General features: G+C 44.4%; 5 protein-coding genes and 5 long non-coding RNA genes across 14 annotated transcripts; 3 read left to right on the forward strand and 7 right to left on the reverse strand.

Moving 5' to 3' along the window:
* Positions 1–10105: 10105 nt before the first annotated feature.
* RRM2 (ribonucleotide reductase regulatory subunit M2) lies at positions 10106–15925 on the reverse strand. The gene is made up of 10 exons (XM_063424973.1): positions 15651–15925; positions 15489–15566; positions 14763–14897; positions 14510–14626; positions 13864–13997; positions 13092–13186; positions 12199–12332; positions 11710–11814; positions 11476–11589; positions 10106–11095 (listed from the first exon to the last, which is right to left on the reverse strand). Exons 1-10 carry the CDS (start codon positions 15777–15779, stop codon positions 10943–10945), a joined length of 1194 nt encoding a protein of 397 aa, XP_063281043.1. The 5' UTR covers positions 15780–15925; the 3' UTR covers positions 10106–10942.
* Positions 15926–16039: 114 nt separating this feature from the next.
* On the forward strand, positions 16040–16786 carry LOC134565406 (uncharacterized). The gene is made up of 3 exons (XR_010083899.1): positions 16040–16179; positions 16282–16397; positions 16494–16786. It is a non-coding gene; the product is annotated as an uncharacterized LOC134565406 (long non-coding RNA).
* Positions 16787–26413: 9627 nt separating this feature from the next.
* LOC134565421 (uncharacterized) lies at positions 26414–47100 on the reverse strand. Of its 3 annotated transcripts, none has more exons than XR_010083911.1 (3): positions 46457–47098; positions 44932–45071; positions 26414–27511 (listed from the first exon to the last, which is right to left on the reverse strand). It is a non-coding gene; the product is annotated as an uncharacterized LOC134565421 (long non-coding RNA). The 3 variants fall into 3 exon arrangements; XR_010083914.1 differs by lacking the exon at positions 26414–27511 and adding an exon at positions 34866–35115 and having other exon boundaries at positions 46457–47100; XR_010083913.1 differs by lacking the exon at positions 26414–27511 and adding an exon at positions 35123–35844 and having other exon boundaries at positions 46457–47099.
* On the forward strand, positions 37874–55473 carry CYS1 (cystin 1). The gene is made up of 3 exons (XM_063424997.1): positions 37874–38938; positions 48353–48405; positions 54130–55473. The coding sequence occupies exons 1-3, from the start codon at positions 38732–38734 to the stop codon at positions 54230–54232; spliced, it is 363 nt and encodes a 120-aa protein (XP_063281067.1). The 5' UTR covers positions 37874–38731; the 3' UTR covers positions 54233–55473.
* Positions 55474–61342: 5869 nt separating this feature from the next.
* On the reverse strand, positions 61343–74307 carry KLF11 (KLF transcription factor 11). Its single transcript, XM_063424985.1, has 4 exons — positions 74146–74307; positions 71631–71885; positions 64540–65524; positions 61343–62850 (listed from the first exon to the last, which is right to left on the reverse strand). The coding sequence occupies exons 1-4, from the start codon at positions 74185–74187 to the stop codon at positions 62546–62548; spliced, it is 1587 nt and encodes a 528-aa protein (XP_063281055.1). The 5' UTR covers positions 74188–74307; the 3' UTR covers positions 61343–62545.
* Positions 74308–86814: 12507 nt separating this feature from the next.
* GRHL1 (grainyhead like transcription factor 1) lies at positions 86815–128035 on the reverse strand. Of its 2 annotated transcripts, none has more exons than XM_063425030.1 (16): positions 127900–128035; positions 124200–124386; positions 121115–121185; positions 119229–119619; positions 118395–118471; positions 117491–117647; positions 116908–117019; positions 115849–115943; positions 103379–103537; positions 97836–97923; positions 95543–95682; positions 94623–94660; positions 94438–94526; positions 92657–92742; positions 91063–91127; positions 86815–89915 (listed from the first exon to the last, which is right to left on the reverse strand). In XM_063425030.1, the coding sequence occupies exons 1-16, from the start codon at positions 127917–127919 to the stop codon at positions 89801–89803; spliced, it is 1890 nt and encodes a 629-aa protein (XP_063281100.1). In that variant the 5' UTR covers positions 127920–128035; the 3' UTR covers positions 86815–89800. The 2 variants fall into 2 exon arrangements, with proteins under 2 accessions (XP_063281100.1, XP_063281093.1); XM_063425023.1 differs by lacking the exon at positions 127900–128035 and adding an exon at positions 127393–127551.
* Positions 128036–135382: 7347 nt separating this feature from the next.
* TAF1B (TATA-box binding protein associated factor, RNA polymerase I subunit B) lies at positions 135383–181024 on the reverse strand. Its single transcript, XM_063425036.1, has 15 exons — positions 180872–181024; positions 180018–180116; positions 179456–179543; positions 177770–177867; positions 177379–177474; positions 176638–176770; positions 173076–173232; positions 166809–166908; positions 147206–147353; positions 144967–145144; positions 144617–144663; positions 141748–141838; positions 141239–141309; positions 139045–139270; positions 135383–136039 (listed from the first exon to the last, which is right to left on the reverse strand). Exons 1-15 carry the CDS (start codon positions 180887–180889, stop codon positions 135847–135849), a joined length of 1743 nt encoding a protein of 580 aa, XP_063281106.1. The 5' UTR covers positions 180890–181024; the 3' UTR covers positions 135383–135846.
* On the forward strand, positions 180950–218000 carry LOC134565457 (uncharacterized). Its single transcript, XR_010083921.1, has 3 exons — positions 180950–181081; positions 213187–215028; positions 217881–218000. It is a non-coding gene; the product is annotated as an uncharacterized LOC134565457 (long non-coding RNA).
* A 1358-nt stretch (positions 218001–219358) lies between these two features.
* LOC134565464 (uncharacterized) lies at positions 219359–228003 on the reverse strand. 2 transcript variants are annotated; one of them, XR_010083923.1, is made up of 6 exons: positions 227187–228003; positions 223826–223913; positions 223147–223266; positions 220995–221044; positions 220774–220906; positions 219359–219478 (listed from the first exon to the last, which is right to left on the reverse strand). It is a non-coding gene; the product is annotated as an uncharacterized LOC134565464 (long non-coding RNA). The 2 variants fall into 2 exon arrangements; XR_010083922.1 differs by lacking the exon at positions 223147–223266.
* Positions 228004–239283: 11280 nt separating this feature from the next.
* Positions 239284–257046, reverse strand: LOC134547688 (uncharacterized). The gene is made up of 3 exons (XR_010079550.1): positions 256999–257046; positions 256503–256554; positions 239284–240152 (listed from the first exon to the last, which is right to left on the reverse strand). It is a non-coding gene; the product is annotated as an uncharacterized LOC134547688 (long non-coding RNA).
* Positions 257047–288358: the final 31312 nt, after the last annotated feature.

Here is a 288358-nt window from a genome sequence, read left to right on the forward strand (position 1 = left end):
ATCTCATTTGTATAACACACTCCTCACATCCATGACACGCTTATGAAAATCCATTCAACAAGTTAATCTGTGATACAGATTAAGCATGACCTAAATTTTAGTCTGCATCTCTCATGCTCTCATAGGACAAAGCTTTTATTCAGAGAGCTCTTGTTCCTACAGGTGGCCTCTCTGCCCAGAGGGGCTGCTGCACAGCTCAGGTACCTGCCTGCCTGGATGCAGACACAGCTTGAGCATCCACTCCATGTGAGCTCAGGGCTGCCTGCACCCACCTGGGCAGAGATGCTCCAACATCCCTTTCTTCTCCTTTCAGCCATATTTCACAAACACAAGCATCAAACAAAACAAAAAGGAAAACCCAAACAATCAAATTTAAAAAGCCCCAATACAAATATCACTGTTTGCTTTCTTCATCTTGGCTGCCTTGATGCTGCAGCAAGCAGAGCACCAGGGCAAAGTGGGAGGGAGCATGTGCAAAGGGAGACAGAGGGAAAACAGATCACACAAAGAGGAAATAAAAACACAAACCAAAACGTGTAACAGACAAGATCAGCAGCAAAAGAGGCAAATTCAGGAGACAGGCATTCATGAGCTTGACGGGAGCAGTGATGCGAGGGGTAGGTACGTGACTGTGGGTGTCACAGACACCGTGGTGCTCTCCTTCCCATCCAAACAGCTGCCCCACAAATGGGCCTCCCTATCTGTGCCTTGGCTGAAACCAGGATGCAGCAGCTCCCAGCCCCACAGGCAGCCTCTAAAAACTCAGTGACAACCTGTGAGCCCACGGAGGGCAGCTCTGACAGATGGGCAGGGCTGGATTTGGCTGCAGGGGCTGGAGGCTCCTGCCCGCCGCTCGGCCCAGAGCATTAGTGTAAGCTGCCTGCCTCGGGCTCACCACTTCAGCAATCACATAATCCCTGGGATTTAAGCAGCAAACAGAGTGCCTGCTCAGCAAAGGTCCGAAAAAGGTTGTGTGAGGTACAAAAGAGGGAACCAGCGGAGGACTGGCTTGATCCAGTGTGATACACGATACCAGCAGCTGGCCAGCACTAAGAATCCCATTTACAAAACCGACAGGCTGTCAGGGAGATGATGTGATTCCAGCTGTGTAAAGCTGGAATCCATGGCACCAGATGTAAATGCCAAAACAAGAGTTAATCCCCAAGATTGCCTGTGCCATTCATGAAAAGAAATGAGGCACCTTCCATCCCTCTGGAAGCTGTTGTCTGACACTGGCCAGATAAGCTGCCCCTTCCCCTTTATCAGCTCCAAAGGGGTACTGGGTTTACCAGCCCAGATACAAATTTCTTTGTCATAAGCATGGAAACTTAAATGAAACTAATCTCAGGATATCTCACACGTGGTACTTGCTTTTCATGCTACCACAGGCCTGCTCCATCTCAGCAGCTCATCATCCAAGATGAATAAACTTCACTTTGACAATGATATTTAAAAATATGCATCTTCTGTACCATTTCAATAAAGTCTGAAGGCAGTGGCTTTATGTAATAATTAACAACTGTTTGGGGAAATTATTCATTAAATTTTAAGGGCAACATTATTTGTCATACTTATCCTAATTAAGATCAACACCAAGGAAATGTGGCTGCCTTGTGGGAAATTACTCTTCTTGCAGACAGTACAGGAAGCATCTTGAAAAGTGAAGACTTAGCTACAAGTGCCTGATTTTGAGAAAAGATCTTTCAGATACTAGAGGGACTTGGGAGAGTTCTCTTATGGACTTCCACGAAAAACCAATCCACTCATTCAGGAATCTGTACCCAAAGCATCATCCAAAGCATCATGCAGAGAGGCTGGATGCACACTGAAACCCCAGCTAACAACACTTACCATCGTACTTCAGCACTGACCTGATGCTTCCACACCTCAAATCCCATTCCAAGGCATCAGCACCACCAGCACAGCTAACAAAACCAAGCTTTAGCAACCTTCAGCTCTGTGAATGGAGCCACAGCCCTGTAATACAAGACGAGGCTAATGACATTTTTTGGACACATGGATCTGGGTAACACAAATGACACAGTGATTCAGCTTAATTATAAGCTTCCTGTTAGAAATATCAAGGTTCCTCTGATGGCACTGTCAATTGCTCTTCTGACTCATCCAGTTGTTCCTGTAACATGTCAAAACAAAACCCTCTTTGACCCTTAAGGCATAAATAATAAAAGAAACCATTATTTTGAAAGAGTACCTGGCAATCCATAGTTGCTGGAACACCATAGTAACACACAGAGAGAATGACAACATTCTGTTTAGGGACAGTGGCTTTTATTACAATCTCCACTCCCTGAAAGACAGTCATAAAACACTCATTCATCCTTCCTTTGGAAGAGGCACATTAACTCCCCACACCTTCGTGCTTCCAGCAAGGTCAGATATATCCTCACTAGTCAAGGGTGAATCAGAACTCCACACATTCCAGGCCAATCTTACAAGGTCAGTAGTTCAAACAGTCTTGCTCATTTGACACACAGGCTTGAACCTTCCTGCAAGTTAGTTCTACCTTAGAGCACAGAGCTAGAGACCCAGCAGGAAAAATTCAAGGGCACCACACCCATTTCCATCTCAAAGCCTGACCCTTCCACATAAAAACAGGACCCTCATCCCCAGATTCAGGGGGAAAAAGATATTCATGGTAAACAGAAAGATAAGTCAGCCCACAGCAAAACACTTCTGAGCCTCTGTAGCTCAGCAGAACCTCCAGCACAAAGCAAGGAGCAGCCTCCTTACCAGAAAGCTCTACAGGCTCCCCAAGTAAGAATGGCTTTTTCTAAAAAAAAAAAGCCATGTTTTTAACTTACCTCTCAGGAGGTCTCAAACATGATTTGCAAAGCCTCAGGACCAAGCAGGCTCCCACAGCACACAACAGAGCATCACCCCAGGCTCCTGGGAGGCATTAAGGCAGCAGTCAGTTAATTAGGGTAGGGTTTGCAAGAGCCTCCCAGCCTTCCCTCACAGACAATACGGAGTGGCAGCATTCACTTCATCAAGGGCAGGATCAAGTTATTTGTGATTCACAGGAGCCCACTTCTTCCTCCTCAGGTTTTTGTCTCTCTTTGGCATAAACAACTTGAAAAGCCTGTGCAGCTAATTCCCAAGTCCTACACAACTGTGAGACTTCCTTTCCAATCGCCCTTTGGTGAACTTTAAAATGCCACAGGGGGCATTAACAACCCCCATAATAAACCCTCACGGGTATGATTTCAAGATCTATTTTTTTTTCCATTACTCTGTCTTCTATTTTACTTAAGAACTTGATTTTGGGAGGCACAAAAGGCCTGATTTGCAAAGATGCTGTGATTGAACAGGGAGGGAGCAACAGAGATGTACAACTCTTCTGAAAATCACATCTCGCACTGTGAAACCAAACACCAAAAATTGCCAGCGAGAACTCTATTTTTAGCTATCCCGTGTCACAATATTCACCATTCCCAAGCAAACTTTCTGGGGAATGTTTAGTGAGTCTCACAAACCCATGCTTTGTCAACAGAGCTCAGTGATTGCCTAGAGCAGCTGCAGGCACAGCACCTGCAGCACTGCAGACAGCATTGCTTCAGCCCGTTACCATGGCACTTCTAGGTGGATTTTGCCTGTAAAGGAGGCAAGATAAACCTACAATGTTTTTAATATGTGATAAACAGGGCACAACTAATCCCCAAACAACATGGCTTACAGGGCTCATCTAAACCAGGGGCAAGTGAATTTTCACACCTGGCATTTGTGGCAGCTCTGAAGTGCCCTTGCTGTAGGAGAGCTTTTCCTGGGTGGGTGTTGGTACAACTCACAGTGAGAGGCAGATGCTGCCGTGCCCAGGGGTGGTGAGGCTGCAGCAGGAAGAGCTGAGGTTGGGCACCACAGTGCAGCCAGCCCCAGCCCCTGCCTACAGCCACATCCCAGCACCTTTGTGCTGGCAGCAGTATGAACACAGGTCCAGTCCTCAAAGCCATCCAGGTAAACACCCCACAGGGAATCCCTACACTTGTCCAGGAGATGTAACATCTCAGCTTACAGCACAGCCCATTTAAAATGAATTTTAGATGAACTACCAGCTCAGCAACACACATTTTTTTGCCACAAATCAGACACACCCCCTCCCTTCTACCTGATTTAAGTATCACCTGGTGGTTTTGTTCAGCAGCAGAGGTTCAGGCCTAATAAACCCACCTTTAACCCCTCAGCCTCAATTCACTGTGTGATTGCACCCAAATAACTATTCGTGGACTGACACTACCCTGAGCTGAGAACCAACCCCAATTAGAGGATCTAAAGCCCCTCTCTGCTCTCTTCTCACCCCATTAAATCCACCTTTCTGCTTGGACTCCTCGTATCTGCTGGAGGCTTCAAGGAGAGCCATTACTTTGATTCCTGAGGGAAGAAATTAAGATTAACAGAGATTAGGATCTCTTCCTACTGAGGGCACTTGGGGTGGCACCCTAACGAGTCCTTCTCTACAGGAGCTATACTGCTTGTTTGCTATGGCCCCAGCAGCCCAAAAAAAGCACAGCACTGTCCAGAAGGGGCTGCCAGAGAGGTGAATGAAAGAGAGCACAGAGGTCTGGCATTCACTAAAACATGACACATCTACAAGAAAACCACTCCCACTCTCAGCTGTCGTGTTGCATGGTGAAATAGCACACATGATGCACTTCCATTTAGTCCCATGTCTGTGAGGTCGTAAGAAAAGCACCCGTGCTGCAGAACAGGCAGCTCCCCCAAAACCACAGCAGCCTACAGCTACACCCTACACATTGAAAGGACCAGTCTGCTACAAAATCCTGAGCAGAGCAGGATTTGCACATCATCTCTTGCCCTGTAAACAAGCCAGTGTGGCCCATAGTCATGTTCCCACAGGGAGGGAGAGCTCCTGCAGCCCGGCTGTCCCCCAGGTGTGACAGGCACCTGGCACTTCATAAACAGCCAGCGCCAGGCAGTGTCACTGCACTGCTGGAGCAGCTGTTGCTTTCTTTACCAAGGAGCCCCCCTGGTGACAGCCACATGTACTGCCTGCAACAGGGAACGTGTTACGGCACAAATTACTCCAAAACAAGACTCCTGATGAACTGCTGTGGCAGGGCCCAAATGAAAGAGAACACTTGAGGCACAGAGCAATGGTGTGTGTGCAGGCTCGAGGAGGGGTGGCATGGGAACACCCACCTCCTGGAGATCTCCAGAGCCACAGGTGCCACGCCAGGTGGCACAGCAGCACCCTGCTCACCTCAACACAACCTCTGGGACCACTTGTGTGATGAGTGGTTTTGGAAAGCTCTTTCCTAAATGGCTTCTTCAGACAAAACTACTCCAGCGTGGTGAACAACTTTCCCTAAGCCACAAAAAAATTCCCTCCCCTGGGGAAACTGCAAAGCTACACTTTAGTGTATAGGCATATTTAAATGTTTCGCAATCTGCTTTTCATGTGTTATTTTGGGATGTAAGTGGTGAAATCACATCTGCTTCTTGAATATCTACACAGCAATATTTAACATTTTATTTCAAATATTTTTGCTTTAATTAATTTAAATGCAACCCTGCCATCCAACTATTTCACATATAATGCCAAGGATTTAGAACTTGCAAGTGCAGCATCACAGCTAAGTAACGGAAAGGCGGCAAAATTAAAACTTACCATAAAATTAGCCTATTTAGCATAGTAAATAGCTTTTCAATTTGACAAGGGATAACTACTTTATGAAAATGTGTATTAAAAATAATCCTGGTTAGGTCCAACATTTGCCAGTCTTAATCCACACACTGCAATTAACCCAGATCAGAATAACTTTTCCAAAGTCTGTCTATCTGTACATATTTATACTATTATCAAGAGTAAGTGCAGTAGTTATATCAATAGAATGAGATGCAATTTTCACAAGCAGTAATTGAAACAGCAAAGTTATTGCTAAGCCTCCATAAACCTAGTGGGTTCTGCCTAAAGTTATTACGAAATCCAATACAGACTTAATATTCCAATTTCTTTTATGGATGAATTACATTTAGTCCTTCTTATAGCTGACATTGCTTTTAAGTGACATTGCAGAAATTTACAGCCAGAACAGACACTGAACACTTGGCCCAGTTAATGTTTCCCTATCTTGGAATGTTCATTTCTAATACACTCCCTACCTCCAACCCTGTTTCTTACCTCCACCATCATCTGCTCACTGTTCCAGAGTTCCCCTGCCAAGCCACCGCTGCTTGCTAAATGTTAGCTTTTAAAGCAAGGAAAGGCAGGGGTCTTGTTATTTCTTTTTTGAGGGTCACCTTGAAAATAAGTTCAAGAAGAGATAAATCATTCAATTAAACACCAAGAAGAGACAAGGATGTGGAAACTCAACTGTCACCATAATCTTAGCTACTTCTAGAACCAAGATTAAACTAAAGCAGGTGGCAACTCATGACTGCTGTTTGTGTCCTGCATCAGAAGAATACATTTCAATGTCTCTCCCAGAGCAGAGATCCAGGCCTAAGGAGATGGAGATCCATTCTGAAGCACTTAAACATACTTACTACAAGCTCCTGGAACACATCAAACCAAAATCATTACAGGAAGTGCTACACCCACCACAAAAAACGCTGCTGAAGCCAAATGCTTCATCTTGATTTTGAATCCCATCAGGACTCAGGACTTTGCTGGTTGAGTATTTAGGAGATAAATGCTGACAAAATATTTAATGAGGCAACCTCTTCCAGAGAGAAGCAGGGAAGCTTTGGCCAGCACCAGTCAGAAAAGAGACTCACTGCAGTCCCTGGCAGCAGAGCAGCCCACCAGGCTGCAGAAGGATGCTGGAAAACAGGCAACACACGGTTGCTGTTTGCTGTTGCCCTGGATCTACATGAGCTCACAAAGGCCTGAGTTAGAACACTGGGTAACACCCAGGAGCTGGATTCTAACAGCTGACTGAAAGGACAAACAGGGTAAGCAGCTCCCTGCCTAAGAGGATAGGAAAAACTCCTGGCAATGTGGCTAAAGGTAGGACAAATGACCAGCAAAATATGAAATAAAATGCTGTGTAAATGCTCATCTGCCAAAGATTAGCATGGAGAATGAATGTGGAGTGAACAGAAATGCACTGTGCTCCCCTGGTGCTGCACCTTTGGAGCCAGGGACCCAGAGGTACCCTTGAAATGTAAAACCAGCGTCTGACACATCAGACATTTTTCTTTTTACCCTAATCTTTCACCATTCTTCATGTAGGGATTATTTTACCACAGAAACCAAGACTGTCTATGCAGATCATAGGATCTCAGGAACAGTACCAAGGGATGAATTCCTAACAAAAAACTAGCTCTCCATCAGCAAACTGGACATGAGACTTAACTCTGCAGCTCCCAAACCTTACCTGATGAAAGCATTTACTTCTCATAGTATACTATGCACAAAGAGGGGCCAAAGCTCCAAGAAGTAATCAACAGCTTAAAATAAAGCAGGCTGTGAAAAACAGGCTTGCAGTAAGACAACACCATTCACTCCCTGCTTCTGCCAGGCAAAATGTCTGATTGACTGCTGTGGAGGAAGTGGTTACCCCGTCAGGGATCACAGCAGACTGTTAATGCGCCTTCAGATTCACAGGCTGACTGTGCCCTGTTGCAGGCACGAGCAGCTGCAATTGTTCTCTGACCTCTTCTGGGCACAAATTCCTGTAATCACCCCAGGAAATTTGAGAAATCAGGGAATTTTCTACTTAGACTCTGATGTTGCAATTACTTCCTGAGGACAAGGCTGACATTAGGTTGCTTCTTACTCCTCCACATTGTCAAGATTTCAACGTTTGACATGTAACGTGAAGTGAAAATGTGTCAATTAAGGAGTTATGGAAGCTTTCTTACCTGAACCCATGTGTTTGACTTTTTTAACAAATTACAATAAAAAATGTAACAAGAGAAACTATGCTTGAGGTGACTCTTCCCCCATTTTATCTGCTGCTATTAAAAGCCATTAATTTTAACAGCAATAAAGAAACCCAGGGGATAGCTAGGGATCAGTTATGCAGAACTTTACTACCGACACTAGAGCGTTGCAGTTGCATCATCAAATACACCCAGTTTTTACTTACCCCTCAGTATTTCTTCCTCTACTAGCCTAATCACTTTCCACTCTTCTGTGGCAATTGCAGACAGCCATTCTGATTCACACACAAATAAAAACATCTGCACTTTCATCACTTCAAATCTCGCCTGGTTCTCCAAACTCCATTTCAAGATATATTCCAAAGGGCCATTTAAATTTTCATTGGAAATTATTTGGGGGAGTATTCGTTTATTTTTTTGAAAGAAATAAAAGACTTATCTCCTCAATTCTTAAGAGGATCAAGTGTCCAAACAACTGGTATCACAATCAAATTGGAAAGTAATCCGTTTTCAGTAAACAAGTGTTTCATCAAGACTTTGACATAATCTGTTCAAACTAAGCAACAGCAAGACATTTCAATCCTTGTGAGAACAGAGAATTAAAACAGGTGGGATCAGATGCACAGCTTTTCTCCAGACTGTACAGGAAAAATTGCCTTGCATTACAGCAGGTACATATACCAAAACTAAGGCATTTAGAAATCAGCAGCACAAATAAGATCAGCAGCCACAGCAAGCCTTGTTCTCCTGTTGAATGACTTCTAATTCCTGTCTAATCTATCTCTAATGTGTGCAGAACCACAGTATCTATTACCCCATAAGAGTAATGCTTGGCTAAAAGGGGTATTTTTCCTACCTCCTATTATAACTGATTACTTAGCCATCATTTCCATTCCCAGCAGTCCTCCTATATTACGCTGAAAATAGTCCCAGTTCCTATTTCCCAGGATTGCAGACAGCAGATTAAATCTTTCTGTCCTAATTGTTTGTATATTGATCCTTGGCACATACCAAGAATCAAATGGGAAGGGATGGCTCTAATACAGGGAGACCCTACTCATAGATCAGAAGTTTTACCCTTTATCATCTAGGTATATGAATTTACAGATTTAAATATAAATTGGATGCTGCTAAATCATACTCAGGTCCAAACTAATCTCAGTATTTTATTACTGCCTCCTTTGTGCTCTAAACAGCATAGCCTTAACACTCTGACTTCTGATGCTTTTATCACTTAATTTGATCAAAGCTTTGACTGCTGAGAAGCCAAGAAAAAGCACATAGCCCAATTTGCTGAGAAGGAAATGCTGGTATTTAGGCAGAAACAAGCATTAAATTTCAATGGTTCAAAATAATGTGTCTGGCTGTCCAATTTAGCACATCCCTATTCCACCTCCTAATACATTATTCTCAGGCCACTGCAATCACTGACCTGTTAGCAGCATCAGTGCTGCAATGCCTTTATTGGAGTTGTCAGCTAACAGTCCTCCATCTTGAATTCCAGACTTTGGAGGTGAGGAATTTTAAATTATTTACTGGGGTTTTCTCCCTAGGATAGCCTTGTGCATCCTGCCAGCTTCAGCCTCAGAGGAAGAGCAACCACACACCATCACTTTCAGTGCAATCAAGAGCAAAGACCAGCAAGCCAATTTCTTTTACACCAAGGCAGCACTTCTCAAAGAAGCCCCACAAATACTGTGCTTTAAGAGGGAGCACTTAAGCAGCAAGAAGCAGTGTTCTTTCCTGTGAAGGAAAAGCTTTTTTGAGTTCTATAAAGCTTATTCACTTTAACTAAGCATAAGGAAAGAAATGCTTGCAGAACATTCCTTGCTGGATATAGACTCAATCATGGATAAACTCCTTTTGTGCAGCAGCAAGGCAGTCATTTCATCTCACTGCAGATCATTTGCAGCAACTCTAAGCCAGAGGGACTCCTTCACAGACCACACACCTTACACCAGTTATATAAAGCATACTCTTTGTTACTGCTGTTTAGAGTGGAATAACCATGTTGTAGTGTATACACTGTTTTCACTATGTTTTAAAACCAAGACTTAACTGGCATGATGCAAAGCTCAGAATTCCAGCCTGAATTACCTGAATTTACCCTGAAACATCATCTGTTTAGGGCAGTCTGAAAGTCAGAGCTAAGCACAATTTCACTTGACATCTATCAATCATGTGACTGAGCAGCTATTTCCTGAAGACCTTGCATTTCCTCAGAAAAAATGTAATTCAAAAGGAAATCAGCAGACAACTTTGTCCATTGGAACACTAAAGCCAGTACAACACTGAGTCCAACCAGCTCTTTATTACATGAAATACTGTTCCCAGGTATTAAAGAAAAAGCAATCAAGTCCACAAGCCACCTGAATCTTATTTTTCAGTACCCAGAATATCCAATTTAGTTCTTTACCTTTCATACCATGTTTCTTCCTGTTCTCTGGTATATTTTAAGATGAATAGTTTAATTCACAGCACCACTTTTAAATTACATACCCAGAAAGAAACACAAATCATAAAAGGTTAGGCTGCAAAAGATTTTGACATGCATTTTACTATTGTTGAATGTTATAAGAGTTAGTTGTTTATTTAAAACATTAAAGTGCCAGGTATATGTACAAACTATTAAAATAGTAAAAATGGTAAACTTAAAACCTGCTAAAAAAGCAGTGAGGTCATCATGTAGTTGCCCCCAGAGTTTTCTATAGACTATTCAACAAATTTACAACTGGAATTTTTAAACTGTTCCTCTGTTTAAGGTGAGAACAGCAGAAGCCACGGGTCAGCACCCACAACCTCCCATCTTGCAGAAGGAAGTACCTGGATCTGTCATGGAGTGGAATAGCATGTGCTGTAAGATACACCTGAGCATCCTATGCATTAACACCATTGCAAAAATCTAATTAAAAGAGGTTTTACTGCTGGAGCTAGACCAGCCTGCTAAAGTATACCAACATCACCACACTTTACAAGAGTGGGATCTCAGTACAGGAATCAAGTCACTCTGACTCAGCACACTGAGTGTCTCCCTGTAAACAGGGCAGGATGCACATTAATGCACGTGGTCCCAGGTCACTTAAAAGTCTGCATCCAGGGTGAAAGAGTTGTCTGTGGGCTTCGACATGACTCCCATCCTCTGATATTCACCTACTCGCTTCTCAAAGAAATTTGTCTTGCCTTCCAGAGAGATGTTTTCCATGAAGTCAAAAGGATTCTCTGCTTTGTATATCTGAAATACACAGGCAATGCTATCGTCACCACGGGTGCTCACATTGAGTATGCAAGAGCATTAGAGATCAGTTGGAAGGAGCCCAATGGCAGCATCAGCAGGCTTACGATGCAGTGAACAAAAATCTCTGCCCCAAGCCTTCTCTACTCTGTTTGTTCCTGTCTTCTTTTAGCTGCAGTAAACAGAAGCACAACTAATACAGCTTTTTCCATAGCATCCTTTTGCTCTTTCTTCTGTGGGTCTCCAAACAATGCAGCAGCAGAACTGCTAGATCATTTTACAAGTCAGCACAATATTGCTGCAGCCAACTTAGGATTTGGATTTCTGAAGGAAATCAACATTCTTTTCCCCAATAAATATTCAGTGTATTAGAACCTTACCTTGTTAAATCCCAGCTCCAACATAAGCCGGTCTGCCACAAACTCGATGTACTGTTTCATTAAAGTGCAGTTCATGCCAATCAGCTTTACAGGCAGTGCCTCCGTCAAGAATTCCTGCAGACAACAAGCAGTTTATGTACAGAAACTGGCACTCACTTCCTATCATCTAGGTTAATTTTATGCCATACAGCTCTGTTGATTGCAATGAAGTTCCTAAACAAAAGGCAGAGTTACCTGTTCTATGAGAACAGCATTCATGATGATTTCCTTTACTCTCTCCTCTGATGGTTTGTGTATCAAGTGCTTGAACATAAGGCAGGCAAAATCACAGTGCAAACCCTGAAAAAGGTTTCAGAAAATTATTTCAGGAACAGCTTTCAAAGAGCACAGAGAAAGTGGCATCACCTTTGCCATGTTACTCTCTCCCACCCGCAACCTTCTGCCTAACCAGAAGGTGTGACAAGCAAGTTCTGCCAGTGCAGGGCACAGCAGCTGCGAGCACTGGGGAGAACCCTCCAACTACCTTAGAGGAAGTAAAATGCTAAGTTCATTCATATGCTTCTGCAAGATCCACAGTGACACATGTTTACACACTTTAGTGAGCTTTATAGTCTGCCTGTTTCTAAATATACTCCTGTTTTAAAATATAGGCTCCAATTGAGTATCATTACTTTGAGCTACTGTGGCACATTACCATCTTAACTGCTACAATTTGACTCATACCTCATCTCTACTGATGAGTTCATTCGAAAAAGTGAGTCCAGGCATTAATCCTCTTTTCTTCAGCCAAAAAATTGATGCAAAGGAGCCAGAAAAGAAGATTCCTTCCACGGCTGCAAAGGCTACTACGCGTTCTCCTGTCAAGAGAAGATTGATAGTAATATCACACAGAAAACTTAACAGGATTGATACACAAAAGCTGCAAACTGCATCCTTCAAAGGAAATTAAGTTGTTTCTGCTAAAGTGTACTATGGCCTGTGCTTAAAAAGATCTCTGATCATTAAACAAAATGAACATGAGAGAAAGTAGGAACTGATCAGAGTGGCTACTAAGTAGCTGAAGCCAAGGCTCCTTCTCCCTTGGGCCAACCCTCAAGATTCTCCTTTTTCAGATGGCTCACTAAAAAGAGCAGTCATTTTGGCAGCTGATTTAAGTCAGTGTCTGCTCATCTTTGGCCATGAAAAATGTTTTAATGCTAGTGAAATCATGATCTATACCATGTCACCTTTGAAGCAAGACATGAGGAATCACCAAGGCAGAGGAGCTACAGTCTCCAGCCAGACATGTCTACTGGCTATAGATGGCCATGACATGTCCCGACATGTCTTGACATGTGGCAGCAATTTAGTTTGATCATATAGTCAGGCATATGATGATTGCCACATGACCTTATTATTCATGATGTCAGCAATTTTACAAATATTTCCTGTCAGTAGCTCATTTGAAGATGAAAATTATTTTCCTCACATTCAGAATTATACCAGTGTCTTATATTGGAGAGCATGTATTCTCTCTGTGACAGCAATAATCCCTGTTGACTGTGAAGCCTGGAGAAATGGTGGTTCCTCTGTCTTTAGAAGAGGAATTTCACTGTGTTTCCAATAGATGTACTCACCATATGTTGCTTTCTTGTCCCCAATCCAGCACATGGCCCAATCTGCCTTCTTTTTAACACATGGTAACGTTTCAATAGCATTGAAAAGAAATTCCCTGAGAAAGATAAAATTCATTAGGATAAGACATCAGCACAAACAGTAGAATAAGGATTCACTGCCCTAAACAGTCTTGATCACTTAAACATGCTCTGCACCTTCATCCTGGTAATTGTCCTTCCCCCTCTTACCTAGCACCAATCTAGTTCTACTTTTTCCTTCACATACCCATCACATCAACACCAGTTCACATGAATTCCCATTACAATGTCAAGGGGAGACCTGTTTCACCAAGTGTACTTGAACAAGGCTGTCAAAACTAGAGTTTAACCAGGATCTACTTAACAGTATGAAGGCATCAGACCTCTCATATAAGCCACTCTTGCTTGAATTTAGCATCCCAGAGTAGAAATGACACAGCAAGCTTTTAAAGTAGCAGTAAAATTCACTTAAAACTTAATATACTCCCCTTATTCGACTGCTCAAATCTTTTACATTGTGTAATTCCTTTATTTCAATACTGAGTGATTTCAGTTTCACTCTTCACATAAGCAAGGTCCTACACCTCAGAGGAAAAAGAATGTAAAGTAAAACTGCTCTTGAACAGCAGCATCTTTTTATATATTGAATTTACATCCTAAAATTAGCTTCAAAGAGGGAGAACAACTGACATGCATTTGTCAGATTCTGAATATTTACTGAGTTTTGAACTTTTCATCATCAAGCAATACAAACCTCTCTTTAGAATCCTTAATGTAGGTGTCAATAAGAAGACTATACATTTCTGAATGTATATTTTCCATGGCAATCTGGAAGCCATAGAAACAACGAGCTTCTGTGATTTGTACTTCTTGACTGAACCGCTCCACCTAGAGGAAAGAAAGAAGCATTTGCAAAAGTGTCTGCGATTTGCAGGTTAAGAGGCATTAATGCTGTATGGACCAGTTATCGCAGTCCACAAAATCCTGGGGTCAATTCCAGAGATGCAGATTACCAACAGCAATATGCAAAGCAGCAAACCCTCAGAATTTCAATTCAGAAAGTTTTTTTTTTGCCCCGTGGGAAATGGGAAAATGTCTTAGTTTTACTTATCCCCCTTAGGAAGAAGAGCACAAAGGACAGACGCAGAGAATGGACCATGAAACAGCCGAGTGTTACTGCAGGCCAGCACTCAGAGCCCAGTGGGGAGTTAACAGACTTGGAGATTACAAAACCGACCCAAATTCGTTAATTACCACAGGACTGCCCTATACATTTAATGCTGTAGCACTCCACGATTCAGCAAACCAGCTGGATCAGGCACAGCAAGCATGCCGAACATGTGAGGTATCTGGTTATCTGCCCAAAGTGATTTTCCTGTCGGGACTTTTTACACACTCACCAAGTTCTCGTTGACAATGCCATCACTGGCAGCAAAAAAGGCGAGGACATGAGAAATGAAGTACTTCTCCTCAGGCTTCAGGGATTCCCAGTGCTGGAGGTCTTTGGAGAGGTCCACCTAAAACATTGCAGGGTAAATAAGAACCGGGCTCTCCGGTGGGAGGCCCGTCCCTGAGCACCGGGGCCGCCCCGGGCCCCGCCCAGGGCTGCGGGCAGGGGGGCGGCAGGAGGGGCCGTGCTCGCCCACCCCTCACCTCCTCCGCCGTCCAGAAGGAGGCCTCGGCCTTCTTGTACATCTGCCAGATGTCGTGGTACTGGATGGGGAAGATGACGAACCGGCGGGGGTTCTCCCGCAGCAGCGGCTCCTCCTCCTCCACACCCTGCGGCACCTGGAATGGCGGGAGAGCGGCTCGGGCTGGGTTCGGGGCGGTGCCGGGCTTTGGGGGAGACTGAGGGGGGCAGCACTCAGGGGAGGGCGGAAAGACCCCTGCGAGGACGGAAAGATCCCTGCGAGGGAGAGGGGCTGCGCAGGGCGCAGAGACCCCCCTGAGGGGAAGGGCCGGGGAGGGCAGAGAGATCCCCCTGAGGGAGAGGGGCCCGGGAGAGTGGAGAGACCCCCCCTGAGGGAGAGGGGCCTGGGAGAGTGGAGAGACCCCCCTGAGGGAGAGGAGCCCGAGAGAGCGGAGAGATCCCCTCTGAGAGAGAGGGGCCCGGGAGAGTGGAGAGACCCCCCTGAGGGAGAGGAGCCCGAGAGAGCGGAGAGATCCCCTCTGAGAGAGAGGGGCCCGGGAGAGTGGAGAGATCCCCTCTGAGAGAGAGGGGCTGGGGCGGGTTGTGCTGGTGCAATGCCCGGCAGGGACCAGCGGACTCAGTCGGGGGCAGAAAGGAGAAGCCACCGATGGGGAGAGAAGAGCGAGGGTTTGCAGGAGCCTCCGGGACACTGGAAGGGCAAGCGCGGTGCCCGGGCGTTGTACACTCACCGGACTGCTGTCGCCCTCCTGGAAGATCTTGCGGGCCGTCTTACTGGCCAGGACACGGGCGCTGCTGAGCGCGGGGGGCTGCGGGGAGAGAGAGGCAGGGTGAGCGCGATGCGGCGCTGCCGGGCGGGGGGTGGGAGGGAGGGCGGGAGAGCGGGCGCTCACCGTGTTCTCCTTGTCGCTCAGCGTCAGGCCCTTCATGGGCGACAGACTCTTCATAGGAGACTGGCTCTTCTTGGGCGACACGCGGGGCTGGTCGTGGCGGGCGGCGAGCGGGATGCGTGCGGACAGCATGATTGAAACTGCAGCAGCGGCAGGAACAGCAGAAACAGCGGCGGCGGGACGAGCGGCAGGAAATGAAAGAGCCCGCGCCGGCCCTTTATATCCCCTTCGAAGTTGGCGCCAGAACGGCCGGCTGGCCACTCACAGCCCTCGCCACGCCCACCTCCGCCCGCCCCCGCACTCCCATTGGCTGCTGCAGCGGGCGGGGCCCCGCCTCCCATTGTGGCGGCGGCGGCGGGAGGAAGAGCCCCGCCCTTCGCTTTGGCGCCAGCGGCGCGCGGAGAAGGCGGGAAAGCGCGGCAGGTCCGGCCCGCTCCCGCAAGGAGAGCTCCGAGTGCGGGATCTGCACCTCGGCCCTGCGCGGGAAGGATTCGGCTGCCATGGAAAAGCACAAAACTCGTCTGGGGTACAGGTCTGGAAATGCCACTTTGCCTTGCTTTCCCCTTTTCTGTTCTGGTCCCTCCTACCTGCCCATTTATTTTCACTTTCAACACTGATTCCTGAATTTGGATAGATACTCCACATTCCTGCATTGAAATTGGCAGAAATTGGCTTCCTGGAGAAACCGACAGCGTGTGTCACCTGGCTTCACGTGTTTTAAATAAATAGCACAAGAAAATGAGTATACAGGTATGAAGAAGGGGTAAATATTCATAATTTTTAAATCAGCTTTTATTTTTTGTTGATTAAAAATTGCATCATTGTTTTCTTCATCCAATTCCACAGGAGATCTGCTTCTGTCAGCTAAAATGTTTTCCCTGAAGCAGTTTTAATGAAAACAGGAGCTCCATGAGACCTGGAAGCTCTTCAGTCCCATGGGATGCAGAATGGCCTGGACTGGTCCCTGTCACCTGAACATGTTCTCAGGGAAGATGAGTTATGTGGCCCAGCACTGCACTATGCTTGCCTGGAGAAGAGGCACGTAAAGCAGGAGAACAGCAAAACTATATAATGGTACTATGTTGAATTTACTGCTGTAGATTTGGGAAAAAAAACAAAAGTACTCCCCTCCTGCACCACCTCTGACACTGTAAATTCAAGTCAGTTACTCGTTTTAGCAGGTCAGTGTCAAAGTCACAAATTTGGCTCTGAGCTCTCCTCGGCTGGGATGAGAAATGGCCAGCAGAGACATTAGGCTTGTGGATTTTTTGGTCCTATTTAGGACATCAGACTGGTGCAGACACCCATCCAGATGTTCTGTGTGACTTTCTGAGTTAAATATGCATCCCAACACACAGACCCAAAAATACATCTCCATTCCAGGTGAGCGAGCACCACAAAACCCCATCCTAGTAGGCAGCCTGGACAAGCACAAACACGCTTCTGCTCCGTCCCAGGAAGCTGGTTCTAGAGGCAGGAGTACCAGGCATCTCCCCAAAGGCTCCCAAGTGTCCATGTAACACCCTATTATCTCCTGCCACCTCTACAGCTGCTGGGAGAGTTGGCACAGAGTTAGAGCAGCACCCTCCGCATCCCACCCAGACTCATTTACCCTCCCACCCCAATAAAGAACCCCAAAGCTACCACAACCCTGGGCCAGAGGCTGTCACAATGCAACAGCTGTGCTATCTCTGCAGTCCAGCTCCTGTTTTCAGAAGCCCATGGCAGGGCATCAAAGCCTTGTCCTGCGGATAGCTCTGCAAGGAGAGAAAAGCGCCAGGGAGAGCACAGAGAGGGTCTGTCTGTGAGGAGGCATGTTGCAACTCTGTGCTGGTGGAGCTCCCACAAAATGGTTTTTACAAATGAGTGTCCATACTGAATTTTCCTATTACAGCAGTGTAACACAACTGCATTTGTTCCTCCCTTCATGTACATCCTTCTCCACGATGCGACTGCATTTTGGGCCCAGCATTTTCACGGCAGCTTCTTTGCAGAGCTGGGTTGAAGGCAGTAGGCTGCTGCTGCCCTGCTGAAGTGCTCAGCATCAGGGATAGTGACCAGGGATGTCATCTAGCTCCTGCCCTCTCTTTGGGTGTGTGAAAGAATGCTCTGCCCTTATGGCTTCTGGCCCTAGAGTACTGGGTGCTTAAAAAAAAACAGCCCCAGACTTGTATTAGTTTCTCGTCTTCTTTGCAGGAATTCAAACACTCAGAAAGGTGGAAGTGAGAGCAGCCTGGGGTGTCTGGGTGGGGTGGGTGTGGGGTGCTGTGTAACCACCCTGTTAGCAGGGTGCCCCCCAGGCCCCCATGCTGGGGTCCCAGCACCCAGCTCCACCCAGGCCCTGACATTGTCATCAGCTGCTCATGGAGCTCAGCAGCAGCCTCTGTCCCAGCACTGCTGTTTGGTACCCTCAGTGCCAGCATGGCAGAGCCCCACAGCCCCCAGGCCCTGTGTCCCCCTCACGTGTCTGCTTCCTCAGGAGGGCTGTTGCTGTGGCTCTCAGCTCACTGACCCGCTGGTAACACTCAGGGCAGGGTTCTCCTTGCTCACAGGATTGGTTTTCCTCCATTTTAACACAGATTACCTACAGATCAGATAAGCAGTGACTCCAGGTGGCAGACTGCCTCCCACCACTGCAGCAACTTGGACTGACTCATCCCTAGCTGAGGACTCAGCGTTTGCTGATGGTTTATTCCTGATTTGTTTGCATCATCTCATCCAGCCACATGCATCCACGCCAAATCCTGAAATCCTCACGATTGCTCAGTCTGGTAGGGTTGATATTTGTATAGAGCACCGTGCTCGAGGGCCCCTGCTTTGGTCTGAGTTCCACATGCAGCACAAAGAAATCTAAGTGCTCTAAATATAAGCTGAGACAGGGTAGGTGAGCAGGAGAGGCCACCAGCCAACATCTCTGAGGTGGTAAGTGATGGTCTTGATGGCCTTCACTTTCTCCAGCAGGTTTGCAGGTAGGTCTCAGCATTTCCTCACCCAGCTGTGCTGAGAAGAATGCTCCACATCCCCTCAGAACCAATCTGAACCATAAGGACTCAGACCAAAACTTCAAAAATTTGAACGAAAAGTTTCCCCCAATAGCTGTCCACCTGTTTAGAGGTGGTTGCCCTCCCTTTGCTCCAGGATTTATAACTGCAGAAACTGAACTGCAGGGCCAAGGCACTTCAACAGGCTGTTTCACTGAGAAATCTAGAGCAGAACAAACAAGTCTTCATTAGCATGATTCTGGCTGGATATCACATGCCAATGCAGCCCATTCATTTCCAGCACCATCATTAGCCACCTGCTTACCTGACAGTCAGCCTCTTTGGGGATAATGAGCAGTTGGAAAGCAAAGCCCTCACAGGGTTAACATACCCGAGGCCTTGAATGTTTTAAAAACTATAGTTCTTGCCTATTGAAGGTCCTTACTCAACATTTACAACTCTCAGGACAAAGTCTGCAGGTAATAAATGACCACATATGACATTTTAATGGTGTAATTGGACATGTTTCTTTGCTGTTCATGAAACTTGGCACAGTGCTGCAGATACAGTCCCTCAAGTGCCAGGTAGATGATGCAGCACTGGAAGTCTTTCAAGAGCTGGAAAAACGAAGCTTTCCAAGCAGCTGCACTTGCTGGCCATCAGCAGTCAGTAATATGCCAGAGCAGCACTGATTCTGGTGCCTTCCTCAGGATCTGTGAGCACACTGTGGAGCTGGAGTAGCAAGGCCCCCATTGCATTCATACCTGTGCGCAAGGCTATCACTTTTCCTGGCTGGTACCACCACCTCCTTGCTTCCTGCAATAGCAGAAGGCAATGGCTCCAGCCTCTTGGCCCACCACTGAGTCAGTGTTTTGGTCTTCGTTTTGGTCTCAGCTCCTGTGCTCCAGTCATTGAGACTGTGGCTGATCTCTTGCCACACAGACAGCTACAAGTCTCCCTCTGGCAGCCTGTCAGTTACCACAGAGCAGTGATCTTTCCTGAGGGAAACATTCCTCAGCACTTACTCATCCAACGCTCCCTGTTGGAGGGTGCAGCCCCACGTCTTTAATTTCTGGGCAGGCCCATGTTGGTTATGTTGAGTAGGGCTGTTGCACAGCAGCACTTCTGGGACATCTCCTCATTGTTACTGTACACACACAGTGGTCTGAGCCACTCTTTCCCTCTTGGTCCAGAGGACAACCTTGCCATCTTATTAAGGCAGGCAGGAGCCCCCCTGTACTTCCAAATGGTTCCAAAGAAAACCAGCCTCAATCAATGAAAGTCAATTAACTGAGGAGACAAAGGTGGGATTTCAAATCATTTTTCTTAACTGGATCAGCAGTGGGCAGTTTGGTTACCATCCAAACCTTACTCACCTGTGGGGAACTTATATATATTCCACATCCTGCTCTATCTTCTCCCAATGACCTTTTCTTCTCCAGCATAGACTTTTCCCCCAACCAGGAAAATGCAGATTATCTTCAACAAAGTGGATACCTCCTACTACCAGACTTCCTGATGTACAGTGGCATTCCTATCCTAGAAACCACCTAGTCAAGATTGTCATGAAAAGACTGAAAAAGGGTGCTGCCTCCCACCTAGGGGACAGTACAACATTTTAGCCCTTTCCTGCTCCAGATGGCCATGGCATTTGCACTCATCCAGCAGGGCAGAGAAAACAGAAGACTTATCATGGAACATTTTTCTGGTGGCATCTGCCAGACACTTCCCTGCAGAGCATGAAAATGTTCAGTATTTGTCAGAATTCAATTAGGATGTTGCCAAAGAAGGGACTGGGAAAAGCCAGCTCCTTCCATGCCCTGTCCTGTTATTCTGCCATGGCAGTTTCATTGTTGGGTCTAGCAGTGATAGGAGAAGGTGCAAGGGACGGTTTACCTGGTCAGTCCCTGTGCATGAACAGGCAGCAGCAGAAAAGATCCCAAATACACCCAAGTAAGTGAAAGATGAGCTAGGAATACGCCTCTATATGAAGGCAGTACTTGACCCTGGGAATTGTAACCAGGGGAAAAAAAGATAAAATGGAAATTAGAAAACTAGAGAAAGGCAGGTGCCCACAGCACTTAGAGGACCATGAAAACAGAGAAAAGTGGGTTTATGTTGTACTTGAATTCAAAGGGATAACCAGAGGTAGATAAACTGATGCAGGTCTGATATTAAATGAGACAGAATTCTGTATGTAATGAGGTGTAAGGGGTGACAAAAAAAAAGGACTGTCATCCATTATCCTTTTGGCAGTACAGTCAGGCTGATAAAAAAAATCCCCTGCTTTATAAGGGCACATTTGAGTCACTGCTTTGTGACACTGAGAGGATTAAAACTGGCTAACTGATAGATTTTAGAAAGTCACTGTTGGGGCATATCATTATCAGCTCAGTGTCCTGATGTGCCTGCAAAGTTTTATGTGGTAGCTGTGGTGGGTAGTGAATGCGTGTAAAAGTAACCTGTCCTTGGTATCAATGAGGCTAAATGCAGGATCATGCACTAGGGAAGAAAAGTAAAGGTCACATTTATGAATTGCTGGACTGGCCCTGCAGAGAGGGGCTCCTGGGGGATGATTCATCAGCAGCTTCTCAGGCTAACCCATGGTCAAGGGAGCAAACCAGATCCTCTGCTCCATCGGCAGAAGGACTGCAGCTGGAGGTGTGACTGTTCCCTCCTGCACTGTGTGGGACATGATCCATGGGGCAGCACCAGCAGGGCTCAGCTCCAGGTTCAGCCACCCAAAGGCAAGTGGGTGAGGTGTGCAGGCACCAAGGGTACCTGAGACATTCTAAAGCATCCTGCCTGACCTCTCTGTGCCACCCCTTCCAGCCACACATCTAGGCCCTCCAGAGCCTCTCAAATGGCACAAAGATCCACATTTAGGCAACCAAGTCAAACTATCCAATATGAGTTATCTGCATGTCCAAATGCATCGTCATTATCTCAAACCAAGCCCACTCCCTGTGCCCAGTCCCAACAGCAAAGGGTGAAAAGAGTGTTAACAATGTGGGAGCTGTTCAGAAGACAGCTACAGGGCATACCAGAAGATTACAAACCTGCCCTGGAGCAAGATGCTGGAGCAGGCTCTCCTGTTCACTGCTCTGAGAGCGAGCTGGGGAGCAGCCAGGTAACCACCCCAAGCAAGCATGGCTGTAATGAGCCAGCAGGGAAAAAAGGCATAAGATCTTACAGCTTTGAACAGCTACCAGAACATGGAGTTCAGAGAGAAGGTATTTCCCACCAGGGGTAATTATGCATTGAACAGCTTTCCTGAGCACATGGCAGATTCCTCCATTCCCAGTCATGATTTCAAGATTTCACATGACAGTTTTATTCAGGAACATTATGTTTTGCTCAGCAGTTACCATCAAGTTTTGCTGGGCATAAAAGGATTAGGATATATTATTTTATTAGTCCTTTTGTCTGGCATCCATCAAGATGCTCTTTCATTGCACAGCAAGCTCAAGGGCATGCCAGGAGCTTCTCCCCAGCTATTCCTGTTGATGCACCCAGCTGAAGAACGGGAGGGAAAAAAATCTTCAAGATAAAGTTTTATCACTGAATCCATCAATAAATAAATTATTTTTTTTTTGCAGCAAAACACTCTGGTCTAGTGTAACTCCAGCAGAAAAAAACCCACACTATAAAACAGGAGACAACAGGTCTCTTACCAACAGAGACCCACTGTACCTATTCCACCACATATTGCCACATCTCTGTCTTGGGACTATCACACACACTCTTGGGACTTCAGTGACTTCTAACAATTTCAGTGAGGCTGAGACACAAATAATTCCCTTAAAGGATGTAACATTTTCCATATTCCCTTCCTTTCAAAACCCTTAAACAGATCCACTCCCTCCTCCTTTACCACACCAGCCCTTGGGGAAAAAGAGGGATTATGCAGCTGAAGTACTACTGGTGTTTCCTTCCTAGCAGGAATTGGGAAAGCTTCCATTTTGTATCCATCCTAGATCAATTACAGATAGAGACAGCAAGGCATTATATGACCATTCTTTGCCTATACTGCATTGCAGAACTGCATATCCATATACAATTTTCTACAATAGTTGCCTTCTCTGTGACTGTCCCTGTCTCTTCTTTATTTTTTCGTGTTAGCTCCCATCTATCCCCTTTTCTCCAGTGCTGCCACATGAATTGCTCATGATAAGGAAATTTGCACTCTCTTTCCGCTGGGAGCCTGTTCCCTCCCCACCTTGACCCTGAGGCTCATTTCTGAGCTTTCAGTACCAGCTTTCCTCAGCCACTTCCATTCTCATTTTCCACAACTGCCCCAGATGCAGCACCCACGTATCCCAGCTCAGCACAGATCCCAGCTGCAAAGCAGCTTTGGACAGCAGCCTGCACCCCATGCATGGCACATCCCTTCCCTGCCTTCAGTCCTGAGACATCCCTGATGATGAGACATGATGTCTCCAGCCCCAGGCAGTGAAAACACAGAGACATGATAACCTGGGCATGAAGTGTTTCCTAAGGTCACTGTGCAGAAAAGGGATGAGGCTGCTACACAGCTGCTGTCCTATCATCTCCTCTCTGCAGAGCTCATGGATGCTTGGCTGCAAAGTTAATGAGCACAGCACAGAGCTGGGAACAGCAAGGCTCAAAGGGAAGAGGAGAGAGGGTGCAGAGGATCTGCGTTGTTTGGACTTTTTAAGCCAGTGCAACAATGCCATGATCCTTCTTGACATTCCCTGGGCACTGCCTGAAGGGGAATGAGACTTCACACAGATTAGCAGACCAGACACACACAAAGTGGGGAGCAGGAGCAGAAGAGACTGGAGCTCCTTTCCTTCTTCCCGAAATTCATGCAGTCTGGTGCCTTTTATTTTTAGAAATTACATTAAAATTGCCCAAGCTCCTGCCAGCAGCTGCCCTGCCCTGAGCAGAACACACTCTCCCTATCTTGTGGTGGCAGTTACCAAAACACTTTGCATGGGAAATACCAGAGGTGGAGATAAAAGCACTGGGTTAAATTCACTCCTCAGTACATTCAGGTTTCCATTCTTCATATCACCTCCTCTTTCCCCAGCTGATGGGCCATTAACCTTAAAACCCAGAGAAAGCTGTGCCACTGGAAGAAAGCAGCTTGCTAGCCAAGCTAGGCAGACTTCAGCCACAGCACCTGGAAACGGGCACTACAGGGCTGCTTCCATCACACTGCTTCCACAAAACAAACACCTCTCAACACCCTGTAAATAATCTAGAGAAATAACCTGAGAACTCAGAGAAAGTTCTGCCATGGGAAGAAAGCAGAAGGAATTAAGGTAATCATAGGTGCCTGTTATCACCAGGAATTAGTTAACCACCAAAAATTATTATTCACGCAGACATTTAGATGCTGAGAGGAATGATGATCAGATGAGAGCCAAGAGCAGGCCCCTGTCTCCCACAGTAGTGCTAATGGTTAGGGAAAATACACTTTAACTGCTGGCCAAGTATTTCCTGCTCCCACTGTTTCCTCCCACCAGGAGGAAAATGTGCCTTTTCCCAACACCTTTCCCTAATGTGCTCACACTGGTTTCATATAGAAGTACTAATAAATGGGGAAGATGTCAGGGATTATGAGGAACATAGACCCACAACAACTGCTTCATTTTTCAAATCAGTCCAACTGAGTGCAGCCATAAATCATGCAAAGTTTTGTTAAACAGAGAAGAAAGCTGTCTTGAGCTTGCCTGGCAAGCACAGGACAAGCAACCACAGCTCAGAATTTTATTACCTCTCAGTGGGGCTAAGCTGGCTCTGCCCCTACTGATTGTGGAGAAAGGTGAGCAGCTATCATCTGCTCTTATGAGGCTGAACAGAAGTAGAGCAAAACCAGACATATTCAGCAACAGGGCATTGATACAAGAACCTGATGATGTAAAGAGTAACCACCACCCTGCTGCCACACCAGAAAAACATTTGGCTGCCTGCCTTGAGCATGGTCCAGGCCTCAAGGGGCACAGCACAGACATCACCACCTCCCTCCACAGCTCAGCCTCCAGAGTCAGCCGGGGCTTTTGATTCTGATTTCACGGTGGGAGCCTCGACTTTAGTGGGTGAAGTGCAGCCCCCCTGCAATCCATAGCTTAGCAAGTGGATATGAGAGGTGGGAACAAAGCATTGCTAACTTACAGAGGTGGTGAGGTGTGAGAAAAGCACCACCCTTTTAGCTATTGACTAATCTGAGCCAGCTGAATTTGGGCAGGGGCTGAAAGCAGCCCTGCTGCTGCTGCTGAGGCAGGAGGAGGCACATCCCTGCTGCAGCAGGCACAGTGATGCTCTGCTTGCACACAGCCTGTGCGTGCAACTCAACACCACCCACGCTGGGAGCAGCAGGCAGGCTGCAAACCTCTGAGCTTCTCTGCAGTGCCAGGCAATGGCATGTCCTGTGGGCTGGGAATTCTGCAGCCCAGAAGCAGCAGCCAGCCCCTCAGGGGCCAGCACAGCTCTCCAGTTGGCAAGGCTGAGGAGAGACCTTGCAAACTGAGTCTCATCCTCGAACTCCTGCCACTCCCCAGGTTCCCACAGCATCCTCAGGGGTTACAAGTAGCACAGAGGGGAACAGCCTTTAAAACTGGGTGGCCACAGCCAAATCACCCCACAAAAGCAGTCAGCAGTGGTGTTAACTCCCAGGGGACCAGGACCTGGCAGGGAGGACAGAGTCATGCAAAAGGAAATGCTGCTGAACAGGCCAGCCCTCTCCAGCCCCTCTTTTGAGCTCTGGGATGTAATCCAGGCCGTGTGTCACAGACAGTGCTGTGCAAGGGACATCCTGGGTACCATCAGTGACATGTCCTGGTGGTAAACAGTGGGTTTCCCAGACATGCACCACTGTCACTGTTAGGTTCTCCTCCTCCCTCAGTGCCTGATATTGACTGAAGTAGGACATTTCCATGTCCATCTGTGTTTGGAACTGTGTAGTGTCAGAGATGAAAGCACTGCTGGCTGCACCCCTGGGCCTTACTCATAACTCCAAAAGGTGGCATATTAGATGATTGTGTTTGAAAGGTGCTCATAAAAATCACCATCTGCTGAGGTAACAGAAAACAGCTTCTGTCACCAAATTGTACAAACATTTCCCTGCTCTGTGTTATCTCCTTTTCACAGGCTCCCTTCAGTGCCATTTTATGAGCATATTTTCAGACAGCTTCTCACTGTTAGCTTGAGCCAGTTCAATTTCTTATCACATTGTACAACCAGTTAGAGTTGTTCTACATTTAGTTTGGGTTTAGCAAAAGAAAAATCATGGTGAAGTTGAGGGATTTTGTTGGGTTTCCTGGACCTAAAGCCACACTAGCCCCTGGACAGTGAGCTAGAAAAAACCCCATGTTTCTAATCCAAAAATGCTCCCTGGTCTCTCTTAAGCATTAAATGGCTGATTTAATCGCCAAGAGGATGATGGAGGGTTTTTCACTCCCAATCCTTTCATGATGATTATTATTCTACTTAAAATGCCTTCAAATGTCAGCTTTTGAGTCTAATCCATGTTAAACATGAGCTGGGAGAAAACTTTCTAAGCTTTGTGTCAAACTCAACCTCTTTATGGGAAGCTCTTCTGGAAACAGTATAAAACAAACATTGGTGGATAAAAAGGAACGAGAAGAAGAAATCTTATCTTCCTTCTTCTCAAATCAGACCTCTGCTACCACGGTTACCCTTTGTGTTGTAAAGAGTCCTTCTTTGTGATCCCTCTTAGCTCAGGCCATGAGCAAATCCCAATCCTATGTGCATTTATTAACAGGCTCAGATATTTAAGGGTTAAAAGGCTCACTTATAATAGATGAAAATTAAGTACATTGAGACTGCAAAAGAGCAACAGCTTGCTTAGAAATGCCTGTACTCAGTAGTCAAAACTAACAGCCAACATACAACTATTTTAAAAGACCAGACATTTCATTTTTCCCATTTTTTAAATGAAACTAGATGAAAAGCAAATGAAATATTCAGTAGAATGCCTGTCAATGCCAGCTTGTGTTTGTAATATAATGTAGATTACTAAGATGTTGATTTGGTATGATTAATAGTATTTGAAATAAAATCTATGAAATAGCCACATCAGAAATTCACATAGAAATCTGAATATTACCAAAAGCGCTTAAGAAAGCTAAATAAAAAAATCAAAGGACTAAGAATTTCTCATGTCTCACCAGGTGATATAAATTTAGTTCTCCCTTATAAAAAGTTATTGAATCCAACTTTAAAAAGGTCTTTGCTCCCCTTATGTCTTAAATGACAATTTAAGGATACATCTGTGAAAGCAGCACACTCTAAAAGTCATTGCATGACTCTTCTGGCTAATAAAACCAAGGTAACCTTGGTACAACATTAAAGCAGTCAGTGTTAATGGATTACAGGGTTTTAAGCAATCCTGCTGCAGAGGCATCCAAAGCACTGCAGGAATGTGGTGGTGCTCCCCTTCTCCATCTCAGTAGGGGGCAGATCATTCAGATTATGGCCTGTTTGGTTTGCTCTTGCCATGGAGAGCTAGAAACACCGCAAAAACCAGGCAGAGACAGTGACTAAGGCTTTCTCTTAGCCCCCCTGTCCAGCCGCCATGCTGGGGGAGGGCACTCCATGCCATCACACCACAGAGTGACCCAGGGATGAGCAAGTTCCTCTTGGATGGGTGCAGGAGGCATCACTACTCGGTCACACAGGGACAGACACAAGTGCACAGGAGCTCCTGGTGCTTGGCATGTTCTGCCTGTACTTTGTGAGTGTGGTCTAGCATGTGGGTGCATCCCCCAAACACAAGTGCTGAGGCGTTTCTCAGACCACTGAGTGTCCAGGAGCTGCCAACTTAAACCCTGTCTTCAGTGCGCCCAGCAGCACCCATTCTGCTGGGTGCTGAGCTGAGATACAAGGAGCACACACCTGAAAAAAAGAAAGATAGATTCAGTCACAGAGACAGTTAACAGGAGAATGAAGAATAAAATCTGATCTTCTTGCTCCAAGGCAGAGACCCATTGCCAATGGTTCCCACTGTGTGTTTTCCACAGACCCCAATAACCTTCATACTATTTCAACAGATCTTCAAAAACCAACTAAACCTATTGTCACAACAGGCTGAGGCTCCCACCTCTAAGATAAGCATCCTTTGGAGACCCCTCACTTCAAAAGAGAACACAAAGGTCTGCTGCATTCAACCCAACAGCTCCTGAATCACTGCCAGCAGCTGAGCAAAGGCTCTTTGTGATGCTGAGGATTGACTCAGCTGAAGGCAGCATGGCATTACACTGCTTTATGGGAAACGAGCCACCGTCAGCACAAAGGCAGTGCAGCACAAGGTTTTATAGCACACAATTTACTATTTCCACCCTTATTACACCAAGGTGTCAAACAAGATCCTGAAAATGCAATGGCAGCAGTTAGCATGCTAATGGCTGCACTCATTTTCAGCATCCTACAAACCACCCAGACTGGGAAAAAAATTGCAGCCTGCTTTGGTGTTAGCACTTTGCAATTAAATCCTCACCTTTCCATCTCTTGCTTGGAGCACTGTCTTGCTAGAAATAGTGCAGCCATGCCTGGCTTCTCACTTCTCTCACATCTTTATTATTCCAGCAGGCTGGGGCCACTTGGTTTGTGAGGGCCAGCAATTCATAAGCCTTGCTCTGTGGAAAGCTATTTCATGATAGCACAAAACCCACACTGACACTGCTCTGTTATCCACAGGCTTTGGAAGCTTTGCAGGGGAATCCATGAACCATTTAGAGGAGACAAAATTACTGTGCCTGTAACTGCACCTCTGTGGCTGACCGTGCAGCCACACCATGGACATTCACTGACAACCACCACTCTGGGCCTCCAGAGGCACAATGTGACATCTCCTCAATCAGTTGTGCAGCTTACTGCCACAAAGGAAAGTGAGGGCAGCTTCTTCCACAGCCTTTGTGAAAAAAAAATAAACAAACAAAAAAAACCCCACAAACTTTTAATTAAGTTACTTCAGAACCAAGACCTACCCACATTAGCAGGATATTTAGCATTAAGTTCTTCTGGGGATGAGGGAAGTGTTTATACAAGCCCACAAAGCATCTCTGCAGTCTGTGCTTTGCCCTGACAGAGAGGAGGTAACCACATCCACTCCAAGAGGGGCCAGACACGTTCATTAACTGATGGTTACACAACACTTTCACAGGGAAGCCATGTGTTTACATGTGTTTACAGTTTCATTTTGTCATAATTAGGGTCACATACTAAAGCAGTGTCTCCAGGACTTTAATACCCAATTTGTGTAAGGGGTATTTCACTCAGCCAAAAAAAAATAATCCTTGCTATTAAGCAACCTATTATTCCTTATTCCCACATAAGTACACTCGTGTCAGATGCCCTGACATGTCTCAGAAGAAGCAAGCAGTAGGCAGAAGTTTTACTTGCTCATGACTCAATGACATTAAAGCAATTTGCTTTAACTAACTCTCTGATGCAAGGAGTACTATTTACCCTACTGCTAAAAAAAAATTAAAAAATATTTTGCCTGCATTGAAAACAAGCTTGGTTCAGGTGGCTATCTGAACACAAGAATGGAAAAAAGGCAGATGGATTGGTGTCCTCTGGGCTAAACCAAATATATTTTTCAGGACTAGTGAACAAAGATGGCAAAGCTGTGCTGTTCATTGTGTGACCTGAGCTGTGGCTTTGCTGCAGTGTGTCACTGACCCCACGCTGAGGCAGTGGTCTCTCTCCCTAGCAGATGTGACAATGAGCTTCCATATGGTCTGTTAATGAAGGTCACTAAAGGCTTTTAGCAGATACATGTTTTGATAGCTCTTGGACAAAACCAGGTTTCCATTTCATCACTGTCAGATGGCATTTGAGTGTTAATACCTAGAAATACCTGAGGTATTTGACCTCTTTCTTCTGGGAATTTCACCCTGTGTTTTGAAAACACAGACTTGACTTCATGCCCTGCTGAAGTGTTGCTGACATTTCCTGACATCCTGGAGCTGGCTAAACAGGGACAAGAGTCCTAGAGGAAAAACGGGAAAGATTTTTGTAGAGATGATGTTCTGGTAGTATTGTACACAGATACTTAAAATCAAGGGCATAAAAGGGTTACTTAAGGTCATGGCTGGGGTCACGGTAATAAACAGCTCAGGCCTACAGAAAAACAGAGTAATGGTAGAAGAAACTCACATGTAAGATTAAAGGTAATGAGTACATCATGTGACAGATTCCATAATTTTGTTTGAAATTCTTTTTCTGTGCAGAACATCTTTGCTCCCCATGGTCTGCCCCCATAAATTACCCCTGTCTCCCCCGGTCTGCTTGGGTTTTCAATCTTCAGCTACACACAGGTGACAAACCCACTAAGTCTATATTTTACACACATGTGTGTCTACCTCCAACTTTCCATCAGCTCCAGAGGAGATTCAGAGGGTCCATCTGGGCATGTAAATAAGGCTGGGCAGGGTTTGTCTATGACCAAGGGCCACCTGACACAGCCTGGCCACCTCTCTACAGCTCCATTCTCTCCAACCAGTCTTCAGTCTGAGAGCTAAGGGGGTAAAGCTGACCTCCCCAGCACCTGTGGAGGCCAAGGAAAGGATGGACATTTTGAGAGAATAATAACTGATGGATCCAGTTACAAATGTGAGTATTGGGAGTAATCCCGAGCAAAGAACCTGAGCATTTCAATGGCCTCTGTGGGAAAGGTGAAAAAAGCAGCACCTTTTCACAAGAGCTCAGTTGTTTCTACTCATCAGGAGCTGGGCTGTGTACTGTCTTTCCCCTATGCAGACAGGCTGCATGGACAATAGCAAAAATACACCCTCCTCTCCAGGTGGAATTGCCCAAGCAATCCCAGAGTTGGGCTTGGTGGTCTTCACTGATCCCTTCCAACTCAGGATATTCTGATTCTGATTGCAGTCATGGGCTGGTGTCAGTGCTCTACTCAATCACAACACTCATGACTCTTTGCTGCAGCTGATCCTGATGATAAGAGCGGAACTCAGCAGACATTTTCTGGGTTGTGAGCAGATCAGGCAGGAGGCAGGAACTCCTGCAGTTTATTTACAAAAAGAAACTTATATACACCTCCTATGATGTCCATCCATTGGAGGACCAAAGTCCCACCTTTCAATTCCACTGGCCAAACTAACTGTCTATTACCTTTATTCCTCCCATCTAGAAATATGTAAACAAAGAGAGACAGTTAGCTAAACACAGCCAGTGTTTACATTAACAGGCGTGAGAAAGGCTGCATATTCTCCTTCAATATGAACACTTGGCATACAGGAAAAAGCTCATGGCAACAACTCTTCCCAGAGGAGCTCAGCAACAGGACAAGAGCCACACACTGGAACAAGGGAAATGAGTATTTGCTGTGAATGAGGTCAGGCACTGGAGCAAGCTCCCCAGAAAGGATGTGGAGTCTCCATCTTTGGAGATACTTAAAAGCAGACAAGACCCTGAGCAACCCAGTCTGGCTGGCCCTGCATTAACCAGAGGGTTGGGCTAGAGACCTCCCAGGGGTGACATCTCTAGGATGGTTCTGTTGAGATGGTTCGTCTCAAATGGTTGTTTTCCCATGTGGAGATTCAGTTTGCTGGAGTCTCTGCTCCTCCATGAGCCAGAAAAGAAAGTCTTCCTTGCCAGCAGTACAATTTGCCCATCTCCATTCCTAGTGAAGCTACTCCATGTTTGCAGATGTCAGAAGAGATGCACTGAGTTTACAAAACCCAAACCCTTGGATCTGTGACCCATATTTCTGGGGAGTTCTAGGGAACAATCCTACGTCTCCTCCTTCCCCTTTTAATTCCCAGCAGCACAAAGATGAAAGCAATACCAATTCCTGAGCTCCCATACCTCAGGACTCCCTTCTGGAAAAGCACAGCTTGACATTTTTAACTACATGCTGAAAGGTACATTGCACGTTAGCTATACTCTGTACAGGTGAGCATTTTTATAAAGGAAATGCTTTTTAAAACTTCCTTGCCATTAATCCCTTCAGGTGTGAAATACCAAAAATTGTGCAAGTTCTTTCAACTAGAAGAATGCTAAGGCTTCCTCTGAGCACACAGTTTTGCACATTAAAGACAGGGTAGATGAAAGGAAGGTCTCTTCACAAGTGATATCCTGTTGACTCCACCCTTCACATATAAAACCCTGGGAAGTCCTGCCCTGCCTCTCCCTCAGGCCACCCAGCTTTAGTCCTACCTCCACTCCATCCAGGAGATGGATATGCTCTATCACAGGCCAGCTTCAGAAATCTTTGTAACAAACCCACCTTGTCTTTGGGACTGAGGAGACACAGGATAGGTCATGCATACCATGGAGGCACCAGGCAGAATCCCAGCACAGCCATCAGGATGTTATTCCTGTGTCATAAACCCCAACATTACCCAAATGCATGTCTTTATCCCAGGTCATCTGTGAGACATGAATGTAGCTCAAGTCTGAAGTGGGCAAAGGGTAGAGGGATTGCCAGCACAGCCCATCTCTCAGGGAACAACCCTGACAGCTCCCATAACTCAGATATGTGTCTGAATACCAAGTGAGTTCTGTTACTTGCTGGTAAGGCATTAACCTCAGCTATTTTCTTCTTTTGTGCAAGTTAAACCAGTTTGATTGCATCTGTATTTGGCGGTCCTTCTCTATCAGGCTTCCCTGCACAACCAGGGCTTGGCCCTGTCTCCACAGAGCAGAGTCTTTATTTAATAGCAGGAGATCCAGTTTGGTGGTGATAAAGGCTGCAGAGCTGGAGGTCAACCAATCTAAGAGTGTCTCAAGTCACAGGAGTTTACATTTGCCCTTGACCCCACTGCCCCTCTTGCAGGGTTCCAGGCTCTCAGGCTGGAACAGAAAGCAAAGGTGCAGGTGTCACAGAAGAGGTGTCCCTGCTCACAGACATCTGCAAAGCTCATCTTGGCAAAGTGGCCCAATAGCAGTGCCGGATGTCACGGCTGCCTTTTGCTCTCTGCACAAAGCACCACGAGGCTGCAGCACTTCTGTGCTGGGCAAGTGCTCCTGTAGCCCCTTGCCTTCTTCCAGGCTGGGACTGGGCAAAAGGAGAACCGGGTGCTGTCCAGGCAGAAAAGCACTTTCTGCTGTACAAAGCCAGACCTGTCACCTGCCTGCTTCCCTACACCCTGCCTGGTGTCACCCCAGGCTTGTGCAGGTCCGCTGAGGTCCAAGCCCAGCAGCCCCTGTAACTCTGCTGAAGTCTGGGATTTAGTACTGTAGCTGAAATCCTGTAGCCCGCCAAACACGGGGAATGTCAGCCTGTCCAAGGTCAGCCAGCCTTCAGAAACTTCAACCCTGCCCTCACTGAGGATGAGAAAAAATCTTCAGAAACCTGGAACAAGAACAAAGTTTCTGTAGGAAGGGGAGGCTCATCTCTTGCTGATTAGCTTCACACACCCACAGATCTCTGCAGAGCTCTCTCGTTTCCTTACACTGGTGTGTTTACCCAACAGAGTTAGAGGCTGCCATCCCTAAGGGCCACCCACCGTGAATACCAGGACAAAGAGAGGAGAAAGACACGGCCGGGAGCCTCAGCAGCACAGCCAGCAGGGCTCTCTGCAGGAGAGCAGCCCCCGGGGGATGGAGCAGGGCTGTGGAGTCCACAGGGGATCCCTGTTCAGAGATACGCTGGCGTAGGGAGTCACAGCGGGAAAGGCGGAGGAAGTCAGGATTGAAACAAGCAAGCTGGGACAAACTCAAAGGGGCTGAGTGGAGTCAGGGGCGGGATTTTTGCTACTGATGATGTGAGAACACCACACGGACAGCTTGAGTCGTCCCCACTTTGGTAACTGCATCGGTCCTGTGGCCACTCACTGACTGGAACTTGCAACTTGCATTGTAAGTCACTCGTGGGAACACAGCACTACCAGGTGGACACCGGCTCATCTGCATTGTGCTGTGTCTCACCTGTTGGGGAGCTTCCCCCCCTCCACTGCAAGTGACAGTTGTTTTGGCCTTTTTCCTCATCTGGCCATAGTTTGAGGTCACAGAGGGACTCAGAAGAAAAGGCTGTCTGCTGAGCACACAAGCTGCTCCCACGGGACGCACCGCCACACTCCAGCTGTGGCACAGCTGCCTCTGGCGTGCACAGACGCTCGGGCAGGAGCCGGCTGCAGCTGCCGCTGGTGGAAGCGTTCCCATGGCCTGAGCCCTCCGTGCTCCCAAAGGAAAGACAGCAGGAAGACAGAGTGGTGAGACACAAAAGACAGCTCTTTGCTGGGCTGGGTCTTTATTCCTGTGTTTTTGAACAAAGCAGAGACCATCCCTTGAAATGTGGGAAGCAGGGAGAAAAGTGTTTACTGGCAATGCTTATGTTGCAGTAAAATCCAAGATGTGTTGAAAGGACACTCCTTAAAAATATGCTTTTATATTTAAACATCTGTTTTCAGCAGGTTTTTTTGTGAATTAGATGAGTCAAGCACCAGCCCTGGGCCAAAGCCCAGCTCCATTAATCACACAGGACCAACCTCCCTCCCTCCCTTCCCCAGCTGTGGGTTCCCCACTGCATCCTGGCCCGAAGCTGCTGAAGGATGGTTCTTCAGTCAGGGAATTGTCTCCCCTGCTGCAAAGCACCCACCTTTCCAGCTCATCTCAGCCACCTAAGGTATGTCCAGTGGGAGGCAGCACCTTGAGGAGGAGCAGAGATGAAACAGGTTTAGGAACATTAATTCCTAACCCTCACCTTCCAACTCAGCCTCATGGACCTTCTCTGCATCTCAATGGCCTCTCTCTTGCAGTTATTTTTCTCTGGGGAACTTGTGGAGGCAAAGCAAATTTCATCCTCCCACTCCCTGTTTGGGTCCCGGACAGACAACACTGGCTCTGTGCTCCTTCTCAAGTCCAGCTTTTTCCATCCACTGAATTTCACAGCACGTCAGCTCAGGACATGGCACAGACCCACCAGATACATGGTCTCTGCATCAAAGCAAATACCTGAAGAACTGTCAACATTAGAAATAATTTTTCAGAAGGTTTTGGGTCAGAACTGTAGAAAAATCCAAGTTTATTTGGGTAAATGTTTGGAAAGCCAAGTGATGGATGCTGGCTCTGCTTTGAGCAAGGTACACATTGCCTTTGCTACACACAAGTTAATGTTAGAAAGGCAGATTAATATATAAACTTGTTCACTCAAGGGTAACACCAATACAGCAATTTGCAGTGGGGAAATGAAGATTTTCCTGCTTGTTCTATAGAGACTATAGAACAGCACAAGACTAGAGTCTTGCTGTTTTCTTCTCAGAGCATGGCAAAAGCTGTCTAAGCTAGTTTGAAATCTAAACAACCTTCTGATGGACATTCACTGGACTTCTTCTAACAAACCCACAGTGAAAATCTGTACCAAGATCTCCAGGCTCTCTCCAAACATGCCATGGTGTTCTCATGGTGCAAGACAAGAGTGTCAGGGTCCTGGCAGTGGTCAGCCAGCATCTGTGCTGTAGTGGAAGATAGCCAAGAAGAGGCATCACCTCTCCATGCGACATTCAGGGAAGTGGATACCCTGTGAAGGATGCCTGGGAAGCATGGGAGAAATCAACCTTTCAGTCAGCAAGCAAGAGGGAGAGATCAATTCTGACATTATGTATTTTAACTTTGAATTTTAATCCTTTTTGTGGTTAATACAGGTGACCACCAAAAAACCCTCACAGTTTTCCTGAACTGTTATGACAAGGGACTGCATCTATCTCTGTTAAAGACTTACTGAAAATACAGGAAATATTAGGAAAGAAAAAGAAATCTAAATGCATGTGCTGTGATATTTATTGTTACAAGATCACTTCCTTCAGTGAACTGATCGCAAATAGCTTAGAAAATTCCTGGTGGGAACAAAAATGTGGAAAAACCCAGCTCCCCGGGTTTTGTTTTGATTATTGTATAGGAGGGAGCTTGTTATTTTACCCAGCAAGGAAACTCCATGTGTTTGGCTCTCTGGTGCTCCCATCATAATTCCTGGTAGTGCTGCAGCTGTCCATCACCAGGGTGAACAGCAACACAGCCCAGCACAACACCCTCCCAAATGCAGGTGCTAGGACCTTCTTGGGGTGTTTTCCCTGCCAAGGGAACATGTCTGTGGGCCACAGGATAAGTTCTTCCATCTTCCCCATCGCTGCATTGCACCAACACTGCCAAGTGCAAGGGCCAGGCTGGGCTGGGCTGGTCCTTACACTGGCTACAGCCATGGAGATCTGTCCTGTGGCCAGAGAGTTGGCTGTTCCAGGAGTTGAAGACAAGACAGCAAAGACCTGAGGAAGCAAAAAGCTCAGGCTCTGCATCACAGAAGAACAACAAGTCCTTGGCTTTAACAAAGAACAAGTCTGAACTAAGGCCCTTTGAGGTTAAAGTGAGGTGTAGGACAAGGTCTGTGAGATCATTCCACAGCAGCCATGGACTGGGGAGAAGGCAGGGAACAAAAAATGTCACTGGAGATGGCTGCGATTTTTCACATGCCCTTTCAGATGAAAGTCTGTCAGGAGAGAGGAGTGACAGTCCTGCCTGTAGTCTAGGGATAGGATGAGACACAGCAAGGAGGAAGAGTCAGGTTATGAGTTAACAGTACGGTTTAGTCTCACACTTGGGGAGTGAGCAATCTGAAAATCAGATCTGAAAATCACATTTTGTCCAGGCAATTGCATGCCTCAACTCCACTTTGGCCTTTGCTCATAAAAGTCCAGTCAAATTCTATAGCAGGGTAAATAAGTGCTAATGGCTTCAATGGATAATGGTGATCTTAAAATAATCCCATATTCCTCAAATATATGTGATGGTTTAGAAAGACTCAGATGTTAATATACATACGTACAAATGTGTGTGTATATGCATGTATGCATTTATTTCTCTATAATTAAATCTTTTATTAGAATCTTACGATTGAAGAGTGCTAACAGTGGGCATCCATAGCATACATCCTTTTCTTTCCCAAAGCAGAGGCTGAGAGTGCCAGCACAGCAAGAGTCAGAAGAGGCCATCTACCATGTAACTCCAGCATCATTGTCCAGAAGAGCTCCTGGGCTCCCAGAGGATTTGGGAGAAGGCAGGAGCCAGCACTGCTGGCTCCCTCAGCACTGTGCTTTTGATGTGAAGGATTCTGGCTCTGTGCTGGTCTGGCTGGGTGCCACGCAAAATTGACCCACATGCCATATTTGGCACTTGTACTACACACTTCCACCCTTGCTCTTGAAGATCAGCCAAGATACTATCCACTGGCCCTGCTGGGAAACAGTCCTAAAAGGCACCATTCATAAAAAGGAATTTGCCAATTTTCATTGATTTTTCTGAGGAGTCGTGCTTATCAGGCCTTTAGCTTTTGGGAAATTATCTCTTTAATTCTCAGCACTCCTTTAGGGGCAGGGAAATACCACTGAATGGCCTCAGAATCCTTCAGTGTCACTGCTAAACCACAGCAGCCTTTGAGATCACTGCTGCTCAAACACTTTTCTGGCTCCAGCAATGATCTGCTCCAAAACACGAGGCATTTGGCTCATTTTGACAGCTGGTTTATGGAGCCAGCACTGCTTCCAAGTGAATCTGGGGAACTGTCCTGGAATGAACTGTTTCCATGCGGGCAGCCAGGAAACTTTCCAGGAGGCTCCACTCCTTCAGAGACAGCCCGCAGGGATGGAGGAGGAGGAATTTGCTCACTTCTTTTTGAGAAGAATTTTTGTCTCTGATGCTTGCAGAGCCTGTTCCCTTGGGACATTTTGTTTGGGGCTATTTAATCCCATATTCAGCTCCACCATCAGCAACTGGGCCTCGTCATTTCTCCTTTCTCCAAGATCTGCCTCAGATCCAAAACAACTTTGTGACTGGCCTGGCTCTGGACCCAGGGCTCAGCATGTGACACCACACTCCCAGATGATCTATTCTTCCAACAGAACATCCTTCTCAGTTAGTTTGTGTGGGAAGGGACCTATAAAGGTCACCTAGCCCATGGTCATTCCAGCCCATGCCATTTCACTACACCCAGTCTCTCAGAGCCCCATCCATCTGACTTTGAATGTTTCCAGGGATGGGGCATCTACCACTTCTCTGGGCAGCCCGTGCCAGTGTTTCATCACCCTCATTGTAAACAACCTCTTCCTCACATCTAGTCTAAATCTGCCCTCTTTTAGTTTAAAATCTTACTCCTTGTCCTATCAGTACATGCTCTAGTAAAAAGTCTGTCCCCATCTTTCTTATAAGCCCCATTGCTATGAGCTGATCTTTCTGGCAATGATCTGACCACTCGTGTCCTTCTGTCCTCCAGCCCCTCCCTTACAAACTCTTGGGCTTTAGCTCAGTGTTTGAGAAGAACCAGCAGAATGAATGACTGGTAGATGCAATCATTGCAGTCAGTGCCGAGGAGCAGCAAGAGGAATTACACCCCTGTGTCCCCGGCCTTTATCAGCCTCTAGTTCGAAAGGAAGGGAGGCAGAACGGGCTGGACACCAAGCAGCCACTGTACTCCCCTGCCCTCCATCCCTGGAGGCAGTGACAGCCTTGCCTTTAACATCTATGATCGCCCACTGTCGAACAATGTGCAAATATTGCACTGCTGGAAGCAAAGAGCAGCCGAGGATGGTTGGGGGATCAGCTCCGCAGCCTGGACAGCCTGTCGGGAAGCCGAGTGACTCCGTCTGTGGGCACCGGCTAAGGAGGTGCCCGGCGGGCCCATCCTTTGCCCGGGAGCTCCCCTGTAACTCGAGGAACGTGGCCGGAACCGCAGTCAGCACCGCAGACCTGCCCCACGGGGCATCCCCCGGCTGGGCTGCTCTCCAAAGGTCGGCAGGACCCCTCTGCGAGAGCTGTGCTTCAGTGCAGTAGCCGAGGAGTGCTGCTCCTGCTGCACGGGTCCCGAGGATGACAATGTCCTCCCCCCGGCTCTGGGAGATGTGTGTAAGGATCCGGTGCTTGGGAGGCCCGAGCTAACGGGCTGGGCTGGGAAGTTTTGGAAAGGAGAGGGGAGCGCGGCAGCCTGCCCAAAACCGCGATCAGAGACGGCCGCGCACCCCTCCCCTGCGCCGCCGGCTCCCTCCCCCGGCCCGGGGCGCTCCGGGGTGGGATTCTCCCCCCGAAAGGCTCCCGGACCGCCGAGCGCCGCTGCCGCCCGGCCGGGAGAGGCGGCGCCCGGAGCGCTGCCCGCCGGCTGCGGCCATGGGCAGCGGCAGCAGCCGGCGGCGGGGGCCCGCGGGCAGAGCGGGGCAGAGCCGGGACCTGCCCGGGACCGCCGGCGGCGAGGGGGCGGCGGCACCGCCCGGCCCCGGCCGCCCAGCGCCGGCCGCCGGCGGCAGCGCCGAGCCCCGGGCCGGCGGGAGCAGCGCGGAGGCGGCGGGAGGCGGCGGGGCCCCGCTCCAGCAGGCGGTAAGTGCCCGCCCGGCCCCGAACGGGACCCCCGACCCTCCCCGCGGTGGCCCCGGCCCCCCCAGCCCAGCCCAGGCCGGGTGTGCCCGCCGCCCTCGGCAGCCCTGCCGTAGCCGGCGCCACCCGCCACGGCCGCGGCTTCTTCCGGACATCACCGGCGTTAAATTCTTTTGATATTCGCTGCGAGCCAAGCTTGATGCTCTCTCTGCGTTTTCTCTTTGCTGCTCTCTTTGCGTTTTCAGTCTCCGATGCAAGAGGAACACGGTCCCGAGAGGGGCCATCCCGCTCTTCGGTCTCCCGGTGCTACTGGAAGTTTCTTTTCCTGACTTGTGGAAATAGCTCGACTTTATAAAGTTCGGCTCCTGCTTTTTTCCTGGGTCAGGCTTGTAAACAGAAGCTGCTTTAAACTGTGAACATAAAGCTGCTCTTTAATGTTACCAATGCACTGCAACTGCAGTCTGGCTCTTCCCAAAGGCACATTTCAGTCTCTTTAACAAATAATGGATTTGCTTCCGAGGGAGTTGAGATTTATCTTTTGGGCTTTTTTGTTCCAATCCAAGAATAACAGCAGCATATATAACAGCTGGTGATGAGGCCAAAAATCACCAACATCTTTCATCTTAGCTTGGCTTTGGAAGCTGTGTGGTTTTTGTTAGATAAACAGTGCTCTCCACAGACACATGAAAGTTGTCAGAATAAAGTAATAAATTCAAGAATTGAAAGAAATATATAGGACCCAGGAACATTCTGCCTTGCATGCCTCAGTTTTGCTCTTTAGAAGGGTATAATTTCCATTACTGAACTGCATACACATCCATGGGTTAAAGATTATTTTAATATAAACTAAATTTTCCATTAGGAAACTTGGCACGGTTCTGTATGAGAACCCTTTATTTAGACAGGTTTTAAAGAAAAACCTCAAAGTAAGGTTTGGAAATTGAAAAAAAGGATAGAGGTCTTGTACTGACATTTTTTCCTTGCTCTTTAAGCTCCATGCCCTCCTATATAATGAATGGAGCTCACTCCAGCACTATTTTCTGCTCTGAGGGACTCTTATTTATGAGCAATCGTCCTGACTTTTCCTATTTATCTTTACTTATGAGAATAGAGGCTGCTGGTATTAATTTCCCTCTCTTTCCAGATGTGAATATCATGGCTGGATCTTTAATAATTCTATAAGCTGTGAGTTTTCCTATGTATAAATCAGTATCTTAGCCCTATTCTGAAGTGATGTATATTCTGAGTAGTAACATATCAGAAAGGCAATAGAGTTGTCATCTTTCTTTTCTAATGCCAGTAGAGACAGTCCACTACAGCAGTAGATACCAGTGAACTAATGACAAGGAGCAAATAGAGGCTGAGGAATTGAAGATGTGGCCCTTGGGACTGTGGAGGTCGCTATGCCTCACTCCCTGCTTCAGACTTCTGTCTTTGGCAGAAATGATGGTGAGGAACCTGTAGCGTCACCTCAGCCACCTCAGGTTGTGGTGCAGACCTAGGGCGGGAATGCTGTCAAGCTTTGCAGCACAGAGATGTCCATGAGGGTCCTCAAAACCAGCCCGGAGCAGGCATGTGGGGTCTTGGTCATCCAGTGGGGCCTAGTGTGTGCCGCACACACCAGTGAGGCAGCAGTGTTGCTGAGCATCTTGTTCTTGTCTTGTGTCTCCTCGTCCAGCTGTTGCTGCTCTCTCTTTTTTGGGAGGAAGTGCAGCTCTGGTTGCACCCAGACAACGACAGCAAAGAACTACCAGTGTTTTTCAAAGATACAAAAGACATATAAGAGAAGTCTCAGGTAGTTTCAGGGCAAACTTGAAGCTTTTCCTGGTAGCACTTTATTTTCCTGAACCTGAGATGGCAGAGATGGCAGTCATGGGCTTACTATACTGACTCCTTGAGGCCTAAAAAGTCACTAGCCTGCAAAAATGAGGGAGGAAACTGCAGCAACAGGCTTCGGTGATTTACTGGGTGCAGTTTAGTCTTCTAGGTTGTTGTGCAAACTGCAGTCCCACCCTTCCCAGAAGGCCGGAGGAGGAGCTTTCTGGAAAGGGATGTCAGCTTCACTGCACCACTAGTAATTTTGAGGGCAATTTCTCTGTCTTGCTAGCTTCTCAAGTCATTTGTAGTTTCTGTATTGTGGTAGGAACTTGTTTGCTTTGCCCTGTTCAGTTGTCCAAATTGCAGGATAAGCAAAGAAATTTCAGAGAAGAAAGGATGAGTTAATTCAACAGTTAGTGGGGGAAAGGTGAGGCAGGAAGAGCAAAGGCAACAAGGAGATATCACAGTAGGAAAATGTGATGAGAAGTAGCCCCTGGAGGAGCAGATTCTGGCCAGTGGGAGTAGAAAAGACATTTGACACCAGTAAGAATAGAGCAGAATTGCAAGCAGAACTCATCATTCTGCTGTCACGGCTGGGTTTCTCCTGGACATGATGTGCATCAGTGTTGTGTGTCACAGCTGAACCCTGGCACAAGTCACCATCCAGCAGCAAGCTGACAGCACTGATGGGCAGTCAGGCCAGGTGACAAGGGCTGGTGGAGAGGCATGCAGCTGCCTTAAAGGCTTGAGCCACCTCTATTATATTCAGATAGTGCTTGGGAGCAAGAAGGGTGAAAGTATATCACAGCAGCAGGCTGGGGACCAAATCCTGATGGGAAACCTGCCTCAGGGCAGACCCCAACACCTCTTGTCAGCATCAAATATCCATTTTCAGCTTTGCTCTCAATTCCAGATGGTTGTACATGCTTCTCCTTGTTTCTTTGCTCAAGACAGAAAAATGTAGCTGAGGTTTTGCAGGTGCTGCTGCAGCACAGAGCAGGGGTGGCAGCTCTTGGCATAAGCCAGGGCAGAGGCCGTGGCCTCAGGCATTTCCCCATTAGTTTCCTGAAATGGAGGGCTAATATGGACATGTTAGGGGTTTGGTTTTAACAGCTTTTTCCATGGCACCATCGCTCCTCCTGACTGGAGACAGGATATGATTCCATCAAGCAAATCACCCCAGCTGCAGCACAGGGGTAACACAGGTAGAGGGGGTATTCACCAACTTCTAGAGGGACTATCATATAATTTTAAAACACCCAAGTGTTCAAAGCTTTGCCTGATTTTTTCAGCCAGACGTTTTTTTCTGCAGATTGATGTGGCACAGCGTCACCTCGTGGCTGGCTGGTCCCAGCTGCAAACACAAAAGGGTCCTGGAGGGACATGAAATGCCATGCCCCATTAGTATCTGACAGGAACTCAGGTTTATTTTTCTACTCTGGTTAAAATGTGCTTCCCTCAAACGGAAATTCGATCTTTCTAATTCCACACTGTTAGCAGTTTATTTCAACATTTTCTTCCTGGTTGTGTTAATAGGCAGGAATGCTCTCAAATCAAGACATTGTGCTACTGTTTCATAGGGAGCATAGGGCCTTCAGAAAGTGTCATCTCCAGCTGAATATCTGGGACGCCTTGAACTTCCCAAAGTCAGATTATTTCAGATTCTGCAGTTAATGTCTGGTTGTAGATTTGGTGGATGTTGAGTTAAAGGTCTCCCCCTCTCTCCCATTATATTTCTTGTCTTGTTCAAAGCACCTGAAACTTCAGCAGAGCCCAGAAGCAGCGAGCTGTGCTGTCTCCTCAGCCAGCATCACCCTCCCAGCACAGCTGTTTTGCACCCGGACTTGGAAAACTGCTGACTAGGTATTTTCCACAACTCCTCCGCTTCACTTGGCAGAGCATGGGTTGCTTTTGCCCTGGAAACTATTCGTGATCTAAAAAGTAAGCCCAGGGCACGTAGAGAACAGCTGGGAGCTGGTGTTTTGGTAGGCAAGAGAGGAGACGCATGGGAACTCCTTGTATCCCTGCCCACTTCCTGTCCACCCCCTGCTCCTAATTCCTTCGCTGGCCAGAGGATGTTGCTGCAGACCAAAGCAAAGCTGGAAGTGCTTTGCCTGGGACTGCTTTTTTTTTTTTTTTTTTTTTTTTTTTTTTTGCCACCAGTAAGTGGCTGCAGGTTGGAGAGGCCGGTTCCAGCAGTGCTGGCTCAGCCCGCAGTCCTGTGCTGGCGTCGCTGGAGGGTGCTGCCCTGCTGCGGTACCAGCTCAGCCTCCTGCACGCTGCACCTGCAGGGCTCCCCAGCGGATCCCCTCCCTCCCTGCCACGGCAGCGGGGTGGCCTTTCAGCTCAGACTGGGCCGCTGCTCCTGTTCAGGGAGTGTTTGCGAAGAGGGATTTGGGAGGAGCAGAGGCAGGGAAAGAGGCACTGGTGTACATTTTTCAGAAACGCTGCACTATTAAGCCACAGCCAGTGGACCAACACGGGCAGAGACCAGACTGCTCCCGTGTCGGTGCTTTACGTGGCTCGGTCACTCCTGGGACATGAGCTGCACTCATGGTCTGCATCTCTGCTGCATCTCAGGGCTGTATCCATACCCGTAAACTGTACCATAGCAGCTGCCTGGCACTGGCCCGTTGTGGTCTGCCCCACTGAGCTGGCATGATTTTTGGTCAAGACCAGCTTGTAGTCTCCCAAATAATGCCTGGGCGTGGCTTAGGGACCAGTACAGGGACCAGCTCACAGAGAGCTTGAATTTGGCCTCCCAGTTTTGGAGACAATATTAGTAGTCAAGACTGCAGGCTGGCTGGTTTCAGTGCAGCTTGGAAGCAGCTCTAGAGCCTCCAGAGGTACACGGCTCCAGATCACCCTGTGGAAAGTGCCAGGAAAGGGTGTTCTCACCCAGCTTAATCACAGCTGCTGGAGTTGACAGAAAAGCAGGGGGTTAAGGTTGGCAGGGCCATGAGGAGCTTGCACTGGATTGGGGGAGTGGGAAGATGCACCCCGGGAGTGCTGGTTTATGCACAAAGCACACAGAAATAGCTCTTGCTTCCAGCTCTCAGCTCTGCCTTGCACCCTGGAGCTGCTGCCCTAAAGGATGGCTGAACTGTGTGTGCAATGACTGTCAAACCATTCCACCCCACGTCATGACATTAAATTAAATGTGGATAGATGGTGGGTGAGCTTAATGTCCAAGCCTTTAAACTTGGAGTAGGAGGTCATGTGGGGCTTTGTGGCACACCAGACCTCAGCACAAGATGCCTATGCTGAGAATGGGGTGGAAAACAAGGAGACACACCATGGTCTCAGTGAGTAATAAAAAGATGACTGCAAGCTGCAGAAAGGAGAAGCTGACTTCATTTATCTCTTACCAGGACACAGGCCAACTAGGCCAGCAATTACTTATTTAGCTGTAGGATAGGAACCCGTAATATTAAAGTGTCCTGACATGCACATCATCCTAACCCACATAAAGGGCTAGTACTAATTATCTGCTGAATTTGCAACATACCTATTACAGCACTCCCGAGCCGGCTGGGTGGGGTCAGTTTTTATTGTGTCTCACAGCCCACAGCAGGCGGTGCCCGCAGCCTGCCTGCTGCCCGGCACACGGTGTCACCCGGCACACGGTGTCACCCGGCACACGGTGTCACCCGGCACACGGTGTCACCAGGCACCGCCGCCAGGTGTCCTTTGCCCGCAGGAATTGGGAGCAGCTCCCAAACCACCGAGACTCTCACGGCAGGGAAAAGGCAGAGGCTGGAGGTGCCTTTTGTTTTTACTTGCCACCATTTTTGATTCATGCACTAGATGAAGTGTTGGTAGAAATCCACCTGTGCCAGTTACAAATTCTCTTGGGAAATAAGTATTGCTGCTGACAGATCCCTTGGAAAAGGTGGGAGCAGGTTTTGCACAGAGAAGCAGATTTTGCTAACCAGAGCTGCACTGTCCTGATGACGAATTAATTCTGCCTTCCACCCACACAACACGTACAGCTCGTAATATGGAGGAGTCAGCCACAAGGGAAGAAAAAACAGACAACCTACAATCCAAACCCCTCCTTAAAATGATCCAAGCCCATCCTTCGCACAGAAGTATTGGAAGCTGTGGGAAGAACATCACCAAAGCACTCCTAAAGAACTGTATTTCCCTTGGTGCTGAGGATGAACAATGTTCCTCACCTGGTGGAAGGAAACTCGGGCCACAACAGTAGTGCAGTGGATGATGGATGAGGAGCTGCACTGTGGGATGCAGTCCCAGGAGGAGTCAGCTATCGGAGCTCAGCGTGCTGTTCTCCTGGCACTGCTGCTTGCTCTTGTTCCTTGTGGGAGATTGCCAAGAAACAATCATAAATAACCAGGAGAGAACTGTCTTACCTCACTGTCAGCTTTCTCACATACCCTTGTCTCTGCTTGGACCCAGAAGCTCTTTCTAGAGTAGTTCAGCCTCTTCCAGAGAAAACAAAGAGCAGGGACTCTTCTGAAAGGACATGAATGCCTTTTGACAGGTATTACACTAAAACACTATGAAAGACTGGCAACATCTTTTGTGATTTTAAGCAGGCAGCTAGGATGTGAAATATAATGGATAACAGATAACTTTCCCAGCTCCTGAAATGGAAGCTACTAAGGGCTCACATGGAAGAGATGTTCACTAGAGCCATGAGAGAGGTGTCCTTGCTACACCGCTCCTCACCTGCTGAAGCAGGGGAGCCAAAAGTGACCAGAGCAGCACAAAGCCCTTGCAAGAGGCAAGGAAGACCTGAGCAGTTTGCTGCCAAGCACCTCTCTGTCTGCTTCGTGGTGTCTGAGACCACGGTGTTTAAACCTCAACTCCTGTTCATCCCCACCTGAAGTAGCTGAGGAAGGAGTGTAGTGAAAAAATCTCCTTGCAGATTAAAATCAGGTGCCATGCAATACCTGCTGAAATGTCCACCCAGGTGGACATTTCTACCCAGTGGAGGGCACATACAAGCCTGACCAATACCAACAGATTTAAATTGGCACAAAACTGTCATTGAAGTGAAGTGAAGCCATCACTGTTGTACCAGCAGTGCCTGTAGTGGGGCATTGCCCCTCCATTGCTCCCACAGTTTCCAGCAGCAGTCCCTTGATGACCTTGTGGCAGCACAGGTTTGAGCTATTCAAGAGCATATACATGATCTTACTGAGGAATCGCTTGGTCCCATCCAGCCCTTCCCATGCAGAAACACAGCTGAGAACAGGCAATGGCTCTGCATTGCAAGCTTTTCCACACCACCCTGGTTCCTTTGCTTCCTGATGAGGGTTAGGTTCCTTTCCTTTCGTTCTTTTTTATTTAGGGATTTTTTTTTCCCATAAGATGCCCGGAAACACTAATGACTGGGTACTTGAGAAAAACAAAAGAGGTGGCCAAGCTTAGGGGAGGGCATCTGATTGCACTTCCCTTATCTGGGAGTTTCTGAGGGGAAGAGATACCACGAGGACTGGGCAGGTGAAGGACGGGCCGGGGCAGCTGCTGGGTCTCTGTCTCGGCTTCAGAGGACGGTCGGAGCTGCTGCTTGGGGAAGGGAATTCACTGCTGCCACCGGAGCTCATCCCAGAGCTGCTGCTTCTGCCGTGGGGTGAGCCTCTGCTTGTGACAGCAGGCACTGGACTGGCACCTTATTAACACCCTCATCACTAAAAAACGGGACCTGTTCCCATCTGCTCGGGTGCCTGAGCTCACCTCTGCCTGCCCTGCTCAGAGCCGGGCCGCATCTGCTCCACCCCGCCGCTTCTTTGGCACTGCTCCGAGCTTTCACTGCACCGCAGCCCCGCAGCCCCTGCCTGCCGAGCCATCCTGCCGTCCCAGCTCGCTGCTCCGGAGAGCCCCGCAGGGCACCAGGAGGGGTTTGTGCACAGAGGTTTGTGAGGCGAAGCCTCTCCTCCATCCCGTCCCGCCCGGGCCCCGCCGCCATCGCCGCCACCCCCCGGGCCGCCACAGCGCCCCCTGCAGGCGCGGGGGGATCTCGCCCGGAGCTGCGCCAGGGAAGGGCCCGCAGGGAACGGGCACGGGCTCCTGTCCTGGGGCTGTTTGTTATTAACGCCAGAGGTGGTGTTTGTTCGCCTTGTTACACGTACTGGGAAAGAACTGTTAATCCTATCCTCGTATCTTTCCCGGAGAGCCCCTTAACTTCAAAATTACAATAATTCAGAGGGACGGGGTTTACATTTTCCATTCCAAGGGAGGCTCCTGCCTTCCTTAGCAGACACTTGTCTTTTAAACCAAGACGCTTCCCTTTTTTCTTGTACAGAAAATATTTTCCTCTTTTCCACACTGATGGAACAGCTTTTCATTTCTGTTTTCTGGAAGGCCCTTGGTTTGGTGCTACCTGTTTAACTTGTTAGCATTGTTGTGAGATTCAGGGTAGCTTGTATGGAGGAGGCCCACCGGCCTTAGGACTGCGCCTCAGAAAAGATAATGACAAGCCAAGATGCAAAGCCATGTCCCTGTCCCGCTCCCTTTCCTTGTGAGAATACAGCGAAATGGTAGAAAGAGATGAGACAGACATTATTCTCAGTAGTATCTGGCTACAGAGGGTTCATTTTATTACTGGCCCAGCTGGGGATGAACAGTCCCATCACTGCCCCCTCTTTAAATACCATTAGGTTCAACTTTGGTTGCTCCCCAGGTATCCATTGCAAGCCTGTGGATTCCAGCATAGGGAAGATGGATGTTTCGCCCCAGATGGATAATTTTCCCCAGAAACATCTTTGTCAGGTGAAAATTGGGTTGATATTGCAGTGACTTCCTCCCTTAGCAAATATTTTCATACTGTTACCTGCAGTGGTGACACAGTGGGCATTCATGGAAAACTGGGAGGTTTAACAGGTCAGCGTTCAGGGATTTTGGTTCTGTAGCTGGCAGCCACCTAGCTGCCCTGAATGCTGAAACAGAACCGGCAGAACAGGGCTAGTAAAGGAGTCTCTTGTACCTGTATTGTCTCCACAGAGGTTGTTAGGGGGTTTAAACCATACCAAGGCTTTTATACTAGGACATGTTGCCCACTGTAGACAGAGATAGGTTTTATAGAAAGAAATAATGGTTTGGAGTGAAAGAAAGCTTTGAAGATCAGCTAGTTTCAAACCCCCCCATTATGGGTAAGAACTTGGCTGGCCTTGCACATTGCCAAGGATGGGGCAGCCACAGCTTTTCTGGGCACCTTGTTTCAGTGCCTCACAACTCTCACAGTAAGAACTTCTTCCTAAGATCTTACCTAAACCTCGTTCAGTTTAAAACTATTGTTCCTTGTCCTGTCACTACAGGTCTTGTAAACAGCCCCTCTCCATCTTTCTCATAGGCCTCCTTTAAGTACTGAAAGGTTGCAATAAAGTTTCCCCAGAGCCTTCTCTTCTCCAGGCTGACCAACCCCACCTACCTCAGCCTGTCCTCACAGGAGAGGTGCTCCATGTCTCTGATGATTTTCATGCACTCATTCCAACAGGTCCATGTCCTTCCTGTGCTAAGGACACCAGACCTGGATGCAGCTCTGCAGATGGGGTCTCACATGAGCAGAGCAGAGTGAGAGAATCACCTTCCTTGATTTAAAGTGTTGTAATTGTGTCTTGTCTTCTATCCTAGGCTTTGTCAACCAGAAGCCTACCAGGCCCAGAGAACAACAACCTCGACCATCAGTGAGTATCCCCTGCTTTCATCTTTAGGGGGGAAAAGCAGGTGGAATAGAGACCTTTGTGCTATTTCTGCATGCCTCACACTGTGCAAAACAGCTGGGAAAGATGTGAAATGGTTTATAGCCCTAAATATTCTTCCCTTTTACTTATTTGCAAATTAAAAAAAAAATCAGGTGCTGCTTGAAAAGATCCAGGCTCTAGCTCAAGTGTAGTGTAGAGGTCGTGAGCAGTCAAAATTTAGAGTGTTCACATGTCAGAGAGGCACCTTGGGGTAGTTAGTGCAAAACTGTGGAGAATTGCTCCAACAAAGAGCTCAGGCCCTGATTCACCTGTGGGCTCTGCAGTGTGTGGAGAATGAGGAGAATGACATCTCTTTGCTCTCCAGGATTCATAAGAGAGAGCCCATGAGGTCCTCCAGTGCTACACCAATTAGAGACATGAGTGTCCCTCAGAGATGGGGGAATGGTGGGGACCTGCTGCTCTGGGTGCCAAACAAAAGAAACCTGATATTTTCCACAAGCAAAAGCTGCCCAGGAGAGTGAGCCTCCAACTCTGCCTGCACCAGGAATGGGAACAGTTTAACACATGTTTAAAAAGCCAGGTGAAATGAACAGGCTTGAAAAACCATCTGAAAATACCACCTCCTTCCATTGAAGAGGGACTCTCTTCAGCATTAAGCTCTGGCTGTCATCAGCCCCTCTGCTCGTGCAGCGCTGGAGAGCAGACTCATCTGCAGATCCTGGCCATGGGCTGTGACCTGCCAATGCCCAGCAGTGCTGGTGGGTGTCAGCAGAGCCCAGGCATCCACTGCTGCCCGCCCTCCTGCTGCTGCTGTCCCTCCCAGCTGGCAGGGAGCTCACCTGGCAAGGCTGCCGCTTCCCAGAGTGCTCAGAAAACACATCTGCTCTTGGCTTTTCTGAAGGCAAGACTTGTACAGGTGCTCTTGCAGGTACTTTACCCTCTCCTGTGCTTTCCAGCATCCTCAGTGGGCTTTGGGCCATGGTGGCAGCTGAGCAGTCTGCTCCTGGGGTGCACAGCCAGCCCTGCCAGCCCCTGTGCAGCTCCCCAGCCCCAGGTGCCCGCTGGCCCCTCACACCCTGCCAAGGCTTTCCTTCTCCCGCCCTCTTTGATGTGCAAAGGAAAGGTTTGAGACGACAGAAAATGTTTTCTGATCTGGGATGACAGATCAGATTACTTTCATTTAGATAACATTTAGTTTATACCCGCTGCAGAGTCCCATAGCACAGCTCACATGTGGAGTGCCTGTACTGTCTGAGATGAGCAGAGTTGCAATTTCTGCTGGCAAGAACTATGCAAACATTTTTTTGGAAATGGCCCAGCACCCAGCAAATCTTTGAAGACATCAAATCAAATAAAATCAAGCCACAGAAACAGAGGTTAATGTGCATGCATAGGTGTCTCATCCTTCACATTTCTGTGGCTGGAATCATTCTGGGTAAACACTCACTTTACAAACAGCAGAAGTCAGCCTTGTCTTGACAGAGTTGCTGACTGAAGAAATTCCCATAAAGCCAATTAAAGGAGAAGCAAATGTCAAGGAAGGAGAAGAAGAACTAGATAGGGAGATTTAATAGTGTCTGTCAAGAGAGCAGTCACGCGAGGTAGAGGTGGGTGTGCCCCTCCTGTCCTAGAACATGCCCCTGTGACTCCACATAAGCATCTAAACCAGCCCCTGGTAAATACTTGGGATGTGCTCCTGTTTGAGCTGTGTTATCTCTCATCCTCCCTTTCCCAAAATCTTTTGGGAGCTGCTCTCTAGCGTCTGGTAGTTCACGGGTGGATGACACAGCCCGGGCACACTGTAATGATTTTATAATTGCTGCCAAGGCTCGTGGCACTGGCAGGGTTACCGGGGCGTTGTTTTGACCCATTTTTCAGCTGCTAGGTCTTGCAGAAGGCATTTTAATGATTAACCCTGGCCTTCCCCATCCTCAGCAAAATGATAAAAAACACTGGCCTAGATTCACCCCAACCTAGTTTTCAGCCACTTAACTCAGGTTTGTCCTGGGAGCTTGTCATCCATCAGGGCCACTGTCACGGGAGCCTGCAGGCAGCTCTCCCCCACCCCAGGCACCTTCCTGACACCAGGGATGTGGCACTGACAGCCATCCCCACTGCTGGGATCTTGCTCAAAGGTGGTTTTGCTCACTTTTGGTCTAATTTTGCCCTTTACATTTCCTTCTCCACCTTGCATAGTTCATTGTCTTTATACTTAACAAAAAGACACACCCATAATTCCTGCTTCTCTTAAGAAACTTTAAACACCGAGAAGCCTGTAGCTGAAATGGAGCACATTTCTTGCTTTCCTCTTTCCTAAATAGCTTTGCTCTAGCCTCTTAAATCACTTTTATTGCTGCTTTCTAAACTCCCTCCAAGCTGTTAATAACATTTTTGCAGTGAGGTACCCAGGAGCCTGCCCAGAAATCCTGATGGAGCTGCACTGGTGTTCTTTTTCCTTGCTGTTCTATCATGCTGCAAATTCCTCTCTTGTATGCTTTTCAGCTAACTCCTCTCTCAGCTTTACTCCTTCACAGGTTTCTCTGCTTCACCAGAACATCTGGGGTTTAAAAACCTCTCCACTCAAGGTACTGACCTGCTATTTTCCTGACTGGAAGGTCTAACAGCCCTCAGGTGGACTCAGTGTGTCTAAAGCCAGGCTCTGCAGCCCTGGCACGTGGTGACAAGAGGAGCAAGATGCCTCCTCTGCTGCTGGAGCAGAAGCCTGTGGTCCACCAGCTTTTGTCCTGTCCACATCTTGAGCTTGGGATTTCCCTGCCACAGCTTCTCACTGAATTCTAGGATCAGCAGAAATAGCTGCACCAATGTGCCTTTGAGATGGAGGTTTAAGCTGGGATGGCCTCAGGAGGTCTCTAGTCCAGTCTCCTAGCTCTAACTCCCAGCTGGATAAGCTGTGAGGTCAGAGCAGAATGCTCCAGGCTTTGTCTCATCAGGTCTTGAAAGCCTCCAAGGATAGAGCCTGTGCAACCACACAGCCTGTTCCTCTGCTTGCTGTCTTCAGGGTGCAGAAGTTTCTCCTTTTATCCAGATTAAAGCTCTCATTTTTTGATTTTATTTCAATTTTCCCATATTAAAGGATACAGAACTTTGCCACAAATGTAGAAATGGTATGAACAGTAGCTTGCTTTTTCTTTGTTCTAGAAAGAAACATAGCCCTCTTTTTTCCTCTCATTTCTGGGGGTGTGCATAGGAAATGGAGTCTGCTTTTGCTTTTTCAAAAGCACATCTGTGTCTCAAGGAGTTTTACCTGGAGATTTTCTTCATGCAAACCAAAGCATCAAGAATAATTAACAGAGGGAAATTATGTAACTGCTAAGAGAAACAATGGCTCTTCTGTGGGCCTGCAAGCAAGCTGCCAGGAGCTCTGCCTCTTATTCATCACGTAACATAAAATTAGTTAGAGGATTGTCACAATGTGGAGTTTAAATCAATAATGGTGTTAACTGTTTAACTCAGATTTGTGCACTTCCTTTTCCCATTATTGCTTTGTAAATGCTGCTGTATGGTTTGAGCTCTTGGACTTGTAGCTTTCTTCTCAGGTCTTATTTAGTGCAGTGGAAATCAGATACCCTGCAGCCCTCAGCAGGGAAATGAATAAAAGGAATTAGCAGAAGAGTCCAGTTGCTAAATCCTGCTTGCTGCTAGCAGAACTTGCCATCAAGGGCATAGTGCAGTGTAAGTAACTGTAGAATGTCTACACTACCAGTGTCACCAGCTGGCCATCAGGTGACTCCAGTAAAAACACCAAGCTATTTCTGACACTCGGGGCTTGGTCAGAGCAGCTGGGCTGGGCAGGAGCCTCTGACCAGGGCAGCTCAGAGCAGAGGGAGGGTGGCACTGTGGCCACTCACTGCACAGCTGCTGTAGCAGTGTGCTTTTTACATGGTGAAGCTGCTATCTGTGTCCCCATAAGCATCTGCTGTGGAAAAGCCGCTGGGGAGGATTCAGGTGAAGCAGCCAAGCTCACACATCACACACACCATGGCTAGGCTCAGCAGGGAGAGGCAAGAAGGGCCTTTGTATGAATCGTTCCAGCAAGGCTGATTTCAGGCACCGAAGGAGGGTCAGGAACAAAGACCTTGCCATGTGCTGTGCACTGGCCTAAACAGGGGTCAGGGTGCAGTGGTCTGAGGGCACGGGGGTGGTACAAAGGGCAGGCAAAGGTCAGTGACCTTTAGGGAAAACGGGGCCAGCCACCCGGGGTACCACAACCAGTGGGGAGACAGGGAAAGGAGAAACCCCAAGAACCAGGGGCATGGGGAGAGGAGAGGCTGGGGCAGATCACAGTGTGTAAAGCACCACGGGGAAGGACTTTCTGTCAGCCTAGGCAGGGAGGACTCTTTGGTCCATCCTTCCAAGGCAGGACCCTGGGAATTCCCCTGAGGGGATCCAGCCATTCCACAAGCTGCTGCCTGTGGGAGGAATGCTGAGGATGCTCCCTGGCCTAAGAAGAGCAGTATGAAAGTACCTCTTCTATAGGAGAAAACATCCTTAGAAAAGCATTTCAGGGTTATTGTCTTCACTTCGGATTCTACATTTACCTAACTGCTTTGGGGCAGGTTCTGTGATTTCATCTAATAAACAGGTCCTCAGATTTTTCATTAAAGGATGCTAATGGACAAATGTTATTCATCCCAGTTGCTAGAGGAATGGTTGGGATAGATCTCCTTAGAGGAGTTCCTCCTTAGAGGAATTCAGTAGATAATACGTGGTGAGTTTGGGATAGATTTGGAGCCATGCTAGTGGATATGAAAATCTCTCCTCTTTGACAATGAACTAATTGACACCCAAACCCAAAACATTTATTTCTTGTTTACTTATTCTTCACTAGTGGATGGTCACAAAGTCTTGGTTGACATGGCATGGCAGAGCACTTTACAGTCTGGATTTTCCAGCTCAATTCTCCACTTAGCTCTGCACCTCACCATGACCTCCATTGCAAGAAGCCATGTGTGTTCCAAGCCCGACAGCCAGGCTTGCCCACCTCCCAGATCTCTACAAGGCCAAGGAGGAGCACTCACTTGTTGGCTGCTGGCTCCTCTCTTGAGTCCTGGAGGGCAAGATCAAGCAGACTAAATTGGTAATATGAGGTACAGTGGTCAAAACCTGCAGAAGACTTGTCACTGTTCTCCCTTATGCAGGTAGGGACAGATTTCTCATGTACCAAACATAAACCACCTCTGATAACACAAATAAACCCCATTCCAGTTCCCTTTGAGTCATACATCAGTTCCCACTCATAGGAGAGCTGTTCTGATGTGGAAACAAATAAAAGCCATAAGAGCAGCTTGAGGGAGCTCCATTCATGTTTTGGTTGAAACTCAGATCCCTTACAAGTATAAACAAAATAATCTCTTTTTGCGTAAAACGTTAAAAGTAGCATAAAGATTACACTGTCCTTTAGCTGGGCCTGGAGCCTAACTCAAAAGGTTCTGGGAGCTTGATCTGGAGCATTGTAAGGGTTGTACTGTAGTGAACTCACAGACTAAACTGGTGCCAAGTGATAGCAAATGTCAGCAGGCAGTGTGCCAGTGGGGTATGGGAACTAGACATGATAGAGTATCTGTGTCTCTGCGAGCCACATGCAGCTCAATCTTTCCATTCACAAAAAAAAATGAAGCAAGGGTCTTCTTGTATCTTCAGAGCCTGATTCTCATAACACCAATAATTCATTCCCTTCCATGATAGGTGCCCAGAAAGCAGCAAGAAGCCTTTGGAGCAGTCCACAATATTGTATGATTACTCGGAGGAGGAGCTCATGGCAAGCATCGAGCGGGAGTACTGCCGCTGAATCCAGTTCCCTGCCACCAGAGTGTCAGGCATGATCCTGGAAGCCCAGATGAGCAGAACTGCTGCTGACAACATCTGGCACAGCGAGACAGCACAGGAGAAGTGGGTGGTGGAGGGTACCTGGAGGATGAGAGGCTGCTTGGGAAGCTCAGAGGAGAAAGTTCACCTGATCCATGAAGAGCATGAAGATCCTCTCCAGCTGCTGATTTCTGATTGGTGCCACTGGGAGAGAGATCAACTCATCTTAAGAATCAATATTTAGAAGCTCATTTCTCAATGCTGTTTATAAATGAACATGTACTAGAATTAACTGCATACTAGAGGTGTTGAAATGAGGTGCTTTGAAGGAAGATCTTGCTTTGAACTTAGTAAAAAAATATGCAGCCATATCATCTGATTCAGATCTTAAGGTGATGTCAAATGAAATTCATGTTTCTGCCACTTAAAATGTGCCAAATGTACTCCTTGTGCTGCGCAAACCTCAGGTCCAGGTCTGAATTTGGCACTGTCTCTTTCAATCTGGTTCCAGTATAGGAGATAAGAGGAAAAGGGGATTGAGCCCACCATCTAGTGCTTATACAGTGTAATTCCAGAGTTCAAATTCCGGAGTTCATCATACTTTGTCAATTAGCCTCCTGGGAGCCATCAAGGAACACAGGATTTGTGTGAGTCCTTGGGACAGGATCCCAGCATATGTGTCCTGTCTGAGGCTCCTGGGCATGGATCCATCCCAGTGATGGGAGTGAAAGCAGGAGGCACACCCCCATTTCATCCATCCTTCTCAAGAAGGATGTGTATGCTCCAGTAGAGCAGCTGTTTGGGATCAATTTTCAGAATTGCCACTCCTGGCCTTTCCCTAATGTTTCTTGTCCTACAAGAAAAATCACTGCATTTTACCATTAGCTGACTGCAAAAAACCAGAAAGTTCTCTCTCCTAAGGAAATAGTATTTTCAGCACTCCCAGACAGGGAAGCCTGGTATTTTGGGTTTCTGCTTTTATTATACCTGCATCTTAACATATTGTGAATATCTACTTATTATCAGAAATAGAGAAATACTTTATTTACATCCTCAACTGAAGCATAAAGGACATCCGATAAAATCTTCACTACATGTAAATGCAAGAAATAATTGCAGGACACCTCTTAAGATGCTGTATTTTAAGTACTTTATGATTCCTGGGACCTGTAAAACAGAAATAAATGCATCTATACTCTGAAGCCCTCAGTGAAGGCATCAAATGTTCTGAAAAAAGCTCTCTGGTTTGCATGGGAAATCATGCTCTGGTACCTGCAGAGACGAAGCAGGGTGCATCCCTGAGGATGGCAGGTGGGATGCCTTGAGGGGGGCACTAGATCCCGCCCCTGGCACACAGAGTCACACCCCAGCTGTCTGCCCTGCAGCAGCCTTCAGCAGGGCTGGACACTGTGCCCTGCCTGGGAGCAGGGGAGGTGGCCATGGAAGGGAGCCAGCCTCCACAAAGCTGTGTGTGCTTGGGGACAGGAGCTCCCAGCACACAGATGGGGTGTGGCAACAGGAGCAGGGGTAACTGGAACATGTTGTGAATGCCCCATCCCTGGAAGGGTTCAGAGCCAGGTTGGATGGTGCTCTGAGCAACCTGGTCTAGTGGAAGATGTCCCTTCCTATGGCAGGGGGTGGGACTAAATGATCCTTAAAGTCCCTTCCAACCCAGGCCATTCTATGATTCTGTGAGAGCTTGGAGGTCCAGGAATAGCTGGAGTAGAGAGCAGATGTCCCTGCATTGTTGGGAGAATTTGGGTGGGCCCTCTGGAGCAATGGCTCTCTAACACTCCTGGAAAAAATCCAATTTTGAACAATAGCACTTCTTTCACAGGAACAGTCATTTTTAGACCTATTAATGTCACTGATCCTGTGGCAGGAATGCAGTTTCTCTGCAGTTTATCAAGAGTCCCCTCAGCAGATCTCCCAGAGCTTGTGTTACTTTTCAGCAGCTCTCCAAGACCTACTGGGATGAACAGAATCTGCCTGTGGAGAGCAGAAGAAACACGGTGACCCCAGCACCACAGGGGACCACAGGACTTTGTATTCTTTTCTAATCACTATAGTGGTTTAGATTTTCTTTTAACTTGGATTGCATTCTTTCAACTAACTATTCTTTCAACCTTCCTTCTGTCAAGGTCCCCTGAGTCTCTGGCACATGTGGGGAGATGTTTCAATGCATTCAGTCACCGCAGCCCCTTTGTGAGGGCAGGGCCAGTGGATTGCTGCCTTTTTGGATGGCCTCCAATGACACAGCAAACCAGAGGAAAGCCACGCTGCTGTCAGACCACGCTGACAGGAGCAGGCAGGCCCAGGGCTCTACAACTCTACAACCCATTTCAGACCCTCCTAAAGGAAAGCCTAAGTATTCACAGTTACAGAAATGGACTAATTAAAAAGAACACCTAAACTGAACATACTGTTAGGCTGCAAAAAAATCTCTCTCTGCTGAACGCAGCAAAGCACTGAGCTGCTTTATAAAATGAGCTTCTAAAATGACCAAGAGACAAGCACATTTCTGTACTTGGAACAAAGGTGCAGTGGGTGTCACAGATAACCTTTTCAGCATCACCCACAGAAAAGGAGGAGCTGCAGAAACACAGGAAGGTCCAGAAACGAGTAATGCAGCTGGGACAATCACTGCACCAGGAAAAGGTGCAAGAAAGAAGTCTGGGGATGCAAGGAGAGACCTCAAACTGTGGTATGGTCTTGCAGGCTTTCTCTGTGCCATAAAATGATGTGTGCTCAGCACTGTGAGCTCAGAACCAGCCAGCACAGACAGCTCACAGCCATCTCTCTGATTCCCATACCAGGCAGAACGGGATGGTGGTACCCAAGCAGGTTCCTAGTCTGCCCAAGAATTGATGGGGACTGTGCTCCTCCCTCTGAGTCAAACCCAGCAGCACACCGAAAAGGGACAGTGGCAATGAGGCTGGTGCCTAGGAAGCCACAACTACAGTTTAATTACCTGGAGTCAGTGTAACTCTGCTTTTGGTCCATCCTTTGCTCACAGAAAATAGGATACTAGATCATTTGTGGGTAAATAATAGTATGGAAGCAGTAGCTGTGCCCACAACAGATTTCAAGAGAAACTTCTTGAATTAATGGGTTTTTCAAAAAAAAAGACAATTGCACTATAAAGATCACTTTGCCACATCTCAGGGAGTGAATGCTGACATCCACCCAGCTGAATTATTGGTAAGTTTGTTTTCTTTTCATGGTATTTCTCCATAGCACCATCAAATCACAACTGCTTGAAGGACAAAAAATTATTCAGCTTGCCAGTACCTCCTGCCCCTGAAACAGCTTGCTGGAATTAGGCAGTGTGCTGGAGAGTCTCTTACTCATCATTTTGGAAACCACCCTCCTGTTCAATACCCACAGCATAAGACAGGATAGCTGATGACATCTTTTGAGCTGACACTATTAATCTCCATTAATAAACCAGCAAAAGGCTATTATTTTTAACCATTATTCATCTAACAAAGACAAATGCTACATGCTGCATTTTGCACTAGTCCAAAAGGAGTGAGAACTTTGCTGAAACAGAGCCTCTGCCCCAGCAAGGAGGGCAGCAAGGCAGGCACAGGCCACAGGAACCTCATGGAGATGCCCACCACATCTGCCTGGCACAAACCACATCTACAGCAGGGTTCCCCCTCACCTCACTCTGGACACAGGACATGGCATTTGCACAGGGTGAAGTGGATTCATCTGGGCAGTGATAACCAAGAGAAAATAGGCCACTCTGAACTCAATAGATGCTACAAGAGAGACAATTAAACATAAGGTATTCTTCCCATCTGGGACAAACTCTCCCAAGAAAGAAGCTCCAGCTTCAAGTTCTCTGCAGGTTTTAAGAGCTGCCCATTGCCTTCTGCACGCATCAGCACATGAAAGTCATCAATTTCCATCTACACCCAAGGACTGAAGCAAAAAATGAAGGCTGCACTTGACAGAGGATGCCAGGACAGCCTGGACTGAGATGTGGCTGAGGCTTTGCAGCTTCCTCCTGGACTGTCTCACCATTTCCTCAGCCTGCTGGGTTGAGTCACGATTTACTCTTGCTGCAGACATGGAAGCAAGTTGCCTTCTCACAGCCTGCCTGCCTCAAGCTGCCTTGACAGTCGTGAATGGAAGGTAAACAGGCAGATGGGCTCACAGATTAAACTTCAAAACCAGTCAGAAGATTTATCCCTGCAGATAACTCAGGCTAGAGGCAACCGTGGGGCAGGACTCAGTTCATGAGATGACAGATGAAGGATGTTGAGTGCTGCTTTCACAGCTGGAAAGTTAGCCAGAGCTGTGGCCTCATCTGGAGGAGTACACCAAGCATGCAACCACCCCAACAGCACAGGCCACGGCTGCAACATCAGAATGGATTCACTCTTCCAGTGTCCAGACTTCAAGAGGATCAGTGCCCACTGATCTGCAAGACAACTCAGGCTGCTGCTCAGCCCAGGGTCTGGCTGTACAACCACACAGGGTGGTGTGTGTAACAAGCAATGCCACTCTGACTGCAAGAGGCAGCATTAAGCCAATAAACGTGTTTGAGCACAAATCAGTTGTCCCTTAGAAAATTACTCCTTTTCATGGATTTAGAATTACTTCAAGCCAGAAAGGCTTGACCTCAACAATGTTTGTCTCAGCAAAGGGGTAGTGGGAAAGGCTTCCTTGTATGCAGGCTGCTTTCTCTCACTGGATGAAGCTGTTCCAGACTCCAGCCCCATTAGGATGCGGACTGAGTACACCTCCTGGCTGCACGGAACAGCTCAGACCTCAGCTCGGGTCTAAGGAAAAGCAGAAAGGTGAACACAGACTGTGAAATCCATTGCCATGTTTCACATAAACAAAAGCAGGGGAAAAATATCAGCAAACCAGTATTCTTAGAGATATAACTGGATGCTCAGAAAAATCTACTTTGAAAAATAGTAGTAGGGACAGGTAGGAAATCTTCCCCTGGGAGACAAAAGCATTGTGGCAGCCTGCAGAGCCCAGGGACTGAAGTTTGTGCTGTTCTGCCACAGCATCAAAACTGCAACTAGGCTTTCCCTCCCAGTTCTCCTGAGGGGGAAGCAGAACCATCCATGAGGTCTCTTTTCACCTTCCTCACACCTGCAAGAACAATGTGCAAGATCTTCACTGGACACCCCTTCCCAGCTGAGACTGGGATGTAACACCCAGCCTGCCAGAGCCACTTCCCACCAGAGCAGGAAGAACTGGGGCTAGCACAGACATCATCTGAGTTAAATTCTCATCTCTGCCTCATTCCCAACATTCCCTCTGTGCACAGCTTGTGACACTGACAGCACCCAGCACATCCCTTCTGCTGACAGCTGCTGCAGGCCGGGCTGGAAGTGTTGTGGAGCTGGGAACTCTTGTTCCCAGAGAGAAGCCCCAGGGCCTGGTGGGAGTGTGCACTTTCTACCAAAAACACGAGACGAGTGGTGTAAAGTCATCAGTGAGTGAGCACTGGTCAATTTACAACAGGATCCAAAAAATCCTGCCTTTACAGGTAAGTGAATTAGCAAGCCCCAAAGTCTTCCACTGTCCTAGACACACAGCCTAATCCTGAAGGATTTACATAGTTCTGGAATGGACGCCTATGAAACCTGAAAATCCATGATTTTTTTTATGACTTAAAACCAGTCACATTACATACATTTTATTTAATAAAAGTTAAAAACATGTACAAAAATGCAGTTCCATTTCCTTAAAATATAGGCTCAAAATAAAAAGACTGAACAGTAGAGTTCAGGCAGTAAAGTGCAAAGACAGCAGCTATGCCAGTCATGCTTAATCCATAAATAACCCTTACACAGCAGGAAGGAACAGCCAGAGCAGACACAGCCACACCGCGGCACAGCTATTCACGCACATCCACAGGAGAATGATCCACACATCCACAATGGGCTGCCAGCAATTGCAGGCCAGGTACACCCAAACAAGGGAGGAGCAGTTGCTTTTCCACATTGTTACACACATCCATGACACACTTTTTAAAAGTCTGTATTGTCTAATCCACCGTTCTTCCCCCCCCCCCCCCGTAATGCAACAAACATGACAATTTATATAATTATGACACGAGTTTCCAAAGTGTTTTCTCAGGTGAGCACCATAAATGGTCAGTCTGTAAAAAAATGAAGTGCTAAACTGACTACTAAACTGAGACAGGACATGCTTCCCCTGGTTAAAAGCATGCAAAAACAGCATCCCAAAGCCAGACTTTATTCTAAGGGATTTCTGAGAAAAAATTAAAAAAGTAAGAGCAGCAACATCTCTTTGTTCACCACAGAAACTTGGAAAACTGGGTAGCAACAGAGAACAGTAACACCACAAGGATCCACTTCACCAGGAAAAGAGGTTCCTACTGAGCCCTTTGGAGAGGCCAAAGCAAGGTCCACACACACTCCCTGGCACGTACGCTGGGTCACTGGGAGATGACAGCACGTGTCAGTGAGCAGGGTGTGGGCCTCTGTAAGGTCAGGCACAAAAACTTCAGTACACTTAGCACAATACTCCAAGTTAGTGCAGTTTGAAAACTTACTACTGTTAATTATAGCTATAGACTTTAGTGTAAAAAATAATGACATAATCTGCTTTAACTGAAACAGATCTCTGCCAACTTCAGGAAAGTGCCAGTTGAGGTCAGCAACTCAGCACTTACATATATGAATCCATGCTTTGCCCACGCTGGGAAGCAAGACCAGCATTTCAGAACAAAGCAATAAAAGAGAGAGCCCATTCCTAGTTATCCACAGTTGATGCATACAGGAAAAAGAATCCTCCTTACTGCTCAACTAAGCTTCAGTGCAGGAGTGGCTGAAGGGAGAAGAGTCCAGAAGGAGTAAGCACTCCAGAAATATTTCATTCAGTGAGGGAGCTGTCTCCCAGCAAAACACCTGGTGCTTTGCTCTGCTGCCAGCTCTGCTACAGTGCATACACACTCCTCCTGCACCACGGGAACGGAGCAGTCCGACTGTGCTACGGGCATTTTGTTACTCACACCAAGCTATTACAACACAGCACTCCTGCAGCCATTGGTTCCACTTAACTATCATTACACTTCTGTGTAAAAGAAAATCCACTCAACAGGGAGAGCGTATTGTTTAATAGAAAAGGGTGATTTCATACAAAGTACTGTGGGAAAGTATAAGGCCACATGAAGAGCATCATCAAGTTGACATGGTGGCTATTACTTAAATCAAGACACAGTTAGTACTTCTTCTGGTGCATTGATACAGTTAAAAGAAAGCCTTGAACAATTTCCTATAAGGTGCACAAGCATCCACAATACAAAAAAAAACCCTTTAATTTTTTATTTCTCCTCTACTCAAAAAAATATAAAGAGACACCCACTAATTTTTCATGGGCTATCTTGCTATTTTTGCATTTTTCAGTTTATTTTGATATGTTGGTTTAATAGGACAAAAATAAAGCGTATTTTTTAGTGTCAAAATTTCTAAACAGTGTTTGTGCTTCTACCTCCATCAGAGCAGTCAGGCTCCTCCAAACTTTCAGTGGAGGCTCCAGTGGAGTGTGGACTCGGGAATGCTTCTACCAACAGCCACATGGGCTTCTACTGCCAAAGTGTATGAATTCATAAAATGTTGAGGATTTCAACACTTGTATTCTCAAATAAGGTCATTCTGGTTTAGTTTGGTTTGTTTTAAAAATGACTGACTGACTTTGATCTCCAATGTACCTGCAAAAGGAGGGTGCAAGAGCACTAGCCCATTGCAGGATCAGGATTTGCAAGCGTGAAAACACCAACCAGTGTAAGTTATCAAATAGTAAGTGTTTACAAACCACTCTGAATGCAATAGTTTAGGTTTACTGAAAAGGAGCTTCCAAAACTCTGGGTCTCATCCAGCACAGCCCTACTAATGCAAGTAATTTGCATAACAAGACCAAAATGAACAAATACAAAATATATTTGGTATAGAAAATAGTACTATAAAAATTAAAAAACATCCTGTTTTACTGTCCATCAAAATATTAACAGCAAGCATTACAAGTAACTTTTTTAACCTATTGCCAAAATAATTTCCAAGGAGTTCTACTTTCCTGAAGTGCTGGTGATTGCAATTGCCCAAGTACTGAAAAAAACAGACAGGGAAGGGACGAGGAAATATGACAAATGTCTCACATAGCACGATCAACAGAGGATCTAAACTGCAGGAAACAAAAGTACACACAAACATGGGGAAAACAAAAGCCATTGCCCATTCTGTTGTTGCCATCGGAGCTCCTCCTGATCTTCACAACTTTGCAGGGAAGGTGCTGCTTCACTCTAGCCCTGGCAGACGGGCGATGGCACGGGGATGAGCATACTCAGAGCGCTGCTGCTCTTGGGTTTCTCTGCTGTGGCAATCCTGCTGAGCTTGCCAACCTCTGTCTGCCAGCTGGGGGTCTTCTTGGTGGCCATGTGGCGGCGGGTGTGCTTGGTGAGGTGGTCGCTGCGCATGAAGCGGCGCGCGCACACCGGGCACGAGAACTTCTTCTCGCCAGTGTGCGTTCTGCGGTGCCGCGACAGTTCATCCGAGCGCGCAAACTTCTTCTCACAGCCCTCCCAGTTGCAGCTGAAAGGTTTTTCTCCTGCAGGACACAAAGGAAGCATATGTTACTTTTGAGAAGCTGTGTTGCAGTCTTACCAAAGAAGCAACTTAAAATCTGCCCAGCAAAAACCAGTGAGTTTCACAGAACTGCTCATCTCTGCAGTCAACGTAAGATTAAGCTAATGTTCTGTTCCAGTCAGAAATGATAGGTATCATTTCTACATATTTCCTTGTATCTCTCTTTAAGTATTCTTTAATCAAGTCTGGTTTTTCAGTTGTCCAAAATCCCGAAGAAATAGAACCTTCATAAAGCTGCCTTATCAGCTGACTGAACTAGAAGCAAGCCCCTGCCCCCATCCCCGCGTATCCACATCTCTCTGGCTGCAGCATGTCATCCACAAATACCGTGGGCAAACAGGAAGCCTGGAATGGAGCCTCGGGGTCCTGCTGCTCCAGTGATCCAGTCTCACACACAAATACACACCAGAGAGCACTCCTGAGGCAAAGCCTGTCCTGCCAGCCCCTCCCAGCCCAGGAATGGCAGCAGTCAGCAAGGCTGCCCACATCAGCTGCTGCTCATCCCTGCCACTGCTGAACATCCCATCTGTCCTGAACAACCACAACTGCAGCCACTGCCTGCAACTCCCCCAGAGCTCCAGATAAACATCCACCCCGTGGCCCAAAAGTATGGGGATACTTCAGAGCAGAAGAGAAGGGATCCCCAGAAGGGAAGCCCCACAGGAATGTTCTTACTTCAGGTATTGAGTAAAGCCTGTGTCTGCTGGATGTGCTATCATCTAGCTAGTCAGCATGCCAGGAAAAGGCAGAAAAAGCTGAACTACTCTTCCTCCTGATCCTGTAAAGGGAAGTGGCTGGTGAGGGGTCAGTGAGTTTCACCACTGATGTCTTAATCATGATTTAGGGACACACACAGGCTCTCTATGGATCAGCAGCCACATGCACAAAGCCAGGCACTTGCTGATAGTGTGTTTATCCTGGAGCACAGGTGTAATTCAGGAGCCTCTCAAGCCAGAAACAGAGGCATATTCTACCTCTGAACTACAGTTTACAAGAATTATCAGTTTCATATAGAGGTTAAGTTCTTTCCCCAAAGGAACCATAAAGACAAGCTGCTAAACTAATGCAAATCCCATCATGCAAGCTGACATCCAATGAACCTGGGGGGTAACAGCAGGTAGAGGAAAAACAGTCAAGGAAAACCAAAAATAGACAGAACTATTCTATACCAATCTCCCACTATGCCTATCCCTCAACATCAAAAATAAGAAAAAAAGAAAACCACCAAAAAAAAAAAAGAAAGGCAGTTTCTGAGGTTTTTTTTTCCTTTTACTCATGTAACAATTAAGACCAACTACCTGTACTATGTTTTGCTTACACCAGACCTCCCCATGCTCCAAAACAAGGGACTCACACAATTCATTTCAATCTAGTCCAGATGGCAGGACTCTACTTAGATCCAAACACACGCAAACAGACAGCAAAGCTTCACTCCAACTAAAGCCTGTGAAATTCAACTAACACTACAGGGTCAGCTGAGGTCTCAGAACAAAGTATGTCTTGTTTTGCTGGTCCATGAAGAATGAACACTCCTTCCACCCTGAGATGAGCACAAGCTCCCCCATCACCTGTTTCTTCCCTTTCCCTCCCCCTCCCAGGAAAACCGTGTGTTTCAGCACCCCGACAGCCGGCAGCGGCCCCTTGTACGCACCGGTGTGGGTGCGAAGGTGGGCTTTCAGGTGGGAACTTTTGAAGTAGGTTTTCTTGCAGCCGGGGAAGTCACAAACGTAATTCCTCCGCCTGGAGAAGTCCATCTGGGGGGCGCAGGTCTGCCCTGAAGCGATGAAGACGGGAGCAGGGGCGAGGGGCAGTAGCTTGGTGCTGCCCACAGTGACCACGGCCTGCGGGCCCGGCGGCGTCGGCGCCACAGCGGGCTGCGGGAGCACCAACATGACAGTCCCCTGAGGCACCGAGGGGCCCACGAGCACGGGCTGCGGCAGCGGCGCTGCCTGCGGCAAAATGGGTTTCACGGGAGCTGAGAGCGCCGGGGCTGAAGGCTTGACATAGGCATTGATCATGCTGCTTTGTCCATTTAAAGGGATCATTTGACAGAGAACCTGGGGGCTTGAGACAGGGGCAAGTGTCACTGGGGTAGCTCTTTTTTGCAAGTCATTCTCACAGTTCTTTGGTAAGTGGGGTGGCGGTGAAACGGGCCGGACTGGTAGTTGCCCTTTGTTGGTCACAATATCACTGGAGTCATGTGCATAAGGCTGATGTACTGGAGAGGTTTTGCTGATTAAATCATCCACAGCACACGTGTCCTGTGGCAGTCTGGAATGTTTTCGGTCATCCGCTCCACAGCAGTCTCTGGAAGTGCTGTAGCCTGAAGTTACCTTTGTTTTCTCTTGCACAGCAGGAATGTGATGGTAAGCAGAACTATCACCTGTGTGACGTATGACACTGGTTGCCATGGCCCTGCAGGGCTGAGGTACAGAGGATTCAGCAATCACTGGCTGCTGAGTGCACTGTCGCCCCACGCCGAGAACAGATGGCTTGGTGATGGGAGAGGCTGACGTGACTGAGCAGGCAGCTGTGTTTGCCATGACAGTCCTTGGTTTGGAGTAAGTGACTTGTGAGGACAGGAGCGTAGCTGCTGACATCTCAACGAAGTCAGGGCTGTGCGGAGGGGTCATGCACTGCAAAAAAAAACAACACACCAGTGTGGATCAGTGTCATTCCATAGCACAGTTTTCCCCCATCTTTACTCTGAAAAATAAAACTACATGCCCTCTCCCAGCATCTCAGAATGTGCCTCTTAAGACAAACTGAATAAAGTATACTGCTGTGGTTTAATCCCAGATGGCAACCAAGTCCCATGAAGCTCACTCATCCTCCACCCCAGTTGGATGGGGAGGAGAATCAGAAAAAGGTAAAACCTATGGGTTGAGATAAGAACAAGTTAATAATTCAGATACAGGAAAATACAATAATAAAATATCAATTGTAATAAATAGGCAGATAAAAAGAGAGAGAAATAAAGTCCAAGAGAAACAAATGATGCACAGTACAACTGCTCAGCACCCATCTGGCCTGACTCCAAGCAGTGATCAGTCCTTTCTGGCCAACTCCCCCCACTTTATACACTGAACACGATGCTCTACAGTATGGAATATCCCTTTGGCCAGTTTGGTCAGTAGTGTCCTAGCCATGCTCTCTCACAGCTTCTCCTCCTCACTGGCAGAGAAGGAGACACTGAGAAGTCATTGGCTTAACTGTTGCTGAGCAGTGCTTACTCTAAAACAGTGTGTTATCTGCGTTATTCTTGTCTTAAATCCCAAAGCCAGTACTTTACCAGCTACTAGGATGAAAATTAACTCTATCCCAGTTGAAAACAGGACAATATTCACCCCATATTCTATGCCCACACTTACAATACTTACCATATCTACACTGTTCTATGCCTATTTACATCATGCCCACGCTTTTTGATACATCACAATTAACCATCATTACTTTTCCTGTCTTTTGATACAGGTATCATTCACTTAGTCTGTGGGCCATCCCTCTAAAACATCTGTTGAGTTCATTCACACATTGCTTTGGGCTCCAATTCACAGCAGTTCCTCAGGGCAGGAAGGACGGTGTGTCATGCTGGGTTCCTGCCTACTGAAGTCAGTTCTCATTCCATCCCTACTGTGTTTGTCCAGTTTCATCAAAGTTTGGTTCTTCATTAATTTGGGTGATTCCTGCTGTAATACCCTTGATGTTGCCTTGTAGCCAGCTCAGCAGTGGTGACATGAGTGTTAATGGCAATTAACACAGTACAATCCAAATCACTGGCTATTCTCACACAGAACCAGATCCCCTGGACTCCCCTATCCTCCCACATTACCCACCAAATGCACCCAGGTCCTTGAACAAAAGCTGTCCCATGGATGGGTTTGTCATTGCCTGATGCAGGAATAACTCAGATTATTTTCCCCAGAAGCCTTTTTGTGTGCATTACAGAGACTTTATCCCCTCCTGCACTATGTAAAAGTTTTGTTTGAGCACAGCTGGCAGATCCTCTAGTGCTGAGTGCCCAGGTGGCCTTTGCTAAATGTGTATCCCATTGTCTGAAGGTCCCACCACCCCCATTGCTCTCAGTAACAGTCTGTTCTATCATTCAATTTTCCTGGAGACTGGCATATGATAGGGCATGTGGTAAATCCACACAGTGCCATGCTCTTCAACCCAAGTATCTGTGAGGTTGTTTTGGAAATGAGTCCCCCTGTCTGTCTCAGTTCCTTCTGGGATGCCATGCTGCCATAAGACTTGCTTTCCAAGGCCCAGGACAGTGTTCCAGGCAGTGGCATGGAATATGCTTCCAGTTATCCAGAGACTGCTTCCATCACCATAAGCACATGGTGCTTGCCTTGGTGGGTTTGTGGGAGTCTGACTGAGTCCATCTGCCAGGTGTCCCCATACTTCTATTTCAGCCATTGTCCTCCACACCAAAGCTTTAACTGCTCAGCTTGAATAACTGAAGTGTATGGTTCACAATGATGGACAGCCCTACAGTAGTGTCCGTGGGTCAAGTCCACCCCACAATCATCACCCCATCTACGTGTTGCATTTCTTCCCTGTTGGCCTCAGGTGTCATGGGCTCACCAAGCAATAAATACTCCACTCTTGTGAATCTTGCCAATCCAGATCCACCTGAGCCACTTCAGTCTCAGGAGCCTGATCCACCTGTTGGTTGTTTTGATGTTCCTTGGTGGCCCAACTCTGGGGTACATGAGCATCCATGTGACACCTTCACAACCAGGGTCTCCACCCAGGCAGCAGTATCTGGCCACAAGGCAGCAACCCAGATGGGTTCACCTCTGCTCTGCTTCCATCACTGCAACCACCACCACCACAGGGCATTTGCCACCACCCATGAATTGGTACAGAAATAAAGCATTGGCTATTTATCTTGCTCAGCAGTGTCTAAAGCCAATTTTCACCTCTGCAAAGTACCTCAATTCACCTTCTCCTTCAGCAGTTTCTGTCATTTTTTGTAGGATACGTCATACAGTGACTTTCCAGCTTCAGTGCCTTCCTACAATACATCAGGAATCATACTGTTTCTCATTTTCTGGTAACTTATTATACAATAGAGTCCCTTCAGCACATGTCATCAGCTCATCAGGTGGCATCCAGGAATCTGCTCTCTTGCCAATCCCAGCAGTCTTGAAAGTAATCACAATGACTGAAGTTTCCTATTTGAGCACCTAGTGTGACCAGCAAGACCCACTTAGTCCACACAGCATCAGCTATGTGATGTGTAGGAGAACCATCCTTTGCACATCCAGCCCAGCACCAAAAATCAGGATGCCAGGGGGAGCTGTGCTTCAGTACCAATCACTCCCAAAGCAGCTGGAACCTCTCTGTAAGCTGCCAGCATCTCTTTTACAGCTGCAATACAGTGGGCTTCAGATCCTCTGTACCCCCAACTCCAAAACCCTAGAGGCTGACCCAATTCTCCCCTGGTGCTTTCTGCCAGAGGTTCTAGGTAGGGCCATTTTCCTTGGTGTAGAGCACATTTTTTGTATCTTGTCCTGCCTGGACTGGCCCAAGGGCTGGGGCAGTTATTTTTCTGCATGAATTATCTCCTGTTTAATTTGTTCAAAGGCCTGTTGTTGTTCAGGGCCTCATTTGAAATCATTCTTCTTCAGGGTCACTTGACAGAGAAGGCTGACAATCAGACTGTAATTTGGAATATGCATTCTCCAAAAACCCCCAGTGCCTAAGAAACCCTGTGTTTTTCTTACTAGCTGGTAGAAATGTAGCTGTTATTTTGCTAAACAAATCCACTGGGATCCACTGACATTCACCTTACTATTTTATTCTTAAAAACTGTATCTTCTGTGCAGGTTCCTGGACCTTACTTTGTTTTATGGCAGCTTTCAGAGAGATTTGGACTATTTTCTTCCCTTTCTCAAAATCTTCTGCTGTGGTATTGCCCACAGTGGTACTGTCAATATATACTGCAGGTGTTCTGGAACTGGATCAGTCCATGGAAAATGGTTCAAATTTTTGCCAGGTGTGTCGGGCACACCGACTTCATCTGGATCTGTGGGTGACTGTGCTTTGCTCATGTCATCACAAACCCCCTCTGGTACAGCTAATTCCCTTAAGTACCAGACATCTCTCCCCACAGTAGCCCACCTGCCCGGGTGACAATCTCTTTCCTGAAGGGACACCTTTCCTTCACACTTGACCGAGCTGTCTCCAGAGGCTGAAGACTTGTGTCATTTTTCCAACTGCCTCATCAATGCTCTCTTCCCTAGGAACTCATCCCAACTGCTTGGCTTCCCTATCTCCTAATTCCAGGCTACCAGCCCCACTGGAGCAGCCAGGTGATAATGTGTACACCTGGGCAGCAGCTGAAACCTCTTCACATATCCCACAGATCCCTCAGGGACAGGGACTGAGTGGATACCTCTTGTTCTGCCTCTTCCTCCATCCAGTTTTTGTGATGGCCCTGCTTCATCCTCCTTTACTAAATGAGCTGACTTTCATGTCCATTTCTTCTTGTGTACAAGGACAACCAATAATGGCACAAGCTCATGCTCTGGCTCAGCTGCATCATCCCTTGCTGGGGTCTGAGTAGTCACACTGCATGATGCCAGGGTCTAAGCAGCCACAAACAGCTGCTTAACCTTAAACAAGACCTGAACCACACTCACAGTTCCTGCTCATTCACAGACCATGCTGGGTTCAGCATCCCAAGGATATCCAAAATTTCCAAAATTGCCATGCCTGGAGAAGAAAGGGAAGACTGTGTGTGTCTTCTACACAGGTTGGCTCTCCGAGGCAAAAAGGCAGTGTCACTATTAGCAGTTTCTAATAGATGGTTCTCCAAGTACAGAGGTGATGAGAGTATGAAAACCAGGTTAGTTTCAAGGCCAGCAGTTCTCTGCTATCATAATCCGCTGTTACGAAGTACAATAAAATGATAAGCTTAGCCCAGCCCTCAGAGATGATACCATAACACTAGGGGGAACAGCAAGTAAAATGTTACATAACAACAACTGTGATAGCAAATAATTCAGCGCTGTGATCAACAAGTAATAAACTAATAAGATGAATCCTGATAAATTTGTTTCAACACGGTCTGGTCAGATCTGTCATGGAGGAGAATCAGAAAGATAAAAGTTCATGTGTTGACATAAGAACAAGTTAATAATTGATATAAAGTAAAATATAGTAACAACAATTGTAATTATTACTACAGGGAGATACCAAAAAGAAAGAGAGCAATAAAATCCATGAGAAATAAGTGGTTCACAGTACAATTGCTCACCACCCACTGACCATACCCAGGTCCTTCCCAACACCACTGGTCATCCCAGTTTTTATGCTGGGCATGACACTCTGTGGTATGGAATATTTCTCTGGCCAGTTCGGATCCCCTGCCCTGGCCATGCCACTTCCCAGCTTCCTGTGCACCTCCTCACTGGCAGAGCATGAAAATCTGAAAAAGCCTTGACCCGGGGTAAGCAACTGCTCAGCAACAACTAGAACATCAGTGTGTTACCAGCATTATTCTCATTCTAAATCACAAACACAGCACTTTGCCAGCTACTAGGAAGAAAATTAACTCTATCCCAGCCAACACCATGACACTACGTTGCTTTATCTCATGGCCATTCTGATTATGCTCAAAAAGCATATTAATAAAAGGAAGGCAGTGAGGCAGCTGTAAGCCTGCATAAAACACTGAAAGTATACTCACTGCACCACAAAAGTCTTTCATTTTCTTCTCCTCTGCAATGGGCAGAGCTGTAAGAGGCTATGAGCAGAATAAACAGACATAATAGATAGCAATACTCTACCTTTCCATTTGAAGTTCCCAGCAAGCCCTAGATCTTTTCTCAATGATTATCTCATCATCTCATGGCTACATTTTAGATAAAGACAAATGAAATGGCTCTGTCCCTTCTTATTCATACATTTCTCTCTACAGTGTCTTCCTGCATCACCTCTCCTTCCTCCTTTACTACTGAAGGTATCTCCTGTGCTGCTCAAGAGACAGGGTCAACATTGAGCATCAGGAATTATTATGGCAGCTGCTTGTCAGGCTGCTCTTACCTCAGCTTCTTTCCTCTAGTATTCCCCTTTTTCCTGGCAACTGCATTCTAGAAGCCTACTGGTTGAAATGGGCCTTAACCATCTAAAACCTTAACGGCACCAAGCCCTTGTTTAATACCTACCTTCATTGCAACATAAATTGAAACAAAAGAAAAAAATTTGGATTCAACCAACATTAGTCAGCTAGAGTAGACCAATGTCTGGAGAAATAACAGGCTACATGTACAAACACATAGTACAGAAACTAATTAAATTGCCTATTTCATAATGGTAACGTGTACTTTCTCTTACAATGACCAGTGAAGCATAATGCCGTCAAAGGCCTTTTGTTATACAGTGCTTGCAGATATGTTGAGGCCAAATCACCAAGGCTCACTCTGCCATTCTTACTCAAAGTGCTCCAAGAAACCTACAACAGCCATCTCGACATCCCTGTCAAATCCAATAACCTCTCAGCAAGGGCTTTCACACCTAAATTTAACAAAAGCCTCTACATTCGCTAAACCAGAGACAGCAAAAAACCAAACTCAACATGCTCACCTCACTACTCTGTGCACACACAGAGCACAGGCTGTGACAAAGGGACACCTGAGCAAGCCTGTCTTTTCCAGCCAAGTTTAAGCATTGCAGGTATGTGACATCCAGGTGTAGGGCATATTTATTTCATGTTCATGTTTTTCTTACCAGTGTCGATAGATAGTCCTTTGGTAATTCAGCCGTAGCCTCGGTGTGCATTGTGAAATCCCCAGAATCCGAGAAGGGCGTGAGGGGCCTTATCTTTAATATGTCACCTTTCTGCAATCTTTGACCCCAGGAGCTCATACAAATAAGGGCTTCCACAGCTTCAATGTCGTTCTGCTCCAAGGTGCTGCAGGTAGACCTTTCACTGTCATGACGCTGCCGCTCACGGATGGACTCGTAGATGTCCACAATGTCAACCTGAGTGCAAGCGGATTACTGGTGTTAGGACAAGTCAGAATACACAGCTGACACCACCCACACACTGTCTGCTCACAATGAAGGTCAGCTGAAACAGATCCCATGCCCGTGGCAAGACTTTTACCAACTGGCTCAACTCTCACTCTCTCCCCAGCAGCTCCTCTCCACATTCCCTTCTCTTAAGGGGGAAAAAAAAAAAAAAAAGTGTGATTTTCCCAGGAAAAGAACAGTTATGTGTATGGCTCCCATTTCCAAGTTCACTTTCCTGGATCACACTGCCCTGAACAAACACATCCCATGCTTGTATACAAGCGAAAAAGAGGAAAATCTTGACTTCCAGCCTTGTTCAGACAAGGCTAGTTCCTGAATCCAAAAGACTATTGGGCACTAATCTCATTCTGGAAACATTTAAAAGATAAATTTCAGCTGCTGGTAAGATGCTTTAAGGTATGATCATTGACTTGGTATAGTGCACATCACAAAAGAATTTTAATCTTGTTTTTAATAGGGAAGAGAGGACTGGGGAAAAGATGGAAGGAAAATAGTCTTCAAAGTGCAGTGGGAACTGTTTTTATTGTACTTTAGAAAGGTCTGATACTACATGGGTGCTAGGTATCTAAAGTGCACTCTGAGTAACACGAAGACAAATATAATCATACTGATTTGTTTCCAACTGCAGGCATCACAGAATATTTGTGTGTGCATGTGTACACATGCAAAACTTCTCTGCAAAAGAATATCCAAACTACACAAAGCTCTCACAGTGCTTGGCAGTGGCTCCAAAAGCTGTGCTAGGCTGATGGGTTATTACTCACATGCCAGCTCAGTCTCAGCTAGGCATCCAGGCTCTTCCAGTCTTTACACACACCAACTAACTTGAAGGCTGGGATTCAGAGGCGTGGACCAAGCCTCTTGAGCCTATTGCTGTTACACAGAGTGTTTCTATACTGCAGGAAAAGGGTTTTAACTCAAAAGGCAACACCAACCATTAGCATGGCCTCAAGCCCTAGAAGGAATTCTACTCACTGAGCAACAGCACATACACTAAGTCAATGGGGTTTGTTACTGAGTTAAGTAATGTGGGATGATCCCTATTCAACAGTGTCACCAAGATGTAAAGCTGTGTTTACACTCTAGGGATGTGCAGGCAAACATGCTAAACCTAATGAATCAAAAAAGTTGGTACTGCTCTCACAGAGGACTTCCACCTAAGACATGAGGTACCAGGCATAGAGATGTCATGATTCAGGGGCTGAGAGGGGAAAAAGGGATTACCACCTCGGAGAGAGACTTCTAAGAATTTCCACTGAAAAACAATGAGAGGAAAACACGATGTGTGCCTGTAAGCCTGGGTCTCAATCTCCTGTCACACCAGGGCCACGCCAGGTGAGCCTCAGCACTGAGCACGCTCTGCCAGTGTTCCTCTAAGTGCGCCTACAAGCACCCAAGCCAGCAGGTTTCTTTTTTCCAACCATACGTTTCAGAAGAGCAGCTTTCCCTGAAGAAACATGAAAAAAAATGTGCCTCGCTTCCTCATAGAAAAAACCCGAAATCCAAAAAAAACCCTCACAAAAAAAGCTCTCTCTGCAGACGAGCGCTGCAGCCCGGGCTCGCCGGCTGCTGCCAGGGAAATGGGCAGCAGCGGCGGGCGCTGTCCTCACATCACCCCGGCGGGAGCTACGTGCGCGGGCTGCGGGCAGGATGCGGCCGGGCAGGATGAGGATGGGCAGGGCGGGTCGCTGGCGGGAAGGATGGGCACGGGCTGGGAGGATGGCGGGCGGGCACGGAGGCGCGGGCACTGCGGGCTGCAGGGGAGCGGGCGGGCAGTGCCCTGGGGCAGCGCGGGTCCCACCGCAGGGCAGCGCCGCGTTCGCCCCCTCCAGGTTCCCCGCCCCGCGGCGGCTGCCCCGGCCGGGCGATGCCACCGAAAGGAGCATGGCGCGAAAGGGAGGAGGAGAAGGGGGCGGAGGGCAGCTCCCACCCTGCCGCCGCCCCCGCAGGATCTCAGATGGAGAGCCGCCCCCCTTCCCTGCAGGTGACCGGGGCGACACCCGCTTCTGGTGGCTCTGCCCGAGCACAGCCACCCCGTCCTCGCTACCCAAGCAAGCCGCTCCCCGCCGGGTGAGTAGCGGTCTCTGCCGAGGCGGCGACGGTCTCCGCACTCTGCCCGCCACCGAGCACGTGCCCGGGCTGTGCTGGCGCTGGCTACCCCACCGCCCCCTCTTCCCTCTCTCCCTCCCTCCACGAGCCTCGTGCTCACCGCGGGCGCGTCTCCCATGTCCGAGCAGGGCGAGCCGTGCATGGTGCGGCTCGGGCGGGCGGCGTTGGCGGCGGTGCCCGGGCAGCGGCGGGAACGGCGCGCACGCAGCGGCGGGAGCGGCTGCCGGCAGCGCCCTCCTCCCGCCCCGCCCTCCGGGAGCGGCGCGGCCGCGCGCTGGGGGAGCGCTCCGAGCGCAGCCTGCGCCAAGCAGCGCGGGGGGCACGGCCCGGCCAATCAGCGCCCGCCGCGGCCCGCGCCCGGCCAATCAGCGGCGGCGGGCGGCGTGATCGCGGCGTGCCGCCGAGAAGGGCGGCGCGTGGGCACGGCCGGCGGGAAGGCGGGGAGGGGGCGGGGCCTGCAGGGCGGGGCCTGCAGGGGCGGGGGAGCGCGCGCTGGAAACTGGGGGAAAGGTCGGGGGCGGGCGGCGGCCGGGAATGCCCGCGCGCGGGGGGGGCGGGGCCGCCGCTCTCCCCTCCCTCCGCGGTGCGTGCGGCGCGGCACGAGCGCTCCCGCCAACGGGGACAGCCCCTGTGCTCGCGGAGCCCGCACCCACCGCCAGTGCTCCCCTTTGGGAAAGCACCCTGTGCCCCCAGCTTCCCGCACCCACCGCCAGTGCTCCCCTTTGGGAAAGCGCCCCTGTGCCCGCGGAGTCCGCACCCACCGCCAGTGCTCCCCTTTGGGAAAGCACCCTGTGCCCGCGGAGTCCGCACCCACCGCCAGTGCTCCCCTTTGGGAAAGCGCCCTTGTGCCCCCAGCTTCCCGCACCCGCCGCCAGTGCTCCCCTTTGGGAAAGCACCCTGTGCCCCCAGCTTCCCGCACCCACCGCCAGTGCTCCCCTTTGGGAAAGCGCCCTTGTGCCCCCAGTTTCCCGCACCCGCCGCCAGTGCTCCCCTTTGGGAAAGCACCCCTGTTCCCGCACCCACCGCCAGTGCTCCCCTCGAGGTCCTGCCTGCCTCATGCGGTAGGGAAGGGGTCCGGTGCCTGCCCGGCCACGGCACTGCTTTGCTGGATGGAGGATTTGGGATTACAAATAGCCCTAAACACCTTCCCAAAATCCATGATGGATCAGTCTTATGGATCATTGGGTCCACTGGTGTTGGAAGGCCTCCCCTTGGCCAGCCCAGTGTGTGCCTCTTAAAACCTTCAGTCACAACAAATATCCTATTAAAAAATGTGTGTTCTTTGCTTTTCCCTGTCCCCAGCCCTTGTTTTCATTTTCCAGTGGCAGCTGAAGTGTATTGGCCCTGTGATGCCCAGCAGGATTTGTGGCTGTACTGAGCAGCTGGCAGTGGTGGCACCAGCTAGGGCAGCTCTGCATCCCAAAGGCTGCAAGGGGACAGGAAAGACCTGGGTCCCCAGGGAGGGGTCAGATGTGTCTCCAGGGACAGGACAGACATGGGTCCTGCTGGCCTTGCCAGCACTATCCCAACCCACCCTGCCCCTTATGCCTCCCTGACACAGAATGTGGACAGCAAAAAGCATTTTATCCTTCTGAATTATCTCTATTTGTTCCTTCTCTGGTTTCTGAAGACATTACATCATTAAGTGTCTGCACAGAGAATCATCTTGAATCTCTGGGCTCCTTCTGCTGTCAGCTTCATTTCACCACTGGGGTTTATTTTTCCATTACAGCTCTTTCGAATCCCTGTCCTTCCCTGCTGTCCATGTAGTTCCTAAAGCTTGACTGCACTGTGCTCATCCCTGCTCTCCATTAGTGCACATTTTGTGTCCTTCAGCTTTCCCAGCACTAGCACTTCCCAGCCCATCAAACAACAAATTAAAAGGATCTCCCTGGCCAGCGCTTTGTGCAGTGTGTAGGTTACCAGCAGCCTTCTTTCTGTGTTTGCATGGGACCTGCTGTGCTGGAACCCCGGCCTCTGCTGTGTGATGGTAAGGAAAATGCTGATAATTCAAACTGCAAATCAAGTTCTAACATTAAAGAGTTCTGTTTGCAAAAGGGAATCAGTTGTGTGACAGAGAATTTAAAAAAATAGTGAAAATGCCATCGGTGACTAAAAAGCACGGTTGAGGTGGCACAATGGGGACACAGGGTTTGTGCCTCTCAATTATATGGATGCTTCTCAAGAAAAACCTTTAGGGAATTGTAAACCTAGGAAAATACTGTTCTATTTTGCATGTTTTCCAGTTGTGCTGTAGTTGGGAAGTGACTTGTGTTTGTCTCCTTGCTGCTTGCTGTAACACATGCAGTTCCTGCTCAAAGCACTCACTGCCTTAGTCATTGGCTGCAGAGACTTTTAATTGAGTAATAGCATCTGAAGGCAGCACAGCAGCCTCGCCAGGGAAGCAGCAGTCACAGGGAAGTGGATTCATTTCTCCTGACTCCCAACAGGGTGTTTCCCATGTCACACACCACAGACTCTGTCTACATGTTCCAAGTTCCCCAGGAGTCCTCGTTACAGCTCGTGGATGCAAGACCAGTTAAAAAAAGCGATGTTACAGGTCTGTACTCCAACCTGTGCTATAGGGAAAATGTTCCCCTCACTGAGCTAAAAATGACAACTAAAGTTTTTAAAATAAATCCTTGGAACTCTTACCAAAGCCACCTGGTTTGCCTTTTTCCACTGCTGCCAGCTGAGGCAGCATTAGATGAGGAAGGAGCACCTTCATCCTCATGTCAAATATGAGGGGTCTGAACCCCACAAAGCCTGAGCCCCTAGCCCTGGCAGCCTCAGAGCTTCTCCCTCTCTCCCAACTCCTACTTCTGCTATCTTTCCCTTCCCAAGGCTGCACCAAGGTGAATAATAAAGCAGTTAACATTATCCTGCTTCTTCATACTTGTGCCTACACCCACTGATTTCCCCAGGGGTTTCACCCAGCAGCACAGCTTCCCGAGCAACGCACGAGTGAGATCCTCGGGGTGATCCACACTGGCTGCAGTTTCCCTCTTGGAGGCAGTAACCTGGAGCAAAGCCCGGGTATCCCCAGTGCTCCACTCCAAAGAGCTCAGAGCAGCCTGCCCATGCCGGTGACTGCAGGATGCCAGTGTCCCTGCCCTGCCTGGCTGTGGCAATGTGGTCTCCTCCCAGCAGAGCCATCCTGCACCAGACCCATCCCCTTCCAGTGCTGCTCTGGTATTCTCTGGAGCGGGCTCTCCGAGGACCTTGTGGGTTTATAAAGGCCTGTTTAACTCAGACCACTGGCAAACACTTCAGAGAAAAGCTTTCTTTGTTGGAGATAGACAATGCATTTGTTCCAAGATAGGAAGAGCAGATGTAAGTGGCTGCAGTGGAGGGTTGAGAAGGCTCTGCTCTGGCTATCTTATCCTTTTGGCTGGGATGACAAGAAAGAATCAAACATCCTGCGTGAGAGTAGCACGGAAAAATAATTAATACTGGAGACTGAAAACAACAAAAGGTCATGCAGGCAGCTCTCCCCCATTCCCTTTTTGTAGCTAATTATGCCATAAACCATTCAAAAGAGACTGAAGGGAGACTATTACAGGCTCAGACCATTTTCCTAATATTTACCAGAGGTTAAAAATAGACCAAAGCAGTTGTCTGGGGTGCAGCTCTACAGTTACTGCATTTTGGCAGCAGCATCTGGTCTGGCTGCACAGAGCAGCAGGCTACTGTAGTAAAGACACAGAGCCCAGCAAATGGGAGAGCACCAAATAAATACAGATAATTACAATCAGAACTGCTATGCAGGGGCCTTGAGGAGTTACATGGGAAGAAGTGAACGACACTGATAAGATGCATGTGGTAGGACCTGTGTAAGGATGCATCTCTGTCCCATCTCCCTCCTCTGTTGTGAAGGACAGAACAGCCAGAGCTGCCACAAGCCCAGATTGTCCCAAACCACACTGGCTGGGCAGGCAGCAGCAGGCAGGGGAGGAACGGCCCACGAGGTAGGGAACGGAGGAGCTCTGCCAGCTGCTGTGTGTTACCAGCACACGATGGAAACGGCGGCAGCCCCTGGCCAAGGGCATGAGCACGGCAAGAGGGATTCACCAGGGGAACAGCAGAGATACAGAAAGTATTTATAGTCAGAGTTATATACAGGGCATCTCTGAGAAATACTGGGGACAAAGGGATATAAGGGATAACCATGGAGAGCAGAGGTGGGAAGAAAGAGAATAAAAGAAAGAAGGAGGACCTGCAAGAAATATTTCTTGGTCGAATAATGTCTGAATGTAAAAGCAATGACAAATCCACGGCCTTTTATGAAGACTGTGGCCCAGCTGGCATGGAGTGCGTGTGTGAGGGAGGTTTTGGGAGCCGCCTCTGCTGTGGAGCGATCAGGCTCGGCCGCTGGCGCTGGCAGCTGCGGGCGGGCTGCGGGGACAGGGAGCGCTCCCCGGGCCGGACAGCGAGACAGCGGGCAGGGGAGAGAGGGCAGGGCCGGGCAGGGCCAGGGTCGGGTAGGGCAGGGCAGGGCAGGGCAGTGAGGCAGCGGGCAGGGGAGAGAGGGCAGGGCCGGGCAGGGCAGGGCCGTCCCCCCACGCCGTCACGCCGCGGGTGGGCCGGCTGCCGAAGGGCACATCTCGTGTACGGCTGCGGTATGGGGTGGCGCAGCAGATCCCGCCGCCCCCCCGCGATCTGCCTACGTGTCTGCCAGCAGGGACAGCCCGAGTGACAGCAGCCTCGGCCCGGGGGAGGACAAAACCACGGCCCTCACGTGCTGGCCCCAGCTAGTTTGAGTCAAAAGTCAAATTCTTTCTCGCCTGCATCTTCCGTATTCGCTTTCAGAAGCAGGTTGAGCTTTTGCTGCATGGCTAAGCATCCAAGGAGTGGGGAGCAGCCAGCACAGAGTAAGGAAACATAGCCAGGTTACAGCAAAAGGAAAGGCTTTAAGAGAAGAGCCACAAAACCTGTTTCCTGCTCTATTTTGGACCCAGTGTGCTGATAGGATAAACACATGCTGCCATTTTTTTTTCTTAACTCCCAAAAATATGTTTCTACATTAAAAAAATACTAATTGCATCAAAGACTTTGTGAGCCCTGGCAGTACTACAGGGAGAAATCACGACTCAAACAGATTTGTTATGAGTCTGTGAAACATAGTGTTTACTAAACTAAAATAATCCAATTCCCAAATATTGATTACAGGTGTGGACTGTCCACAGGTCCACTGTAATAGAAATAAAAAAGTGACAGTGATAAGTGTGACATACTAGTGCACCATCTGCTTGCTTGAGTGCACCATCTGGTTTTCTACTGCTGCTATTTGTGCCCTGATCCTATTTTAGTGGCACCAGGAGGTGGATTTAAAAACCAGCAAAACTTAAAATTACATGCTATTTATTTATTGTTCTGGTTAAGAGGATGTCTTCATTGTTTTCACTGTTCCCTTGACCTCAGCATTACTAAGCTACACATATTTTCTGACACACAGTATGTTAGGGCATTAGCAATGCTGATGGATGTTCCCCTCTTTTGCTCATCCCAGGACTTGCAGGGGCAGCTATCAAGCCTGTGTGCAAACGTGTTTCATCCTGAGTTGTCTCCCACATGTTAACAACCCTGCAGTGTTTCCATGCAGCTCTCAGGTTTTGAAGGCATTCTGTGTGACCAGAGGCTGACTTCTGGACCTCAGGACATTGTTCCTAGTGGGGTGATTGGTACCACAGGGGCAGCAGTGGCCTGGCATTGGCAATGGCTCCCCCAGCACCAGCACTGGCATCTCCCCAAAACACTGTCCACAGGCACCCAAGTGTTGTGCAGCACCAAGTACAGAACGGTGCCAAGCCCCAGGGAAGGCTCTGGGTGGTGGTGGGTGATCACAGGTGTCCTGCTGTCTTGTCATGTGTGCCACCTTTGTTAACATCAGATGGAGCTTGTTTAAGGTCCTGCTTTTCCCCATGCTTCACACTGGCTCTGGATTACCCAGCTGATATCAGAGGGGCTCTCTGCATGGCTCTGTATGTACAGATGTGCAGCCTCTGTCCTCCCCTCTTGTTTGATAATGTGAGACACTACTGAGCACCTTCAACAGCTTCTCCCAACACTTCTTTCTGGGAATGGCCCATTTTATGTGCCTGGGAATGGCCGAGACATCCCAGACCTGGTTGTCTGATGAGAAATTGCTGCTGCTTGAGGTCGTGTCTCTAAGCAGACCCTGAAATAAGAGTCCATGTTACTCCTGGCCTAGTGCCTTATCTGTATCCCTGCCACCCTCCCCCCACCCACTTCAGGGTGACTCCTGACCCTGCACTCTCTGGGGAATTAATCACTCACATATCCCTGCTCCACATCATCCACTCTGCAGGTTTTCCATCTCCTCCTCCCTGGAGCTGCATCTCCTATGCTCTCCTTCCCCAGCCCTGCAGAGCAAGCCTCCCCCTCTCCCTTCTTGGCCTTCTCCTGGTAAAATATTAAGAATAAGGAATATCCCTGTAAAAATGTCACAATCAGGGGTTGCAGTTACTGACCATCACTGAAAGTCAGACAAATGAGGAGACTGAGCAGGGGCAGGAGACCAGCCAGGACAACCCTGAACAGAAGTAAACTCTAAGCTTTTGTGGAAGAGAATGAGACTGATGAGAAGTCCACTTTCAAACTACTGTCCTTGGCACCAAACATGCCTCTACTGCTGCTCTCCTGCACATGGATGATCTCATGGACACCAAGGCCCAGTCCTGCTTGCCCCTGGATGTGTTCTGGCCAGGCGTGAAGAACCTGGCAATGGGGCCACCAGTGCAGTGGGAGCGTGGTCTGACCCCTTGCTGCTCACAGATGCACAGGTCTGCAGCAGATGAGCAAGAGACAGAAGCTGAGGTACCCTGCTCGGCATGCTCCACTGTGCTTGCTGCTTCCTACAACAGCACACACGGATGAAATTGTGTCAGAGCAAGAGCACTGTGGATTTTGCTGCATGAGGTGTTCCCGGTGGCAGCCAGCTGTCACACCACACACAGGCAAACAGAGAAGTGATTGCTGACCCATCAGCAGGTTTATAAATAAACTCCTCACCAACCACTCTGGCTACACCATCACCTTCTTCCAGTTTCCTTGGGCTGTGCTGTGCCCACTCCCATCTCTGCTCCTGGCTGCAGGGTCTGCATCCTGCTTGCCTGACACTTTCCTTTGCCTCCCCAAACTCCCCCAGTGGGCAGAACAGCTGTGCTCTTACAGACACGTTGCCTCCAGCTGAGTCAGCCCTGCTCCCTCATGGGTGACAGGGTTTCTGTTTCCCTCTCCAGTGCCACATTTGTCTCATTGGGCATCACAATGGCAAATGCTGGGGGGCCAGAGAAAAGCTGCAGCTGGCAGGACAGACACCAAATCCAGGGACAAGGACACATCCCTGGTAAATGACAGACAAAGCAAAGGAGGGCATAAGCTGAGGAGATTGCTTGTAAGGGTAATTTCCCCCTGCAGTGCTTGCACTCAAACTATGCCATCAATGATTTTATATCTTGATCAATCTCCTACATAAAATGCTAAATTAACTGTATATTGAAGGACACAGTCAAGTACAGGATTTTACTGCTGAAATATACATTTTCCATTAATAGTTAAATAAATTAAAAAGCCACCTTCCAAGCTCTTTTTTTGTGGGGGGGAAAGTCAGTGGCAATCGAGTTGCTTACTAGTTTAAATCCCTGTTCTAGCATTTAAAGGGAGGTAATGTGGCCCCAGCAATGGCCACATCCCATCCCTGCCCCAGCTGGGGAGCTGGAAGTCTGCAATTTCTGTTGTTGTGATACTTCCTTGGCAGCACTGCCAGTCATACATGACTCAGTGGGCTCCATTCCCTTGCTCAGCTGCAGAACAGACCCTGCCTGTTGTTTGGATCAGGTATCCAGCCAGCTTGATGCTTTTTCTCATAATTAGTGCTTGCCTGGACTTACTCACTGCAACTCCTCTTGCACAGTGGAGATCCTAATACCTCCCTTCAAAAGCACTTTCCCACTTAGTTTTACACTATTTACATAAAAAGGACAAGGAGTCCCTATTTTTTTCCCAGCATGGGTAAATCTTTACCTCAGCCTTGGGTGTGCACTTCCTCTTCACTACTGCAGTGCTTCAGGATGTTAAGAAGTGCAACAAGATGACTAATGTGAGATAAACTCAGGTCCCAGTTCTGTGCTGCAGCTCTTCTGGTGCTCAGCCATGCTATTTTCCCTTCCTGAGTACAGGCAACACTGTTTACACTCAGTTTCTCTCCCCTTGGGCATCCTGCCACAGTGCCAGCAGAGCAGAGAACTGAGCTGGCACCACGTCCAGCAGTGCTTTTCCAAGGGGTGGATGTTGTCCAGGGATGTCCCCACTCTGGGCAGCTGCATTCTCTTCCCCACGGCTGCAGCTCACCTGAGGCAGTCCCAAATCACCACTTCATCTCTGATCTCTGAAATCTTGGCAGTATTTCCTCCTGGAGACCCAGCACATCCCTTCAAAGACAAAAGGCACAAACCCAAACACAGGAGGAGTTTCAGAACAGCAGGAAATACTTCACAGTGAGGGTGACCCCGTACTGGGTTGTCCAGAAAGGCTGTGGGGTCTCTGTCCCTAGGGATATTCAAAAGCCCTCTCTGGACAGGGTCCTGGGCAGCTGACTGGGGTGGCCCTGCTTGGGCAGAGGAGTAGGACCAGGTGACCCCAGACATCCCTTTCAACCCCAGCCATGCAGTGACCTGTGAAGAGCAGGCTGTGAACATTCACAGTTCACAGTTCTGCTGGGTGGGAAAGGCCCTGTACTGGGGACAAACATTGCTTTTACCCCCAAACCTTCCCCACACACCCAGTACCTTCCAGCCTTACAGTCAAACTGAGCCCTGGCCACAGCTCCTGCTCCACAAACACCACCCCTCCTTTCCTCCTGAGCTTGACCAAAATCAGCTGAGCTGTGAACACCCTGCCTGAACACCTTAACCTGAGGGTTTGGGCTTCCATTCAGTGCCAAACACAGATCTGCCTGGCTTGCAGCTTATTTTTTGCCCCAGCTCAGATGAAGTCCTCCTTCTCTCTCCATCAGGGCATGAAATCCCAGTGCTGCTGCAACCAGCCAGGTCCTTGCTGGCCAGATTTCCACCTGCTATCCCTGCATTTTATGGCATTCACACGCTCTGTCACACTGGATTACATCTGCCCCAGTGCTGTCATCACGGAGCTCAAATATGGTTCATAAAAGCCTCAAGATGTACCTTTAGAGCAAATAACAGCAGGGTAATGGGCAGATGTAATGCAGCGTGAAAAAAACCTTGAGGATCAGAGAAAGAGGGTTTTCAAAGCAGGGTGGTGGGGGGAAATTCCTCCAAGAAATTAAATATTGCACAATTTGATGGTGTTGAAGAGCATCATTAACCCCAAACACTTAGGAACTGAAAGATGGACCTAAAGAAAAAAAAAAAAAGGCATGAAGGAGAGTGATTTAGGACCAAAATCATCTTCATTTTTCTTTCTCTTGAGGTATCTTTCAAATTTTCTTTTCAGTCCTGGAGGAAGACTCAAAACCTTGCTTTGAAAAAAACCAATGGCAGCCAGAATGGGGTCTTGGGGGTGCTGCTGGCCACTAACGGGGCACTGTTGTGGTCCCTTGCCCTGCAGCTTGTACAGAGGAGCAGGGACAAGCCTCTACAGAGATGAGGTGAATTTGGGCCCTTCTCTCATCAAAACCCTCACCTCTGTTGAGGCTGGGCAGCATCCTCAGAGGCAGAGCTCAGCTGGACCCCAAGGCTGGGCTGGGGTCCTCGCAGGCAGAGCTCTGGACAGGACTGCCAGGAGGTGCCAGCTCATTTGGAAATGGCCACATAGCAGAGCAGGGGGTGATTCAGGCAGCAATGGATTGGTTTTTAGCTTGCCATCACAGATTTTATAACTGTCTCCTTTTGTCTCAGGCATTACCCTGACCCGAGGCTTTGTAGACAGCGAGTCTCAACCAGCCTCTTTGCCTGCGGCCTGGGCTCTTTTTTAAGCACACAAAGCAGAGGCAAATGGCAGAGCAAGGGCTGGTTTAGGGCCCTTTAGGATATCCACAGGATGGGGGACACAGCACTGCTGCTCCCCAAAAGCCCTTGGCCAGCACTGGCTGACAGGCTCAAAGCATTTCAAATGAGAAGGAGCTGTGGGGACACAACCTGCAAAGTTGACCACTGCCTGATCACTTTTCCTTCATTCACTTATTAATAGCTCACATAATTATATAGGAAATATAATCAAGCAAGCCTTATCATGACAAAATTAGCAGCCTCATCAAACCAAGCACTGGCAACAACCCCTACGGCACTGGCCCCGTTGCCCAGCAGAGCCAGTGCCAAGCCCTGCACTCCTGTGCCCTTGTCACAGACCCCTGAGCAGGGCTGAGCGCTGCTCCCACAGTGGTCCCTGCAGGCAGCAGCTGCTCCAGCTGTGTCTCTCCCAGGGACTGGGCTCTGTCTGGGCATGTTCTGATGGCTGGAGCAGGCAGGTCAGTTCAATCCAAACTCCTGGGCAGTGGCAGCAGGACAGTGCCCTGCTCAACCCAAACCAGCGAGCTCAGAAGTTGAAAGAGCAGATTCAACGGGTTGGCAAAGGCAGCACTGCCTGGCTGAGGGTCCATCCTGCTCCCCTCTCCTGCTGGACACTGAGGAATCAAGGGACTTGATTTTCCTGGTGCTGAGGAACCACAGGACTCCACGTTTTTCCCCATGTCATTTCACCCTCCAAATTTCACTCCAGTTTACACTGTCTTTTTCAGCCTGGTGGCAGCAGCTACCCACAGAGGATGCTCCATCACCCCTCACTGCTATAATCCCTGAGTCCAGAGCTGTCTCTCCTCCAGGTATCAAATCCCCAAGACATCCAAACACTTTTCCACTGTGTTCCCACTCATCAGAGCTGTTCCCAGGCTCAGCCATGCCTTTCCTCTGCCTGCTGCATGCTTCCCTGCATGAGGGAACTGCAGTGGTGGTGACTGACCTGTAGGCCAGCTCTGGGCTTGGGATGTCACCCAAGGTGAGCAGTTCTGCAGCAGCCACACACAAATTCAGTGCTGTTGACACTGGCCACCAGCTGGTATTGGCAATTGCACCTGCAGCGTCACCACGCTGGAGGCACGACAAAATAAATCCTGCTAGAGCCAGAGGGCACACCAGAATAAATCCTGCTAGAGCCAGAGGGCACACCAGAATAAATCCTGCTAGAGCCAGAGGGCACATCAGCCATCCACAGCTGCATGACAGGCACACGGATGGATGGGGCAGGGCAGCACTGCCCTGCAGGAACAAGAACCCATGGGGTGGCCAAAAACCCTGCAACCGGCCCAGCCACGGCAGCTACTGACACTAGCCAAGGGGAAAAAAGCCAAATATTCCTTCTGCAGCATTGTGAACTGTGCAGGTTTCCAATGGTGTGACAGGATAGTCCAAGGACATGCAGCTGAACAAGTTCTGAGAACTCATATATTAGATCAATTCATCTAGTTGAGATGCCATCTAAATATTGTCTAATATTTAATAGTTTAATTGTAAAAATGCTCCAGTGATCTAAAATACAAACCAAATAGAGGGGCATTGAAGCTCTGTGCTCTTGCAAACCCTTGTTTGACAAAGTTCCTTGAAGAAGCTGGGGACCAATGCAGAATTCAGCTTTCCCATACAAAAAGAGGTCAGAGCTTAAAAGCCTAACTAAATGTTTCAGTATTAGAGCCCCGAGTCATGCCCTGGGAAGAAGCAAGGAGTTCCATGTAAGGCTCCCTGCCTTGGGAGCTCAGGGCTGCATCTGTGGGGGTTCACCTTCACTTCCTTTAAACTCACTTGAACAGAAGAGGGCTGAGAGGTGTCAGGAGAAGGGAGCACTGGCACAGATGTACACACACCCCACGTGAAGGCTGAGGAAAATGCTGGTGTCTGCCCCAGGGAAGGGAGGGTAGCAGCTGTTCCTCAGCCAGCCCTGCAGTGGGTTGTGTGCCATGCTGAGGTTTGCTGTGAGATGGCCCCACACCACCTGTACAGGGGCAGAACCCTGCCCAGCCTTCCAGCAAGTACAAACAGGTGGAGATGACACAGAGCATCCCCTGGCACTGGAGCATCACCCAGTCATGACACACTGCAGCACCTTCCTGCACCTGGGACAAACCCTGCGAGCAGAGCCTGCACAAGAACTACAGATCCATAAGGAAATAAGTGAAGGTTTCCCTGGCCTTTTCCTAGCCCAGACATCTTCTGCCACCCACGCTGCTCCCCACCCAGCCCCAGCATGTTGACACAAGCCTGTGGTTGGGAAGATGCAGCACAGGAGCTACTCCAGGATAGCAACTGCTGCAGGGGCTGGGAGCCAGCTACAGCAAACGCTTGTTGAGACATTCTCTGACAGTGAAAAAGAGAACACCACTCCAGATACCACGGTGCTAGGATTTTCCTGGAGAAGTTAGTGTGAATTTTATTTTCAGCCTGAGAAAGTCAATGCCTGCAGCTTCGCTAGTGGTCTCCCTACACAGCTGATCTTACCCATGGATGTTCTGCTCTCTTGCCAGAGGACAGGGTCCTATGGAAGCAATTGCTGCAGCTTCCCCACACACTGAACTGAACGAGGTCAGCTGGACTAAAGCAGGGAATGAGAATGGGGCTGGCCATTTCTTATGTGGGAATAACAACAGCAAGGCTGGCACTGGATTATTTTCTTTTGCAAGGAGAAACTAGAAAACAATCACCAGGGTTTTATAGATTCTGTGTCAGAGAAAAATTGAAGGGATAAGAGCAGATGCATTTGTTATACAGAAGACTCATCATTAGAAATGAACATATAAAATTTAATAGCTTGGTTTAAAATACATTTTCAATTAAAAAACAGCAGGCAAAACAAAAAAAAAATCAGTTTCATAAAACATACATGACATTGCTGCTACTGTTATAAGACCCGTGTCCCAGAATATCTTATAGTGGAAAACAATCGTCAGATTTAGTTCACATACTTCATTAAGCAGTAAAAAGAAATAACATTCATGTCAATCTTACCTCTATGGAGACTCTAAATCTACTTCCCTGACCCTAGACCAAGTTTCCATAATAAAACTTCCATTTTCAATAAAAATGTGTAAAATATATATATGTGTTCTATATATCAGGTATTTTTAAAAAATTCCCTTGCCATAGTCAAATGATTCCTGTGACTGCCGAGGGCAGCCCCAGCAGGAGGCCGGTGCTGGCTGGGTACGAGTGCCAGGGCTGCTGTGCCAGAGGTGCATCCTTGTCCAGGGTGGCAGCTGGTGGCCAAGGCTCTTCAGCACCGTGCTGCACATCAGCCTCTCTCCTTCTGGCCACATGCCTGCAGCCACAGATGCATCTGTGTGCAGTCTGCTCAACTCCAGCCACAGGGCAAAGAGGGGAGCATGCAGTGCCCAGAGCATCACCAACCCTCTGCTGGGGCCCACCAATGGAGGAGGAGAAGGAAGGGGGGGGGAATAGAGGGGGAATGGAATGAAACAGCTCAGGATTGATCCAAATACAAGTTCCAAAATACTGTATTTTATATAAATCATTAAAAAAGAAGGTGGGGAGGGACTTCAAGTGATCACCTGGACTCACCACTAAGGAGAATCAATTACAGCTGTGACAGTCCTGAGATATCTTTGCTCAGCCTGGTTTTGAAGACCTTTGATGCCAAACCACTGCCTCCACTGGCAACCTGCTCTTCTCACTAGAGAAAACTGCCTCAACACCCTGCCTGAATTTCTTTGGTTTACACCCACTACCTCTTTGTGCTTGCCATGGATAAGGAGGACACTTCCATGGGTCAAGGAGACTGCTCCATCCATCATCCCATCTGAACTGACTCCTCACCAGCCAAATCTCGCAGGCCTTCCTCCTGGAAGCCCTGAGCCCTGGCTGAAGGACACATGGTCTGCTCCGGGCTCCAGTGGAGGCCTCAGCGATGCCAGGCAGAGCCAAAGGGGAGAGGTCTCCTATTTCCTGCAGGTCGTGCTCCTGCTGATCAACTCAATGTGGCATTTGCCACCCTCTTCCAAACAGCACCATGACAGAGCTGCACAGTAGTAGGTTACAATTTGTTAACCGTTATGTAGAATTGTTAATTATTAAGTAAAATCATATGCTGCTTTTGTGGACTTTCTCCAGTCTTTCCAGGCTGACCTTCATGTCCTAGGTGAGGTATGTGCAGCTTTGTACTGTCTGAAAATGTTATAAACCTCTTTCATTATCCAGATCCCTAACTAAAGCTCTGACACTGGACCTGGCACTCACGTTCATCTGCTCACTATGTAATGGATGTTTTTGCCTTTGTGCTGCACTCTAAGTGCTCCTCTCTCACTTGCTATTAACCAGAGTGCCTTTCCTTCACAGGCACATGCACATGATGAGTAAATTGCATAGGGCAGTGCTTTTGGAGGTGTCTGGAACTCAGGATGCCTGCGGTGCCCTTTGGGTCTCTCCAGCTCAGCAGTGGGTCCATGTATGTACAGACACCAAGAATGCATAACCTTGTTGGAGGCTCTACTCCCTGCTAACACTCCCTGCTGAGCCATTTGTCAACCTTCCTCTCTCCAAAGCCTTGCCTGTGCATTTCCAGTTGTTGGCACCCCACGCCTTGCAAGCTGGCTCCATCTAGCCCATGGGTTCATCCAGCCTGAGCTGCTGGTGTGGGCAGCATCCAGCTGAGCCTTAAGTACACTGCTACAGAAAAAAAAAAAAAATCCACCTTCCAGGAGACCTTCTTCCCAGCCCCAAACACGAGACTTCAAGAGAACTGCATCTGCCCAGCTTCTCTTGTGAACCAGCTCTCAGACCTGCCCAAATTCCCTCCCAGGACAGCAGTACACAGCTGTTTCAGGACTTAGTGGCAGTTCACGACAGAAACCAGGACTTCCATCACCTGCCTGTGCATGAAGACGTAGGAGAGAGCTGGTATCTTTTTCCTTCTACCTAGGAAGATCCATGTTTAACAAGCAGGTCTCTTGTGCCTTCTATGAATCTACAAATGTGTGCTCACCTTTGGTGCATGATAAGGGTTTGTCCATTTTTAAATATCTACATTAAATATGTTTTCTGTATATGGCATCCTTTTAGATGGGCTTCATTGCATATATTCACGGTATATACAGAACACCATATTTTATATATATTATATATTGCTTATATGTACACATTTACAAACCTTCAAAAATATATTGCACTTATATACAATATAGCTTCATCTGATGAGAGTTCACACAGTTACTAAGGCGAGTTCTTCATAAGCAAGGCAGTTTTACATTCCTCCCAAATGACACAAGTGATTTCAACAGTCTGCCCTGGTCACAAGTAAACATTATAGACTTTTCTCCAACCTGCATGCAACTCCTACTAGTATCAATTAGTAGTTTTGCAGCTCTCCCTAGCAAAAAACAGTCCAGTAAAATGGTATTAGCTGATAACAGGCTCAAACATGGGTACTGAATAGATAAATAAGACATCACCAGTCTAAAAGGCCACCTTCCAGGAGATTTTCCCTCCCATACCTACTAGTGGTTAATACACTAGTAAAAATAGATACATGCTCTCCATTTAATTGCCAATTTTTCCTTGCCCATTTCAAGTGCAAATAAGGTCATGAGCAAGAACATAAACACAATGTATTAAGCAAAACCACTGCTCTGCTCCCCAGAACAAGTCAAACATCTGGCTTTCTTCTGGAGGTGATTAGTGTTTTGCCCAACATACGGAATTATGGGAAAATGTTCATTTGAGACCTTTGTTTAAAATCCACAGTGATCTGTGATCTTAGATCTCAGTCAGAGTGAGCTTGTAAGATCCTCCAACCTCTTCAATCTGCAGCTGGAAGGTATCTTCATTAGAATAGTGTTTCACAATGTTATCGTCCATGTTGACCAGAATTCTGGAAAAACAAAATAGATCGGGTATTTTACAGTTCTACATGCCTAAGAGAGCAAAGGCATTCTCAAACCTAAAAAAGCCTGGATTACTGAAGGGTAACACAAGATCCCTGCTCATCTCTCTCTGACTCATTGCTTCCCTTAGCAGATCTGGCTGTTCTGACACAGACCTGCCATCAAGGCTGGCAGCCACACTTCTCAGGGTCTGAATGGAAGGATTAAATCTGGCTCCTGGACCAGGGAGGGACAGAGATTGTGGAACCAGCAGAATCCTTCTGAAGCTGCAAGCACCTGGGGCTCTGAATGGGTTTGGGTCAGTTATAAACTATCAGCATAAAACCCTACAGAGAAGAAACCACCCATGGCTTGGCCACATCTTTCATTTGCCAGAAAGGTCAATACCTGTGTGTTTGTGGGCACACATGAACACAAAGCTATGCTTAGCAGTGGTTTAGATATCACAGATTCTAAGCTTTTGCAGCTATTTTGGTGGGGTAAATCTGCTATGAAAGCACAGCCCTGGAAGGGTGTCATTTTCTGGCTAGAAGAAGAAGGAGCTGAGACACCAAACTGACTTATAGAGAATCCAAGAAAATTACTGAGAAATTAAATGATAAAACAAAAGCAGATGATGTTCAAAAACTCAATTACTTATGCTACAAAATAAAAAGATGATGAAGTATGGCCTCTGGGAGAAGCAGACACTTCACAACTAAGTTCTCTTCAATTTAGCCCACAAAAAACCAAACCAGGATTAGTAATTGTAGCCAAATGCAGATATAGTGAGCCCAGTCACCACTGGAACAATTTAACATGTGTCAGAGGAGGTTCTTCATCATTGGGAGTCTTTGAACAACTGAACTCTTCTTCCTCTGACACGATCAACTCTAGTTCAAATAACAATTAGCTCAGAGAGGTTCCATGATTTCCATTTGCCCAGGAAGCCAAACTACATATTTCTGTAGGACCTTTCCTATGGTCTTCTACTCTTCAGCTCTGTGGATGATGTTGGAATGTGTGCACACACACACAACAGCAAATGGCATTCACGTATCTGCAGTGCATGGGGGAATCACAGAGCAGATCTGCCTACATGTTTGAAGAAGGTGTTCACATTGTTATGCAGTTGTTGCACAGGTACATACTCACCCTTTTTTACATTTTTTGAAGATTTTTCCTATTTTATCAAAAGGAACATCATACTTGTCAGATATCTAGAACAAAAGAAAGCAATGATTGGTGAAGCAAGGAGACTGCTGTCATTGTCTTTCACTTCCTATTTTACAGAAAGGAACAACAACAACAAGAAGCCTGCAAATGAGGACAACTGCTCTGCTGTATAAAGGCAACACTAAATCCCAAACTATAGTGTAAATCTACAGATCAGAAACCCTTCTCTGCATTTAACTAACTTCTGTGCAAAAAATTTAATCACGTTCGAAACCTGTCTATTTACTTCTCATAGAGCAACCTCCTGCCCATACACTCAAAAGCCCACTCCACACCCTGACTCCCATTCTCTCCTGGCTCTCTGTTCTCTTCGCATACTGAAAAACCATTTTTAAATTTAGTGTCAGAGGGATCAAGTGAAAATTAGTCATGACAGCGGCTGAAAGAAAAAAATAGCAACAGAGAGAGGACCTCTGCTGCTAAGGGCATGAGGTGATCAGAAACATTCTCCTTCCCCAGCAGGTGATCAGTGTGGAGCCATAGGCACTGACCTTGGCACTTCACAACCTCCAGAAAGTCGGGAGGTCAGTAACCTGAGCCTGGTTTACTTTGGCAAACTGCTCTATCACACCGACAGTAAGCACCAAACCAATGTGCTGCTTTGATATGTAAATGTACAGGGAGTTTCCCCCAAACTACAGCTGCTTTCTTGCTTTAAGAAATCTGAGTGAAACAACAAAGGTGCAGCTTCACTTCAGGAGCATAGGGTAAGGGAGGACTTCACAGCCTTCAATCCCTCTCTCCATTAGCCTCCACCCTCCAGCTGCCAAAGCCTCACAGCCAGGAAGAGATAAAGATTCTGGTTACAGAACTACCTCTACAGCCAAAAGTTAGTGGCCAGACCTGCCTGTAAATCCCCCAAGCCCCGGTTCCCTGAGCAGAGGCATTAGTCACAGAAAGAGACAGACAAATGTCACTTTGAGCTCATGCCAAACATTACACCATTCCTTGGACTTAAGCTCTGTGCTTCCCTTGCTCTGCAGCAGATAGTGGAAGTCAGTTTTGGAAGTCAAGCACCAGACAGCAATTTCACACGTGTGCACAGATATATCAAAGTCTTCAGCAACACACAGCAGCTGGGACTTGGTGCTCTGCTTGTGAAAGGGCAGTGGAGGGCCGCAAGCGGCTGAAACAAACCCAAGCCACTGGACACATTCTGAAAATCACTCCATCTCCTAACAAAAGTACCCTCTCTGACAAGAGGAACAGCCAACCATCAAGTCTGACACACCTGGATCTTCAGGAAGGCTTCTTACACCCAGACCCCACAGATGTGGGGTAAGGTACATAAAAAGACAAGCTTCCTGTATTTCCTTAATAATAAATTAAAGCATTATTTGCATTAATTTCCATGTTATTGAATGGAAATCTTCCTTATCTTTTTATCCAGAAGACTAGAAATATGTGGACACAAGCTGTGGCTAGAAAGTCTGCCTCCTGTGACTGGCCAGTGTGTAAGGACTGGGTAGCCAGGGCTTTTTCCCAAGGACTATAAACCAACCTCACCACTTACCGCTTCCATCAGGCCTTTCAGAGATGGTGTCTTTAACATTAGTGCATCAAACACTTCCTCTGACTCTTTTCGGACATACAGCAACACTGGAAAGCAATTTGGAGAGGAATTAACTGTGCAATTGCTTCTCAGGAAAGATCTGTATCCCACAGTGGCTAAGCACATGGGGACATCCACTGAGGATCTGATGAAGAAATGTGCATACATCCATTCAATTGCACGTAAAGCCACAGTATTTTTATTGTCAAAATACTTTGTATTTTCTTGATTTTCTCTATTATTACAAAAAAAAGTCATAGTTGAAACAAAGAAAGGAGGAATACGAAACACAAATCTTTGAGACTCTTGGGTTCCTCCATTTCTTACAGTCATTTGCAATAAGACTTTTCACAATCAAATGATTTGACAGATGCTACCACAGCAGGTGAAGCCATCCTGCCCACCTCCTAATTTTTCAATAATTTATTTGTACAGTTCTGTGTTCCTCCCACAGTGTCTCATCTTTCTTCCCACCCCTTGCTGTGTTTCAGTAACACTCTTACCACCAGAGCTGACACACAGCACGGGCTTGGTCTCCTGCTAGGAGGGGATGAAAGAGCAAGAATCCCAATTAGGTGAACATCCCTGGCATTCTCAAGCTAGCACAAACTCATTGCATGTAACATCAGCCTCAGTAAAACTGCATTAAGGCTGAGGAATAAGCCAGGAGAGCAAGAAAGCTTGGACTTTAACAGCTTTGCTGTCTTTAATCCATCTCCTAATGACTGGGTATTGCAGCCTGAATTGTTTGCAAGGGTTCATCTGCCATAGCTTTGACACACCTGCAAGATGGAACAATTACTGGCATTTCTAATGGAACAAAGTGAACTCAGGACAGCACAGCACCTTGATGCATTTCTCAATTTGCCTGCTGAAGGCAGGTTTAAAAAGGGAGGACTGTAGATTTGAAAAAGGAAGACAGGACACATACTCTCAGTTACAGCACAGGTCAGATGAGAGTCAACCAAAGGAGAGAGAATCCCATGGGCCTTGTTTTACAGCATACAGCAATATGAAAAAACAGGAGTCTGATTTCCTTCCACAAAAGTCATCCTTCCCTACTGGTTTTTCCAGAAATGCAGCCCCATTGTGGTCAGACTTGCTAGACTTAGCATGTGCTGCTTCACAGGTTTAGTATTTCAAGCTTTGTTGCAGTCCTTCCAAACACAATGATCATCAAGCAGGTACAGCACCTCCAACACCCCAAAGGGACCTCTCATTTATCTCCTTCACAACACCACTGCAACATGAAATTGCAAAGACTGAAACTCAGTTAAAAACTAGCAGAATGTTCTCTTAGCTTGGCTTTCAGAGGAGAACATCCCATTTCCTGGCACCATGAAAGATGCAACAATTTTATACCTAGAACCAGTTCTTGGTGTTCATTGCTTGAAGTCCTGGAGGAGATTTCCAGAGTATTTTGTAGCAAGTTACACAATGAATTCTCTGCCCCAATCCATTAGGGGTACTGATAAACTGTTCACCTTGTCTCGACTCTCTTTCCTTACAGGTTCAGAGCCCATTACTGTCTGAGCTGGCAGAAACCTCCAGAAATTCTCACAATGTAAAATATTTGCACAGCTGAACCACATCTTGATACATGAACTGTCACTACTCAAAGCCAGAAAAATCTGTCTGAAGTATACATCAATATGAATTTAAAAATTCTTTAACCTCAGATGCATCCCGCGATCATGATAGATAAATACTCCAAAAATTCAGTCTCTGAATAAAGAAAATACCTCTTTTTGGCTCTTCTATTCTGGCCATCTTATTTGGAGTAGCAATAAAGTCCTCTTCACCAATATAAGCTCCTCTCTTCATGTTGGAGCTGTCATTGACAAGGCAAAAAGTTAGCAGTGGTGTAATTACAGGGACTTATCTCTGTCTGAGAGCAAGGTGTCAGGAGTTGAAGGGCAGCTCTTACCTTTCACCCTCCATTTCTTCTGAAGCAACAGGAAGGACCTTTAAAAACAAAGGTGAGAGTTTGTGAATATTTCATCCACAACTAGAATTAATTTTCTCTTACAATATTTCAAAGCTAAATCGAATGACACTTTGGTTCCAAAAGCCAGTAAGCATCTTCTTTACCCTTTTTTATAAGAAGTAATAAAGGCTCTCAAATAAGAGACAGGAACAAAGAGTAGCTAATCAGTTTTCTGCCTGGACTGGTGCAGAGTCTTCTGACAAAACTCAGCAATAGGGCCTTTGCAGAAAAACATGCTGGAATGTCAGCCTTATGGATACAAGTTTATTCTCCGTCCTTGCTAGGAGTTCAGGCAATGCTCTTAAAAAGTAAGATTTAGGTTATGTTAGAGCATGGAAGAACTCCTGGTACAGCAAAGTTCAAGATTTTGAAACCTGGTTGCATGCTAATTTTTTCTCTTCCAGTTTCTTGTAAGCTAGAACTTTCCAGGAACACTGAGGCAGGGCACTCTGGCAGTGGATCACAGAGCTGACACATGCCAGTTCCACAGGATGGATTTTAACCCTGCAGCAGGCATCTGGAGGAGTCTGTGCTGTACAACAGCGTGCCAGAATCCCAAGGCATGTTACAAGAGAAAACCACCCTGCAGTTCATGCAATGGAAATGCTATGGAAAACTCCTTTCAGATTCACAGAAACTGGACTTGACAGAAAATAATTTCATGGTGAAACAGCCCCAGTTAACTCCAGCCAATGTACCTTGGAGCAACATTGCTTGCCCATATGAGACTCAGCCTGTATTTGATGACAGCACTGATGCAGTCTGACAATTCATATGTACATACACACACACAGCATCCCAGGCCTTTTGCAGATACATCTCAGAGCCTCTTCATCCCCACACCCAGGAGCTGTACTCACGTGAGCCCCACGCTGCAGGTTTGCAAAGTGAACATCAGGGATGAACAGGACAGGCTGAGTGTCCAGGTCCATGAAGGGCTTGAAGATGGTGATGTCGGTTCGTTTGTGTGAGGGAAGCATGGGCACCTTGACATCAGAAACTGCGGAGACAAAGATCAGGATAGAGGCCACTGAAGGCCCTGATGGGGCCCTACATGATTTAAAAGGTACATACACTGCTGAACATGGGTATTCTGCAGTCAGGGTCAAAGCAAAAAGCTCCTGTGGTAATGGAGTTTGAACTTTGGTTGTCTACCTCTCAACTGAGGGCCTGGGCCCTGAGGACTTGATTCACAGAGTAGTCAAAGCTTTCTCCACATCTCGAACTGAGTGGCTCAACTTTGTTTAGGTATTAATTAGGATGGACAATAACCTGGCACTCAGAACAAGAGAGGAACCAACCAACTGATACCAAGCAAGCCATCCAAACAGAGCACAAAACCTCTCCATTCCCTCAAAAGCTTGCTGCTGTTCCTACACCAGGAGGATACAAAGAAGACAAAAGGACAACTACATGTTCCCAGTTGGGAGATCTTAAAGAGACAGCACCACAGCAGCACTATACTATAGCTGTAGTACAAATATTGGTATGTGGAAGTTGTTATATTTAAAGTTACATTTTGATTCCACACTTCCAAGTTTCACATTCTGGTTCCTCTCATTGTTCATCCTGGTCACCTCAGGCCAGCCCCTAGTCCATGCCCCTCGGATCAGCAGTGTCTCCCACAGAGCCCTTTGGCTCTCACAATGTACCAGCTGATGTGACACAACCCACCAAGAGGGCAGACTTCATCCACAAGACCCTCTGAGGAGAAAGGGAGGCAGGTGGTACCTTAATCTGCATTTCAAATACATTCATGTCAAACTTTCACAGTTGAAAACTTTATTTTACCAAGTGGAAACATATCCATCTGAGGTCAAAACAACTGCAAACAAAACAAACTTCTTCAAACAAAACCATTTCTCATGTCCTCAGTAGAAAATACACTATTTTCTCCTTGCAAAACTTAATTTCTTTTTTTGATTGCTGAATTTCTGTAAAAATAACTTTGACCAAAAGCCACCAACTGTTTCTGCTGTTGAAGAGTTCATATACACCTGGTATTTGATAACAGCTTATGGCTTCAAGGAATCAAAAACTCCCACGTAAGAACTAAAGAGCCAAAGATCATACTTTCCAGGAAGAAAAGGATGACAGTGGGCTAAGCCCAAGCCTAGAAAATTAACATTGGAAAGCAGCTTTTGTAAAATCATAAGATCTTGGGAAATGTGTACTGAAACTGCCTTCCCTTTCCAGCCAGGATGCAAAGGGCTGCATGCAGTAATCTCTTGGGAGCCACTGGGGCTATTACGTTTGTGAAATGCTAACGCTGTGTTAAACCTGCCTCTTGTGATGTACTTCAAAAAAAAACAAAACCCCAGCCCTTTCCACAACTTCCCTGGAGCAAATGGGTTCCCTTCAGCATTATCTTCTGAAGCTGCTCCAGCAGCCTGTACCTGCTGCATCAGGAAAATCCTGCCCAGCGAGCTGAGAGGTGCGTGCTGGCTGAACCAGTCTGTTCATGGCAGAGCGAGCGAGAGCACGCGCCTGCCCCGTGCCAGCAAAGAACAGGAGATACATCTTCCCCTAAGCAGCTCTGCTGGTGAATAACCAGTCACCCAGACCCAGCATCTGTCATCTGCAGCAGCTGAAGAAGAAGGAAGCAGCAGGAAGAAACTCCTCATCCTTTAAGTACTACAGTGCTGAGGGCTCCACATGCTTCACACACGCAGACACTTTCAAATTACTTGCTAAGGACACTTTGCTCCAGAAGAGCGAGCATAGGACTGAGAGCCCGGAGGCTCAGCCTCAACACTGCCACGGCCTTGCTGAGGAGTTCAAACACATTTTTAACCTGAATTAAAAACTAAGTTTGGGACTGAGCTGAAAATATTTGGAACTGGTCATTCTCACTGCCACCAGACTTGGGAGGGGCTCCAGCACTGGCCAAAAATCCCACCTTCACCCCACCAACTTCAACTGCTACAACCCATACCTGACTGAATACACAGCAAGACACAAAGAATTACACAGAATGAAGCCCTAAATGACCCAGTGTGGTGCAAAACACAATGACTGTTCCATAAGTAACTGCTTAAAAAAAGCATAGGTCCATAGAGGATAAAAATTGACTTGAGAGTTTTACTGCACAAGCTATTTGTAGCCAAAATGAAATCCAATACTTAAAATACTGATGGAGTAAGTTCTACTTACAGGCATTCAACTGAGAGCTGGGATCAGTGCACTTGCCTTTTCTTTTGCTTTGCTTTCGCTCTTCATCCCTGATCTTCCTCTCTGCTCCCTGTCAGCCAAGAGATTAAGGGAAAGGAATGGGGGAGTGAAGAAGAGGGGAGGGGAGAGAAAGAGAGATATTTTTAATTTTTGGAGTATTTTTTCAGCTGCAGAGGCAGGAACGCCAATTCTTCCAGAGCTGTTTGTGGAGGTCAGTTCCATAGTAGCTGAGCTGCAGGTTTGCCAGAGTGTGCCAACTTTGAGATCTGCTTACTTTTGAATCCTATCATCTAATGAAATCCAACAACCATATCCAACATGCAAACTTGCCTTTCTTTCAAGTCAGATGGAGATACCATGACAAAAGATACCCACATCTATAACAATTGTATAAAGCGTCGGGTAAAAGTATAGTTGAAGTGTTAAAACAATAAAGAATTGCAGCTTCTCCCAATTTAGGAGTTCCCTTGATTGTCCTTAAAATCTATGGAAGTCACACCACACTTGGCTCACCAAGTACAAGATATCTCCTGTACATTTCACCCAGAGCCTGCAGCAGTTGCACCAGCCTTCACTGAGCTCAAGCTGCAGATGTGCACTGCTTTAAAGCAGGGATTATTTCTTCTCTTTTCATCAGGCTCAGGCCATGGTGGAATTGAGATGCCCTAACTGGGTTCATGCCTGCACTGTTCCTGGCCTTCCAAACCCAACAGCAGAAGGGACAGTGCAATAAATGCTCTTTTTTCTGCAAGATGAGGACACTATGATGGAGAAAGAAAAGCAAGGAAGAAGCTTTGGAATAGTGTTCATTCCTCCAGCTCTACCCAGACCTCACATGTGACTGTGGGTTAAGTCAGGGATGTCACATTGCCAGCTGCATGAAGCAATAAGCCACAGGAGATCCCCAACACTCAATCCTGGTGCTACCACTAGGCCACCAGAACTGGTATACACAAGTTCTACCTGTCCCACAACACCCTGCCACAAAGCAGGGCAAAAGGTAACAGTTACTGGGCACAGCAAGCCATTATTTCTGGTTCCTTCTCCTTCAAAGCTGCCAAAACACACCCACATCCTTGTGTGGCACTGGAGGAAGACTTGATTAGGTACAGCAAAAGAGGTGTCAAAACTCCTGTGGCCATGGGGTGGGAATCTGTGCCTAATGGTGTATTTGAGAGGGGGAACAGCCCTCCTTACTTCCCAGTAAATCAATGATCTATAGATGCCAAGCTGCTATGCCTGGTGGTTGCACTGGGCTTATCTGCACCAGCAATAAAAAGGAAAATTAGCTAAGATATTTGATACACATTAACACAGATCATCTTTTCTTCTACCCAATGGGAGGGAAAAAAGCAGCTTCAGGCAGTTGTCGTGAAAAAGAAAAAAATACACATGAAGACATAGGCATTGCCAGCTTTACTTGACACAATAAAGCTGATATAGCCCACTACAGTGAAGACATCCCACCTAAACCTCAGCAGAGCTGGACCTGAACCCCTCTGTGCCATCCCTTACCAGAGCAGTCACAACAGCTCAGTTTGAGAATAGAAAGATTAGATTTGGGTCCAGATCTTTTTTTTACCTTCCATGTGGAAATAATGAAGTTGTGCTACTCAAACACTGTGCTAAAGAACAGCATCTGCTTCCTTGCAGAGAACATGCTGATTCAACAAGAATTGAGAAAACCTCTGCCCTCCCATTCCCTGCTTGAAAGACAACTTGATGCAGGCTACTGGGGTGCATTTAAAAACAAAAACAAGTTATGTCTTGATAGCAGGCTTTTCTGCCCTGCCAGCAGAGCTCAGGGAGCAGTGGTTTCAAACTCAAGGAGGATATTTTTATTCCGGACATAAGGAGAATTTTTTTTCTTATGAGTCGCAAGGCACTGGAACAGGTTGGCCAGAGAAGCTGTGGATGCCCCATCCCTGAAGTGTTCAAGGCCAGGTTGGATGGGGCTTTGAGTAAACTGCTTTAGTGGAATGTATCCCTGACCATGGCAGAGACCTAGATGAGATGACCTTTAAAGGTGCTTTGCAACCCAAACCATTCTGTGACCATGCAACTGAAAGAACAATCTCCACGTTGCTGCCCATTCACATCCCCAGCCAGTGCTCCAGCAGCCTGGCACCCACTCTCTCCCTCCAACAGCTCCCAGCATCCCATGAAAGCCTTCCCACAGCACTGCCCATTGCCACCAGAGTAACAGCAGGTCCCAGAGGGCAACACGAGCTCTAGTCTGTGAAACCCTGTGTTTAATTCTCCTCATATGGATGCACAGCTGAGGTACCATTCAGAATAGAGAAGATCATCTTCCTCTGGGACAGGTCAGCCCCATCCCTGCTCAGCCCAAATATTGCTGGGCCAAGCCTGAAGGAAGCTTGTGCCATAACATTCTACAGGATGACACCAATATACCCATACTGCTTTACTCAGGTCCTGAAACCACACAGGAGGAGATGAAAACCAAACATCCAGGCACTGCAAGCACAGCCTTGACAAAGGAATAGAGGAGACATCTGTGTTAGGTGGCCACAACATCAAATTTCTGCTGGTTTGTAGGTTTTTTTCCACACTATAGACTTGCCCTCCATGAAGAAAACACGGGTAACAGAATTTCTACAGGTAAGAGTGGTCACATGAGGACAAACACATTCAGGGCTGTAACAGGTGTGGATATTACAGTAACAATGGTCCTATAAACATTCAAAAGCAGCTGACTGATTACATGCAACTCAATACAGGGCAGAAAATAGGTGCTCTTTCTGAAATGCCAATGCTCTTACAGGAGCCTGGAGCAAGCAGCCAGCATTAGGGCCCAAGAGTACATGGGGTTTGTATATGATGTGATAGCACACAGGGGTTATAGGGATGGATTTTCTGCAGGGATGTTTATTCCCCTCATGCCCAACAGAGCCAATGCCAGTCAGCTTAAAATGGCCATCAGCAGTGGTGGTAGTGCCTCGGGGCTTATGTATTTAAGAAAGGGGGAAAATGTTCTGCAGCAACAGTCAGCAGGAAAGTGAGAATATGTGAAAGAAACAGCTCTGCAGATCCCAAGGTCATTGCAGAAGGGGGAAGCCATGCACTGGAGCAGATTCCCCTGCAGTCTCTGGTGCAGCCCAAGGGGAGGCAGCTGTGCCTCTGCAGCCCTTGGAGGTCCCTGGGGGAGCAGAGATCCACCTGCAGCCTGGGCAGGACCCCACACCAGAGCAGAGGGATACCCAAAGGAGGCTGTGATTCCATGGGAAGTCTGTGCTGGAGCAGGGTTCTGGCAGGACCTGTAGCCCCATGGAGAAAGGAGCCCATGCTGGAGCAGGTTTGCTGTCAGAACTTGTGGCCCCATGGGGCACCAACACAGGAGGAGCCTGTTCCTGAAGAACTGCACCCCATGCAGTCCCATGGAAGGGACCCCACTGAAGCAGTGAAGAACTGCAGCCTGTGGGAAGGGTTCATGTTGGAGAAGTCTGTCTGGAGAAGCTGTCTCCCACGGGAGGCACCCACGCTGAGGCCAGGGAAGAGTGTGAGGAGCTCTCCTCCTGAGGAGGTAGGAGCACCAGCAATGTGTGAAGAACTGACCACAGCCCCCGTTCCCCTGCACTGCTGCAGAGGACAAGCGAGATTAGGAGTGAGGTTGAGCCTGAAAAGAAGGGAAGGGGGAAAGGAAGGTACTTTAAGATTCAGTTTTATATTTTATTATCATCTTTTGATTTTTATTTCAATTTCTCCTTCTTTTCTTCCCTCCTCTTTTAATTCAGGTACAATTTGCAAAGTATCTGGAGGAATAAACCAGGAGAGTAAGTCAAAATCTCAACAGGGAAATAAAAGATGCACTGGCATTACTGCATTACTAGATTTGCTGAAATTTCTGCCATAGCTTGAAGGAAGCCATTGGAGTCTATATACTGAGTACACATCTGCCTTTTTATTAACTAATTTGTCTTATTAGCAGTGGCACAAGATTGTCAGTCATTTTAGCATTGTGTCAGTAATTGTTTGGACAATTTAGGAGTAAAAGATCCCCCCCTACCCTGTAGCAACTCTGTCCTGTCTGTATTATAGAGAAAACAGGTTGATAGCACACAAGGCTCCCAGATTACTTGGGTGAAAAAACATTAGATGACACACTGGCTTCAGTCTCATCTTGAAATAGGCAAAAGACAATAGAAAACTAAGGAAAAATAAAGGCCTGAAGAAATCTCATGAGACCCAAGCCTCTTAGGCTTACTGGCAAGTCTTTAAGATGGATCTGGAGAGCCTTTGCTATGTCCTGGTAAATTCTCTGCAGAAAGTATCACAACAGGAGCAGCTACAGGCAGCTCTCCCAGCTGTGCAGGAATGCAGAGGCACTCATTTCAAAGCCTACAGATGGACAACAGAATGTGTGGCAGGGTGAGTTAATGGGATGCTACAGCAGGAGCACAGAGGGCACCGTGTATTTTGGGAGGTAAGCAGAGACAGAACAATGGTGCATGAGATGAATCTTTGTCTCAGTGTCCTAGGGAACACGAGGCAAGACCACACAATGGCAAAGCCAGCCCAGGACCAGAGAGGGGTTACAGACCTGCCTCAGCCCTGCAGCTGCAGGGAGAGGCATCTGAGGTGTCACCTGAAAGAGCCTGCCCTGTGAAGATGGAGTCTGGATTCAAAGCAGAAGAGGCCCAAATCAAGCAGGATATCAACAAAATAGGAAGTCAACATGGTTCACAGCAGTCAAAAGGACTGGGGAAGTCCAGGAAGCATTTATCATGGCCTAGAACAATCTTGGTCACTCTGAAAATAACAACATGACACATTACTTGCCCTGGATCTTCAAAAGACTGCTCAGGCAGGAACAGGTTATGAAGATTGGGAAATTTCCTTTCTTTGCAAACTTAGTGAAGCTTCTATAGCTGCTTTCAGCTCAGCTTCTGCTGAATACTGGCTTTGGGAAAGGCATTAATTCTGTGTGTTAAATGCATTAGGCAGGGCAGTTAAATTACAGCACCCATCCAGCTTGTAAATGGGCTTTTTTATGCTGTATCTCACGGGGTACACCTTTTGTTCACAAGCTCTGCAAGTTATGGGTTTGGGCATTTCTGTAACAAGTGCAGTATGCAAAAATATGAAGACATTTAGAAGGACCAACACAACAGAACTTGGGCAAAAAGACAAGCCTACACTTACTCCAGTCAATGGCAATGATTTCTCCTGCTGAAGGCTCTTCCCAGTGTCAGTCTGCCACTGACTGACCTTTCTCTAAAGTCAATGCTCAGGAACACTTAGCATTCCAGCATTTTGAGAGCAGCAAATTTATTTGAGGTCATCATAACATCTATGAGCCAAGTAGAAGGGGTTGAAATTTTTTCCTTGCAAAGGCTAAACACAGACAGGACTTTTCAGTGAGCCAAAATAGCAAGTGACACAATTAGGAAAAAAACCAAAAACAAAACAAACAAACAAACAACCCCACACAAAAACCAACAAACTACTGCTAAGCTGTGGAGCAGCCTTCCAAAACAGTCATTGGCACACTGATCCAAGCTTACCTTGTCACAGAAGACTTTAATTTGGCAGTAGGCTCTATGGACAGGTTTGTTACTTCTGTTATTGTAGCTGTAAGTGTCAATCTGAAGATTCAGGGGCAGGCCTTTAACTCCCTTCTGAGAGGAAAAATCTGTGCTGAGGCAGTTCACAGAGATGAAAACCTGCAGAGGAGGAAGGCAGCAGCTGTCAGTAGTGACACACAGAGTCCTGGCTGACCACAGAGCAAGTGACACTCGGGGAGTGCTAAGGCCCAAATCTGCTACTTGCCATCACAAGCAGCACTTTCTTTCTTCTGAGACATTTGGTAAAGTCCCCAAGAAGCAGTGTAATATTCTTAAATCTTTACAGAAGCCATTGGAGGGGACAAAGCTACTTTGTCCAAAACAGATTTCAACAAACTCTCCAAACTTTAGGAAGACCGCACCCATCTTTCCACCCAAGAACTCCCAAATGTCATCATCAAACTTCTGGAGCAAAAGGAATGCTTCTACAATCAATCTTCACTGCTCAGTTTTTAGTAGCATCTTGGTAAGAACACAACTGTGTTCCAAAAAATTCATGTTACTCTGGGTAAATTAAATCTTTCCAAGAGTTTTACATGAGCACAGCTTATGCTAGAAAGTACTTGGCTGAGTTTTTTCCTAAAGGCTATTAAAAGCTTTTTAAAAATATTAGGCAACATGTAATCTTTAAACACAGAAATCACACCATTATTCTAGTGAAGGTTTCTGGGCTTTACACTAATTTGAGGACTATTTTGAATATTCCTCAGTAAGATCTGCAATACTCTCTTAACATTCAGATGGAAAGGGTAAGAGAAATATTTCCATTATTCTTACAAAAAGTTAATTACAGGGAAAATTAATTGCATGTTTGAACATACCTAATTTCATTTTCATAACTGCTTGAAAAAACAACAAAAAACTCCTCTCAAAAACACAAATCACACACAACCAGAAAACAAGTGCAATGCTGCTTAACAGAATAAAGAAATCTCCTTAAGTGGATATGAGCAGATAGACCAGAGTATTCTGTATCTAGATAATGGGCTTGCAGTGTGCCAGGCTTTTCTGTACACACAATGCCTATTAGTGGCACATCTCAGAAGCTCTAAGGATTAATTACCAGGAATTTACGAGCCACCAAGACCTGCAAAGGCTTCTCTCCTCTATGCCTGAAAGGCTGGGAACACATTGCTTTAAAATGTAATCAAAGCCCTGGGAGCCAGAAGCACCTCCCCAGAGATTTTGCAGGAGCACCATCCCAGGAGCCGAAGGCTCACCGAGGTGGTGCTTCCACCAGCGCCACCTGAGCCTCGGCAGTGAGCTGGTGCCACCTCCCGGAGCTGCAGAGGCTCACACAGCCTTGGGAAAGCCACAGGCTCTGGCTTTGCTAAGTGCTGCTTATCAAGGTCCTCTTGGCACAGCTTCTGCAACATCCTTTACCAGTTTTAATAATGATGGGAAAGGGAAATGTAAAACCCTGATCTGGTGATAGTTTGTAACCATTGTTTCTTTCCCTGCCATGTATAATACAGTTGTATAAAAAGCTGGGGCAGGGAGATAAAACAGTGCAGGTGAGGGACTTCTCTCATGATCACTTGTGTGAATACTGGGGATTGCCATGCTGCTTCCTGCAGCCCCTGTGCCCTGACAGGGCAGCACAGTAGCTTGGCAAACAGCCCCCCGTTCCCTGGTGTGCATGCACCATCCCAGAGATTCCAATTCCAATGTCCCCACCAAGTCCTGCTGTGCCAAGGGACGTGTGAAACACCCAACCCAGGCCAGCACAGCACGTCAGCAGAGCCCCTGAGCCCGTGCCTGTGCGGGGACTCAAGCCAGGGACATGCAAGGTGAGCTGGTGGTCAGTGCTCACCCTCCAGCCTGTGCCCAGCACCCCAAATCTGCATTGTTCCAAGACAACTTCTTGTGAAAGCATTAAATACATCTCAAGTCCCAGTCAGGAAACTGCTTTTAAGATAAGCAGTTCACAATCCTCCCCAGACTAACCCAAAGGATGGCTTTGCCCGCTTTTATCCACCCCACTTCCCTTTTCGCTACCTTTGGCTTTACAAGGGCGTTTTGCCTGCAGTGCTGGTACACCCGGGGGGAAAGCTTCAAGGATTTTGAAGAGCTGCTCTCACCAGCTTGGGAGCTTGGTAATCAGATGTATGCACAGCCTGAATAATTGCACTCCCTGAGCAGGGGTTTTGTTTTTTAAAAGACCCTCAACTCTAGTGTTTGCATATTTTTACATTTTAAATTTTAATTTCAAATTAACCTACACTCAATATTCACTCAACTCATTTCTTTATTAAAAAATGACTACATTCTTTAAGAAGAACATGCCCAAGAAGGCACATCAGCAGGTCCACCACCACCTCGAAATTTCTGTGAAATCCCTCAAAGGAATTTCACACCACTGGACACCAGCAGATTCAGTCAGCAGTTCTCTAGCACATAGTGTCACTTCTCTTCTGAGACTTCAAGATCATGTTTTCAGTTTTTATGGCTTACCAGCCACACAAAGCCCACCGGGCTGAAGGTAGGAGACTTGGTCTCAGCACAACAGACACATGTTATTACAGCAGAGCAGCACAGGTATCTCATGGGAATTTAGGATTGCCAGTCAGATGACAAAGATTATCCTCCTACTTCAGAGTCTCCTCATTTGATTAGCTTTAGCTTTAAGCAGCTGACCTTATTTTCATGCCATTTAAATCTTCAGGACTCTAGGCAGGAGATGACAACTAAAACCTAATCATGTCTGTGAAGCAAGACAGCCAGCCTGTCTTCTCCTGTTTGTACTAAACCATTTCAGTTCAAAAGGAGCATCTACTTCTCCCTACCCACCCTGTAACTCCTATTTTTGAGCAACTTCAGGTTGCCTCAAGTTTCACAAAACAGAATTTTAGCAAACAGCTTTTCCACTTTGGGCTAAGACAGTTTCAGCCAGGTTCTTTATGTACAGGAGTATTTGACTTCCATTAGAAATGAAATGTAAGGCCAAGTGACTGCATCAGCTACATCCCCACCCCAAAATTGCCAGAAGAAAGGAAAACATAACCGCAGAAGTTGCTCTGCGTCTTCAGCCTGCTGAGCAAGATTCCTTTTCATGTGTCCAACCTATTTTTCTAAGGGCAGTTCCGCATTCTCAGCTATATTAAGATTTGTTGTTACTTTAAAAAAAACCATTTTCATCTCACCTCCCAAGATTTAACATAAAGACAGCACTTTAAAAATAGAGCACTGTCAAGCCTGGGCACTTACAAACATGAGTCAAGCCCTCAAAAGTTACGCAGACTTTCTTTAAAACTGAGATTTGTAAAGGGATTAGAAACCTGTTCTTGAGTTATTTTGCTTGCTTGGCAGTTGAGCCTCTAATCTATATTTGACTACATATACCTAGGCTATCACATATCCAGGCTTTTCTCTCTAATCAAATACAAGCTTTATTTTCTCTTTTTTTTTTCCTGTTCATTTTTTCCATGCTCTTTCTAACTCCTTTTAACAAAAGCTGAGATACTCATTGAGGCAAATGGCTCCACAATGGTGGCATCTCAGATAAAACCAAACAGCATGAAAACTGTGAGCTGCTACAAACTGCTAGCCTCCCACACCTGGCATTCACCCCAGCACTCTCGAGCCTCCTCTCCCCAACACCATGCTGGGTTTCCTGCAGCCTTTGGGGCAGCCCACAACAAAAGACTGAAGGCAGAAGGATTAAAGCACCTTCTCTGGGATCCTGCTGAAAGCTGGCGTGGGAAGAAGTCAGACCTCATGACTTCTCTGTCTGCTTTAACCATCCGACCCCTCATGCCCCTCCTCACCTAAGATGGTAGGAACACACTGTGCCTACATTCAAACCCACCAGAAACAATCTTCCATTTTAATAATGCAGAAAAAAATTAATCCGACAGCTCTGCTGTGTGCCCTCAAGGAAGGGCAGCAGGGACAGCCAAGTTCTTTCCACACAGCACCTTTTTTTAAAAAGATCTGCCTTTCAAACAAACCAGGAAAAACAGACATAATTAAAGGGCAATCAAAGCGCTGCAGGAACCTCTCTGTCAGCGAGATGAAAGATGCCTTTTTTAAATGAAGGCTTGCATACCCTGATCTCTTCTCCTCAGTTTATCTTGGACGCCATACTCTTTTGTCACACAAAAAGCACTTGCAATTCTGATGAGTCCAAAGGCTACATATGCAGCAGCTTCAGATGAAATGTCACCTTGTGCAGGCTCATTTGCCCAGCTGGGAAGGAGCAAGGTAGGTTCTCATCCATGGCAGCCAGGGCTGCCACAGGCAGTGGGGGCAACTTGTTAGCACACCATGAACTCTGACCAGTCAGAGCAAACACAGGCATGGGTAACACTGTCCTACAGAGTCTCGTACATCCTTTGGATAAGGACCTACACAGGCAGACTTGGGACTTTTCCAGGCTGATCACCTTGCTTCACATTGTTTCCATTTCAAGAGAACAGCAGGTAAATGATATTATCACCTCCTATTTGTGATCCTCTATATTTCTGTGTCCAAAGGATTTAGACATTGCTCAACTATCCAAGTCCATTAGCTATTTCTTTCTCTACTGAGAATTCAGATAAAAACTTTAATTCTTTTCTCACACTAGTACACAAAATCCTCACATTCTAACCACAGAACAGTTTAGGTTGGAAGGGACCTTAAAGATGATCTAGTCCAGGCCTCCTGTTATGGGCAGAGACACATTTCACCAGACCAGAAGGCTCAAAATCAAATCCAATATGGCCTTAAACACTTCCAGGGACAAGGCATCCACAGCTCCTTTGGGCAGCTTGTTACAGTACCTTAACACCCTCACAGGGAAGAATTTCCTCCTAATACCTAATCTGAATCTGTCAGTTTGAAGCCATTCAGCCTTGCTCTGTATCACTATAAGCCCTTGTAAAAAGTCCCTCTCTAGCCTTCTTTGAGGCTTCCTTTTGGTACTGGAAGGTGTTTTCTAAGGTCTCTCCAGAGCCATCTCTTCTTCAGGCTGTAAAACCCCAACTCTTCAGCCTGTTCCAAGCTATGTTATATTCAGTCTATGTTATATTCAAAACTGTCAAGATGTTTTTGATTTTGGATGACTGTGTTTGTACAGAATACAGAGTTTGGAGCCTACAACACAACAACCAGAGACAGGTTAAACTGCAATGAGCTTCTTTCCAGGGAATGCAGCTGCATACTGCTTTTCTTGGCCTTGGCTAAATAGTTTCAGTGTTATGCCCAAAATACAGTAGGCAAAGGGATTCCAGCAGGTCTGGAGACCATTTTCATGACACAAAGGCAACGTCTCCCAGTTCCATAAAGAAAAATCAACCAGAAGCTTGAAGTTTGTAATTTCAATGCTGTTAGCTGAAATCACATGGTTTCTCTAAAGGCTTGGACAAATATAAACAGCAAAGAGGAAAAAAATATTTTCTAAAGATTTGCTCCCATATGTTTCCTATATGCTGCAAGCTGGCTGGATGCAAAACCTCTCCAGTCCAAAAGCCTTATGAAGTGCACCAGCAGAGCCCCAAGCCCTTCCGAGAGGCAGAGCTGTCAGCCTGGCACTACCTTGTGCCAGTGTAGCTACGTGGCTTCCACGGCTGGCTCTGGGTGAGAGCCAGGCAGCTTCGAGTGCAGGCAGGGCAAGCACAGGTCTGCCTGCACACATCCACGAAGGCATGTCCTAAGAAAGCAATGCTGGGAAGACTCTTCTGTATTTAAAAGAAAAAAAAACCCAAACCCACACTTTGGTAAGATCACCTGAGAGGTGGCCAATCTTCCTGCTCTCACATTCGTTTCTTCACCTCCCACATGCACCACAGGTTTTGCATCAGCAGAAGGTGAGCCAGGAAAAAGATAAAAAAAATTGGGCAACTCATGCACCTGTGGGCTCCTCCTGCCTTTGGGGTCGGATGCTCCAAAAAAGGCTTGTCTGCAGATGGGTGACAGGGCTGCATCCGCTCCACTCCGCTCAGGCAGGCCCAGCACCATCCTGCTCACAGCCCAGGGGAGTTAGTTTGCATTTAAACCTCCCACTCCCAATTTGGGTGAGTGACACAGAGGCTGCCATGGGTCCCACACCACGTCAAGGAACGACAAGTGGGAAATACAATCCACCTCCAGATAAAGAACATCCTCCTGGCAAGTTTACTCCGCCAACAAACCAAAAATGGATGGTAATGAAAGCAAAATACATATTCCTGCTCACAAAGAGCAATGCTGATTGTTATTCTAATCTGTTCTGAGGCAAGGAACTACAGGAATGTCTCTGCTCACAACACCTGGGAAACCTGGGGATAATGGTTCCCAGTCCTACTGATGCTTCTTCCCACCCCACACTTTGATAAGATAAAGCTGCTGGGCCAGGTTAGTTAGGTTGGTTAAAAAGAAAGAAAAACAGCTGTTTGGAAAAAACAGTGACAATATGTTGAAAATACTCCAAACAAACCAATGAAAAATGGAGAATCAAGTCTACAAAGGCACAAAAATGGTGGAAAAGAAAGAGCTACCATCAGGTGAAAAAGGAATAGAGAAGAGGGAAAAGAAAATCACCTCCTAGTTTTCTCTATAGAAAAGTTAATGTCAAGAGATTTTCCCTTCAGCTTAGGAAAACACTCTGTGAGCTCGTACTTGGAAGACCAGACAATGGCAGAGGCTTGGGACACCAAGTTCGGAAGAAATACTGAATTGAAAACTTGCTTCTAGTTGGCAGTGCTTAAAATCAAGGGTGGCATATGCTTGTTTTCCAGAAAACGCAGTACAGAGTAGGGAGAGGTCAGTGTTAAGAGGCAGGTAAGCAACACTTGCTATGACTTTCCTATGTCACTGCTCCAAAGGCTGTGTATACCTGTGCCTAAGTATTTGTGGTCTGCAGCCTTGGCTTCACAGCAATCTCTTTCCTTTAAGTATGTTTGACTCATCACATTTCATAGTTTCATTTCCAACTAGTCAAACCTGTACCTCCTCAATGCTGCTGGAGGTGGCAACACCTTCTTTAATGAGGCATATGACTGCTGCTTCATTACAATGGCATCCATATAAATGTATGCAATATTCATCAATCAAAAAAGTTGAAATTCTTCCTATAGTGAACACCAAGGGAGGATTATGCCAGAATAAACTCTTAAAATAAATCAGTAGTGTACCCCCCAGTCTCACTTCAAGTTGTAGCAAGAGATCCACCCTCTCCAAAAATTGAACTCATCTAAACAAAGTAATCTTGCCAACACATGGACGGATCTGCCACGAAGACCACCCTCATTGCCTCATATTCTATTTCAAAAGGCTATGCCAAATTAGATGCAAATTACCATATTAAGACCATTCCACTCTTCTTGGACAGAAAAAAAAAGTAATAAAAAAGCACTGTTTAATTGCTGTGTCACTCAGGGCATCACTTAAGACACCACAGCATCTTCCCTTTGGTGAAAAGGCAGCAAAAAGCTCTGTCGTGATATTCTCAAGCTTAAAATGCCTGTTACACTCTCTCTGTGTATTTATTCCCCTTTAATAGAAAGGGTCTTTTCACACAGAGCATCTGGCTTACAATGCCTTTTTTTTTTTTGAGGGAAGGAGTAGGAGGACAATAGAACCCCTAATGTGTAGTGACATCATTTTTGGCTACAGTCCCATTACCCAGCCTAAAGCAAGCCAGACCAAAGACCTCCACGGGGGCCCTTCTCTGGGAGCTGCTGGAAGCAGTGCTGCTCTTCAGAAGGGCCCCTTGGGAAGCACTGAAGGGCTGCCCCAGCACAGGGCAGGATCCCTGCCCTGCTAGAGCTACAGGAACGGGCCGGGAGGCTCTTGCAGTCACTGTGCAGACATCAGCTCACCCTGGTCAGACAAGAGGCCTCAACCCTCCTGCTCCACAGGGCAAGAGCTCGGAGAGGATTTGAGCAGAGCAGGATGCAGCAAAGCCAGTTAACCCTGGGGAAACCAATCTGTCCAGATTGTTCAAATGCCGCTGACCTGAGCACAGGCTGTGTCCCCAGGCCAGAGTTAAAGGATAGAATTTGCTCTGTAACGGGTAACACAGCAGAGATAACAGAACAACAGCCAACATTATGAAGAGCACTGCGAAATGTGCTTTTAACCACACACACAGTGGCACCTTTTTAATAAAAGACCTTTATTGGGTACCAACCAAGAAAAAGAGAGCCTGGCATGGTGTACAGACCTGGGAAGAAATGGATCCCAGCCTCAAAAACTCATGACCTGAACCTACAACCACTTCTTCTAACTGACATGGGGGACAAAGACACAGAAAGGGCTGCAAGAATTCCTATTCCCTACTGCTAACACCCCCACATTTCAAAGACAGCCAAGCCTGCTCAGTCAACAACAAGGTGCAGACAACTCTAGAGAAAGCTGCGTTCCAGCTCTAGACACCCTGTCCTTAATGGAGTCATAGACACAAAAGATGACGAGCTTGTGTTCAGACATCTGAAAGCTTCTTTGTGGGAGAAGAACCCCACCTCGACTGTCTGCCCACGGCAGACAGCCACCATGGGTAGGGAAACTGTTTGAACTCTCCACAAGCCTCAGGGTAACTCCAGCATTACCTGTTGCATGCAAGTATCAGCTACACATCTCATCCGACTCATCGGATCATGCTTCACTCAAGCAGGACGACTCCTGATTGAGTAGCTACACTGGCTTTCTTAAATACCCCATTCAGCAACTCACCAGTTCATCAACTAACTTTCTAGTCCACTCTCTTCCCTTTTCTTCTCACAAAGCAGCATGATTGTCTCCTCATCCAATGATTCCCTTCCCCTGCTCTGTCAGGTGATGGAGTTAGACCTCACCTCTACTACAGACACTGAAAGCCCACCTGAATCACAGCTTCCCCACTCTGCAGTGTCTCCTGACAATCTTTCTAATCCAGACCTCACTCTCCTTCAAATCTCAACAGCACCACTTCAGGGCAGGTTGCCTCTTTCAAAGTCTGGCCTTCCTCCTCGTCGTTCACTCCCTTCAGTGTCTCAGAGCAAGGAAGCTTTGGATTCTGGGCCCTTTTCCAGCTTGAACATACTCTTGCAAAGGTCAAAGAATACTTAAACCAGCCTCTGCTATGAAGTGGCTGCTTCCAGCAGCTCCTGTGATGTCCCAAAACAACAGAAGAGGGCAGAGGGGAGCTGCCACAGAGAAGCACATTTGCTCTGAAATCCATGGACACGGCTCTGGTCCCAGAGTGGGAAGTGTCTGTCATGCATGAAATACTCCTGGTTTCTGCACCCAAGGCTCACGAACAGCACACCAACACAGGCAGCTGTGGGACAATTCCAGCCGTGCAGAACCAGGCTTGTCTGATGTGTCCAGTGACCAGAGCCCTGGCCTTGCTCTCGGCTCTCCCAGCACAATTCAACTGGGAAATGGGAAATACTTGTTACTGAGGGCATCTCAAATATCCTTTTTCCATCCCACAAATCCACACCTGCAAAATCCACGCAGTTTTCCTTGCTACAGAAGGAGCACACGACTTGTATTGTACAAAAAGCGCCTTTCTTCACCGGAAAGATGCAGTTTACTAAAGCCCCTTAGTGCCCCAAGGACACTCCCAAAGCACTCGCAGGCAGGTGACATCCTCCTGAACACACAGTGGCAGAGGTGCAATATTCCTACCTGCCCCCACAAGAAGGTCCCAGAGCTGCTAAGGGCAACTCCTTGTGATAATATGCTATTTCTGCCTTAAATATGACACGTACCCTGTGTGTCAAAGTTAGTAACTACATCAGAAATCCCAGACACAGAGCCTTATCACCTCCCATTTGACATGGCTGCAAAGGATGGAATCATTTCCACAGCAAACTGTGGAAGCAAAAGCAAGAAAGAAATGGGAGAAGCAGCAAGCCCAGAAGAATCACCTGGCTCTGGCCCAGGTAACTCCAGGGCTCAGGAAGCAAATTTCTAATGATCAAGGCTTGCTGGCTGGGTAAACATACTGTCTATGCAGCACTTCTGCTGTTATTAAATATAAAATACTGTATTTATTACTGTGAAAGAATTTCTGTAACATCAGAAACTCAGCTCTATTCCCTGCCTTCTTCATATACTTTAAGACTGCTGTCAGGGGTTGGGGAGCAGGGAGGGAAAAGAAAAGAGAGCAAGAGCACACAAGGTAAATGAACCATGCAATAAAAATTGTTGAAATTGGCTCAGACATCGCCTGATAAGATCACAGAAGTTGAGAAAGAACTGCAGCTCTTCTGGTGAGAAATTCAGTCATTGACAAAACACATCCACTAAGGGGAAAAAATGAAGTTAAACAGACACTTCAGCACATGGAGCACTTGCTAAAAATGTCAATTCTTTAAATACTGAAGTTGGGAGTATTTTTGTCTTAGTACGATTCTGATTCCAAAAGTCAAGGCTTGCACATTTGGTATCAACAGTCCCCTCTGAAAGTTCATATAAACTAGGACTCACAGTATACGGATCTCACACACTAAAATTGTGAATCTGGAAGCAAATTTGTCTCTGTAGCTAAAAAAACAGTCTTTCTCACAGCTCCCCACATCACTTCATCCCATGAAGTACAGCCTCAAGGTGAAATATCACCATGAGGGTCCTTAGATCTTTTCAAGATGCTATTGGCAATTTCATTATAGACTGAAACAATTCATACAGGGGTCTGTAGAGTAACCTGGCAACAGCCACCTGATAGGAAGGGATGGCTTTCCTTGGGGCAGCCACAAAGTTCTCAGCACCAGCTGTGAGCCCTGCTCCTGGGTTAGTGGCCCATGCCCACTGCTGCTGAGAGGGTCAGCCAGCAGAGAGGCAGCTGCAGAAAACACTTCCAGCTCCTTGAGGACTTGTATTGTTCTGTCTGCATGATCCACCCCATGTGCAAATCCAAAGCCTTTGTGTACCTCGTAGACACCGACTACCTGGGTTTGTGAAATGTTTGACTGGCTATGGCAGCAGGGCAATACTGACTGACTGCTTTTGACAGCTCTTCTGTTTGTTCACAAAGTGAAGTGCTTCATGTTTTACAAATCACGTCAGCCTGTTAGCATCCTCCAGCAGATAAGGCCCTCCCTGCCAGCCCTCTCAACCTGACTGAAGCCAAATCTGGTGAAAAGGGAATCCTGGCACCCAACACCAGCCTCACAAGTAATGTCCCACACGCTGCAAAGCAGCACTTTCAGGAGCAGCATACACACAACTCCTCACTGCTACCTGCTAAGCATCCCAAACTTCTCCCACGGAGCTGAAACCTAACAGCAGTTCCCATACAACATTTTCTCTACAGTCCTTGTACAGGACAGAACACCGTTTGTGGTGACAGCAAGCTCTGTGCAGTGGCACCAGCCCCTGCTCCTCCTGCAGAGCAGGAGCACACACAGCTCCAGAGAAGGACCTGTGTTCTGTGCTGAGAGTTACAATGTCTCCCCCAGCCAGGCTTTCCCTAGACCTGGCACTCTGCAGTCATCAGTGTTTTTACCCATGATGCTAGTGAGTACTGGTACTGCTTGCTAGTACCGGTTACTAGTACTGCCAAAGCAACAGCCAGTCTCCAAAAACAGATGGAAACCACTCCCAGTTTTTAAAGAAAACCCAGGTAGTAATGAAATTCTCGAAAGAAAGCTCCCTCAATTTGACTCCAGCAACTAGCCAGTGAGAAATGCCTTTAGAACTGAGCTGGCTCCATACTTTGACCTGTTTTCCTCAAACCTAGAGGATGTACAAGCCTTTTCCAGAAGCCAGAGCAGCTCAAACACAGTTAGCTACTAGCTAGGGAAACTTCCTGTACTTACACACCTACAAAAGCACCCGCAGTTCTGAGGAAAGATCAAACCAGAGTTCACCAGGAGGTTGCTCTAGTTTGAAATAGGTCACTGGGTGTTGGGAGCTGCGGTTTAGGCAACGCGTGCTCTGGGAGCTCAGAGGCCGCAGCTGCTCCCTCTCTGGTGGAAGGCAAGCCCACGGCTGGAGCCTCAGCTCCCAGCAGCTGCCCTGCCTCCCTGGGGATCCTCGGGGAGGGCTGCCCCCGCCTCCCGGGGGATCCTCGGGGAGGGCTGCCCCCGCCTCCCGGGGGATCCTCGGGGAGGGCTGCCCCTGCCTCCCGGGGGATCCTCGGCGAGGGCTGCCCCCGCCTCCCGGGGGATCCTCGGCGAGGGCTGCCCCCGCCTCCCGGGGGATCCTCGGCGAGGGCTGCCCGCTGCCCAGCCCAGCTACGCTCCACCGCGCCTCCTGCGCCACTCATCCGCTCGGGACACGCTCAGCGCTCCCTCTGTCAGTGCCTGTCTCTCAGGCAGGCGCTTCTGCCAAGACGCCTAAAGCAATTGCAGAGCTCTCCCAGTTGCTCATGCAAACCCTCTTAAGAAATAGCCAGGAGGTTTTGCCTAATGTAAGAGCGTAAACAAACTTGTTACATGCTAATCACCAGGTAGGCCACACACCCTTCCCTTCCCCCAGCCCCTGAATCTGCTAAAAGGACAGGAAATATAATCACATACCTTTGCTTCCTCGTTGATGTCCCAGGTGAAGGATATAGCATTGTACGCGATTTCCTCAATGTTGCTGATGGTGTTGAAGCTCTCCTTGTAGTCAGCTGTTTAAAAGAAGGGTTCATGAGGGAGAGGAAGAGAGGAGACATCACCTGAGTCCTTAACCACATGGAACAGCCAGAAACTGTAACTCTTCAGCAGCCCCTTGGGGGCAAAAAAAGCTGAACTGTACCTTAGGAATTATCTTTAAAGAGGCTGGAAATGGTTCTCACACACAAAAAAACCCTCAACAAACCGGAGGAAGGAGAAAAAAATGGGACTTGCAAAATTCTAAACTAGAAAATCCAGTGAGAAAGGCAGATCCCAAATATCAGGTGTTCTGTGCCATAACCTGCTATGTGCAGGAAACTCTACCCTGCGTGGCAAGGACCTAAGCTCTCAATAAAACTCCTTCAATAACAAACAAAGATTTGCATGCACGTCTGCTTTAAGTGCCAAGTGATTAATCCCTGCTTTGATTCACAGAAGGAAGGGACCAGGAGTGCAACCCAGCCTTCAGCCAGAGAAGGCTGGAACCCAGCCAGCCCCAGCCTTGTCTGCAGGCAAGTGGAAATTTGCAGTGTTTTCTTTTTTCACATGTACCAAAGACAAGCTGTGAGCAAAGCTGTGGGAAGGAGGATCACTAGTCTAGAAGTATTTCTATGAGGATCCTGTCCTTTGAAGAAACACGATATTTAGGACAGCCACTGGGACTACAAGCTGGAATTTAGCTACAAGGACCAAGATACTCTAAAAAAATCTGTTGTCTGGAGAGGACTGTTGGATCTCCCAATAAGAAACCCTAAACCCCACCAATCAAAATCCTCCAAAAAAATTAGCCTCTTCAATGAGTCTTAAAAACTACAGCATTAGCTCCAAGCCATTACAAACCATCTCTGGGCTTTCAGCAAAGCTATGTATAGCAGAGTGCTCCAGAAGTTCCTTAAAATAACAAAGCTTGGCAGAAAACTGAACCTTGCCAAGGAATTAGGTCTGAAGTTTGACATCAGCAATGAGAGTGTTCCTTACCTATGTCAATGCACCTTTGTTTGGCTGTGTGCTGTCTTGAGTGCCAGTATTTCCAGTGCCTGAGTTGATCTTCCCTTGTTTTGTCTTCAGCAAACACAACCATAATAACACTCTGAAAGGAGAGAAGGAAAGATTAAGAAAAAAAAACCAAACAACAAACAAAAACATGAAAGAGAAATAGAGAAAAGGCCAGAGAATACATTTGGTTTGGAGCTTGAGGCTTTTCCTCTTGAGGCACTATAGTATACCTGGCATACTGCTGCCAAACAGGAAGGCAGACAACAGCACTTTCTGGGTCATAAACAGAGATGGGCAGAACTGCTCTCCTAACCAGAATTCAAGGATCTCATTCCAGGTGTTGCACCACCTTTACACAAATGCTGACACCACTTCTTAACAGTCTGAGGCAGGCTGGGTTGGTCTGGCAGTAGGTGGACAGCAAAGGAACGAACACTGACGTAAGAGCACAGGTAAGCTGGCCTTTGTGCTGATGCTCTGGTCTGGATTACTGCACTTTGGGAGAGTTTAAGGTTACCTTCGTACACACCCTCCTTCCCAAGAAACCACAAGTGCTGCCACTCACTCGGACTTTACTGATGGGGTGATGGATTCCTTCAGTGCTGCTGACTTCTTTCAGCGTGATGGGGTAAAATTGGCCTTTATTCAGGTAAGTCATTGTGTTGTCCCCAGGCTTCTGTCGGAGAGACTTGGAGGCTTCCAGAGTGTATTCAAAGTTATTCCTATAGAGTGAAGAGTGTAGTGATTGCTAAGGCATTTTCCTGGAAAGCTGATTAAACGTTCCACATTTAATTTGGAGAAATTCCAAACTCGTTAGTTGACTCATTAAGCCATCAACAGGCAAAGAAGTTGCAAAACAGGATGAGCCCCTTTTTCAACCATTTCTTCATGAATGAACATTTAAGAGAAGTTCCTGGCAAGCTAAATCCTAAGAGACATCAGCAGGCAAGACTGGAAGCTGCTCTCATTGAACAGAAAAGTATCTATTAGCAATTTAATTAAATTCACAAGCTAATAAGCTACTCAGTGGCCATCACCCTCTTGGTCAACTGCAACCAAACAACTAATTTGCTCTTCTCCTCTGGAGTTCAGATGAGTTTTATTTCTCCTGTTTCTGCTGTAGATTTCCAGCAGACAAGCAGACCAGGGAGGGGGGCACAGCTGGAAGCAAACTCCCAGACAGCACTGCACATTCCCATGGGACGCAGATTTGGTGCAAGGACCAGAACTGAAGCTGGGTGGTATTTTCAATCCTGCAGGCAATTTTCCTTAAAGGATTTGTTTTCTTTAAAGCTACAATTTCCAGCTGTGAAATTCAAATAAGCAGATATAATTCTGGGTTTGAGATCCACAGGCCCTTCCAAAATCCAAGTGTGACTTGGTGCAAAAAGCATGAGTTGTACTGCCTGCTCATGGACAACTAAGAGAACAGGAGGATATGGGCAAATATGGGCAAATTAAATCATTACCCAGAAATGCTGTCAAAAACATAATCTTCTGAATTCATGTTGGCCATTCGGAGATTCAGTTCAGTAGGAAAGAAAACCTGGAATAGACAAAACAACAATTAACACTGTAACAACAAAGAAAGTCAATATTAAATAGATACTCCTTACCATGGAACTCCTGTCAGGCAAACTGTTCACCAGATAATAACTGATTTTTGGTTTGAACAAACAGGACACTTAAACAGTGTTTTAATCCAAAACTTTTGGGTGTCAACTAAGCACAACATCTTGTAAGCCTTCCAAGTCAGCTTAAGGCAAAATTTTAATGCTTTCCCAAATCTCAAACAGCATAGCTACACAGCTCCTTGAGGTTTGGCTTAAAAATCAAAATATGGTTAAGCTGCTATTTTCAGTTGGTATCATAAAACAAACCTCACAGAGTTTCTCACTGAAGGGCCCTACATAATCCAACTGTTTTCCATGGACACACACCACACCTAGAAACTGGCAGTAAGAAAGCTTACATACAGTCAGTTCAGTTTGGTACCTGCAAAGGCACCACGGAGTGCCGAACTCTTGCAAGACCTGGCTCTATGGATCGAGATAACTATTTCAACACTCTGCAAGCCAAAGCCTCTGTCACTAGTAAGATTAGTCATTTGCTTTTGATAATGATTTCATGTTGTGAAGGTTTTATTTACTAAGTTTTAATTATGCACCTTTCTGAGAAAGTCTTCTATTTCTAAACCACTGGACAGACGTCTGGCTCATGTAACAAGAACAGTTAAAGACGGAACTGGATCCACATCAAGACACACACACACACAAACACAGAGCAACTGCCTCTCTTGGTACCTCTTGCACACCCTCCTTGAAGGTCTCTGAGAAGGTGGAGTCTGGCGTTCGCCTCTGAGAGCTCTGGGGCTGGGTGTTGGAGCTGAACTGGTCGGGATTGAGGTTCCTGTCAAAGACCACCACGCGCTCAGGCGGCTCTGGGTGGTACACGCTGGGTGGGATGCCCACGGCAAAGCCGTGGGGCTGCGTCTCTGTTTTGATGGAATGGGTGGGCATCGTGGCAATGGAAACCGTGACCGTGGTGTCAGGGGTTGTGAGGTGGCCTCGCTTGTCCATGCCCATCTGGGGGGTATGTGGAAGGACAATATTGAAAGGCACATTTTTCAGAACCTGGACTCTGTTTTCTCCAGCAGAAATGAGCGACTGTTCTGTCACGTTTGGGATGCTGTTCCTTAAAAGGGCAAAAAGAAATCAGGCATAAATTATACAGCTTATTTTCTCATTAAACAAGAGCTGGAAAAGCTTTTCAGCCTTTTGGACAAGGACAGCTGACACAAACTCTCCTGCTTGTGCAGAACAGCTCAATCCTAACCCGAAAAGCTGAAAAACTCATTAAAAAAACCCCATAACTCCCACTGTTAACCATCCCACCTTGGAGATGAATTACCCTGGAGCAAAGGGTGAGGGTTCACAGCCCAGATCCTCACTGCTTGGAAAACAGCGGCCCAAACCAAGCATTTCCCACCACACACTGGCACATGCAGGCTCTAGGCACAAGCTGCTCTCTGGCAGAGGGAGAAGGGCTGACAGCAAGGTTGCTGCTCCCCTGCCCCAGGACTGCGTACCACCCGGGAAGCACTAATAGGAAAATTACACCCCTCGTTTCATGCACAACCCCCCAAGAAAATCCACACCAAGACTCCTGGGAGTGGTTTGCATAACTTGCTGCTCTCCACCCCACCACACTCATTTCTGCCAGGACAACACTATGATCTGTGGCTGAGCTGACCTCATAGCTAGTAGCCACTAAGTCAGCCTGCCCTCCCTTTCTCTCTCCCCGCAGAGCTCCTGCCCTCTCCTTTACACCAATTCTGACATTCCCCTGCCTCCTTGGAGAGCCAGTTCAGCTTGCCTGGCTGGGAGAAAACTGGCCACCTTTTCTCTCCCTGTTTGGTGATGGATCAGTGTGAGACCCAGTCTGGTTCAAGAGGAGCAGTGGGAACACATGGCTGGGAACCAGCCTGCTCTTCTTGACAACAAGTCACTCAATCAGCTCAGCCAGACCACAAAAGCTCACCTCAGGTCCTTAAAGCATTCTAGTCTGTCCAAAGGAAGAGGATGCTAGGAGTGGAAGCCTGGCTTGAGAGAACCTCCCATTTGCTATTTTCACCTAATCAGTATCGTCTGCTTGGGAGGCACAAGAGAGGGAAGGCAGGTAGGGGAAGAAAGACAGAAGTTCCAGAGGATACAAAGGAAGTCCCCAAACAATACAAAACCAAATCACAAGCACTCTGAAGTCCTTCCCAACTAGCCCATGCATGAAACAGCAATGCTGCTGGTACCTGAGAACAAAAATCAGCAGAGAGCAACTAAAGTAACTGCATGAAAAACTAAAAGTGTCATCAGCCTGCAGCCTGGGGGGTGCCTGCACTACCAAGCTGTGCCTGACGTTAGAGATCTGCTTTTGGTAGGCTGACTACATGATATAAGCACACTAAAAGCAGATAGATGGCACTGAGCAGCAGTTTGAGCCTCAACTCTCCACACCATGGTTCAATCCTCATCCTTTTCCTGGGGCAACACAGTAAATCTGAGGCACAGAGTAAAAACTAACAATTTCTCTCTTCCAGCACATCACCACAGTGCAGCAAGTTATCTTCTTTCAGCAGCTTTGATGGGGTAGGAGGGAAGGGAGGAAACAGAGAAGCAATGATGAAAAATAATACCTTTTGCTATGGTCTTGTTCAGGATGTTCTACCTCAGGCTTAGCTGTTGAAGATCTCCTCTCCCTTGGAACCTGGGAAATTTAAGACATACTATAATTCAATTCTTCCTCCCATACAAAAAAATTAGCTCCTTAAAATTTGGTCAAATTAGAAAGCTTTGCTTTGGATGCCACTCATTATTTGCATTACAGCTTAACCTATGTTCACATGGCTTTGGGATGCCAGGCCAACCCCAGGAGATGCCTCAGGGATCCTTATACAGCCAACTCAGTCACCTGTGTCAGCCCTGAGCTCTTGCCAGCACCAGCATCACTGGTGGTGAGAACACCAGTGCAGAAAACCATCCATCCATGGCTGGAGCACCAGAACTGGCGTGAGCAGGACCAAGAGGAGATTTGCCAAGGTTTGCTGGCAGTGCAGGTTCTCTCCTCTGCAGGCTGTCAGAGTTCAGCTTGCTGGATGAGCTCAAAGCCTGTGAAAGGATGCTGTTCCACAGTCACTTCCCCAAGGACACGTGCTTTCTAGGCCATTCCCTCTAAGATCACTTGAGGCGCTCCTTTCTCCTCAGTGATCAGGAAATTTGGGGAGCACCACGTCCAATAAGCATATTGAGACACTACGGCTCATATTTGTGCATGGCCACACAAAACAACTGGCCCAAACTATATTAAATCTTTTATAAACAAACTGTAACCACCACTCTGGATTTAAGACAGCTCAGTATTGCTCCTTGTATTTTATGCCACGGACAGCATTTGCCCTGAAAACACAACATCAATCAGTGCCCCATACATGCCATCCTCCTGGCTGCACTGCAAGGCCACAGCACACAGGAGAAGGTGAACTCCTGGAGCTGCACTGGCTCAGTTCCTCTCATGGAACACATAACCAGTGCTCCAGCAACCCAAACAGCTCTTGCAGCTGCTGGCACAAGCCCGTGGTGCTCAGGTCCCCTCAGCCACACAGCAAGTTCACACAAGCTCTCCTGCCAACCCACACGAAAGGCCCAGGACTTTTGTCACCCTCATCACGCCTCCTGAGCGAGCAAAGCAAACATCTTCTGGTGAATGTACTGAGGAGGGAACTCCCACCACTCTCCTTCAGCAAAGCCTGTTCAGATCCTGCCTCCATTTGGCAGTCTGGGTCCAGGGTGGGGAACCAGCACTTCAGCATGAACACGAAGGCCGTGGGCACACTGGCACAGTGTTCTCTACACAGCCACACCTGAAAACTACGTCCTTGTTCTTACATATAACCTGGAATCCCCAAAAGCACCAGAACTGTCAGATTTCCCACAATAACCAGTAAAATTTGGAGAACCTCTTGCTGGAGACTGCTGGGAGGCCAACACTAATTAGTCACTGAAAAAGAAGGGTTTTCCAAGCTGCATTTGGCTAACACTCCCCAAAGAATTTTTAACAAAAATTTGTTTCCTATAAGGCCTTATTAACCACTTGAGCAAGCCCAGCAGTCAAATGGAAGGAAACAAAAGTTTCTTGGTTTTACTGTTTTGGGTTTTTTTATAGGAAAGTGATTTCATCAGCTGCCTTTAATATGCAGATGGCGGGTATTAGAAATGCCTGAACGTCATCCCTCTATAACATTACTCCACAACAGCCCTAATAAATCTTTCAACCTCCAGCCATTCTGCTTTACCCAAGTGTGTAGCATACCTGTTCTTCCACCAATTTTTTCTGTATACCCACAGATACCCAAACATAAGAGGAAACCCTGAATTAGGCATTAATGTACAGCAAATCCCTTCTGCTTTGTCGAGCACGAAGGATCAACATCAACTTTTTTTTGTAATCTACAGATTTAGAAATCAAAATTGATCTTGTGGATTAAAATTGTTCTGGTGAAAGCATGTTGTTGTTTCTTTTTTTTTTTCCAGAAGCATAGCAAGCATAAGCACAAAGCAGAAAGGCAGTTTTCTCACAAAGCTAGCTGAATAACATCCACATCAGTGAGTCTGTGGCATTTTGTCATGTGTGTGTGTATGGAGTGTTGATCTCCATATTAAGCATTACAAGAATATTTCAATATGTAGGACATGTTCGACTCTCAAAATGGCAGGCAAGAATTTTGTCTGCACCAGGCAATCTCTCCTATTGCTTGAAGAACATACCTGAGGCTGGCAATTGCACTCACTACTGTTAAAAGACACGAGCCAAAGTGCCAGGCAGGAGAGCCAAGTCAGCCTCCTGGCCTTCCTGCATGCTCAGCAAAGAAAAAACAGGCACCTCCACCTGGTGAGCCACGCCACCACAACAGGCGTCTCAACACAATCAGGACCTCTCCCTGCCTGGAAATGCCTGCTGGTCCCCACTGACCTGGCTACAGATAACTATCCAGCTTATACTTTTGGTATTCAGGAAACAAAGCTCAGCAAAATGCACCCCATGCAGACCAGAACATTCTCTGACTGTTCAGTTCAGCTGTGAGCATCTAGGAAGGCACATGTCTCTGAGAAGACCACAAACACTGGGGAAGACAATCACTGCGACCAAAGGATTAACAGATTACAGCAGTCAAACTCACTGAGGGTTAGAGGGATGCAGACAGCAACTCTTTCACATGGACACTTCTGGCTCACATACCACCAAACCCTGCAATTCTATCTTGGTCTCACCTGAACCTAAAGTAACACAATAAAGTCCCAGCAAAAGCCAAAGGTCCACCAGAATAGTGGATCATGTGAGCAAACAGAATTTCTTTCTCCATGTATATTTATATTATGACAGGGATATAATCCTAAAGTATCATTCTTTATGACTACTTCTATATATAAACACATTGCCTCTTGCAGAACCTGGGGTCAACAGAAAAAGTGCTACCCAAGTTGAAAAGTATCAAAGTACTTTTTAACTTTTACATCCAGATCTGGGGATCTTACTTCACAGAGCTAAAAATAAAACAAATTTTCAGAACAAGAGACATAGGGTTTTTTCAGTTTAAAACCCACACTGTTTAAGGTCCTTGTAATCTGTTCACAGCTTCTGTAAAGTCCTCTAGCAAATGACACCTTTTCCACAGGTGGAACACAAGCTCTGCTGGCTCCCAGAGCTAACCCACGCCAATCTACCTTGTAGTAATCATAGAGCAGTCCGAGGGCAGCTGCACTGTCTTCATCCCCATTGATGCTCATCATAGCTTTGGTAGCTGCTGTGAGGGGATTTTCAAGAAAAGTTTTCCAGGCCTCATCTTCATTGGTGTAAGGACGTCTCTGAGAGTAGAGTGAGTCATTCTGAAGAACCAACACGGGTCTTTTACTTGAATCATAAAAAAGAAGAAATAAAAAAGTCATCTGTTAGAACACATGAGAAACATTCCTTAAGTTCTTCAAAATTAGCTGCCCCAGTTTCATGGGCTTCATATTCTGATTCAGTGTACTGCAAGGATTAGTCAACACAAAAAGCCCAGAAACTTAATTCTGATCTCACTCATGCTCAGAGTAAATCAGGATTAATTTCGCCAAACTCAGATGGATTACACTAGCCTCTACAAAAAGACAAAGCCATGTAAGAGCACAACTGACCTGCTCATGCTCTGAATCCAACCTGGAAAGAGTTAGACACTCTCTAGCCAACCACCTAGGAAGCCTCCAGCACATCCTATGTAATACTGCCAAGTAACAACCTGATCCACTCGTGTGAAACTAGAAAATGCACATTAACGAAACACCTCTTTTCTCCAGCATTTATATATTCTTCACTCGCAGAATATATCTAAAAACACCATCTAGAAGCTACTCATAAGTTACAGATGGCATAGGGAAATTGGTAAAGGGGAGTTCAAATCAATTTAGCAGTGTTCTTTTCTGACAAGGGAAAAAAACCCAAACAACTTACTGCCTGGTTACTGGTGAAGTAATCCAGCACACTAGTTTGAAACACATTCAAATGAGTGAAGAAAAAGGAAAAATCTGAGTTATTCCCTTTGTGCTATAGTACATATAAAAAATATATATTTACTTGGAGCATTTGGAGATTGCTGGGAATCAATAAACTCCAAAATTACCTGGACATTCTGTTCACAGACAAAAGCAAGATGTGTAGAAAATGTTGCACTGCCAGCCTAGACAATTTAATATTTTTTTGGTTCTATTGTTTCACTTTTAAGTCAGCTCAAGCTAACGTTTAAATCTGACTTTTGAAACAGTTCCGTTTTCTCTCCAGTGCAAGTTTAACATTAGTTTACTGTGGATGGGCCGAGGGAGAAGGGGAGGCTTTTTTATTTTCCTTAGTAATTCAAAGCTTGACATTTTTAGTGAATTGGCCATAGTTAAAATAGAAAAGTAATTTAACCCCACAAAATTCCCCCCACCACCTTCACATCATTTTCCTAGCTGGGAATCCTTCTTTTCATCTATTTACCCATATACATTCAGAGCCTGAAATATACCACAAATACAAAAAGTTGTGAAATAGAAAGTTGTGAAATACTCTAATCACTATAAGCAGCTTAGCAGTATCCTACATTTATCACCACCTTCCACCAAAAAGATTGCAAAGTAAATTACGCATTCGATGCTTTATCAGTTACACAAGTCACCCCACCAAGCTGCCATCTCCAGCCTGGCTCAGCTGAAGGCACTGAAAGCAAGTGGGAGTTTCCAGGACTCAAAAGGGCACTTGATGGCTATAAATCAGTATTATGTAGTTGGAAGAAGAGCAAACAAAAATGACAAAAGAGACAAGTTCTTGCAAAAGAGACAAGCCCTTTCTTTAGGTCTTCATACGTATTTCTGTACACACTGACACAGACACTCAAATGCAGACAGCTCTGGTATTGAGGACAGCTACTTTCTATCAAAAGTGAGGCGACCCACAGAGGACAAAACAGAATTTTCTTTAAGGACACATTACAAGCTCCTGTTGTTATACAATATGACAAAAGAAACATCAAATATCCATAGCGAATGGGAGAATTCTCCAGTTAAGCTCACTCACAGACAAAAAGGCAGCAGAAGTAACCAAGGTGCCGTTCCCTTGATCCATCCCCACCAAGCTGAAGGGCTAAGTCAGCCTTGCTGAACTCACAAGACCACTAAGCTGATTCCCTCTAGCAACACAGTACTCACATGGGAAGGGAAAATCATCACAGAACCAAAAATACTGAGAACAAAAGCATCAACTAACTGGAAGCCTAGCAAATGCAAGATCTATGTATTTTTGTGTGCTTTCTTTGTCATTGAAACACCCAAACTGAATGCACATTGCCCTACAGGTAACCCACTCACCCACCTAAAAAAAGCACAGAAACAGTTATCTACAGGATTACCAAGAAAAGCACAGTGTTTGGCAGGAACTCGCTCCTTTAGGAGAACCACAGCTTCTTTCAAGAAAATGAGAACATATTAATAAGAGAAAGCAAACACATCTTTTTTTCCCTAAGTTTTATAAGATAACTGGCATGCTGATCTGCTCACAGAGTAGCAGAAGTCCAGCAGAGGCAGAAAATTAGGCTTCATACAGCAGTTCTAATAATTTCCTGATTTTACTTTCCATGTGACCACAGTGGAGGCAGAGGAATACTACAAAAAGCAGAGACTTTCTTTGCCTGTGAGGCTTCCCCAGCCTGTGATGTTCTGTGTTCAGAGCACAGAAACGATTCCTCCTTCCCTCCCTGATCCAGGACCAGCTGTCCCGTGTCTCACCCTGCAGTTCAGCCGGTGATGTTCAGAGCTCTGAGCCCTGCTGTGCCTGCACAGAGCACACCTCCAATGCTGAGGCAGCACCGAGCATTTCGGTCACTGGCACCTGCGTGCCAGAAAAGCAAAGTGCGTGCACCCAGACAATTACAGCCGCATCTACTAAGAGTCACTGGAAATAAAAATGCCTATAAAAAATCCTAATCACACGCACGAGTTAGTGAGCTGCTCTGCATTGGAGTCTTCTTCCTAGAAAGTAGCATGTTGAAACAAAAAGTTGGGTTTAAAATCCTACACATTCCCTAAGAAAGGAGTGGATGAGTCAACGATCATTCGAAGTAAAGAAATTTTAAAGTCGGTTCCTGAAATCAAATCACTTTAGAGTTACCCCATTTTCTGGCACTTAGGTGTCCACGGCCACTGGCAGCAGATGGACACGGTGACAAGTGCAGCAACAGACCGGAGTCCTTAAACACAGCCTGAGATCCGCTTGAAGGCGATGCCTCGACTTCAATACCACGAAGTCACAGAACACACACACCTCGAGCTCCGTTTAACTCTTTCAGGACCCGGTTTCGGCTACTCCGGGGTGGCCGCAGCCGAGCTCGCCGGCAGCCGCCCTTACCTGCCGAAGTCCACCTTGCCGGAGGGATGCGCCTCGTAGAAGTCCATGGAGGCCGCTGCGGCCGCCGGGCAGCGGCGCGGGGGCTCGGCCCGGCTCCCTCGGCCCGGCAGCTCCTCCAGACGGCGGGGCCGCCGCCGCCGCCGCCCGCATTTAAGGCGCGGCCGCCGGGGCGGGGGGCGGCCCCACGCCTCGCTGCGGGTGTCGGGTTTCAAAGCCGGCCCAGCCCCGGCGCTCGCCCCGCGGGGCGGGGTGGCCGCCGGGGTCGCCCCTCTGCGCCGCCGGGCCCCCCAGCCGGGGCTCAGCCCCCGCTCCCCCCGCCATCCCGCACCGCCCCGCCGCAGCCTCCGGGCACTCCTCCGAGGGAGAGCAGCGAGGGGGGCGGACCCCGCGAGTGACTTCTCCGGCCCGGCCCCCGGGCGGCGAGCCCCTCTCGCCGCAGCCCCCCGGCGGGGCGGCAGCACCGGTCGGACCGGACGCGGTAGTTCTTCCCCCGCCCGGCTCACTCACTTGTCGTAGTCCTGTGTCATGTCTGGCGGAGGCAGCGGGCGGCAGGACTGGCCGGGCGGGTCGGGAGGAGCAGCGCCGCGCACCCGCCGCTCCGACGGGTTTTGTCGGCTCCTCTCGCCCGCTCAGGTGCTCCCGCAGCCGCAGGTGGACGCGCACCACGCCGCGCCTCCCATTGGCTGCCGCGGCCCGAGGGGCGGGGCCGGCGCGCCGCCATTGGTCGGGAGGGCTCGGGGGCGGGGCCGGCGCTGTGAGGGCTCCGCGGGCCGGGGCGGCGGCGGCAGAGAGCCCCGAGCGAGCGAGGGGACAGCCCCGTATCCAATAGCGCTGGAAATGGGATCCCCTTCTCTCTCTCTCTCTCTCTCTCCCCGGCCATATAACTTGATTTATTCTTCATGTTCTACATGCAACTTTAGGAAAATCTAAACTCGCCCCAATCATACGAGTTATCTTTATTATAGCGTTAAGCTGCATCACGGAAGGTTTAGGTTTGACATTAGGAGGAACTTATTTGCAGAAAGAGCGATTAGACATCGAAATGGGGTGCCCGGGAGGCGGTGGCCTCCTTGTCCTGGCTGTTTGGAAGAAAAGCCAGGATGTGGCACTCAGTGCTCTGGTTAGCTGACAGTGTTTGGTCATAGGTTGGACTCGATGCTCTCAGATATCTTTTCCAACCTAATGGATTCTGTGAATTTGCACAAGCACTGCACCAGCTGCTAAAGGGCAGCAGATCCATGGTTATTTGTCGCCTCTCAGATGAACCCGGGTTTGGGGACTAAGGGACACTTACAATGTGGTAGTGCTGAAACTGCATCATGCTCCCATGTAACACCAGCAGCATCACAAACATCAGATTTATCCAAAGTGGCATGCATGAAGTTAAATCAGAAAGATCTTGAGTTTCTCCTTGGGAAATAAGGGTGGGAGGTTGCTTGTCTAAGTAACAAGTTGAATCAAACCCATATAGCAACAGTGCTATCTATCATATGTCAAGATGCATCAGATAGCTACTGTAATTTAAAAGTATGCTCACTAATAAGAGGTCTATCCTTCTAGGTCAAAATCTCTTCCCTATTTGTACAGGATATACTCCAATGCAAAATTATAGAAGAACAATTCAACCAGCCAACTGAAGGAAATATGAAACTGAAGACAAACTTTAACTAAGGGTCTAATCCTGGAAGTTGCTTAATATCCTCTGACTGGATTACAGCTGGTGTTCTAAAAACAAAATGCTTTGTTTGGATCTACAAACATTGCCATTAGGATGGCAGAAGATAAATACCATTACTGAAGTAGGATCTTGCTCTACAAAGTGAAATGAACTGATGTAAATTGTTCCTTACGGTATGCAGTAAAAAGTATTCTATATTTTGAATCCATCTTTAAAATCTAATTCAAGATTACATAGAAGAAGTTTCTTATCTGATCTCACATATGAAAAAAATACTGTCATCTGATTAAGAGGTTGGAAAGTTACATTTTTCTAAACAAGCATAACTTGCTTTGTTTCCAATACAAATTACAAAATCACCTCAAAATCGCAAGTACGGGGAAGGACTGCTGATGTTCTTGGGTGTTATTCACTCCTCATGCTCCCTGCTTCTGTTCAGAGAATTCTGGGATGTGCAGACACAATGGCTGCTGTTTGGCACAGGTGCACATTTTTCATTAACAATAAAACATAATACTGCCCTGTAACCATGGATGACCCAGATGCAGGATGTGCTGGAGTTCAGTCATATGTTTATATTGCACCCCAACTGCTAAAATCTTTGTGATGTGCCACACTTGATACTTCTGCTTGAGTTTACCATGATTTTATTCCAAATAACTCAAAGCTGTTTGCCTCTGCAAAAGGGATGCCTTTTCTTAACAGCCTGATCCACCGCTGAAAACTTGGTTATCACCAGAGCAATCACTTCCACATTCAGGAGACAATGATATAAACACCGGATTGTGACACCGCTGACTAATCTGCCGGTCACAATCTAGACTCTGCAACACCACTTGTAGGTGGATTTATGTGATGTCACTAACTGGGTTGCATCACCACCAAGTAAAACCAGGCAAGAAGCACAAAGGGATTTAGCAGAGCTTTGGCTGGGGCATAAAGCCATGCCAGCCTGGTGGGGCAGTGCTCTGGCAGGACTTCCCTTGCCCTGTGCTGACTGGCCTTCCCTCCAACTTCTTCCTTTTCTCAGCCCTTTCACCTCGAAGTCACTGCTCTCCTATACCTCTATTGCCCTTCCCTTAACCTTTCCCTCTGCCTCAGTCCTTCCTTCAGCATTCTCCTTCCCCTCTTCACACATTTGTTTCCTTTTAAATGAATTCCACTCAAAACGTGCAAGGAACCCCAACACACTCCTACATCATTGGCCCCAAGCAGGCTGAGCCCTGTCCCGTCATGCTTGCCCCTCTTTGCAGTCTGTCTTTTGTTCATTGCTGTGTAGAGAAACTGGGATTTATTCTGGACAAGAATTAGCTACTGTTATGACTTACCTAACAAATATGGGTTTAAAATCTCATACCTGATAATTATCTTTTACATACTCTGGTCATTCACACCTGTGTAATAAACAAACAAGTTGCATCAGGTTTGTGGCAGTACTTTTGATTTCACAAAACACGGCAGGGAGTCAAAACAAGATACTTTTTGCTTAATCTGAAACCCTAACAATACAACAGCTGGGCTGCAGAGCTGGCTGTAAAGAGCAGGGAAGATCCTTTGCTTTCTATTACACAGCACACCAGGCCAGCTTTCTTTCTCTGCCAACAGGCCTCTGGTCACTAAGGACAGACCTGGAAAAGTGAGCCCAGAGCTGATCACTGACCCTTGCAGAATAAGCCTGAAGACAATTAAGAACTTAAAAAGAAAAAGAAAGAAAAGCCCAGACAGAGTTTTCACAAACTCAGTGGAAACTGAGACAAAAGAAGGCACAGTGGAAAGAAACAGACAAGTGACAGTGGAAAAGGAAGCTGGAAATGCCTTGTAAGAAAGAGATGGAAAAAGGTGAGGGGGAAAAGGTATAGTAATAAACAAAAGCACAATGTGTGAAATATCAGAGTTTGCTTTCCGCTTCAGTCATATCTCCATATGCAATCTTGCAAACATTCCTTAAAGATTCCCCTTTTTGATTCTGTACTTATCCCTAAAGATAATGTAAATACTTTTAAAAGGATACAGACTACTCAGGGTCAAGAGATGCAGTTCCATCAGCCTGACTGAGGACACTGAATTTACTATAATATAAATTCACCAATTTTGCAGCAGCCTCTATATTAAAAAAAAGTCAGCCTGAAAACTAAAATTTTATTGACGATAAAATCTTTAGCATGTCATCTGGTTTCACTGAGCACTTAGCATCTTTGATTGGTATTGTGCTTCCTCTGGGACTGACTGCTGTGTCCACAGGTCCAGCCACACGGGCCCACACTGGCACTCAGAGCAGCGTGTGCAGGTCCTTTGCTGCCTGCCCAACCCACCCTGCTCCACAGGAGGAAGCCACACAGCTGCCCTGTTAGGAGTTATGAGTGCCCCAGGTCTCAGATCAGGAAACAAGCGTTTGCCACAATTTTGTATCAACACAGCACGACAGAAGCACCCCAGGATCACAACACAGCTTGGTGGCCTTGTCATGAGGCGATGGCAGGGTCTGCAGCTGGTGAGCAAAGCCACTGCTGGGACAACAGGGCGGTCTATGAGCTGACACAGAGGACTTCTACAATAGAGAGCAGCCGTACGAGATTACCAGAGGAAAGTGCTTGTATTTTCTTCTAAAACCACCTGATGTAGTGCTGGAGGCAGAATGGAGATGCCGAGGGCGGGGAGGCGTGTTCTGGCTCTGGAAATGCTGCCATTAGCAGTTGTACAAGGGCAGCAGTAACCTTGCGTGAGGACATCAGCTTCCATCTCCTGTTCTGGTAATCCTTACTCACTCTTGCTCACAATTTCAGCAGCATCCTAGCAAAAGCAGCAGTGAGAGATCTTTCACATGTGCCTGTTTCCACATCTTGGCATCCTCTTTATGCTCCCTCTCATCTAACCTGGCCAGGAACAAAGAGCTTCACACATGAGGAGCAATAAGACCAGTAACTGTGGAGGAGATGCTGGAAAGCAAGCATCGTGCATTTAGCACAAGGACAAATGTAGTGAGAGACACGGCTGTACCCAACCCACACCCTAACATGCTCAGCCAGGAAATATGTACAACCATATGTGCTGGGAAGCCCATTCCATTTTGGATCAAAATAGAAGACTCGTTCCACAGAGTTATCCCGACTTTTCTCTGCCTGTGAAGAATAAAACTTACCCAACCTGACATGGGGAAAGGACAGACGATTGAGGGGGCAGACACCTTATTTGCGATTTAACATATCCAGAATTTACCTCTCCCAAAAGCCCTCCGGGTCCTGGCTCTTTTGCTCCCAGCCCTGCAAGAGCATCCTCTTGGCAACCTATTAAAATATCCTGAATTTTTGGTCAGAACAAGCAGAAGTCTTATTTGTCCAAAACAGGAGAAAAGTCATTTGAGGGACTTTTGAGATTTCCAAGACACTATGAGAAAGCAAGGTACTCACTGCCTTGCCTGCAATATTGCATGAAGCTTTCTTAAATCTTTTACACATCATTGTTTCAGGGGTTGTGCTAAAAATGGGTTAGAAAAGATGTAATTGCAGTTAAGCCCATGCAATACACTATGGCAAGTAAATTAAGACTAGCATTGCTTACAGGCATTGAGTTTTGCTGACTCTTATTCTCTGGTTAAATCAGATTCAGGGCCTTTACTCTGTGTAACTCAAACACTTCTCCTTCATGTCTGGTCAACAGTAAAAACTTTAAAAAGAAAAATGTATTTGACTGAGACTAAGTTGATACTGAGAACACAGACACACTGAGGTAGTGAAAAACTCGTAAGGGTAATATACCAATTCTGCTGAAGGCTGTGCCTTTCAAAAGAAAATGAGATATCTGTCATATTTCTCCACCAAAACAACAGAAAGGTTGCATTTAGGAGAATTCATAAAGTAAGGTTACTTTTGCCTATTTAAACACACTTTTTTTCTAACACATAAAATAGGAAAAAGTGAAAATTCACTTTAGAAGACACATAAAGGTCTTAGAATAACTGATTTGCTATTGCCTAAGTTAATAATTAAGTCTTCTGAGTATATACTGTTTAAAAAGTTTATTCTAAAAACCCCCTCTTGCCTTTATCTACATACTTAAGAACTGTCATTCAAATTTTAGAGTAAGAAACTAAACAAGGGGAGCCTCTTTTACTGAAAATTTACACGGGATTAAGTACAAAAAAGTAGCTGAGCTTTACCTGGGCGCTTTCAGCAATAGCTACAGAAAGGAGCTGTAATTTCCGAGGCGCTGGGAGGCGATGGGAGCGCCGGGCTCGCAGACACCCTGCCCCGGGGCGCTGCCCGCAGCTCGCCCGGCGCGCCCCGCCTGCGGCTCGCAGCGCCTGCACTCGGAGCAGGCGGCCCGCAGAGCTCAGCTCCACCTCACCAAGATACGGCACTGCTGGGGCTCGCCAGCCTCCTAAACACCACTGCTCCAACACGAGCGCTGATGGATTAAACTGGGGAGAACTAACAAAAAGCATTTTTGGGGCACACCCTTTATTTTAAACCTGACTCTTAGCCTATGTGTCCAGAAGGCACACGGCTCTTGATGATTAACTGCAAGCTTTCTGCCGGTTTATTAAAGTACAGCCTTAATTTAGTCTAACATCTAAGGGAACTTTCTTACGTTTGTAACAATGTAACAATGAACACTGTATTTTTAATTTGTGAAGCTCAGATTTTACTACTACAGTAGTTTTAGAAGAAAGCTATACCTATAATTAAGTGTGTAAGTCCTTCAAATAAAGAGTTCTGATTTAAAGTAATCCTTTATGTAGTCCAAGGTGTCTTTTAGATAGTTAATTCAAAACTTTAACAGATATTCCAGTAAAAAGAATGAGACGCTTACAGTCATTTGAACCAGCACTGCTGAAAAGAGTGACAGTGTGTATTTCATTTCTGTGGATTTTTAACTGATACAAATACTCATCTAGAAAAGTCCAAAGCATAATTTTACCAAATACTTACAAATATTAGTAATTCACTCAGGTGAGGCCAAACACAATAGGTAATGGCTAATTTTTAAACACAAACATCAGACACAAGAGATTTCAACTGGTATGTTCCAAGTCCATGAATGTAAACATCAGTTCAGACACACCTCGCCAGAAGTCTGAGGTATCTAGCACAGCGTGGCAATAGATTTAGACATACTCCACTGTGCCCACTTACGAAATCTCTTAACACATACACCAACTAATAATTCAGTCTCTTTCCTCTTCCCACATCAAGCACAGTTTAGTTCTGTATGGCTAAAACAATGCCTTCTCATCTGCATATTAGTCACTTTATAAGAAGGACCATTGCTTTAAATCCCTGTGCTACAACAACTAATTAAAATACCTGAAAAAGTAAAAATTTTCACCCAAACTGTGTCTTTTGTGTCACCCCAAACCAGGACATCACATTAGCTCCTGCCTCTACCGAGCCAATGAAGCCTCTTTGTTTGCCAGTATTTCTATGTAACTAAAACTCACTTTTAATAGTCCTGTCTGCCCTACTTGTATGTGAAATACCACTTTATCACTTGCTCCAGACAGGTAGGGCACATCGCCTCTCCTATCATTCACCTGTTCCCAATTTTTAAACAACTTCATGGTTTAAACCCTTGGCAATCTACTTCCTGAACTGATTACCCTCCCAGATTACATCTCACTGAACCCCTTGCTCAGGGAGGAAGTCATTACTCTTTGTCAAGTCTGCAGGCACCATTTTTTCTTAGTTATAATAATGCTTAGAAACAGCTGTTGGTTTTGGTTTTGATCAAACAGATTTGGTAAGTTCTATACTCTGTACTGATGGTTGGAAATGATGAATTTAATTTCATTCAGCTGAAAGCAGCATTATTCGTCTGGCTATCTACACAGCATCTAGGTTCAAAATATGTATGTATATTGTTATGGTGTCTTTCATGTAGTGGCAGCACCCAACTTCATTTACATGCTGTCTGGGACAGTATGAAAACATGGTGCATAAATAATATTGAGCATGAGAAACTGGTGGAATGGCCAGGGCACAAGCTACTGAAGATGCTGGGTTATAAAGTGGTCAGAAGAAATTCAAGGCTTTAACAGTAGCCTTGCAAAAGAAGAATGATAAGAGGACCTGGCAGTTACCGCTGCACAAGAAACAGGATCAGATTTTATAGCAGGTACAAAAGTATCTGCAAAATCCGTGGAGCCTGAAGTGGAACATGGACCTGAAAGGTGTTAACCTAAATGAGAGGCACAGGCATAACAAGAGACTGGGAAATACACAGTATGCAGAGAAATGTAGAAAACAGTGCCAGAGTTGTTCCAGAACAACTGGAATGCTGTTTAGAAATAATAAAAAACTCACTGCAATGACAACATTAACCAACTGCTTCTTTTATTTGTTAACACAGTATTTAAAAACAAAGTAAACATTATTTTCTAGAAATACACTTACTGTCATACAATGGTAGGTAAAAAAATAGATATTTTAATTGCAAAATCTCACAATGTAATTAGATGCTAATGTCATGTCCAGTACACTCAAAATATGTACAATTATGCCCCCCAAAATGGCAACTTCACAGCTTCCTGTTGGCTCTGATGCAAATTAATGAAGTAAATGGTAATTAACAGTTTCCTTGGCAGTTTCCTTTCTCAGTACCAGTGACTTATAGATAAAATTACACTAAAACTGAAGTATAGTGGTAGATCTCAGCACCACTATCTTAACAAAAAATGTCCATGAGACAAAACAATCAGTGTAAGTTTAGATGTAATACCATGGTTTGGGATCCAACCAACTAATTCACATGGGTTTAATACTGGCAGTTTTAGGCTTTTTTCACTTCCTTAGGACTGTGTTGTATTTTAGTTTTTTACAGAGTTTTTTATTAAAAAGTTTGTGTTCTATCATACACACCTCATCATGGATGTAAGAGGGCTGAACCCGCAGAATAAAGGAGAACAACCCTAGTACAAAGTGATAACTCTGGGGAAACTCCACTTCTCTGTAGTGACCCAGATGACCACACAATCTGAAAAGAAATGGGGAGAGAACAAAAGCCCTAAATCACAAGTGCATTTAGTATTTAGCTAGCATTTATACACAAAACTGTAATTAGAGACAAACACTACGTTTTACCAACAGCACAAATCATTATTCTAGTTTACAAGACTGATTCCTGTGAAGTGATCCACTCCTGCAAACCCCTGAAGTATAGGACTGAACCAAGGTATGTTCAGAGCTGGTGCAAACACACTAAGAAGAAAAAGCCACTATAGCTTCTTGCACTATGAATCAGGATCTTACTCAGCCAGGCAAAGAATACATTCTTTGCATTTCAGGACTAAATGGAATCACAGTTTGTTCTTCCAGCTTTTATCAAATGTAGCAAAGTATTAAAATATTTTTTAAATTTCTAAGACTATCCAATTCAGACACCTCAGACTCTTTATTCTGTTCTTCTCTCTCCATAGGGCTCCCCTCTCATCTTCCTGACACTACGTCATGGGATAATAACCCATTCATTTATTGACCATTGCCTTTGTGTGCTAAATACAAATTACATGTCTAGAAACAAGAGAGAAAAGCTAAGTTAAGACAATGGAGTAACACAGAAACATTGGAGCAAACACTGATGAGGTCAACAAAAAGTAATTAGTGCTGGAGCAGCCTTCTGTTTCATTACTTTGTAGCTTTTGTGGTGAAAATGTTAATGAAAATGATGAGGTGATTTTATTGACGAAGTATATAATGAAAATAACAGACTAGACTTGCTGGTAACAGGTGTAAGACTGAACAAAAGATGACACAGAGGACAAGCTGCAGAGATAGCTGTGTAAACATTAAGTTCAGCAACTTAAGTTGGAGAAACACCAAACTGGATAAGCCTCAAATTTAGTTTAAAACACTACAAAGTTCCAATTTTTAAATAAGAACACTGTGCACTGATATGGGGCTTCAGGTGCAGTATTCACCTATAAATCCTATACATCTTCTCACTTACTAGGTATTGCCTTGGGATGTGAAGAAGCAGTTAAAATGTTCCCTGGGTCTGATTCAGAGCAGCTATCTTAAATATTCTCCAGAACAACAACTGGGATCTGTGTGTCCCCATTTATGGGTAAGTGTGCTAATTACTAGACTGTAAAGTCATTTGCTCACTCCCTCTGGCCCAGCAAACATTTACATTTTACCTCAAACTGGAGGAACAGCCAGACCCGTCCTGAATGCCAGGCAAGCTGCACATCAGGAAGCACAGTCTGTTCAAAGCCTCCCAAAGTCTGGCACACTGGAAATCTAAGCTAAGTCTAAAGCTAATCTCAGCTAAAGCTAATCATGAGCTAAGTCTCTCATGCCATACATCCCATCCTCTGCCCTACCTCACACCCCCCAAAAGCATTACAACATTTTTCACACACTGTAATACCTCATCACATATAGAATCATACAGTCCTTTAGGCTGGAAAAGACCTTACAAACATTGGCTACAACTCCTGTCACCTAAAGACTTTCACAGCAAATCAGTTTAGAACCCAGTTTAAAACAGAAAGTTTTAAAATAAAATGTAAAAGCATTTCACCAACCATTGACTGATCTCAGCTTTGCTGACACTGTAACTGTACTTTATTCCCAGGAATAAAGCATTTTAGCACTCCAGTTAGGCTACGCAGATTTTTAGAGAAAGAGAATTTGCAAGAATTTTTTTTTTAGTTCTATTCTACATACACAGAGAATAAACCCTCATATCTGAGGGAGAAGATGTTGTTTTCCAATGGTAAGTGTCAGATGTATACTTAACTACTTGCATTGCAAATGATATAATGGGAAATTTAACCGGTAAGAATTTAAATTCAAATCTTGTTTCATGAAGCCTATGACAGTTTGCCATTAACATTTCAATATATTACATATGAAAATGTAAGTTTAAAACCAGCCTTTGCATGGAAGATTATTCACACAAACATACACCGAAATATCCACTCACTCAATGTGTGCATAAGATTACGCAAATCTGTGGTAAAAGGATTATTACCTCTACTCCCTTAAAAAAAAGGTTCTTATTCATACAAAAGAATGAATCTATATAGCCAAACCTCTTGGAATGTAACACTGTGCTTACACTATTCCAACCCATTTCTGTCATGGTGAGTACATGAAGAGTAAAGTGAAAAGGAAAATAAAGAGAAGCAAATAAATCCACAGAAAGACAGAAAAGACTGCATACTTGTAAAAGCCAGTTATTTTCAAGGGGAATTTAATGTTTTAAAAATCAGAACCACATCACTAAGACTGCATAGAGGCTATTGATCTCTGAATATCATTTCAAATTATGGTAAGATTTCACATGTTATTCAACACACAAATAAAATCTCATTTCACATGAATGTAACCCAACCTCCTTTCCAAAAAAACACTTTCCAATAGAGAATTTACATGAGAAATTCAGGAGAAACCAAGCCAGCTACAGAGTTGATCTTTCTCACTGATATTCATCGGTACATTCCTCTTCTGGATTAGGGTTTCATAATACCATCAATGGCAGAACTGAAGTCTAGCATATGATCCAGAAGTCATTGTGACTAAGGCCATCACAAAATCAGTATAGTGACTTAGAAAATTAATTTTCTGTGCTTTTTTAGAGGACAAGGAGGAGAGGAATGGGACTATTTTTCCATTCTCTGGAGAGTTGCTCCAGAGAAAACTGGACTATTTATAAAAATACTCACAAGTATTTTTATAAAACACTATGAGGAAATGAAGTGAGTATTTGCACCTAGCTGCAACTCTTGTCTAGTTGTTGATTTTGTCTCATCTCTTCTCATAAGATAACTTTGATCAGTTCTCATGTTACAGTTTGTCTACTCACAGTCCAGGACTATCCATTCCTCACACACCCCTTTCTAGAAATGATTGTAACTATATGTGAACACATAGCTGTGCACACAACCTGTATTTGTCATTTGCAAAAATATATGTACAGGACCTTACTTTCAAGAGAGCTTTCTAAAATGGATTTAGCAAAATGTGAATACTTACTTCTCATTACATAGTTTAACTGTGCACAGCCAATAGTCAGGGTTCATGGCTGTCAGTAAACCACATTTTTCTTGCAAAACTCCCTTCAGGCTATGCCCGTGAAAACAACTCCCATCTGTTTTTTCTTCAGACCAACTTAACTGAAAACTTGAAGGATTTGGCTTTTCAGCACGTTGCACTGAACCAGACAGCTTGCCAAACTGATTCTGTAAGTTCACAACCATTTCTGTGCAAAGAGAAACAAAAGAAACAAATGCAAAAGTATTAAGTACAAGAATACTGTTTAGAGGTGATTAACACAAGAAGAAAATGGGGTATTTGTGCTTTTTAATTTCCTTTTGTTTTTTCTCTAAATCTCTGCATGGAAGACTGAGAAATCCTGGAAGTCCCTAGGTTCTCTCTGCCACCCTTTTTATAGGTTTTAGTGAAACATTTTGAAACATAATTCCAAATGCCACGTCTTTTACACCTAATTATATTAGTAGTGGGGCAAGGTAAAACATTCCTACAAGTAAAACCTTTAAAATCCATTTGATAATGCCAGAATACCTATGCTGACAGAAAGCACATTCATACACACATGGATTCAAGGTTAAGCTTTTCATGGTGCCAATTTCAACTGGTAAAAAACCCCAGAAAAAAAACCCCACTCCATGTTTGCCCACTGCTAGTGAATGAATGACAAGCTTTCCTAATTTACTGAGGCTAAGAAGGGAAAGAAGGTGTCATGATAGATCAGCACACTCTACGTGACTGCCTGTGCCTTGTTTTCCTAGGATAAAAAGCAGATTAAAAAACATTGTTGGAGCTTTAACTTCTTTTTATGAGCTGTGTTTGAATAAACTCATTCATACATTGAAGAAAAAAAACAAAAAACAAACAAAACAAAACAAAACAAAACAAACCACAACAACAAAACAAACAAACAAAAAAAAAACACCCCACAGGAAAAAACTCCTAAAATAATCCAAGGACTGGGAAGTTTATCTTTCAAAATAACACTAAAATCTATGATCAAAATCGAAGGTTTAGGAAGGTTTCTGAAAATCTGTACCTGGCACATGAGTGTTTTAGAGCACTGTTTGTCTCTATTATGGTACATCTGTTTTAACATGAATCCTGCCCAGTTACAATTATGTGATATTCCTGCTCACAACATTATGATAAAGCTCTGTAATCTAAGTGGTCCTCTTCTAGCTCCAGGAGAAGCAGAGCCAGAAGAGGAATCTCTTTTCCTATACAAGCAGGAATTAAAGGGCATTTGAGTAATGAATCAGCTTGAAATAAATGTATCTATACATGGTTTTCCAGGGAACATGACTGCAGGATCACCTCAACTGAATTTTGAAGAGTACTTGAAAAAAATCTCCATTGCATTCTTGAAGGAGAAATCCAACATGTGTAATTCAAACCAAATAGGATTATACAACTTGTTTAGAAGTCCCTGAACCAGTCACTTCCAGAAACTGAAAGAGCAAATGAAAGGAAAAATGCCACTTGCCACACTCAGTATCACTCTCCAAATACCTGCTGCTTTCTGGATAACAGAAAATGTAGAATGAAGAACTCCAGATCTAATTTGGCTGAGTAAAAATCTGGTTTTCCTTATTTCTACAGATAACTGGGGTTTTGCTGTTTTCTTTGCTTTTATGTCAACACAAACCCCAGGAACGTCTCACAAGTACTTCCAGAGCTACTGAAATACAGTAGCTGTACCTGCATTCTGATCCCATGCAGGTGGCTATGCAAGGAAAGCCTTCCCTGCTTTCTGTAGGAGGCTGCCAGGAGTGGGAGAGAGGAGGGACATGTGAGATCTACCAAAGGACATCCTGAGATATTCATACCAAACGAATAAACTAAAGGAGGAAACAGGCAGGAAAGCTGTGTAAGACCAACAACTCACATGGAAGAGTGATGTAAAGGCAAACTAGAGAAGATGAGGACAAGCACTCGTCCTGAGACATAGTTCAGTAGGTTGTTAGAAGACTGGCAAAGGCAGTTTCAGTTGTGCATGTTTGAAAAATTCCAACCACGGGTTGTAAAACAGTACTACATTAATTGTACCCAGAGATGAAAGAGAAGAGACAAAATATTTTAAGATGTAAATGTTATCAGTCACAGCTAAAGATTTTCTATGATGGGAAAAAGTTGGAGCAGATGTCTGTGTTGCTGGGAAGAAGCAAAGTTTACTCACGTCTTCTCTTTAGAACTTTAGATTTATTCTTGACTGAATAAAACAATGGCTTTTCACATCTCCACAGATACCTACCAGTAAGAGACAGAGGAATTATTAACAAAAAGAAAGCTGGATCAAATGAATAATAACATATTACAAATACTGCTAGAGTTTTAAATTAAAATCAAAATAATCTAATGTTTAGTGCTATTAAAAGCCACTGCCCCTCCAACATATAAAGGAAATCTTTTTCTGAGTAGGCAAACCAAGGCATGTTAGCCTAGATCTACCGTAATCAGTTAATTCTTCAGCTGTATAAGCTATTTTTCACAGTAAGTGAGCATTTAATTAATAAGCTGGATAAACATTATGAGTGTAAACAGAAATTAAGACAGTGATTTAGTCATTCTATTCACTCAAGCTTGGTGGATGGATATATGGAGCAAATTTCTAACTTATTTCTGTAGGGATCAGGAGTTCATGAAGAACTGTCTACTTTAAAAAAGAAGCACCTAAAAACCTCTTACTTGGCTCTTTCTTCATCCAATTTCTTTTGCTTCACATCCAAGGAATGTTTTACCACTTCATACCACTTCTTGAACTCAAAATAAGGGCAACCTAAATAAAAGATACACACTTTAGTTTGGGAAGAAATGAAAGAAATGACAGAGAAGCTGGTCTCCAAGCAGTCAGATCCTGCATCTTGCACCTGTATACAAACTACCCCAAATGCTATGTGCTTAAAGAAAACATACTTGATCTAATAATTCTGTAAGAAAGAGAAATGCAGAAATGGAGTGTAAAAGCAGCATGTCATAAGTGCAAAGAAGCCCCGTATCTCAGATTTCATAGATTTAGCACAAGTCAAACCTTTTCCCTCTTTTCTGGAAAGGTAAGCCTAGAAACGACCTCCTCTCTACCAAATCAACTATTTCTCCACTGTGTGGAGTGGCCTTCAACTCAAAGTTGAATTCAAAGTTGAATTCAAGGGATTAATGAAACTATGCATCAAGCTTAAGTTTAAACAAATAAAACCTACAGAAGCTCAGATGCAAAATTTCACACAGTTTCATCAGCTCCCCACTGTCTATCCTACTACCCATGAAATCTTAGAGGGTTGGAAACAAAAATGAGGCAATGGTCTTCACTTCATATCAGCCTGTCATGGTTTGGAGCACAGGAACTTCACTTGTTGATATGTGAACAGGTATTTACCAGCACATACCAAAACATGACGACATAGGATATTTAGCAGCACCTTTTCACTGATCCCCTAAAGAGGCACAAGACTGAAGCAGACCAACTGGGTACAGTAAGGATAAGAACTCCAAACAGAAATATGGTGTAGATATATATATTTAAAAATAATCAACCTTATTCCCCGTGGGTGGAATATCTGCATTGTGAATTAACCAGACTTTGCATTTCCCCATCGCCCCAGCTGCGCTGCACGCGGTGCTTGCGTCATGCTCAGCTTTGCCAGCCACCTGTTTAAACTCTCCTGAAGGTGAATATACTGTTCTTACAACCAAACTTATAGACCTTTTGTATTATTGCCATTCCTGCTGTTTGCATTATACTGCCTCAGAATGTCTAGATGCCAAAAACACAGATGGTCTCAAAAAGCAAGAGATACATGAAAGGAACAAAGACCCCTCAGTAGTCCTTGAAACTGAAAGGCCTGGATACAAATTCTTCTGTCAGCTCCTTAAAGCCCGAGGTTTAAGTAAATACTCCTAAATTGTTGGGAGAGCAGTGTGGGCAGTGGCAGAACTTTGTGTTAAACTTGATATGAATTATTAAACATCTGTCACACACAAACCCATTGTCAGAGACATGATGCTACAGTGCCATAACCCTTTACCTGGCCAGGACTGCTGGTCTGATGTTAATACAGCTGAGCTGACTGGAAAATACACAGCTCTGATACACACATACATATACACATGCATCCACATATATCTCAATCCTGTTTTATTTGAACAAAACCCATATTGTGGATGTGTGCAGTTCACAGAACACACACAGCAGGTAACTACACTATCTATTGTACTGCTTCCAGCGTGACTTGAAGAAATGTAGGAGCTGAAATGCTATTTTTTAATTAAAAAAAAAAAAAAGGACTAGAGATAGTTACGTTGAGAATGGAGTCAACATAAATTGAATTGTCAAAACTCGGTATTAACCATTATTCATTTCAGCACTCTAACTTTGGGAAAATGCCAGAGGCAGTTTTGAGCTCTGGCACTGATCAGTCAGTATAACAGAAATTCTTGTATCACCTCCTCTGTGCAGCTGCTCATCAACACCCCAACACTTTAAGCACAGGGACAACAAAACAGAGCATATGGATCATTTGCACCAGCAGATTTTAAAGTAAAAATGTGGGCAAGGAATGAGCTGTTAATTCCCAATGGCAATGAGACTTGTTAATAAGGGAGAAACCCCATTAAGACATTAATGGCTTTGAGCCTCAGCTTGTAAAGCAGTTGCACAATTCTCCACTCCTGTCACTATCATGTACTTCAAGTTTTCACAGGAAGTAAAAAGGAAAAGAAAAATCCACCATAAGTTTGTGTATCCACCTGAATGTGAAAATTACCAGTTTTAGTTAACAGTGATGACTGTCTCTAGTTACAGCAGTAATTGAGCTCACACATGACTAATACCAGAATTTTACTATGGACCAAAATTTTAAACAATGTAACAGAAGGGTCAAAATGACCCAAAACTAAAGGATAAAAGGCCTAATGGATAAATCCTTGTAACATATCTTGGATCCTATCTTCAACTGTGATTTGGATAGGACCATGGAACATCTTCCTGAAGACTTCTAATCTTTGATTTGGTCTTTCTGCCCTCAAAGAACCATGTTCACACCATTATCTTCTCTATCTTAATTGCTGCTAGCTTTTCCACACTCTCTCAGGATTATTTGAGCTAAGAAACTAGATTACATCTGAAATATGTTACACACTAAGACATTTTATTTAACAAGACTAAACAAGTTTGGATTTTATCATAAATGTGGTTTGATGCCCCTAGTAAGTATCTGCTATTTACGATCAAAGTGTGCTCCCTCTTCACGGCGTATCCATTCATCTCCACCTACCACACAGAACTCTAAACCAGGAGCCAAACATACACAAGCAGAAGCAGAGAGGCACCCAGCAAAATGTGTAGCTAAATCCCCTCTTCTGAACAGTAAGAACTGTGCAGGTACACTGAGGTCATTTTACATGAACAGGATCTACTCTTTTCTCTGAATAAGATTTGCCCTTAATGAATGACAAAAACACATTTTCGTGATCAATAAGAAAAGTCTTTCCAACCCTGATTGCAAAACTGTTCTATTTACAAAATCATAACACTGCTTCTACTAGAATGTTTATGTACCTTCCGTGTTATTTTTATTTCTTTCTTCAGCAAGCTCTGAAAGCGACCTGTAAAAAATTTTTAAACATCAGGCTCTTTTGTAGAACCAAATATTGCACTTTTCACATGAAGTTCAAATACAATGGACAAAACCAACACCTTAATTTTATTCCAAGTATCAGATAAAACCCAACGAATTTTAAAGGTAACTAGTATTTCATGTGTAAAATCCCTTCAAGTGTGTGGTTTAAGCTACTGAACTTAATTGAAATTCTAATAGCATAAATTTAACCCTAAAGAAAAACAATCCGAGACAAGCATTTGCACTATTTGAAATTTGGCGGTTGCTACAGATTTGTCTGTACACTTACCATTCATAGTGATCATCTAATAAAAACAGTATTTTGAGCACAACTACAATAACTGCTGCAGCAAGAACATCATATTTCACTTTTCTTGTTGACTTATTTCCAGGCGTAAGAGTCAGGAAATCCACTTCTCCAATACCAATCTTCTTCACCACTCGACAAGTCCAATTATGCAATTCATCTGATTAATACAAATAAAATTATAAAATGTTGAGACAGGCTAGAAATATTTTTACAGTGCAAATATGTTGGCCATTTGAGGAAAGCCTGCTTAGGTCTTTTAGGACCGTTTGGCAGCCATATTTTTCAGGCTGAGGAGTATTTTTGGATACTCTTAAAAATACTAGGCAACATTCACTGTGCTCACATGGAAAACACTTGTGACTTATTATATATTCATATGGAGAATAAAAAAAATCACATATTTAATAGTGCTTTGATATTCCTTGAATAACGTAGAGAGATCATTCTGACCATTCTTGTGGGAAAGCCTATTGCAAATCCACATATTTTTCAAAAAAATCCCCAAAAGCAAAAAACTTGTCACATTTTTTTTTCCTGTATGCTGACTAAACCCCCATGGCAGGAGCCAGCAGTGCACAGGGGAGGAGCAGGGCTGTGGGGCATGGGGAGCAGGCTGGTGGTGGCAGGGCAGCTCTGGCTGCTCCCCGCAGGAGCTGCCGCGCTCGCGCCCGGCTCTCCCGCGGCACGCGCGGCTCTGCCAGGGAGATCCAGCTGCAGCTCCACGGGACACACAGCAGGCTATCTGCACAGTCTCTTATTACTCTGCTTATTTTTCACAGATACAAATCCCCCAAATTTCTCACCTTTCCTGTTCAGCAAGAAATACAGGAGTTGATTACATCACCATCAGATTCCACAAAGGTTAGCAATGTATGACTAAGTACAACCTTAATCCAGCTGTATTTATACTCTCTCGCTGCTTACAAAGAGTTCAGTAGGAACTCATTTTTAATCTTCTTGCACATAACAGCAGAAGTTCAAAAATGTGGAAACTAAATTTTCTTATAAATTTTAGAAGCATATTTAGTTTTATTTCAGATACAGAAAACAGTCTCTTTGTTGGTATTTACTGTCTCTAACACTCCCAATTCAGCGCTTTTTTTTAGGAGTTGTTACAAAACAATAGCCCTTTTTCAATTTTTAAAAAAATGCTTATATATGATAAAATCTTAGTTGCAGGGAAAAGGACAATACACTCCTCTGCTGAAGTAATTATCAAAGAATACTTAGCTTTGCATTTCTCTGCAAAAGATCTGAAAATGACAAATTTGTAGCCTTTTTTTTGATTCGACTGATACCTCATAACCTGTAAAATAATGTAACCTTCACAACACTGGCGTAAAACTACAAAGTCAGAATTACTATTCCAAAATTTTAGCCCTAAACCTGTCGGTTATCTTATCTTCATTCAATTGTACATAAACAGAAAACCCAAACACTTTTATTCATTGTAACTAATTGCAAAATAAGACAATAACTCCCACCCCTACTATGAATTGTTGGAATGTTTTGAGAAAAAAAATTTACAGGCCATTTGTCTGTGTAAATCATCTTCAGTCACAGTGGTATTTGACAGAAAGTATGGTAACCCAACAGAGAGTTCACATACTAGGACATACTGGTCTTTCTTTGACAAGTTAATATTCAAGACTTAATTTTAAGATAGACAAAAAGAGTCAATACTTATGCTATATATGATTTTAGAACTAAATCATAAATCAAGTGAGACAACAGTTGATCTGTCACACACCACTAATAAATATTAAAATAAATGGTAATATACAATATTATATAATACACAAAATACATTCTTTGTTAAAGAATATGCAGTCATTATTACATGTGAGAATTCCAGGGCTAAGCAATTGGGTCCCAACTTCATGAATCATTTAGCTAAAGTTGAAGTTAATATATCACATGAATTCAACAGGTGCCTCTTAGTTCACATAGATAGTGAAAGATTTAAAATGAGGTACCCACTCCACAGCCTTACAGAGCCAACATCAGAGTGCCCTTGAACATCTGGGTCTATAATACATACTCCAAATTTTTGAGGAAAGTGCTTTCTATAGAAAGAATACCTTTCAGTTCAACCTGAAATGGGAATAAATTAAAAGGAAAGGAGCAGGCACTTTTGAAGTAGTAATTTAAGCTTTTTTGCTGTAATTTAATAAACCACAGAAAAATTTTATCAGTTCAGGCTAGGGAAAATATTTACCAGGTAAATTAGCTTCCATCAAGTACTTCATGCACAGCATGTCTGGATGAAGAAAGCAGCTTTCTGTTATATCTGGAAAACGAGGCAGCTCTAAAAATGCTGCAAGCTCATGCATTTTGTTGAATACTTCTTCATATACAGGCCATGACTGAAAGACAGGGTTAGAGGGGGTTATACATTTGCTCTATTACCACATTTGTTAATTATTTAAAATTAGTTATTGATATTAAATTCTGTATTGTTTAATACAGGATTGTTTATACAGATTCTTTTAGTACTCTACGATTAAACACATGCAAGACTGGAGCCAGATTGCAGTACTGCCAAGAGAAACATGTGCTAGTTTCAAATTCCATTGGAATACATAAGGAGCAAATAGAAAGTTGCTTCAGATCTCCCACCACCTTTCTTATGAATTGCTCATTATGTGTCCAGATGCTCCAAAAATGAGAGCTTTGGGAAAAAACAACAGAGGTGCAATTGAGAGTGAACTGTCTAAAGAGCTAAGAGGTCAGAGAGTCACAGAAGGTGGAGGCTGGCAGGGACTGCTTGGGACTCCTGGGTCCAAGCCCCTCCTTGGGTCAGCATGAGCAGGCTGCCCAGGACCACATCCAGTCACATACTGAACATCTCCATAGATGGCAGCTTCCAGGGGTTGTGGGAAATCTGCTCCAGTGTTTCACCAACCCCACTGTACAAAGGAAAAAAGATTTTGTTTTCTGTTAAATGGAATTTTTTGCATTTAATTTGAGCCCATTTCTTCTCATCCAGTTACTGGATACCACTAAGGAGGATCTGATTTTCCTCCTTTGCACCCTCCTGCAGGTACCACATCATACCTGCCCTGAATATCCTCCAGCTCCAGGATGAACAGTCACAGCTCTCAGCCACCCCTCGTTTGTCAGGCTCCACTCCATCTCCAGAGCCCTTTACTGCACTCACTCCACTGCATTGTCTCCCTTGAACTGGGTAGCCCAGAACAGCACCCAGCACTCCTGATGTATCTCACCAGTGCCAAGTAGAGAGAAAGGATCCCCTGCCTCCCTTGAGAACTTGTGCAGTCACCAGAACTGCTCAAAACTTACTGACAGTGACCTTGCAGTGACACCAGCCAGCTGCCTCAACGCTTGTGCAGCATCTCATCACAGCCCATGAACCTTCACACTTCGACTTTGTTCACATATTCCCTAAACTGCTTCTTAAAAACTAAGGCAAAACACCCAATCACCACTTTAGCCTTCTCCTTGGTCTTTGTGACCATATTCCCATTCAGCACCAGGCCATATTCTCTACAACCCTTCCACAGAATCGTTCATGTTATTTAGTTAAAAAAACAAAACCGTATTTACATACTTATTAGAGACTATAAATCTGAAACTCTCTTTTTGAAACCACTGGCTGCATGAAGAAAGTTCTCTCAATTTGTACTGAAGTTTGCTGCTATAGGAGAACATAACTTACAGAAAGATTTTGACATGTTTATTCATAATGAACTCAGCAGGACCTGAAGTTTGCGTAAGTACAGATGTAAGGTTTGACCCTCATTTCACAATACCTGAACTGTTTCATTAAACATCCTTAATTTTCTATAGTTTAAATGATTACTGAATTTACCTCTAAAAGCAACAATTTCAGTTGTCCAGGCTATCTTACCATTTTAAATGTATAAAAAGCAAGGATTTTTCTGCTTTAGCCGGTGGTTCTAATTCAGCAGACCACTTTATCAAGTATTCATATTTTATAAAGTAAATTTGTACATATGAAACCTTTCCTTAAAAGAAACTTAGCAGGGCTTTAGACTTTGTGCATAGCTTCAAAACTTTGCTGAACCAGAGGGAATTCGTGCTTCTGCTCTTTTTTTGGTTCAGATTACAGAGTAACAAGTGTTTACAACAAGACGTGATGTGACCTAATGTGGTTTTACTCAATAATTTGCCTTCATCTATTTTAATATAAACTCTGTAGCCAATGCTCAATTTTGTTTTGTGTGATTACCAACATTACAGTAACAGTACAGACTTTTTTAAAATGATCTCCCCTCAGACTGCAGTTCAGACTTGCATGAACACATGCTTAGACAAATGAATAATTCTGCTGTCACCTACTATTACACATGTAACTTTTTGTAACAGTTAGGAAGTTGTATCATGTTCATTAGAGTTTCTAAACAGTGTTAAAATTGGCTTAGACTGCTCCAGGACTATCTTGAGGAACAAGAAAAACTCGCATTACCAGAGTTTTGCAGAAGACCAGGCTCACAGTACTTTCCACTCCTTCTAAAAAGCAGGGCTAAATTGAATACCAAACCAATCTTGGAACAAAACCTGAATCATATGTAACTTCTCTTGAGTGTACTGGGAGAAAAATTAAAGTCCCACATAATTCAAATAAGAACATTACATGAATACAATCCATAATTAGCAAGGAAATATGCTTTCCCCTAATGAAAAGCAGTGGAATTAATAGCTTCTTAATAATATATCACATATAAAAATAAATTAAGACACTGGGAATTTAGTCATTTGAAGCATTCCCATTCTCAAACACTGAACTATCATCAATGGAGCTATCCAAAGTCTAATTTTGACACCAAGCTACTTCAAGGAATATAGATTTAATTGGAGCACTCCAACAGACACCTTTACCACCTTTTATCTGAGCTTCTCTCCCTGTACCAGGGCAAGGAGACAGCTTTCCTATCCTAGGTATTAGCAAATCAGTCAATCTTCTTCCTTCCGCCCAGCATCTGCTTGTGGTTCAAAGTTTTTGTTTGCAATTTACAGAAGCCAGATTTGGTTCTTGTTCCAAAGGGAATGGCAAGAGAATGCTCTGCTTTGCAATGACAACCAATGCCTTCCTTTTTCTGAAGGCAAACAAGTGGTATAAAAACTACAAATAAAAATTATGAGTGAGAGCTACCACTTGGCTTATTTTAAAAACAGTGTTAACAGACAAAAACTGTTCTTTGTTGATGTGTGTTCATAAGAGATCTGAACACACTCGGAATGTGCATCCTAACAGAAGATAAAGATCAACCAATTCTGCAAAATTTTAAGCATACTGGGAGGGTTAAAAGAGAATGAACTCCCAAATTCCACAAAACCAACACAGAAAACATCAAGAAAATATTAAGAAAAAGATGCATCAAACAAACAGCCTCAAAATTAATAAGAGTTATCACCCTCTACCTTGTTTGCAAAAGAAAAAAAACCCAAAAAAACCCCAACAACAACAAAAAAAAACACCGCAAAAAAACCCACAAAAAACCTGATAAAACAAGTTGCACTGGAAGTCAACCAGCAAATCCACTAGGAAAGCAAGACCCAGAGCCAGGGCCTCCCTCCTTCAGTTAAAAAATCTCTGCCTCCAGCAACCCATGATTAAACCCCAAGGGAGGAGTACTTGGACAACAGAGGACAGTGTTAGATCATATGCCACACACTCTCCAAGTATAACTTTCACTTATCCGATCATAAATTAAAAAATTCAAAATGTATTTCTGAGCTATATATTAGGACAACTCCCCTGTCCATCACCACATGAAGTTACTGAGCCCTCACCTTGTTTTGGGAACCCGGGAAACACAATAAAAACCACATATAAAACTTAAGTTACAAACCCTTAAGGGCACCTAATAATTCCAGAAAGACTGACAGAAAACCCTTTTAAAGCTGTGCCACCTGCTATCCTTTTCAGGTGTTTCACAAGCTGGGATTCCTTCAAGATTGATCAACAACACTGACAGAGTCTGTAACTTGTCCAGATGGGGTACAGAAGTTGCCAAGACCTTTCCTTAAGCTTTGTTTTAAAATCTTTGTACCTTATTCTCACATGTACCTTATTCTCACATGTGACAAATAAGGTCACTACAATTCTTCTCCAGAAAGATAGAAGATTAGTACTACTTGAGAGTATTTTCCCCTGCTCTCTGAGCAGAGGAGAACAAAATACACATTGTTGAGTCGGTGAAAGTGTCTACAACAAGATTTTCATAACGATAAATATTCATTTAACTATTTAAATAAGTTGTCTTTATCTTTCAAAGTTACACGGCATTTTTCACCTGTATTAGAAAACAACAAACTGGTTTTCAGGAGCAGAGGAGCCAAATTATTAGCATGATAATCAGATCACAGTAACCGGTAATTGTTTTGAGTAAGCCAAGATTGCAGCCGCTCCTACTTGTTTGGACAATATCAGAATGTTGCTGATCAACAAGGAGAAAACAGTATGCACTGGCTGGCTTTCTAGAACAACTTGCAGGCTCCATAGCTTCTTGTTTTAAATGTGGTCTGACCAACTCTCTTCTTGGATAACTCTATAAGCCATTTCCTTCTCCTGTTTCAGGACAATATTCCATTACTTACATATTCACAATATTCACAATTCACCTTATGTTATAATGATCATGTTCTATTATTTCTGAAAAAAAGTAATTCTACTGTTATTCTAAATTCTTCATTTTATATTTTTCCCTTTCATCCTTCTTTCCTGTTCAGTATTTTTTTTTGCAGCACAATTCCCTCCCTCATCATCCTTCTACCTGTCCATTTCCATCCTGAGACCCCTTTTTTCCCCATGCCTGCACATTCTCTGAAGTTCTACCTACTCTGTGCTGCTTATATTCCACAATGGACATTTTTCCCATGGGATCCGTTTAATGACCATTTAATACTGGAACCTGATAAGGTCTGACTCATTTTTTCATTATCAGCTTCTTGTAAATCTCAGGGAATCCTCTAATGTTTAGAGTTGGATATGCTGGCAATAATCCAAAACTCAGCAAGGCTTCATCATTTTTAAGCTGACAAATTCAGCTGCGACTGAGTTTGACAAAGAGTGTACTAAACTTATCAGGAAATGGATTAAGAAAGCCATTTAACTTGTAGGTTTGGAAACCAAGAAGTTATGAGGGTTGAAGAAGGGGTTTTTGCAACACAATGCAGAATCTTGGTTCAAACCTTGTGTAAAGCAGGGCATGCCCATAAAATAAAAGCTATTTATTGTAAAAATAATAAACCAAATGGGTGCCCTGGTGTGTGTAAAGATCTTTCAATGCTGTCTGGATTGAAACACATATTCCCAGGAACCTAAGCTAGCTTTACATTTACATAAGGTAAAATTAGGTACCAACAGTGAGCAGTGCAGTCAAGTTCTCTATGGCACCTGGCTCACCTCACTTTGCTTCTGCTGCTAAACTGGTTCAGATATATCTGGTCATCTGCAGCATGAGCCTGATGTGGGATGACACCAGCCACACTGCATGCAATTTACATAGAAGAATTGACAGTGGAGACAATAACTGTATTAACTGTGAAATTTACACCCAAATTGGTACTTAAAACTGAATGAAATGACCTTGTGGATCAATCATTATGTACTAGGTCATTAATATACTCACTAATGACTTTTTTTCATGTTTTTTGTGTATTCTTACAGTACTACTAATCTGGCTACCTCCCATATAAACCTACAACAACAAATACTGCCAATTTATTTTTAAACAACATTGGTTTCCCCCCTTGCCTGACCTCTACCTACCTCTCAGGCACAACCACCATCATACCCAACCTCTATCGACCTCTCAGGAACAGCCACAAACTAATGTAATAGCCATCAAACACAAATTAAAGGTACTCTAACACTGTGTATTATGATAAATACATACTTTGACAAAATAGGAAATACTGAAACTTTTTTTGTCATTTAACCTAGCTGGAAAAAAATAATGTAGTCAATTTTGTTACATGGTGAGACTCTGTGTAGGCTTTTCAGGAAGGCCTTCTTTGCCAGAGCAAAAGGTATACAGAAAAGACATAGGCAATGTTTGAAAAGACTCTTTAAAGATCCCTTCTAACTCAAACCCAAACCATCCTGAGACTCCATGGCACTGTTAGCATTGTCACCACTGCAGTATAGAAACACCTCAGGCTAATGATTCGCTGGTGAGTGTGGAAGTGTTCGGGAAAGAACCCCTGCACCCTGCTCCTGCTTCCTTTCCTTGGTCACAGCCAAAACAGGGGAACTGACTCCATGAGCCCCGCATCTGATTCAGTGCACTCATTTTTACATGGACTAAATGAGTGGAGAGTTTTCTCCAAACCCTGATATCCATGAATCACATACAGATACTGTTGTAAGAGTGAGAGGGTGTGCCTGGAATTATTAAAAGGGAACCAAATGACAAGAGGAAGACAGGTGAAACTGCTATAACTCCATTTAGATAACTGCAAAGAAATACAAATCTTGTGAAACTTCTTCCATTAGAAAAGACTGAAAGAGATCAAGTACACAAGTAAAGCTACTCCTTTACAAGCTTGCCATCAAGCAGAAAGAAAAAATAAATGGAAATCAATTTGTCCACCTGAAAGACAGGCAGACAAGTTACCCAAGTTATCTGGTAACAAATGGGCAGAAGGGAAGAAATAAGAAGTGAGTATACCATTTGAAAAACACAGAAGTCATACTGGCAGGCTCTCACTTCCTCTCTCCTTTTAATAACAGTTTCAGCTGCAACAACTACTACATCCTAAAATCCCAAATTACTCCTGATCATTGCTGTAGAGCAAGTGAGAAGGGTCTTTATATTGCAAAAAAGATTAATTTTAGAAAATGACTCAATAAACAAAGCTTATGCCTTTTTGAGAGAAAAAAAATAGGTGCTAGGGTATTAGACTGCATTAAACTGATACAGGCAGTCTTTACTGAAGAATTCAAGATGACAAGTTACTTACATACAAAGAGAAAAAAGCCAACTGAATGCCCAATGCAGATGTACACTTTTACCAGGAAAAAAAAACTTGGCTGACTAACAGACCTCTTAATGGGCTACTTTCAGAGGAAGACATATTTTTCATTATGTGATTCCCAGTTAAAGTGGTTTTTGAATAAATGAGTTTCAATATTATTAAACCACGGGAGACATGTGCTTGAGCATTAGCTTGTTCATGCTCTCAAGCAAACTCGGCCAAATATCACTTTTCTAAAACAATGTAGTCTTTCTAAAAATACATAGAGAATTCCAATAAGGAGCTGAACTGTCATAATATATTGAAATTTAAGAGTTTGGGAACAAATTTTATTGAATTTCATAAATACTTTGGTAGGTTTGTTTTCTTTCTTCATTAGGTAATGCTTGAAGACAGGTATGGACAAGCTAGAGTTTCTGTTACACAACAGCAAGCTCTCATGATAAACTTGATTACAATAACCCTTTCAGCAGTGAACTTCCTCCTCAGCTTTTTTTCTTCCAAATAAAAGCCTCACCCTCGCTTCTTTTCATTCTGCACTACTTTCTATCCTGAACAAGTACCACATGCACCTGCTAAAATGCACAAAAAATACAGTTAGGCAGAGAAAAAAAAGCCACACTGATAAATATACAACCACCTCCCAAAAACTTAAGATTACAAATATCTCAAAACACCAGCAGACCAAAGCAGGAATCTCTGCTTGTTTGGGAAGGTAAGTGCAACATAGTTGATTAGCAGAATTTGTATAGACAGAATTTTATCCCTCTTAAAAGCTTTTTTTTTTTTAATAAACAAGAATGACCAGCTTCTGTCTTAATTTGAATTCTTTAAATAGTTACCACTGAAAAAAGAAATTAAAAAATCATATGGCAATTAAGGTCATTCAAATTTTAGTCAGGAAAACAGGCTCTTACAAATAGGACCCGGAATACTTTGAGAGGAAGACTTCAGCAAACAGAGGAACATGTCTAAAAGCCAGTCTGATGGATACACTTTTCAGGGAAGCAGAAAGCTGTTGTCACTCCTGTCCAAACTCTCCAGGAGAAAACAGCAAATATTTTGACCTGCATTTATGAGTTCACTAACAGACTCAGTCAGGAATTACTCTGTTTGAATCAGACCCAAACTAAAATACATATGTGCAATCCACCAAAACCTAGAGTGTTAGACAATCCGTATGTCAGCAGTTTCCTAAGAGCTGTGATGACTTGAAGCCGTGCTTTAGCCAGTAGCAGATTATTAAGGGATACAAAATCCTTTCAAAAAGTCAATGTGAAAAAAATTAAATACAGGCACCATTTTACAGCATTTAGAAAAACTTCAGGTTTCTTCATGACTCTGGCACAAACCCACGCCAGTCCCTCAGGCAGGTGTCTTTGTCCCAGTTTTCCACCTTGGGACAGAACAGCCCAACACCACCCCAAGAGCCCAGCCCAGCAGGAGCAGCTGTCCTGTCACCAGGGGGAATGAGCAGCATCAGAGCAGGAGAAAGAACCAAATATTCTGCAGCTTAGCTGGTTTCATGTGGCTGTACTAATGCAGGCTTGAACTCCACAGCAAAGCAGGAAAAGATTCAGAGCAGCTCACTACTTCCTGCATGCTGAACTAAGACACTATCTTAGTTTAGAAACAATATGAGATGAAACTGTAATGACTACACCCTAGTGCACTTACAGAGTCTCAGCTAAATGCATGTTCTCTTCAGCAATTCCTAAATTTCATTTGCTCAACTGTAAAACTTCAATCACTATTCAAGGAAATGAGAAGAAGATAAGAGTATTAACTTAATCTCTTCACAAATCAACACCTGTACTTCCTTTTAGGGCCAAAAGAGGACTGCACAGAACTGAAGACTGTTTAGAAATATTAAGGGTAAAGTGCAAAACCCCTTTAACTGCGGTCCCTGTCAGCCCAGGATGGCTCCCCCATGACCTAGAATTTATTTATTCTTACATGGCTTTTCACGTTTCTCTTGCCACATTTCTAGGCCAGGCTTCTTGCAAGTGTTCCTGCTTCCTTCTGGCATTGGGATCATCACTACTACTCAACAGTATGGAATTTTACATTGTGAGTTATTAAACAAGCAATTCCTTTATAGTTCCTCCATCAAAACAACCGAAAAGGTCACTAGAAAAATGCAAGTATACAATAGAAAAAAGACAATACAAAAATCTTTTATCAAATAGCAAAGTTTTGCTTAAGAAAAATGTGTATAATTTACTGCTTAGAATTCTTTGGTGTAGGCTAGACATATCCTTTTATGCAATGATTTTGTATACTTTTACCATTTAATCATTCCTCAACATTTTTCAAGTTGAATAAGAAACATTCTGACATCCCTAAATGTGAAACTTTATCAGACCATATTCAGTTTACCTAACTTAAAGGCTTGAACAACAACTTTAAAAGAGTTGTTTTAAGATAACTCTTAGATAGTTCTAAGTTCAACTCTTAGTTGTTCTAAAATAACAATTTTCATTAACTGGTTAATGAAAAACGATGTTTTATGATCTTTTAAAGTCTCCTCAGAACAGAAAACCCACAGAGTGAAAGCCTAACTGAAACCCCAGAACAACAACAAGAAAAGGGACTTTACCACATCAATCAAAATAATCTATTTAGCCTTGCACCCAGAAGCAAGCAAGCAAAATGTGTAGGGAAGAATTTATGAACCAAGCAAGCCACAACACTACCAAACATCTGTCCAGCTTCACACCATTTGTGGCTGACTCAGCAGTGAGATCTCTCTATTCTTTTGTTCCACATCTCTACTCCTCCATGGCATTTGTACAGTCAGCATCTGGCCCTTTGGACATCCAGAGCATCCTTTAAGGCAAGGAGTTCCACCAGTTACCCACAAAACGTACAAAGCCACATCCCCTGCTGTTTGATTCTGAACCTGCAAACCAGCAACTTCTGCTGACACCTCCCACTCCTTGAATTGGAAGAGACATTGAACAATTTGCCTCTTGAATACGTTCTACAAACTATAACCACATCTCCTCTTAGTAATCTCTTCTTTAGGTTGAAAGATAACTAGATAATATTGTTTCTTTTAGGAAAATTGTCCCTACATTTGATAATCTTTGTTGTGACTCTGTATCTCTCAGTTCTTCTGCAACAAAAGGAAGGGTAAGAAAAGCAAAACATGCAATCAAAATCCACATAGTATTCAAGATACAGTAAATTACAGATTTACACATTAACAGAAAATTTTCTTCATCTCCAATTCTTCATTAGATGTTGGGAGTTATTAGAAAATAACTCTAATGTAGCTGGGCTAAAACAATTCTGTATTCAAAAACTGCATCACAAAGGGATTACAGAAATCTGTATAATTAAGATCACACAGGTATTTAAACTAAGGCTGGTACATGAACATAGCAGCACTGATAAAACTAGCTTTCAGAGAACACTACAAATAATTTTTCTTTACTTAATACTATTTTTCCCACCTAGAATAAAGATATTCATGTCAGTTGTTGGACAAGAAGGAAGTTTGAGAAATTTCAAGCAGTATTTCTCCATCAGCATTCTCATAACTGTGAAGCTCCAAGATTGTAAATCTCAGTAGATGCAAAAAGGGGAATGCTTGACTTTTTCCAAACTGCTCACACAGGATTCAGAATTTTATTAGGAAAAAAAGGAGAGGGAAAGTGAAAAAAAGAAAGACTGAATAGAATGATGAAAACTAAGGAACTTGCAGATATACATTGTTTACACTAGAATTTTTTTCAAAATTATCATTCTTCTTTTAAAATTCCTTCTGTAAGTGTAAGTAATCTTTGCATGTATCAGTGATATGCATTTTACTTTTTCTACGTAATTTATTCATCAAAAAAGTTAGCAGACATTTTATTTTAAATCCATCTTCAGACTAGAAAATTATTTAACATGTTATTAGCATAGCATTGTTGTCATCTACCAAATTAGCAACACTAAAACAGTCACCAAACAGTATAAATCATTTCCACAATAACAATTTCAGTACAATGACCTCACGCAATATTCACAATACAAAAGTATACAGAGAATTTCACTCCTCCTTAGACAGTGGGACAAGAAACATAAAGCCTTAGAACAGTGATTCACTCCACCTGTCCCTCCTAGAAGAGTACTATAATTAGGAGACTAAATCCACACCCACAACTAAAGAAACACCAGCACTTAAGAAATACTGTCAAGTTTATAAACTTCTATTCAAACACTCAAACTCTACAATGAGGCAAATTCTAATCCTTCTGCTTTTAAGTTGATGAAATTACCATACCATAAATAGCATCTTTGATATAAAACATTCACAAAGAATGAACTGCCATTTGCTGTATGAAAACACTAAGCCACATTGCATCCAATCTAGGGTACAAATCAAGGAATTACACCTGAAAACCCAAGGGAGACACTGGCCTGAAGAGCAATACAAGTATCTGTACCTTTAGCGATGCTAAAAACAGTCATTGTGAGATTTCCAAGGATCTTCAGTGGTCAATATTACAGGTCCATATGAATTTATGCCATGGGCTATGAGCAGAACACTCTACTGACATTCCTAAGTAAGACCATCCCCACAGACACTCTGCTTTTCCCTGAGCACTTCATGGTTCAAGGACAGACCTCATTCTTCCCTGTGGTGCAATGAGGGTCTCCAGTGACCTCTTATTATGTGAGGAGATATTAATTCTTTCAGTATTGGAAGGAATGATTAAAAAGCCCTTAGGCTCTGTTATCAGGGTATGGTGGGAAAAATTACCAGCATGAGTGGAAACATCTCACAACCTTTGCAGGCTTGCACAGATCTCCAGAAGGGCTGAGTGTAGGCAAGAGAGAAGTATCAACACTAATAACAGTTCCTCTGCTCATCTCCATCTATCCTTCCTCCCTATCTACATTTAAGTGATCTAATGAAAATACTCCCAGTAAGTGAGAGAGTAGCTACTTTTCAAAGGTTCCCAGGGAAGATCCTATCTAAATTTATACGCTTCAGACACAGTAAAATATCTGTGATATGCTTCTGACTGAAGGAAACAAAACAAAAGCAGCTCAAAGTATCTAAACCAAAACGCAAAATGCACACATTCCAGTGTGAATAAACCAAGCAATATACTTAGATACAGGGGTGATAGTTTCCTTGGGTTATTAGGTACCGTAAATTTGAAGAATTAGTTTTCAATAAACCCATGATACTGATGCTATTTCTGGTCAGTAGATAAATTATTCAAGCAATCCTAGCAGCATATTTTACACTAACCCCCTCACACTTTGTAACAAACTGGTAGAGATGATTAGAAATTACTGGGGATTGAATGCCATTTTTTTATAAAATTGAGCCATTATGCACAAAAGCTAAGGACTAACCAATTCTTCTTGTGGATGTATATGGCAGGTAACTGTTAAAGCACACAGCAATTGTCTTTCCTTAATCCATGAGAAACCCTCATTTTTTAATGTTTTCCTCCAGGCTACCTGACAGTTCTTCTGCCCCCAACATTCACAGGGAAATCAAAATCAGGAGGCGTCTTAAATTACTTAAACTTTTCAGCTAAATTTACAAAACAAAATGGCTTTGACTATGCTTGAACAAAGCCGAATTGATTCACATACATTTTTGTGGCACATCCCCATGTAATTCAAAGGAGTTGAATGCTGAGTGCTTGGGATGGTCACAAGGCACAGGACTCGAGATTTATATGGTACAAATATTAACAACCATATTCTAATTGTAATATTGCCTGTAATGAAGAGAATAAGCTAAGATATGAATGTGACGTTCCATATCTTTAACCCATCTGCAATAGTAAAATTCTAGAACATTTATTCATACTCTAACATAATAATGATTAACATTACATGTCATTTATAATGTGGAAGACAAGTCCCACATTGCGTAGTCCTGCACAAGGATACAAGTCCCGAGTTTGAGAGTTTTTGAAACTTGTTCTCACATAGACCTCTCCAAACACAGTCCTGGTAGGTCACTACACCCCCCAACAGATTCATTATATTCTTCTTTTTTTGTAAGATAATTGGGAAAGAGATAAAGGGAAAACCACCAAAAAAAGATCCCCTGTTTGAAGCATGAGGAATAGTTGACTGTAGTGCTCAGAGACAATCTCCTAGATTAAAAAAAAAAAGACAAGAAATTATAGATACTCTGCAATGAAACACAATGTAAAGGTGGCTAAGCCATAAGCAGCAGGGAAACTTAAAAACCCAAACAATCAAAAAATCTTGAATTTCAATGCCACAGGTAAATAGTTAAGTGATAAAATAGGAAGAAAAGCAAGACTGTGCTATAACTGGAAAAAGAATAGGAATCCATTGCATTAAAATCACATGTAAGGAAGAGAAAAATTATGTCTGCAAAAAAGCAAAACACTATCTGATAAAATTGAGTATTTTACAAAGGAGAGGCCCAGATAATTTGCACACAAGAAGCTTCAAGGAAATAACTGAGGAGTTCTCTGAAACACAAATGTTGTTTTTTAAATAATCTTAAGAAATTCTAAACATCAAAGGACTTTCCACTTTATTATGCAGTATTTTAAAAAATGTAAAAGAGGAGATTCAGGAACTGTAGAATGATTAGCTTGGCATGGATCCTGAACAAATTAATACCATGACAATGGGAAAAGCAGAATCTAAAAATATCCTGTCAGTCAAGCAACCTTTGTAAGGTCAGGAGAGGAGACGAGAGGAGAGAGTGGACTGAAGCTCCAGCTCCCACAAGAAGCTGATCTGAAAAACCTTTTTCCTTTTTCACAAGAAAGGGGAACCAAACCAAAATTACCATTAAGTCTCACTGGAAGAACATAACTCATAATTTAATCAAAACTCAAGAGCCACTCTGCAGGAAAGCGAAGCATGAAGCAAAAAGGTGCAAAACAGAAGCATGCTTGATTTGATAGCAGAGGAGCAGCCTGGCAAATTCATCTCAGAAATCAGATCTCTCATATCCTCAGCAGAAGTGAGATTGAATCTGATACAGAAAGATGAGTGACAGAAGGATTAGTGCTACAGAAATATGGATACCAAAGTGCTGCCAAGAATAAAACCAAGCAACATTAAAAAATGGAAGAGAAGAACAAAAAGAAAAAACAAATTATAGAAAACTGTAAAAGAAGAAACAAAAGAGTTGGAAAGTTTCCAGGCAGAATACAGAAGATGGATAATCTCTCAATTTTTCAAGGAGACCTTTCACTCCTAAATAAAAGAGGAAAGAAATTTACTAATCCCAGCTAGGGAGGGTGTGTGTGTGAATGCAGAAGTGCAAGGTATGTACTGCTCCAACACAAATACGATAAAGCCAAAGCATCATACAGAATAAAACACTCCACACTCAAGTGGCACATTCTCAAGAGCTGAAGATCTCCAGTCTACTTTATAAACACATTATAGCATCTACTTCAACACCTATCACAGCTTACCTTTAGGGAAAGAAAAGCCTTGGATGAATTACAGAGCAGCAAATATTTGTTTTCAAACTCTTCAATTTTCCATCAAAGCCAACATCAGTTCATAATGGACCATTAATTAGAAGCCCTTATTTAACTGAACACAACTGAGGTGCCCAGAGGTACTCGCCTAATCCAACACAGACAGAAAGAAACATAATTTTAATGCAGAATGATAAGCCATTAAACCTGAAAGAAACAAGGGATCAGCAAGAAGGTAAGAACAAGAAGCTTTTGGATGGATAAAAGGGAAAAAATCACAACATGTGATTTTGAGTTCCATGATTCCTCTCTCTTGTCCATGATAGTGATTTATGACTAGCAGAGTATATTTTTGCTGCTTTACCAGGATGCATTCAAGAATTTTCCACAGGCAAAGACAAGGAAGAATGCTAACACCATTCTCAGCTGGAAGTTTGGAAAGCGTTTCTGGATTATGGAAAATTCTGAGGAGTAACACTAGGAGTCATTTAAGAATCAAGACATCCAGGAATGGAAATAGGTGAATTAGACAGAGTAGAATTCAAACCAAACAGTGCTTCTGTTAATCTAAGCTGGAAGCTGGATGTGTAAAAAGAAACAAAAAAACAAACAAAGCTATACTAAGACAATCAAAAAGTAGTATAGATGGTAATTTTATCATGTTGGCAGGGTCAAATCTTTTCAAGTATGTACATTCCTTGTCATAGGCAGCAATACTCTGGATTATAAAAAACCAACCGATCAAAAACCATAAAAAAAGAGAGGATGGAATCGAATTACAAAACAAAAAGGAAGTCTTTTTAAGATACAGATTCCTAGGCAGAAAGGTGTATCAACAACACCGCCAACACTAAAACATTCAGTGGCTTTGTAAAACATGCGGATTTAGAATTGTGCAGCTACTTCCACCTAAGAATAAAGGAAGGAGAAGGGGAAATGGAGAAATGCTTATAGAGAAGCTGTTCCATGACCACTCCCCAGGACAGAAGAAGTAGTAGCAAGGATAATTCAGTTAAATATCCATTTCTTTTGTCTTCAGGGACAAGTTGGTACACAGGTCTGAAAAGAATTCAACTAACCCACCAAGGTCAACTTTCTCCAAGTCTCCCCCATTCCCAGAGAAAAAAAAAGATTATGTCATTTCTTCCTAAAGTTTTCTTTTAAATTTGGAGAAGAGATTGAGAGAACTTCTCTGAGGTCACACATTGTGCTCCTTGCCAAGTCCAGATACTTGTGCATCAAGTGACAACTATCTCCAAAGCTCTTTAGCACAACAGGATCTGAAAGATGCTTATGAGACTCCACCTATCCTGTTGCACACAGCACATACTCCAAAGTGACATGGTTGTTATCTTCAGTACTTCAGTAAATCATGTTGCCCAACATCCATGGGAGCGACCTGCTTACCTATATATACACACACATTTAAATTCATGTGTGTGAAGAATGTGAGAATCAAAACAAAGTATTACTTTTGGACATTAAAAAAAAATCCACTTAAAATGTGTTGAAGGTAAAATACACAGAAAAATACTGTGTTTTATAAAAAGTAATGAAAGCTAAAAGTAAATTTGAGGCAGCAAAGCACAACCAACTTTTAAGCACAAGCAAAATACTTGAAAGATTAATTGGGTATAGAGTCCCAAGTCTAGAATCCATTGCAAGATAGACCTATGGCAAAAACAAGCTGTTGATAGTTCAAGACAAAAGGGATGCTTTAATCAATTTTGTTTAAGGATAAAGATAAATCCCTAAAAGTAAAATAGGGGATGTGTATCTTAAAGATGTATCCCTACTTCATGCAGAAATAAAAGAGGGAATTTGGGTGCAGCTGGAAGAGAGATAATATCAATAAAATAATACAAGGTGAAAATAAATTATCCAGTGAACTTTATATATACTACTACTACTAATTTACAAATACATTTTAACTCCTACACTAATAGGTTTTAAAAGAAACACATATCCTAAAATCCTAGATATCCCAAGTATTTTAAAAAGGGAACAAAGGTGATTTCCACCTAAAGGAGAAAAGATGACTGCACTTATCAAAGATGTATTGGCTACTGGCACAAGTCTTAGGATGAGCAGAGATTTACTGTAGTTAAACAATTTGCAAATACAAGAAAAAAACTCTTGACTTCATGCACAGAACAAAGCCAAAAACTTATATATCTTATTCTTTCTTCATACATACAAAAAGATTTTAATCAAATGGAATAAGAACACTTGTTTTAGAAAAAGGAAATTTTGCTTTTCCTCCCTTGTACTGGGAAGTTAGAACTTCTGAACAAAACAGGAGCATCTTGATGCTGCTGCTTTTTGCCCTCTTAACCCTCTCATTCTATATTTAGATAAAACCTTTTTTCCAAGGGATAATTTCTAATATATACATGATTTAATAGAGGAAGGGATAAATAAGATGAGTATTCAGGTAAAAGCTTAGAAAACTGACTTGGAGCAATGGAAAGATAAATACATATGGAAGATAACTCACTTTTCTTAAAGATCTTCTATAATATATTTTTATCCTTCATAAAACACTTTTGAGTATTATCTCCAGCTAGGCCCTGACACCTGTCTAACAGTTATACATCATGACTAAAGATGATACAGAGAGCTGGAGGCTCCTTTTTTCTGTATTTATGAGACAGTCATGCCCAGAGCTCCCAGATCTTTGACAGAGGTGTTCAGATACAACCATACCTTTGTGGCAGGTATTTTAAATAAAGCCCAGTTTCAGCAGAATGAAGAATTATGCCCTTCTTGTTAGCTCTTCCACTACCAATAGAAAAAGGGCCTACCTGCCACCTATCCTGAATGCCAGGCATAGCTGAGGTTGGAAGGGACCTCTGGAGATTATACATGGAGTCCAATACCTCTGCTGAAGCAGGAGGAACTACAGCAAGCTGCTCAGGACTGTGTCCCATCAGCTTTTGTGTCCCTCTGAAGACAGGGGCTCCACAGTGTCCAGGGTTGCCTGTTCCAGTACTCAAGCACCCTTACACAGCAAAAAAACTTCACATTTAAATGGAATCTGCCCTGTATTTCGGTTGTCCTTCCACTGCACACCACCAAGAAGAAAGCCTGACACCATGCTCACCCTTTCCTGACAGACATTTATCCATGCTACTGAAATCCCCCCAGCTCCCTTCTCAGTGATAAACCCCCAGCTCTCTCAGGCTCTCCTTGCACGGCAGATACTGCAATCACCTCTAATTGCTAAATAATATGCAACACAGGGAAAAATTGTCAGTGATACAGACTCTATCCCAGCTGGGAAGCCTGAAACCAGTCCCCATTCTTTGCACATGGAACACTACTACTAAACCATAAGTCATAAAAACCCCTTTGTGCATGTATACATACATATGCCACTACACAGAAAGTAGACATGATTCACCTCATAATAATGTTACTTTTCTAACACCTGTAACAACTTCAACCTCCTACAAATTCAGTATATTTTGGGTATGTGGGAAATTGTTACTAAAAAAAGTCTTTAAGCCACTGAGAATATTTATATAAAAGATGAGCTTCATCAAGTTAGGATTCATCTGCATTTAACAGATAAAGTGATATTTAGCATGATTTCAAATCCTTCATAATTTAACATAACAAAATTACTTCTTGATTCAAATTTGGGCTGCATAGGACACAAATAAATGCACTAAAAATCTGTTCAAAATAAAAAAGGAGAAAGATGGCATAGTTCTACTAGTTATCAGTATTTTGGAATATGTTTGCATCTTATATTCACCAGACTTGAAGCACAACAAATAATGGCATTAGAGCAACTTACACGCCTGGTTATAAAGCCATAATATCATAAAGGTTTTCAAGTTCTTAAGGTTTTAAATATTTACAAAATATTCTATACCAAGCATAAAGCAGAAAAGAATGTAAGTTGTATTTTCAGAATGGAGTATTATACAATCTCATTTCCTGCTCTAGGACAATAACCTCATCTCTCCAATTTCTCAAAACTCAGATGCCAAAACTAGACAAAGTAAGACATTGGTAATCTCAGTGCTGCAGAAACATGAGATGTAGGAAAGAGCTAGTAAGGTTTTTGCAACTGTCAGCCTCATGATGTAGCAAAAAAACATTAAAACTAAGTAAAACTGAGAATGCCTTAATAAAGTAACACAGAAGGTAGAGTAAGGAGCAGATATTTCTAAAAAGAGGAAGCCACAATAATACTGGAGTGGCTGGAGAACATTAGTACAGTAAGCTTACAGAACTGTACCTACAGATCTCAGTGAAAACAGAGTTAGGAGATTACTTGATTAGCATACATATCTACTTATGCTTTGGAAGTGAAGGGAGCAGCCCTATCCCAAAAGGAAACAGTAAGATCCTCCAAAGGAAACTGGCATCTCCTCTCTGTAAACCAGTTCTCCCACTCTGAGGTATGGTACAAGCTTTACACTTGCAATTCATAAAACAAAAACGCATCCAGAAGACGGAGGCAAAGAAGGATGAAGACTTAAAACCAAGTTTATACTCATATTTCAAGTTAACATCTTTTCCGTTAAGGAAACATCTCAAACAAAGAAATCAGGAGGCTTTATATTAAATCTATCTCCTGATTTTTAGAAGTTGAGGTCATAATTCTCATTTATCCAGACAGGAAAGCAGTAATATAAAACCAAAAATAATATAAATGCTAAAGCTTCTGAAGGCACAACTGAACAACTCATGACCTGCTGAATACAAGCTACATATTAGAGAATGATAATGTTACTTGCCACATCACCAGGAGGGCTTGGCAGAATTGCTGCTTTCTGCTCTTAAAAGCTAAGATTTTATCTGCACACTTCAAAAATTCATAAATTTTTATTTACAACAGAAATGTCATTGGGCGATTGTTACCACAATATGAGAAATATAAATTTCACTCAAGACTGTCCATTACTATTCAGTTCCTAGAAGAGCTGTATCCCCTTATGTAGACTTTAGGTTTGATATATTTCCATCAGTACAGCAAGGAACAGAACAAGAGATAGCATCTAAACCATATTTTATTAAAAGAATATGGAATTACAAACAAACTCAAGAGCTATTTCAAATAAGCAGAAGAATGGATAATATATTGCCCTTAGACTTGAAGCTAAATCCTATTTCTGGGTGTTTTGAGAGCAGTTCTGAATACCCTTTTCTCCACAAGTACTTATTAATTTCATTGTAACTTAGGTAATCAGTTCAATAAGACTGGTTAAAGATTAAAGCACTCCAAGTCACAGAGTGCACCAGTTTCTGCCAGGCTCCAATACTGTGAAATATGAATCCTATTACATAACAATAGATTTTATCAATTTATTAGTACAGTGACCAAAATAATTAAAATACCACAAAATAACTAAGCTTTGGTTAGTTTGGTTTTTTTTTTAATTTTTCCTTTAAGAAAAAAATTACCTCTACACAAAAGATCTTAAGATCAAGTCCACATAACTTCATCTTCTCCGGAAAATGTTGAAAAACATTCAAATATGGAATATGCCCTTCAACAACAAACCTGCATTGAAAAAAATGAAGACCAAATCAAAATAATATATAGGATGACAAATTCATATGTTTATTATAAAATTAACATACAAATAAACTTCTGATTTGTAATAACATCAGTATTATGATTCAACCTGAATTCAACCTGAAATTACACATCTGAAATGCTCCACATTCAGTTCAATACTTTAGTAGGCTTTTAAGTTCAAACTCAGATGTGCCTGACAAATGATAACATTATGGCAGTAAGCATACAATCAACAAGCTTACATAGAGTTTGTTCTGCACATTCTTCAACTACTGCATTTCTTCAACTGCTTTAAGTCTCCTTTGAATGGTATGGATTTTTTTTTCCAAAATTCCAAAGCTTTAAGTAAATTTTACTTTTCAAACACAGACTTTCTGCTGGAGGAGTTTGAATCAGGTGGTATGATAGGGAAGAAAATCACAGAATGATGAGTGGATTCACAGAACTGAAGTCAGATTAATTACATTTTCATGACGATACTTTTCAAAGAAGTATTACTGAGGCATGAATAGAAATTGTTTTGTATACCAATAAATAAAAACAGTTTAATTTTTATTTGCACACAAATAATACATCTTTGTTGTTAAAAACTGGTTTTGGTAAGCGGTTGACAGTATTATTTGATATTTTTCTTGAGTACACACACACACACACATATATATATATATATATATATATGAGACTTAACAACAGATACCAATAAAAAGCCACCACTACATTAAACCCCTGCTCTTATCCAACATCTTAACAGACACCCACAACAGGCCAACCAAGCATTGAACAGGCACAGATCCTCACATGGCAACACACTCATCCCACACTAAGGCACACTGGTAGTCTGCCATAGGACTAAGCTACAAATGCCTTTCCGTCTCCTCTTTTCCAAACCAGTTTTGTTAAAAGAGTACATTAAACCTGAATAAGTTAACAGTACAAACAGAGAAGACTGTTCATTAACTAATATCAGGACTGAAAACAATTTTCTCCCCTGCTGATGAGTGTTATCTGCACAGGACTGATCTGTTCTTGCTACATAGATTAGTAACTTCTTGGTCTACAAACATTTCATGTCCCTTCTGAGCCTACAGCAACTCACAAGCTCACCTGCTAGCTCCCAGTTCTGTGCCCCCATCACTACTTGTTCCATGTAATGTAGTGTGTATCTATTGAAGTTGACTAAAATTCTGTTTAAAAATTACTTACTGTGAAGTTTACAGATTTTTTTTTAAGCAGTTTTATCCGAATTTTCAGTTTAATTGACAAAAGTGAGTTAAACCCAGGACTAAAATAAAAAGTGCACTTCATGATCAAAACTGTCTCTCAGTTAGAATAATTTATAATGATTCCTGGAAAATAACAACAGTATGAAAAATCTTATTGCCCAACAGCCTTTGTTCCAAAGCTCTGCTTATTAGTCTCTTAAGTGAAGAAGTAACAGGTGGTCACAGTCCTTTCTAATCAAACTGTGTAATGATCATTTTGCTAATGAAATTTCAGTAGCTTTCCCCCAGCAGCAGAAACAGCATTTCCCACCCTGAGGGGAGATGTGCACTGGGCTCCCGTGAGGTTGTTCTCCAAACCCAGCTCCCACTGCCGCCTGACCTGCAGAGCAGCTGGCACATCACTTCCTTAGCTCATTTTAGTCATCCACTAAACTGAGGAACATCAGCTTGAGGTATGCTTTCACAAAGTTGATTGAACCAAACTAAAAGCTCAACACAACTGGCAGGACTTCCCTCCTTGTGATCCAGCCATGAGCTGGTGTTGCTCATCTCTTCCCCAAATATAAGTCACAACAGCAGCAGAAAGCCACCTGTTATCCTACTGCCAGCAAGGTTTCCTTCATCACCTAACAAACTGAAGAGGCTCCCAGATGGTTCTATGAGTGAAACAGCTGCCAGAGGGAAGAGGGTGCACCACACAGGCAGGAGAAGGAAAAAAGGAAGCAGAACCTTCCCTTTCAGTGATGCATTACTGGCTCAGATGATGATAAGCTTTGGCTGACACACATTAAGGCACAATCACACCAGTAGCTGGCAGATATGAAGGCCTGGAACCAAGACACAGAGCAGCAAACGCCTGAGCCAGCAGCAGCAGCTGAAGAGGACAATCAGGACCTTATTTTGGGTGTGGTGTGGTGGTGATGCAGCCAAACCACCCTCCCAGCTTGCTGCCTCTGAAATGGGAAATCCCACCCTCCTCCAGTCCCCTGCCCCACACTCCTCCCTGCTGACAAAAGCTCTGTGTGACTTCTCAGAGGATCAGCTCGGGAACCAGTTCAGGGTTTCACTCCAACAGACTCAGATGACTGCAGAACACTACTGCCAGCACAAGGCAGAAAGGGACAGCAGTGAAACACATTAACCTGCACTAGTACGTCCAGTGAAACTTGCTTTTACAGAATTTATCTTCTATAGTTATACTTCTTTCAAGTAATAAACCATAAACCGGATGAACGCTAGTACCCATGGCAATAGAAAGAACAGGAATGCTTCTGCAAGACCACAGTAACAAAAACTTGGAGCAGCTTAAAGTGATGCTGGAACCAGATCCCTACACTGCAAGAGACAAGCAGTGTCCATCAAAACATCATTTAAAAAAAAAAGTTTTCACTAATTTGGCTGTACAAAGTCAAAGCACTGAAACTGTTTAAAAAATAATATCTCTTCTAGCTTAAAATAATTGTCTCCAGACAAAAAAGAATGCTTTTTCTCTCAGGTTAAAAGTTGTTTCTACACTCTAAAAATACAGCACAAATACCCTGTTATGAATAGAATGTGCTGATGGTTCAAGTTTTAACACTTAATCCAGAAGTCCAGATTTGGAACAGCACTTCAGAACAGTTTCTTTTGTCTGCTGTTCCGCCAAACCTTGAATTTAACAGACAGATGGTCAAAACACCTGCAGGACTATGTTCTATCAGGGAGGTGCTTGAAAACTTGACTGGCAGACACAGTACACAGTCCACGCTTTTTTAATTATAGCAGTAACATGCACTAATAAGGCCCAAGTATGAAAAAAATCCTAGGTCCTCAGCATGCTACAAGGAAGTGATGCATCTGTTAAAGCCACAGTAATGCCACAAACTGATTATAAGTTTACTCTTGCCAGCACAACTAGGTATAACCTCATTTGAAAGGCATTATTTCTCAGAATCTCAAAAGTCTAGCATCTTGAATCCTTTTCCAAAATCCAACTCTTTTATTATTTAGATGAATAATATACATCACATGGAACATTGGAAGACTATTCACAATGGAAAAGGATTTCATGTGTAGCACAGACTGGAGCAGGACGTTGTTGAAAGTGTTATTTTTAAACCAAAATGTTCCTGTCAGAGGAGGTAATTGTAGTGTTTTTCTACTAAGTGTGTCAAGTAGCAAGGAGGAGTATATTTTTGGTGTTGTAAATCCTTTAAAAGCTGGCAGATTGCCGGCAGTAGTGCCTAAGCATGTATCACAAGGGAGGAGTGGTAGTCAGCTGACTTCAGGGTACAGAGAAAACCAAACTGAGGAAAAAACAAGGCAGAACTTTAAACAGAACTCTAATTCAGCTGGTTTAAATAAAATAATTTGCCTACAAAGACTTAAAAGGTAATGCTGAATACTTAATGCTTTCTCTGCATAGTTTTCATCTTCAGTCTGTCGTTGTCTTGTATCTTAATGCATGCAAAAATGTGAACATTGTGTGATTTTTAAACTTAAATATTCACAAGTCAGAAAACAAGTATTTTATGGTAGTTCATGCAATTTAAAATTCTTTATACTTCTTCATCAAACTTGTTGAAAGGCAAAGACCTTAAGGGTAGGGAGGGAAGCATGATAACGTAATTACAGTCTTATATAACTATCGTATCATGGTAAAACTTTGCAATACAAATAACCTTCTTTTAAACTTCACTTTCTGTACTTCAGCAAGTTTGTACGTTCAGCACATTTAAAGTTACTGAATCATTATGATTTACACAGTCTTACACACAAATTGTATCTAATTAAATTGTACCTTCTCATTCAAATAATCTTATTTCAATGTCCAATTATTAGTTTCAGATTATGCCTTTCTGTGCTATATTTACTGCTTGATTTTTTTTCATCTTTTCCCAACCTTTTTACTGCTTTCATGTTTTCTCTAAATCCTTTCAAGTGCTCATCTCTTAAGGATATTAGCCCAAAGGATAGTCTCCAGGTTCCAAATAATTTTCCAGGATCTTTTCTGCAGTCTCCAATTTTTTAAGTGCCAAATACAATAATTTACCATTCATATGCAAACAAAACAATCTTCCCTCTTGACAGCTGATTTCAACAGTTGTTGTTTGGTTGGGTTTTCTTCCAACCACACCATTGTACTAAGACAGAAATATGTCAAGATGTCTTTGCCTGCTATGAGCCAACAATGCTTCCAGAGACAGTTTCCAAGATACAATAACCAAAGAATATATATTTAATTATTAATTTTTCTCTCCAAACAGGATGGGGTAACTAATAATTCTTTAGTGTGAACCAGTTGTCCGCCCCAGATATTGTCATTTACTATCTGGATTTTTGCCATATACAAACATTATCAGACAGGTTTTACATTATTTGTTTGCTGATCATTCACAAAAATATGGAGTATGTTAGGGTAGTTCTGACTCATAAAGAATTTCCTAAGGACAAATGTAGCCAGTAAAAATCTTGTTATTGAGCACTATTTTTGAGTTCTACTGTTTCTTAATCTACTCAATAAATAGTTTTGTATTGTGGGATACTAGTTTGAATCCTGAATATTATGGCATTTTACTGAAAATTTTACAAGCAACTTTTATGCAACAGCAGATCCAGTTATGCAAATATGCAACGGTTTGTGCAATTCTGATCAATGAAGGCAACAGCCACTCCTAAAGTAAAATCAAAGGGTTAAATTGTTTTGCATAGCAATTGATTATCTAGTAGTAACTACTGTACTTCAAGACATAAAAACCTGCCCTTTTTGAAAGTACTCGCAAAAAAGCGTCCTTGAATACCCATCCCTCTTGGAAAGCTTGTACAAAACTGGGAAAGTGCAGGTGGAACCTGGCAGCCAGGGAAGGGAGGGCACAATGGAATATCAGGCTCTTGGGGAAAAACACCCTTGCATTCATCACACTTTGGGCAGCTACACCAGTTGGAAGCACCACAGGTGGGGGACAATGTACCCATTGCCTTGCCTTTTAACTTACAGGTTACATATTTGAAAAACAAAGATGAAAGCACTGAATTTTTAATCAGATTTTCCCTTATTTTGTCTGAGTTTTCAATCTGATTTGCCAATGTATTTACTTAAGTACTTCTGTTACTTAAATTTTGGCCAAGTAATGTTTTTTCACCATCTGTTTCACCAGTATTTCAACAGTTGTTAAAAAAGGGTATCAGAATACAAAAGGTCTTCCAAGTAAAATCTAGGAATCCCTGAACTTATTTGGGCCCGATTTAAAATACTTACTGCCAACAAGAAGAGTTGATGAATTATTTTTCACTCTTGAAGTAAATAAAGAAAGTGTTCGTGGTCTTGTTGTAGGGGAGAGAAGGGAACTGCATTGTCAGCAGTAGCCTGACAGTCTCCATTTAGCACCAAACCCTATTATTAGAACAATTTATTTCTACCATATTAAAAGGTATTATTCTGAACTCTGATAATTACAGATACAAAGATATGAATACAAAATGATCTTCTTATATTAATTTCAATTAATAACTCCACTGCATGAAGTTACTTTGCTACATTTCAGATCACTGTACACTGCTGGTATTGTTTGCATGATGACACTGATGTAAGTCCTGGAGAATGTTTACTCAGTTAATTCTGACATGCTGACAACAGCAAATATCACAGAAGCGTGGCCATACACACCTCCAGCAAGTCTTAAGAATTTTTGAAGGGGAAGGATAAAAAGCTTCTCTAACTTCCAAACCTTTTTCCTTACAGGTCTCTGAAATTCATTCCAATCAACAGACAATGTCCTCCAACAGCAGCTGCACAAATGGTTATGACAAAGGAAAGACAAGATGACTAAATACAAAGACCTTCTCACTATTACTGAGCAAATTCGTAAGAGGGCAACAGCAGAGATCTATTTTAAAAAATACTAATATTTATAAAAGCAAGAATTCTTCACTAGAGACTACTCATACCTTAAGAGCTCAGACAACGTAATTGGTTCTCGCACCCAGAGTAATGCCATGTAACAAAACGAAAGGGTCATTGGCATTGTCATCCTCAGCTTCTCCTTTTGGTTCTTCATTAAATACAAGCTGCCATCTACTGATCCAGAATACACAGAGGTGCTTTCTTGGGTTTATGTTAAAAAAGAGAAAAAAAAAAAGGCAATTGATATGATAAGACACATGAGCCATGGCATACAAGAAAAACAAAAGACCATACAAGGCTTGCTCAGTGACTAGTAACATTTTGAAATAATTTCTTGGAGGTTTTTGCCTGTTTGTGTACTTTTCTATGAAACAGTTTAAACCTAATTTACTCATCTACCACAGTATGAGATGAGAACCTATTTCATAAAGTGCTATTCCACTTGACTAGGACATTGACTCCTATATAACTAATAGTACTTATGAGCCAGAAAAACTGTTTTCCATTTGAGAGATAAAGGAACTGAGAGGAAACAAGGGAAAATTTGATGTACTTAAATCAATGACTCTTGAGTTTGGGATTAAAACAGTTTTAAACTTCAACACAGGCAAGACTTTCAATGAAAAAGTCATTTACATTGCAGAAATCTTACTGATGTTAGAAGTCTGCCCTGAATCCAACTGTCCTATAATCTCTAACTGTGAAAACACAGGTATTCTTTTTAAAAAGGTATATAAATTCAATGTCAAAGAAACAACAAGAATGTAGGAAATGCTGAAGAGAATGGGGAAAAAAACCAAATAAATTAACATCCAAATCTCTCTACGTTCTTACTGAGGTGGATCAGTAAAAACTACGAGAAAAGTGAAAATTTTGTTTAGTAGAGTGATTTCAGTTTGGAACCTTTTCAGCAGTGAAACCTGCAAGTTCAGGGAAAGAGGACCAAAAAAATAAATCAAAAAACCTGTAGGCCTCTCTTCCCTACATCATGACACAGCCAGATGAATGAAAATGCATTTAAAGCACACCGGCACAAAATGTCAGCATTGCCTCTGCAGAGATTTTCCTCACTTCACTTCCCCACAGATTGTCCACCTGTTCAGACAGGAATGGCGAGAGCTGGATGCACAGCCCGCAGCTGGCAGCTGCAGGGCCAGGGCAAAGCGCCCGCTGGAAGCGACCTCCCGAAAGGCTGGCAGCTCCGCGGGCGGGCCACAGCCACACCGCGGGGTGCGGGCAGCGGGGCAGCCCCGCGGCCCCGCCGGGACACCACCGGCCCCGCCGGGACACCACCGGCCCCGCCGGGACACCACCGGCCCCGCCGGGACACCACCGGCCCCGCCGGGACACCACCGGCCCCGCCGGGACACCACCGGCCCCGCCGGGACACCACCGGCCCCGCCGGGACACCACCGGCCCCGCCGGGACACCGGCACAGCGCCCACGGCCGGCCTGCGATGCCACCTACCGGCCCCGCGCCGCTGCGGGCACGGCACGGGTACGGGCACGGCACTGCCCCGGCACTGCCCCAGCCACTGCCCCGGCCCGGGCTCTCAGAGCCGGCCCGTACTCCTGGTACAGAACAGAGCATCCCAGCACGCCCAAGGTGCGTCAGGAAACCAAGGCAGGAGCACTGGAACATGGGTTTAATCCCTGGAGTCAGCTCCTTCACCTTTCACATGGATAGCTGTGCTTAAAGGCAGCTTCATGACTGAAGCTTCATTGTTAATTTCACATTCAACTCAACTTAAAATAATCCTCATTATATTTGTGGTCTTAATGATGGCACACAATTTCCTTTTATTTCTTCCAGCTTATGCAAGGCATGACAACACACAGTTACGTGCAGCTAATAATTTAAGAATTTTATAGGCTTCTCTAGCAATGTCTCAGTGGAATTCGCTATTAACCCTACACAAAAATAACAAAAAACCCCCAATTGCTGCCTGAACAAGCCTCTTAGGGAAAGAAGGGTGTTCAGGTTTCTAGTCTGTAGCAATAACAGCTCAGCAGAAACGACACCAAAGAAAATATTTGTAAATCTTCACAAGAGTTTTACAACAGACTAGAACACACTTATGTTAAATTTCAATCGACAAAACTGTATCTGATTTCAGCAATATTTATTTTAAGTGAACTAATTTCAAGTGATTTTAGTGAAATTGATGACTACTGGAAGCTGAATTCAATCTCTGAAACAACCAACCAAGACAATAAATTATGGCCTACTTAGGACTACTGTGCTGTTCAAAAACTTTAAACAACAGACACATGAAAGACACAAGTACAGAGGAAGAAAGGAGCTCCTCTGGACATCGAAAAGGGGAAGAAAATTCAAGGGGACACTTTCACTAGAAATTCTTCACTCAATTCTTTCCTTTTCGTATTATATTTGTATAACACCCAAGATACAAACACCCGTATTATATTTGTATAACACCCAAGATACAAACGTACAGTGACTCTTTACCTCAAAATGTTGTCATTTTAATATGTAAGGAGAAAAGGTTCTAGCATACAAAAAAATTTGCATCACCATTTTTATAACTTTCCCCCCCTCCCTAATTCTGTCTGGAGTTTTAAACATGCATTTATTTTTCTAATTGGTGCTGATCAAATTTCTCACTCTATTAACACTTCTGGACTTTACAAAATAAAGAGAAAAGCCTGAAAAAACAAGATTGCATTCTTCTGAGGGGAGAGAGGCAATATCACAGAAGAACAGAAACATGACATAAGGAGGATAGTACATAAGAGGGGAATAAGAAACACATGCAGAGATAAAGAAAGAAAAAGCAAGCAAGAAAACCATCATAAGTTTAAAATACAAGCAAAAGCTTTTAAATGTGCCTTGCAATGCTTTTCCAGTATCAGGTATTGCAGCATTATCTGATATTACACTTGCCCAGCAGAACCCAACACCCCAATTTTCTACAACATTTTAATTAAAACTTCAGCATTCTGTAATTATTTTCCAGCTGCTATTGTGAGCAGAAAAAAGAAGCTGACGGAATGCTGAAATAGGATTTTTCATAGAAGGGGTCAGTGGGAAAGCAGTAAAAAGACTGTGGAGACCAAAGATACAGAAATACCAAAATAATGTAAAGAAAAAATTAAAAAGCTAAATATATCTATGGGATAGGAAAAAAATACACCCCCTTGAAGAACAAACTCATGTTTTTTAACATCAGAGTTGTGACAGATAGCTCTGCTATTGGTTAAATAAGTGCTTATTCTTCAAAGCTGCTGTGTTTGTGAACATCTAGCTTGGCAGATACAACAGCAATTTGTTTCCCACTCCAAACAGGAGGCATGGAGCAAACTTGCTATAAAACAGAACTTCCTCCTGCATTTCCCACTGTATTTCCAGGTCCTTTCAACCTTTTCCAGGTCCTGTTCAACTTTTATCTCCTTGGGTGGGGGTTGAGGGAGGAAGTAATCTATTTCTGGTAGAATAGAAAGTAGTACAGGGTCCAACAACACTGAAAACTTTACACCTTCCAACCAGTTCCTCCAATTCACTGTACACAAATACACTTAAAATCTATTTATATTTAAAAACTACAGAAAAACTGGTTTTCAGATAGTTTAGCTCACTGCTCCTACCTGAGACCTTGCTCACTGATGAGACAAAGCTGCAGTCAGTCTGCAGATCCCCTTCACTTTCAGAGAGAGACAGCAGGTGCAGAAGGCTGGGTCTCTCTGGATCACTGTCCACATCAGTGCTGCTCTCACACGCCTGGGGTTTGTAAGGAAATGTTTGTATTAGCTGCTCTTACTGTTTCAATCTTAACAAACCACATAAAGCATGACAGATGCAAAATTAACAGTAAAAGATAACACCCAAACTGTTCACATTTTTACCAGTGAGTGGTAAATCACCAGTAAGTGGAAAATCACCACAATCACCAGTAAGTGGGAAAAAAAGTATTTTTAGAGGATTTCTCAAGATTAAAACACTTCTAATGACTACATTTTAATTGCTACAATGACCAAAAAGTTGGCAATACACGGAATCAAAGCTTGATCAAATGAGTAACTTCAAGAGAGCAGGAAGGAAAGGATGGTAGCTGATGATACATTTTGCATTGTGATGTAGTTACTGATCATCTATGTCAAGACAAAGCAATACTTTAAAATAAGAAGTTTCAAATAGTCACAGAAATATTCATCTCTTGAGACCTCCAAAACCCAGTAAAATGGACGTGTACAAGCCGTGTTCATATGATCTCCTTCATACTGAAGTGACATTATTACCAGCAAGATATGTAGCCTAAACAAAGAAGATTTCTGTTGTTGCTTTTAAAAAGATATCAAACATCTCATGAGATTTGAGCTTTCACTTACTGATAATGCTTTGACAGCTTCCCCAGCTGGTCTCTTGCAATATGCCTGTTTGCTCTTCTGAAGGTAACACCTCCAAAAATTGCACAGAATTTCATCCTGATAAACACAAATGGGTGGTAATTAGTACAATGTTTACAAGATCATTAATTGCTGAGAGAACAGAGAATAATTTCTAACTCAGGAATCTGAATAATGTTCCATCTCTGATTTTATTGACTGTGGTTTATAAAATATGTTTTAAAATTACTAGAGAAACAAATTTTGATTTCATATGATCAATGATTTTGAACAGGGACTTGTGTGATTCACTTTAGAAATTAAAATCTTTTAAAACCCCACCTTCTGTAACATACACACACAGAGTGTACAACTCACACTGACATCTACATACCTTCATTTGTGGACACACTCCTAATGCTTCTAAAGCTTCCACTTGTTTCTTGAGTACAAGCTGAAAGCCTTCACAAACATACCATTCACTGCCTCCATCTAAGGGAAAAAAAGGGGAGCTATGTTTGTTTGTACTATTTTTGTCTTCTTTAACCTTATGCACACTTACCCCCATAGCTCTATTTATTCATTTCAGATCCTAGTGCATAACCCTGAACACTCCACTAACTTCCATTTATTCACAGCCTTAAACGAGAAGAAAAGTTACTGAACAAGAACTTCACACATTTCCCAAGAATAATATAATTCATTATAATGTCTAGTGTGGCATTTGTAATTGAGTGGAGCATTGTTAAATTACCGGTTTAAAAATAACTGAGAACCTGCCATTAGAAATGAAATATGAACATTTCTTTCCCACCCCTGACACAGAAAACTGGAACATTACAGTAGTGAGTCAGGCAAAAAACAACCACTACCACCATGTGCTTTACCATTCTCTCACACAGAATCATACATGTTTAAATAAAAGAATATCTCAACTTCTAACAAATCCTAGCACAACATGAATTGCACAGGGAATGGGCCTGCTCCAATCTACTCACTCTTTCTTCTAGTTTCATTACAATTACTTTTTGCCCTTACCTCTCTAAATTTACTACTAACCTTTTCTACAGGCTTTTAGCTTTAGAATTTTTCTCTGCATTTCTCAACTCCCTTTTCATTCCCTCTACATCTGTTCTTCACTACTTTTGTTCCAAAAGACACCTTGTATCTTACCATCTTAGAACTTACCTGCCCAAATCTTCTGCCCTGCATAAATGATGCTGCTCTTAACTGCTAACCAGTGAATTAATTGTCAGACACAGCTTACTCCTATACCTTCATGGAATACAGTGTAACATGCTGCATTCACAGAAGGGACTGTGTGAAGATCAGAACTTCTTTCTGAAGAAGCCTAGGAGTTGGCTAATGACGTTCTCAACAGGAGAAATGAAAAGCATGAGTGGTACACAGCCCAGACTTTAGGAGCAATACAGGATAGGGAAAAGTGGAGGGGTCCTTTCCACACTTCACTTCTACATAATTGCTCTTCTCAAAGGAATGTAGCAATCCTGCTCTGCAGCAGAGCAAAGGTAATCAGCATATCAGAGAGAAAGATAACCCCTTGCTTTATTTGGCATTTTAATAGAGTTTTGTTCTGAAAGTGGCCACAACAGAGATGTATCCAGCCAATAAAGAATACACAGCTCCAGCAGCAGGTTGACCACTACAACCTTACGGCACAGATCCTCCTATGTAATGAGGATCTATTCTTCAGAATATTCACGAAATTAAATATCGAAAAGTGACTCTGGATGAAAGATGCAGCACAGGTTCAGCCACTGGAACTGCATGAAACCCCTTCCATGCAGTTTGTGTGTAGGCTGTAGCACAGCCACACTGACACTAAGAGCTGGACCACCATCACACCTCACTTGCCAAGACAAACAGCTTCTCTGGGTTTGTGATGCCACTAAACGTGATCTCTGAAGGTTGTGACAGCATCAGGGGGGTGCATTTTCTTCCCACTCTTACAGTCTTTCTTGCCTACCCACTTTTGTTCTCCACCAAACTCATAATGGCCTAGTGAACAGTGGCTGAACAGCCACTCTTTTGCAAAATACAGACAGAAATTCATACATACCACTTTTTTCCTGCTTTCTCAAACCTTTGGAGATTGTTTGGACTCTTGAATTGGTCATAAAATCAGTGTTTACAACTTCTCTAGTTCTCTGCAAAACAGGAATACATCTTAGCAAGGAAAAGAGCCAGGTGTAACTTGCAGAGATTGCCTCATCATAAAACATAATGGAGGAATTTACTCAAATTTCCTAAACTAGCAGGGGAAGAGACAGTCTGAACTTTTCATTCAGAAATTTCAAAAATAGACAATTACTATCATGGACATAGAGGTGACATGCATCAGGGTTTGCCCAGATTTGGACTGCACAAAACACAGCAGCACCCAGGCAGTGCTCCTAAGGCACTTCTAGAGAGCACACTGACACCACAGCAGGCCGAGATGGCTCACTCTAAATGTTGTGATTTCAAGGAACATTCGTTTTAAACAGTGTCAACCAAAGCGTGAAAAAGGAAGAATAAAAACACTGCCCTCAAAGCTAAGAAGAAAAATCTGTCATTTTCTCACATAAAGTAAAGAAGCAAACAGAATAAACGTTTTCCAAGGTGGTAACTCATCTTTTTACCTCAGTAACGTTGTGGCAAGATCTACAATAAAATCTGCCTCCATCAGTGAGACCCCAGTTCACTTCTGAACACTGGGCACAGCGCTCATTAAAATCTCTCTGAAAGGAACCAAAAACAGCAGACTTTCACAATTGCTCAGGTAAAACAAATGGCATTATTATTAGGCTACTGCACAGCTTTTGAGATTATAGAGGAGAGTATTTACGCCCTTGTGGAAGCTCTGGTTGGTAACAAGTGACCACCGCACTTGCCAGCAGCCACAAGAAACTCTGAACACGTAACTGCAGCCGTCCCGTGTGTGTGAGCGTCAGGACAAGCGGAGTGGCGATCCACGCCTCGCACACGCGTGGCGGGGCTTTAAAAAAGGCCACTCATCAGAAATGAAAAGGGACACAAAAACTGGAGGGGGAGGCGAAAGGAAAAATACATTTCTAGAACAGCAAAGACACACAGGCGGTGGGAGAAAGCCCGCACGAGCCGGTGCTTCCCGGAGAAACCGGAGAGGGAAAGAGAAGAGGGAAACCGGCAGATTCAAACAAAGTGGTTTCCAGGAACGCCCACGTGCGCGCTGGGGTGGGGCGGCTCCGCCGGGCCCGGCTGGGGACGGCCGGCGGCACATCCCCGGCCGAGACCCAGCCCCGGCCGAGACCCAGCCCCGGCCGAGACCCAGCCCCGGCCAACGCCGCCGGGCCGGGCAGGACCGCGCCCGCCGCCTCCGGGCCCGGTGTGGGCAGGGCGGAACCGGGCCGGGGCAGGCAGCGCCCGCCGGCGCCGTCCCCTCTCCCCCCGCCGCCCGCAGCCGCCGCCCGCTCGGCGAGGAAGAGCCCCCGGCCCGGGGTCCCGCCGGCCCCACCGTGTCCTCGTCGTCCATGGCGGCCGCGCCCGGCGCCGCACCACGGCAACCGCGCGGCGCCGCGGCCCGCCTGGAAACCGCGGCCCCGGCGATTGCGTTCCGGGCCACAGCGGGCCCCGGGGGCACAGCCCGGCACCCGGGGACGCGGGCGCGTCAAGGGCTCATTGCGGGCCTCGCTGAGGGGCCGTGGATCCGCGTGTTAGACATTAGGTAGGAGGAAGAAAGTCTTTCCTGTGAGGGTGGTGAGACACTGCAGCAGGTTGTTCAGGGAGGCTGCAGGTGCCGCAGGTTCGGAAGTGTTCAAGGCCGGTTGGATGGGGCCCTGTACCCTGGGCTGGTGGGAGCTGTCTCTGCCCATGGCACGGGGTCTGGGGCTCGGTGCTCGCTGGGTCCCCTCCCAGCCCTCAATATTGTTACTCTATCACTGTGTGCTTCAGCCATGGAGGGGACATGGCAGCTTAAGGGGATGTGTGGTGTCCCAAGTACTGGAGGTACAGTCCTTGATTGTCCTCTGATTCCTCACAGAATCAGCCGGGTTGGAAAAGACCTCCTGAGATCGTGGAGTCCACCCCCATGTCAACCAGACCATGGCACTCAGTGCCATGTCCAGTCTTTCCTTAGAGACCTCCAGGGGTGGTGACTCTGCCACATCCCTGGGCAGCCTGTTCCAAAGCCTGATCACCACTTCTGTGAATAAATTCTTCCCGATGTCCAACCTAAACCTCCCCTGGCACATCTTAGGACTGTGACTGCATGTGCAGCTTAAGACTAAGACTTAGGCTTAAGACTAAGACTGTGTGTGCCCGCTGAGCCTCAGCCCATCGCCATCCTCTCCACAGAGCTCCACATCCTCACCCTGGCGTGGCCCCGGTGGCCCCAGCTGGTGACTACCAAGGCTGTGCCAAAGCTGTGGGAAGGGGCTGCTGCTGCCTCTGAAGGAGGCCACAAGAACTCATTTAATTATGTAAAAGTGTTTGGAGATCCTTGAATGAGGGAAACTACAATCTGAAATCCACTTTCAATTAAAAAACAACACCCAAACCTCTAGATCTTGATGTAGGTCTCTAATTTCTTGCATGCTAATAATAATGTTTAAAGATGTCTAAACACCAAGATCTGTTATTGCAGTGAATTTGCCCACAAAATTGGAGAACAGGTTTAGGCCCTTAAAAAAAAAAAACGTCCACTAAGTGAAAGCATGGGAAAAAATTAAAGCTAAAATATACATAGAAAGAGGTGAGGCTGCCTTGACAGCTGTGGTTACATTGATGTTGGAGGATATGTAGAGAGCTAGAGGGGAACTGTTTATGTTTAAGAAAAATGTTATTACTCATACCAACTGTGATCTTTTTTCAGTGTGGGCTGAACATTTGTAACACCCATTAAAGAGAATTACACATGTAATTCCTGCCATGTTAAAAAGGTGATTGTCAACCTCACAGAAATGTAGCTAATACTTTGATGAAACAGATCCTACTTGTGTTTTTCATTTCCATATTTTTTGTTTGTGGAAACACTGTTCTGGGAAAGCAAGGCCATTTTATGTGACAGAGAGGGTTTGATGTTTTTCTAATGTATTTCTAAGATTAAATACTACCTTGAAAAAAAATCAGGACATCTATACCTGTGATAAGAGAGGAAGAGGTGTGTTCCAATGCAGGAGATAACGCATTGCTCCTGAGAGCAGTGCTCATGTGTGACTTGACACTGTGAGTGGGCAGTGGGCCTGCCCAGAACATTTAACTAAATTGAAGAATTTGTTTAATTTAAGTGTGGAACTGACTGCTTTGGTGAGGCAGGACCTCGGAGTTAGGTCCTCTGTTTTCTAATTACAGCTGGTCAATGAAATATTAAAGGAAGTGTAATCACAGGACTACCATTTTGTCAAAATGGGAATACTTCATATTCAGTGGTAGTAGTTGAAGATAAGCAAGAAAAGAAGAAAGATGTGGTGGACTGCACAGGAGCTGTGTAGGTGTAATTGTGGCCACAGTGGTGCAATGTGCCTGTAAAGTTTTGAGCAGGAAAGCCCTTACTCTCTGCTGCTGGACAGCCCACACTGCTTTTCTGAGCTGCATTTTCCATGCAGATGAAACAGATGTGAAAAGGCACCAAATTTTGGAAAGGAACTTAGACTGATACTCTAGTTACTTATTAGTGTCCAGGCTCTCTGTAAATGCAAAGTTTCTATTGGTATTTATGAAGTCCATCAATTAATTAGTGCAGACTACTAATCTGGTAGAAAAAAAGCAAAGTGTACTAGGGTTACCAACTCTTATAACTATTTCTTAAATATTTTTTGAAATGACATGTATAAAACCGGTTTTTCAGCATATAAAATTATGTGTAACCTTTGTCCCTAATTACAAGTTACCCAAGCATACTGATAGGGGTATGATAATTTCAAAGCCAGGAGACAGACTGTCTTCCTGCTTTGGCTCACTTTTCTAATTAAGATCATTATGCATAGTAGTCAGATTGATTCAAGGCTTAGATAAATAGTATGTCCTGTTGTTTCCATTGATTTGAATTTTTAATGAACTGAGTTCCCTTGCTGATAAAACATTTCTGGTTCTTGACTGCAGACTTTCTGCATGTGAAAATGTAAAAAATACATATTGGCTGAAAGACATGTCCCTTGGCCTGTCCTTTGGGTTATTGCTCGTGAAATTGTGCTGGCTCCAGGATACAAACTTCTGTAGCAGAGATTCTCCCCAGAGTCTTTACCCATTGTCAGACACCTACTACAAAGAGTTAGAGCAGAACAGCAACCTCGGCTGCTGCTCTGTGCAAATGAACACAGGGCAGATCTACCAGATTCAAGCTTATAGAAAACACCCACAGTTATTAACACACAAAATTTCATCTTTGCACGATCTCTCCATGGAAGAACGTGTGTTTAAAGGCAGACAGAAAACAAAAGGGAAATTAGGAGAACAAGAAGCAGATGGCTTCGTGATCTTTAGAGAGCACGCTGTAGAAAGGGTCGGGGGAGAAGCCGTGCTGCAGAGGTGTGGTGGAGGCAAAGGCAAGTTGTGCAAGGACAAAGGTGGGAACAGCAGCAAGGCGTGGGGGTTCCAGCAAACTCGGCAGGGAAGGATAACCAGGGAGGGGCTGAGCTCAGCTGAGCTTTGAAGGAAGCGACAAGAAGAATGAATTTAACATTACAGCTCAGACACACCCAGCATTGCCTTGTGATAGTGTTTGTTACACAGCTTCAGCTTTCAGATTTTATTAGTTAAATAAATTTCTATCCCTGTTGTGACATAACTGAAAATATGACCTCAAACGCACAAATCAACAGAAAGCAGATAATGTTTTTTCCCAAAATTTACTCAGGTTTTTTTAACATTTTCCTAGGATGTAAGCAACAGGGATTTGAATTTTTGATTACCAAAAGCAGCAATATTGTACCCGAGAGGGAGGGCAAACTGATCCAGTCTTACGCACTAAGTTTGGGGTTCACACCATCACAAAGTTACACTGCCACAGTTCCAGTTCCAGCTGTGGCTCTCCCTGCCACAGAGAGCTGTAATCAGCTCTATGGTCACCCAGCCAGGGGTTTGGAGACACAGACCTCAGGGCAGGACCTCGCATTCAGATGAGGTGCTCTGGCAGGTGAAACTCTGAGGGGCCATGCTAGCACATGGCCAGCCACAGAAGGATTGGGGAGATCTGCGTGGGGATGCTGAAGTCCTGTCTGGAGTCAAGCAAATACCTCAGCGTGTCCTGGCCTTCAAAGGCAAGATCTCTTTCCTGAGGAGCACCACACTGCCATCCTGCTGTCCACACTCTGAGGGATTGCTCCCCTCAGTACCTGGTGACTGTGTTACCCTGATCCTGTGGCGGTACAGAGCAGGGGAAGGACACTTGTAGGAGAGAAGGACACAGGAGCAGAGCAGGCAGTGAGCATTTGAATGTCCCATTTCACAAAGGCATCTATAATGCCTTTGTTTTCTTGTTTTTCAGATTTTATTGAGCAATTGACATGAAACCTTCCTTCAAATTATAATACTTCAGTAGTGTCAGACTTTGTCTAGTTTTCAGCTTTACTGAAAGAAAAATATGGCACATACTGAAGGGGATCTTGACTTCCACTGTAGCTTTGTGCATCCATAGAGCCATGATGATTGTTCTCAAGATCATTCTGGGCTATATTTAATCCACAAAAGCAATGGTATTTTTAAAGGAATCGAGAGCCACCTTGTGGAGCTGGGATTCACAAAGGGGTTCCAAATAATACTGCTGGGAACAGCTACTCAGTGCTAGAAATTCAGATCCAGTGTGATCCTGAAGATTGTCAGTCTGGGAAACATGCACCATGCATGTCTGCATATTCAGTGCACAGTGCATCACAGAACTCCTCTGCTGACTAAGACTCAGTAGCAAAGAAATGTATTTGTGGGCAGTGGCAGGCAAGAATGTAAAACTGTCAGAAAAATGCAGAAAGCAGCAGAATCAGGGAAGCAAAGTAACGTACTCATTATGACCTACACAGCCTTGGTGTGTGTGTGGGGTGTTGCTCACAGGCATTTTCACCATATAATTAATTAAACCCTCAAAAATGCTGATAAGTTTTGGAACCATTACGTGTAGATTTCTGTCACAAGCTTATTTTCTTCTGCAGTCATTTATTAACATAGAGAATTAGGATTGCCAGAGCTCAATTACTCCATAACCAGAGAAATAGCAAAAATGGGATCACTTACGCGAGACTTGCTTCTTCACAGAAGTAAAGAGCAGTCTTTACTTCTCAGTCTCTGAGGTTGCAGCAGGGACTATGAAATGTTTCATTTACCATTTCTCTCCCATCACTCCTCCTGATGGACTCTGAACTGCTTGTCAGTACCAATACATGGATACCAGCACACGATCTTGCCAAAGAAAAAGGTATTTGCTTTTTTTCAAATCTTCTTGGTCTTTTCCCAGACTTTTATGCAGGAGCAACTTTATTCTCTGCACATTAGATGATACCTTAAAAATGTGTTTTATGTAAGGACAAATTTTTAAAAGTCACTCTGTGTAGTAGACCTTAAGCATCTGAAGAAACTAAAAAAAAAACCCAAGAACAAAATCAACCAAAACAAAACAAACACGCAAACAAAAAATCACCACAAAAACCAAGCAAGCAAGCAAACAAACAAACAAACAAGAAAAGCAAAACAGGACTGTGATGCTCAAGTCATTCTTCAGGTGCTAGAGAAGCCAGTGCTGAGGCAAATGGTTGGTAGTCCACTGATAATCAGTCTGGTTATTGAATCGTGATACAACTGTCCTATGATTTTTACCCCTTTTCTACTGAGTGAATTTTAAGTTCCAGAAGCTTTTAAAACTAGTTACACACTACCAGACCTCCAAGTTAAGTTATATTTCAGAACAGATACCACTTTCAAAATCTCTGTTAGCCAAACAGTCAATAATATACCAAAGCATGGTACAAAGCAAGTAGAATGTGAAAGCAATCTGAGAAGTCATTCTTTTTAGACCAAGTCTTAACAGACAAACCCAGCATATCCTTTATGCTTAATAGAGTTCAGTTTTCCCCTTTGTTCAAATGTTGTTATGGTAAACAAGAGATATCTATGGGTATCATTAATGGTTGCTTCAGACTGGATTAATTTTTTCCCCAGTAATTTAAATGTAACCACTTTTAAGATGACATGTGGTAGCAGGAGAAAATTCATAAAAAGATACCACAAGGCTGTGGCAAGGAGTCAACTACTTCTGGTTGCAAAACTGCGGAAATCTCAAAAAAAGCCTCTGCAACTTTTCCTGTCATACTTCATTCCATCATGCTTCCAAGAGGCCACAGTACGTGGATGCATAGAGCACTGGGAGCAGCTTTTCAATGTTTGTTCCAAAAAACTATGATAGATGATTCCACATTATAATAAGTACAGGTGAAGGGAGGGCCAAATCTAAAAGAAATAGAAATAAGTAGAATGCAATCCTTTATTTTCAGAATGTTCCCAAGCTTTGGTCTCGAGTCTGCACTTTTCAAGTTGTCTCTGTCAAGAAGGGAACACAGCAGCATTCAGGAGAATCCAGAAGAACCAGTAGGATCACGCTAGCCAGGGTGCTGTGCTCTTCAAAACTGACATGCGTGTTCAAGGTTAAAGCATGTTTGGTAAATGCTGTTCTAAACTAGACATGGTCCTGGAAAAGTGAATTTTCTGTGAACAAAATGAAACCAAGAAGAATATTGAATATACCCTTAAAATTAAGAATAGAATATTGTTTCTCAATTCGTATTCCCCAACCACAACACACAGCTTTTATGAGAGTTTTACATATATAGGTTCATGGAGTTTAAGAGTAGAGTTTAGAAAGATAAATTTTCTGTTCTAACTACAATATTGAAAAAAATTGCAATTAAATTTATAGGACCCCCTACAATTTATGAACTATTTTTAAAGGGTAGACTATAAAACATAGTAGTGGGTGCTATTAATAAAAATGAAAATATAGTGAAGTTGAGGCATAGCTCTGCTTTGATTTACAATCTCATTTCCCCAAGGGTTTTTGCCCTCTATTTCTCACCATCTATTTTTCTGTCTGTTTCTTTCTGAAGAAGGGAAAGGTCACCATCCCTATTCAAAATTTGATTAAGTGTGTAAGTTACAGCATGCTATGGGGCCTAGAACATATTGTGTCTCAGCAAGGCTCAGTGCTGTTTTGAACTCAGCAGTGCACTGGGGTATTTGTGGTTACTAAATAGACCTTAATGACTAAAGGACAGAGCTGTGATGGTTCTCTTTTTGTCTCACTAGTACATAATATACTAAAAAGAACTTTTTTTTGTAGATATACAGAAAAGTCACAGGGGAAAGCTTTGCTCCTTCAGTGATGAATCATAAAGTCATTATAGAATCACAGAATGGTTTGAGTTGGAACAGACTTTAAAGGCCACCCAGTTCCAACTCCCCCTGCCATGGACAAGGACACCTTTCACTAGGTCAGTTTGCTCAGAGCCCCATCCAACATGGCCTTGAACACTTTTAGTGATGTGGCATCCACAGGTTCTCTGGGCAACCTGTACCAGTGTCTCAACACCCTCACAGGAAAGAATTTCTCTCTAATTTCTGATCTAAATCTATTTCTGCACATCTTTGTTTTAGTTGTTAATTATATGATAGGGACATCACAAGTCCAGAAAGTCAGGATGCACCTGAGACTGTGAGGACCTGTTAGAGTACTGCAAATTGTGTTCAGCCCTGTTTTATCCGTACAGTTCTAGCAAATTTTTAGCTTAAGCGGGTGCATTTCACAGTTACAAAGGGATTGTGCATTATAATTAGGAGAAAAGTGCTGAAGCCAAATTTTAAGAGCTTTTGTGCAATGAGGATGAGAAGACGAAAGCTAGGGATGAGTCATGATATTTTCAGCTTTTTATGTTTCATCCTAAAACTTAATGTTTTTTAAACAGTGTTGTTTCTACTTGAGGACAGTAATTTAATTATGATTGAAAGTTGTCCATCTGGTGGCCTTTTAATGCCATTAAAAGTACTGATTGTATTCCAGCAGTGGTTGTTTTTCTGTTTTTAATCATAAAGCTGTTTGGCCCTTCATTAAAGTATAAACTTCAAGATCCCACACAAAACTTGTTAGAAGACAGTGGAAATTTTCTCACCCATTTTGTGGATTTTTGATCGTGTCTGTTTGGACACTGACCCAGGCAAGCTGTATGAATGCAAATGGCAGCAATTATCAGAGAAGATTGTATTTAGCCTTAGCTCATCCTTGGGAAACAGAAGCATCATTGTCACCATTTGCAGATGGATCTGTAGATCTGCACCCCACGAGTTGTCTTAGTCAGATCAATGCATAATCCCGGAGCACGTTACTCTGGAGCGATACTTTGCTATTGCGTCAGGGATTTCGCTCCCTGACATGTCTTTTTTATTTGTTTATTTTATGTATTTATTTATTTATACCTGCTTTTCTGCTCCTGGCAGGTGAAGAACTTTTAAGTAATAATTTCCTTACAGCCTCCCCTTCTTGGTTCAGTCTTCACACAGAGAACATTTTACTTTGGCTATATAGCTTTTAAAAAAATAGCAATTCTTTTTCCCTATCCCTTATTTATTACCTAAAGCTCCTCTTTAAATGAGTTCTAATTACAAGATGCTCTGAAAACAGGAAGGTAGGATGCAAATCCCCAACATATAGAGTGCCCTGGGAATCCCACCCTCACCCAGAGGAAAATCCAGCACATTTCTGTGTAATAAAGTCACCTTTGCTTAGTGGTCTTTTCACAGTCTGAAGAAATGTGGGGAATCATGTGGCCTCATGGAGCAGGGATTTGGGTCTTGATTTAACTCAGGGAATTTTTTTTCTTTTGATGGTAGCTAAAGAGATGTTTGCTTTCTCACATGAATATAATGTGTGGTAAAAGGGCCACGTGCCCAAATTACTGGTGCCTTCACCATCTTTATTCCATTTCTGTTTTTTAGCCACACACATAAGGCACTCCACACTAATTTAAGAGTATACACAAGATAGGGAAGGGATAATTTACTGATTTTAAAATTCTAATGTACTCCAAGTATCCTTCACAATAATCAGAAAGGAAGAAGGAGATCTCAAAGTCAGACCAGGAATCTTATTTTCGTCTATCCCTGTCCATAAGACAAGGGCAAACAAACCCAAACAACTGCATAAACAACATCCACCCATCCCCAGAATTGCTCATGCCATTTAGGCAATTTAGAGCAGTAAACACAGATAAGCAATCTGCATAGAAGCAGCTTTAGGTGACCACAAATGGATACCGCTGTTTAATTCAACCCTCTCTCACCTAAACAAGTTTGTTTTCTCAGCGGTGTTTATTTGTATAAGGGAGTGCTAGGGAAAAAAATTCCATCCTCCTCCAGATTATCTGCTTCAATGTTGTGAAAATTCAGTATTTCCCCAGCATGAGAATATATTCCTCCTACAGACACAATCTGTATTTTGTGGTCTCGCCAACATTTGTTAGCTGGTTAGGGTTTTTTTCCGTGTAGCTCACAGCATTTAATTGGGGCTGGAGCTGATCTTTGAAATGGAAGAAGTCCTACAAGGCTCAGTGTGGAAGGGAAACCCCATCTGATCAGCATTTCTGTCTTGAGAGGCAGGAAAATGGGGGAAGGAGAGATAAGGCAGAAGTAGATACATAAAGGTTTCAAAAAATAAATTGTGGGATGGTGATAGGGAAATGTTTTTCTCCTTTTCATAAATTTTCTTCTGCTGGACAATGAAAATGGTGAGATAAAAGGTAAGAAAAGCTTTTGTGTGAAATGTTTTTTTTTTTTAAATCCACGGTGAAATAATTGTCTGTCTCAAATTTGTAAACATGTCAAGTTGTCAAAATGTTTTTCCCTAGCTCATACACATTTCAATCTTTTTCACTTTCCTGTGAAAAGTATTAGGCAATGGCTCATCTTGTGTGGTGCTGCTGGCCTGGATACTGGAGGCTGCACTTCTCTCAGTCCTACTGAGCCAGAGCTTGGTTAACCTCCCAGGTGTAGGAACTCTGAAGTCAGAGGGCCCATCTGTTTCAAGTTGCCTTCATCTGTCTTCCTTCTTATTTTTCTGTGCAAACACAGGCCTGGGAGGGTGGAATAAGGGAGCCTGTGTTCTTTTCCCCCCTCTCTGGAGTTTTGTGGTTTCCCTGATCAGGCCAAGGAGCAGCACACCTGGAGCTGGATGGGTTGTGCAGAGCAGTGCCAGGGTAAGGAAATGGAAGGGGAATGGAAAAGGGAAGTAGACACAGGGTGAGAACTACTGTATCAGCAACTACATTCCAAATGTGGGGTTACCATAGTTTTCTCCTATCTACACCCAAGGACAATAAGGTCTTGGAAACACCTTCAAAATCCACATCATCTTCTCCAAAGAAATTTGAGATAGTTCCTTGATACTTAAGGCCTGGCACATGAGCTTTGAAATTTCAGGGTGATGGTCTTTGAGACATCTGAAACTTTACCAAAGGTAGTGAGAAATTGTCTATATTTTATTCTCTAATGCAGCCCAGTGCAAGCTTTTTCTTGGCAAACAAAAGATCTGTATATGCAAGGTAAATATATGAAACTGCTGCAGAAATAACATCTGAGGTGAAAATCTGCCCACTTTCCACACTTACTCATTCTCAAACCCATGAGAAAAAACAACATATGGTTTACTAGTTTGCTTTGTTATTTCTAAACTTGCAGGAAGGTCCTTTCAACAAAATTACACAGTAAAGTATGTTAAAGTAATCCATTCACAAAGCAAGTTTGAAATAACTTTGAAGCATGGGCTGACAATGACAGAAAGTACTCGTATGTGACCCTTAGCTTCAAAAGAGTTAAGAATGTGCTGGCAAAGGCACAGAGATTATCTCCACCCACACAGGAGAACATACATGGCGGAGTAGCTCTGCAGCACACAGGGAAACAAAAGTCTAGCCCAGAATTATCCTTGAGAAGGTAAAAGTGCTCTCTGCTGGGTAGCAGAGAGCTTCCAACCTGGCAAACAGATCAGAGACCTGCTCTCATGTCTGAGCTCTCCATCCTTATGTCTCCATCACTCCTTGGGTAGGGTGTAACCACCAAGAGAAGGAACAGGTAAAGTTTATACTCATTCTGGCTGTGAAAGAAACCAAGGTGGAAAATATGATCCAGGTCTTTACAGCACCCCCTGATGTCAATAGTCAGGGTGTCCCACACAGGTGCTGACCAGCTGCAGAGCACTCCCCACTGTCTGGGGAGATGCTGCTGGGGTGTGCTGGGCTGGCAGAGCCACCACATTGCTTCTCCCTGGGCTTGCCAGGGACTTCCCACACAAATGCCTCTATGTACTCCTGGCTCCAAAGACTTCATCATTAAGGAGGTAAAGTAATACATGAGGAGACTGAGAAGTAAAATTTACTGTTTATGTATCTCAGTATTTAATATGTAGCTGCAATTGTCACAGCTCTTCACTCAAACTTTGCATTCTGGGAATGTCTTGTATTAAGAGGCAGGCCTTGAGGATGGGTTTACACACAGCTTAAACATTCTCTGGGCCCAGCTCAGAATAGTATCATGAAGAACATTCCCATTAGAATCAGAAAAGACAGAATATATTTCTCAGACTTTTTCTGAGGCAGAAAGATACAGAAAAATTCATGTTTGCTACTTCTTTTTGAAACTCTCTATTTATGAATCACAATTTGATTGTCACTGAAGCTCAGGTTATGTCACTCTTTCTGTCTGGGATGCTTATCATCAGGAGAGCAGGGGTTTCCTTGGAGATGTGGTCACTGTGGTCAGTTCACAGCGATTGGGCAGGAAACTGTTGTTTACAGAATGTATATGACAAACTGGGTCCTCTTTTCCATTAACCTTCCCTGCCCTCTTCAGGAGTGTTAACTCCTTTTGTCTCCTAGTCAGTCTTATTACTATCCTTTTAACCCCAAACACACAAAGTGAACCATCTGAAGGAGGCAATATCTCAACTGAGGATTTTCACTACAGGACCCTTTGGGAACAGCTGACAACCCTTTGCAGTTTCCTTCTTACTCTTATCTCTTATCTAATCTCAGGTACTGCTGAATGGAAAAGCTGTTGGTGTCTGAGAAGCAATGGTGACAGCCACCAGTATACCAGTGCTGGGGAGAACTGGTGGGTGCTCTGGCATGGAGGCTGCAGAGGCAGGAAATCATCTGTCCAGCTTCATTGAGGTTCAGGTGTATTTAGGATCTCACATGGTTAACAGCGTGAAGTTGTGTCAGAGGAGGCTTAGGTTAGATATCAGGAAAAGGTTCTTCACCTAGAGGGTGGTTGGACACTGAAACGGGCTCCCCGAGGAAGTGGTCACAACACCAAGCCTGACAGAGCTCAGGAAGTATTTGGACAATGCTCTTGGGCACATGGTGTGACTCTCGGGTTTTTCCTTTGCAGGACCAGGAACTTTAGTGACCATGGACTTTAGTGACCCATGGGGGTCCTTTCCAACTCAGGACATTCTGTTATTCTGTGATATAGCTCTATCCAAATTTGCTTGTACTTGGGCTTCTTTGGTGTAGGCTCTTGGTGCTGCCAATAGCATCTACACTCAGGAAGTACATTCCAGTCCTCTAATTTCAGCTTATTAGGAACATCTCTAATAAAGCTCCCAATTTCAATCATTTGGATCATCTTTGGGTTACATGCCTGAAGTGAGCAGTGTGGTAAACAAATATGCCTTACTCCCAAAGTGATAGAAGCCACTGAAATACTATACCCGTACTCACATAATTGTATGCATTCATGTTTATACTGTAGGGCCTATGATAGTTCAAAAAATACTGCAGCTGACACTTCCTTGTCTGAAAAAGTAGGAAAATATTTTCCTATCAGTTACCATTTCCTTTTCTAAGCACCCTTAATGCTGGCTAGATAAAAGCAAGGTTCTGTGGAGGTTTGCTACAGCACAGGGCATTGCTGATGCATCTTCCCTTGCTGCTGTAAAAACCAGTCCCAAGAAAACGCTTTTCCCCTTCCCCATTTCCTACACTGGTAGTTCTTCTCATATTACAGTTTATAAAGCATCAGTATGGATAGACACTGTACACTTTTAAACCACTTATCAATGTTCCTCAAGGATAAAACAGCTCGGAAGCTCTCTGTGCTGTGACAGAAGTTAGGTTTGGCTGCTGCACTGCAGCAAGGCTGGTATCATTATGTTGCCTTGTTTAACACAGATTGCCTGCCAATAAAGTCAATACTTCTACACATTTACCTGGTTGGTTGCCAAGTTAGAAACAATAAATATGGTGAAACAAACACCAACAGCACAAAGGAGTTTTCAGGCTTTCAAATATAGCCCTGGTTTGCAGAAGTTGTGCAGCTATGCCTAGCCCTGGAGCAGAGCTGCAAGGCTGGCTGGTGGCCATCAGAGCTGTAAATACAAACAGTGTTTTCTGTGTCCTTAATAAATAACAGCTGTGGGAGGTCTGATGATGACATTCTTGAGGCAAAAGCTTAATAGATATCAGAGAACTTGCCTTATAAAAAGTAAGAAAAATAAAAAATAACTGATTCAGAGAATGAGAAGCAATGAGAAAGTGTCTGCATGTGGGCACCTACTTCGAGTTTCACTCCCACAAGCAATATAAGATGCATAAATTATTCTCTCCATGCTGGGAAAAAAGGTGCATCTTAGCAATGGTGGAACCTTTGACTTCAGCATTTTAGCACTATGGAGAAACACACATCCTTCTGAAATACTGATAGAGTGACTAAGCCATGTGCATGCAACAGCTCCTACATTTAGTGCTGGTCAGAGCTGTGTCATCTCACGTGGATCCAGTCTGCAGACAAGCACCTTTGTATTATGGTGAGACAATGAATTAGGAAATTATGCTGTCTCATTAAGGTAACATTTCAGCATTCAGCAGGGGAATATAGGTTGGTGGGCAGAAGCACTTGGAGAAGATGAGCAAGATTTGAATCAGGAGGAGAGCTTCAGTTCTTCCCTTCGCAGCTGCCTTTGGTTGGTTCAGGTAGTAAGGAGGGCAAGGAAGCCAGACTGTATGAAACAGGGTCCAGTTCTTTCCAGGTCTTGTCAAAATCCTTTGCAGCATCTTAGCCAGTGGGAATGGCAAAGGCAATGTCCTTCTCTCTGCTAGAGAGTCACCTCCTCAGAGACCCCAGGACACCGTGGGGGCCATAACGTGGGGGTTATTCACAAAACGAACCACTTTGGAAATGGAAGCTGCACCTGGCAAGAGAGATGCAGCTGAGGTCTCCCAGCACACTCTTCAATATAAAATAATGCTGTGTTACTTTCAAGCAATGCAAATAAAGATGCTTATGTCCCATTGTTTTTAGAAATATACTTTTTTCACATCAAATTGCACACCTAATAGATCACAAAGTGCTAGTATGTTCTTCAAAGCCTTTTCATGATAATTCTGCTTTTTCGTGTGAGGCAGTTAAACTATCAAATAAACAAATTCTTGCATTTCAAATAAATGTTTGTATCTGAATGCCTCCTAGTAAAAAGTCTAATCACATTAGTAACATATATTGCATAATACAGGTTAATTTATCCTTGAAGAGACCACTAAATATATAATGATTTAAAATTATATCATTCATATCCACTGACAGTCTACTGATAAACCACATTAGCAGAAACAGCTGCATAAATATTTATTAATTGAGCCCCTAAGCAAATGGTTACAGTAATAAATTATTTGCCATGTTTCCAAATAATAAAACTGGGCTCAATTCCTAACTGATGCAATGCCAATGTCTTCAGAACACCCAGTTTATCTCATTGCACTTAGATAATTTGTTACTTGTACTTGACCAAACATTTTAGAATTCTCTTGAGGTGTATGTACAGTTTACATCCCCATTATGGAAAATCTTGTAGCTTGTCCTTAACAAAGACCTTTCTGTAGGAATAGGGGTTTCAAATTATGTGTTTCTAAGAGTTCAGCTTTCTGGCTCAGGGGCCTACTGGGGTGCAGGTAGCTATCCCAATCATTTATGAATCAAGTATCAATGAAAATGTAATCATCTACTGTCATTTTGAGTTTTTTTCTTTAGTTGAATTTCAATATTGCTTTCATGCCACTGTCTCATTAAACACATCATTGGTTTATCTGGATTGTACTGCAGTGACTGACAGATAATTCACCACACACTTTAAATACTGTGGGCATGTATCTGTTGTTTCAATGCTGGACTATAAACCGCCACATCTTTAATGTATTTGGCTTCCCAGTGTTTTTATCAGTCTGAGATTTCCACTTATTATCACATTGATTTGCTTTATGAATTTGGAAGTGTTAGGATTTTTGATGGTTTCCAGTTGATGCATTGTTTTCTTGAGGCAAGCATCAAGGAAGGACCACGATCCTTCTCCTAGGGAAAAAAAAGTTGGCCAAACTAGGTAATTTGGAAGACTCCTTTCTAAGCAGAGCACAGAGAGAGAAATAAATACTTCTTTTAGATCTGTCCAGGACTACATACTGTTACTGTTTGAGCAGATTTAAAAATCCCATTATCCATCTGGGAGCTTTGTGTGATTTAGTTGCCAGTACAAGGATGCCCAGCACCCTGGCAGCCAGCCCCAGGGGTTCCCAGGGTCTCTGGGGTACATTTACCTGCTTCTATCCCCCATATATATTCAGCCTCCTCTGACAGCTGAATCCAGACATGGCAAATCCCATGGAACAGTCAACTCTGCTGGCTGAGAGTCAGATAGGGAGCTATGGGCTACAGAGTCTCCACATTTATTTTGTATTTCTGAATTTACTGCTTGTAAAGCTGCAGGAGAGGAGCCCAGCTATAAAACTCTGTTCCATAAGCACTGGTCTGGATTAACTCCCAGTCAAGCCCTAAAATCTGGCTTGCAGAGGCTCCTGTTTTGTATGTCTTCCACGTATTTTTTTACTTCTAGTCAACTTTCCCTGAACCCATGAAGAGCAGAATTGCATTAAATGTGTGGTATGATTGACTGCAGGAGCTGCCTCAGTGACTGTGCTTTATTTTTCAATAATGGCATTCTCTTGGCTTCTGCTGGAATTTGTGTAGTTAGTTTATCTATTGATCGAATGAATCGCTGCCTTTGCCGACTATTCATCATCTCTCACTACCGTTTGGAATACAGAAATACATTTTAGAGTGGGGGTTCATTTTATTTTTATTTTTGGCAGCTTGGTGAAGCTTTTATTCCAGTAGCAACGCGGAGCTGTGCTTGATGTGTTACAGCTTTAAGACTGGGGATGTAAAGATTTTTTGGCTCAACGTATAATATCAATGCATATGGAAAACACAAATGGTCACAAAAGCTTCTTGATTTAAAAGGTGGGATTTATTTTCTTTTTACTAAAGCTCTGTAATTTCCTAGGTGTCAGATATTTGCTGTGATGACCCTTGCTTTGCTTATTGCACTGAAGAAAACCTTAGCTGGGGATTGAAGCTGTTAGGTCAATACAAGGGTTTTCATGGGGGACTTGTCAGAGCAGGTTGAATAGTACACCATAAAGGGGAAGACTCATTTATAGCTGTGGAAAATAGTTCTCTTTTCTTTGCTCCAAACCTGTATGCTTAGAACAACTAAAATTTTCCATGCCTTTATATACAATGCAAGCCTGATAAGTATTCTGTCATTATATTATTTTGGACAAGGTGTAAGTATAGAAATAATTTTCATTCTATTTTTGTCCTTAGCACATTGGCTCAGTACAATGGACAGGCCTACATCTTCCTACAAGGATAATTCGCAAACTTATTGGCTTCCATCCCATTTTTGACTCTGAATCTTCCTAATTTCTTGCCAAGAATTTCAGTGCTTACCTAAGAAAACTCATGCCAGGATTCAACAGCTCATGTAATCTGCAAGATCCTATCAAAAGTCATTAAACCATGCTGCTATAAGAGTCAGGTAGCGGACACATAGGCCAAAACCTATACCTGCCTCCCTTTTTCTGCATATCCAATATGCTCTCACAGCTGGGGAGTGGAAGTGATGGGGAAGGGGCTCCATTTTTAACTATCCCACTGGACAGGATCCACCTGAAATGGCATCTTTTAGACATGAAGGGGCTCTGCCCTGGGGAACACAAAAAAGGAAAGGGCCCTTGACTGTTTTCAACATCCTCAGGTCAAAAGAGATTTTTCAGAGGTCTAAGAGAGACCTCATGGTAACTGCTGCAATGCTGTTGGAGGTGTTCCACATGAAAAAGGAAAGACCTCTTCCAAATGTTCTTTTAAAACCCTGTAAAATATAAAATATTAGGTAACCTAAGTATATGCTAATGGTCTCCTCATTAACACTGTTCTTTCAATATGTAGTATATGAGGTCTAGCTGATGTGAAAAGGGAAGGCCCGAGGCCTGCACAGGATCTAACTAAACCACTGAAGATGTGAGGATTTCAGTTGTTCTGAAAATCAAACCATTCTAGAAAAAATCCTGCAATCTTTTATATCTTTTAATCTGTCATCTCTTACAGTGCTGCTAAATTATCTACTAATATTCAGATTTTTCACAAAATCCCTTATGAAAAGTAAATATATATGTAAGCAAGACGTATATATACACACACCAAAAACTGCTTCAGTTTGGCAAAGAGCCATACCCTAGAAATGTTTTTTGTCTCTGTCTATATATGCATCAAGGTTAAGAGCTGCCACACAAGGTGGCTGTTTAAGAAGCATGACTATAAAAAACTCCTTGAGTCTATGGAGGACAATATGTGTAGTGCACAAAAATAAATACTCATGTAAAACTGATTGGGAAAAAATTAAAATAGGATAATTATAAATCTACTGGAACAGTGGGATGTGAGCAGCGTGGTTTGATTAGACGATTTGCAAGTTGATTAGTGATCCTTATCTTTTCCTCCAGCATTTAATTGCCCCTGTTGGTCTCAGTTGGCCTGATGAGAGATCACAAGGCAGAATTTAGCGCCTAATCATGAGGGCAGGTGCTCTGAGAGTGGAGATCCAAACTCTCCTCAAAGCAATCTTCAGGAGGGATTTTCACTGCACCAGGGGAATTTGGTGCAGGATGACTTTATTCTCAAGTCTCTGTGGTATATGCCAAACAGATTTTCTGTCTTCTCAGTCTAGTAGCTGTGGTTGACTTGCAGACCTAAATGATTGCTTTCCACTGGAGGATCCTGGGTGTCTCCTCCTCATCCATAAACCTTCTAGAAAGTTTTTTTTTGTTGTTTTTTTTTTTGTTTGTTTGTTTGGGTTTTTTTTGTTTGTTTGTTTTGTTTTTTTGTTTTTTTTTTTTTTTTTTTTTTTTTTTTTTTTTTTGCAGTAGTGCCCAGACCTTTCCTCTGGTAGTTCCAGAATCTTTGCTGATGGCAGAGGAGGGTGATGTACCCCAGTTTTTCCTGCAACCCAAACTGACCTCCCAACACCCTGTGGGCCTCATTGCATGGGGAAAAGGAAGGCTGGCAGCACCTCCATTTTGTATCCCCTTTGCCTTAGTTTTCTCTAGGAACAGAGGATACAAAATTAACAGAGAGCATTTATGCTTGTGTCTGACCCACCTCCTTGTACTTCAGCTAAGTGCCTTCGTCTTTGCAATGCAGCCATCCATAGGGGTCACCAGCTGCAGAAAAGCATGGCCCCAAACCTTGGTGGTGAGGTTCCACGTGTTTGCCCAGTGTCCAGCTGCTGTTGGTGGCACAAATCCATGTGGTCACTCTTGCCTAGGGAATGTGACTGTACGAGGGCCCCCACCCACAGCAGCACTTTGCTGGGGCTGAGCTCACCACCACCACCACTGGTTTCAAAAGGCAGACAGCAGAAGTGTCTCAAAGACAGGGTTGAGACATTCGATCCTTTAAAAAATAATTGAAACTTTAGGTGTCTGGCTTTTACAGCCTTGCTTACCTCCCATGAACCCCTTCAAGGAAAAGTCAACAACAGCACACAGGATGAAATATTGCATGAAGCAGGGCTTTCATGCCAAATATTTCTTGGGGATATTCACCTAATCTAACTTTAGACATTCAAACTTTGTAGTCTAATTTAAGGTAAGTTCCATACACAGGCATTCTCATAATAGGAAGTCTCGGTGTCTCATTTCTTGTCACTATTAGGGAAATCTAAGGTTGCAAACACTGAGTTTACATTTTTCTTCACTGTAGTTACCTGGCTTAAAGGCACCAGTGGTCAGCTAATCCACTAAAGTTTTTTGCCCACTAACAGATCAGTTCCAAGCTTACAGCAAAACCACAAAAAATAATTTAGTGCAAGGCTCTGTCCTTGAAAGTCCATAATTTACTTATTCTTATAATCCTGAAGGTCCTTCAGGTTTTTCTGAGCTGTATTTTGGTTCTTCTGTCTTTGTCAGTGACAACTGTCACCAGCATTGCCATGTTTTGTTTTGTTTTGTTGTGGTGTTGTTTTTTGTTTTGTTTTGGTTTGGTTTGGTTTTGTTTTTGTTTGTTGAGCTCACTAATTAAAAAAAAAGTTGATTCCAAGATCAGTTTCTTAGTATCATCCTAAATAGTTGTCCTCTTCCCCAATAGATTTTTTAGCATCTATTTCCATATTGGCCATTTCTTCACCTGCCGTTGATATATTCCTCATTTACTTGTTCTAAGGTGACATCGTATGAAATACTTTACTTAGGATGAGAAAAACATTGGGGATTTTCTTTACTAAGAATTGATTAAGCTTATTATAGAAAGAGCAGGTTAGAGACCTACCTTGGATTAAGCTGTGCTAAACTATACTCTTTTGTTTATCTCTGCCAGCTGTTGAAATCAAACTAACAGTTGGTATTTAGCTAGATCAAAATATTTTATGCTTTCTAGAGAAAGCATAGAAAAATACAGAAGATATGCTTGTTTTCTCTCAACATCTGTTCTTGAGGTAACATATCAATTTACTGGTTTGGGCAGGTTCCTGTGTTTGTTCTGTAAGGGTTTTGGATAAAGTTGGGATTGCTGTCTTTGTCCTAAAATATTAAGCCCTTAGATTCTTTTCTGCTCCAGATGCTCTCTCATTCACCTGAGTCACACCATCTTGGCATGTCCTGTGCTGACTAAAAACTGAAACAAAGATTTAATTTCATTTTTTGCCCTATACTTGGGTTATCTTTTACCCCAACCCTCAATTTTTACTGCATAACAGCCTCAAATTCCTCTTTTTGCTCTCTATTTGTTTGTAGGACTAAAGAATACTTTACAACATGCCTTTAATTTCCTTTCCAAGGTGTAACACAGCCCAGCTTTTGACAGATATCACTTTCTCCCTACACTTTCTTACCTATAAGATACAATTTTCCATGTTAGTCAGCCCCTTTTTTTTCCATTTCTTGTAGGCTCTTTGCCTGGTCCTCATATCCCTTTCTGGCTGGATTGCCACCAGTTGCACCTGGAGTCCTTAATGAGTTTTTTCTCTTTCCCAAAATGCAGACACACTTATATGTCTTTGACTTCAAGAATCTCCTTTGCAGCCAAGTCTCAAAGTTCCATCACTCCTCTGAGATTAAAAAAAGCCAAGCACAAGAAGGCAGAACAGTACAGGGTTTTTTATCTTTCCATTCAGAAAGCGCTGTGATCTGCTTGATCTGGGCTATTTTCTGCAGCCACCTCTTTGATAACATCCTCACTGTGTTTGAATTAGCACTACCTCCTGAAAGATCATAAATATCTTCTTAAAAATGTCTGACAGCAGTCCAGAATCAGGGAGAATGGAGCTGTCATCACCTGTAGCCTCAGTTTTATTATTGGTATCATTCTGATATATCTCCAGGAGCAGGATGTCTCCCACAGTTCTATTGACTAATACTATTCCACTGTCCCAAAACCACATTCACATTTTACCTGGAGGATTTAGTGGATCTATGCTACTGCTGTAGTAACAGGAAGAATTATAGTGCTTTTCAGGAAGCCAATTGACCTTGATTAATTCTATTATATCATGCTTTTCCTTCTGCACAAACTACCACATCAGTAACGTGCAGTGCTTTTCTGTCATCCCTACCTCCCTACCTGAGTTCTGCTTGCTCTCAGTGCTGTAGTCCAGCCAGAAGGAGCTTCCCACTATGTTATAAATGCCTGGTTTCAGTTCCTGCACCAGAAGATTTGGCTCCTGCACCCTACTGCATGGGCTCATTGTGCAGTGTCCAAGCAATCAGCTCTTGCACCCCAGCCTCTCTCAATTTCCTTGTAAGTGAAGTTGTTCCACTGCCTTTTGCTTACCTGGCCACCCATCTTGTGAATACAACTTTGTGTTTTTCCTTGCTTTGCAGATTCCTATCTTAGTTATGTTGGTTTTTTCCTTCTTCTTCACTTATTCCATTTTGCGTTTCCTACCTATTAATCTGGGTGAGATAACTTGGGTCTGTTCCAGCCTTAACCTTGGCACTTTAATTCTCCATGTACAAAGGCAGTTCAGCCACTGAAGACAATTTTCCTCCTGTGAAAGCTTTCCAGTAATTGAATGTGCCAAACCCATCCTTTCCAGCTCTGTCCTTGAGCTATTTGTTGGTTTTGTAAGCTTGACAAGCTTTCACCTTTTCTTGCTAGGAACTCTAAAACTTAAACTGGAGATCACTTAAGCTTCGCCTCTTTGACAGACAAAAGAAGTAACTTCACAAAAAACATCACCAGATGATTTCCCCTCCCAGTTTTCTCTTGTGGCATAAAAAGATCTAAAAATGCACATACATGGAATTTTCACCAGAACAGCAAATAAAAACAAGATTCAAAGAAAAAGTGAAAATAACCAATCTCTGTCATTCTTAAATATGTGTTTTTCTATATTGGTGAAGCTTTGTACATGCAATGCTGCCTAGCTGCTTTGCATTACTGATAACTTGCCATCTGACATGCTACATCAAAGTTGTTCCCTAGTATAGACGTTAATGTGAAATATACTCTTAAAATGGTTAAGAGTATAATAATGCTTCATTAAATATATATTTGGAAATGAGGAGGTTGCTCTAAAGGAGAATATATTGCCAAATATTTGAGATAGAATCAATTCAGTCAGTCTTTCTAAATTTTATATTAAGCAATAAAAAATATTAAACAGTCTGTAGTACAGTTTCTTACACAGGCTTTCCAAGAGTCAGCACTTAGTGTCTTCTTTGATACACATACATTAATTTAATATGTATGTTTTGCCTAAGAACATGAATAAGTCATTCCTTTTAATGTTTGCATTTGCATGTTTAATTTAAGTATGGGAATCAGTGGAAACGCACTTAAATGCTTATGCTAGTTTATTCACTTTGTTTTGAAAATTATTCTGTGCAGCATGGGTGAGAAAGAAGTAATCTAAGTAGAAGCAGAGTTGATGGGAAAGTAGGTTATAATTTATTTACATGTCTATGTAGTGGACGTGGTCAAATCTGCAGGGAAATCAATATTATCTAATGCATTAGGATGGGATTTTAAAAGAATGTCAACATGATCAGGGCCAGTTTCTGTAAAATTGTAAGTTTTTTGATAACTATTTTCAATTTATTTAAAAAGTTTCAAAACTACGTATTTCCTACTCCTACCCTGCCGAAAGGACTATTCTGCCTGCTTCCACCCAAGTTCCCAGAAATCACACCATTTACAGAGGCAGAACTGAGGGTTTCATGAGCATCTATGAGCTTTTTGACTTTCAATTACAAGATCATGATTATTTTTCCATAATTCTCTGAAGTACCCAATCCATGAGAACTTCAGGATTTCTTTAAAACCTAAATGAAGAAGCCTCAGAACTTTTACAGAAATTCCTGTAGCACATTTTTGGGGTTGATATTTATGAACAAGGCTGTTATAACAGATTTTATTAGGGGAAGGATATTACTTCTGATTAAATTATAAAACATAATCAGAAGCTATAAGGAGGATCTATCTTCTCTTTATAATATCAGGGGAGGTTTGTGGATGGGCAGATGATGGGGAAAAGAAGGGAGGGAGTGCTGTTAGTTCTGTGACAATATCCCAGGGATGTTTGAATGCATTCCTCCTGAAAAGTTTCACAGAGCTCTTATGAGAGGTGTGATGCTGCCCTGTGCAGGCGCCCGTCACTCACATGGAAATCTCTTAGCAAACGTGGTCTGACAAAGAGGGGATTCATGTTCCAGGGATTCCTGAGCAAGCACTGAGCCCAGTAAAACACCTTGTGGTTCTGTCTTTTAGAGGGGAAGAGATGGGTCTCAGAGGAAAGCGAGCAAACAAGGTGCCCCCACTGCCCCCAACTCCATTTCAGCAAAAGCTTTGAGCACAGGGATGCCCCATGACATGCTACTCCTCCTTTGCCCTCTTGGGAGCTGGAGATCACCATACAGACCCCAGCCCTGCAGCCCTGCCTCTTTCCTCTGTACCTGGAGACATCTTTGGTTTTGGTCACTCTCTTCTCCCTCTCCTCACCCTGGGGGACCTGGGCTTGCTCTTCACTCTGTATCCCCCATCACCCTCCTCCATGCTCTCACTTCCTACTAGGAATCAAGGGCCCCCTGAGCATTCCTTGCCCAGCTCCTCTGCCTCTCATTCCCTACAAATTTCTGTTCAAAATGAGACCTTTAGCAACTACCATCACCCTCAGTTTGCAGGAAGCCAACTTCTTGCCCCAGAATAAAACTGTTGGTGAATTTTTGTGTTTGGATTTCTCTTTTTTGGATCCTGGATGGGGGCTGCAGGATCCAGCCTGAAAATTCTTGTTGGGTCCCAGAAGGATCCTTCAGAATCTGGCTACTTTGTTCACTGCTTTTAGCTACTTTGCAAATAAATGCAGTCAGAGGTCTGACATTCCCAGGCCTGCATTTCCACAAGCCTTTTCTCCAGCAGCCAGAGGAATCACCACAGGGTAACTTCTTGCCTGAGCCAAAGAGTCATGGACAACAGGGAAGGGACAAAGCTGGGGAAGACTAGAGGGTGTTGCAATTACTCAGCTTTAGCCTGAGTAAATCTTCTGTGGACTTCCAGAAGATTTTACACATTTGCTTCATACCTGTTTGACAGTTAGCATGGTCTCACATTTTGTAGGCATCCCTGAAGAGTGAATGTTGAGCAGAGGTATAAATGCCACACAGGAAAAGGCTTTCTTTGGATCTTGTCTGTCTTGTTTAATCAAGGAGTTCTGTGACATAGAACTAGTTGTGTATCACCAAAATTGTGGGTCTTCAGGTTTTATTAAGTCTTTCCTCTCTTTTTGAAACAAAACAGTCCAAAAATCTCATATTTTCCCTATCATGTTTAAAAGTATAGAACAATTTCCTTATGAATTTGGGAAAACCAATTAAAAATTTGGGGGTTTTTTGTTCTTCTGGACATATGATTCCAATTATTGAAAAGCAAAGGATGATTTATTTCATAACATTGAACTTTCTCCTCTTTTTGAAGGAAATGCTCCTGCCCTTGCACTAGTTAAATTTAAGTTGCTGAAAAGAAATTTGCTACAGTGACAATTGCAGAATTCCAGCTCACCTGCTGCAGAAGAACTCAGTTTCAGTCTTGTCTTCCTTTTTTCCCCCATATAAACATACAAAAATAAGGTGTGATACCAACTGGAGACCAAAGAGTAAAATGATGAATCACAATTTCTTGATGTACTTTCCATAAAGTATAAAATGCCTGGAACATAAATCAATCTAAAGTGAGAAGCTGAAGTTCATGTTTTACAGCACTGTAAGGCATCATTGTAAACTCAACAGTGTGTCACTGCTATAAGTGAGCACCACATACAAACAAGTTCCTGCCAGCTGAGGAGGAATTGCTTTCACATATGGCAGAACTGCTCTGCCCTCCTGCTAGAACCTCTAAGGGTTTGGTTATCTGCAATCCAGCTGCAGGTCACCCCAAAATGCCAAAAAAATTATGTGGAGCAGCTCTATGCCTCCTGTGGAGGGATTCCTTTGCCTCTTGGACCTGCAAATCTTCTCAAGTCTGTACATGCTTCAGCAGCTACTCAACACAACCAAATATCAGGTGTTTCACTCTCCACCTCAGGACTCAGTTACACAAAACTCCATTAATGTGTTACACAGTGAGAAATCAGTCACTGGTGAGCAGGAACTGAACTCTTGTCCCTCGTCTGTAAATGCATCCAGGTGTCTACAGTCCCTCCTGGACTGCTTTACCTTCTGGCAGTATGGAAAGAGCAACTTCTCACCCCCAATTCTACACGCTCTGACATGCAAAATCAACCAGAGCATTGGCACTTGTAAGCTCAGTGAGAGCATTTCACGTGTTTTTCACCAGCTAAAGCTGTGAAAGGAGATTCCTGCCCTTGTGTGGATGGTGTTTTAAGATGGGGCGAATGCTCCCTCTGGAGGTTCTCATCTCTGCAGCGTGCACAGAGGCAGCCCAGGGTGTGCACACTGCTGCTGGCAGAAGCCAATAAGAAATTCCCAGAAATTCTCTAACCCCAGGAGGATGGTCAGGAGAGGAGGGGAAAGGCAGGTTTGTAAACCTGCTGGCCACTTTCGGTCACAAAAAAGGACAATGACTGAGACCTCAAAGGTGTGCAAGTCCCTGCTTGTCCTTCTTTGGCACAGGAAGACTCACAGGAGACATTGGAGGTGGTCCCAGCCGAGGGGATTGCTGTGATTAGAGACCCACAGCCACTGAAGTGTGGTTTCACCTGTTTCAAAGATTCAAAGGTGACCCATGTGATCTTCAGCCCAGCCAAGCACAGGTGTATCATTCATCTGCCCAGCAGCCTCCCTGCTGGATACAACACACTGCAGCACATCCTTCCGCTTTTGACATGAATTTACTCGTCTTGCTACAGGCACACTGAAAAACTCAGTCCCAGGTGTAGGGAAAATCAGCCCTGTTGATTTTTGCACCACTGGAAGGGAAGAGCTCGGCGGAAAAGTGAAGCCAAATTTGGCACAATGTTAATATGGGACAGAAAGATCATAAGCTCTTTGGGCATGTCTGTGTCTGTACTTGTGTGGACAGACACTTCATAACCAAGAAAGTATATGTCCTGCTGAGCAGATTTGAAAGAGAAACTTACCCTAACAAACTCAGCATTTAAAGATGGAGAGAAATAAATAAGATGAAAGTGTGTTTCTACCCACTGCTGCTCTGTTGTGGTTTACAAAATTAGCTTAAAGCACTTTCCAAAACAATTTTCAACACTCCTGAACACTTGCAAATCATTTGGGGTTTTTTTTTTTTGGTTTGGGATTGTTTGTGTTTTTTAATTTAGAGAAAAAAACAAGCATCTTCTGGATTTTCTGAAATATAAAAGAGGTACAGTATATCTGTCTGCTTAATAGTGCAGGGTACTGTGGGCTACAGGCCTTCTTCTTCCTAAACACTGCCTCTTCTTTCACTGGGGGGTGGTGAAGACCAACTGGTCCTTCTGGTCATCCTGAAACTGTTCAGGTCATTCAAAGATGTTGTGGCAGCATCTAGTGCAATAGGAAGTCAAATCATGGCTATTTACAATGTAAGTTCTCTACTGGTAGAGAAGAAAGATAAAACCTGTGTAAAACTGCCTTTGGTTGCTGTAAGTCATTGTGGTGGTTGTGATTACTCAGGAAAAACAGTAAGTTATTTTTGGTTATTCTTATCACAAGATGTCTGCTTTCTGATTATTTGCACCAGCCTTTCCCTAACCTATACTCATTTTAGCTGTGTATTCAGCCATCAGCCAGCAGTCTGTCACCCACAGTGCCTCAATAGTGCTCAGTCTGACAGAGACAGCAGGGCAGAGCTCATAATTAAACCTGGAAAGCAGTACATCTGTAAAAGTGTTCTAGTGACCTCATTGGTCCTCTTCAAATACCATCATCAAGTGTATTTGATAATTTATGTTTATGTATGTATATATATATTATTGGTTATTATTATAATATAATTAATATTATTGTATTTACGTTATTCTATATTTGCTCCTTTGGGGGAATTGAAAATGTCTGTGTTAAAGATGCATCAAAGCACGCAGCTGTGCCAGGAGCAAACAGCAACCTCAAACTCTCTGGAGGAAAGGAAATCAGAGCTCCTCCAGCACACAGCTCATCCCCGCCCAACTGATCTGCCACCACCCCACACAAAGCAGCCTCAGTCACCCACCAAGGGAGCAATGTGAGAAACCTCTTGGTCAGAGGTTCCTTTGAAGCTGAAAACTCTGGGCCTTTTTTTCACATCTGGCCGATTCATGTTTGCCCCAAAAGTGGAAGGGAAATGCATCGGTCACTTTTGGGACAGGGGATTTGGGCAGAGGGACACTAAGGCTGGTTTTAGCCTGGGCTTTACTCTTGACATGGAGATGTCTCGGTGCTCAGTGCTGGTTTGCAGGCAGACCAGCCTAATCCAGGATGTCCCCATGGCTGCTCCACATCGACTGCCACCTCTGTGCTTAGGGTTCACAGCAGCTGCTCTTAGTTTTTTGTTATTCCCAGCATAAGGATATTTATCAGGAGATAAAGTGGTCTTTTTATAGTCAGACCTGGAGTTTCCATGGTGAAATTAGCCAACAGGAGTTTCCTTTGAAAAGCAGAGCATATCCTTTACTGGCAAAAACATGTTACTCCCTTGGCTGTGAGGAAGTGTCATTGTCCGAAATCTATTCTGGTGTTTAAGAGCTCTGTATCCTCAAAGAAATATTTTTAACCTGAAAGGAATATTTATACTGTCCAGTGAGAGCAGTTCACTGGGTTATTCTTAGTTCTGCTTCTGTGTCTGCTTTATCTGTGCATCACTTTTTTTCCCCTATTGATCTTTTTTTACAAATGCTTAATAGAAAATGAAAGCAAAGGAACAAATTCCGGGAATTAATCCACTGACAGGGCCAAAGTAAACCCAGGGATTAATTTGATTTCCCACAGTCAGTGTGTATCCTAACCAACAGGAGTGATTTTGATACAATATTATCTAAAACTTTTTGAAGCCTTTGAAGATGCCCAGAGCCAGCATGTTGGCTGGATCAGCTCTTAGTACCAGGCATTAGCAGAAATCCACTTCTCATCCTTCTGATAGTCAATGTGCTGGGCTAGAAAATAAAAAAAATCATTTTATTTTAAAGTAGACACCTTCAAGCAGGAATTAATAAGGAGCTGATTATGAAACCATATGCAAAAGTTTTGGTGTTGGCACAGAGCTCCATTCATGGGCTAGCCCTGACCTCACTCGTGGTGGATGAGGACCACTCCATTAAAACCCACAGGATTACGACACTGTGGGGCCGCTGTGTGACCACAATCACAATCAAAAGGCAGCAGGGGATTATATATGTAATAAGTTAAAGGAATTTGGGGTTTTTTCCCCCTTAGGCCTGGTTATGTTAATAAACTGGCATTTTGCTGATGCTGAATGTCTAAGGCCATGCTTTTTTCCCTGCCTGCTGAAGTCAGCATGACCAACAGCCCATATTTCAGTGTTTTGCAGAATGAGGGCCTTACAGTGCTTATCTGCTCCAGCAGCCTTGTCTTTCTTTCCATGATGCTCCCTGAGGGAGTGAAGTGACTGTGATGGATGTGTTTTACATTGCTAACAGTCAGTTAGAGCTACCTGCTCCCCCCTGATGGAACAGCTCTGATTCTGCTGCAGAATAATGAGAATTAATGAATCATTCACTAATTACACTTTTGTTGTATAGTTTTCTGCTTATTTGCTGCAGGAGCTGAGCACACTTGACTTTCTGATGGCAAGGCATGAAGCACCCTTGAAAATAAGGGTACTGGATGATGTATAAGCATGGGCTTGAAAACATGCTGGAGCTGTGACATGTGGATCTCATCTGCATTGCTGAGGTCACTGGGGCAGATCTGCCTTCTATAAAGACAGGGTTACTCCAGGCAGTTCAGAAATGACCCTCTAAATACATCCATGGTTGTGAAAAAATGTCAGTGCAAAGTTGTTCTTTGAAGCATTTATTTAAATGAATATGAAGAGAAAAGGTAGATAAAATAATTCAGCTTGGAAAATTCCAAACATTCTGTTAAAAATGTATTGGTAATAAATCTTATTCTTCTAAAGCAAGCAATTCACTGAAACAAGAAGGTATGTGCTATAGAGTATGATCTTGAGTTTTCATATCTACATTAATCAAAAAATTTGGGCTAAAAAGCATCAAAAACCAGCTTCTCATAAACACAACAGATATCTATCTGTAGAGGCATGGACATGCTTTCAGAAAGAGAGATGCTGCAAAATTCCCTCAGTAAGTTTTGGAAGTAGACTTTATCTAATACTGCAAACTCATGCACCAATTCCAAATCAGGATGCTGGATTTTAAGTTTGGTTTTACTCTGAGGCATAATCTCCTGGTCTCCATGTGCAATATTAATGATGGTATCAAACAGTGGAATGTGACTTTATGTCATTGTGTGACTTTATGCAGTGTGTGACTTTAGGGTCACCTTGCTTCCAGGAGACAAAACTATCATTAATGGCAGGTCATTCCACATAAATGCCATCTAGAAACCTTAACAATGTTGTGCCTTTTGCTCATTTTTTGTCAGTCTTACACATATTTGAGTGTCTGTGGCAAGTAAGGGCATGAAGAGGAGAGGCATGGGGTCAGAGTGTGCCAGCAGCAGTGCTCCCAGCCCTCCTCTGCCCCTCGCCTGCAGTAACTCATTCAACCTCTCTGTTTCAGCTTCTTCAGGATAATTATGCTTAGCCCACAGGGGTGTTGAAACAGATTAATTAGCTAAGGTTTGTAGAGACCTTTGAAGATGTTAAGCACTGTAAATGCTGCTTGTTATGGAGGTATATTATTGCACATCGTATGCACAGCAGGATTAGGGACTATTTGATATTGTGCAATTGGAGAGGAAAAAGAAACCAGGAACATCCTCAGGGAGCCTGAGCAGTGTGTATTTCTAAGCACAGTTCTTTCCCCATCTCAATGTTATATTCCATTTAAATAACTTTCTCAGGTCCCTAATGATTTGCTGTGAAGTTATCAGATATCCATATGCAAACTTCTAAGAAAAGGTATCATTAGGAATTTAATATTTCCATTAGCTTTATGGCTTCATAACTACTGTGGCCACAGCTGCTAAAACAATAATAACTTTCAGCCAAAATCTGCTGGCTGTAACTGTCAGATGTATTAGTTTCTTAATCCAGCTGTCTGTGTGGCACACAGGTGCTAATCTCTGGGTGAAATGGAGCGGTACCCCAGAGGGGCTCAGGATCAGTGCAGGGTTTTGAATTTCAATATACTTATCCTCACAGCATCTTTGGGATTAAAAAAAGAAAAAAAAAAAGTGCAGTTACCATTAACAAAATGAGTTTGCTCACAAAGTACCACCACTTTGGATAAAACCTGCAGAAAATGGGTTTGCTGGCTTCAGTCTGTTTGAAAGTCACCTGGCTCCTTCAGTAGTGATGGTAACATCCAATTTCCTGTCTCTCTGATCAGCATAATTTTGAAATCCATTTAACTCTCCCTCTCTTTCTTCTGGCTATTAAGCAAACTGAGCCTAAGCACTATAGTCTCTCCCTGGATGCAGAAATTCTCTTCTCCCTCAGTAATTTCACCTTTCACTATGTTTCCAACACCATTTAGGAATGGAACAGAACAGACCAAAAAGTGTTTCCCAAAATGTGCACTTTGTCCATGGAATACCTCAGTCTTACTTCACATGGTGTATGAAAGAGGTTAACTCATTGGTGATTATTGTGAAATATTGTTTTCATCATTTGTGAATTATTATTTATTATTATGAATCATACTATGATATTAAAAACATTTGTTAGCAATTTATGTATGACTATTATAAACAGTAAATGCAAGTTATTCTCTCAAGTTATTATAAATTTTGTATCTAATGTTATTCTAGCAGAGACAAAACTTGAAGATTTTCTATCCCCCCATTGGGATGTCTTTGACCTTGGTTGTACAGTGTCCAATTTGATGTTAGCTCACTCTTACTGAGCTCATCCCAAGACCCTCCACATTAATCCTGTCCCACTGCAGACCAAAGGCAATAGGGCCAGTGTCCTTCAGAGAGCTGTGGGGCATTTCTGCCTTCACTCATACCTTGCTTCCTTCAATGGGATAAATTGCATTTTTTAATTGGTTGTGATTCTTCCTCTCTGTTTCTTCTCCTTGGCTTGTGGAACAACTCAGTTTGTATTCTTCTGCTGCATCAAGAATACTTTTAGCACTTAAAAACTAAGCCAAAGATGTCTGATATAGCAGTACAGTGGCTGGTTTTCCCTCTGAGTACTTTCCCCTTGCTGGAAGAGTGGCCCTGACTGGGGGAGCCCTCACAGGTAACACAGTTACCCTGTTCCACCCTCTCATCCCTGGTATGTCTGACTGGAACACATTTCAACAAAACAGCAGGTTCAATGCAGGATTTTCCTGGGCATCTCTGCCCACACTGAGGATCTGCTAACCCATACCAGCTGAAAAGCAGAAATCCTGACCTCATTAGAAATGAGGCTGTAGAAGATGACACAGTAGTAAAGAGGGGGATGATGCTGTGCTTGAATGAAGATGTTTTTCTGTGCAAAACTCTGTGTGCTAATAAGCTTTTCCTATCCATTCAGCCCTTTTTCCTTCTCCTTGTATTTCTGCACCAGACTTGAGCAGACTGGATGGGTCAGACAGGCTGCCTTGCCAGTGAGAAAAATACTATTCAAAGGTGAAACCAGTTAACAAAATTGAAGCACTCCAAATTGCTGGTGCATTGCAAGGCACAGGTGCCACATACGCGGATGCCCATGATCTCCAGTCTATAGCCCATGTTCTGTGAGAGGGGTCAGTGCACAAGAGCACATTCACCCTCAAGACACAATTCAATTACAAACTAGTTCAGTGCATCCACAGTTTAACTCCCTAGGAGTCAGAGAGAAAAAGATATGTGAGTGTTGCTGAGTGTCATTTGACTTATCCCAGCTACTCCCCTCTTCCTTCTTTGTGGCTCTCAGAGCTGTTTTGTTAAGATGAATCCTTTCTGTTTGTCTCCAGAGGAGTCAGGGTGCACAAATAAGTAAGGGACTATGATAAAGCACAGATATAATGGATTGCCTTGTAGCCCACTGCCTCTTCCCCTTCCTGGGCTGGATTCTTCTCTAGAAGACTTTCAGGATGTACACTGAAGGTACATTTTGTTCTGACACTGTCTGCTGTATGAGGAAACCCTAGGAGTACCCCCCTACACTTTTTCACTATGGCAGGACCTGCACCATGGTGCTTGTATTGAATGGAGATTGAAACATGTTTCATTGAAGTGAAAAAAAATTGTTCTTCCTGACTCTCCCCCTCACCTTCCTCAAGTCAGTGACACTTAAAAGGGGAAAACGAAATAACCAAGCACAAGCCAAGGGAAAGAAGAAGAGGTTTTTGTTGTAAACGTGTTTACAGTGCTCTGGCGCTCTCTCCTCTCCTTGCTCTTGCCCTGTTAGTTGAAGTCTTGCCAGCTTTTTTCTGATCTTAGCCAAAGAGCTGGATGTGTGCTGGGTTACCTGACAGAGTCAGTGGTGTGGCCATTGCCTCTCAGTCACTGTGTTTCTTGAAGCTACAGAAAAACAGCAAAGCATTTCCACTCCCTGCAGAAAGCTGAGTGCTCAAAAGTCAGGGCTGGTAGAGGACATGAGTAGCAAAGTGTGGAGGATAGTTTCAGCAGGAAAACAAACTCTTTGAATGTGTGTAGGCCTAAATTAAGGTTTTAAGATAAGCTGATGAGATTGTTATGGTGATGAATTATTTAAAATTTGCATATAAACATTCCAGCATATAAACAATAACACTTTATGCATTCAAATTTGTGGCTTCTAGATTTAGATACTGTGTGCTATGTAGATTTCTTTAAAATTTTCACTGAAAACAAAAATCACGCTTCTTCTGTACCCTCTGCTATTTGGATGAGCATCCACCTACACTTCTAAGTTATCTGGATAAATGTAACTTATCAATGGTTTTTTTTTTTTGAGCAGGGAAGGTCACAAAGCCACAGCCTCTTAGAAATTACAAGATATGCTGCAATGGGTTGAAACTTGTAGGAAAGCAATTAATGACCAGGAGATCTGATGAAGACAACTTGTACCTGATGAGGAGCCACAGATGGGTTGTCTTGCAGGAAGGTCAACCCACAGGTCAAGGGAGGTGATTCTCCCCCTCCACTTCACTCTTGTAAGACCCCACCTGGCATTCTGCATCCAGCTCTGGGACCCCAGCATAAGAGGGACATCGATGTGTTGAAGAGAGTCCAGAGGAGGCCCTAAAGATGCTCTGAGGGCCAGAGAACCTCTCCTATGAAGACAGGCCAAAGATTTGGGGCTGTCCAGCCTGGGGAAGAGAAGGCTCCAGAGTGATATTCCATAATCTAAAGCGGGGCTACAGAAAACTGGAGAGGGACTGTTTACAAGGCCATGAAGAGATAGGATGAGAGGGAATGCCTTAAACTGAAAGAGGATAGATTTAGGTTAGATATTAGGAAGAAATTCTTCACTGTGAGGATGGTGAGACACTGCAACAGGTCCCCCAGAGAAGCAGTGGATTCTTCAACCCTGGAAGTGTTCAAGGCCAGACTGGGAAGGGCTCTGAGCAACCTGTTCTTGCTGAAGGTATCCCTGCCTATGGCAAGGGGATTGGAACCCCCATTCCTGAAGCCATGGCAATTGTCCCCTTGTTACAAAGACTATTGGGTAGGTTTGAACTAGACAGAAGGAAAACTCTTTTCCAGAGCTGGGACAGGCATCTGTGAGGAAGGAGTCTGTCCATGGAGGTTTCTAGATCATCTAGAGAAGATGATGGGTGACTTGCTTTACTGTTTTAAGCAGCATTGTGGAGTAGACACACACACACACACTCTGCAACTAACCCAGCTTTTCATGAGACACTAATTTTGCAAAATCACAGAGTTTAGGGAATGTCTATAGGAAATCCCACATCAGTCCAAACAAGGGTTTTTTTAAGCAAGTCCAGAAACTAAAGTTTGATGCTCATAACCCCAAATCACCAGGTCAACTCACAGAAGCAGACAACCTTAGATGGTTTTTCAACCAGCGTATCTGACTTCAGAGGAGACAAGACAAGAAGGTGCCACAAACTGGCAAATGGGTCTTGGTTTAGAGATATCTCACAACCCTTTCTCAAGGAAGAAGTGATAGTCAACATGAGAGACCATCTCTCCAGTGTCCCTTGGCTCTACATCCCCACTCAAACTTCGGTCACCCCTGCAGCATCAGAATTTCTTAACCAAAATAATCGGTTTGTCATTTTCAAAGCAGATGGCGTTTCCCTTGCAACAGGACCTGATTTCTTTACATCAAAGATCAGACAATCAAAGTTGTGCTTGGACAACTCTTACAGAACACAGGAGCCATACTCAGGGCTTGTCCATGTGCAAAGGTTGGACTATTTCTCTACTGAACAGACAAATCAAAGCCATGCTGAAAGGCTCTGTGCAGAGTCAAATACAAACTCTGAAAGGATGTGAAATCGGTACCTATGTGTGGGAAGAGAAAAGACATCATCTTAATTCACTTCTTAATCTTCTATAATATTTTGTTCCCTTTCTGTTTTCGCCCCCTCTTCCATTTCAGCAGTCTTAAACATCATTTACACTCTGAATGTTATTTGTCTGACCTCATGCAAGGTGAAATTCCTGCTGAACTCTTCATGCTAAGAAAATACTCTTGAGCCTAATGCTGAAAGTTGCTGAACATCTTTCCAATGCTGCAAAGCCTCAGCTTTCATTTACCTCAAGATAAGTGGCTGACACACTGCACATCGTAGGATGTGCTCCTGCTGGGTCTGAGCAAAGAAGAGCTCAGGTAATTATTAAAATCTTAATTTTAGCTGTCAGTAATAATTTCATTCCTGCCTGTCAAAGAGGGTTGGACCCCACGCTGGAGCAGGGGAAGAGTGAGGAGTCCTCCCCCTGAGGAACAAGGAGCAGCAGAGACAAGGTGGGATGAACTCACTGTAGCCCCCATCCCTCTGCTCCCCCCTGAGCACTAGGGGGAGGATGGGAGGGAATTAGGGAGTAAAGTTGAACCCACAAAGAAGGTGGGGGGGGAGGTTTTTTAGGATCTGCTCTCATTTCTTGTTACTCTACTCTGATTTGATTGACAGTAAATTAAACTAATATCCCCAAGAGGAGTCTCTTTTGCCCATGATGGTCATTGGCAAGTGATTTCTCCCTGTCGGAGTCTAGAACATCCCTCTGGCCACCCTGGACAGTTTGGAGACTGGACAGGGGGGTCTGGGATCAAGACAGGGGGGTCAGTTAGACCCACACAGATCCCAGGAAGACACTGACTCTGATTGCTGTCCATGGGAGTGAACACTCACATGCAGGAAGAATCACAAATCCTAAGAATTTAAAATAAGTAGTGGATGGTTTATTATAGAATATAACTATAGAAATTAGGATTCTTAGCATATGGGGCTGAAGAGACAAGATGGAGGAATTGGGGAGTGGCCCCTGTCTTCCTTGTTCTTGCTCTCGTCCCCCATCTTGTGCTGAGTTGGGTTTTAGAGATTGGCTTAGAGTAGAACTGACATGTTAGTATAGGCAATAGGTATTGGTAAAATTTTGTAAATAAAAAATACGTCTCAGACGTTGGGTCAAAGATACCGTACTTAAGGTGCGGGGCTCTCTCTGATCCGCCCAGTCTGCCGCGTGTCCTGCTCTGCTGGGGATGCCTTGCAGAGCTGAGAAAGAACTAAGATAAGGTGCCCTGCCAGGGAGGCCTGGCAGAGTTGAAAAAGGACTGAGATAATGAAGAATAAACAACCTTGGAAATGTGCACCAGCAGACTCAACTTGTCGTCTCTACCTCTGGTGTGTAACACTTAGGGCAAAGAGAAGACTGAAAACCTTATTACCTCTGGGAACAGCAACCCAGAGGAAACCCTCAGGGAACAGCAACCCTGGGGAAAAACCTTATTACCTTGGGGCCAGCAACCCCAAGGAGAATCTCAAGGAAGCAGCAACCTTGAGATCTCCCTGCCCTTGACTCATGAGACTTTTGTTTTCTTTTTGCTCCTTTGTCCAGCTTTGGTGAGTGATAGAGCAGTGATAGAGCAGCTTTGGTGGGCACCTGGCATCCTGCTGGGATCAACCTGCCCCATGCATCCCAGCTGCCACTTGGTCCTCAAAGCCTTTGCCTGTCCTTTCTGTGTGCCTTCTCTTTGCACTCTTCTCCTTTCAAAATCTGTATCAAATGGCTACTGAAGAACAAGAAGAGATCTATGTATTTGGTATTCAGTAGCAAGCAGTCCAACAGCCATTGCTTCTGGAGGACCCAGACCCTTCCATAGCAATGGCCAGTGTGGGGAAGCACAGCTGAGGTTCAATATTGGACACCCTCAGGACCACCAATTACTGGCGGCTTGTGCTGACAGAAAACAAAGGGGTCCCACTGCCTTCGGGGAGAGAATGGCAGCAATTTGATAGCTGGCCAAAGTGCAGAGATCAGGAGAGGCTTTTTAAAATAGTCTCATCTGTCTTAAAAAATTTAGATATGTCCTGGCCTTTTTCAACTAATTTATTTCATTTTGATCAGACCTTCAACTTTGTTTTAAAGATAATGCCCTAAATTTGTCAAGCACATAGTCTTGGCAATTACTTACTGCTACAAAGCCCCTGTTCCTGTAAGAAAATATTTTTATGAGTTTAAAATCTGACTTACATTTCAACCTCACAGGCAGTTGTCTCTGCTGGTGTAGTTACATGTGTTTGTGTCTTTTTTCAACTGAGATAATTTCACTAATACGTGTGGTCCGACCCAGAGGTGGTTGCATCACTGGGGAAATACCTGTGCTGAGGGAGTAGTGGGCCAGGCAAGTGGTGACAACTCTGTACTCCAGCTTGGCCAGTGCCAAAATGTTTTTGCAGCCACACAGTGATTTCAGTAAGAGGATGGACTGATAGATATATTCTCTACACTCTTACAATTGCCTTGCACAGAAGCAAGCATTAATATAAATGTGTGTACTACTTATATATTCTCTACATTCTTACGATTGCCTTGCACAGAAACAAACATTAATATAAATGTATGAACTGCTTAGAGCTACATGACTGTGTTGTTTGATAAAATAGAAGATACTGGGCTTTTTATTTCCATTAAAATATTAAATTCAAGCTTCAGATGAACCAGTTATGGGGGTACTGTTTCTTCCTAACATCCCCCTGCCTGAATCAGTCTCCACGCACTGGTAAAGAATCCCATAAAACTCTGCATGGAGCAGTTTTCAGTTTCACAGAAATAGATCCAGCTAGAATTCTGCAGTGTGTAGCCTAATGTCTTATTATTATTTACATTTTTATAGCACACATTTACAGATAATATGCATTGAGGTATTCAGGGCAAATAATATGCTTTAAAATAGTAGTAAAAAACCTGCCACAAAATAGTCTGAAGATATTACCTAGGCATTCAAAGCTTAATTATATTCTTAGTTTTGATTTACATTTAAATTACAAATTACGATTTGCTAACATTAATTTACAATGCTACTTAAAAAAATACATATTCTATGGTACATGAATAATAATTCAAAGCAGTCATATCTTTTTGGATTGCTATGATCTCCTGATAGCAGGGGGTGAATAATGATATTTCTAGAAATTTTCTCCATTTGAATATAACATTTCTCAATGTATATGCTTTCCACAGAATTCAGCTAACCATCCATGGTGCAAACTGTTGCCACAGGATTTATTGGATGACCTGCCTGCACATGCATTTTTTAGAAGACTTTGGCACAGATACATTTAGAGCAACAATGCTCTAAACCAGTATACACTTCTTACTGGGCCAGAACAAGGAGTTTTTTATCAATCACTTCACTCTGTGACCCTGTTAAATGTCAAGAAGAGAGTAGGATGCATGGACATGAGTGTGTGGCTGGGAGGTTTTCAAGGAAGCCTTGAAAGTGAGCAGCAGAGTTCATCTGGGCCCCACAGCAGAAGGCTCTCTCTTTTTTTTCCCCAAGGGGAACCTTTTGCTGCCATGGAGCTGTCTCAAGTGTTAGCACTCTTCCACAGTGGTCTCCTATTGATGACAGGCATGTGTTTATGGTCTCATGAAGCACATTTTGCTCTGATGGATAATCGTCTCCATAAATCTCAGAGAAAACAAGTTTTTAAATAGCCTTTAATTAATCCCATTCCAGTGCAACGACAAGTATCTTCCTTTGGGCAAAACCCTGAAACTTGATGTTTGCTTCTTATTGAGAATTCCTTTGGTGTAATTATTTGCTGCTGCTGCTGTGCTACCCCCAGAAAAGGCCAACTTTGGATTTATATTGCATGTAGCCAGGGCTGATCTCATTATTTCACCTGCAGACCACGTTCTGTAGCTCACAACAATAAGTATGGCTTAAGTCACTTGGAATGAGAGTTAGACAGGGTTGTACAGCATTAAATTGCATTTTAAACTGAAGTTTAAAAAAACTTCAGTCTTGAGATTCAGAAACAGCAAAGACGCACTCTCAGTTTAAAAATCCATGCTCTTCTGTAAGGCAGAATGGAAAGGGGTTATGAACACAAAACACAAAATAAAGCAAAAACATAGTCACTCTCACTCACAAACAGTGAGGACTAATGGCTAATAGCCATGACTGTTCATAAAGCTGAATTTATCTTTCATTTCCCTTTGAAAACTTTTTAGGAGCATGAGTAATATTATTTGACATGTATTTTCCAAGGAAGCTTCTTGCTGGGGTTGGGAAAGAAGTGGCTCTGTAAATGCTACAACAAATTCACGTGGATTGTGTCACACACAGGTGATTACATTTCAGCTCCCTGAAAGAGTTTTCTGTAGAAAGGACTCATTTGCAATGGCTACTTAAACAACTCTGAGGAAAATGGTCAAAACAGAGGGCCTAGCTATTTTAAAAATCCTCTTCCATTGCAATGTAACTAAAGGAGAAAAACAAGTGTTAGCAGCTTTACAGAGATATACCATCTTCAACAACACATCCGGGAGGAATTTTGCTGAGAAAATGGCTCCAAAATAAAGTGAATGTGGCTGAAATGATGGGAAAGGAGACAGATTTAGGATTTACCTCCATTCTCAAGGATTTTATTTCATGTTACTCTTCAGGACAAGGACCTGCCAGAGAGGCCCCTCTGGCACACTGAAATCCATGTCCTTTGCCAGGCAGGAAGCAGCTCTGGGAGGGGGCCAAACACATCATTTCAGTCTCACTATTGCACAGCTGGTAGATCCTTTCCAATAAGAATGGTGTTAAGCAGCAAAAGGGTATGATTCTGGGGAAAAAAAAAAAGCGTAACTTTGCATATACAAGGAACTGGACCAAAAATTTACTAAGAAGTTTAAATTGGTTAAATCAAGAATCTATAAAAATCTTCATTTTTCTATCAAGCAACCACTTTTCCAGTAAGAAATTATCAGTTGTCTCTGCAAAATGCATTCTACTAATCAATATATGGAAGGATGTGAATTAAATTCTCACAAGCACAGTAAACTTTGTGGTTGTAGTTCTCAAAATATAATTACTTTTTAAAGCCATTTTCAGCTTCTTAAAGCCCTGCTACTAATGGGCTAGTGTAGCTAAATGATCAGCATCCCATGTTCCAGTATGGACAAAGAACTTCTTTTGGTCCCATTATGATAGCTAATAATTCTTTAGCTTTGGTCTTGCTGTTGAGGGAGGGTTGGGAGGAGGAGCTGAGGTTGCTCATCTATCCCTAATGCAGTGGTGCTAATGGTGGTAGAGTGCAACACAATACTGATGTGAAATTGGGCAGCATTGGATTAGTGTTGGCACTGTCACTGCTGATGGATGCCAGTACTTCACTGCCCAGGAATGGGCAGCAAACACCTCCCACTCTTCCTTCCTGCATCCCTGAGGAGCATGGAGGGAGATCAGGATCTGCTCCTACTGCTCCATTTGAGTGCCTTCAGCTTGTCCTCCACCCTGTCCCGCTCTGGCAGGCAGCAGCCCCTGCTGTGTCCCTCACACCAGCCTGATGTGAGCCCAGCACGCCTGGCCAGCCAGGCAGTGCCAACACAGAGGTGCCCTCCTTCCTCACTGCTGGCCCTGTCTGTGCCTCTGCAAACTGCAAGAGCTGTCACCTCATGTGAGTGCCATGAGGATCAGCCACCATAACACCTGAAGCTGTCACAAGGGTCGTACTGACACTGATAAGAGGATCCATAAATATGAGAAATCTCCATACACTGCAGTTCAGGAGTGTCTCACAGGTCTGCACCTGGCAAAGTTTCTTCTTTAGTCTCAACCCAGCCAGGAACAAAGACAAGGCAGGATCTCTTCAAGTTTGGACAGGCGGGGGAAAGCTAGAGCATCCTCATGAAGAGAGATGGCTCCACCATGCACCCAAACATCACCTGTATGTGTGCTGTCCAACAAGCAAGACTCCACCACTTTATGAGCTATGTCATTGTATTCACCTTTAATAATTTCCTCCATGTGAAGTTAACTTCTTTGGGCAGAGGGGAAAAGTCTAGGTTGAATAATCAATTCTGTGTTTTCCCAGCCTGGGACTGTAAGGAAGAGGAGAGAGACCTTCCCACCAATTACCTCTGTGCTGGTATCCTGCCTATGGGCCTCTCCTGGTGGTGTGGGAGGCCAAGAAGCAGTTCCTGGAGCCTTTGGCAGCTCATGTGCTACGACCTGCTGCAGTGGTGGCTTCAGTGAGGGACACACATTCATTCTGAAATGGCATTGTTATTCCTCTCACCAGCTGTGCTTTTATTTACTGTTTAATTTGTAGACATCTTCACTGCTCTCTCCATTCTCACCTGGATGCTGTGCTCCAGACGTGTGCTGTTTCCGAACCGTGTGCTCATGGCTGTGGTTTTTAAGAACAAAAGAGAATTTGTAATGACCAAAATGCACCACATTTGATACCACCTCATTTGTTCACCTCCTGACTGGCCCATGGCATGGCTGCCACCCTGCAGCCTCTGTCCAGCTCCCTTGGAGGAGCCTTTTTTGGGAGCACGCACCTGTCTCCAAAGCAACCAACCACTTCTGCTCGCTGGCGGCCGCCCACACAGACAGCTCCCATGGCGGCTGCTCTCCATCGCCATAGAAACCTCCTCCCGCTGCCGTGCCGGCCCGGCTGACCTGCTACGGGCTTTAGCAAGCTGTACCGCTTATTCCCAGCGTGGATGTCTGTTTCTAATAACAGAAACACTTTGTGGGTTGTATCTCATGCCAGGACTGAGTTACTTCTCTTTTATCAGTGAGCAGGTGTGGAGGGGTTAGGTTTGGTTTTGGTTTTGTCAGTTCTAGCAACAAAAGTAAGTTTTTATCTTACCATCACTTGCCTGAAAAATATTTGTTTCACATTAGGTTTTAACAGCTTAATCCCTCAGGCAGAGACAAGGAGCAGAGGTGACAGCTGGGGATTGTATTGCTTTTTCTTTCTACCTCTCTAATTTCCTTCAAAGCAAATTAGTTCCTGGAACAGGTTATTACTTTTAAAAAACACTCAAGGTTTCCAGAAGTCTGAGAATGACCCCATTAACTACACCAAGTGCACTTCCTACCAGCATTGTGTGCAACAGAGGTTTGGTTTGTCTGCTGGAGACCTGGAGGAGATCTGGCATGTGCCAGGACCCTTCCCTTACATCCACACCCTGGGAAGACATCACATTTGGTCCAGACCTTCCCTGCGTGGAAGGCAGGAGAGGATGTGAGCAGGTGAGAGCTTCTAGGATACTCACCTGGTTCCAAATTTTGGATATGAAAATGGAATCCCCTCTTTACACTTGAAGGGCACATACTTGGTACATAGCAACTTATGTGCAAAATACAGTGGCTGAAATTGCATGTCAAACATTGAAGTTGAATTTATGAAAGTTTGTCCCAGCTCTATCTTCTTTTTATTTCTGCTATATTACTTGACAGACAGATGGGAAAAATAAGGAAACAAGGAGGCAGTATTGCTTACAGAGCCTTTTTAGTATGCACTGCTTTCTCCCTATGAAAGTATCTTTGCACCCTGATCACATCACCTCTCAATCTCTCTTTTTTTCATAAACTAAACAGACTAAAGTGTTCATGAGTAAGGACTTCTTTCCAAGCCTTCAAATAATTTTACTGGCTCTTCACCTCTTCTGAATATTCAGGATATATTTCTTTATTTCAGTCGGAGGGTCTCTGGGTTTAGATTTTCTTTCACATTCTGTCCCAGTTTGCAAATTCTCAGTCCAAAGGCTCCCACTTTTTCCATGTCATCTCTGTGGTGAAGAGCTTCTTCTGACAGTGGGTGAAAATACAGGGCACTGCTTTCCTTTGGAGTGACCGTGCTGATCTTTGCTCTTCCCCCGGTGTGAATCAGTCCCCCAGGAGCTCTGTCTGCTGAGTGCTCTCCAGAGTGATTTGTGTTCACTGACTGCATCTCAACAGCCTCTGCTCCTCAAGGGAGGGATGCAAATCCTCGGCAGGAGGTTTTCAGAAATCCTGTTCTGCCACTGCTGTGTTGAACGGTGTCCCGGCCCATATGGAACAAAACTTTCTCTTTTGAATACTGACACACATGAGTTTGTTCTCCATTTTCTGCAGGCATTTTTCTATCACATTGAAATGGTCACATGAATGATGAACAAAATGGCAGGGATTCCAGCCAAACCCATGTCTGCCTTTAATTCCAACGGGTAGCCAGAGAAATGCTTGGCAGTATTCAACCAGCTCTATTTTAATATTGTGTTTACATGTGTAATGACCATGTGCACATAATAGCTGTCCCCCTCCCTGCTCCACCCAGCACTTTCCAGTATTGCTCACTGGAGCTTCGAGCAGACATGCCTTATGGCCATTCCCGAACTGGCAATGGCATAATCCAGGGAAAGCACCTCAGCCATTACACATGCAAATGCACTCACTATCAAGAACATTATTTTAATAGATTTTTCACTGATAGCTTCTCTTCTTTGTCCCACTCACCATCTCAGAGACCCATCCAGACTGGGATGCAGGGAAGGGGAGACACCAAGAGGGAGGCAGGGATCCAGCAGTTGTGTGTTTTACTGCTGCTAGTGCTCAACAGACCATCACAGCTTGGAGCTTCACAGAAAAGAAAAAAAAGGCAGCCCCATCACCACTTCTGTCAGGTGTCTTTTCTGTGAGATAAAACACCAGGAATCACAGCTGGCCCAAACCCAAGCACAAGGGCCCTGAGTTCTTTAGCACTCTTGATCAAAACCTGCCTCGATTTGCGGCTGGCCAGAGCAGCAGTCAGCTGTCAGCAGCAGTGGGCAGCTTGTACAGGCAGCCTCCCTCCCAGCCACTTCCAGCTCTGCAGCATCTTTTCAGACCTGCTCCCGCAGCAATCTTGTTGATGCAGCTTTCATCATGAACACAGTATGAGCTCCCTTAGCAGCAGCAGAAAATGGTATGTGAGTGCTGGTCAAAGCTGTGAGGACATGTGCAGTGCAGAGCTTCCATGCAAAAGCACTCAGCATGATGAAAAGGAGGATTTAGCATTGCAGAGAACATCTGTTGCAGCAACAGTTTCCCACCCTGTATCTTCAAACTTTGCTGGGAACTTTATTCATTGAGTTGTAGTCAGCAGGAAATCAGTTTGGGATATCTTAATAGAACAGAAATCAATTACTGTACTTACTTTTTATGAATTCTTCTCAGATCCAGGCAAGTAGAGTGGCCACTGGGCTCCCCATGGCAGCAAGTGCAAAGTGCAGGGTCCCATTCCCCTGGAAAAAAATCAGGATCCATTATATATTTGGTTTTCTATCAGAGCTAGAGAAGCTGAGGGTGCAATAGTGCCACTGAGTTGGGCTGCAGGGGTGAGGAAGGCAGTGGGGTCACACACCTTGCAGTTTGGGTACATTGCTTTTCTGACCTATGTGTGACGTGTACCAATCCTGCATGGCACTTGCACATCACAAACCTCCCAATTAAATTACAAACTCACCATTTTCCTTTCAAAAGAGGCACATCCTTTGCTGTAACTCATACTTCTACCCATATAATCGTAGACACAGCACCTCAGTGCTGCACTATTCTATGGTAAAGTAGGCTATGAGGACTAAAATCAGTTTTAAGCCCTCAGTGCATCATTCTTGTCTTTATGTATTATTAAACTGTGGTCTAATTCCCCAGTGCAGCAGGATGAAAATGAATAGGAGTTGGTGACAACCTACAGCCAACGTTTATGTTTATATCACCCAGAAGAAGATAAATGTCTTGGCTATTTTTCTGAATTAAAATTGGTTTTGTGTTGCTTGCTGAGCTGGGATAATACAATCCAAGGATGAAGCAGTGGATTAGAAGGCAGGAAACTGTCAGTCCCATAGCCATAGGAGAGCTTCTCCATTATCTTGCTGTGCGGTGCCTGGCTGTGAGGATCACTGGCCTGTGGGCACAGCAGCAGCACAGATCTGCCTCAGCATCACAGTGATGGGAAATGGCATGGGAGCAAAGAGAACAAGCAGACAGCTAAAGTGACCACACTCGTGTTTGCCATGGCTAAGGGCTGCTGCCTTCCACCTGCTGGCTATGCATTTATAATGGGATTGCTCTAGGATGTGTCTCTTTAGAGAATGAATTCCAATTTCTATAATTCAGCCCTTGAAAAGCATATCTACAGCATTCTGTGGATAATAGCTGTCTCACTGACCAGTTACTCTATTCACAGCCCTATTTTATCACTAGAGGGCTGATAGAGATGACAGTCCTATTCATCTCTTCTGCATTGCCCATGAAAAACCCTGTTTACCTGTTTTACTCCTCTCTCCAAATACTTCTTTACAGAAAGAGACATTGTGTAAGTGGGATCACCCATGTAACCACTGTTACTGGAGAGGGCTTTGCAGTCTTTCTGAAAGCAAATAGAAAGATGGCTTGGCACCTACCTACTACCAAACCACTTCTCATGAGCTGCCTCACTATAGTAAGACCTTCACAGTAAACTGTGAAGTGCCAAGAGACATTGCTGACTCCACAATTTTGTAGACACTTTTGCAGTTAACTTTTGTTGTTGTGTCACTAAAGGTATTCAAGAACATTTTGATGTGGCCTAACTTATTATCCTCCAAGGGCAGGGTACAGGAAATGAAGATGGCAATCACCCACTACTTAATTACACTGTCCTTTAGTTAATCCCTTTCTTCTCATGCCCAGAAAGGCTTCACCCAGGATGAGTTCCTGCTTGACACCTCCATGGAAAGTGTGAAAGGGGCCAGTGGCTTGAGCAGCTCCAGCCATCTACAAGTGGGCCCCAGCAAACAACCTGCAGCTGCACTACCTGGTCCTCAGCCATGCAAAGCTCCTTCCTTCTGTATCAGCTCATCCCTCACCTCTGCAAACGGTGCAGTGAGACCTTGGGGGTTCAAGCAGAGCACATGTGGGGTAGAAAAAACCCCAGGGGTTTCCACTCTTTGAGGAGATCACCTGTGGTCTATTCACCCAAGAGAGTTTGTGCTGTTTTGTGCACCAGCAGAAGATGCTGCAGTGTTTCACTAGGGAAAAAAACCTGTCCATTTTTTTCTGAATTGAGAAACAGCTTTGGGAAAAAGCAGCCACTGGAAGCGTGCTGATTCCTTACAACTCTGAAATAATAACAAGGCTGCATTTTTGTGAGCAAACAACAACATGTGCCTCATTGCAGGGAGCATGGAAGAGGAGCATGAGTCAGGAGACCTGGACCAGATCCTTTCATGTTCTGCACTCCAAGGGTCTGGGAGAGCTCAGCAGCTTTCCACATTTCCCTGACTCCAGTGCTACCATGGCTTGCCCAGCTCTCTGAGTGGAAGCTGGGGAAAGCATAAGATGCTTTTTAGGTGGAGGAAGTCCAGTAACATGCAAAATTATGAATAGCTTTGAGCTACCCAAGGCACAAAACCAATTGAGAGGGGAGAAGGAGACTCCGCTCTAAATCTTTTCCCTATTAAAATAAAAGCTCTTCAGGTTCCTCTTCACATATTCATATAAGGCAAAATGCACATGTCCTAATTTCAGCCATCAAAATTGTGGGTACCTAATCTAAATACTTTTGGAGAGGGAAAAACAGGACGATGACTTTAACTATGATTTAAGAATATAAATTAACATGTGGGCACTGTGGAATGTGAAGGCTTTGGGTCTGTTGCCACAACCATGGGAGCAGAGGGATTAATGTGCATCTGGGAAAACAGTGTAATTTCAAACCAATGTTTTATAACTTCAAACCATTTGACAGTTGGTCAAAATGAGTACTGCCAAAGCAGTGTTGCCATAAATTGTTAAGAATTTATTTTTGCTTTTTGCACTAAAAATTTTGAAAGAAAATCCTGACTTTGCTCTATGAGAGAGGCACTTAGAGAAACAGATTTGCTCTATCTTTTGTGGGCTTCACCATGCAAATTCTCTAACTAAAAGGACCATTATGAAGAAAGGCAACAGAATTGTGCTTTTCATTTAGTCAGAGAAAAGGCATCCTCTGCATTGTAAAGGAAATATCATTTGCAGCCCAATATTAGTATCTCTTTGTAAGCCTTCAGATCCAAACCCAATTAAATTCAAACCTTTATCCATCAATATAAAGTCCCACTTTCTTGGCAAATAAAACCTCTAAAAGCATTCTGTTAACCATTGTAATATTGCTAGATGAAAAGCTGCTTCTTTTTCCCCCTTTGTGTTTTCTCTTGTGTTAGATTAAGCATTTCACAACAATTTACAATATAATTAAAATTTAGAGTCCTCAGGATGGGATGGAATAATTATGATTACTCATTGTGAAAATGGGCGTGGAAAAGTCTTATGACTGTTCTTAATAACCCAACTCACACTTCATTACAGTACAAACAACACTTAATTTGTGAAAGTGGTGTAATTGTATTTGCAACCCGTGCTCTCCGTGACGGTGTGAGGAAAACAAGCAGCCTGTGAGCACCGAGCACGCCGCCCGGCCTGCTGGCCTGGAGGCAGCACCGAAATCGCCAGCAAAGCAAAAGAAATCGCTTTTGCTTAGCAGGAACAACACTCACCTCACCCTCCAAAGAGAGAATTTCCTGCTCCTGCTGCTCTGACTCAGCAGCTTGCTCTGAGCAACAGGAAGAAAACAAAGAGGAAGAGGTGAGGGAGGAAGGCCGAGGTGGGAGCCCGGCGCTCCCTCATCCTCTCCCGCTGCTCCTCCCGAGTCCCGCAGCTCCGGCGCTCGGGGCTGGAGCGGGTCCTGGGGCCGGGATCCATCCACAGCCCGGTGTGGTTTCCCGGGGCAGCCACAGCTCTCCTGCCTCCGACCTCTCCCCAGGCCCACCTGCAGTCAGCACTGCAAGGGTCCGGATAACACACACATTGTTTAGGGCTGGGTGGAAAGAGCCTGTGGCGTTTTACCGACTGGGGTGCGCCATCCACAGCCATGGAAGTACAAGGCGCTGGGAATTCAGCGTGACTCCTGTAAGCCCATCTCCTTCCCCCTGACACATTAATCCTCCTCATTAAGACAGATAAAAGGATGGCACTAGAGGCATGCAGGGGAAGAGTAATGCCAAGCAATTCCCTTCCCTCTGCACCCACAGCAGCCGTGCAAGCCCAGCCTGCAAATAGCAAGGCAATGAATCACCCTGCTGCTCTGGCTGTGGCTCTTACTGCTTTTGTGCTGATGCCACGGATACCGGTGAGGTTCCTCCTGATTTACTACAGCAGTCTGAGATGAGCAGGAGTGTGTGAGGCACATGGAGCAGAGCAGTATGATTGCAGCACAGCCTCCTGAAAAGCAAGACACAGAGACAAAGATGTCACTTGGGAGCAGCACAGCAGAGCCCTCAAAGTCTTGGTCAGCACTGGACAGAAGCTGGACCAGAACAAACAAGTTTGAGCAGAGATCACATGCAATTACATTGCTTACTTAAATGCTGATTAAATATTACCTTTTCAATTCGTATATACCTGAGGAATCAGATGTATGCACTGCTGGTGGTGTTCAAAGGCCATCTGCACATTGATCTGTAGCTCATTCCCAGTGGAATGCTGGCACTCAGCACCAGTGACACAGTATTGGTAGGTCCCACATGGAACCTTCCCACCTGAGCATTTAACACGGACAGGTATTTACAGAGTGACTCATGGAAAACAAAGAAGAAGGGAAGGGAATTAAGTCTTCTCAGCTTTTCTGCAGCTGAGCTAGTAATCCCCAGGGTGAGAAACCCAGGCACCAATCTCTGGCTCTCTTGCAGCGAGAGCAGGGCTGCCCATGCAGACAGGCACCATAAGGCTGATTTGCCCCACAGCTCCTCTACTAAGTGAATTACCCAGATGAATATCCTTAAATAGCAGTCCCAGCTTTTGCCCCAAGGCTCTAGGAATGCTGTCTCAGTGCTGGTACATTAACCAGGGCTGGGGGCCCAGCCCAGATACTGGCAGGCAGGTGTCCACACCCTGGCATCCCAGGGCCAGGAGCCACAGTGCCTTGGAGGCAGCCTGGAAGAGACCACCTTGTCCTTGAGATGTGAATTCTGCCCCCAGGCCAGAGGGCCTCGTGGTGCAGGGTGGTGGTGAGGATGAAGGCTTTGCAGAGCTGGGATAGGACACAGTGCCACACGCAGCCCTGAATTCAAACTGGAGGCTGGCTCCCCCCAGCTGGGAAGGCAGAAGTACCCCACAGGTCACCACTCACCCCGGGCCTGCAGGGTTGCTTATGCCAGAGCCCTGTGGGGAAGCCCAGCAGCTGCCCCCAACACTCACCTGCAACCACTGCACAGCCCTCATCTGTAGCAGCTGTCAGCTGCAACCCAAAAGCATTCATCATTATAAACCCCCATTCTGTGTCTATTTAACTCCTTAGATAGATGATGTGAGTCAGTATGATGGCATCACCAACCCATGATGTCATCGTCTACTGCACCACCCCTATCTGCCACAGCCCTCCCAGTCCAGGACTTTGCTCTTGGAAAGTTCAGGGCCTAATACAGGGCATTTGACCATGCAATAAGGAAAGAGCATTGTAAATTTGTTTCACTAATTTTGCCCTTTATTTATTAGCAGCCCCAGGTAATGGGCTGACAACAGATTAATTGTATCTAATGTAAAATTTCCAGGAGTTTCATTTTGCTCTGCAGTGCACATGTGTGACAGATCTGAATTGTGTTCAGTACTCACATGAATGCCAGGATAATAACCCAGCAGATCTCACTGCTTAGACTATGGAAATGGAAAAAAAAACCTCTTTCTGCATGTATATGGCTATTTCCTGTCATGCCTAGAGCCAGCTGTATGCAATCCAAATATATTCTGTGATTAAAAGCGCTTTGCCTGGTAATGTATTTGAAGACTTAACACTTGTACTGGGTGCAGAACTGAGCAGCCTGCTTTATTTCACAGGCAGGGTGTTTGGCAGAAGTTTGGCAGCTGCCTCCAGCTGTGGAGCTCTTTCTCTCACCAGGTGCAGATGGCAGCAAATCTCCTTCCTCTATGCTAAAATGTAAATTCCAGCCCTTTCCAAGCTACTGCACTGGATAATAACCACTCTCTTTCACAATCCAGCTCACATACTCTGCCACAAACACCCTCAAGAAAGAGCAGAGAGAAGGGAAGAGGGACAGACAGAGGTGCATCCAACCTGCAGCAGACAAGGCAAGGGAGAAAACCTGAGCACATATGTAGATCAATTAAAAAACTGCCATTAAGCAGGGATTGTAGGGGTCGCAGGAATTAGCTTTAAGAGGGATTGAGCATCATTTAAGAGGATGCTGTTCATATGCAATGCTTTCATTTTCCGGTTTAAATATCACTGTAGCTGCCAGCAAAGAGTGCAAATGCCTTCTAAGTGAGTGGGAGAGGGGTGCAGGGTACAGGATGCAGAGGGTCACAGGGGGCCAACTGCAAGGAGGCAGTTGTGGAGATCATTGATGAAATCTGTAAATCAGTGCAGAGACAGCTTCTATCAGTAGCCTTATCATCAAAACCCCTATTTGCATCAGGAAAGAAACAGGCAGGAATGCACAGGTTTAACTGTATTTTCCTATGTGTTGTTTACTTGGGAGAAAAACACATCATCTACTGTACTACCAGGGCCCTTTTTCCTGACACACACACACACACACACACACACAGATATATTGTTTCCTAATTGCAAATTGCTCAAAAACACGGGGGTACTAAATTTAGGTTGAAGAGATGATTCTTTGTTTGAAAACAAAACAAACATAGCAAAATAATTACAGGAGTACTGCAAGTGACTACAATAAAAAGTCAAAACAGGGGTAAAATAACACTTTTCAGTTCTAGAGCTCAAGCATCTCTGCAAAACTGCATGAGGGTCAGTGCCTCCTCCTTACAAAAGGGAAAAAAAGCACTCTAATCTGCTCTATATCCCCTAGCAGAATTGGGAAAACCTTCTGAATTTCTTGCCTCTGCAGAGCCCACTGCAAAAATTTGAGGTGGGGATGTCATTTTGAGACAGATTTTCTTCTCAGCAACGCACAATATGAAATACAATTCTTGATTTGCTTAAAGGCTTTCCATGCCAACAGAAAGCAGTCAGAGCCAGTCCTCAAATCTAACACCAAAAATCCATGTCAGGGAAGGCCCATGTGATGCATCCCTCAAGCCCACTCCAGCTCTTCCAAACTAGTTCTTACCTGCTGCCAAGACATGTTTTTTCCATTTTCCACTTGGAGCTGGTGGGAACACTGTGCAACCTCCTGAGATTTCTAGTAACCACCAACCACAGCAACACTCTAGATGCTGAGGGTTTAGTAAACCACTTTCAACTCTGAACCCAACCTCTACCCTGAAATACATTTAAAGCCCAAATCCTTATTTTCTCCCTGTAAACACAGAGGTGAGCACTGATTTGGGGGGATGTCGAAAATTATCCCACTGCCCCTCTGGCTGTTTCCCATGTGTTCCTAATATGTGTCCCTCATCTTCAGCAAAGAAAGTGCTGCCAGGGAAAGAGGCTGGCTGAGAGAGGTGTGTTGGGAAGCTCACCACAAACTCCTACTTATGACAGTGCTGTGGCAGAAAAAAAATCTGCAGAAAGACAAGCATATTTTAAAAACCAAGGGCAACATCATAAAAACTATTTCTTGTCCTCAAGAAACCGACTAAACTGTAGGGTTACTGTTGGGAGTGCAGACAGGAGCTCACATATTTAGCATGAAGCAGCTATTTGATGTCTCTAGAAAATAATGCAGCTGGAAAAATCACTGTGGAAAGTTGGGGCTGGCCAGAAATCTGCAAGGGAGGAAGATCTGATGTGACAGGAGCTGGATGTCTAGAAGCAGCAACATCAGCCAGGGAAGAAGAAGAACTGATTCTGGGAACGCTGGGCAAAGCTCAGGCAAACTGGGTCTAGCTGTAAGAACTTGTTTCTGCAGGTTGGGGTGCTCTGGTGTGTTGACCTTTTCTCTGGGAGATCAGGAGCAGCAGCTCTGGGGACTTTGGGCTATGACCCCCTCATACCAGCCCACTGCTGGAGATTTAGGAAATAACAGCAAGTGTGGGGAACATCCTGCTGAACACAGAGCATTGGCAGTGCTGGCTAGCAGATCCCACTTGGGGCACTCAGCTGATGCTTGGTGAACCAAAGGGGTGCTCACAGCACAGGCACAGGGCCGAGACCTGTACAGCAAGAATTGTTCTGGTCCATCTTGTAACTGAGTCTACTTTGTACAGACCAAAACATTTGTTTTCCTCATAAGTTCCTCAGTCCAGGATCAGACACTCCAGGTTAATTTTGCTCACAGACAATTTTGGATTTAAGTCTTCTAAAAATTTCTTCGCTAACAAATGCCTTTTCAATTTATTTATTTCCTTGATTTTCCTAAGAGCTACCAAGAGGTTATGTTTAAACCTCACGTATGGTATTAGCTTTTTGTCAATATTTAAATTCTTATGGGATCTATATGGTCTTGAAAATGAAAGATTAGGTTAATTGTTTGACCAATTCAATAGAGCTGAGCAGCATCTCTGTGATCTAAACTCAAGCCCGTGTTTTCTGACAGGGAGGATGTTTTTGTTTGTGTCACCTAGACAACTTTTCCTCACTCATCGTGACTGAGCCCCCTGGCATCAGTGCAGGTGCTGTCTCTGTCACTCCCTTATCTGCATGTCCCTGCCCTCTTGATCGCTGCCTTCAGCAGGGGCTGTTGTGTGGCAGGCGTGAGTCCTGATCCTTACGTGTTGCCTCTGACTCAGCATCGACTCCACAGCTAGTGCTTGGGAGAGGAGCACCTTGAGCCATTCCCTTCACATCAGTGATTCCCAGATGACTCACAAGTGGCATGAGCTGGCACAGCTCTCTTGGAGACTTTTTGGGAGTGGTAGGGCCCTGCCCATTCCTGCACAGCCCACTCCTGTGCCCGGCTATATGGGTTGTGCAGAGTAAGAGCTGAAGACACTCCTGAGTACTGCAGATCAGCCAGCAGCCCCCAGCAGCTATCAGGGGCCCTAGGGGAAAGCTGAATGTGGGTCCTCCCTGATAGGAGCTCCTCTGATAGCTGGCTCTCTTTGACTGGAAGTGGTCTCTGTTGAGTGGAAGGGGTCTTTATTGATTTTTCAAGATTCACAGAATAGTCTGATCATCTTCAAAAATTCAAGAGGAGAAAGCACCTTGAATGAGTGGAGGGAAAAGTGAAAAAAAGCTCATGGTAGCAAAAATGAAAAAGACAGATGAGAGGGATGCACAGAATGCAGGTAGGGGATTCAGACAGCCCAATGCATGTGCAACAGCTGCCTGTCATATGAGTAACCAGCACATGCATCTGCACACCACCTCTGTAGCAAGAGAAACATAAACCAAAATCACAGAATCATAGAATTGTTCAGATTGGAAAAGACCTCCAAGTCCAACCATTAACCCAGCACCACCGCCATGTTTACTATTAAACTGTCCTCAAGTGCCACATCACACACATTTTCAACACCTTCAGGGATGGTGATTCCACTACTGCCCTGAACAGTCTGTTCCAATGCTTTGCAACTCTTTCAGTGAAGAAAGTTTTCCTAATATCCAAACTAAACCTCTTGCACAACTTAAGGCCAATTCCTCTCACTCTCGCTACTTGTACGAAGAGATTGATCTCTACCTCACCACAACCTCCTTTCACGGAATTGTAGAGAGTAATGAGATCTCCCTTGATCCTTCTTTTCTGCAGGCTAAACAACCCCAGTTCCCACAGCTGTTCCTCATAAGAGATCTTTTCTAGGCCCTGCACCAGCTCTGTTGCTCCTCTCTGCACTCGCTCCAGCACCTCAGTGTCCTTTTGAAGTGAGTGGCACAGAACTGGACACAGCACTCAAGGTGCAGCCTCACCAGTGCTGAATACAGGGGCACAATCACTGCCCTGGCTTCGCTGGCCACACTACTGCTGATACAAGCAAGGATGTCAAATGTAAAAGAAGAGAAAACAAAAAAATTGCCTTGCCTCCTTATTTTTCTGCTCATTTCTGAAGATGACAGCTGATCTACTCTATTTTCTATCAATCAAAACTCCTATGCCCCTCAAATCACAGGACAATTTGCTGGGAAGCACTGGCAGGAGCCAGCCTGGACCTGGTCCTTGAACTCTTCATCATAAGAACATGATCACTACAGCTCCTTGGTTAGCAGGGGCTGCAAAGGGGATGTGGATGGGGAGTGGTTTCCACTCACTGAGGCTCGGAGGGAAATCTCCACTCAGACTCTAGCTCAGTGCCCTGATGATGCCCTCCCCTCCTGTCAGTGCCCTGCCGTACCTGTGAGCTCTCCTCCCAGCTGTGAGCTGCACATCCAGCTGTGCTCAGAGCTGAGCTGGCTCAAAGCTCTCTCCTCGTTCTCAGCTGCTCAGCACGGCGTGGGCATTGTTCTGCACCTGCAGGGGTTTACTTTGCTTCCCATGGCTCAGACAGCCCAAAGCATTGGCATTTTTGTCTGCAGTGTGCTGCCACCATCCAGTCGGGCTCTGACAGGCGAGCACTGGTAAAACTTGTACTGCTGCTGGTGCAGCACCCACTCTCACTCTCTGCATTGTTATTACAGTAAATAACCAGAGACACCATAATTTCTCTTAAGTGGCTTTAGGCTACAGCCTTTTGTCCCAGTAGGCCTTGCCAATTGGCAGCCAGCAGCTGGTGGCAGGTTGAGTTGCCCTTTAATTTGGCTGGAGATGCCATTGGGTGAGTTTTTGAGGAGCTCAGAGCTGAGAGCACAACTTGGCACAGTAATGCCACAGTACTGGGCAGGCTGGCAAGCCAGAACGTGGACACCCCAAAAGCCCCAGAGCAATGCTGGCTAGCGCATGTCCCTGCTGCAGGGGCTTCGACCTCCTCTCAAGGATGATGGGCTCTAGGCGGACACTGCCAGGTGCACTGAGCTGTTTCCCAGTGAATGCAGAGCAGCACAAGCTGCCAAATGGCCACTTGAAGCTGTTTGGAAAACGCTGAGTGAAAGACATGAATGGTTTCTTTAACCAGCCTGCCTTAACAAGCGATGTAAACTCTGTGTGGCAATGAGGGAAGCAAACCCCAGCAAGGTTTTGCTTGCTGGGGATGTGCAGGACTCTCCTGTCTGGAGCAGGATTGTCCTGCACAGACTCTCTGCGTGCCATGAGGTTCCTCACAAAGGCAGGGGCTGCCCAAATCGAGACCCTGGGCTCTGGGGAGAGCCTCTGCAGGTTTGCAGATGCGTGAAGCACACATGGAGTGTCTGGCAGCACTAAGCCATGAGTTGCACTGCAGCGGGTAATGTGGAGTTGATGTGCAGGGATTGTAATGCCTTGGGAGGCTCGGGAAAAGGTTTTCCTGTTTCAATGATGGGATCTGGGAGAAATGATGATGTGTGTGTTCTCCATCCACTCCCCATCAAATACTGTCAAAACTTCTGCCTGCGCATCCCTGTTCTTGCACACCCATCCTCCACCACAGCCCACTGGCAACCAACCTTTGTCACAAGTGGACTTTTGCTTTTTCTTCTTTTTAAATGTGAAGCTGTTGACAACCAGCTTTCTCTCTAAAAGGCAAATGGTGATTCACAGCCCTTCCTACCTCTGCATTCAGGAGAGAGCTGCCCTCCCTTGGAGTGGCACTCTGCAAACAAACCATGGGGGATAGGGAGAAGCCCCACCATTCTACCAACACATCCTCTCCCCAGGACATTTAAGGCTTCCAGCATTTTCAGAAAAATGGGCATTTTTATTAGCAAATTCTCTTGTCCTGGAAGCAACTCTTTGCATTTGCATCCTCACATTCGTCAGCCAAGTCCCTGACATGCAAAACCATCATAAACTGCACCAAGCTCCATGGTGCCCACCACCTTCCCAGCCCATGCTGCACCACAGCTGCAGCTTCCACTTTCTTTCCCCTTCCTCCCTCTTGGTTTTCAGTCTGACACCAGTCCTCCACTTGGTTTACAGACAAGCAGAGACTTTCTCTGGGTGGAAGGGAGAGAAAGGCACATCTGGGCTCAGGATGGGGGAGTCTTCCTAAGTTGTATAAATCAGGGGAGGGAGGAACAGGCACATTTGCATCAGACCACATTCACACTGGAGAAGGTAGAGTGTGTGAGGACACACAGCCCAAGTGATGCTGCACCTTAAGAGAGCTGGATCCCTGTGTGGGGAGAAGAGGCAACAGAGAATGGTTGGCATGGCCAGCTAAGGCCATCTAAAAGGCTGACATTTTATTTCATTTTTATATTTCTGTGTTACTGCCTGTCTTTATTTCCTTTCTGCCTTTCAAAATCAAAATGCCAATTATTTCCTGCTGAATTAGCCCTCATTAGAGCACTGGAACCACCACAACAGGAAGCTGTCCTGCCATGTTGCCCTGGCAGGACAGGGACGATTCTCCTGGCCAGAGAAAACCAAAAGAACATTTGCTTTGTGCCATTGAGATACCCAGAAAAAGGGAAACGTGAGTGAATGTGTGGGAAATGTGCATGTCTTCCACTTACACACTGCCTTCCTGCAGCTCCTCAGGAGAGAGAAGGCAGCTTCTGCATTCACCTGCTGGGTTATTGAGGGAGGCAGAGCACCTTTGATCCCAGACCTCTGTGGCTGTCATTTTTTCACACCTCCTGGGGCTTGCTGCTGAGAGAAGGACAGAAGCAGCTGCCTCCTCCCAGTCACTGCACCAGGGCACTTAGAAAGCACCAAGAACTGAGCTCGGGAAGTGCCTGTGGAGTCTTGTATCTTCCTGGCCTCTTGGTTAAATCTGCAATGAGAGAATTAAATGAGGCAAGGAATCTTCTAAAACTTTTATGTTGTGTTTTGTCCTTCTGTATATTACAAATTGCACATTTTGTGACAGTGGTTAGCATGTCAGATTGCTTTTCCAAATAATTATGCATGATACACTCCCTCAGCCAGCCCTCTGATGACTCACCAGGAGGTAAAGCTTTGAATACAAGGGAAAAAAACCTCAGACACGTTTCTATGGGCTCTGTGCAGCCACCAAACAAACATCAAGTCTAGCCTTTTTGTGTTGCTGTCTGGCTTTTGAATCCCACATCAGATGGAAGGAAGGGATTTCGTGAAGAAGAAAGCCTGCAGAAGATAGTCTGCTTTGGAGAGAAGTGGGGATTTTAGTGGTGTTGGTGCTTTACTTTGTTGTTCTGAACCCCCAGGTCCAGAGAAATGACCTGCAGAGAAGGAAAATAATCTTCTCCAGTGTGGGGGAAAACTTTCCAGCTGGGTTTGTGGTGTGTTGTTGTGTACTGGGGGTGGCCCTGCCGAAAAGCAGCATCACAAATGGTGACTCTCCCTCCCCGTGTCTCTCCCGTGCTGTGAGTGAGGGACTGGAAGGAAGCAGATGCCAGGGAGCACTGGGGTGTCCCAGCTGGAGCTGGGAGCGGGGCTGGCATGGGGCTGCAGCAGGGCAGTGCCCCCAGCACCTGTCTTTTGTTTTCAGGGAGCCTGCCTGGGGAGCAGTGGGGCTCAGGTTTAATTAAGCAGCGCCTCAGAGAAAAAAGACCCATATAGAAACGTGATTTCACAGGAGCCCAAGAACATGATCTCTTTCTAAGCATCTTTATTTTTGCCTGGCTAATGAGCATGATTGCTCACAGAAAAGCAGATTCCCAATGGGAGGGATTGCACTATAATCCCTTTGCTCTGGCAGCAGGGCTGCAAAGGGGGATGGCAGAGGCTCAGGTACGCAGACCCAGCAGGTCACAGCCTGCCTCGGGCTCACGAAGCCTGATGGCCTTTCCAACCCATCCTTCTCTCACAAGGCGAGCTCTGGGCCATCAAGCCCCAGCCCACAGAGCCACAAGATGCCCAGAAACATCCCCTGTCTACCCTGTGTCCCCACTGCCCACACTGCCAGGAGCTGGGTACTGGAGAATGTGTTCACCTGCTGTGGCAGCTGGACCAGGAGGACCTGCAGGTAGAGTGACAGATTTCCACAGGATATCAGAGCAACGAATAGCTAGGAAAGCAAAAATCCAGCCCAAATCCTTCTGCTTTATTCAGCAGTGGCATACAGGCACAGAACAACAGTGGGGCCAAACCTCTGCAAGTTGTTTGGATGCAGGAATCCCTTTTCTTACTAATGGGAGCAAAGTGACTAATGGCTTTGAAAATGTGAGCTGTGATATGTCTGGTTACGAGACCCCATTCCCCTGATCAACAGGAAAATCCAGTCTAGGGCACTCTAATGTGAGAGGATCAGGAGCCAACTGAGATACAGGAGACTGGGAAAAATGCAGGACTTGGGAAAAAACCCCATCCTGTTTAATTCATATCTTTTTCTTAAATGGAAAACTGTATACCTGGAGAAGAAATGTTGAAGAAACATTCTTGTAAATTAATTTTGCTCAGAGTGAACAGTGAAGGCTAGAAAAATGTTTAACATGACATGATTTCTGCCATTCTCGGCTCTTCAAAATGCTTTCAATAACTAAAATATTTCAAATGAAGGTCTTTTACTTCAAAACTGCATGGTATCAAGCAGTTAAAATGCAGACTCTCAGCTTCAATATCTAATTTAATGACGGTCTTGGCTGCTGTTGTGTCAGCTGCCTCACAGAGACTATGGAGAGAGAGAACAAATGTTAATTTTTCAAGCTTATGCTCTATTCTCTTAAAACTGTTGATGTTGATATCTTGTGGTAGGATAAAGCCTTCTTTCTTGCTTAAAAACAAGCTAGATGGCTCCTTTTAATTTTTCAGCATTTTATTTTCCTTAAGTTAGAAATATATTAGTAGGCAACACATGCACAAGTAAGTATGTCAGCATACACTGGTCATGTCTCTCATAGTTTGAAAATATAAAACTGAAATTCAGCTTTGTAAATGTATCCCTCAGCTCCTTCGTTGAGCTAACTGCATAAATCATAATTTCACCCTTAAAGAATTAAAAACCCAATCATTCTGATAAGCATAACTATGGAATTATTTGAATTTCCTAAATTTGGTGAGGTTTTTAAAAAAATATTTTCCTTCTTAAGCATTCAAAACTTCCAGAGATTTTCTGTCTCTAGGCAGAACAAGATTTTCCCATCAGACCCCTGGCATCACATATTCACACATGCCAGCTGTCTTTTAGCCCTGACATCCCCAAAGCAGCCCTGCTCCTGAAGCCAGGTGAATATTTCCTCTGGTTGCCTTCCCCTCACCCCTGCCCACCGCTTGACCACCATCTCCCTGCATCCCCAGGGGCTTTGGGAAGGGGTTTGGTGTCAGCAGGGGATGCTGGCTGCCCTCCTCTCCCACGGAATCCAGCTGGAAAGCAGAATCCAGAGAGCTGCTGAGAAATGCCAGGTTTTGTGGGAGGGTTAAAGGGGGCTTGCTCCCTCCAACCAGATGTACTGCAGGCTTTTTGGATAAATTACAGTCACCCTGTGCAGCTATTTTGCAAAATTTTAGTTGAAGGGACAGTATTCATGGCAGTGAATGCCGTGCCTTCCCCAGAAAAGGATTGGAGAGTCATCCTCGTTTCCATGGATACCCTGAAACAGGACTGAAAACAAAGCTGAAGCTGTACTTTTTGATATGGCTCCCTGAGCCTCCCTCTCTGTCCTTACGCACAGGGAAGGGACAAACAGCCTCTGCAGCAAGAGGGGGTCATGTCCACATGAAAATATGTGGCTGAGCAGGACTGGAAACTTTGTCAAGGCATCTGCTTTTTGTATGGAAACCCCAAGGAGGCTGAGCAGTGCAGGGCTGTTTCTCCTCTCCCAATTAAATCTATTTGAGTTCATGTTTTATATATGACCTTGAGGAGCTATTTGATCAAACAGATTTTATTTCATCTCTCCATAAATGTCTGCATCATGTGGCATGTTGAAAAAAACTCAATAAACATAAAGAAAACAGATAACCCTCTGTGGGCATCACATCAGCAGTGATATTCCCTCTGTTGCCAGTGACATAAATCTGCAGCACTTGGGCTCTGTGTCACCCATCACCGTGGCACCAGCCGTGGTGAGTCACATCTGCTGCATTGCTGCAGGCACAGCCACATGGCCCCAAAACACTTGTGAGTCCAGCCCAGTTCTGAGCTTCTCCTTGCAGCAGAGATGCAGAAATCCAGCTCCTTACCCACTGGAAAGGGCCAACATCCAACATTCCCCACTTTACACACCTTTGTGCTTGCTCGCTCACAACTCCTGAGCACGGTGCTCACTTTTAAGAAGCCATACTCTGCTCTGTGCCAGGCTGCTTGCTGCTCTCTTTTTCTCCTTCAAGAAGGTGCAGAGGGTCAAGAAGATGCTCCACCTGACTTGCTGCAACCTTGAGGCTGATGAGTACAGCTAAGAGAGGATTGGTTATTTTACTCTTCAGCGGCCTCATGAAGACTTCATCCAGAAATATTCCTTACAGCAGTGTTGCAAGCCATTTCCCAGACAGTCACATCTCATTATTCATCAATGTATCTCTCTTGGAAATGTTCAGAGAGCTGTGGAAATCCAGGATTCTGTTGTGCCAGCTGCTGGCCAGGGCAGAGTTAAACCTGCTGGCACCCTACTCTTAGCATGTGCTGGGCAACTCCACTGCCTTCCCAGTACTGCTGTGCCTTGTCTTGGTCATCTGTGATGTTATTGGGAAAATAAAAAGAGACAAGAAGAGGTATACTAATGTTAAAAAAGACAGATGTGAATATTGATGATATGCAAGTACTTCAATAACCCTTGGAAGAAGCAATTTTGTTATAAGGAGCTCTGACTATTCTGGTGGATGGGAAGATGCATTGTGTGGCTGTAGAAAGACCTGGTGGAGCTTGAGCACTGGTCCTGCCAGGGTTTCTGTTCCAAGCTTGGCAGCCTGTCCTAGGGCTCATCAGTCTCAGAATTCAGTCTGAAAATCTCTTGGGAAATGGGAAGCACGGCAAGGACCAGACCCCACAGCACAACCACCACACTGCTTTACCCCAACACTGGACCTGGATTTGCAGATCGAAACACTTAATGAGCAGAAGTCAGCACAGGGCAGGGAGGGAGACAGAGAGTTAACTGAATATTCAAGATAACAAGTGGAAAGTGTAGCTTGCTGAGATTTTCTTTCAATATTATCTGTCATTTAGTAATTGTATGTACACACACGCATGCATGAAACACAAAGCAGTGGGATGTGGGTTTTGGCATGGGCTTCAACAGATGCATTACATACAGAGGGAAGAGGCACAAAGTCAGCTGTTCAGATCATCCCTCACCAGTGCCAGTGAAGTCCTTACACCATGCCATTAAGCATTCACGGTGCACCATCTGGACTGCAGGAAAGCTAATTTTGGAATGTTTTAAACACAGCACGTTATAATCCCTGGTGCATTAGTTACCTAGTTACCTGGAGGGCAGTTTTGCAGGATTTGGACAGAAATGGTAAAAGGCACAAACAAATTCAATTTGCAACTGGATGGTTTCAAGTCCTCCATCCTGGACTCATGCAAAACCGCTAAGGTCCCTATCACTGGGGATTTGCAGATTGTCCCAGCCCCAGGAGATAAGCTTTCTTTTTCCAGCCAAACACTGGAATTCCTTTTTTAGTATTTTTTTTACATATAGCTGACATCGGCCAAATTTTCCTGACCAGTAACAATGGAGATAGAGACCAGAATCCTAAATGACAGAGTGGGGGAGGATGAGGAGAAGGAAGTAGCCAGCAGGTACACGGGGCTGTCTGTGCAATCTGTGTCTCTTTGGACTGGTTTGGGGCTCGGCAGGCTCCAGAGATTTGCTGGCTGCAGTCCAGTGCTGTAGTCAGCGTTATTTATTGCTCCCCTGCCTGGGCAGTGGATCCACTCTCCCAGCTTGCAGCCTGCACTGCCCCACACAGGCACCGTGGTTCATCCTCTGCCACCCCTCTGGCTGGAAGGAGACCACTGGGACAGGGGATTTACAGATCTTTGCTCTTTGTAAATTGGATCTATTCTTCCAGTCTGAAAACAGGCATTCTCCTTCCAGCCCTCTGAGCACAAGGGAGCACTGCGAGGAGCCCCAGTGCTCTGCTTCCCTCCAAGCCACTCAGTCTCATGTCTGCAGGCAGGAGCCCTCCAGCCTGTGCTCTGCTTTTGTAATCAGAAAAGCTCTGGTTAACCCACCTGATTTATCTCTGCTCAGGCCACGTAGATTAATGCTTTCATTACGTCCTTGTTGTAGCTGCTTTTTATACCTAAAGGCATTTGGCTGCTCTTTCTGCTGGCTTGGACCCATTGCTACCTTAGTGAGACCTGCAATTTCATGGAACCTTCCCCTCCCAGTGATGGTCATTAACACCTGCAGAGCCTTAACTGTGCACACAGCGACTCACACATCCTTTGGGGACAAAAACATCTGAAAGTATGAGCTGCATGTATAAAATGGCCAGGTCTCACATATTAAGTGGGTTTACCTACCAGTAACATTTTGAATAAAAATTTATTGCATTTGAAGTTAACAAAAATTTCTATATATTTTCACAGAAGCAGAAATAATTGTAAAGCTAAAATGTTATGCCTTTCTTTTTTTCTAGCTTCTTTGCAGCAGTGTATTTGCCATTTTTTCACTTCCCATGTAAGGAAGCTCAAATCTGGCATTAGCTGAGGAAGACTTGGGATTTTTGTCCAGCTCTGAGCTGCTGTTTTGTGCTGACTTCTCCTTGGAAAGACTCAGCACCTCCCTTCCACCTCAGAAACTTTTTTCATTTTTAGGCATAGAAAAACTTTCACAATATGCTTGGTTGCTGTCAGTGCCACGGGATGTATCCTTTTTGGCACACAGGGTGAGGACAGTAGGGAGGTTTTGCCCTCTGTGCTGGTTGTTGAGGTGGTATCTCCATTCTGAAAGCTGGGATGGTACAGTGATATGAATCCCTTGAGTGCATGTGTGTGGGTAAATATAAAAATGAACTGAAATATGGTTGTCCAAGGTGTGTAAGGGAGCATCAATAAGAGTCAATAAGTTGTCTCCTATTAGATTTGCTCCCATCCTAGTGTTATGATTAAATCATGGATAACTCAAAACCAACCGCTCATAAGATGTAAAGTCAACCTTCATCTGTGGATTCCCCTTTTGTCTGCACAGGCACTGATCCCCTTGGCTGGGTACAGTGCTGGAGAAAGATGTGCTGCATCCTTTCTCAGGCACAGACAGGTCGATGTCCACACTGGAGAAAGCTGGGGGAAAGTCCTGTATTGAGGGCTCGTTGGCAACATCATGAGAGATTCCCAATACAGTTAACCAGGCATTTCATTATAGCACTCCAGGTTTGAGCAATCACCCCAGACTGCAAGATGGTCTCCAAGAAAAGAGGTGCAGATTCATCATTTTAATGATGACAAAGATAACCCCCACTTTCCTCTGCCCTAAACCCCCATAGTTCCCCTCAGCTCTTTTCTACCTGACTCCAAACACACTCACACCCACTCACTCCCTACCCAGCACCGGTCACATCCCAGCACAAGCATCTCTGGGATTTCCAGATCTGAATATTTTTATGGGTCTCCCTGGTGCTTTCCCTGCTTTTCCCTTTCCCTTGGAAATTGTGAAAGGGGAATCAGAAGCAGAAAACTGTCAATTAGCATTGCTAAAAAAATAGCCCAACAAGGCCATCATCAGCTGGAAATGAGATGATTCCAGCACCAGCAGGTGCAGGCTACTGGCGAGATGAATGTTTGTATCAGTCTTCTCAATGGTAAATTATGCCCATCCTCAGTCAGTGTGGGCTAAGGGGAAGGGTCTCTGCTTCCCTGAGACTTGCTGGAGCCTGTGGTCACTGGACACCCCACAGGCTCTAATCCCCCAAACCTGCAACTGCAAAAAAACACCCAGCAGATGATAACCACAGCAAGAAAAGCAGGGAGACATCACACAGAAAGTTTGCCCATAAGGGAAACTGCAAGGCACCATAGGCACTAACAAACCTTGGTATGGCTAAAGATGGGAGAAAAAGTCTCTTTCTTGCTGTTTCAAGAAGTTCTACTGTTAGTTATTTTGTGTTGGTCCTCCTCCTACCAAACCTCATCTTTTGCTCAGACAAGGCAAGCATAAACAGCTCTTTCACAGCCAAGGGTCTTCAGTGACTCCCAGGGATGATCAAACCTTGCTCAGCCAGAGAAGGACAATCGGGGCTTGTCTACATGAGGAATTGCACTTAAACATCAGTGCACTGAGTAGCAGCCATCCTCCAAGCACGGATATGCGTCCTTCAGTGCACTCAAGTACTAGGATAATATATCAAAAGGGGAATCACTATGCTTCAATAAATTGTATCTGCTTTTTTTGTATTGGGGGGTGGTGAAACCCTCAGCTTCTGCAATATCTGGAAAACTTGTGGATGCAGAGTGGAACACAGACCAGTCCACAGTGAGATCCCCACGTACCTCTGCATTTGAACTGCCCATGGTGAGAGATGCAAATCCACTGTGCCTGTGTTCACACTATGCCCTGCCTTGTGATGGGGTGGCTGCACTTCACATTCACCTTGCTCCAGTGTCAGCCCTCCTTTGCTTTCATCACCTGGGGCTGCAGGATGGGGGGAAACAAATGACGTTCAGAATACAATAAATGGCTTAGGAGATGCTGGAGCAGCAGCTGACCAAGTCTGCAATGTTCAGAGAGTGACCTTGCAAAATGAGACATGGAGATGGGTCAAAATTTCCAGCACAGAAAGTGCTTTCTCTGTTTGTAGTTGTTTTCTTTTTTTCTCGATGTGTAAATTCTGTCTAAGGAATGTGGAAGGTCTAGGGCATAGCATTAACACGTTGTCAGCCTAATCACACAATAAAACCTGCCACAGTGAAGGCAGAATAACCATGTATGGAGTGAGATGATGCTGAAAAAAATGTTGTTTACAGCTTAGCATCTCCTCTGTCTGAAAATCACCCAAAGAGAGGAAGGAACTGAGAGAGGATGCATTTGGTGATTCAACGTTAAATAAGAATGTGAAATGGGTATTTCTGTCTCACTCAAGAGGGTTCAGGATCTGATTCCTCCATCTCCCTGCAGCCACCCTTATGGGATGATCACATAGCCCCATTCCCTGGGTGTCCCCTGAAGTGGGTGTTAACAGATGGGGAAAAAATCCATGGGAATGGAGTGCTTGTCACACTTGTAACAGTAGTGGAGGGGGGACAGGTAAACCCACATTTTCAATTACTTATTTCATCAGGACTGTTTTATTAGTGACTACAAAAAGGGATGTGAGTCCACCATATCCACCTGCTTTAGGAAGAGCAGGCACTGTGGAAGGATCAGATCCAAATTTTCACATCTATTTCCAGCCCTTTGTAAATCTCTGCACTCTTGGTCTGGAGTAGGGTGGTGGTAGGGTCGTACCCACACAGCTGTGCAGCTCCAGCAGCAGTAACACAATACCAGCCTGGATTTTACATGGATCAAAAGTCTTTGACAAGGTCCCCCAAAAACATCCCTGTGTGGATGGACAGAGATGGATTTAGTGGATAGACTGTTGGGTAGATAAGAAAGTGGTTGGAAACATCCAGGGGATTATGGTCCACAGCTCAGAGATCTGATGGACCTCAGTGACCAGTGGTGTCCTCAGGGGCCCACACTGTGACCAGGGTTATTTAATACCTGCATTAATAACGTAGATGAAGGGCTCAAGTACATCCTGAGCAAGTTTGCAAACGGCACAGAGATGAATGTTGCTGTTGACACAGCTGAGGGATGGGATGCCATCCAGAGGGACCTGGACAAGTTTGAGAATTGGGCCCATAGGAATCTCATGAGGTTTAACATGACCAAGTACAAGGTGCTGCACCCAGATCAGGGCAACCCCTGGTATGAATCCAGGCTGGGCAATGAACAGATCCAGAGCAGCCCTGCTGAGGAGGACTTAGGGATGGCATTCTGAGTCATCCATAATTTAATCCCTTTAGAATATTGATATTGAGCTATATCAATAGTCAAAGAAATAATATCCCATTTATTTTGATTAGTTGAAAGAAATTGGTACCTTCTTCCAATTACTAGAACTAATGGTATCTAGCTCTCATATGAAGAAACATTTCTTATTTTCCAAACAAATTGCACATTTGGGCTAATCAACCCATGCATAGCCTTTGCAAGGTAAATAATTATGATCAATGCAGAGTAGCAGGGAGCACTTAGAGGCAAAAAAAATATATATATAATTAGGAATTACAGCAGTTGAAATAAGACTGTCAGGGATTCCCATTTGGCCTGGAGTACTGTGCTGCTCCTGAAAAAATCCTATATAGGTGGCCAACTCCATTACACGTGCATCTGCCCTTGCCCCAGTGTTTGCCTCAGCAAGGTGTTTACTTTTGATGTGCTTGTGTGCATCCTCAAGGCTGTGTCTGCAACAGGACCCCAGCAGTCCTGTGGATCAGTAACCCCTGGGGGAATTAGGGCTATTACAAAAGGCATGGAGGGCCATGCCACCCCATACTGTGGCAGTGCCCAAAAGGGTTTTACCTGTCCAGTTTTTACCTGTCCAGCCACTGCATAGCAGAGTGCACAATACAAAATGAGATATCACTGCTTTGATTAGTGCATGCTTGTCACTACTTTCAGACTGTTGAAAACAGTTGCTTCATAAATCTGGCCCGGGATTTATCTGCTTTCCTATTTATTGTGCAGCCTGCTGTGTCACTTCCTTTACAGGTTGTGGTGCCTGGAATATATTATTTCAAAAATGTTTTTCCTGAAAGTGCTGTTCTCAATGAAAAAGGCATGAGCAAGAGTAAGTGTGGTCTTGGGAGCTTTCAGACACAGTGTCTGCTCTAACATAACATCACACTGCTGGACTGCTACCCTCAAATCCAGAACTGTTACAGACACTGGAGAAATTTCACCTAAGAAGGGCAATAAGGTTGTTATGGACACATTACAGCCTGTATCTACCCACCATCACCTATTCACCAGTGCTGCCAGACACTGAGCCCATTATTTCCATCCTACCAGTTTTTGAAATACGTGGCATGCTGGAAGACTGCTGCCTGCCATAAGAGGTGGCAGCAAGCAGACATGGCATGCCATCAGCCTCACCTTCTGTGCCCCCTGCTGCTCTCCTCCTGGCCCTCCCTTTATACCTCCAGCACCAAGCCCACCTGTGGAGTCATTAGCACCAGGGGAGACTGGTTCTGAGCACTTCCTGACACCATTTTCTACAAAGGTCAGTACCAACATCAAAACCTGCCCAACTTTTCCCCATCTTCCTCAGAACACAGCAGGGTTACTCAAATAAGCTTATTCCAAAAGTCTGCAGAAGGGCAGTACCAGCATCATATGACACGAAAAAACACATCATGGTGTGGGAAAGTACCAACATAAGGATGGAAGATTTTTGAGCTGCCTCACTGAATTCTTCTGGAGGGATTTTTGGTTTTTGCTGACCTCTCGAAGACTTTCCCACCAAGGGCACCAGCAAGGAGTTTTGCTGGATCAATATGCCACTACATAACAAAGATAACACAAGGCAATTCAACACAACTCACACTGGGCTGAGTGCAGAGCTGGTCATGATCTTGTCCCCCAGAGTGGGACAGCACAGCTGTGCTGGAGCAGCAGTGCCACCCAGGAGAGGCAAGACCATGTTCAGGGTGGCACAGGTCCAGAAGTGGTTAAACAATGTCTAGGAGGAGATGACCTGAAGGCTGGAGGATGTGGATTGGTGCCCTGCCCTCGGACATGGGCAGGAGCACCAGCAGGAGACATTTAATGAAGTAGGAAACAGGAGCAGGCCTTGATCTCCCTCTACTTTTTCTGGAGAGAGTTTAAGGAGAGCAACAAAAAAAGAGATACAGTTAGTTAATTCTGAAAATCTAATTAGCACTATGGCTTCTTTGGAGCTTTTTGGGAGCACCAAAGCAGCCACATGCTCCCTGTCACACCACTGCTCTTCCCTGGCAAGATGGCCTTTGGTGGCAACAGCTGACTTCATGTTCACCAGTGGCTTTATCCTTCATGTCCACCAACATTTCCTGGGTTTCAGGAGAGGCTCTCCCAGACCATGGATGTGGCATTGAGCTGGAGGCACAAGCATTCCCTGTCCAGAGAGAAGCCACAGCCTTGTCTCTCCCATGAGTGAGACAGACTGGTTCTGTGCATGATGGCCTTCAGAAACACTGTGCACATCTGGAGCAGCTGGAGACTAACTCTGGGGAGGGTGATTTATGGAACCCCCCAGGGACAGAGAGTGTTTGGGAAGCAGAAAGCTAAAAGGTGTTATCTACATGCCTAGTGCCTTTCCTCAGGAGGCAGATTCCCTTCTTCCAATGGCAGCTTCCAGGTAACACTGGGAGGATGGAACCCCTGTTCATGTAGGGTAACTATCCAGACTACCCAAAGCAGCATGAAAAAGCACACAAAGCATGAGAAAAACATAACTCCTTCCACACACAATCCCTGTTTTCTCCTTGCCCAGGAGGAAATGTTGGTGTTTTAATAGGTAGAAAGCCTCACTTATTCTAGGAAGCTGCAGAGGGAGGCTCCAGCTCCTTGCTTCCATTTGTCTCAGAAGGTGTTTCTCCCTGAACTCGGTGGGAAGACATCACAATGCCATGAGAACACAATTACTGCTGAGATTGCAGCCAGGAACTTGCACATACTTTTGGCAACCCTATAGCTTTAGCTTACTGGAAGACTGTGTGGCACTGTGCATAAGGGGCAAGGGATGCCCAGACCTCATTTGCACACTTTAAGGCTGTAATTAGAAAAGTGTGAAGAAACTTCAAGCAGGAATCATCTGACACCAGAACTCCTGCCTAGAAATCTGGATGTGACACACAGCCTTGCCAAAGCACTTGTGAGCACCGTTTGACATAATCACATTGAACATTTCCAGGGGATGTGTGGCCAAAATGATAAATGGAAGGACATCAGCTGGGGTGGACAAAACCCCAGGTGGGTCAGTTGCCTACACTGCCCTTTGCAGGGTTCATGTTCATGCCTGCACCAGTGGCTGCCACTGGGACAAGTGGGGACACACACCTGACATCAACCTTATCATCTCAGACCACAAAACTGCTAATAAAATAAAATAGCATAAAATAAAAAAGCATAAATTTAAAATGGATATCCTGACCTTATTTTCTAAGAGGAAAAATGGTACTTTTTTCAGGCTCAAGAGCTTGAAAAATGGATTTATCTAGTTGGCCTTTTTCCTTGAGGCTCTAAAGATAATTATAAGTATCTTAATTCTTAGTTCATGTTTTTACAATCAACATTTAATGACCGCTTGCAGCAAAAGGCTAACTGAAAATCATATGAATTGGGGTTGAAAAGTTATGGCATGAGGCCAATCAGCCTGGTTCCACTGACTTGCACTCTTCGGGACATCAGTAAATACTAGCACAAAAACCTAGTGGTTTAGTTCCATTTTATGTCTCAGACTAGACTGCAAATTTTGACTTCTACATTCATAAAGATTGTGTCCCCTAAATCAAACATCTAAGAATAAAGAGAAGACTAATGGATATCTAATAAATCAAGACTTTTAGGGGAAATTACTGGTTTTGAATGCTAAAATATGTTACGGATGTTTCACCCATAGCTGGCAAAGGGGGAGAACAAAAGAGCTCCTCTTTTCCCAGCTTACCTCCAGAGTGTAACCAGGGTTTGCCAAGGACAGACCTCCCCTTACACAAGCCTACTTTTGTAATTCATAGAACACACGATGGCAAAGCAAACCTGGCAGCTGCTCGGCAGGCTGGGATTCACCCTCCCTTTGAGCACAGGGATGCAGCACTCCTGCAAGCCTGGTGTGGAGCAGGATGAGCAGAGCTTTCTGAGCATAAATAGTATTAAAAATACATCTGAGCCGAAATTTTTACATCCCAAACTTGCCAAAAGTTCAAGGATGCTCAGGTCTGAGGTTCTCGTTCAGTCATGTCTCTGGAGACCTTAGAAACCCATTTACTCTGTAAAGAGAAAAACAGGAAGCAGAGACTGTGTCACCCCCAGGGCCTTTCCTCCAGCTGAGCCGACTGGTCTGGGACAGATTATTTTGGTTGCAGGCACAAACAGGAGGAACTTTCCTCTGCTCTTTAGCTACAGCTTTTTCTGTGGAGCACTAACCCCTGACAGGAGGCAGTGCCTCCTTGCAAGCTGTCTCTGAGCCCGGCTGGTGGGAACCCAGGGGCTGCATCAGTGGTGTCTCAGGCTCACTTGGGCATCTTTTCTGCACCAAGGTTCTCACCTGGCCTAAACAAACAACTGAGTGGTTTTCTAAGAGGAGAACTGAGTCGTTGCCTGCCCTATCCCTGGCTCTTGTGCTTTGCCTTCCAGGTGGCTTAAATATTCAAGTCATTAAGGTTTATCAGCAGAAAAACTCACAAAATAGGACAACAAAGAGCTTCTTGAAAGTGAATTTATAAAATCCATATATTTGTCAAAATTGCATGCAAAGTCTAGAAACCACACCACGCAATTTGAGGAGCTAATCAGCCAAGCTGCAATTGCAAACCCTTGCATCAGGCAGCTGAGTCATGAGATAAAGTGGGAGAACTGAGGATGAACAGCAAGAAAATCCACATTCTTGGCTTGGAGAGATGCAGAGCACTTCTAGTTCCCTTCCTTGCTGCTGTCAAGGCTTTGCAAGTAAACAATCAGCATGAATAATCTATGCATTTCATGTACACTACTCCCATGGAGTAATTTTAATGTAGAGAAGATTTAAGGAATTTTGAGAAAAACTGCTCAGAGCTGTTTCGAACAATTGCTAGGTATTAATGTCACATTTGCAAGTCCTGGTGTTTCCCTGATTTTAGCAGAGTAACATTTTCTGCTTATTAAGTGTTCATCTTCTTTCTCCAGCTGTAAAAATACTGGGGACAGATGCTAAATTGCAGGTAAATATGCTGCTGTGCTGGGGAATGGCCTTCTATCAGATGTAATTGAGACAAACACTCTGGAAGGCTAGAAGGCTAAAAATTTGTCTTTCATTAAATCTGCTAAACAAGGCTTGCTGAATAAAATTAGGGAAAATTAGAGCTGATTCGTGGGCTATATGCTGGCCAGAAGGGGAGTGAATGCATACTGAATACATTTTATAATAAGTAGTTCAACAAAATCTAATATCAGAATTGTTCATGCCATGGCAGTGTGCCTTTATTCTTTCTCTGCTTTTGAGATATCACTCAGAGTATTAGTTCTTCTCCCCCTCTCTCCAGATAACACACCAGGCTCATAATAAGACGTGTGCTAAATTTCCAATGTGACCAATCCCACATATGAAGAACTCTGTGTGTCTTATGGTTACACAATACCAGGATTACATGTTTCAAAAAACCCATTTTCAAACCTGCAATTTGAAGTGATGGTTTTAGCCATTATTCTCTGTCTGAGATAGTTGGTGGCCTGTGCTCTTTTGACAAGTGGGGAGGAAACCTACTCAAAATTAGAACTTCTATAGGGAAAGAAAATTAAATCCTCTTTAAGAAACTTCAGAGAGAGCTTAATGGATGAGATAAACACAGTGGATGTGGTTTACCTGGACATTATTAAAGCCTTAGACACTGTTTCTCAGAATTCTCCTAGAGAAACTGGCTGCTCATGCCTGGGATAGAGTGCTCTTCCCCAGGTAAAACACAGGCTGGATGGCCAGGCCAGGGGCTGGTGATGGGTGCAGTCACTCCAGTTGGTGGCTGGGTGCAAGTGGTGTTCCAGGCTTGTGTTGAGGCCAGTCCTGCTTTGTATCTTTATCAATGATCTGGTCGAAGGGATGAGAGCACCCTCAGTCACTCTGCAGGTGACACCAGTTTGGGTGGGAGTGTGGATCTGCTGGAGGGTAGGAAGGCTCTCTGATGCTCAGCAGAAGTCTGTGAGAGCTTTCTGGGTTAAATGCAGCAATAAACCACCCAGCAATAATCCAAAATGGCAAGTTTAGATAAATTTGTCTAATGGCCTTTGAGACACAGTTTCACAACACCTTTCTTTTTCAATATGAAAGGCCTATTCTGTCTTCTGCTAGCAACACCACGATGCAGCTGGACTATGAAAGTCAAAGGAAGATGTTTACCATGACTGAGATGGACAGTGGGCCACACCAGAGCACAGCTCATCCTGCTCTGCCTCCACCAGCTCCATCACAGGTGTGCACACACTCCCACGCCCCAGGCAGGGGCTGGCATCATGAGTGCAAAGTAAGCAGGGCAGCCACCTCCTGGAGGACATTAGGCACCCAAGGGCTGTCTTGTGTTCCCCACCAAAATCAGCCTTGCTGTGATTCTCGGCTGTCTCATATGACAGAAGTTTGCATCATGGCCTCTTCATCATTGAGAGTGTTCTCCCCTTTCAGCTGCATTTATTTTTCAGGGTATCAAAGCTAGGAAAAGTGTGTAGGACTGATAGTCCCCAGGAATATCACAACAGATCACAGCTGTCAGTGCATGAAGGAGGTTTTAATGCAGGCATACCCAAATGGGGATGTCCACTCTGCAAACTATCCTTACCCAGAGTTTTTGTCTCAGAATGTGGCCTCACCCCTCTCAGACTTATTCGCCAGGTATTCCTGGGAAAGGATTGTGCTGTTGTGACATGCCCAGAAAATCCCACATTTGCTTATATTGGGAAATCAATCACTAAAATATGGAAAGTGAGTCCAGGCTAGAAGTGATTTTACAGTATGCTTAACTGGTTTCTTGGGAAAAGGAGCACAGCAGGGTCTTTTCTTAACCTTCCCATTCTGCACCTTAAAAATTTTTGATAAGGGGATAGTTGCTTTTTTGTGGGTTTGGTTGGTTTTTTTTTTAATTTGTCTGTTTGGCTGGTTGGTTTTTTGGTTTGGTTGGTTGATTTTTTTTTCTTTTTCTTTTATTTTAGAGGGATTTTAAACTGCAAAACTGTTTCATAGTATAACAGGCTCAGAATATCCCGACTTGGAAGAGATCCATAAGGATCACTGAATCCAACTCCTGGCCCTGCACAGGACAACCCCAAGAATTAAGCTCTCATGTGCCTGCGAGCATTGTCCAAATGCTTCTTGAGCTCTGTCAGGCTGTGCTGTGACCACTGCCCTGGGGAGCCTGTGCCAGTGCCCAAACACCCTCTGGGTGAAGAACCTTTTTCTAATACCCAGCCTAAAACCTCTCTGACACAACTGCAGGCCATTCTCTCAGGTCCTGTCACTGGTGACCACAGAGAAGAGACCAGTGTCTGTTTTTCCTCTTCCCCTCACAAGGAAGTTGTAACTGCAGTGAGGTCTCCCCTCAGTCTCCTCTTCTCCAGGCTGAACAGGCCAAGTGACCTCAGTCACTCCTCCCACACTTCCCCTCAAGGCCCTTCACCATCATTATTACCCTCCTTTGGACACATTGAATAGTTTAATGTCCTTCTTATACTGTGACACCCAGAACTGCCCCCAGCACTTGAGGTGAGGCTGCCCCAGCCCAGAGCAGAGGGGACAATCCCCTCCCTTGCCAGGCTGGCCATGCTGTGCCTGATGTCCCCAGGACAGGGTTGGCCCTCCTGGCTGCCAGGGCACTGATGGCTCATGTCCAACTTGCCACCAGCCAAAATTCCCAGTCCCTTTCCATGGCACTGCTCTCCAGCCTCTCACTCCCCAGTGTCTCTGTACATCCAGGGTTGCCCCATCCCAGGGATAGAATCCAGCACTTGTGTCTGTTACTCTTCATATGGTTGGTCATTGTCCAGCCCTCTAACTTTTCAAGGTCTGTCTGCAGGGCCTGTCTGCCTTTGAGGGAGTCAACAGCTCCTCCCAATTTAGTATCACCAGAGTAACACCCCAGACAAACTTCCCAATACAGGCTCTCAAGATTCCTGGGCAATATCCTAGGCTAGCTTTTGCTGTCACTTTGTAGACAGGTTCTTTTTAATTTTTTTCATTTCACTTCAGTAGTTTGGAGCAGTTGGCTTTAACCTCACAGTAAAAGCCAAGAGCTTTTTGTCCTCAGCCTCAGCAGATTACCTTGAGTTTTGCCACAGAAAGATCTGTGACTGATCTGTTGCATTCCCTGTCTGATGCTTAAGAAGTAATTTGTCCCTACCTGTGCACTCTGGCCTACAACATCCAGGTCCTGAGAGCTTATGGGTGGAGGCTACCTTAATATCCACAGACATCTAGATAATTTTTGCATGAAAATCCCAATTTAGTCCTTAAAATGCAAATTACAAATTTGATGAAATGTCACAGGTTTAAATCAGTATAAACCTACTGAAATCAATAAGGTTATTTGGATTCACAGCATGAGGGCTGACTCCATCCCTGCTCTGACTACAAAACTTCCCAATTCAAGCGATGGTGCTTCTTTGATTTTACTGCTTAAGAGCCAAATTTATTTAATATATAAAGGAATTACCTCGGCATGAAAGGAAGAAGGGACACAATGACATTTGCAAAGAGGCAGTGCTGCACAGTGTAAGGACAGACTGTCCTATGGCACTCCAAAGTAGACCAGGCTCTGGGGATGACTGGGAGGGAAAGCTTGGCCAATGTGAAGAAAATAAGTTAAATAGAGCCTAGTAAACTGGGGAAGAATGGGGATGGTAGTGATCTCCATTAGTGCAGCAAACATTAGGATAAGGATGATGATTATGCTTGGGGAGGACGCAGCTGGTGCCACCAGTTGCTCTGCCAGAGGAAATGGGCTGCTGTGCTCAGGAACAGCTTCAGTCTGAAAATGAAATAGTGATTCTGGCCTGTTAGAGCAGGCAGGGTCAGAAAAGGCTCCCTGAGGAAGCAGAGCGACAAAAAACACCAATGAGTTTGAAGATGGGATCGGATTTGTCTGTGAGAGGGTGGGAGGGAGATGGTGAGGTGGCAGTGAGGTTCTTGCCCATTCTCAGCATCTCACATGCCCCTCGCACCCACCACCAGGGTCTGCCCTGCCCACGGGGTGCTCAGAGCCCTTTCCGTGCAGGGTTCATCTCTGCTAACAAAAGGGAGTCTCTTCCACAGTTGCTTTGGCATTGAAATCCTCACCCCCAGCCACTGGGCTGCCGTGGGGAACACACCTTGAGGCGTGCAGCACAAACTGGGCTCAGACCAGTAGCACTGGAGTGAGTGGCTGTGCTGTGATGCCAGTGCCCTGCATCTTCCAGTTCCTACAAATCCACTTCTTTGTCCATTAATGTGGACCCACACTGACATAGCTTTTTTCATGAACAATCTCCTTTTTTTTCTCTAAGTGTACTGTCTCTTCATTTATTATTATTATTAGCTGATAAAAGTCTGGAGATGTGTATTAGTGACCTGTGCATCTAACTAAGTTAGTAACAGTACATTAGTTTTATTTATTTCTGTCTTTAAATGAGAAAATCTTCATGTCAGGCCTTTTTTAAGTGTAGAGAAGCTAAGCATAATAAAATTTCAATCAGTGTCAAGAAAACAAGCCTACAGACAATGCAGTCCACAAAGAGGTCCTGGGAGAAAGGCTCACTTATATTTTCGGTCAGGTAGAGCTTGTGTTTCAACATTAAACTCTTAGTTATATTCACAATGACACTTGTTTCCATTGAAGTAATTAGTTACTGCGCTCAGTTGATAAATATGTTATTAAAGGGCTAATAAAATAATCTGCAGCAAAGCTCAAAACACACAGATTTCACTCAATAAATGCTTGGAAATCTTTAGTGTATGTTTTTCCCAACCGTCTCTAAAATTTGGATGTGTTATGAAGCATATTTACACTTACTATGATGGCAGCTTTGTCTGATAGGTTCTTTCTCTACGTGGGCATTTGCTATAGTGTGGGAAATCCCTGTGATGATGCATTAGGTCATCAATAGCTGCCCATAAGGAGCTACACAGTGTAAAAGCAGCAGGTTGGGCTGAACAGACTACTGTTGTTCTGATAAATGAGGTGTCTGTGCCATGCTCCTGCTAACAGTAGTAAAGAGCACTATATGGTAAAGGAGAAAAAGGACTTATTTCAACCAGTGTTTTAAGTACAAAAGCAGGTGGAAGTGCTTTAAATTTGGCCCTGATGTAGAAAATCTGGCTTGTTACTGAAAATAAATGACCAGAGAGATGCTGAACAGTACAGTGATGCTCCTGGTGTATCACTCTGACATGAACCATGATCAGGAGGAATGCTGATAATACCTGCAGTAGGCTCTGTTTTCATCTGAGTCTCATTATTTATAGCCAGCTGAAACAGAAGCTCTTCCTGCCCCTCGTGCCTTCCTTCACCACAGTGCGTGGGACATACCAGGTTCAAGTTGGACAAAAATGTCATGGCCCTGGTCCATGTATCCTGTCACTTGTATGAGCTGTGCCACACTGCTGTGGCACATGAAGCTGTTATTTCCTGGGAGTTCCTCCTGGGCCCTGGGAGGGGCTGGAGGGAGGCTGGCATGTACCCTGGTCCCTGGGATGAGGCTGGAGGGAGGCTGGCATGTACCCTGGTCCCTGGGATGAGGCTGGAGGGAGGCTGGCATGTACCCTGGGCCCTGGGATGAGGCTGGAGGGAGGCTGGCATGTACCCTGGTCCCTGGAGGAGGCTGGAGGGAGGCTGGCATGTACCCTGGGCCCTGGGATGAGGCTGGAGGGAGGCTGGCATGTACCCTGGTCCCTGGAGGAGGCTGGAGGGAGGCTGGTCAGCCAGCTCCCTGCAGGCCAGCAGATTCATAAGGGGTTTGGGCATCTTACAGGCAAGACAGGCACTACATTTTCTTGTCTGAAGATCTTATTCCTTCCTCTCTCCCTTCCTGAGACAGACAAAAGTATGTAAAATGCCAGGGACTGCTCTCTGCAAGGGGGATCATTTCTGTCTCACTTCTGCTTCCAGACTCCCGAAGTGGCAGTCATGGGTATTACTAGACTTCATTTCATACAAGGTAATTTACCTGCCTACTTTTGAATGTGAAGATCTTGTTTTCCTGTTCTACAGAAAGAGTCTATATTTTAAAGCAATCTTTTTTCTCTAGTTAAAAAGCACACCAAGTAGTTTAGATTTTGCTTTAAACATGCTAGAGGTTAAGTATTCAGGATAGTATTTCTGTTATGGCAAGCACTACTTACAGAGTCACAGAGGATGAAGAAGCTTTTCAGTAGCAATGCCACTGCAGGAACACTGAGGAACAGAAGCTTGTTACCAGCATTATCCAAACAGTAACACAGTGCAGAATATCCTGAGCTTGGTATAATCAACCTGAACACAAGAATATGAACACTAATACATGTAAATCAACCTCAGCCTTTGAAATACATAAGAAAACAGAATATAAATTGAACATAAATTCCTCCTTGGGGTCTCTTTGAAGTGTCTCTGGAACAAGAGAAGAATGTGGTCAGGGTATTTTCCAAAGGCCAGGTTAACATGGACTCCAAGAATACAGACACAGACCAGGTAGCATTCAGTGCAGATGAGAAACCTCCTTGCTTAACAAAGAGAAAAAAGCTGCAGATGAAACCCAACATCTTCCTCAAGTGAATGCTGACAGGGCAGTGGTGTGTGCCTGTTTTCTGCACTGTTATTTTTGGACACAGCAGCCCTTCTCCCCTGGAACTGACTCACCTCTACAGGAAAGCCTCTTCCCACCCCAGGCAGTTGTCTGCATTTTCCTTCCATGGCTTCTGGTTTCCTTGTAAGGGTTTGCACCAAACCTCACAGACAAACAGTTTTAGAGCATGACCACTGTGACTGTTTACAAGGAGAGACCTGGGCCAAAGAAAACAATAAATGCTTGAACTCTATCCCGTTAATTAGATCTCAAAGCATGATTACACTGAATCTTGTAAACCCCAACAAGTAATTCCTCTTATCCTCACTTGGCGTACTTGGACAGTCAGGCACAGACAATTCAAGTTCCTTTCCCCAGATTCACGCTTTGTAGCAGTCCCAGGAATAGATTTTAGATCTAGACATTTGTAGTCAGCCCAGACTGGAAGGGATGAGTTTTCAGTCAACATCAGCTCAGAAGCTGCTCTGAGATGTCCCTTCTCAGTGCCTTCACTTAGATTGTACCAGGAGATGAAGCAGGGCAGAAACACTTTGAGCACAAACGAGACACAAACCCTTCTCTCAGTGACACTGTAGTTACTCTCTCTACAATAACGGACTGTTCTTTCATGTAGAAAATGAATCCCAGGGATTTCAGAAGCAGCAGACACCAGGTTACACACCTGATGGAAATGGGCACCTGACAACAGGGCCCATTCAGAAGCTCCAAGGACCTTTAGCAGAAGATCCTTGTGGTGAATCTCTCCTTCAAATTCCCAAATAAATTTGTTTTATAAAAACAGGCTGCAGAAAATGAAAGCAAGACTCTTAGTAATCATTTTAAGTCTTTAAAAAAAAATAGGGAGGCTGAAAGTGTCTCATTAGAGCTGAATAGCTCTAGAGCTGGGTGGACCAGCAGCTGCCCAGGGGTGGGTGGGTGCGGTGGCAAAACCTGCTGGGAATGCGAGATGAGATGATGCTCTGTCCTGGATTTTTGGGTTGTTTTGGGGGTTTTTTTGTCTCTTTGCCTTTCTCTTATGCATCCCCTCAGATGACACATGAATATTAATATCTTGCAAAAGTTTACAAAATTGCCTTTTGATAAAATTTTCATTTTAGCAGATCCATCTCCCCCAGCCCTGGACACACTGTAGCATCCAAGAGGAAAGCCAAATGCCAGCATCCTTCCTCCCTGAGATGCACCATTAGGTCTCAGCTGACTGTAACCAGAAAAGCCTTCCCTATTTGATCAGAAACCCTAACATCAATGAAAACTACAATTTCTTGACTAAATTTCAGATACAAAATCTGCATGGAGATGAAGTCTTGAAGGGTCATGTTATTCTCTGGGCTGATCACGTTTCCCTGCCAACTCTTTCTCATCTGAAGATTTTAATGGCTTTAATATTTAAGTGTTTGGAGCAGTCACAGTTTGTAGCTGTGTTTTAGAATAAATAGGAAGTGAGAAGACTTGAGCAGCAGAAAGGTTGCCATGGCAATTGTTTGTTGAAGAAGAGGAATTGCGACAACAAACCCCTGGAAAACATTCATTGTGACTCTACCCTTTGCATCAGGCCCATCTAGACTTCAGAAAGGAAAGGTTGCAGGGGAGAAGGGAGCCCTCATGGCCCCTCTGCTGCTGTTCAGCAGGAATTTGGGGAACCTGCCTGAGGGAACAGCTGAACCCATGGGCTGAGTCAGAAGTTCTGTTGAGTGACACACGCCCGAACTTTGCAGACACGTTAAATCACGCATGACTCGTCAAGTGATCCCATCATTGTATCAGTGCAAGTGCTTACTAATAAATCATAGATGAATCACAAGGCATTAGTTTGACTCTTTAAACCATGGAGTATCAATCGTGATTTATCTCACATTTCAGTCTGCAATCACTTTGAAAACAAGTTGATCTTTGGTGTAGGAAGGTTATCTGCAGGGTCCTCTTGTGCTACTCAGCTGAACATTGATGGACCACTAACCAGACAAGAAGATAAATGGAAAATAAATCCATGTGCAATTTGGGGAATTTGCTTTAACTTACATGAGAATATCTCTGAGAACCAAACACCACTTGTACCACTGTTATCTGAGCAATGCAGTGATAAATTGAGAGCATTTGTAGGGAGTTTTTCCTTGTGGCTTTACATTTGATGTTTTATATATTTCATTTGCTTACCCCTGGCACCAGTCTTTAATGGCTGGCTTGCATTATTACTCTCATCTTACAAGAAAAGGGACAAGGACAGAATGTAAATGGGAGCCAAGGTGAGATAAACACAGCAGAGATGGAAATTGATCTTGTTTCCAGGCTCCATTTGACACAGACCCTGCCTAACAGTGTAAACTCGTGGTTCTGCTGCCATTACAGCAGATGCTGCTGGCACCTCCTGGATGCCAGGGTCACACCATGTCTGAGCATCAGCATTTCAGTGACAACATTCAGAGACACCCTTGGGCATTTACATTCGCATGTCAACATCACTGGCCCAGGAAATAATGTTTGCATAAATAGTTATAAAATGCTGTCTGGAATATCTTAACCACTGTAGGACACCCTTCTCTAAATACAACAGTAAAGTGACCCCTGTGCCTCAGGAGAGGGAGGGGGAGGCAGAGCAGTACCTCACTGGTCACCAAACCAGCAGCCAGCCACACTGGGCACCAAACAGCACTTGCAGAATGCCTCCACCCTTCTCACCCACAGAACAACAGCTCAGACTAGAACAGTGCTTTTCCAGTAAGGGTTTAAAAGTTAACTTCATGACCATGTCTGTACTGTATTACAGTGACACATAAATGCTACACCTGTACTCACAAAATACAGGTGTAGCATGGATACATGCTACATACACAAAATACAGCATGGATGATGACGTATCCAGACCAGGTCTGCTTACCTTATTGAGTACAGCTGGCCCCAAATGATCTTCTGCCTTGAAATAATTGCCATTTTTTGTCAGGCAGATGGTTCTGTTTTGGAGGAGGAAGGTGGACCAGAAAGCATCCCAAGATTTCTTTCAGCTTTATTTTCTTGTGGACCTTGTTCTGGTTAAAATCAAATAGCATCATATTTGAACTATTAGAGCTTACGAAGCAGAACAAACTGCTCGGATACTTCTTCAGAGCAGTGCAGTTCCAGAGATCCAGTGGTGTGAGACACTCATCAAAAGCTGTGGAAGAACACCAAAACTGCTTTCCTACATAAATCAATGACCTATGTAAAATAGACTCCCATGTCCAGCAGTCAGTTATGCCAAAGTCAGAGGGAGATGCAAAGTAGCACTTGCTGCTACTTTGCCAGCATATCACACAGTGTTGACCATAGGTTAATACCATTTGCTTTCAGAAAAACAAGGCAGCTGTAGGATAATTCACGCCCACTTGTCCTTGGCTTTACACAGAACATAACTTCCTCAGAACTGGCTGATATAGAGAGTTGCTGCGCAAATTTTTCATGCACAAAGACCTCCTTGTTCTTTAAAATAAAAAGCACCTTGTCATAAAGAAATTAAAATCTGGGACCTTTTACATATTCCCAAGGTAATTTCCAAGACAGGATATGAAAAGCTGGGGTCGCACTTAAAAGCCTGCATTAACTGAATGCTTGTGTTAGAGAGGGAGTAGCCAACTTGCCCTAAGAAAAAACAGCTGGAAAATTTGGGGTGGCAATTCACTTCATGTGCTTGGAGCAGCTCATGAGGGAACCACTCCATGCCAGGGAGGGCTTATCCCCATCTCCTTCCCCAAGGCTGCTGCATGGCATGGTATCTGTGGTGTTCCCAGTACAGGAAAATAGCTCAGCCTCTCACTGACACAAACCTTCGTGGTCACCTGGTGTGACAGGATGTGAAGGTGAGTGCAATCAACACTGCACGTTTGCCAGCATTTGGAACCAAACACCTCTTAGCCTGCAGAGCACATTTCTGCACAGCCCTGCCTCTGCAGCTTCAAAACATTATGTATGCTTGGCATCTTGCTACCTCGACACTGAAACACTGCTGTCAGGCAAAACCACCTCCCTTGAATAATGTACTGAATGCCAAGGAACATGAACAGTCTTTAAACAGTTTTGCTTTAAGCAAACTCAGCCACCAAATACAAATTTTTTTTGCTATAAGACATTTTTGATAAAGAATATTTATATGAAGTTATCCTTTGGAGAGTTTGAACTGCAGGTTTGGCTTTCTTACTGACTCTGCTACAACACTCATGTGAAAGCTTTTTACTTCCCTACATTCCCTTTTTTTTAGCTTGGTCAAAGATCATTGCTCCTGCCTGACAGCAGAGCACGTCTTTCAAAGTCTGAGTAAGAGCCCATGGGTGCTCTCTGTCAGCACTTGCACTGAGGTCCCTGGATTCAGATATGTAAATACTGACTTGATATCAGCCGAGCACCATTTCTAAAGCAGTTTCCAAATCCTCCATGCTAAGGAGCTACTACTGTCTTAGGAAAGGTTTCAGCAGCAGCAGAGACAGGTCTGCTCATGGATCAATTCCTTCCTCTTATATTACTGCAGATATTTGCCTGAAAATAAGATGCTTTGTTCATTAAATAGCATCTATTGCTTGATGCATTCCCCCTTTAAAACCTGGGTTTCTTTTAGTCCTGGTATCATGGGCTTTGTGCTGCAGAATTAGTAGGCTACATTAACAGGATCAAAAAAAATACCTCATTTTTTGGAACTCTTATGAACAACAAGCCAAGAGTGGGGAGAAGCATAAGTTTATACTATCCTAGCAGGGCTATTTTCTACTGGCAGGCTTTTGGATTGGTCAGCATTAGATTATGAAATTACTTTAATTTCTTAGCATCTCCCCTTCAAGGTAATATATCCACAGGAATTCTTAAAAATTGATTTTTCCCTACCCCTGACAGAAGGACTATCAGTATCCAATACCAACACCTGGCCATTCCCAGCCCTCTGCTAGGTAGTGACCATGCAGCACCAGAGAGAGAAAGTAGGACAAAATCTGTGCAACATATGGTCTGTGAGGTGACTCTGCTGTTCCTGCAGCTGCTGAGGGGGTGGGGGAGCTGCCACCAGGAGCAGCCAAGTGGCCCCCGAGGCTGTGGGAGCCCAGGTCAGGTCCTGGCCAGTGCCAATGTGCACAGCACTGGGCTGGCAGAGGGGCACACACGTACTGCAGGGAGCAGCCAAGCTCCTCCCGTGTTGTGCACGGCCCAAGGGCAGCTGAGTGGGAGGCTGGATGTTGTCTTGGCTGAAGAGGGAAGGAGGGTGGCTCCTGCACTGGTAGGGGCCAGGGGCATGAAGGGCTCCATGGGTGCAAATTCAGGGTCAAGTTAGAGATGTGGGAGGTGCTGCATTGTAGGAGTCTTAAGGCATTGCAGGTGGCAGAGGTAAAGAATGAGGAGGGGCCCAGGATCTTGTGGAGAAGAGGAAAGGGAAATTGAGGGTTAAATATTGTGGGTGCAGGGAGGTGTGGCCCAGTAGTGATGTCTGATGGCCTCTAAAATCCAATGTGCCCCTGAGGGCTGCTCTGCACTGGGCTGTCTCTTCAGGCTTCAGGAAACCAGCTTCACCTCAGGGAGCACCTTCACTGTTTGCATTTGTAAACACCAGGTCCACTCAACAGTGGGATGTGGATCTGAAATGCCTGCACAGCACTCTTGAGTCCTGGGCAGGTAGAGCAGCATTTATGCTTTACATTTTCTGTTTTTTTAAGTTTTAAAGTGAGTTTTTAAGTGAGTGAGTTTTGTATTCCTTAAGTTTGCTGGCAAATTTTTCCAAATGGGGACTGGGTATCACCCAAATGTATCACCTCAAGTTCCCACTTCACTACAGAGTACAATTAAAAGTGAAGCTCTTTTCTTTCTCATGAGCTTCTTGTGAGACATTCTGGTTAAGAGTTTGTAATCTTAAACTCCTTTGACCAGGTCTTCAGAAGGAAAGTGATGGTGAGTGATTTCTGTAGCATCTCCTGTAACTTCAGCTGTTCCTGGCTTCAGGCACAGGTGAGCTCTGGAGCAGACAGACCTTGAATCCAGAAAGCACACACAGTGGCACAGGCCACCAGATCCCCCAGAGCAGAGGAATTAGGTTACCTGTTGCACAACAGCCTCAGGGTACCTAAGAAATAACCTAATACCCATCACAGAATCAAAAGTTCTACAGATTATCACTGAATGCAACACTTGTTATTAATTGCATTATTCTATTATTTAATAGAATGTTATTATATATCTATTAATATTAATATAGATATAATATATCTATTAATATTATTCTCTTTACAGGAAAAAACACCACAACCACTTTTTCTTAGCAATGATTACTTTTTTTCCTGTGGTTATTATAAAATTTCTTATATCAGAGTGAGATGCTGGGTGGAGCTTAAAGTGTTGTACAGACAACACTGTACAACTGTAGGATTTCATAAGCAAGTATGATTCATTATCACCACTAGATAACAGAATTACCTATTCAGAGACCTCGGAACTATTCAGTATTCTCTGAAGGTGAGATATTACATTCATTAACAAGAAGTATTTGCATGATACAGCTTCTCCACATTCTCAAAAGGGCAGAAAGGCACTACAGTGTGTGTCAGGCTGTGTAAAGAAAATTAGACACATCAAGAAAAAATTAAAGGACTTCACCTCTTCAGTTTTGGCTTCAAAGGAAAACATAATGTAAACTTGTTCTTCTTTCTGCTGCCACTAGAATGTCCCAAGGAGGCTTGTACCAACACCCAGGCTCTGGGGATGAGAGTGGTCCTGGGTGGATGTATGCTCTTCACTCAGTCTCAAGCAGCCACAAAGAGCTAAAAACAGCACTCTTGGTGGTTTAAATGCTGTTGGTACTGTGAGTTGGTGTTGCCTCACATCATCACTGGCTCATGGCAGCAAGGCATGGGCACAGGCAGCACTGCCTCTTTCCTTTGCTCTTCTGGAAGCTCTTGCAAACTCTCCACAGCAGACCCATAAACCAGCAATGCCTTCAACCTATCCTGATGAAATTTTTCCCTTCTCATTGCAAAAGGTATGAGCTATGCAGCACTGCCAGCACTGGGGACAGCAGCGTCCCAACAATTTCCAGGCATCTGGCCCTTTGTTGGTCAAACACATATTCAGGAATCAGCCTGTAGGAGTTAAATGTACATTCCAATCTTCTGTCAGGTGCCATTAGGTTAGGACAGGTTTTTAAGAATGGGGCCAGAAGAGCCCAAACAAGCGCATGTAAACACCTCGTGGTCAACCTTTCTTGTTCAGATAGTCAAATTCCAAATCTTTCATACACTTTTCTCTTTCATTCCACAGAGATCTTCTGCTGTAGGGAGCATGGCCAATGTAAGGCACAGTAACACCCCATGTTGCTGACCCAGCTGAGTTCTTCTGTGCAGAGCAGACAAGGTGCATTTTGCCTCATGCTCACTAACTCTGAATAAGTCTGCAAGCTTGTCTCCTCCTAAGCCTCCTGAGAAGGAAGGGTCTTGCTTGAGCAAATCACCATCAAAAGACAGAAAAAAGAAGGTAGGACTAGGCAGACAGTGTTTTTGGACAAGGGCGATTGCCAGAGAATCCCACAGGAATCTCTTCCAGAGATTAGATGGTATGAACCATATGGATCATATGATAACTAACACCTTCATAAATTATTTGAAAGAGTGAGGAACAATGATTGATGATGATATGAACTGATTCAAAGCAATAAAACTGAAAGCTGACTATAGGATTGTAGTACAGCCTTGCAATAAATGGCTGGATGATAAAAAGCCAGATGAAATGTGATATTGATAAATGTGGAATAATGCATACTGGAAAGACAACTTTAACTCCATGCACACAGTGATGGGCTCTGACTGGCTTGCTACCACTCAGGAAAAAGATCTCAGAGAACTTTGTCAAGCTATCTACTCAAAGCTCAGGATCAATTTGAAAAGGCTAATTTTAATACCACTATTAGGAAATAGTACAGAAAACAATTTGAGAGAAAAACCAAAAAAATATTGCAAGGGTTGTGTTGCCTGCATCCTACCATACATCTCTACAGTGAGCATTGGCATCTCTTCCCAAAGCAACGTAGTAGCAGCAGAAAAAACATAAAGATATGAAGCAAGGGTGATACAGAGAAGAATTTGACAGAGACAAGAAGTCTTCAACCTAAGGACAGAGGACCATGAGGAATATATGTCAGGATTTATAAAACCTCAAGACATATAGGGTAGGTTTAGAGGGAATAATGATTCAACTTCTCATACTACTACTATAGTACTAGTAGTAGTAGTAGTAGTAATAGTAATAATAATAAGATAGGAAACCTCACCTCAACTTTTTTAGTGGCAGATTCAAAAACAAGAGGTGCATACAGTGTGTTGTTAAACTGGAAAGCTCACTGAGACATGACACTGGTGGATGTCACAACTGTATGTGTTCAAACAGTGAATGGAAATAGTTAATGGAAGACAGAATATATCAAGTATATTAATAATCATAAAGGTATCATACTTGCCTTAGGATCTCCTTGGCAGAGCCTCCTGGGGCAGTTCTCCTACAGCTTTTTCATTTTGTGAACATTTCTAAGCATCCACTATCAGTCACTTTATGTTTTATGGGCACCAGCTTCCTCACAGTTCCAAATATCCTTCTGCAGTCACGCCAGAGGTGTGAGAATGCAGCAGTGAAACCGAGTAGAAATGTAAGTCAAGCTCACAGGGTATTAAATGACATCAGGGTGTGCTAACCCAGGTCACAGAAAGAACAGATGCTTCTTGAAAAAGATCATTTCTATGGCAGTGGTGAAAAATTATTATATTCTTGTTTGTCTTCACATCTTTTGATCTGCAACAGCCCATAGCTTGCACGATCTTTATCTATCTTTCTGAACATGGGCAGAGACAACCTGCTGACCATCCAACCATCCACTCTCAGCAGTGTAGATTTGTTCCAATGCTTTCTGGCTGGCAGGGACTTTAACAAAAGAGCTGGGAGTAAAAGCTGGGATATTTGTAGTGTGCTTAATGAAGCAGAGGATTAAGCCAACAAAATAATACAAGAAAGAACATTATAGATTATTAATTGTGAAGATAATAACAAGACAAGATTTGTTTCTTATACACAGGGGGAAATAGCGAGTTATTTTGTATTTTTTTGTATTTGAGCTTGTACTTGAAGTTGTAAAGAACTTTGCAGCTTTCTCCTCTGTATCCCTTCTCACTTTTGGCCAAATTGCCCCATGCCATCCTCTGTGCACTTAGGGATAACCAGTAAAATCTTTACTGGGGGCTGCTGTGCAAGACCTTCTTATAGGCTTCCTATACATCATGATACCCAGATTGGTGCAAGAGTGAGCTACAAGACCCAGCTCCTGAGTCTCAGCCAACTCTTCCACTTACCAGGGTTCCTCTGCAGGGTGCACAACACAAATCTCTACACGGGAAAGGCAGTGAACCTCTGGACCTCTCCGAGTGGGAAAAATACAGGCAGCCTTTACTTTCTGCAGGTACAAACATTTCATCCTCACTGTGGGTGTGCTGAGCTAGAATATGAAGGTAGTTGTCAGTACAGACACTTCACAGAGAAATGAGAGACATTTTTTATTCCAAACTACTGCTGCCTCATCTGAGAATGGTGAGCAGGTGTTAGACGTGATTCTGGAGCATCTGCAGTGTGTGAAGGCAAGCTATGTATTAAGTAAGGTTATTAACTTTAAATTGATCAGCCTAATGCAGCTCTGAACAGAAACCTGTCAAATTTGGCTGCTGATCTGGGGGAGAAGCTGAGCTCAGAGGAAAGCTGGCTAGGTGGAGGAGACCTAGACAGCTTTAAGATATAAAATAAGAGATACTTCCAACAAGTTTGAGAAATATTGATTTGGATGGACTGTACTGACAGTAAACCCAGTGTGAGCAAGGCCTGGTCTGCTGTGCTGGTGAGGGGCTGTGCAGTGTCCCCAGGGATGCTCCCCTGTCCCGTGCCATCACTGTGCCTCAGGGACACAGTTGAAATGCCCTTTAAATGTCAGTGAACAAAGCAAGGAAGACATCAATTAGGTATTTACCCTGCCCTGTTTTATGCCTTCTGTGGCATCAAAATCCAATATTATAAAATGCAGGAAATTTATATAGGAAATAAGTATCTAGAAGAAGCCATAGGTGGCAGGACCGGTGACAAGGAAAGACAGGATGTCCACTTTGCTGGTGTATTATGGGGTCTGTGGGTGGAGAAAAACACACAACACAGACCTCTTCTGAGTCCTGGGCAACAGCCAGTAACCCCTTTATTGTCCCAAGCTCCTTTTTACAGTTTGAATTTCCCGGGCTTGGGAAGCCTATTGGCTGGAAATCTCTGCACCACCCAGATCTCTGGCCAGTGGTGTGTCTGCATCCAGGGCTTAGGTGGGCACACGGAGGTCTTTGTTCCCCTGGGGGCTTCTAGAACAAGCCAGGTCAGCTGAATTAGGTCTGTTCTGGTCAGATTTCTATCCAGCTCTAAACCAGCTGTATATTGCTATCTGTCAGATAAACCTTGTCTTCCTGAGCAGGTCGTGAAGCCTAGGAGAGGGTTGTTGTAGCAGCAAATTCAAAAATAGAATGTTAGCACCTCTCAGCAACTGAAGGATGGCAAGTTGAGGTATTAGACAAAAAAGTAAAAAATTGCTGAGGGACAGGAGTAGAAATGTAATTATGGAAGATAAGCCCTGCCAAAGAGAATATTTAATTCTTTGAGGAGATTATGTGTTTGATTTATAACTGCAAAGACATAATAGAGTTTTGCAAGTCTGGCATTCTGATTAGAAATTGTCAATACACAATATTAATAAAGCATTATATGGATAAAGAAATGACTAATAAACAGCTCAAAAACCTGTTTTCTTCATCAAACAGATTTGTTATCTATTGGATATTATGAAGACCAGTAGGATCTTGGTACCTCTCCAAAATTTGTATCCATTACTGCAACTCTAAGGAACACCAGTCTGCAAACAAATGTTCTCCTGACAGCTGGTGAGAGCAGACAGGGAATGGGACCAGCAATGGTCATGGCAGTGCTCAGGAACTGGCAGAAGCCAAGGGTGCTGCTGCTGGGGCATGCACTGCTTTGGCAGAGCACCTCATTTCTCAGTGTTCTTGAACTGCCAATGCTACACACGTCTCACTTTCTAATTTTTTTTTAGCTAACGAAGTTTCTGAGAAGCAAATCAGATTGCTATTGACACTGAGTCTAATGCAGGCCCTTCTTTGTCACAGTCAGTTTCTGAAATGAAGTTGTAACAGTGCTGTAAAAAATACTTGATGTGACAGGCCTGGAAGATGAAATGGTTTGTTGATGTCAGTCTGTGCTAATGGAAGCTAAGCTGAATAGCTCAAGAGCAACAAATTATATAGATTTAGGGCACAGAACAATTTCAGCTACATCACCTTAATGTCCTTTGTAATGAAAACAAATTGTTCTGTGCTATATAAAGTGGTGCCAATGGGAGCTGGAAAGTTCAAAATAACACAAGGACATTGTTAGGCTCTCAACCAGCTCAGTAGAAGCATGTCAGAGTGAAAAATGAGGAAGGAACTTCATTGGTTCCTTCCAGAAGAATTTAGTCCCCAAGACTAAATTCTAGTTTCTGAACCTTTGTTTAGACAGTACACTAAGCCAAATATGAAGAAATATTCTTGTTTTATTCATAGCAATAACTGCTGTTCATTTTACTTCATCAAACTATCTATCAAACATCACAAATTTGCAACACCTCTGAAGCCTGGCCTGTATCTCAAAGTGTTTAGCCATTTAAACTACAGTGATATAATTACAACAGAAGAAAAAATAACCCTAAAATAAGTAAAACACCCTAAAATACCAAGGAGCTGAGTTAATTCAATGCAGTTTATTTAAATGGTGCAAAGAAACGTTAGCACTCTGATGAGCAATCATTATTTCTATGGTGTGGCACCTCAGGCTCCCAGCAACACACCTGCATCACTCTGTACTGGGTGCTAGATAAATACACAAATCTGAAGCCAGTATTTTTGTACTAGGCTTTTAATATCCAAAATATATTTGGAAAAGATCAAGTTTTTAATTGACATGGAATAACTATATCCTTGTTTTAAAGGAGGGGGAAACTCAAGTCAGTTTAATACCTCTTCCTATTACAAAAGTGGAAAAGGAGACATTTACATGTTTCCACAGAAGAGACACCTTTGCCCACAAAGGCACTGGATTACTGATTCATACAATCAGATAATAAGGTAATTTAATGAAGTCCTTTTCTCCTTCCTAACCTTTACAATGGAGAAACACTATCTTTTTTCTTTTGGAGATGACTATGTCATAGTGCCACTCTTTTGTATTGTAATAGTGATTTTTTTCAGGAATAAAGCTTCTCCTTTTTGCATGTATGTTAATAAATGCCTCAAGGCTAGTGTTTAAATCTTAATAGTCTTACTAGATACAGACATATCTACCATTTGTAATGGAAAAAAAATTGAAATAAATTTGGCTATCACTGTATCTGTGTTGTTACAATTGGCCACCACTAAGACTGACTTCTGAGCAGGCTGGTGAGCCAGGTGCAAGAGCTGTGGTGCTGTTCAACAGACCACACAGATGTGAAAGATATCTGTGGCTGCTCTGGTAAGTCTCAGTAGAGAATCAGGACAGTCACTAATGCTTTGTTCTGCAGTAAAAGAGAGCTCTTACAGCCTTGACAAGCACCTTTTGATGCTTAGATGACATACTAAGGACTTTGTTCACTTTCAACTAGTGTTTCTACTAACTTTTTGCTAATCATCCATCAGAAAAACATAAATACTTCTTGAGACTGATATTAATTGTATGGCTTTCAGGAAATGTGTGCTTGGTCAAACTGAAATGCATGAAAGAACTGTCAGTCAGATACACAGAAAGCAAAATCCACATTGTATCAGCTGGGTGACTTTTCCTGCAGCATGAACAATGGATTATCTTGGGAGTATAAGCAAATTCTAAGAGGAAATGTATTTAGTTAACCACTGGCAAAATAATTTGAATATCAAGTACATTTGTAGAGGATCAAGTCTATTCAAGGATGACAATAATGGACTAGTCTGATGAAGCACATGACCGGAGAAAAAATATTCTCCATTCGATGCTCCATCAAAATTATACAAGTTTCCAAATGGCCTCCATTCCTTTGCACACATTATTAGCACTTTGGTTATTTGTGTAGAGATGTACAGTCAACAAATCCATGAAGTATCTGTGTGAAGCTGTGTATCCCAGTGCAGCTATTACACAGACACCTTTCAACTCACTCCCATGCCAAAGTTAAATTTAAGCCTAAAACTGCCTTGGCAATGAACTAATTCCTTTCAAAAATTACTCTGCTGAGCAATTGCTATTTTATTATTTGACAGCACATAGAGGAATTGTAGGCAAAACTCATGGTGCTGTTACACAACCTGGGAGCTGAGAGTACAAGGTTGTACCCCGGTACAAGGAGGATGTTGATGCTCTGCAGCAAATCCAGTGAGGGCCACAGTGGCGGTGAAGGGGCTGGAACACTCATCACATGAGCAGAAGCTGAGAGGTGGGACTGTTCAGCCTGGAGAAGAGAGGGCTCAGCAGGATCCGGTCAATGTGTTTCACTACCTGATGGGGAGGGAGCTAAGAGCACATGGCACTGTGGCACCCAGGGACAGCACCAGGGGCATTAGACACAGACTGAAACACAGGAAAATACATTGAAACACAATCAAAAGACTCCTCTCATTGTAAGGTTGAACACAGGAACAGATTGTGAAGTTTCCACCCTGGGAAATACTCAGAACCCAACTGGACACAGTCCTATGTGACCTGCTGTGGGTGACCCTGACCGAGCAGAGCTTGGACACAGGGCTCTCCAGAGGTCCCTCCTGCTGGTACCACAGCATCCTTGCCCCACCTGAAGGCCAGGTAGAAAGTAGAAAATATTCTTGAACTTAGCAAAATTTCATTACTTAGTTTCATTCTTCTCCTCTACTTCACTCTTCTCATATCCTAAATTTATTTCTTGTGAGCCTTTCTGAATTCTGAACTGCAATTTTATGAGACAGCTGGCTCAGTTTTGCTATGGCTGGACTGGATTATGACTAGACAAGATTATGGCTGGACCGTGCCTCTTGTGGTAAAGGCTATCTTGGTGCCAAAGACATGCCCTTTGTTAAAGCAACTATTGGTCTTCTATCTTAAAAACCAAAGGAGGATGAATAATAATAATGCAAACCTGGCGTGGTAAAATCAACCAACACAATACTAAAAAGTTTGAACCTCACCTCTTAAATTCCTGAGGAAGAAACTCTTTCATGAAGGACTGGAGAAGAGAAAAACCAGAAAATTCAGAAAAAAAAATAGAGGGTTATGGTGTTTCTAGTTGTACACTCATGTGTATATATATATATATGCCATTTACAGTTCAGTTGTGTTATTAATAGCTTGTCTCATTTTGTCTGACAAGGATAGTATACTGAGGTAGGAAATCGAAATGCAGGGGACATTCATAAAGATGACAGCAAGCACAGTAAATCCTCAGGATCCAGGCAGGGCAGGATTCTCACAAACACACCGCTGTCCTTGACAGCCCTTTGCCAGGGGTCTGTCATTGATGAGACAGCTCTTGGCCTGAGACACTATCACGCCCTTCCTGCACACACAGGGATGGTAACTGGTTTGCTTGGATGGGAAAAAACAGAATTTTCATTAAATTTGGTAGCTGGGCAGGCAGCCTGCTGCCTGCTGAAACCTGACATATGCGACTGGTTCAGCCTCACAGGAGGCAGAGAGAGAGGAAATCCAGGATAAGGAATAGCTTATACTACAAGCAGAACAAGAGTAAAAAAAAAGAAAAAAAGATCACTTAGGTGCAGATTCCTGCTAGGTATAAGACAGATGGTTTTCCATGGAAAAGAACCAAGATTTTTTTTACTATTGGCCAGAAATCGCATGAAATCATGTTATTTTTTTATTTACTTAGTCTTCAATTAAAAATACCAATGAACCAAATCTGACAGTGTTCAAATTCATTTTATCCCAGCCCTACCATGTCACCCACTGATGTGTTTAATTCCTTTTTGATCTTTGCTGTATAGGATTTTTATAAGGGCTGCTGACAGTTTCACTCTGTATCAGCTCCCAGGACTTTCCAGCAGTAAACCCTCTTGGGCAGGGGTGGCAAGAGCAAGACTTGCTCCTCTTTCCCTTCCTGGAAGATGATGTCATGGCGATTGCAATGACATCATCTGTGCACTGGGAGGGAAAAGCAGTCCCACACATCTCCAGCCACGGGGTGGAGAGGGGGAAATAAAAGTCTCAGTGCAAGATGTTGTGCCCCTCCTCAGCACAGCCACACTATTCACTCTGGGACAGCCCTCTGCAAGCACATGGTACCTGGAGGTGGTGATTGCATCCCTGCTCCCAATGGCACCGGATTCCCTCCACAGGTTCACAGAAGGGTGGAGGCTGGGCAGGACCTCTGGGAGTCATCTGGTCCAAGACTGGATATCTGCACTAGTGGAAATATTGTTTGTGTTATTTCATTCTCTCCAAACTGTGTGAAGTATGCTGAGACCCTCATGTCTAGCTTTGTTTATTCCTGGAAAAGATGGGCTATGAAATCTATTCATCTCTTTCACTTACATTTTTCCAAAGTGCTGCACATTTTGAAGTGATGGCCTGGCATCACACTCAGCCATGTTTCACTGAAGGTGAGGATCATCTGGGGGCAAGGTGGTGACACAAGCAAGCTACAGCAGAGCTGTGCTTGGGGGGAAACAAGGAGTGTGAGGGGGACTGGCCTGCTCGGTGTGATGGGATCTTCCACCCACCACACCGACAGTGCCACCCTCACAGCCAGTCCAGCCTCACCTGAGATACTGAGCTAAAAACACCCAACAGCAACGAAACACAAGGCAGAAGGGAGCAATTTACAGGAGCTCAGACTCCAGGATGAGAAGACCAAGGCAGAAGATGTCATGGCCATGGGGCAAGGGACCAGCAGCGAGCAAGGCATGGCACTGCCAGGCTTGGAGACTCCCACCTTCTCTCCTCTCAGCCACCAACCACAGCTGGACCAAGCAGGGAAGGACCAGGAGGCATCTCAGGGAGCTGATGGGATGTGACAGATGTGGTCTGGGAAAAAATCCAATGCATTAGGTAAGCCTTTATCTCAGGGCTGACTTTGAGATACTGGCAAATGTGAAGAGGTTCTATCACATAATTACTTCTAAAAAAAAGTGGAAGAGTTTTTTCATTTAAGAAAGCTTGGGTTATGTGATCCAGCTGAATTTTTATTTAAAATCCACTCCCCTAGATTTTGTCATAATATTTTCTCAAAGCAAACTGCCCAAGGACTGAATTAGAATAAGTCAGACCATTAAATCTGTTAACTCACAAGGTTTTAATTTTCTCTTTGTTAAATTTAGTGAAAGTTCTTTTACAACACCCTAGAATTGTTATTTAAGAGAAAAGTGATTTTAGTAGTCAGAAGCAGGACACAAGGTGTTGGGGTTTATGAATCAGGTTGTAAAGGGTAAAGCAACAAAAATCCACTGACTTCCACTAAACTAAAGCCATTTTACACCACCTGAGCATCTGCTCTTTCAGCTTCAACTCACCTCTACTGCCAAATCTCTGTTGTGATAATGTCCTTCAATGGAGGACATCCATGAATGGAAACAATATGATTTTTCTTCCCTTTCTGCTGTTCCAAAGATAATTACAACCAGAGAGTTTCAAGAAAGGTTGTCTTTGCTTTTGGTTTTGTACAAGGACATTATTTTGCAGTGTTGAACACAAGGTTTAATCACAGCCTGCATTACCTCAGCCGTCCTGAAACACAAGCACCAAGGGAATGCAGACCTTTTGAGTGTCACTGTGCAGGCTCACACGTGTCCTGCCTTCCCGGGCCATCGTGGGGCAGAGCCACCTCCTCCAGGGCAGGCTTTGGAGGGCTCCCTGCTAACAGACCGGCTGTCCAGCCTCTCAGTCCAGCTCTCCATGCTCACGCACATTCCATGGGCTTGGATGAGAAAGGAGAGGCAGACATCACGTGCTTATTGAGCAGATAAAATGACTGAAATGAGCCTGAAATAAGACTAAAAGAGAGCCATAGCCCACTGCCCCAACAGGAGCATGGGAACCAATGGGGCAAGATGCAGAGGGAAGGGCTTTGCACTGCTGTAGAGGAAACCATGGCCCTTCAGAAAGGCAGGGAGCACAGAGAATTTATTAATGTTTTATGAATTCTGCCTAGAAGTCAGACCACATGTAAGGGTCCCTCTGGGGATTTACTCCATCATTCACCCTCAAGAGACTCCCAGATCTGCAGCCTGCAGGTGACTCATCTTTGCTCATGGATGCATTTCACCAGAAGTCCCAGTGTCTGAGCAGAGGCGGGACCCAGCTGTACCCACACCTGGCATTCCTGTGCTAATTCACAACTATTCATAAGGTTTTTTTAGGTTATTCTCTTCAGAGCTGGGTGAAAGCTGTGCCTCTAATGCTTGTTTTTAAGTGTGCAGCCTGTGGGAGACAGCCCATCATGAACTGAGAGTGCTACAGGAGAAATCTTCACATCTGGGGAGTGGAAGCCTTGATCAGCTTTAGGTTTCATAAGTTTGCTTTCCTAGGTAACAAGCTTTACCTTAGAAAGGGCAGCAGAGTGCATAGCAAGGACCTCAGCATCCCAGCGTGGTGCAGACAAGCCTCAGAACCTGCAGAGCAGCCACAGCAATCCCAGCACCTTCAGTCCATGTTAATCTTTCCAGTGCACCACCTGTGCAATAAAGATGGGGAGAAATGAGACTGAGGAGTCCCACACTCTTTCCAAGTAACTCAGTCTCACACTTGAGAGCCAGGGATCCTGCTGGCCAGAGAGGGGGCCGGCTGCCAGCACTGCATGGACAAGGGGGTTGCTGATCATTCCTGAAGCAGGAGCAGTAACTGCAATCACCAGGGCTGTCTTTCAGCAGCACAGAACTCATGTTTGTGGCTGTTAGCAAGTTAGTTACAAGTAAACAAATTACATTATTAAAAAATCTGTGTGAAAGAACCTTGAAACCACGTGAAATGGCATGACTGTCCCTTTTTTCATTCTCAGACCTGCTGTGTGATGATTCCTGCCAAGGATGCCCAAGTCCTTACAGTGGCATCCCTGGAGGGCCAGCAGGCTCTGCCTGCTTCAGCCCTCTGCACCATCACACTGCAGGCACCTGTCCCACCAGGGAAAGAAGCCCGCTCTGACCAGAGGTCTCCCCGCCCAGCAGTTCCCAGATGCAGCTGGGAAAGGCAAACAGGACCATGATCCCCACCCAGAGAGAGACTCTTGGCAGCACAGTTTGAGCTGCTGATCTGGGCAGCAGCTCCAGCCCTGAATCAAGTGGTGGGGTCAAGACTGCCATCACAAAATGCTGCATTTTGCAAGCCTGGCATTTGGTCCAAAGCTCACCAAATGCAGAGGGAAAAGCTCTGCATTTCCTGACATTCGGTTTAGACTCCCCACCTTTCATATAAAATAATGTTTCCTTGGCTCACTTTTCTTTCCATTATTAAAACAAACAAACAAACACACACACAAAAAACCTCAAAAAACCAAAAAACCCACAAACAAACAAACAACAACAACAAAACCCCACAGTAAAAAAGCTGTTACTTGAACATAGAGAAGTCCCTCCAAATCATTATTCTCTTGTATTTCAAGACACCTGTGTATATTAAGCAAAAGGATCTATTATCTATTACAAGTCAGATGTTCTAGCTGTATTGGGAGTTAGAAATGAGAGTCTGGCTAAAAACGAATTCAATTCAATGAGAAGTTCTTCAGTTTAACACACAAATTGATTTGTTTTGGGCTGATCAGTAGTGATAAAAATAGAAAAGTATGCTTTGAAATAATTAAAGAAACATTTGACTGGAATAAAATGTTGATTACATAGGCCTTCTAAATGAGAATAATTTTCACTTCAGTTTTCTGAGAAGAGATTTGGAGCTGACAATGATGTGGACCAGTTTTCTAACACAGGGGTCCTTGGCTGCTTACAGACAACAGAAGTTGTGCTCCATTTGAGAGTAACTAACTGACTTCAGAATGTGGCATTTAAAGTGATGCCATCATTTTTTTTTAATGTCCTTACTTGCACATTCTGTTCCAGTCCTTTTTCAGTACACAATTAAATGCTCTAAAACCCTGAAAAATATATAGGAGGAAAAAATTAGAGGTCTTAGTTTCTGAAGTTCCTCTTCACTTATTCCCTTCCTGAACTGCTCAGGAACTGTTAGGATCTTGATATATCCAGAAATATCCACCTCTAAAGAAAGTCACATCGTGTTCTGCACTACAATAAAAACCTGTGACATTGTTGGGTGGTTCTTCATCTCTGTAAAAAGTAAAGCATGACTTCTTTGATCAGTACTTCTTGCTCTAAACTGAGGGGTAACTCAGGATAATTATTATGAGATGGAAATCAGTGGATTTTCTAAGAAAAAGACATTTAAGCAAAATCCAGAAAGGTGGTATCAGCCTTTTCAGGGTGAAAAGTCTGCATTGAGAATCAAAGCAAAGCAGCTTTTGTTATTTAAGTTCATGGACCAGGACACCTGAAGCACTCCTTGACAGGAATTTGCATCATTTCCATTGGAGAAATTATCAGAAAATATGAATAAAAATAATTCAATAATATTTTCCAAGAATAAGCATCAGTAATTGTCTTTAGTTTTTAGTAACTGTCTTTGTTTTTACACTCACAATGACAGCAGTGTAACATGATCTTATGTTCAAGCAGGGTGTTGTGAGCTTTGCTGATGTATATGAACATCATTCCTATACAGTCCATGGCATTATTTTATTATAGTGGCCTGTGTGATTTTGTGTACATTGAAATTACAGCAAGAACTTGTGTTTTTCAAATAGCTTGAAAATGCTGCACATAATAAATCACTCAGACAATCCCCCAATACCTTTATTGTGTTACAATTTCCAAGGGATGATGTTATATGGAGTAAATGTTTAAGCTGTCAATATTGCAGCAGGAGAGTGAGCAACAGAGTTGGCACATGGGTTGATCATGGAACTGGGGAGAAGGGCAGAACTCCAGGGCTGTCCTTCTGCTTGTGCCACCAACCTGAAGGGTCATTTTCTGACCAGCTTCCCACAGGGATTTCCTTTCATTAAGGAAATGTCTCAGGGTGGGTACAATCCTGCCTTATCACAGTAACATTTTACACACAGGTGTAAAACGGACAGGTGGAGTTCACTATACCAAGTAAGAACATTTTTTTAATTTTTATTACCCAGTAAAGACAGTCTGAAGGTCAGGAGTATTTAACATTAACAGGTGCCTTGGGAAACCCTGGGATTACTGGGCAGTGCAAGAGGAAAACATCATAGCCACTGAGAGCAAAGGGTACCCACCTATATTTTTCTAATTGTACTCTCTATACTTCTTTATAAATAGAACCATTGTGCAGTTAATGTAGTCTCTGAATGAAATGTAAGCTCTTTTTAGACACCTGTACTAACAAGGAATAACATTGGTGAATCTTCTGATGAAAGAAGAAGAGCTACAGAAAGATGCTAGACTGTGCCAAGAAAGTCTCTGCCTGTATGAATGAAAGTGCTGTCATCTGCATGACAAAGGCCCCCTCCCCTTCCGAGATGCCACAGCATGGCACTGGCTATTCATTCCATGCAGTCTCCGTGCTAGGGTGTGGAAAAAGAGCCTGGACCCGTGTGAGCAGTTCTGCCTTGCAAAACTTAGGCCACTAAATTCTGCCCAGCATTCGCGCATTCGCTGCCTTCCCCCGCGCAGGCCAGGGCTGCTCAGTGTTTCCTTTGCACGGCAGTCAGACCCTTTGCTACACCAGAGATTTTGCAAGCCTGGCTCTAAAACACATGGCAGAGCTTCGATCACTCTTTCACTATAAAATTCCTCATGGTGATAAGATGCACCTGACTCGCAACTGCTGTTGACACAAGAAATAAGAAATAAGGCAGAAAGAAAGGGAAGGAGTGTGAATCACCAAAATCCACACTAAAGGAGACCCCAGTCTGAAACATGGGCTGCCTGTTGACACTGCTTTGTGTGGGGAGAACCAGTGAGACCCCACTGGGATTTGCAGGATGGGTGATACACTGTGAGGTCTCCTGCCTGCCTCCAGACACGAGGCCCTGTCCGGGAACGGTGCCAGGGCCAGGCCAGAGCAGCTCCCCAGATGGACAAGAACATGAACCCATCAGCCCCACCACCTCCCCAGACAGTGCCGGAGCTGTGGCACGGCTCTCTGAACCAAGAGGATTTCTTTATTCGAGTATGTGTCACTTTTGACTCACACTTCTACTCCCCAGACACACTGATTCAGCTACCCTGGCTACTCGAACCAGACTGCAAAAGCTCAGGCACTGCAGCGCCAAGCTCTGCTCTGAGCTGCACAGGGAAAGCCAAAGTAGCTCCAGTGAAGACAAAGTCTGACACAGAGTAAATAAGCAGACATTGGACTTTTTTCCATTTACCACAGACTTCTTACATTTAGTTCTAGCCAAATCTCTCCCATGTTTTTGGCAGGATCCTATCTCTCATCAGACAGAGCTTCTGATAAAGACAAGATGTATCTTGCTTAAAGCAGGATCCTACTAAAGACAGAACAGTTTGTTGTTGTTTTTCGATTTTTGGGTTTTTTGTTTAATCAAGTAGCAACCTGGGTAGGGAGAGAAAACAACAGATTCACATTTTTTAAAATTTTTTAAAAACTTGCCTTGCAAATCTATGCCCAGAATTTATGTAAGATATTGAACTGCAACAATTACCCATTTACTTGCTTGCTGTTACTGATAGTTCAGTAGGTCAGGACTGCAGAAACTTCTAATCATGGAGCACAGAGTCTCTGTGCCAGATTCTGATCTCAACTGCACGTGCTGTAATTTACCTTATGTTCATATTGCACTAGAATAACTGTGATCAAAATGTGTTTCACTCTTCCCATCCTTTTGCCTTTGGATCTGAAGCAAAGGGAAGCTTTACTTTGAAACGTAGGAGCAGTGAAATGATTAACAAAAGCTAAATAGGGCAGTTTCAGGCTGAAAAATGTATGATTCATAGCAACTTGTTCAGACATATTTCTAAGTCATATACATTATGGCAATTTAATTATGTAATGGAAGGGATCATGTACTGTTGCGTGCCCACAGTTCCCACTCGTTCGACTAAATGCAGATGGGCTTACACTACACAGAAAGTAACACACAAAAGAGAGGGAGAGAGAGAAAAGTGTTGCTGGAATTTAAGAAAAAAATATGTAGCAAAAATAATACCCAAATGGCAAGTTCTGTACACCACCAAGTATTCATTTGCTCAACGGTGGCAAAAGGTCGGGCAGGAGAGCATCCCAGCAACAAGCCAAGGCAATCTCAGCATAGGATTAATGGCATTAAATGGAGGGGAAATGTCACAGCATGCATAAGAAATCTGAAAACTTCAGACATGCAAGTACCGCTGGATGGGGTTGTTTTTATTATATAGCTAGATGTAGAATTTCAAAGCCTTTCTATCACACTTCTCCACCTAAATCAGAGGTTTAAAGGCTACTGAGTGTTGCCTCAGCTTATTTGGCAATTTGATAAAATCTAGCAGTGATTTCTGAACAGTGTGAGAAGGGTGCAGGTATTTTGTAGACCACTCATGCCCTTATCACTGTGTCCTCCATGAGCCCAAGACAGCTCCTACTTCATTCAAAGATGTACTGTCTTCAAAGAATTCCTGGGTTGTTTATGTACTGGAAGACTTAGGTCTCTGGGAAGATGCCTCCTCACAGACTAGTGTCATATCCATCTCTTTTAAAAGTAGTGGTGGCAAACAGCAGCTGAACGTGAGGGATGTAATGTTGGCAGTGCTCACAGCAATGATTACTGTTCACAGTGATGGGAAATTTTGAAAGGGGAAATGGCCTTAAGTTGTTTCCAGAGGGGGTTTAGATTGGATATTAGTAAAAATTTCTTCACTGAAAGGGTGGTCAAGCATTGGAACAGGCCTTTCAGGGTACTGGGTGAGTCACCATCCTGGAAGGGATTTTAAAAGATGTGACACTTGGGGACATGGTTTAGTGGTGGACTTGGCAGTGCTGTATTAACATCTGATTTAAATGTCTTTTCCAACCTAAACCATTCTACTACAGTGAAAAACTCATTCAGTCCCCCAAGGTGCCAAAAGTGACATCCCTCTTTTGGTTTACCTTCATATCACAGAACAGCATGGGCACCATCTGCAGCCATCGGTGCTGGGGGAACTGCATGAGAACTCGTGGCTGCAGATCTGCCACCATCAGCACCAGATTTGTGCAATAAGAGACAAAGCCCTGGTATGTATGAAATCTCAGTGTGACACCAACACCTAATTGCTTTTATATAGAATTAATAGGATCTGGTAATGCCAAGTTTGTGCTCCTGTTATAGCTTTTGTCAGCTTTGGGAGAGCAGATAAGAACTGAGAGGAGGGCTGGGAGTAATATAAAATATAAAGATATCTTTTAGAAGATATGATTGATATGATATGATATGATATATGATATGTACATCTAAAAAACAAATGAAAATCCATGCTTTGGTGGACTGTCAGACCACCTGGGTATGCCCCCACATTCATCCTCTCTGTGCCAGCACTAGCAGGGCTGTAAATACCCTGCTGCAGTGGAGGAAAACCTGCCTGTTCCACGTAAATGGCACTTGAGCCAGGAGCAAGTAATTAAAAAATACATATTAGGGCACACGGTGTGAATGGCCTCTGAGCAAACAGAGCACACACAGCCTCCAGCAAGCCTTGCTCCCTCGGATTTGACTGCTTCCCAACGGGAGGAGCAGGTGGAGCAGGAGCCTGCCCACTGGCCTGACACCTTGCTCTGGCCACCCAGATGTTCAGGGGGACACAGCAGGACACAGAGGGATGCAGAACGATGCAGAGCAATCCAGAGTGATGCAGAGGGATGCAGCCATAAGCAGAAGGGGGCAAGTGCTCACAGGAAACATACACAGCATGAGCTGGCCCCCAAGAGAAAAGGGACATTCTGTGCAATGTGCTATCTGCAACTGCCCCTGGCCAAAACTTGCACCTAATGTGTGGTGGAAGCTTGAACCCTGGGAGAGGGCAGGGAGGAACTCTTGTACAGGGGAGATGTTCAGATGCAGTGCAAGAAGAAAACCTTTGTTTACTGATCCACGCCCCCATTAACCTGCAGAGCTGGGCTGTGGCATTTGCCTGCAGGATGTACAGAGGAGAATGCATAAGGAAAGCCTGAAGAAAGGGGGTTAATCAATTTAGAGAATAGGAACCTGTAGCAGCCTCCTGCAGGAGGGAGGTCTGGCAGGAGGCACAGCCCCCGTGCTCGGCTGCACTCTCTGGATCCCCGCTCCTCTGGGGGAGAGCAGCCGCCGCCCAGCGTGGGGAAGCCAGCAGGAGCATTACCTCATCCACAGAGTGACTCACAGCAGCAGTATCACCTCTGCATGCCAAGCACATCAGGTCAGTAAAATTAATTCCAAGTATTGAGGAGACAGGTCTAGCATGAAAGAGAAAAGGAATGGACACAAGCTGTAGAGAAAGGCACATTATTGTACCCACCTGTACATCATCCATCCATGCAGCAACACACAGAGGTGATCAGCTTCCATCAGATATGATGCTCTTACTTCTCTCCAGGAAGAATGCAGCATATCTACCCTTCAGGTGTGCATCTTCCCCCTCCCTGCTGTGTGCTGTTGCCAGTGAACACAGGGGAAAAGCAGCTCACCTGAGTTTGGAGCACAAAGGGACATACTCTTAGGGACTGGTAGAGCTGGATACACAGTGTTGAGCTAGTCCCTGAAAAATGGCAGCTAAAGAAAGAGCCCATATTGCACCAAAAATATTCATTGAGTTTACAGATCAGCTCACACAGCAAGACCTTTGGGCTCTCTTTGCAGAGTTAGGGAGTATTAAGCATGCTGGAGGCTGAGAAAGAGGGGTTAGTCTGATCACTGTAACCATTCAGGTCTGGATGCAAGCTGGAAGAGTGTCTTCTGCTATGGGAAATGGCTCTGTAGCCATCACATAGAAATGTGGAGCTGTTCTTCAGGAGTGATGCAAGGAAGACTCTTCAGCTTGCCTCACCTCCTACAACTTCAGGTGAAAGAAGCTGTTTCAGGAGAGAAACAAAACCCAAACCTGATCCCACCCTGCCTTTGTATGTCAGCACCTCCCTGAGCTGAGATCCACAGTTTCAAAGCTGGGATCATCCCTGCACAAGTACCATGTGTTGTCCTCCACCAAAGCAAGCAGAAGGGGATTTTGGTGCACTTTTTTATGGAGAAAGCAGGATTCGGGTTTTAACACTTTGTTAACGCATAGTAAGGCACTGGTCAAAATGGACTTAGTGACAGGATAATTAAACATACTTTCTTTAAAGAATAATTACAGGTAAAAAATACAGCTCTTCTGACCAGTGATGGGTATCCTCTTATCAATGTTTTAAACATACCAGAACCCTAGGATGCAGGAGGTAGATTTCTGACCTCAGATTTTACCTGTGGAATCTTCATATAATGAAATTGTGAGGCAGAAACTATTTGCTGGTCTTTATTCACAATGTTTTCAGTGGCTCTAAGAGACATTCTGCACTTCTTTGTAACCTAGGTTTTCAAAGGATTGCATACACTAAAGCAAAACCACAGGATTTAATTTTCTTGATGAAATAAAACCAGGAACATGTATATTTAATAATCACATAAAAAGTACTCATTTTTATTTCAGTTTGTCTTTAAACAGAATAAAAAAGCATCAACCTACCTGATATCCAAGCATTACCAACAGCCAACAGTGGACTCTGTCCCCAGGGCAGGTCACCACCAAGGGCACAGTGCCAGCACGCTGCCAGCCAAGGAGAATTTGCTTGAGAACAGGCCTTCTGGCACCGAAACTGCTGACTCTAATATTTGACAATATTGCATCTTTTTTCCAGTCTGATTGAGAAATGGAAGGGGGATCATTCTGGTTTCTGAGGTGTAGCAGGTCGTGACAAACAACCAGGAGAAATGTCCCCGGGGCTAAAAGTCAGTCCTTATTACCAGCCCAAGCTCAACCTTCATGCAGAGACTTGAGCAAGTTTCTGTGCATATGGTTGCTTCCTGTTGGAGATGATAAAATTAACCAGTCTCATGGGGGAAGAGTTACAGAATTCACTCATTCTTTTAGACAAAAACCATTGCTTGATGCAGTGAACACAGAGCCAGGAAAAAGACAAAGATAACTCCTGGAGAAATGCTCTGTACTCTCTGGGCAAAAACCTGTCTCGCTCCAACCCTCTCCAGTTTCTGCCGTTAGCATCAGTAGGGCCAAGATCTCATTTTTTTGACCAAGCACAAATAAACAAAGATGTAAAAGTGGGAACAATAATGTTTATGGGACACTCTTCACTGCTTTGAAGTCTCATGGACAGAATTACACCACTGACCTCTGGCTTTGCCCAGCCCTGGTTGCAGCAGCAGAAAGCACCTTCCTGTTAAAATACCAGAAATCAGGTTTTCTGCTTGTGCAGCTCATTAGCAGAAGGCTCAAAACAGAAGTTTAAAAAGGCTGCAAGAAGTGTTAACACTGCCTTGAACCTGACATTAACCACAGAAAAGGGGAATTACACCACTGTAAAGGAAGGTGTGAATTTAATTAATCATGCTGGCAACTTAATTCCCCATGTGAGTATTTCTCTTCCAATATGAACCATGGCCATTTTCAACACAGTTGATGTTTCTTAACATCAGAAGAGGTAGTTTAAACTAAGCTGAAAAGAAGACACTCTTTATCCTGTAATAAGAGGATACACGAGAGATTATATTTCATAACTGCAGCAATACAGCTATAATTACAGCAGTCTGACTTCCCATGCAGATGAATCCTGGCCCTAGAAGAATTATTGATTTGTGCTGCTTTCTTTAGGAGGCAAACAAGCCCATTGTGTCTGAATTATCCTCTCTGTACAACCAAAAAGGAGGACAACAATTTTTGGTAAAGAAGTGCAGAAATTTCTTTTCTGCACGTCTCACTTCCAACTTGCAAAAAAATTATTTTATGTCAGACCACCTAATCTTTAGGATTCCAATCTTCCCAAAATACCATTTGATTTATGGAGGAAAAGGAATACCAGAAACAGACTGCTTTTTATTTCTCATTTTTGCAGGTACTAATGCAGTGATTTGAGATACTAAACCATGGGAGAAGAGACAACGTGTTCCTCATTTTCCCCCTGCAGCCAAAGGTTAGATGAGCTGGCACTGTAAGGCTGAGCCTGCTTTCATGACATCTTCCCTGACAGCTCATTTTCAATGCCTGATTCAGCTGTCCCTGATCACAGGTACATTGCATCACACCTACAAGCTCACTGGCATTTTATCAGACTCCAAAGAGCAGACTCTATTCCTATGTACCATGCTCTGTGTGTAAATAGCATAACAATAAGTCATATGCAAAAGTCTAAACACAGCCCACCATTAACTGCCATAGAAATCTATCAAATACAGACATAATGAGGTGAAGATATGAAACATAGATTACTCCAAATGATGATCTAACACCACATGCTTGTGAAGTTCAACACTGCCTTTGTTTGGACCAGGTGCCATTCCACATGCAGGAGACAGACCATATGACAACTTTTAATTAGTTGCAAACAAAAATGACCATGATATTAAGAGCACAGCTTCTGAAAAATAGTGTTATGCTCAATATTTAAACACTGTGGGCTCTACTCTTTAATCAGACTGCTGGTATAAACATCAGCTTATGAACTAGTGTCACTACTCTTCTGATCAGGGTCATGGACAAGTAAATTTAATGACTTGGGCTGAGACACATTTTGTCTTGGCAAAAGAAGATCACATTTTCCCTCAATAAACATTTTTCACCTAAGCTATCAAAAGTAAACAGCACATGAAATGCAAAGTGCCTATTAAAACATTTCCCTTGATGAAATATTTAATACATTTGTTACTTAACAACATACATACTCCTTGTCTTCTTAAAAATTAAATGTTATTTTCTGCACAATGAACAAAAATGTGAAGAGGCAAATAGTTAAGAATCTCAAAAAGTTTTATGAATTGGAAACACCTCATTGAAGGTATTTAAGAATGGAGTTCCCACTTTCCGTGTCAGGTGGAAATGTCTGGCCTGGCCAAGAACTGCAGCCTGACATTTCAAGATGCTGTCTTTGGAGATCTTATCTCCCTGCCCAGCCTCATACATTATTTGGAGCACAGAGAACATCCTTGGCAGGCAAGGGGCAGCAGAACAAAACTTGGGCCAGCTGGGATGCCAATGAGTCCTACTTCCACAGGCATTGTACAGGATGCCCACAACGTGGGTGGAGACCTGAGCACCAAATGACCTTTAGGAAGCCCTCCCCTAAAGTAGAAGCCACTATTAAGGAGAGGTGAGATAGTAGGTCAAAAGCACAGAAGAATGTTGAGAGGTTCCTTTTTCCTAATTTGATCCTCTTAGGTATCTCCTGGACAGGTTATTCCTCCCTTTCTTCTTTGAGGGGGTTGCATTCCTGAAAGAGCTAGCTCCACCTGGGATGGTGCTGGGAAGGAGCCCCAGCCCTGCAAGCGGCTCTCTGTTGCACAGGAGAACACAGTGCACACACAGGACAGGGTGGGGTCAGGCTGGGGCACACACCTCTGCGTGTACTTGTTTTGCACAGTTGTGTCAGTGACACAAAGCAGGTCTGCAGCTTGAGCTGCCCTCCAGGGACCCCCCTCTGAGGCCTCCTCCAAGCAGAGGATGCACAGCAGAGGCAGGGACGACTCTGATGTGTTTGTATTATTTTTGAACTGAAGATTAACAACAGTAAACAACAAATGAGAGTTTTGTCCCGTCATAACTACGCTGCCACAGGCACTGTCCTTCTCCTGGGGTCTCAGTAAGGATGCCCAGGGAGCAAAGGGACTTGTGTCCCTCTCCTGGTGGGGTTGCCAAGGGTCACGTTAAGCTGCGACCAACTCCACCTACTTTGCCTCTCAGAAAAAGATTTGCTTTCCACCAGCCAAATGCTATGAATCTGCAGCTTCCCCCCCAGAAACCCCTTTTATTCATCCCCAGCAAAACTGAATTGACACGTGGCCAAGGTAGAACGCCTCAGGCTCCCACAGCTCTCCCAGCATATTCCCTTACCTACATGCATCCTCTCTGTTCCCAGGCCAGGCAAGCTGCATTTGCTCATCCTCGGAGGTGTAGGAGCTCGCAGCCAGCTCCCTCAGGCTGCAGCTCCCCGTGGCACAGCCCCACAGCCCCCCAGCTCCCTCAGGCTGCAGCTCCCCGTGCCCAGCTCCCTCAGCCCCCTCAGCCTGCAGTTCCCCGTGGCACGGCCCCGCAGCCCCCAGCCCCCCAGCTCCCTCAGCCTGCAGCTCCCCGTGCCCAGCTCCCTCAGGCTGCAGCTCCCCGTGCCCAGCTCCCTCAGGCTGCAGCTCCCCGTGCCCAGCTCCCTCAGGCTGCAGCTCCCCGTGCCCAGCTCCCTCAGGCTGCAGCTCCCCGTGGCACAGCCCTGCAGCCCCCAGCTCCCTCAGCTCCCTCAGGCTGCAGCTCCCCGTGGCACAGCCCCCAGCTCCCTCAGCCTGCAGCTCCCTTTGCCAAGCCCCCTCAGCCCCCTCAGCCTGCAGTTCCCCGTGGCACAGCCCCGCAGCCCCCAGCTCCCTCCCTTCCCACAGGGCTCCTACGCTCCAGTTCGGCTTGGCCCCTCTCCCCAGCCTTCCCAAGGCAGCCTCCCAAAGACAGGGGCTGGAGTTTGGAGATCCCTCTTCATGCATCTCAGTGTGGTTATCCATTTCTGTCCAGGGGAATGATTTTTATCCAAGCCATTGTTTTCTCTTTCCTGCCTGGTTTCTTTAGTTCCAGTACTGCCTCCTTTAAGTCTGCATTTCCAGTTAGCAACACAGAGCCGGGCTGGGAAACCAAATTGTAAGGGATAATCCTTTAAGAAACCCAAACAAACAAACAAAATACAAAAAAACAAACCAAACAAACCCAAACACATTTGGTGCTTTTCCCCCACGTTAAAAACTATGCAGAAATTGATGTGCCTAAAAACACAGGCATCTCCTGTGGCGGTGCTGGAGCCCAGCAGGGAGAGCAGCAGAGGCTCCGGGCTGCGGCAGGCAGGCAGGCAGGGTGCTGGGGAAGTGCCTCCCCCGAGCTCTGGGGGCGGCACTTCCCATGTTTTCCTATGTTTTCCAAATATTCGGACATGTTGAAGGTTGAATCCCACAAACGGGTTAAATCCAAACCTTAAGTCGGTTGGCTGCAGTGAGAATGAGTCGCAGGGTGTTTCACCATCCCTCTGCCCCTCCCTCCCAGCACACTGGCACACTGCTCGGGTTTTTCTCTGCAAACTGCCAAACCACTATTAAATCTTAGATTCATGCAACTGGAGAGAGGAAACTATTTATAGAATAAAAAACTGAATGAGTTTGCTGCCCTAGGTTCATATTTGGTGACTTCAACAAGTTATATAAGGGCAGATTTTAAACCACCACCTCTGGAGAATCCTTCTCAGGCTTTTCCTGGTTTTTTTTGGTTTGCTCTCCTCTGCTGATTAGAGCTGGGCATCGTCCTGCAGGAGTATTTTAATTGGTACATTTTTAATGTTTTCTTTAAGTCAGAGTTCTGTGGCCTAGACTGGCCTGGCCTGAGGATCTTGCACAGAGCCTTGCTGCAACCAGTGGGATCCTGCAGCCTGCTCAAGTCAAGGTAGAATTCCTCTGTAGTATACTCACAAGCCTGATAGTGTGGTGATGATCATGGAAGGGATGGAAGATATTCCCTTCCTTCCCTCTGTTTAGCATTTATCAAAAGTTATTAACAAAATATATGTTCTAAAAAGCACTGCAACTTAACTTGACCTATTGTTAACAAAAGACCCATCTTTAAAAATATTTCATGGCTTGCATAACAAATGCAGGATATTATAGTTAAATCTATACATTGAAACTCAGAACTGAGCTGCCAGAAGCCTGGGAATCATGAGTGCTCAGTACTTCTGAGGACATTAGCTGTCCTCAAAATTGAGATGCAGACAGCTACCTGATAAAATATTGACGTTTCCAGTAACACAATTCTGAATATGAAGATCAACCTAGAGATACAATTTATAATCCAGAGGAACAGAGAGACATGCTGACCTGTTGAAAATAGCTCCTGCAAACTTCTGAGAACCCCTCACAAGATGATATCAGCCCTGGCTGCCAGCAAGAGCTAGAAGTGTTTTAAGTGCTCGTGCAGCATTTCCATGAAGCAGAGCTTTAGTTTGCAAATGGTGGGAAACAATCCACAATACAAACAGGGAAGTGTACCCCTATCAGCATGCAGTGCTGCTCTCAACTCATTAAGAAGAAGGATTACTTTTCTTATTTCAAGACATCACAGCAATACATGACCTTTGGATTAGACAAGGGTTCTGGTG

The sequence above is a fragment of the Prinia subflava genome, chromosome 2, assembly GCF_021018805.1.
Source record: "Prinia subflava isolate CZ2003 ecotype Zambia chromosome 2, Cam_Psub_1.2, whole genome shotgun sequence".
Taxonomy (NCBI): domain Eukaryota; kingdom Metazoa; phylum Chordata; class Aves; order Passeriformes; family Cisticolidae; genus Prinia; species Prinia subflava.

Coding starts and splice junctions, on each gene's coding strand:
- CYS1 (XM_063424997.1), top strand. CDS start 38,732: ATGGGCAGCGGCAGCAGCCGGCGGCGGGGGCCCGCGGGCAGAGCGGGG. Junction 38,939..48,352: donor GGGCCCCGCTCCAGCAGGCG/GTAAGTGCCCGC, acceptor CTTCTATCCTAG/GCTTTGTCAACCAGAAGCCT. Junction 48,406..54,129: donor AACAACAACCTCGACCATCA/GTGAGTATCCCC, acceptor CTTCCATGATAG/GTGCCCAGAAAGCAGCAAGA.
- KLF11 (XM_063424985.1), bottom strand. CDS start 74,187: ATGCACGGCTCGCCCTGCTCGGACATGGGAGACGCGCCCGCG. Junction 71,886..74,145: donor ACATGGGAGACGCGCCCGCG/GTGAGCACGAGG, acceptor GCTTGCACTCAG/GTTGACATTGTGGACATCTA. Junction 62,851..64,539: donor CCACCTTCGCACCCACACCG/GTGCGTACAAGG, acceptor TGTGTCCTGCAG/GAGAAAAACCTTTCAGCTGC.
- TAF1B (XM_063425036.1), bottom strand. Junction 173,233..176,637: donor ATCAGTGAGCAAGGTCTCAG/GTAGGAGCAGTG, acceptor CATAAACCCAAG/AAAGCACCTCTGTGTATTCT. Junction 145,145..147,205: donor GATGGAAGCTAATTTACCTG/GTAAATATTTTC, acceptor TGTATTAATCAG/ATGAATTGCATAATTGGACT.
- RRM2 (XM_063424973.1), bottom strand. CDS start 15,779: ATGCTGTCCGCACGCATCCCGCTCGCCGCCCGCCACGACCAGCCCCGC. Junction 14,898..15,488: donor AGGAGGGCGACAGCAGTCCG/GTGAGTGTACAA, acceptor CCGCCATTCCAG/GTGCCGCAGGGTGTGGAGGA. Junction 14,627..14,762: donor CCTTCTGGACGGCGGAGGAG/GTGAGGGGTGGG, acceptor GCAATGTTTTAG/GTGGACCTCTCCAAAGACCT.
- GRHL1 (XM_063425023.1), bottom strand. CDS start 127,439: ATGGACTTCTACGAGGCGCATCCCTCCGGCAAGGTGGACTTCGGCAG. Junction 97,924..103,378: donor TTAAAGTCTTCTGTGACAAG/GTAAGCTTGGAT, acceptor CTTGGCTGACAG/GGAGCAGAGAGGAAGATCAG. Junction 91,128..92,656: donor TGAAAGGCCTGATGGAAGCG/GTAAGTGGTGAG, acceptor CTTTTGTTCTAG/ATATCTGACAAGTATGATGT.